Genomic DNA, 288358 nt, shown 5'->3' with positions numbered 1-288358 from the left:
GCTCAAACAGCTATTCTTTTGCATTTTGAATAATTACTGATATTCTTCCAGTACTGGAAGAATCAAAACATTTAAAGACTCTTTGGACATACTGCAGCAGATACAGTGCAGCCTTGCACCGCTTTAAAGGACAGATCCTAAACTGATCAGGCATAAATAGGAATTTGACTGTTACCAATGCCACCCAGCAGTACTCTTCCTCTGTAACAACAAAACCAGCACTGCACAGAGGTAGCCCAGCACAGAGATGCTCAATCGCTTCTTTAGGAGAGGACCAATGTTGTTCCAAAATACTAACCAGCTCTTTCTTTGTCTGAAAAGTTTTTGTTTTGTGGTACAGGCTCCCAAGGCACTGAACTAAGCAGAATGACTCCAACTGCAGCTCACAAGATGCTTTTTCCTTCACATTCCCCTTCTGACAATTGATAATTGGCCTTTTAAAATGCGAAGTCATGCTGCTGCGTATGCCCTAGAGTACTGAACAGTCTCCTGGTTTGGGAGTTCCCGTTGCTCCACTGCTGCTCTTTTTATGTGTCTCTGGGAATCGGGATGCCAGGCTCTTTCAACCTTAAGCCCCCAAACACAATTTCAGGACAGAAGGAAAACAGGACAGCTGTCTTCACATGAAGACTAAATATTTTGAGGAGGACCACATTATAAAAGCTGTAGACATATTAGGTATTTAATGGCAGACAGAACCAGTTGGTTTTTTGTGGGAGGCATAGTGCGTAGAGGGACCAGGGTGTCTGATTTTCCAAACCACATCTTGAAAAGAGATAAGGGTTTTTTCCCTCTGGTTGTTCTTCTTGTTTTTACCCCTTCTCTTCCATCCCATTCCCCCAAGACACAACATCCAAGGAGCACACTGTGTGCTACTGGAAATTACTTTAAAATATCAGGACAAGCCAGCTGTGAGTCTGTGTATTCGATAGACAGGCTACAGTGCTACACAGCTGTACAAGTCAGCCAGCCACATACTGAGACAGAAGCAGGGCTATAAGGTAAACACAACTCAGCACTTTTAGGTACAGGATGGAAAAACACCTTCTTTCTGTCCGTAAAACCTATGTTCCCCATTTCTTCCTTCCCACAGGAAGTGAGGGTTAAACTCTACTATATTGCAGCAGGTTAGGCTTACAGGTAAGTAATGACGATTCAAAGGTAATTTTTCTGTGAGAAAATACCATCCCTTGCATCTCTGTGAAACTACATTATCTAAGGGACAAACTCTCATGTTAATATACTGTCATTTCATTCAAGAAGGGTCTGATGAGCCTGATACAACCCCCATTATAGTCTTTCCCATTAATGCAAGATCTTGCCTTTAGAAAAACACTGACTGCAGCATTTTGAACCCTGTCTGTATTATTAGAAGGCAAGTCAGAGTATGATTGTCTTGCAGTTAATGATGTGGCAGGGTATGGCTTTTTGCCAGGTTTAAATTCCTTTTAAGTTGCAGCCTTTAAGATCCACCTGGACAAGCAATAATTAAAGGGAATAGCAAATTAAGTGTATTAGGAAGGGGAAATGATTTACTAACCGGGGGAGAAATAATTTATTAGAAAAGAAAACTTTTCCTTTAAGCTGAGAGAGTCATATTACCTCTTTCACAAATCATGTGCCCTGTTCTTGGTAACTCAATTTTTAGCTTTTCCTGCTCCATGAAAAGCCGCCTGCCACACAAGTCTGTGGCTATTTCTTTCCCTGGGGCACCGTTCCCTGGCATATGGGACCCATCCTGCCATGCGCTTTCTGTTCCTCCTCAAAAAGGCTTTCTTTCTTTCTGCAAAACTATTTTGGAATAGGGTGGAGGGATGGAGAAGAGAGCTGGGGGAAGCGTTCTTGGATAGACCTTGTATGCTCTCCAATGACAGAAATAATGACAGACACCTAGATAGAGCAGTCTGATGGAGAGGACTCCGCTGAGGCTCCTGTTCATGAGCCAAGCCAAAAATATACAACTTTAGCCCATCGACTGAAACTGAAATGCAAGAAGTCACAAATTAAACAGGAGGCAAGCTGTTGTACTTTCCTATCAGATGAGCAAGCAGGAGCAATATTTGAGTCATCCCAATTACTGTTTAGTTCTTTAAAACATTTTTTCTGGAGTGTATTATTGGATCTCTGCACCACGGTTATATGAGAGACCCTAGCGTCCATGACAATTAAAAAACCCCATGTTTATTAAAATTCAGTCACAGTGGCACAACATAGCATGCAATTATAAACACAAAACAGATGCAACACCATCTTCTCTATAGTCAGCGAAGATTGCAATCTGCAAAACCATGGAAATTCGTGTCCTTGATTTAATGGTTTAAAATGCAGGAAAGCTGTTTACATTCACTGTCAAAATGTTTGCATTACATATGCTCACTGCCCCTGTAGTGGAAATATTTTTCCACTAACATTGCAGAATAAGCACAAAATTAAGATGCACCACTCTTACTAACAAAGTGCTGGTATAATGCAGTTTCACCTCTGCTAAAACAGTTGCTAATGACTCATCGCACTGCGCTATTTGTTCCCTTTACCTTGGATTGGCTTCTTGAGAAATTTAGTATTATGCACATCCTTTCAATTCTCCCCTGACCAGATAACCTTCTGTACAATACCACTGGCACTCTTTCCATGTCCTAGAAGCATTAGCAATACAGACTTCTTTTAACTGCAAACTTCAGATTACACAACTGAATTTGGAAAAGGTGCTGGCATCTTCCATGAGCCATGTTCAGGATCAAGTAGGTAATCTGGATATTTTAAATTCTGTCTTCAGTTAAAAGGTTATACTGATGATTTTCAAGTGTCTGTACTCTGAAAACAGAAATGATTTAGGAAAGTCTCAGGGCGAGTCAGTAGCTTTTTTTAAATCTCCAGCTAAGACATTAGTGAACATACATTGTAAACATATAATATCCTGCTGCTAGAAGTTCTTTTAAATCATAGAATCATAGAATGGTTTGGATTGGAAAGGACCTTAAAGATCACCTAGCTCTAACCCCCTGCCATGGCCAGGGATTCCTCACCTTACACCATGTCGCCCAAGGCTCTGTCAATCTTGACCTTGAGCACTGCTAGGGATGGAACGTTCATCACTTCTCTGGGCAGCTTGTTGCAGTGCCTCACCACCCTCACAGTAAAGAACTTCTTCCTTATATCTAACCTGAACTTTCCCTGTTTAAGTTTTAACCCATTATTCCTTGTCTTATCACTACAGTCCCTGATGAAGAGTCCCTCCTCAGCATCCTTATAAGCCCCCTTCAGATACTGGAAGGCTGCTATGAGGTCTCCACGCAGCCTTCTCTTCTCCAGGCTGAACAGCCCCAACTTTCTCAGCCTGTCATCATATGGGAAGTGCTCCAGCTCCCTGATCATCCTCGTGGCCTCCTCCTCTCAAAAATGGGGTTATATTTCCCTTTTTCCAGTTATTGGGAACTTCACCTGACTGCCATGATTTTTCAAATACAATTGACAGTGGCTTAGCAACTTCATTCCCCAGCCCAGGGTCCTTTGGGTCCCATGAATGGATTTCATCAGGTCCCATGGACTTGTGCATATTCAGGTTCCCAAGATGATCTCAAACCTGATCCTCTCCTACAGTGGGCCTAACGTCTTCATTCTCACAGTCCCTGCATCTGCCTTCTAAGACTTGAGCAGCATGGCTAGAGCACTTGCCAGTGAAGACTGAGGCAAGGAAGTCATTGAGAACCCTAGCCTTTTCCAAATCCAGGATAGCCAGTTCTCCTATTCCCTTTTTTCATAAAGAAACTTGTTTCTCACACTGAGATGTCATAAATTATAGTACAAGCCTGGGATTACTATGTGAGTACTTTTATGTTAGTCACCTTCTGACAGATCACAAACAGCTTTTTTCATACAGTGTATTCCTAATTTCTATTTGAGACATTTGTTTATTCAAAGTTTTTTCTCTTAAATATGCAGGTAGACAGTAAAAAATTGTGGGTAATGTCCACGGAGAGCTGCACAAAATGTCTAAGAGAAAAGCTACCTAGTTTGCTGTTTTGTCATGAATTCAGAACTTGGAGTAGGGTCACTAATTCTGTGGCCTTTCAACTACTCTCAAGGTGATTTATGGGTTTGTGCTGAAATGCTACAGCAAACTTATTGGTTTTGCATAGTTGAAGCATGAAACAAGGTGGAACTTGTGTTTCCACTGGGTGTAGGTTTTGAGTCTGGGAGAGTTCTAGAGTTCAAAATTTCAGCCAAATTGCTGAATTGTGAGGCACATACTTGCATGAAGGTTTGGAAAAAAAATAATTAATGCTTTTCTGCAAATGCGACAAACTCAGTAACATCAGAATACTGACAGACTCATACTGCTTTTATTTGATTGGCCATTCTAAAAGGAATCAAAAAAAGGCATTTTGTCTCACCAGTTTCTTAGTAGAATGTTTTGCATTTTCTTGCTCAAAATGTCATTTCTTTTTGAGAGGATTGAAATAAAACTCCTTTTTGCATTTCAAATTGAACAAAACTGTTCACAAGGCCTAAACTTGCTTACCTGTTTGCTAACTATCTTGACCAGGGTCCAGGAGTCAGGATCCTTTCTCCTGAAGTAATTCCAGAAGTCCTAGGCACAGAAGTCAAGCTTACTCTTTCTGGATGGTGAAGTTCTGAATTCCTTGCATTATAGTGACATGGAAGCTAGCTCAATCTGCTTGTTATTTACAGTTTGATGGTTCGAGGACATTCCTTATGGTAAGAGTTGTGAGTTCAAGCACTTTCTGACCTGAAACCTAGCTCCCTGTTCTATCAGTGAGCCCTGTAGTTCCTTATACTGAAAGCTACTATGGTCTTCTTCTGGAGTTCAGGTACGTAAACCTTGGAGAGTTTCAAGTTTTTATTGCTACTCATACAGAAGTGTGAAGCTACAGGCTGCAAACTGCAGCCTAAATCAAAGTGTCAGCATTTGAGATTTCAGAGAGCTTTGTAATATAAGAACTTTTCTACTTCCTAGCTGGAGCTCATTCACAGCTATGAACCCCAGGAGTATCTTAGGAAAGTACTCACTGTGAGGTGCTGCAGCATTTACTGTAGTAACAACCAAGACCTTTTGTTAGTTTGAGCCTTGCCTCTCAGGTTGTTCTCAGTCTTCATATAAGCAAGAAGCCTTTTAAAGCCCTCATACAGCTATACTTTCACCCACTTCGCATCCTTGCCTCCTTCCTGTGACTCTCAAGGAGTACCAGACTTAGCAAGAAAAACAAATAAAAATATTTGGGCTGCAGAACTGAACTGAATTTCTTTGATAACTTGATACAAAACCATTTTCCTAGTTACAGGCTTCTATGATATTTACCTACTTGTATATCCCTGAAGGCTTTTTGTACAGATAGACCAAGGTCATGCAGGAAGGGTTTGAGAGCAGTCTTCTTCCTTCTGTCATTTCGAGTGGAGATGAAAAAGGTTCCTTTCAGGTCTCCAACCCAACAGTCTCCTCAAAACTCCAACTGCAAACCTTTGTAACAGAAACATTGTAATTATCCTCCTCTAACAGTCTAGTTTATGCATATATGGTCAATATTGCATTTCTTAGCAAATCAAAACATGCAATCCTTCTGTACAATATGGAGGAAGAAAAATTTATATATTTCATATGCTTAAGTAAATTAATAAATAAAAAACAATTTGTCATGAGTTTTTATGTGTAGCCATATTTTTTGCTGAGTGGTTTTTATGCTGGAACACAATTTTTAGTTAGCCTTGAAAGTTAGAGCTTGTTAGAACCCTTAAAGTTTACTGAGTCCAGACTACATGAAAAAAAAAAATATATATAATATATATAATCATGCCTCACTAATTCATTATATGCAGAAGCAAGTACTCAAAATAAGAATTTCCTACCTTTTCTACCTCAAAAAAATGTTTAAATTGACATAATCAACCCAGTACTTTACAGGAGAGAACCCAGGGATCATAAAAACCAGTTCACATATAGCCAGAAAAAATAGAGGCTATACGTATTTTGGAAAGTAAGAGCCAAACCCCCAAAAAGCCCTATAGCTAAAGCTGTAACTTTATCCAGTTATATCACTTGATAGGTCTGCTGCAAATGTCTTCCTTTACACTCTACATAGCAACAACCTGAGCATTCTCCTGTCTTTCAAGATGGTATCCAAGTGACAAGAGAAACTAGAGAATTAATAAAAACATAACAGGGATCTGATTTAAGTGTTTCACTTGTGTCAGCTAAAATAATTTCCTTTCACTGTACTGAGTGGTTGTGATGGGAGAGCTTTAGTCTAATCAAGGTGGAAAAAGTATCAGAAAGGAAATTAAGAGAAATTGACTACTGTGACATTTGAGCATAATATTTGAAAGTGGTGACGTGAATTATTGATCTCACCTAGTAATGGCAACTATAAACTTCTTCAAAACAGTTACCTTGTTGAAACGTTCATTGCAAGGACAAATTGATCCCAACCTAAAGCGACTTCCTAGGTGCAGGGGGATTGGAGAACCACATACAAGCTGGCAGGACAGGGACATTTGAACTTCAGAACAACTTTGCCTGGTGAGGCTTATCTATTAGTTTGACTGCAGATTTTCAGGCTTGATGAAACTGCCACTTAATGGTGCTTGATTTCTTTCACCACTTGTTAAGAAGATCCAGGATTACCTTCAAGCACTGGGTGGGACACACACAAAAAATGAGTACATTGGTGTGTTTCTTTGAAAAGTGTAGGTAGAGATATGACAGTTTCTATGGTAACAACAAGACTTTTTTATTACTAACAGAAAAATAGGTGTCGAGATAATCTCTTGTAAATTGTCAGTGCATAAGTGATTTCTAATCTCAGAGGCTGCTTTCAATTAATACACTTTTAATTTGTAAATAATGGGACAACCTTCTTTAGGAGCTGTACACTTCTCAGGTGTGTAATGAGAGGTGTTGAGTTTCAGGTATGTATTAGGAAAAAATGCCATAATGAGTCAGAGGAAAAATATTCTATAAGGAAAGCTTTCTGCTTGCTGTAGGATTTTCACGGTATTATTTTTGTAACATGGTGATTAATTTATTGTTCATCAAAAGAACTCACTGACTTGAAATATTAAGGAAAGTTCAAGTAAAAATAATGAAACTGAAGCATGGTTCCTGATGCTGGCTTTGTTTTTAACACAACTTTAAGAAATCCTACCTTTGAATGGTCAACAGCCATCACGATATCCAGACATGATATTGTTATTTATAGTTAAGCATGCCATTTCATAGCCAAAATAATTTCATCAGACAAGGCTCCTGTATGCTGACTGAGTAGGGTACAGGAGTTGCATATAGAGGAAGATCCCAGCTGGGACAGTTCTCTCAGTTAGAGATAAAAACAAGAAATGGTTCACATGCACATTTTTTTCACTGAAGCTCATATTTTTGGCCAGCTTTACACCTGTAGAATGTGCTGATGCTCCTGTTTTAACAACCTACAGCAGCAGTAGGAATAGGGGTGTGTTGAGACATAAGAGGGAATGATTGCAGTACTCTATATTCTCTCTATTATGGGTTGCATATCCCTCCTAAACTGGGTCAGTCATTCCTATCAACTCTAATTCATGTAAGCAGGGCACACACTGGGTTCAAAGTGGCCCAGGAACTACAGACTGGAAGATGACTTAGTGGTTTTCCTGAGCTTTGAGACTGAAATGTATTGTTTGATTAACAGAGTCCAAAATGTGACCAGACTTACAGTGATTTTGCTCCTTTTTCAAGGCAATTAATCTGAGCAAGGCTTTGTGCAGGATACCTTGTAAATGGTAAGTGCAAGATCTCTAGCATCTCAAGGTTTGTAACCTGCACCTTCTCACAATCTTGAAAATAATAATAATAGCCTGACCACCCTCTTTCTCTTTACAGAACAATGCGATGGCTCCTTTGCCTCCTAAGGGAAAGTCCTGCTCACTATAATTGAAGCAATGGCAGCTGTTTGGAGCTGCTGGAAACTCTAAACTGTGCAGCAATTACTTATCAGTAGAAAAATAGTTTTTAAAAGTAAGTCTCTGTGTATGGACAGTAGTTATCTGGCCCCATTACAGTGCTCTCTGACCAAATCATAGCTTTCAGTGTGATAATCTTTGAGAGAGGTAAACATCATTATTCTGCAGACACACAGTCCTGCAGACACAGAACTGAAAAAAATTTGTTTATACTACAAAATTTTATAGGTCATGCCTGCATCCACACTTAATTTTGAAGCCAGATAAAACCTTGAACTTCTGCTAGTCAGGTTAGACCAGTTTTTCCAGCAACACAAGGCCTGCATAGTACAGGTCCGCTGCTATCACACTTGTGTAGACACTCCTGTGCAGGCATTACCTGTCTCCCTACAAGCAGTTTTTCATTAACAATCCCACAATTACACTATTGCTTTTGCAGGATTTCACTACTTGTTCTTTTCAGCTTGCAGGATTGAGACTACAGTTATGATCAGTTTGGCCTTTGAAAACCCCAGTGTGTGGTTTAGAAATACTTTTTTTCCCACCTTCGTGAGTTCAGAGTAATCATCGATGCAAAGCAACTTGAACTTGAGTATTTGCCTGAACCAGTAATATAAAAAATACATAAACTGATATCTAAACACTTGAAAAAAAAAAAACCAACAAAAAACAAACAAAAAAGCAAACAAAACCTCCCAATATTGGAAAACGTCAAAGTAAACGTGGAACGAAAAGAGGAACAGACAGTGGAACTACCACTGGAAATGCATTTGATATGATTTTCCAGCCACATGGTACTCAGGATTTTCAAAAGAATTTCTGAGATTTTAAGGGCAGAAAAGAAAATAAAGTGAAGTGGAACATCAGTAAGTGAACTAAGATGTATCCAGCTCCTCCAATAGCAAGCTGAACTCCTTCAAAATATTATGAATAAAAGTTCGCAAAGGATGGTGTTCATTCAGTCATTACACTGTGTAGAGAATTCCTTGTTCCTAGCATCTTCTGGGTTTCAGCATCTTGTACTTTCTACTGAAAATGATGGCACAAACTGTAAAGCTGTCCTTTTCATGTATCACTAGTGAAAATTGAGCACTGTGAGTACTTGCAATGATACATGATGCAGATCAAAACTACCAGAATTTTCCCATTTGCTTTTATTCTGTTTGTTTGCTGAACAATGAAGCCTCATTTCGGTATACAGACAAAATTTTTTCCTTTAGAATTGAGATATAATGAGTAAGTAGGTGATAAAATGAAGAAGCAGCAGCAAATAAACAGCAGTTCCATGAATATATAGCTCCTCAGTAAGATTAATAAAAGTTCTTAAAAGTTATTATTGGCCGCATACTGCACATTAGGAAAGCATCTCCTGCTGTCCAGCTCTTCTCATTACCATCAGCCACACAGAGACTTGAGGAAGTTTTGGCAAGTACCTTTGTGCTTAGATTTCCTAAATTGTTCTTCCTCCACCTGATGAAATTTCTCTGCTTTTATAAACACTTCTAACCATTTTGTTAAACAACAAAATGTCATAAGATTAAGGTTTTGAGCCCACTAACATCTGACTTAATCGTAAGTCATATCCACTATCTTTTTTGTCTGACCACCATACTTTCTTCTACTACCTCCCACTGCCACAGAGAATAGCTAAATAATTCTTTGTGACTGTTCAGATCCTTATGAGTCAGAGGAGTGAAAAGGTAGGCTAGTCTTTAAGAACCCCAGTTAGCATTGCAACAGCACGTAAACATCTGTATATGCTGACTAGGATAAAATGTCTTTTTGTGGCTTTTCAATAAGTCATGTAGTTTCTCCGATTAATGAGCAAAATACCCTAATGATTCACCCGTGCCATCTCTGTGTACACGCTCAGAAGGTAGAAAGAAAGCTAAAAAAAAAATCAAAGTATTTGTTAAATTCTTACCTCCGGACAGTTCACTGAATCAGTGACCTTCAGTTCTTTCAGTTCCCCGAAGCAAAGCTGCTTTAGAGGTCTTCAGTCCCTCAGCAATGTCAATTTTCTCTGTAGTTTTTTCTCAAACCAAACAGATTGACAGAGAGTAACGGAGAGGATTTGCAGCTTTCATCCCTTCCTCACCCCATTGCCTCTTCACTTCCACCTGAGTCTCATCCTGCTGCCTTTAGGCAAGGAAGTTGTGCTGGGTCTAATACCCAGCCCTGGGAATGCTGCTTTCCTCAGCTCAAAATCCCACCCTTGGATGATGGCCTCATACCAGCCCCACAGATTGCTTGCAGCTCTTTTCAGCAGCCTCGAAGGGCCACTCATTGCAGCTGATCACTGGATACCTGTAGCGACTGCTGACTCTTTCTGCCTGTATCACCCTCTTTTTGTCACTGCTACATGAGCAAGGGGACCTGGGTCTCTATTTCAGAAACTGAAAAGGTTCTACCCATACTTCTCTGCTGAGCAGTAGAATAGTTTACAGTACATAGGGCTGGAGATCTGTCTGAATTAGGAATCTGAATGAAAGGAATTGGAAGACCTAACCCAAAGGCCTTGCAGTTCTTGGGAGGGACAAAGTCTCCTTATGATGCAAAGCAACACTTCCCAGAGATAGACCCATGACTGCTCTGTGCAGAGATAGTGGGAGAGGGAAGGCTGGAACACCTATCTGACATGTCAGAAGGATTACATGCACCTCAAAAAGGCAAAACCCAAGCAAAAGCAACTGCATAGTTAGCAACTAAAGAAACTTTTGAGAAGAGACATGGTCAGCCAGGCTCTATAAGAAGTCCAGCAGAGATCCAAGTTGACATTTTCAAGCTCTAGACTGAGCTACTGTAGCAATAGTGCTGAATCTCATGGGATTCTTGAATACGAAGACCCCCATGGGACGAAAAACTAAGCACAAAACCAGGCATGAGGTGCACATGACTGTTAATCGTGAAAGACAAGTGAGAGTGAATAAATGGAACAAACTTTTATGCTGCAAAAGAATCCCAAAAATTTCTCTTCCAGGAATTTTTGTGGTGATTTGGAGACAAAATTACCTTTCTTTCATGCTTTTATTTTTTAATCCCAAACCACTTACATCCTGGATTTACTTCAGATGACATTCATATTATTTCCAGCTCAGGAACTGGGGCAAACTTTAGGTCCTCATCCTAAAAATCTTTATACACGTGTCTAGTCTTACAAGCATGAGTAGTAGTTCCGTTGCCCTGCAGGAGGTTTGACTAAAGGTTGCATAAGCATATGGGTGATTTTATCCTTCTGTGAACTGAGAAGATCTGTTGAACCTTCTGAGGTTAGCCTACCCGGAATAAAACTAGGTCATAGTCATCTCTTGACCATAGTGATCTCTTGATTGCCATTTAACCTGGTGCATAGTGACCTCACGATAGGATATGCAAAGTCTTTACTTCTTAAGCAGTCATTTGAACACTATATTCATTAAAAGGAAGTTAGCATGTCATTTTGTTCTCCAGTTTTTCATGGGTCTTTTACCAGACTGAAAATTTCACCCCATTTTCCTCCACTGTCTGAATGCCAAGCTGAGCATGGCTAATGCTGGTGTTGTTTTGAATTACATGTGTACTAATCATTACCTTAAAAACTGGTAGCATTATGGAAGCACATAAAGTGCTACACTGCAGGTAAAGGTAACACCAAGCTGTCAATCGTTGCTTAAACGCATCTGGTGTAATGGCATTTCTGTAAGAAGGCCACGGTTCCTCTTTTTGCACACAAGTAATTTCATGTGGAGTAGGAAACCCTGGGTCTTCTGCCCCCTTCCAATTGCACTTCACCTGCCCAAAATCCCCTCATAAGACTATGCAGAAACAGCAGTTAGGAAAAGGTTTTTTGGTGTTTTGATTATTTTTTCTATAAAGCTACAAAATCCGTGAGGGTTTTTCCCAGCAGAATTTCTGGGTTTATTGATTCAAAAGTAACATCTAAAAGTTCTGAAGGATTTCTCAAAATCCTGGTTTCCAGACCAGTGACGTTCTTCCTCAACTGTTATTTTCCAAAAATGTACTTTCACAACTATTAAGTACCAGGAAATTTTGGTGTTCTGAATTTTGCTAAAACCTGCTTTCAAAATTTAGGTGTGACAACTGAGTGTACTATAACGGTTGCAGTCCCAAGGAACTCAGTTTCGATACGCTCCATTTCCAAATCCTACTTGGAGCTTCTCTTGACTCCTCAGCCCAATCTGACTGTCTGCAAGAACCATCTCCTCCAGAAGCTCTGGGTTTGAATTAATTTTCCTCTTTCTCTGAAAAGCAGCCTTGGACCATCACTGCCTTCAGGAGCTCTGCCCTAGCAGCAGGATGGCTGCCATTCAGTGTCCCCCTTGCTAGTTAGAAGATGCACTTCTGGCAGCTGGCAGGGGCAATGGGTATGGGCATGCTCCCTTGCAAACATTAAGCAGCACTGATTTATTTGCGTTATGCTGACCCAATAAATACAACTGATCTTGACTCTGTAAACTGGAGTCAATCAAAAGCAAGCAGAAAATATGTACTGGGAATGAAAGAAAGCAAGCATAAGAGCAGCATAAACAAGTAAGAGGTATGAGAGCTGTTTTCTTTTGTGATTTGTTAAAATAAAGGGGAGACCAAGTAAGTTGTGTGGTGTGCAGTGGTGACAAATAATTCTGCAAAGGTATGACCATGCAGCATTTCTACAGCTCTTACTCAATCAGTTAAAGCTTGTATCAAGATGAAATCTAAGGTCAGCTCAGTTTTTATTTCTGACACAGTTTTGCAAATTATCCTGGAAGTTTCAAAGAAATACTTTTTCTGTCAGAATATCAGAATGGATTAAACCAGATTAAGAATAAACTGCCAGAAATGCACTGTTTTCTCTTTAAAATAAACCCAAACAAACAAATGAAAGAGTAAGGCTTTCTGGATGCATGGAATTTGATACAAAAAGCATTTGAAGGTATGTCCCAGACCTCAGCATTAGCTTTTGGCTTCTCTGCACTGAAGAAGAAAATTAACTGGTTTAAAAAATGCACATGAAATTTCCCATCTGGCTAACAACATGGATGTTTCTGCTCACTGTGACAATCTGAAAATGCTGCTGAGATGTTTTAAAGTCAGTGTTTATATCTAAAAAGCCAAATCTTCCACAGCTAAGGTGGCCTTCCCTGCTTCCCGAGGATATAAATTCAGACAATAAAGTATATCTGAAACTCATTTTTAAAGGTGCACAGCCATGTTATATGTGCTTTGATAAGTGCTCTTTAAGATCCATCTTCTTGCACTGACGCAAGTATTTAATTTCAAAGTTGTTTTTTTCCTCCATCAAGAAACATTTAATAATTGGGTTTAGAGCATGTAAATCTGTTGTTTAGGTTTACTTGCTAATCAGCTCAGCATTGCTAAATACATGTGTCAAGTGAAGGTATACTGCTACAATTCTTAACTTTCAAAGGCTTCAGGTACTTCGGAAAAACTGATGATGCTATGACAGACAGGTAAAGAGCACCATAAAGCTGTCTGGTAGATACAGTGTATGCAGAAGCAATTTGCCTTCTAAAACTCTGAACATGATATTCTCTAATATTTCCTGGCAGATCTTCAGTAGCTAGAAAATAAGCATTTCCATATGTAAGAAAATATTCCTTTGAAATGTAGATTTTTCTTTACAAGAAAAGAACACAGAGAGAATTGCATTTGTAAGCTAAGAGTTCATTATTATTTATTTTTCTGCTTTGAAAAATGTTGTGCATTTCCCATACAGCACTTAGGTGGTAACTACAATACCAGCATGAGTTAAATTACTCTTAATAAACCTCCTAGCATTCTTCGTCCACTAAGAATAATCTCTCAATAAACAAATTTTGGCTAATACTTTAGCTCCTCACCGAATCCTTGGATTATGTTAAATTTAATAAACTGCAGCATACATTATTGCTTTTATCTAAAATTTAAAATATGTCCACAATGCTGTCTCTCTCTGTTCCACTGCTTTTATAGGGTGTTTTCCCCTTTAAGGAAAGCAGTTTAAAATGGTTGCTAGTCATCTCAGTTGCGGCAACCACATGATGCAATCTATTGTCAAATTAGTGGGTGGCAGCAAGTGGAAACAGATTTCACCAGCAATAAGGCCCATCACATGATTTCATCTGTTCACAGTCATACAATATCTTAGCCCGTTCCTCCTGTCTGATCTGAAGGCCCTGTCCACATGGAAGCTGATCTGTGCTATCTTAAACGCGACTGCTAAATAACAGGGTTTGTCTTTGCGGTTGGTTTTCACTAAGTGGTATGTTGGAAGTGTACAGGGAATTAAACCATTTGGCACAGAAAACTTCGCACATTTTTTTTAAGAGTGGGCCAAATGCACAAATGTTTTGCTATGTCAGAACTAAAACAAAACAGAAATAAAACATTTGTAAAAAAGACCGGATGCAATTAAAGCCTTATAAAAGGTTATACTTTTAAAAGCTGAGCCTACTGTATATGTTTATAATACATAGATGAAAACTGTATCTGCAGTACAAATAAATTAATCTATCTAGTATTAAGGTAGCAGTAGTCACATATGAATCAGAAAAAAGATGGGGGGGAGCAAAGGTGGAGAACAATTTGGTATAAAAATAGCTAAACTTGTCATGTAAATGGAAAACTTAAATACTTCTAACCAGAAGCATTTTATTTTTCTTACAGTACAGTGTTATGAGACTTTTGACTTCTAATTTTAGGTGCCATTAAAGTCATGAACACAAAATCTGAAGCAAGTCAGGTGTTCTTCATTCTTTTCAGGTTTACAAATATCTTCAGCCCTGCCTGGTTCAGTAGAGCCAACAAATTCCAGGTCCCAGGGCCAAGATCTTGGCTTTCCACATTCCTCTTGTAATGTTAATGAAGCAGCAAAAAGCTTGATAAAAAGCCACATGAGGATGACAGAAGACAGAGGTTTGCATTTTGCTTCCTGTATACCATACCGGAAAGCCACCGAAGCAGTCAAAGGGACTCTCCCACCCTTGTACCACAAGCATTCTCTATTTCCCAAAAGACTCCTGGAAGACAGCAATTGTCTTGTGCACTAATAATCTACAGGAAAGACCATTTGTTAAGGAGTGCAAGTTGGCTTCTGACATGTGAGCTCCAGGGAAACGTGGTTTCTCAACCCCTTTGCTCATGGCTAGACCTTTAACAAAACAACACAGCATAACTAATTGCCTGCAATATTGCTCTACAATAGCTATCTATCCCAGTTTGGAGCGAGGACGAAAGTAATGTTCCTCAGAAATGGCTCTCAGCACCCTAGACCACCAGCTGAACATTGATTAGTCATGAATAATGTGATCTCCACTTAATAGGTTGGTCAGTTAAATTAAACATAAATATTTGTGCTGTCAAATAACATTCAAAGGCCAATGCATAAATTTTTACTGGAGAAGTAAATGTCACAGACTTCATTTTTTGGAGAACTGCAAGGTAATGTGCAGATCAATAGGATCACCACTTCCCTAAAACTATGGAAATGCTAGATACAGTACACAGCATATGTTTGAATTTCTCAGCCCTTACATTGACATTGACTACAAAAGGAGTTTGGCTATAAAATACATCTGACAACACCTAATGCTGCATCCTCTATAAACTCTTTCCACTGGATCTAAGTGTGGATCCAATTCAGAAAAGTACTGAAGCATGTGCTTAACTTTGCTTGAGTCTTAAGCTCCACTGAAGTTAAACACGTGCTCAGATGTCTTGTTGCTAGCTTCACTGCCAAAACTACTTTATTAGTGAGGTAGTTGCACAGACATAAAGAAATACAATGAACTTGAGAGATACGAGACAAAAGTCCCCAGTTTGAGAGCTGAACGCCCTTTTTTTGGGTATGTAGTCATTCACGTAAACAGATCTGTAGTTAATTGTGTTTCATTGCATTTCAAACATATCTGTATTTCATGTAGTCATTCTTGTAAACAGATCCGCTTGCAAAAAAATATTTATGCAAGAAGATCAAGTATTTGCACATCTAAGGACCCATTTTGCATGGGCAAATAGTTGTTTACATGTATGGATGAAAAATAAGGATACATATATACGCAAGTGACTCTGAAATCTTGACACACATTGCCTTACAGGATAAAGCTGGAAGAAAGTCAACAGGCAAGAATTATCCAATTAAAAGTCCACAGTCGTGTATGCATTTGGAATTAGTTCTAAAGGCTCCGCAGAAAGAATCTACTGCAGTAAACATTTCATCGTCACTAATTCTGTCCAGATCCATTCAAAGCATATCCCCTTCTGAAGATCCATTAATACATTTGGACTGAGAGGAAAATGAGCAAACTCTTTGTTCAGAAAGCTGCCAAAATAAGACTGATCTTGAGACACGTGTAGAGGAAAAATATTGGGACTTAAGTCGCTCTGAACAAAAAGAAAGAATCAGAAAAACCAAAACTACTGAGGATTTGAGAGAAAAATCTGGCTCTTGGTATTTTAAATCAGAAGAAAAACCCAACCCTGAACATGTACTGGTTGCTATAGAGAGAACTTCTTACTTTCAACCACAATTGCAGATGTGGTGGGATTGAAGTGAATATGTATGTCTGATAATATTTAACAGCTATATAAAAGACACATAAAAGTGATCTGAGATACTTTTTTCACCAAAAAAAAATTAGATAATTGTGAGTTACGTACTGACTGCCCAAATTAATATAGGAGCATTCCACAAATAACTGAGACTTAAGTAACCTTAAACAAAACACAATAGTTGGCCAAACAGTAGTGCTTGTTTAGAGATAATACTGTAAAAAGATAAATGAAACAATAGTCAAATGCAAAGAATTTACATATAGTTGCCTGATCTCTCTTTGTGGGAAACCATGAAAGAAAGTCTGCAGCCACTAATGAGAGACAAAGACGAACACAGCTTATCGCTTGGTGTAGTAAAGCAAGTCCACTGCCAGAGTATCCACATCTCATTCCCCATCCACATCAGTGCTGGTTTTGCATTGTTAAGTCCCTCCTGACATAAATAAAGCTAACTGCACAATCTTCCTTTGTACAACTGATAGTATAGTGTGGTTAAAAACTCCCCGCTGTTTGAAGCTATTAATACTTAACTTTCAGATCGCAGTAGCACTGAGAGGACACTGATCAATCATTCTTTGTTTAAGGCCAAAATAGAGAAAGTAACAGTATCTGCCCCAGAGTTTAGACTCATTTATACAGCCCCATCAGGCAATTTCTGTACCATACTCTGTACTTACCTTCTATGTAATTCAGGCCCAAGTTCATTGGCAAAGTGCTATTTTTGCAGGCCATTTTCATGAGAGTTTGGATTGAGAATCATAGAACCATTTAAGTTGGAAACGAGCTTTAAGATCATTGAGTCCAACCAGTACTGAGTCCTGGAGAACATCACTTGTGATTGGCCATTAACTGGATTTAACTCTGTTCACCACCACTCTTTGAGTCCAAGCCATTCAGCCAGTTTTTCACTGAGTGAACAGTACCTCTGCCATGAGCAGCCAGTTTCTTCAGGAGAATGCTGTGTGAAATGGTACCAAAGGCTTTACTAAAGTCTAGGTAGACAACATCCACAGCCTTTCCACCATCCACTAAGCAGGTCACCTTTTCATAGAAGATCAAGTTAGTCAACCTAACCAGATAGGGACGAAGACAGGCTACTAACGCTAAAAACAATTTTGGCACAAGAAGAAATGGCTAAGAAATCACCAAGGGATTTAGACCTGGGGATTTAGAATCCATTTCTCAACCATCAGCGTTGGTTTTGGTGTAGCCAGCGTTCAGGGAAAAAAGGGGCAAAATCCTTGGGTTTTGTAAGGTGAAGCACAATCCATTAATGAAAGGCACAGTGTGCTGTGACCACCTGGAACAGCAGAGGACTGGCCTCGATGAGTAAGAGCTCAGGTTTCTAAAGAGTATTTTCTACGGCATTCATGTATTTATCATTCTCAGTCAGTCCAAGATTCACATGACGTTGACAACTGTAATATACTCTTAGTAAATTGCAATTGGATCTTTGAATCTCCAGACAGTTGAGAAACTAGTTTCTCTCACCTGTTTAATTAACCATGTCATGTTTTCCAAAGAGAATTAATTGTCTCAGTGAAGCAGTAAGGAGACTCAAAGGTTCGAAAGAAAAACAAATATGAGCACCAAGCAGAGTAAACATTTATCCAATAAACATTTTCACAGCTGAGTTTCAAACTTCTCATGTTCCAGCTTCTTATATTTTATAATCTCATCCCACTTGATCCTGGCACCACAGCTCTTTAAGATATGCCTTGTGGGAAAACACTGCCTTGGTAATCAAAACATTTAGACTGTGAAAGAAATATAAAACAATCCTCAAGGAAGTTTTATGGTGCAGTGACTGCTCTGAGACCAAATTGTAACTTTTCCCTGCTTGGTCCTTAACAATTAGTGAATAGAATTGGTTTTATATCAGGCTAACTCTACTCTGATCAAGTTTTGGCAAATGTTCCCCTTGAGTAAAAGCCAGTAACTCTCCTGGTAACAAGCGCAGTGCATCTTCTTGTTTGCTCTTCTGCCCCTGAGACTGGCTGTTGCTGCTTTCCATAGCCAGAGTTAACTCTGAAAGTCCAATTTTAACCAAATTGAAATTGCCTATTTTTCTTTCTTTCTTTTTTGGTAACTGCTTTCATTTCTGCTTTTACCACTTTTTTTTTTAGCATTACTCTGAGAATGGAGTAAACAGTTGCACGTGAAAAGGAGAAATGAAAATGATCTTCAGATAGCTGTTCCAACAGTGGAAAGCATTTTTAGCATTCAGCTGTGGTAACATGATGGAAGAAAACCTTTAGGGTATCTGTGAGATGGGTAAAGTGGCAATCATTGAAATGATTATGTTAATCATTGTCGATTCAATCCTGAGAGGGCTGAGGCCCTTTCCAAACACTGAAAGTTTCTATTTCTCCGTAACATGATTCCGCACAGAATGTTAAAGGGAAAGTCCAGCATTTAGCATCTAAGCTGAGCAACTTCTTCCTTAAAAAAAAGGAATTGGGATAAGTCATGAAAAATACACATGCATTCCACTGAAAGTTTCAGTTTGTGGGGGGCAAAAGCGTATTCTGTCTTTGGAAATATTCTCATCATTTTGTAAGCTTCATGATTATAGGCTTGAATATTTCCCAGTCCTTAGAAAAACTGCTGCAGTACCTGAATTTAGAAGCAGGTTTTAGTGCCAATCTCCCCAAATATTTTCTAGCTGTTTAGGTCAGATATTCAGAAAACAGACCAATATACCACAGCTTCAGTGAAATCAACGGAGATAAGCCATTTATCATATCCAGCTAAAGGTCCCCCTTTGCATATTTCGGCTCTAAAGAGCAGTAAATCTCACAGAAAAAATAGACAGCATGCTGTCAGATAAGTTTACTTTTGAAACCTGATGATATATTAAGTATGGTTTAAATTTTGCATTAGTCAAACAAAACAGAGAAACACCTTCCTTTGGTTTGTTCCATTTTGGTGTGGTTCAGAGTAAATCCTGAATGATTAATTGATGCTTTAATAATTCCATGTCTGTATGTCCTCATTTTCACTTTTCCTTTCACTCCTGCTTCTGCATGTGTGTGTCTTATTTAAATCTGCTCATGTTCTCCTTCAGTAGATGGCAAAATTCCTACAGCTGCACTTCCCTGGTTTTCTGAGCAGCAAAGGCTTGGCAGCCCCTGTGCAGTCCTGGAGGTCCAGCCCTTCTGAAATCAGGCTCCAGGTGTCAAAGAGCCTCAGCAATGGAGCAGATTATATAATATAGAATCTTTTGATAGACCTGGCCCTTCTAATTAACAAAAATGCAGAATTTCTCTTCTTGTGAATAAAGGAAGAGAGTCAGAAAGTCCAAAGAGGTATCTTATTTTCTTTGCTGGACACTACCCCAGTGCCCTGAACAGCATGCCAATACATCTCAAGATGCAGCACAAACATCTCCAAACCAGCGCAGCAGGCAGTGTTGGAGGTTGCATTTACTTCCATTTATCTCTTGCATTTACCCCATTTGAATCATGTAGATACAACTGGCGGTGTGGCTCACCTATCTTTTTGAACCGGCAACTGCAAGAGGCAAGACTGTGATTGCTGCTTGTTCAATACCTGGAGATGAAGGCTTTGAGCTTCCTCACCCACCCTCACTCACACACCTGCTCCTGGGCAGCCACAGTCTGGCCATCAGTAAAGGCAATAATCTTTACAGCATGAGAAACAAGCTGAGCCTCATAGGTACCAGAGAGCCATCATGAGGAACTAGGTGACTTTCTTTAACGATGTGCTTATAAATCATTAAAGTGACATGGTATGGGCTTGGGGTTTGTTTTGCAAGCTAGAATGGGAATTGTAACATCCACATTTCAAAACACATGCTCACCCTTACACCCCCATTTCCTGTGGATGGCACCCAAATTTAGCCTTTCATTTATTCAAGACCAGTTTCTTATATTTATCTGGTAGAATAAGCAAACAGCTGACTACAGCAAATCCAGGGAGCTCTTTTAAAACTGTCTGCTAACATCAAGATAAGTGCATTTCAGACATCCCAGAGGAACTTAAAAAATACACCACTTACCTGCTACCAGCTGTTTCGCTTACTTTTATTTTAGTGGAACTGGCATAGGCTCATCTCAGTCCTTTGTGACCCCCAAGTCTGAAACCGGCCGCATCTCCGTTGTGTTGAACGCAGTGGAAAAAAGCAGACTGAGAGGAGCCTGCTCTCAAGTTACTTTAAGATTTCTCAGTGTATCTTTGAGGGGCCACATTATCTCTGACAACTGGTGGCCAAGCACCCAAGCACACCACCAGTTATCAGAGTGCTCTCCTGGGGGAGACCACAATGCACACACAGTAAGGGCCATTCTACAGGCGATTCAGCTATATGAAATGGGTGTCCCAACAGTACACTGCCACAGGCACTGAGGGCTTCAGTTATGGGATGTGCTGCTTTGGGGAATTAAAAGAATTTCCCTGTTGTGGTCTCAGTGCATTTAAATTGAGACTCCAGAGTTACTGCTTGCAGCTGAAGGAAGACCTGTAAGAAGTGGGTGATCCAGGTAGTGACACAAGTAAGGCTTGTTCTGAACAGCAAGGCCTTAGCTGAAAGTTGATCCCTATAAATGAAGCAGTAACAACCTAGGCAGATTTGGAGCTAAACATCCTCTTTCCAGGCTTTTGTATAGTGGCTCTCATCCTCATGGGAGGAATGGGGAGGTGCAACCACATAATCTATCACATAACGAAGAGCACATGCAAACCCTGGCAGTGACTATTGAGGGTTACAGCCCTCTCTGATTTGCAGTCCTGTCCCTGTATCTCACAAATCAGTGCCTAGGTTGCCTGCAATGTAATGGTTTGGACCTGATGAATCAGGAGTCCTGTGACCAGCATGTTGCTCTGAAGCACACAGGTGTGGGACCTCACGCATCCCCTGTGATGAAATTTAGACCTGACCGTGCTTGCAGTCACACTAATCCCTCAGCTGTGATGTGTAGTGCAGATGCTGGCTGCTGCAGTAGCCAGGCCACCAATTCTTAAATATTTCTGTATTTCCTTCTGGAAGCTGCAGCTTCCTTCAGTGACTAACACAATGCACTGCTTTCTCCAATGCAGCTACGTTAGTCTTGGCTGTCAGCAGGTAGGGAGGTGAGTGCTGATGGATTGGATTTGGATTCTTGCAGCCATTGCTGCTGGTCATATTGATGCCCTCTCAGCAAGTTTTTTACTTTTTAAATGTAACTTTGAACATGCAGGCAGTGTGTCACAAATCATGACATTCCAGTTATCATTTACCACAAAGACCTACCTGCCTACTGAGTGCAATGTCCGACGGCCCTTCACCGCCTCAGATTACATCTCCAAGATCTGGGACTACCACAAGAAATGGGGGGCTATTCTCCATTAGCAGGAGTTGCAGGACCTTTGAAAACCTCACCTTAAGAACATATCTGTAGGAACTTCAGGACAGGCCACCATGCTTGCAAGGGTTGGCCCAAATAACTAGGGCTTAATAGACGTTCTCTCGATAAATCTGGATTCGGTGTTTACGCCAAGGTTTTCAGAGGGTGGCAAGTCTGGGGAAGGGAGGAGCTTTCTACACTGCTAGGCCCATCTGAGAACTTTTTAATCCTTATTCCTGTTACACATTTCTATGCCTGCCAGCCCACAAGAAGGTTTGAAAGTCAGCCTGACCTCTCGTGTGTCTGATCTAGATCCAACAGGGAATGAGATCAGGGAGCTGTGAGAAGCAAGCTTAATGGGGAGACTGCTGCAAATGTAGCAAAACAAATAATAGAGGCTCGAGGTTTTTTGTTGTAGAAAATACAGTGCTGTGGCTTTTGGGTGCCAAGAGGCAGTTCTTTTAATAGCTACATTCTTTGTAATGCTGATGAGTGGCAATATAGAAAGATGAAAGTAGGAGGGCATTGTATTATAGTCTTACATATATTATGCCACAAAGAAAATGCGGTTGCTGGGTGGGGATTCTTCGCCCTCCTCCTGCTGAGCTATTCATACAAACTCTCCTCTGTGGATGGCAATCCCCATTCCATCTCTCCTAAATCCCAAAAGGTTTGCCAACTGACTTTCAATTTTTCAAGTGGAAATCGCAGGACTGAATGGTGCATTGAAGTATTTCCTCCTACACCTCACTGCTTCTTTAGGAAGTGAGCAGACATGGTTTTTCCAAAAGATGTATGCCATCTCCTGGGAACAGTCGAAACTGCAAGCCCCTTGTGTGGAAACCCCCTGTAAATTGTATTTGCCTCGTCTTGGAGGGCATTATACAACCACCAGAATAAGGTCTGCAGAGCTAGGACTACCTTCTGCTTCAAAATTTGTTGAACTGTGCTCAATTTATGCCAGTAAAACTCAAACTACATTGAAAATGTCGTCATATATTTCGTGTATCAGAAGATTTGAATGTATGCCAAAAAGTATGACAAACTAAAATTCGTCAATACATGACATTAAGCAGTCACAAAGTTGTCATGGGACTTAGCATACACTGATGCAATGTTTTAATACGAAAGAATGAGTGCTGAAATGCAGCCCACAGCATTGCTCTGATGAACCTATTTTGTCCTACAGGACAAGTGCAAGAGGCAGAAGAAATACATCAGAGATTTCCTTCTGAACCACCATATGATCCTTTAGCACACAGGAGAAAATATGTTTCTCTTAACTCATAAACCGCAATTTGCACGTGTCAAACAACAGACTCATCACCCTTAGGCTTTTTATTTCCTACAAACATGCCATTAAGCTTTGCCCCGTCAAGAAGACATTACACGGAATAAAATCCATGGATCCAAATAAATATATTTTTGTATTTTGAATTAGCAGGTGTATAGGTGGATTAATCTTTTGTCTTTGAACTGGCCCTTAAAACAAGCTAGCTACTTAGTGCGGACACGTTCTTGAAGTAATACACGTAAGCATGGTTTCATGCATAAAATGGTTTTCTGGCTTGTGTCTATATACCTGCAAAAATCATAAAAATAACTTCAGTTCCATAAAGGTAGAACAGCATCTACTTTTAAGTAATTAGAAATGATGCACTCTATGCATATTTAATTTGTGTTTATCTGGTAAACACTAGATTTAATAATCTTAGGTTTTTATCACTTTTATTCTCTTCTAAGGAAAGCAAACACTCACAAAACATGGTCTTCAGCTTTAGCTTAAAGACTAGAAATGAGAAACCAGCAATGACTCAGATGATGAGCTCAACAAGAGATGACCATGTTGATCACCCACATTGTGTCAAGTCCACCCCTCAAGTCAAGTCAGGATGCTCCAGTCCTTACCACCAAAATTCTCAACTTCACAGGAATTTTGCTTCACAGTTTTAACTCATCTGCCCTTTTCTGAGACCTGCCGAGTGCTGTTCTCACCTGTGCAGGGGAGTAAGGAGAAGGGTCGGGGAAGGCGGGAGGAGGTTCATCTCAGGTATGGTGCTGGAAATCGCTTGCTAAAAGAAAGCAGCCTTCTCCCTAGGGTGGCTCACCATCCACTTACACAGAGGTTTTAATAGACCACGCTCTTTAATTACACCCAGCAGATGGATTAATAATATAACTAGTAGTGATCCACCCACAAATAAAATATATTTATTTCAAAGCCTTTAGGAAAGTCAACACCCCAGGAAGCAGAGACAGAACTTCACCAGATCACCATCTAGTGACAGTGACCTTTGGTCCCCTGCAGCTGCGCTGGGACTGCTCAACCCCCTTGTGCCACCAGCCACCAACACGAGCTTCTACCACTTGACTCCAGCTCAGTGAAAACCTTTGGCACACTTGCAGATATGGAGGTATAAAATACTCAAACCACACTTGGTGATAAAGCGTAAGAAGTCTTTGCATGAGCAGGAAACTCTCTAACTTTGGGAAAGCATCTTGATAATTTTAATAGAAAAATCACTAATCAAGGCAAAAAACTCTAAGCAGTACAAAATTCTGTAGATCCACACTTACACCAAGAATTTTAAGTTTGAGCAGTCAGAGCTACACCATAGTTAGCTCCCAAAGAGCAGGCACCTTGCTTGTCTAAAAGCTGCAGATCTCCTTGATGTCCATGGCAACTGTGCATTTCTCACAGTTTTGAAAATATGATCATTTTCATTTAAACATCTTAAGCATGGTGTGAGGAAGCTGCCTGTAGGAATCAGTACTTCGAAGGTCTGAGCTTATACACAGGAGTACCCTGCTGGCTGCCTGCTTATTCTGGCAAGGTACAGAGAAAATTAGCGTAAAGTTAGTACCATCTAAGTGGATTTCTGCAATGTGCTTGCTATCTGCAGCAAGCATTTACTTGTCTTTTGAGACCATTAATTTTACATAGGTAGAAGGGTTAGCTGAGACATACTGCTCTTTTATAAACCATCATCGTGATGCAGGACACTCTTCCACAGGTTCTTGTTATAACGTCTCCATTGTTTGGGATGTCTCAGAAGTAGAAGTTTGGAGAGTGGCCAAAACCAGAGGAATAGTATATTTCTAAAGAAATATTATTGCTGTGCATACTCCTTCTCTGAGCTGGTCTTTTCTCTCACTCTCTCTGAAATTGCTTCTCTCAACAATGCCTATATTTAGAATTTTAAATCTTAAGATTCTGTGTTTATGTGGATGGTTGATGTATCAAATTTAGCATAGTGATTAAAGAAAGGCTATTATATTTTATGGTGTAATTTAGTTTACCTTAACTTCCCATTTGCAAACTCCACTTGACAAAGAAATAAAAACTCTTTCTGAAGCTATTGAACTGCGAGAGTTAAAATTTGGCTAATGTCTTTCCCCTGAGGCAGTATGCAGAATACTCCAGGTCCCCCATGAAGCCACCTGGAATACAACGCACTTTCTAGAGTGATTTTACTTCAGAAAACTGATTATGCAGCCATTACCACTGGTGCCATCAGTCTGGGGCTCTTAGTGGACTACACAATCCTAATGTAGTATATATGAAGATTTGTTATTGAAAGAAGCAAGGGTAACTCTAAATATATTAAGAACTGATGATATGAAGTAAACTGTCATTTTTAACAGTCTGTATCCTCAATGGATTTTTACTCTATGCAGTGACATTATGCAGACAATATAGTACAGGTGAGCTGTTCTTGGCATGGAGGAGTTACTATTGTTTATGACCCTAAACCAATTCTCCCAAACTGTATCCCTGACCAATTGAAAGATACAAATATCAAATAACCTTAAAAATGTTTTGAATTGAGAACTAAAATCACAGTGACAGCAGCTCTGGGAAATATTAAAGGTAGAAAATGAGGAGAAAGCCCTCTGATGTCATATCCCAGTGCTTCAAGAGAACAAAAATCATCAGTGTATTAAGACTGTATGAAGTGTATTAAGTGTATGAAGCAGTTGTTGGTGGGGTTTTGTTATTATTATTATTTTTCCTCTTCCTGTTTAATCCCACAAGCTGTTGACTGCTGAGTTCAGGCTCCCCAGGCTGCTGTTGGAAAAGCTGGCATATGTCATTACAGAGATCTTCCTTCAATGGACAGCAGCAGTTAAACATGCCTGACGTTACCCAATAAGGAAGCTTGCATATCGGTATCAGCGGTGGGAAACAGCAGAACCCAAGAGAAGGAGGGGGAAGGAAAGTCTGAAATATTGCAGACCATTGAGACAGATACAGAGCATGGAAACAAAACATGTTTTATTTATTTGGAAGGTCAGTGCCCTCAGCTGGAATGGAGGTTTTGGAAATGTATTAGAGGAAAAGTTTAATCTATCACAAGCACTAGCTAAAGCATGTTTAAATTCTGTTTATGAAGCAGTTTCAGTAAATTTGGGCAATGTGAGTTAGGAAATTGTAACCACGTTTATCTGGCAGACTGCGGAAATAATGGCAGCCAAAATTTTGGTATAATCTTTTCTGAAAAAAAAAAAAAAAAATCCAACAAATCTCCATAGGAAGCATCCTAGAAAACACCCTATGCCCAGATCAGTTAAACTGCTATTAACAGTGATGTAGATGAACTTAACTTAAACCACCTATTTTCACATGCCTTTAGCTTAAACCTGAAACGCCTGTGAAAGATAAAGCAGTCAGGCTTGTCACAGAACAATAAAATAAAAGGCATTTTCTCTCTGGCATGTCTTTGATTTCGTTTTGAACAGCTTGGTTCAGTCAGATAATTCTGTTCATAGTTATATCTATTTAGTCTTGGAGTAATGCCACCAAATTCAATGGTATTTTATGGATTTACATAAAGGAGAGGAAAATACGTGTATTACATCACTAGAGTTGCAATGCATTTGGCCTAGAACATGCAGCTAGTGTGCTAGGTTATTTAACTGTCACTGAGATGAGACACAGGGCCACATTATAGCAAAAATAATATTCTTTTACTTTTCAACACTTCCATGTATGACTTTTCTCTTTTCTCACATGTGGGTGTTTGTCCTTGAGGCCACAGTACATTGCATGCATACAACATACACAGTCAATGCTTAAAAAGGGTTAGAGAGAGGGTGTTAATGTGTGCTCAATATTAAAAGGATAAATCACACTCCAACCTGATGTTTTTGCAGTATTCCTTGCAAACTCCATTATCCTTTTCTTTGTGTGAGTATGCACACGTTGCGCTTATATGTTCACACTCACTTTGGGTGTCACCTGGTTAAAACTACCTGTGGGTTTATGACACCTACAGTTTATCTAAGTGCATATGAATCAATGTGAATAATACAAATACAACAAGCAAAGAACATATCCATATGTTCTGAACAGTATGACAAAAGCCAGGTCAGCAGTAATAAATTGCTTAAGGAGTGCCATTTTGGGAAGATAAAAGGCCTCCTCTACTATAAGTAGAAGGTGTCCACCCAATGGCAGCTAGCTTGTCATTAGGAAAATGTTCTTCTTTTGCACTAGCACTGACCACTGTTTTTAAAAGATGCAGAATAAAGTACTCTGAAATTATCCTGATGAGTTAGAAGTGGCTGTTGAAGCACATGCAATCATACTGCTACTAGGTTGCTTGCTGGTTTACAGTAACTGCTCCTATGTGCAAAGATAGGTGTAGTGAAAATAGAAAAGCTGTGGTATTATAATGACAGTACTGTGTTTTCATAGTCTCCCTAGTGAAGGAAATTGACAAAAAATATAGCTCTTTAGGGAAAAAAATTAAGTTCCAATAAGATAGTGTGTTATGGACATTCTGCAAGGTAAATTGTTGGTACGAAAAATGGTGTGAATGAAAATTTGAAACCCTGGTGTTTACTTCTATGTATGAAAAGAAATAGGTCAGTGACTTTGTTTCCATGGTGACCATTATTGAAATAAAGCAAACTGACACCAATACTGATTTATTTTTCTATTCCGCACCCTTTTAAACAATCACTTTAATCTGAGGTTGCTACTGAATGTAAACAGAACATCAGAGTGAACTTCCACAATATGATCTTCAGAGGTTCATTAATGAAACAAAGACCTAAAGAAAGATCTGCTTTGGAACAATTCTGCTTTCTGAGCAGGTGCCAGTTCCTACTTTCCGGCAGTAACATAGCTGACATGCTGCAAAGTAAAAACTCATTGGGAATTATCAGACAAAACTAGTTTCAGCAATGAAAAAAGAAACAGATTCACCAGATCCACAACATTTCCCAGAAGGATGGCAACGTTTTCTTCTTTGGAAAATTTCTGTGTCAACAGGCTCTTCATGTCTATGTTTTCCAGTCGAAACACGACACAGAAGCATGGACTTGAGCTTCAATAGTTTGGTGACTATGAATCATTCCTGGGTTTGCTGGCAACACAGCCTCTGCTTCGAAACGGACAGGTGCTGTAGTTATTGGGGTCTGCGACCTCCGGAAGACTTAAGTATCTAAACCACTGATATCTTACGTGCTCCTGAGTGCAGGCACATTTTTATAGCTTTAGTAATCTTAGTCTTACTGTTCTTGATGCTCACTTCCCAAGTATGTAAAGTGGTAATTAAAGCAGTTTCCTACTTCACAGAGGTTCAGTGAGTTTAAATTCATTGAAGATTTCGAGATGAACTGATAATAGGTACATATAGACATGATAGAAAGACAAATCTCCTAGGTTTTCAACACAGCCTCCCAGACCAAGGATATCAACCTTGTTATCTTACCATAGCACATAAGAAATAGTAGAGGTACTATGTCTGATTGCAATGCCTGTTGGGTATGAACTGTCGTGGATATGGAGATGGAGGAAAAGAATCAAGCGCAATAATACTTGTGACAAGAGGATCAGCATTTGGGACAGGTTGAGTGTACAAAGTGTATTTTATTTCCCAGTATAATTGTTTTGATTTATTATAATCATAGTCAATAAATTTATTTCAGTAATGCAACTAGTGAGGAACATCCCAAGTCAGAGTTGTATTGGTTTTGCATATGATATCGCAGCAACCCTGCTGTTTCTATTAGCACACAGGAGAAAACAAAAGATGAAGGAACACATAAACACTTTTTAAACCTCAACCTGTAAAAGCAAAGCAAGTACTATGAGATGTATTTATTAGAAAATGTATACCTATCTCTAAGGAAACAGAAACATTAAGAACTGAAATGACAACTATTAAGCAACATGAATGTCTGTCTCCCTGTTTTGTCTGAAGTTTGTGACTTCAGTGGAAGCACAACTGGACTTTAACTGCTTTTATTTATAACGAAGGAAATGGTCTTCCCCTCAGCTTTAACCCAGAGCCGAAGATGTCATTGGGTGCAATATTATTGGTCAGGATGAGATTTTGTATTTTATACCTTCTTTTTTAATGTCATTATAGTGAGTTTCAAGTGGAGATATGGATGCCATGAAATTAAAAACCAGTGACAGATGTCGCTACTGCTCAGAACTTTACTGATGATAGCCCAGTGCAGTCTATTTTTTAATACTGATAGTGATTTCTTATACCAGGGTTTTGCTACTGGAAAAACAGCAATAGGTAATCACAGCTACTGATTATCATGTGCAACAAGGCATAGAGTGGAGGACCACCAATTGATCACAAGATTAACTTTTTAATAGAAGAAAAGTTTTCCCTTTAGGTTCACTATATACCAAATGGTATTATTCAAGGGCAGGGCATTAAGGTTTCTGGGGTATTCTGCAAATTATTCTATGAGTAAGCTGATAACAAAATCAAGGTAATGGGAAGAGTCCTTTTTCTATCTCAATTCAGTAAAAAGGCTGGTAACAAAATGTCCTGAACATTTCATGTAATGTTGTGATGGTTATCTTCTTATCCTACAGGGCCTGTTCTCCCAGTCTATTTTTCAAAGACTTACTTCATCCATTTTAATCATGTGGGGTAAATGCAGATTCCTGAATATTCCAGTAAATTTTTTGACTTCTTTTGCTGCTAATGCTAAGCTAGCTCTCTTTCTTAAGGCTGCTTATGTCCTAGACATTTTCGCAGGAGATGTCACCTCCCTCATGAGGGAATAGATACTCTCCTTGATGCAGAGCTTTTTGAGGGTTGTTGCTCTTTCACCATACTTAGGCTCACTTTTTCCTCTCTACATGTGCATGTCTTTGTTCGAAGTTATCTGAAGGCCTCTGCTTTTGTTTCTAAATGCCTTAAAAAGTTTTGGGGTTTGATATACTCATAAATAGAAAGGAATTAAGAAAGATCAATCTGTGTACCCTTTGTTTCAAACTCAGCCCACTAAAGTCAAAGGGATAAAATGAATGGCTAATTCTGATCCATCTCATAGCTCTTTACAAAATCCTCGCTATTGGGCAAGCAAGGACATTCCTTTGAATTCCCAGTGACTATTACAGTGATATGAAACTGTAAATGCCTACCCTGAAAGGATATATTCAGGACAAAATGGCAGAGTGGTGAAGAGAAGCAGATGTCTTCTTATCAGGGATAGGTTCAGAAAGAGTAATTAATATTTGTCACAATACCAAAACATGGGTGACTCATCAGCAGTCACATGCAACTGTATGCAATAAAGTACTAAATTATTTTTGTATAACATCCTTAAGTTCCCACAGTTGTTTTTTTATTTAATTGGCTTTTCCATACTAAGAAAGATAACAAACAAACTAAACCTCAGAAGATTATCTTTTTTCTTCATCATTAAATTCTTTTCTCAAGAAGGAAAATGTCTGTGAGCTGAGGCACATTTCACTTGACTTGAAAATGGATCATTAATATTGTTCAGAGGGTATAGTGCAGAGTAAGTTAGAATCACAGAATCACAGAATAGTTAGGGTTGTAAAGGACCTTAAGATCATCTAGTTCCAACTCCCCTGCCATGGGCAGGGCATCTCACACTAAACCATGCCACCCAAGGCTCCCTCCAACCTGGCCTTGAACACTGCCAGGGATGGAGCATTCACAACTTCCCTGGGCAACCCATTCCAGTGCCTCACCACCCTTACAGTAAAGAACTTCCTCCTTATAGCCAATCTCAACTTCCCCTGTTTAAGTTTTAACCCGTTACCCCTTGTTCTGTCACTACAGTCCCTGATGAATAGCCCCTCCCCAGCATCCTTGTAGGCCCCTTTCAGATACTGGAAGGCTGCTCTGAGGTCTCCACGCAGCCTTCTCTTCTCCAGGCTGAACAGCCCCAACTTTCTCAGCCTATCTTCATACGGGAGGTGCTCCAGTCCCCTGATCATCCTCGTGGCCCTCCTCTGGACTTGTTCCAACAGTTCCATGTCCTTTTTCTGTTGAGGACACCAGAACTGCACACAATACTCCAAGTGAGGTCTCACGAGAGCAGAGTAGAGGGGCAGGATCACCTCCTTCGACCTGCGGAAAAGGACTTGGGAGTGCTGGTCGATGAGAAAATGAACATGAGCCGGCTTCAGTGTGCGCTCGCAGCCCAGAAAGCCAACCGTATCCTGGGCTGCATCAAAAGGAGCGTGACCAGCAGGTCGACTGGAGCACCTCCCGTATGGAGACAGGCTGAGAAAGTTGGGGCTGTTCAGCCTGGAGAAGAGAAGGCTGCGTGGAGACCTCAGAGCAGCCTTCCAGTATCTGAAAGGGGCCTACAAGGGTGCTGGGGAGGGACTATTCATCAGGGACTGTAGTGACAGCACAAGGGGTGATGGGTTAAAACTTAAACAGGGAAAGTTTAGATTGGATATAAGGAAGAAATTCTATACTGAGAGGGTGGTGAGGCACTGGAATGGGTTGCCCAGGGAAGTTGTGAATGCTCCATCCTTGGCAGTGTTCAAGGCCAGGTTGGATGAGGCTTTGGGTGACATGGTTTAGTGTGAGGTGTCCCTGCCCATGGCAGGGGGCTTGGAACTAGATGATCTTAAGGTCCTTTCCAACCCTAACTATTCTATGATTCTATGACATGACAGGATAAAGTTTGGCATGGTTTTCAGATATGCCTATTTCTTTGCCCCTTTCTTTATTAGGTCATCTGTGTGAGACCCCAATTTTTGTGAGGAGTCAAGATGACTCCTCACAATTAAAAATATAGACTGGATAGTCAGTTAAGAATACAAATTGGGATTAACACATAAGTGAAGAATAAGAGAGGCTTTTCAGGAAGCAGTGAGTCACTGGCTAGGTGAGGAGACCTTCAGCTGCTGGTGGGTTTATCTCACTGTCGGTCCCATTGATGATCCCAGCCACAGTTATAAAATTCATGTCAGATGACTTGGGAATTTCTCACCATTCATATTATAATCAGTTCATATGTTAACTCAGTATCCACAATGTATCTTTTCCCCAAAATACTAATATGGACTCCTGATTATAAATAGAAAAAATAATATCTAAAGCTAATACAAAAATGTTTCTGATGACGCTTTTTTCTTTCTGCTTTAAGATAATAGTTTGAGTATGTTTCTATAAGCCAAAAAATGTTCTACAAAAAATTACTAGCATTTCAGAAAGCCATGACCCTTTTGCACACATAGGCAAGTAGTTACTCATCTGAGTAATCTTAGTCTGGTCTTAACAAGTTTGAGGTTTAATTTTTCCTCTTCTGCAAATGTATCTAGAGCATCAGCCCACAGGAACATAATTCAATCATTTGATTTCAAGTGCTTCTTTCCAGTATGACGACTTCTTTGCACACAGTTTTCTTTCTTCCAGTATGTCTGGTGTCATCTCTCATTTGGCCCTGAGGATAAAGAGCTGAATGCAACAAGGATGACTCATATGGAGCACCGATCAAGTTGAAGAAGTATGAATAAATAGAAACCCTTGAAATGGGAAACCTGAAAATAAGTCAGGATGTGTATATACATCCATGTATACACATACAGCAGTGTGTATGTCTGCTGCCTTATTTGATAGCTGGAAAGGGGATGGGGATCCCTTAAATATACTCATGGTGATAGTCAGGACATGAAGCCTAAGGCAAAGAACTAAATGATTTAGCTCAGACAGCATACAGTCAGGGGAAATGAAGCAACCCACACTGTAGGCCATCTGAATCAAAACCCTGGGCTCCAGATCTCTCTGAGACAGTTGGTGTCTCTGACATACACCACCACTCACTGCCCAAGGCATGGGAGTTCTTGCGAAACAGCTCTAGGACTTCTCCCTTCTGATCTCCCCTCTGTCTTTGTTAGCAAAGAGCAAGGACAGGACCTAATCCAAACACGGACTGCACACCCTGTTGTTGACTGTGGGTCTTAAAATGGCATTGGAAGAGGGTCCTGTTGCGTGGGAACAGCTGAACGGCAAGTGCCAAGTATAATCCTGGCACAGTATTGGGAGTTCTGGATAATTTCAGTCCTGAAACCCCAAGGTACCTGTCAGCTATGCCAACTGAAAGGGGCAAGAGGGAAGGAAATAGCGTGTGCCATTTCTTCCTACTGCCACACTTCGCTTTGGTTTTTATTACCAGACTTTACTGTTAAAATTAATGCAGGAATAAGTAGAAAAGTCTTTCAAACATTTAAAAGCTCCCTTTAAAAACCTTTCCTCCTTTCTTTTTATTTGAACTTATTTTTCTAAATAAAACAAGTTGTCCTGTATTTACAGTATTTTTACTGGGGATCTAAATATGTTTTTCCGAAACCTAGCTTATTTAGTCTCAGTATATCTTTCTAAAATAAACAAGAATTGTGTTACAAATAATAAAACTGAAGCACATAAAGGTTTAGTGACCTATTCAGACAGAGAAGTGCCTGTCAGGGCCATGAAGAGGATCCTTCCTGATTTCTAGTATTCTGTCCTAATCAGAACAGCACTCCTCTCTGCATCACACAAAAAGCCTGACAGATTTGTTTTAGCTGAAAATGTGCTTCTATCCACAGAGAGCAGACACCATTTTTCACTGTGTTTGACTGATCAAACTATATATTACACATGTGCTGTCTCTTCTTTTTTCTTCTGATAGATTTCACAGGAGAGCCAAAAAACAAATATGTTAAACATAGAAGGCTTTAGAGCAACATTGTCCTGTTTCTTGTGGGAATATTCTGTAACAATCATATATACTGGCACAATCCTTTGTATATCTTAAAAGCCAGCAATGAAAAATCCTTAGTTGTTAAAAGTTGTTCAGGTTTTGTATTGAAAAAAAGAAAGGAAAAAGAAAAAAGAGAAAGAATATTATTGAGGTAAGACCAGCTACAAATGTGTGACTCACCCACTCAGCATCACATCTGCATTCACACTCAATACTGTCCCTGAAAGGCTCCCTGAGCAGGGGAGGTCATACATTCGAGTACCATAGCTGCTAATCAAACTGATCCTACACAGAGAAGCCAGTTTACTAATTTTACTGAGATAACATGAAAAATATGACTTTCTTGGCTAGAAAAAAAAAATAGAAATATTAGAACACAAATATAGTTGAAGTACAATTAAAGTGTTTTCAGTAGAATAACACTTTTTACTGCAACTGCCTGTTTCAGTTGTTCCATTGCTACAATAAAAACTGGGACAATTCATTCCCTCTATATATAACTGCAAATTTTCTACTGCCTTGGTATTGCTAAATCAATAAGAGAGAGAATTTATTCCTGGAACTGCTACAGATATTTCTGAATGATAATTTAATTCCATTTGGGAGAAAGCAGAAAGCACCAAATTTCAGGTATTTCCAAAAACTCCGCTGGGACAGGACACCTCAGGAACCGAACAGAGGAGCAAAATGCATTTTTTTGACTCCACTCTTTCTTTTTTTGCAACAAAGCCCATATGCAGAACAACACCTCTGATTTCATTAGATATTATATTCTCATGTGAGTAGCACAGTTCATGAGAATTGCACACTCTGCTGAATTTCTCAGGGGTTTACCACTGGGGTTCATATGTGTTGGCAGCACAGCATGACTAAAGCCATCACATCCCAGCCCAAGCTCACTATTCTGTGAGCCCTACCATCCTCAGGCCCCATTGGTTTCCCCACTGCTTCCACTTAAATGGGAGAGAGATGGAATTACAGCTGCTCATAGATCAAAATGGCAGCTGAAACAAATCCTTCTGGACTTGTGTGTCGGGAAAGGCATAAAGTGGCATTAAAAGGTGGCATTTTGGCATGCGCCTTCTTCCAGCACATCTCAGAGCTGGGACTGAGATGCATTGACTTTGAGCTTCTCATTAGATACCACACTGCTGCTGTTGTGTTTGGGCTTACAACATGGCAGAGAAAACGTTTGATTTTTTTTCTTAATAAAGTCTGTACCTGCAATATTTAACAGATTCTTTTCACAACAGTCACCAAAGGGAGCAGTTAGTGGCAGCTAGTGTCTAAAATTTAAAGGTGGGTCTAAGCTCAGGAGATCAGAAGTGAGTCAGTCTGAGCTGGAGGATTTTTGGGGGGGACTTTGGCTTGCATCAATCCGTGATTTCTAAATAAACTTTGTATCTAATAGCACATCAGTAATAAGTATCATCAGTACTTATTTCTCTGTAAAGCATGCCACAGTCATTCAGCTATATGCTGGCCTCCTACATGTGGCTGTTCCAGAGAACTTTTTCTCAATTACACTGTCAATGCATCAAATTTTGAATGGAGTATATACAATAAGCATTTTATATCAAGCTGAAGTAACTTTTTTTGCACTGTGGCATGTTTCAAGATAAATAACAAAAAGTGGGTGGAAAAGCAGAACCCCACGGTTTTATTAAGCATGAATGACATTAAGTGTTGGCGTAAACTACAGGGTGAGTCAGTGCTGTTAACTGTGATGCATTATGTCCATCTCGTAGTCATATGATAGAGAAGGAATGCTGCTTGCAGCACACAGAGAAATGACTTGTCTTGGCAGCACCAGCAAACGCACAGCCCCAAGACATTACTGTGTAATAATTTCCCTAGCAAAGGAACAAAAAAGTATGACTGAAGCTTTCCCTGACCTTAGTTGAGTCAGTTGGTTATGTTGACCTACTTTGGACTTCTATTTTCAACTTCTTTGACAAATAGAGTTTTTGTTCTGTGACGCTGTTTTTTTTGTTTGGTTTGTGGGTTGTATTTTCTTTTCTTTTGATCTAGGAAAGAGCAGTAGATCAAGGATAAGGTTTTCAAGCACAGGGGGAGACAAGTGGAGAAGAAATTTCCTTTGCAGATTACGTGTTTTCCTATAGCATGTTTATTTGCTAGCAAATTTATCCTAAAGCTGGCAGGCAACACATTTCCTTTATTACCCATTATGTATTTTGGCAAATCATAATATCTATGCGTGAATCCTTAAGTAAAGAAGAAAACAGAATTGCCACAATGGTTTGTGTCATCATAGAATGACTTAGTCATGGCATAATACAAACAAACTCCAGGCATTATACAAACTCCAAAGTACTGATTTTTGTTATTCGTTCCTATAGACTTTAAACTTGCTGCAAAGAAATGGGTATGTTAGTATCTACTCTTTGCAAAAGATAAGACTTAGGGCAGTCTACTCTGTACAGTACAAAGCAGTTACCCACATTATTTTCTAACTATCCAAAGCAGCTGCAGGCAGGCAGCTTAGTTACAACAGGGGTTTCAATAGAGCTATTAAACTCCTTCTCTGGCTAGAGAAGTTCCAACCATACAGTTGAGGTGGAACCTCTGCAATTATTTAAGGGAATTTCTACACAGATTTGGCCTTTGGAAAAAGGAAGCCTTATGCTTTGGGTATAAGACTCACTCACTAGCTTTTGGCCTCCCACATGTCCACTCTGGGACTTCACCTGTCATGGGCAGCTAGTCAGCCGTGCTCGCACCATCTGCACCTGGAGGTGAAGGGCACTGTGGTGGCGTGTTATATAGTGACCAAGGAGCAAATTTCCTAGTAACTTAGGTGTAGCAAGGAACCTTCTTAAAGGGAATGTCCTTCAGCCACAGTTTCATGTCAATTAAACTCTCTTATTAAAAAAATTACTGGTTTTCCCAACTGACTTAATCAACTGTGACTATTTTTCTTTCCCATCCTTCCTCCCTAGTTTGTGGTAATCAGAAGGCACTCTAGAAATTTAGATGTATTTGTGAGCTTAATACATCCTGCTGTATAGCAGTGATCAGATTTTCCCAAACACAGAGGCAGAGGCAGATCCAGATATAAAACCCAACACCTACTTACTACTATAAAAGTTGGACAAATATTGTTTGGTCTAGTGGAAGGAGGTTATAATATATTTTGTATATGAGGCTGGCATCTGGGTATGAAAATCATGCAGATTGCCAAAATATGGGAAGGGCTATCATCCAGCACAAGAACAGAAACACTGCAAAAATGAGCAACACGTCTCCTTCTTATGGTTATCTGAGTTACCTTGAGCAATGCTGGAAGACACTACATAAATATTTCTATTTGCAGTATACTTCATATGGGCTAGAGGCCTGAGAAGGATTTGGACCCTGGCCATCAGTTCAGAAACTGTGCCAGAAGTGGAGCAAAAGCAGCATTAATGGGTGCTTAACTAGCCAAATGACAGTTTCTCTGCATCCTTACCATTCACCTTGCAAGTGCTGGCAGGGAGACAAGTATCTTATTGGGTGCTATTAACAGCTCAAGGTGGAACAATCACAAGCACCAAGTGTACCAACTTCCCTAAAGGCTGGGTTTCTACAAAAGAAAGTAAATCTATTCTACCCATAGCAAGCTGCAGTAAGCACAGACCACCTAGCTCCATGCTTCTGGTCCAGAAGACATGTTCATTTTGTCATAACTATACATTATCCTACTATTTTGGATATCTGGGCCAGACACTGACACCTTCAACAGAACTACAAACGTAGGGTCTTCAGAGTAGCATGAAAAGAGATCTTATGGGGCTGATTTAGAAAGACTTTATTTCTAGTGTTTCCCTTCCAAGGATGGAAAATATTGTAAAGAGAAGGGTGTAATGCTTTTCTTTCCAAAATATGATTTTTGGCTGGTTTCTGCTTTATTTAGGATGGATACCATGTCAAATATCCATCAGAAGACACCAAAGGAGCATTCATCATGCTAGCAGAGACTGGTTTGTTCTGCTGTTTCTGTTCTAGAAAGAACTGAGAGATTTCCAAAGGAAGGGTTGTTCTACAACTGAATTAATTTCTGGATTTAGACAAAAGATGTGTCTTCTTACTTTCTGCATTATCACCAATCTCACTGATTCTGAAGACCTAATCTCTCATCCAATTTCGTAGGGCTTTTAGATTTATAAACAAATAATGCTTTCACTGTTCCATCTAAGTTCTTTTTGTCCTATGCAGGCTGAACCATTTTATGTCCCAAGTTTCCTCAGTCTTCACTCCTATGGTTCATGTCATCAGTGATGTTCATCAAATTAATAAGCCTTTGTGTGCCCCCGAGTCATCTTTAAGCTTGTGTATCCTGTATCTAGCAAATGAAATGAAAAACAACTAGAAAGTAATAGAATATAGTTTTAGTGTCTACAAATAATTATTTTAATACATGAAAAAGACTGCTATGGTTTCTCCTCTGGCTTCTTAGGCACACCTCTCCACTGCATACACATAATTTATTTCTTAAGATATAATTTTCTTATAACTCTGTATAGAAAAAGACAAGTATTGGAACATTCAGAATAACTTCTTTGAATCCATGGAAAAATTATACTCTTGTTTAATTAATTCAGCAATTTACTTCAGTGTAGCAGAGTTCAGAATTTGAGAACTTGATTTTTAGTCACTCTAATAATTAATATAGACTAATATATTGATATAGATTCTAGATTAATTAATCTAGTAAATAAAAATCTGTATCGAATCCAAATTTCATTCAAAGCCTGGTGTTAAGTAATATGTTTAAAAAGATGCATCTGTAAGTTACAACATTTTGTATCTCAGCAATTATCAAGCGTGTTATTCAGACAGAGGTGGTTTTCTCTGTTTTGATGTGCAGTCTAGCTTAGAAAGAAAATAAAGGTTATGTGATTATGATACGTATCATCTTCTTATAACCTTTGATTTCTTTTTGCCAGTTTCAACCCAATTCGATTGCAAAGAGGAGCCACACAGTAGTGGTACAAAAACAGACAGGAATGTATTAAGGAGACTCCATTGTTTATGCAAAAACGTAGTAATTTAGGTTGGAAAAGACCCCTGGAGATCACTGGTCAAACTCCTTTCTCAAAAATGACCAGTTAGGTTTGCTTAGGATCTTGTCCAGTCAGGAGCTCAACATCTCTATGGACTGACACTCCACAGCTTCTTCTGGGCAATCTGTTCCAGTGTTTCGCCATTCTCTCTGTGGAAATGTTTTTCCAGTAAGGCAAAGGTTGGATATGAACTTTTTAAGTATTAAAATATCTACAGTAGAAATGGGAGAACTCCATTATGAATAACCCTACCACGGAAAAAGCCTAGAGCCTGTTAGATCCCTGAAGATGCAGTTACACAACCCTCCACAAATCAAGCTTCGTTAATTTGACTGCTCGTAGTTAAACTTTGGGGTTTTAAGGATTTTGAAGTTTAGCAGCAGCATTCTCCCACAGCTTGTAGAAGTCCTTGAGCATGAGCAACAGGACTTAATAATTTAAAATAAGACGTATGACAGAATCCTGCGTAGAAAAGTATTCCCTAATACCCTGGAAGTGCTGATACATAGTAACTTAACGAGGACAGAGTGGTACCACCTATCCATAAGTTCCTTAGCACTCTTCACAACACAGTAAAAGAAGAGACACCGATCCCACTGGCTTATTACGTATTCTCCTCATGCAGGCAGGCAAGAGCAGGCAGATAGAGATTTAGGCTGGAGAAAGCTTTGCCAGAACTCCAGCCAGCATATCTTTGGGGTTTTGCATAGAGGTGTTTACCCTTTTTCTGAACTGCTCAGGAGTTGGAAGGGGTTTTCCGAGTGGAGCACAACAGTATGTTTCTTCTTGCCCTGAACTGCTTTTGGAGTCCTACTGCATATATATTGTGTGCTCTCCCCAGCTGGCAGGTCCAAGCTTATGCTGCAGTCACATCCTAACTCTGTGTAGGTTGAAACCACATTTCCTATTCTCCTTTCAGCTTTGGGCTGGTGGAAATCAAAGCACAGTATGTGGCCTGCAAGTGGGGTAAAGGCACTTACTAGCTTGTTTCCCAGTGTGGCAAACTGGGACAAGCATGCCTTCCATTCCACTTAGATGTCATCTGTATAACCCTAAGCATATACCTGCTCACACTGACAACAAGCAATTCCTGTGCATTTCACCAATCATTTACACTTCATTTAAACACTCTTTTCCTTTTCCCACTGAAATACATACATGTATGTATAAAAGGAAACAAAAATGTAAACAGAATCTTCATGTAACATCACAGGGATGCAGTGGTACAAAATAAAGTATTGTAAAACTCAGTGCTACATTGTAAAACTCAAAAAAGTATTTTTTTTAACTCTGAAAAAATAATTCAGCCACTTACTTTAGCTCTATTCAGTACTGTCTACACTTCCTTCCAATGCCAAATATAAATCTTAATGTATTATTGTACAGTAACCTTAAAATAGATATTTGGTGTGGATGATATAACGGGGTTGGAAAAAAATTCCCTTTTCAGATCTTCTAACCAGTAAGTGTGTGACCATACATGTCCTGTTTTACACCAACACTAATTTTTTGCATGCGAGACTCACATTTTCAGATATGCTGTACAGGGACTGACAAGTAATACTTTGTTTTAGGTTTTCAGCAACAAGTACTTTCTTTATTACCAAAGGCCATTTCACAGAGTCACTTCAGAGAATGCAAATGAAATCACAGAGTAAATGTCTTTCATCTTACTTCATGTCGGAGGAGAAGTGCAGTCTTTCTAGAAAATATTCTATTTTGGCATCATTTGAAAAGAAAGCTTTAATTAATAGTACGTTCAGTTTTCTGATGTTGAGTACTATTCAGAAATGTGGGCATCTGCAGCCAGCTAGAGGCCATTAAACATGCTTTTGCGCTCTGTTGACAGGGTTTTGCTTCAGTACAAAAAAAGCTCCAACAAAAGTCTCTCCAGCAGCTACAGAAAAGTGAAAGAGTAGGAGCAGACTAGGAAAGCATGTTAATATACCAGGTAATGCACACAAGACAGAAAATGAAATTGTGAATCTGTATATATATGGAATTAAAGATTTATGTGAAATGGGAGCCGAGTGAGTCATTTCTTGGTTTGCTGACTGAACAACAAGTTTGCTCCAAAATAAATATTACAGGGTTGTTATATGGGGGATGCAAAGGCAGAAAGCAAAAAGCAAAATGGAAACCTAAAAAAATACACCTTGTCTTTTGAGCCAACTGAAATTGCTGATATGCAACAGCATTTTTCTGAAAACACAGTATCTGGAGAAAATTAAAAAAATATATACTTCTACATTACAGTTAATTCAATCCCTGCTGACGTTTTGGACTGTCCACCATCAAAATGGGAATACTAAATATACTGTGAGCCTGATCTGTAAGGTCCTATTGTCCCTAAATTTGAAGTGACCCACTTAATCCATCACAGCAGCAAGAACATTCCGAGCACCTGCTGCAGGCTGTTGTACAGTTGCATAAGCCTCAGGAATGGAATTTGAATGGAAGGGAAAAATCTCTATGCTACTATCCACAAATGTAATTTCCAGTTTTGTTCTGTTGTTTTTTTTTTTTTGGTTTTTTTTTTTTAAATCACAGTCCTGCAAATAGCTTCACACTTAACCTTGGTTATCCCAGTTTGCTCGGTGTTTTACTCTCTTCCAGTTGAACGCTTTATGCACCAGATACTGGAAAACTCCCCTGAAGGTTTGACTGATCTATTAACGCTTATGCATTTGCACGGTGAAGGGCTGGCACACAGTTACTAGGACGCCTTAGCAGAGATTCAGTAGCAGCCGGGGATGCATTCACAGGACAGCTGATCGCGTTGCTATGCCTGCCAACTAGTGGACAGATGAACAGTGAGCCCCTTAATTAGCAGAATACATGTTAAGAGTACCTTTCCTGCATCTTCTTTCTGCATATGCCTCCGGTTGATACAATACTGGTTAAAAGTTTCTTTTCTTTTTATTTTGTATCTTGAAGTTGCTGCCTGGTGCTTGCTAAGTGTCTATTGAAATTGATGAGAGCTGCAAGGGCTTAATTATCTAAAAAACTGTCCATTTATTTAAGTGCCTAAAGGTAGTTTTAAGAGTCTAATTTGGAACAGCAATATATATTTTAATGTTTTAATTTTAAATTTATATAGCACAGAATTCACATATTGTGCAAGATCTAAGCTTAGAAATAAACCCATGGCCTTCTGATCTTCAGAGGGATGGTAAAAAATTAGTTTGAAGTGGATCATATGTAATAACATCAGTCAGAATGACAGAGTGTCTTGGGATGTTCTACAGTAATTCTGCCTGTGCCATCCATTCTTCAGAAAATACTTTTTTGAGAGCACTAAGGCAGGCACGGCTCTTCAGTAATGCAGGAGTCAGAACTGAGACCAAATTAGTTCCAGGTGATTCCAAAAATGCTGGTACATCAGTGTGCCAGCAATGCTGGGGTTGTTGATATATGTGTTGTGGACAGTTGGCACAGTGTGCAGAATCACCTGTGGGACTCACAGGGTTTGCTAAATCCTCAAAGACATGCAAACATGGCTGTAATGACCATCACTGGGAACAGAAGAGGTTGCCTCTCTACTGGAGCCTCAAAGCTTCCTTCTCTTCAAGTCTGATCACAGCTCTTAGTGCACATGAAGTAAAAGAAAAAACGTAAGGCTGAGTATTTGTCACAGTGAACATTAATGTAAAAGCAGGGGATACTGAAGAGGACAATATAAGTTTGCTGCGCATACCCCATGGAAGTCATCACCTAGACCACCACTTGCAGAGTGCAGATAATGGCACTGAAAACTAATTAGAGATATTAATTCAACTGATTCAACCAATACACATAGACATGCATGCGTCCTGAGGAGCAATTTAAAAGCACCAAGCTTGCTAACACTGTATGCCATTCCTTCACATGGAGCAGAGATGGGCACTCACCTGACTCCCTGTGCTTCTGACAGTTCAAAGCAGTTGAGAGCAGAAGACTGTTTTTGCCTTTCTTCTCCACAGAGAGAGTCACTGCTGGCTGCTGGCATGTAGCACACACCTGCGCCATTCCAGGGGATGGTAAAAAAAACCCCAGCTCTAGGAAGTTCAGAGCAAATCCACCATGGCTGACAGTGATGAAATTCTGATCTATCACCACACCTGCTCGGGATAGTTGAAGGACGTGAAAGAGGTGTTTAAGACAGTTTTATGAGCGTGTCTGACTGTGTGAAAACTGAGAAAGTGGCCAGATAAGTATGAATGAGGTGACTTATTTGGAATGTAGGATGAGAAGTGGTCAGAGCAGACAGCAACTGGCTACACTGGAGGCTAGGTTACCTAACAAACACCAGATGATGACTTCTTGAGGATGTTATGCCTTTCATGGTACGTATCTATTGTCTAATTGCTCAAGACCCTCACTAAAAGATCAGTGGGTTTCTTTTTCTGTTTGGAAGGATACACAGGATGATCAAAGACCATAATACCTTGCCAGGGATATTTAGTTACCTACAGTGTGAGTACCAAGTCTCTAGAAATATTAATTTCAAGTTGACCATTAAAATTGTGTGAAAAACGATCCAACCCATGTGATGTAAAAAGAAATATTGTTTGAGCAAACCATTAGAATTAGATGTCTTTTGCAGATGCCTTGGGATTAATTTTGTGACTGCAACAAAATCACTTCAGTTAATGCAGGACCATCCATTTTGTTTGTATCACATCCATTAATATTTGTTTTCTCTCCTATGGACAAAAGATCATCACCTAAACATATTGGACAGTTTCATTCACAGTAACTGGATTTCATAAACTAATACCTATTTTGTTGGATCCATTCTAGGCAGCACTCCATTCAAACAAGTGATGAATGCCCCTAACCAAGGAAAGTGTCAGAAATCTCTTCTTGTGATCATACGTTCATTTTCCTTGGACAGCTAGCCCCTAAGGCCCCTATTTGAAGTCTACAGGAATTTTCCTTGAAAAAAAGAAGAAAAAAATTAGCCCAAAGCAATTTTGCTTTTTAATACATAAAGTTTCCAAAAATCCAATAAGAAGCCCAGTCTTTATTCAGGCAAAATATTTAGTTACATTACAAGAGAACTTCAAAGCCATGCAAAGAACAACTGTAAAAATAAGAAAACTGACTTATCACAAAGGTAGCTATCTGCCACATGAATTAAAGGAAGCTAAACATGCCATACCTGGTAACATAGACAACACAGTATTTTCTCATTAAATATTCTTTTCATGGATCTGCTAGGGGGTGCAGGTGAAGATGGATCTCTACAGGAATTTCAAATATTTGCAAAAAGCTCAAGAGATAAACATGAAGAATTTGGGGAAGGGCACAACTATGAGAATATATATAGCTGTGGGGTTCCATGGCTGATCTGCACTTAGAGCAGCTTAAAGTTGTTTCTGTGGCCAGAAAAAAACAGTGCCTTCATATGTTTTATTTGAGGAAGTATAAAGCACTCTTGAATGGTCTCATCTCAGTGCACAGAGGACCCTATACTCACATTGAGATGGAGGTACACTACCAAACACACACACATACCATCTTTTTCTAACAGAATTTTGGATAGAGTTTCATTGTGATAAGCTGAGATTTACGCCAATGTAAATTACACATGCAAATCTTCCATATGTTAAGATGTGAAAATTTCCACTTATATTTTGTACTTTATATTTCGTACTTTATATTTCTTTCTTCTGACTGAAGTAATTTTATCAACATAATACAGGCAGCAGGGCAACACTTCATAAGCCAGATGTTTATTGACCTATGTGACCCTCCAAGTGTTTTCCCCCTGATTATTTGTGGTATGAACATAACAGATAACATCTGAAGTAATGTGGGAAAACAGGCCTATAAACCCAGTCATTTTTGATTTTTGTTTCAGATGATTTTTTATTTCATTGAATTTTGTTTTCTGAAGGTAAGAACTTACAGCAAAAAAGACCAAGAGAACAACTGATCTAGCTGTCAGAAATTTCCTGTGTTCACTGTTGAATGCTCCAAGAAGGCACTGAAAATACGATGAAATGAGAAAAAGGTCAGTAAGCAGTAATATGATTTTACAAGAGAACTTACACATCAAAATAGATGCTGTGCATTGTATAATTAACTTCTTAGTACTAACTATAAGGTGCAATATATTGGCATAGTCATTAAAAATATTATATGAAAATAATTGTTCTGAATTAAACAAGCTGGAATGCTAAGTGGTACAGTGCATCTGAAGTGAAAGCTATTATAGAAGAATTTCAGGTACACTGAAGGCTAAAGATGTGCAAACAATCAGGATAACTCTTTGGAGTGTATTATGCCAAACAGTAACCAGCAGTGACCAGAAAATTATGTTTCTTTCTGCATGGCATTTGAAGCCTTGAAGCTGCCTTATATTACACAACCCCAGCAGAAAGCACAATGAAGAGAAAGGAAACAGAAAGGAAGATCAGTCTCATCTGCTTTTTCTAAATGAGTGGTATGTAGCCTTGGGCTAGGAGGTTCCCAGTTGTGAAAAAAGCAATTGTACAAATAACTGCAGCAGCCACTCCTCTTCCTCTATCCCCAGATATTTTAATGTCCCTCTGATAGGAAATTATTGGCCCTACAGCTGATTCAGTGAAACAATCTGTGTGTGCTCCTCATTCTGTTCAGTGCCATGTCACCTGGGTGCCATGAACTATTATCAGCTAGGATTTAGGGCAGTCCAGCTGGTTCTACCCTAAAATGTTCAAGGTAGTGATTTCCCAGACCTGATTCATCTGGCTCCGCTGAGAAGGGAGTAATCAGGAACAGAAAGATGATGAGACACAAACATTTCCAACCATGCTAGATTTTTCTGATTTTGGCACAGCATCACCCATCTTTCTCTCAAGAACAGAGGAAGAGGCTGTGGAAAATTTAATGTTACTTGAGTGATGGTTGGTTGCAGGACAGAAGTGTCTAATGAAATTACCCCTCTGCTCTTTGTTCCTACTTCTATTTAGAGAAAATGAACTTCTGCATAATTTTTCAATGCACAAATTAGATTAGTTAAATAACTGAACTGACTGCAAAGCTCTGAATTTTGCTACTACATAGCAAAAGGAGACTATCTAAATATCCCAGAACCAGAATACTTGATCATCACTGCAACCAACTGCCCTCAGACACTATTATTTTTCATTAATAGAGAACTGAAATTAGGCTGAACTATTTAGTTTGCCCTAGGTCTCATGGAAGTCTTGTAAACTGACGTTGAACAAATTGTCCTGAAGTGAAGATGCAGACGACTTACTTCAAACTGTATTTGAAAAATACCACATTTGCAAAAGTGGATTCCAAGATAGGATTCACTAAGTCTAGCACTTTACCTTTCTTTGATTGCCACAGATACTATTGTTGAACTCCAGTCCTTCGTTAAAGACAGTGCTAACGACTGTGGTTCCATTAGACATTTTGACTGGTAGTAGGATTTGCTGAGAACTGATTTTTCAGTTCATCATCAGAACAGATTACTGGGTTCATTAAACTGTCAGAGCAGAAACCGCCCACTTCTAACCAGTAGCTCAGGGCCCTCATACAGAATGTGATACTGTGTTTGACACGATGTGCTTCCAACAGCACACGAGAGCTGTTCTGGTGTGAGTGGGCATTTAAATAGGTTACGAAAGATGAAGCAGGGAAAACCAGGTACTGAAGGAAGAATCAAGCTCAAGCAGCCTGAGGACTGATGCTTAGGAGGACTGTGCAAGAGACAGAAGATCCAGACCAAAGAATGTTCAGCTGTTTATACAAAGGAGAACTGATTACAATGAACGGACCAACATCATTGGCTCTCCCACCCTTGCACACTGAAAACTTCAGGGTTATGGTATAGTCTGGATAGATCAGGCTTGAAATGATGTAAACTCAACCTCATTTTTAATGGTTGTTTCTTATTTCATCTTCAAATGCTTCAGACATATTACCAGTGTTTCAGTCTTTGATACCTAAATTGGATATAAAGAAGCTGTATTAAAAGAGCAACCATTTGTCTCGGTTAATTTTCATAGATCACAGTTACTAATGTTTCTTACATGAAGCATTAGAGAACTTTGCCTGGGGTATTCTATTTATAAACTTCTTTAGCCAATAAAGCTAGGATTGAGAAAGCTTTAAGTGTATAAATAGAAGTAGTAGTTGGAAGTCTTATTTTAGCATTAACATGTTTGAAATTAGATTATAGATAACATGTGGAGGAGGATAAACACAAAGCGCTTCTGTGGCACTGTGTGTATGTAAGACAGCACGATGGCCTCTCACAGGCTACACCGCACCCCAGCAGTGCAGTGGCAAAACATGGTTGTAACAGGGGTCTGAAAATGCCAGATGGACTCCATAAAACTGATCTTCAAAAGGATTTAAGTAGCATATGGGGGAGGGGAACTGTGTAGTGGACAGTAACATGGTATTGGACAAAGCATTAGCCAGCTCCGGTATCCAAATGTTGGATGCAGTCTGTGAGTAAGAGACGAACAATAATTGTATTCATGTGGAAAATGCAAAACACTACTGTGGTTCTTCATGTAGGGAAAAAACCTTTTTCTACAACCTCTTTCATGTTTCAGCTTGGTGTCAATTGTTTTGAACAACAAAAGGGAAAGGAATCAAAATTTGGACAAAAGCCCATAACATGTACTGAAATGTATATGTAGGAAAGTACCAAAGATGCCATACGGGAAGGTTTTGACTATGCATTAACAAAGCTACAATGACAGAAACTGAAAAGAACAAAAAAGAACTAAAAAGAGCATCGTTTGATTTCCTTCAAAAATTCATAAAAATATGACGGGATTTAGATGTCCATATGACATATATATTATTTATCTGAGTGACAAAACCCCCTTATTTACATTCTGCTTGGGTATTTGGTTTGGAAGAAGAATATAAAATATTATTGAATGGTGATATGCAAAGTATATAAACAAGTAATTAAATATTCATTTGTACAAGCTGGAATGATGGTTATAAATTAAGTATTTGTGGATTCCCATCTGTGTGTGTATTTACTATAAGCTTCCTGAACAGGGGAAATAATATTTTGTCCGTCCCACAAACAATCTACTAAAATGTTTGTCTTCAAGTAACCTCAGAGGACTGAACTCAGCTCTGATACAATTCCAGTCTTTTCAAAAAGGTTACATCTGTTGTATGAGGTCTGCATGTGAGATATTCTTCTGAAACTCCTGGCATTTTTCTCTTCGCCCTGTACTGCTTCCTTTGTTACAGCAGTGTGTCTGCAGTGTTTAGTTTTCTCCTTGATACAGTTTTCCTCATCTGTTTAGGAAAAAAGATTTGAGAGGAATGGTAACAAAATCAGGAAGTTACCTAATTTTTATTTTCTTTTTCAAACTGTAGCAATGAGATGTAATTTAAACAGATGTAAATAAGGCAAAGTTTTAGGGTGCCTGGTTGCCTTAGCTCTTTTTCTACAGTCTCCTTTAATGGGACATTCCTAATGCAGATGAAAGAAAGCAGCTTGCCTCAGGCCACATTTTTGGTTTGCCTTTATTTTACTGTTTGGCCAGTTTCAGATGTTGTGTATGTATATTTACGGCATCCTAGATTGCACACAGCATTTATGGGCACTATTTTGGTCCACTGCCTATATTCAATCCACATTTACTTAGTATCTCTATCATCAAGTCTGTCTCACACACTTGAGGTTCACAGGTTGCTTGAAGAAGACCCTTATGTGTTTCATTATGCAGCTTAAATGTATACTTCATACTCTTTCTCTCCTGAATAATGTAAAGAATTCCCAGAATTTCTGTAAGTAAAAGTACCTAATTTGCAAATAGTGGAAATGCCACGCTCCCCTTCCACTGATATCTAAACTTGGTCATGGTTTTGACCCTCTAACCTCCTTTGCATGTACAAAAAGAAAATGACAGCCTGTAGTACCCCACTTTTCTAGCCCATCAGATCAAGGTGTCCAGAAAGTCTGTTGTAGTGGCCAGCTGCTGGGTGGTGATACGAGTAACACTGAGCAAAGTGCTGTGAAATTCATCTTGAGTCCAGACTCAATTTGCTTGAAATGCTTCTTGTGTGTATGCGAGGATCATAACTCTTTAAGTAAAACAAACAGATTTCTAAAAGCAATTTGTCTCTTTGTGCATTCAAAAAATCTGCATTCTCCTTTAAACAAGATTCTCTTTTCCCACAACTTTTCAGGCAAGATTTATCCCCCCACAATTAAAAGGAACTATATTTAGGCTGTCTGCTGCTACAGATTTTTACTTTCATATGCCTATTTTCATACTAATACATTTAACTTCATCTGTGCTCCCTCACTATGCATTATATTTTATTTTTAATCAAACCATATATTTCAGTGCTATTAATCATGTTTTCCCCTGTAATTGCATCAAATATGCCAATAGCAGTTACATTTGATTCACTTTCAGTTTATAGTTATTTTACAAAATAAGAGTCCTCAACTGTTTCTGTTAAGATCCTTAAAGTGAAGAGCATTTACGAACTGCCTACTCAAGAGGCTGAACATTAACTCAGTGTAAAGATATTATCTCATGTTTTAACATTTTTGACTAAACATTTACAATTGTGTCAAATTTGCAACAAACACCCATTTTGTATGTTCCCCATTCATGTTTACTGTGGGCTTCACTTGTCACAGCCATTTATTTCCCTAGGTTTATTTCTTTAATTTACAGTTATTTATTCTCTACAGTTTCTCTTCTTGCATTGACCTAAACAGGCATATAAAACCAACATACATAAAATGAGTTGCATTTCACAGAACAGGATGCATGGTGGTCCTTACAGTTATTCAGCATGTGAGAATCTTTTAGTAGGAGAACACAACTAACTCTGTGTTCCTTACATCTGTCTTTTTAGCAAATTTTTGTCATAAAAACCTTTTTTCAAACTCTTTGATTAGGGCTAAAAGTCATCTGGTATCTTCACTGGGGCCTCAAAGTCTTTTTAAAGCTTACAGTGTCTTGCAGGCTATTTCTCTCAAGCACATTTTACGGCTTCATCTATGCTATTACTCATTAGTTCTTTGCTTTAAGCATTTTGGCTTATTTTTCCAGTTTGGATAGCAGTTTAGTATTAGGAAAACTGTGCCCATTACATTCATTCAGTGATGGAGAACTTATTCAGAAAACTGCATGATGTTGCTGAGTTAGAGAATCCCAGAACAGTTGAGGTGAGAAGAGACCTCACTTCATCCATCCCTTGCTCCCAAAGCAGGGGCAACTAGAACAGGTTATTTAGGACTGTGTCCAGATGGCTTTTGAGTATCTTGAAATACAACTCTGCAACCTCTCTGGAAAATCTCTTCCAAATTTCCACTACCCTCACAGTAAAAAAGGTTTTCTTATGTTCAAGTGGAATTTCCTGTATTTCATCTTGTCCCTTGCCTGCTGTCTTTTCACTAGGCACTACTGAGAAGCACCTAGCTCCATATTCTTTACTCATCAGATATTTATACATATGGATATGATCATCCCTGAACATTCTCTTCTCCAGGCTAAACAGTCCCAGCTCTCTCAGCCTCTCCTTCTTTGTCACATGCTCCAATCCCTTAACCATCTTTGTAGCCCTTACCTGCACTCACTCCTGCATGTCCATGTCTCTCTGTACTGGGGAGCCTGGGACTGGACACAGCACCCCAGTGTGTTCTCATTGGTGCTCAGTAGAGGAAATGATCAGTCCTCTTGACCTGCGGGCAATGCTCTTCTTAATGAATCCCAGGATGCTGCTGGTCTTCTTTGCTGCACAAGTGTTTTGCTGGCTCATGGTTGATTTTTCCACCAGCATCCCCAGGTCCTGCTCTGAAAAGCTGTTTTCCAGGCAGTCATCTCCCAGCATGTACTTGTGCATGGGTTATTTTTCCTGAAGGACAGGACTTTGCATTTCTCTTTCCTGAACTTCATAAGGCTCCTGTTGTCCCAGTTCCCCAGCCCCTCCCAAGGTTCCCCGGGTCTATAAGCCCCTCCTCTCACTTATGTCAACTTGCTGAACATGCACTCTGTTCAGCCATGCAGGTTATTAATGAAGAACATTAATGAACTGGCCTCAGTATTTCAACACCACACACTAATGATTAGTCTTGAGACAGATCTTGTTCCACAGATCACAACCCTTTTGAGACCAGCAGTTCAGCTGGTTTTCAATCCACCTCACTGTTTCATTTAGCCTAGTCCATACTTCATCAGCTTGCCTACAAGGAAGTTATGGGAGACAACATCAAAAGCCTTACTAAAGTCAAGACAAACCACATAAACTGCTCCTCTCCTCCACCAAGCCAGTCATCTCATCATGAAAGGCTCTCAGGTCAGTTAAGCATGATTTCTCCTCCAAAAATCCCTGCAGACTACTCCAAATAACTTCTTGTCCTTCGTGTGTTTGGAAATGCTTTCCAGGATTATTTGTTCCACCACCTTCTCAGGGATCAAAGTAAGACTGACTTGCTTGTAGCTCCCTGGATCTTCCAATTTGTCTTTCCTGTCTTTCTTGAAGACAAGAGTGACATTTGCTTTCTTCCAGTCCTTGGGAACCTCTCCCAATTCTCATGACCCTTCCAAGATTATTGAGAGTGGCCTTGCAATGACATCGGGTCAATAAGTCCTTGTGTTAAGCCTGCTGGGCAGTCCTTTTCCTGGCCTACCACTTGCTGATCCATCCATATAAATTCTTTCATGTTTGCTGTATGTTTTCTCCTGCTGAGGTACCATTTCAGCTTCCAGCTCAGTTTTAGATTTTTTTTTTCTTCTCTCTTCTTTTATTGGATATTTTGTTAGAAACATGAACTACAGTAAAAGACAATACCATGTACTTCACTAAGCAGTCAGTCATTCTTCCTGACACTGATGAATAAAGGTACTCTTAATTAATTTTCTCCATTCCTGTACTTGATAAAAGCATAAAGTAGCATGAAATTGTTTGCAAAGACTGCTATTTATGGCAATTCTAACTTGACAATAGGGTAGGATACAGGTGGTGAGGCTGCGTCAACTCTTTGTTTAATCAGGAACTTCTTACATATGAGTGGTAGGTACTTTTATCAGCTATAAAATAACCATTGCTTTGGCATGATAGCATCACTACAGTATCTTCTGCCTGGAAGCTTTTATTATAAGTATCTATACTCAGCAGCATGAAATTTTATTTCAGAAGGTTTCAAATCCTTAGTGACTTCAAGAAATGATTATATAGTCTGTTCAATGGAGAGAATTAATGAGTAAAATGTAACAAAATACCAATTTGAAGTCATAAGGCTTTGACCTGCCAAGAAAATACCATGGGGTAATGAATTGCTATGTGTCAGCTCCTGTGACGTAACTATCCATATACACACATTCTTCCTGTCCTGAAAATGCAATATAAACATAGATAGTTTTCCTTGCAATCAAAGAAGGACAGGCTACTTCACTTCTACTTGAAGTAAGAGAATGCCTTATGGCAAATCCATCTAGATCAATGACAGAAGGTTAAAATGGTTGCTTAGGGAGACAGCATCAGAAACAAATCAAGTGTAGAACAATCTTTTGCAGGAATATTCTCCAAATTTCCAGATGGATCCTGCATCAGTCTTCTTTGGGGCTACTGTATTGAAAATCTCAATGAACCTATCCTTTTTAAGTTTGTCCAGTACCTTTTATTTAACTCACTCATCCTTGCTGCCAAATACTCAACTACTGTTACAGCTCATAAACGAAAGCTCAGCAGCTGTAGAGCTGGTATGCTTACCATGCAATCGACTAAGCTAGTTAGATAGCATTCATATAAATGAGGCATGAATGGGTGCTCTACCAGAAGCAGAAGCTTCAGCTTCTGCTTAGGTTTACTTAGGACTAGGCTAACAGTTACTCCAATGCAAATATGAGCACAATAAACAATAGATCACAGATCAGCTTTTAAAAATGCAGAATTTTAGAACTTTGGATGCTGAGAATAGATGCTTTCTCCAATTTATAGGCAAGCAAAATCAAAATGGCAATAGAAACCAGCTTTTCAACAGACTAACTGGAAGGAGCAAGTAAGGGCCCCTTTGGGGAGTGGTAACTAAGTAACTAACTAAATAGGTTGCAATTCAAGAAGATGAGAGAGATGGAGGAGGTCCCCAGAGTGCTGGGAGACCGATTACTGATGCATACATATGAGAGGAGTAGAAACCCAGAAGAAAGCAAGAGATGTCAAGGGCATACCTATGTGATCAAGCCATGCAGGATTATTTGGAGCAAAAACTCTGGAAAGCCAGGCAGATTTTGATTTTTGAACAAAGAAGCTGCCTTATAGCGATTATTTCAACTATATCCTAGGAAACAGGATGCTGCACACCTTCTTTAAATTACCAGGATTGTCGCTATTATGCTACTCTCCATTTCTCTTCCTAATGCACAGAGGCTCTAAATATTGGCTAACCACTCCTACCAAAGGCAATTAATTCCTTCCTTACATGCAAAACAGAGAAATGTACCTTCCAAGCTTTTATAGAACTACAGTAACAGTAATATTTGCATATTTGACAGCTCAATAAAACAGATTTTTTGTCACGAGGTGCCAAAGTGTGATGTGACATATGAGATTTATATGAGATGCTAAACCCTTAAGGTTCACTGTTTGTGTTTTATTAATAAATGAACCACAATTCATTTTTTCCAGAGCACTGTTTAAAAATCAATAACACAAGTATATGTGTAAGGTGAAAAAAGAGCATGAAAATATGCCTATATATTAACAGTTTCAACTGTAATATAATAGCTTCATTTTGTAATAATTTAATTTTGTTTTTTAAGAGTGTCAGGCTAACCACTTTTAGGAAAAGTTGGCCCCAGCTTTGATACCTTTGGGCATTTCACCCAAAATGGTTTACACTGTCTGAAAAGTGGTCGATAATCTGATTAGCTTTTTCCCCACACACAATTTTCTTTGGAAAGTGACAACTACGCTGCAACTGAGCCAGACATGGAAAAGTTCTCACCCTCCTTCCAGTGAAAACAAGGATGGCTGTAAGCCCATCTTGCCTACTCCCTTTCAGGACTAAAACTAAACAGGAAATCTTGGTTTGCTCTTTTCTTGTTGTTTTAAGACGAAACCCAACCAGTTTCAAGGAGGTAGTGTCATATTTATGTCTATATTTTATCTCTATCTCTAACATTATTTATATTTCTATCAATAAAATGGATCTGGAAACGCCAAAAAGCGTTATTTCAATTCCCTGTTGTGTTACACTAAGCCCAGAGTTCTATCACCTGAACAGAAGAGTTTCCTTTGAAAAGCAGTTGTCTTTTCCCTCCCCCTTCATTACTTCTGCTGAGATACAGCTCCAAAATAACACTCCTCCAACAGTCAGAATCCTGATTCTAAATTCACATCTTAAAAATTTAATTATGGTCAATTCACAGGTATTTGTTATCCTGCCAGCACTGTCCCTTAGCTGAACAGCTCTTTTCTCCCTCTCATGTTTTTCTCCTCCCCTTATGCATGTATGTGACAGTGGCTAGGTAAAACACCAGTACTAGGGTAGAACCCATCAGTGACTGTATTTCTGATCAATATTTGACATTATTTTTCTTTAATGGCCATGACACAAGCAGCATGAAATGTGCTGATGTCACACATTTGGGAGGCACCGATAATGCAAACCAGGACTGCAATATCATGTAGACCTATAATTTTAAGCAGTGGAAAATACCCACCAAATGAAATGCAAGATGCTGTGCTTAAAGACTAAAAGAAGAAACTTTTGCTCTGAGAACTTTTGCTCTTTGCATTTGTGGTTGGAATGAAGTTTTTGCACCTATTGATCACATATGAACCAATAGGCAAAGGGAAGCCAGAACACATTGGGAAAGGCACTGCAGAAATACTGAATCTGCCAGCCCATAGCAGCAATCAAATGTTTCAAGTCTAAAAGGAGTGCAGAGAAGGACTAGGAGATAAGGTAATGAAGAACCCATTGTCTAAGACATTTATTTGTTTTACCTCAGTCTGTGTTTTGTTTCCCAATTCCCGTTCAATTTCAGTATTACAGTAAAGTCTTAGATACCTTAAATCTACTGAAAATTGAATGGAAGGATCTTGGATGAAGATGATGTGGTTTAATTTTAGTTCTTCTAACTAATACCGATTTTACTAATTTTTTTCTTCCTCTGTACTCTAGCCAAGTGTGAAAATTAACATGAATCTCCATGTCAGCCTTCCCCTGCTGTGCAAGCAATTTCTAAACATCAGGCTGAACTGCATAAGCAAACCAACTCTTGTGCTCCACACTGCTGCAGCCAGGCTGCAGCCAAGATGTGAAGTCATTTACATATAGCTACACTAGATTTTAAACAGCTCTGTAAATATGAGAATATTTTTAAGCTTGCATTTTAAAACTCTTCTTAGTTAGGCAGAAAACAGCACTCCAACATTTAAGTGGAGTCCATTTTCAGAGATTCCTCTTCTCATAAAAAACTCTCAGTGGCTGTGACCTGAGCCCTCATAAGCAAAACTTTCCTCCAAAACCAGCCTTTAGTGTCTGTTTGACTGCTGTTGCTTTCACACACCACTGCCTTTTCTCTCAAAAGATCAGAGTGACTTCCCTCTGTCCCTGTAGTGATGAAGGCTAGCCACATCTTGTGGTGTATTGGGAAAAGCGCACCCAGCAAGTCAAATGAAGTGGTTTTTCTCATGTATTTTGTAATTACGAGACCACATCTGATGTACTGTGTGCAGTTTAGGGCTTCCCAGTATAATAAGGACATTGACATACCGGAATGAATCCACTGGAGGGCCACCAAAATGGTGGAATACATCACACATGAGGAGGTGATGGAAGGGCCCTGTTTGTTCAGCCTGTACAAGGGAAGTCTAGTGAGGGCTCTTCTGCTATTATAAGATGACAAAGACAGATTCTTCTTGGGACACAGTGAAAAAGTGAAAGGCAATGGTCCTAAGTGTCATCAACAGAAATGTCTGTTGAATCTGAGAAAAAATGCTGTCCCACAGAGAGTGGTCAAACACTGAAACAGACTGTCCATTAAAGCTGTGGAATCTCCATCTCTGAAGCTATTCAAGCCTTGACTGGATAAGGCCCTGAGAAACTTGATCTAACTTCCAAGTTAGATCTGACTTCAAAGTTGGCAGAGTACAGACCAGATGACCTCCAGAGGTCACTTCCAATCCAAATTAGACTGTGGTTCTAAGACAATCTAAGTTCGCAATTTTACCTTGTTTTTGTAACCCTTTGGAAATGTATGAAAGAGAATCCCAGTGTTATTTGTTCTAAAAGATGATGAAGAGATTCTTCCCTCCAAGTGTCTTACCTCCTTTTGGGGAATGGCTGTTTTTTCCCCCAGGCCTAGCCGTGTGACTCTTGCGCGTTAAATAGGAAGCTTCGCTGATGTCAACCTGCCATTCCCTGGTGTTAGCATCGATCTTCATCCATTTCCTTACAGATCTAGGTCACTCTCTAAGATGCCATCTGAAGGTGACAGAGGATGCCAAGTTGCCCACGCAGAAGAGACAACAGTAAGCTCTCATCACAAATAAGACAAACAGCATACTGGGCTGCATTAGCAGGTGAGGGGCTAGAAGTTAAAGGCAAGTTGTTATTCCACTTCAGATGGTGATAGTGAGGCCGTACCTGGAATATGGTGTCCTGAATCACGCACTTCCTGGCTCAGAAAGAATGTTGAAAATCTTGAGAGTCCAGCAAAGTGGCATGAAGATGGAAACGAGCCATGGTCATAGTTTTTCACATATGTGAGGAGAAATTTATGTGGTTTGGTGAAGAAGAAAATATGGTGTGAGCTAAGAGTGGCCTGCAACCATTTGAAGGAGAAGTATAGAGATAAGAGAATCTTTTTGTGATAGTTGCAGATAGGTTTGCCAGAGGCAATAGCAGTGATGTGCAGTGTGAGAAGTTCCAAGTGAACATTAGGAAAAACGTCTTCGCTAAGAGCGTGGTGCAGCACTGGGACAAAGAGACTGACTCCATCCTTGGAGTTTTAAAGACTCAGCTAGACAAAGCCATTGCTGACCTGATCAGCTGTTGAAAAGTCCTCCTTCAATAGGCAGGTGGACTGGGAGATTTTCAGACGTCCTTCCAACCAACATGTTCCTACTGTGAGGGTGGTGAGGCACTGGAATGGGTTGCCCAGGGAAGCTGTGAATGCTCCATCCTTGGCGGTGTTCAAGGCCAGGTTGGATGAGGCCTTGGGTGACATGGTTTAGTGTGAGGTGTCCCTGCCCATGGCCAGGGGGGTTGGAACTAGATGATCTTAAGGTCCTTTCCAACCCTAACTATTCTATGATTCTATGATTTCTGTAATTCACAGTCTCCTATATCATATCCTTTATCATACCCTATATCAAATCATTATCTCTACTGCTGTGACCGTAGCTACCTCCATTCTCCCTCTTTCTAGAGAAGTAACTCCTGTTCTTTCCAGAAAACAAGTTTTCTGTCTGTTCTTTGTCCACGATTTTCAATAATTTAAACCTGGTTTTCAGCTCTATTTCTCCTTCACTAGTGATGTCCTTCTCCATTTTGACTGTTGACGTATGATTTTTTTGTGTCATCCAACTAATTCAAGCATCTCTTCTCTATGTCAACTCATTCAATAGGTGAAAATTTCAAAGGCCTGCACAGTCTCCTCTCTCCCTTCCTTTGCCCTCTATTTTCATATCGCTCTTTCACCAGTCCTACAGCTGCAGAGCTAATCCTCAGATCTTTTCTGTCTGTCTTCATTAGTACATTATTTCCATCAGGTACCTATTCAAGATTAAAAAATATCCTACAGCTTCTGCATCAAGTCCTTTGCATGCCTGTTCCATTTTTAGTCAGATTTTACGCATTAAAAAACTATTTCTCTGTCTCTTGCCTGTTTTTAATGACTGTGGAAGTTTTTTTGGATATGTCATACTGAGTCAACAACAACATGTGCGGACATTAAAATATGCAGTAACTGATAAAGATTATCAAGTCTGTGAAAGATGATTTTGCCTGACCTTTTAAAGACGTGGTGTTTAAATTAGTTCTGTAAGAGATCAATTCAGATCAAATTTCCCTAAATTTAAAATTGTATTTCCTTCATCCCACCCTACAAAAACATTTTTTTAATGCTCTTTATTTTTTCGATTTTATAGCCCCTGGACTTTACTCAATGTTGGCTACTTCTATTGTTAAATCCCAGCAGCTAACTGTCCATCAGCTGTGATTAAAAGCAGAAAGCTTTGGCTGGCTCAGCTGCACGTTATCTGTGTTACTCAGCTCTCCTGGAGGAGACTGTAAACTACAAATTGCAGTAAACCACAGATCCCACAGATTCTAACCAAGCCAACTACCAGCAACCGTTGCAGCTTTGTCTTTGGTTTGAAATTAAGTGGGAAACTGAGAGAACATGCCACACTGTTTAGCATCAGTTGAAGTTCCCTAAACTGAGATTTGATGCGGCCAGGTAGCCAGAACTGATACAGCTGGTTTGAGATGTGACAACAGATGAGTAAGTAACACAAATTTCCAGTGATGTGAATTTGTTGCTGTGTCATGATTTTCATGGTATTTGGTGACTTGCTTTAATATACCAGTTCCTAGAGTCACAAGACTACAAGAAAGCACCAAACTTCGCAGAGTTTACACACTGAGGTCACAGACTGCAGTATTCTGCTCATGGTGTAGTTTAAACAAATACACTTTCCTTGAGTCATTCCCAGTCCTGAAGATCTATTAATTCAAGTGCTTTCCTCATGAAAACTGGAAATCATAATATTTAATTTATGCAAAATATATTTATCACAATAAAATAAAATAGAAAAAGTTCATGCATCACATTGTCCCAACTCATATTTATGGACTTGTATTTTTCAATAGGTGGTTCAACAATCATTCAGATCTAGATAAAACATCTAAAAATGGAGTCTTCTAACCATCATTCCTAGTTTAGCTTCCTACATAATTTTATGTCTCATTTCATTACCTTTATATTAATAGTCATGCAAACTTTTAGAATAGCACTGGAATATCATGTCACAACATGGAGACTGTTATTAGTAGAGGAAGAAAGGATTTAAATGAATTAGTGATGCTGAAACAGAGTGGAAGGAAGAGTTTTAATTTCAGCTGGTGGTAGAATATAGCGTAACTGAAGAATAATGTTTTTTATTGCCTGGTTATTTAGCTTCACTTTTCTTTCATAATGAAAATTCTTGTATTAATATTTACTCCATTCTTTTTGTGTGTTAGTAAATGCAACCCTGCACAATGACACCATTTGATATAATGCTGCAGATCTGTTCCAACATTTGGATACCAAAAGGCCTTTTAAGAATATGCTGTAATAAAAGCTGTTTTCTTTCCGTTCTGGCTTCTTTATGTTGCCTTACCACAGTTTAATGTGATAATTTTCTGTAAATCTTAAGTCTTTGAAATATGCAAACATAATTTAATCACAAAGAAGTAAGACAATATCCTATAATATACCAACTATGGGATCCTCAGAGTGATCCTCTTAGGGCCTTGTTCTTTTATCCTCATGATTTGAAAAAACTTCCATAAAAATACAAAGTGACTCACGAAGGGCATTAGGGTTGTGACAGAAGCTTTTGTCTGACCTTTTGTGGGCTCAGGAGATTCAAATTAGTTCTCTAAGTAGAGAGCAATTCAGATAAAAATACTTGAATGAATAAATAACTTGGAGAAAAAGGAAGCCATTTTATTCAGGTTAAAGCTGAATTCTTTATGCTGAATTGATTTCTTTTTCCAAGAGAAAAGAATATGAGATGGGGCAGAAACCCCACCTTTTTTCTCTCATACAAGATTCACAATCAAATGACTGTAAAAATTAAGAAGTGAAATTCAATGTAAAGGCTAATCAGTTATTTTTCATGTGTTAGGTGCTTACAAACATTTTTAAATTTATGGGGGATTACCTGTTCCTTTTTAGCTAATTTAACAAAGGGCATGACAAACAAATTTATTGAGCAGTATGAAATAGGAATTATAAAATTTAAAACTATGATACTTAACAAATTAAAATAATTCAAATTGGCAATCTCTGTTCAATCATTGCCTCAGTTTTTCTGTATCAAGTTATAATTTCACTCAATTCCTATATAAAAAGCACAGTTAATTGCACAAGAAAACTAAGCAATGTTTTGCAAAACCTGGAAGTCTTTCAAAGCTATTTGTTTTCTGGGATTATTTGCCAGCCTAGAGTCATTACATAACCAAATCATGCTTTTTAGCTACAGGTATTAATGACAGCTATAGATAATATAGGATCCAGTGGCCAAAATTAAGCCCCTCTAATGATACTTTAAAATCATAACATCTTCTAATTAAGTAACTGGTATTAAAGACAACAACAGGCTGGAGAAAACTCTGCACAGAAGACTGCTTCTGTATATTATGAATGACACAATGAACTTTAAATTCATTCGTCTACTCCTAAATTTGTCCTAAAGGTCATAGAATCAATTCTGAAACCTGTAGACATCTCCAAGATATTCTATGTTACTATGAGGCATTAAAAGGTTGGCTGCCCTAACAAGATAAATACCACAAGACCAGAAACCCAAACCCAAACTATAAATTTGTATCTCTCAAGAGCAAAAAGGTTCACAACAAAACAGGTACTTGAGACAGAATTTAATTTTAAATGTTTCCTCACTAATAACCACCCGTCTTTATCATCTTTGAGCTGTTGAAAAGACTTAGTGGAATACACCAGTGAACCTAAGGCTATGTCTATGGTAGTGAATTAAACAGTGCTTGTGAGCATTCCCAGACACTGGAATATGACTGCTCTGAAATTATTAGAGCAGTCTCTGGCATGCTTTTGGCCTGTACCAACTAGCAGTCTCCCTAGCAATTCCCAGGCACCGTCTGGGAGTTAGAACATCTGACAGACCGTTACCACCCAAGGATTTGCATCCAGCCACCCTGTTCTGGAGGCTGGCTGTGTTTGTCTCCTGCTGCGCTTGTGAGTCAGTCCATGCCAGCTGGCCTCCATGTCTGGGAACAGTCTTAGGAACAGTTTTATTTGCTAGTATAGACATACTCCTATCCCTTTCCCACTAGTGCTGAGGACAAGCAGGAGGCTCCAGGGAAGTAAAGAATGAATCATTAATCATTAACTGGAATTACTTTTATTTTTTTTTTTTTTTTTTTTTAATTTTTATTCCATTAATTGGAATCACTTTTGATGGCCAAATCCATAAGGATGGTTTTTCTTCTTTTTCCATTTTTTTTAAGAAGCCACCTTCCCCTCCTTCCCCTGCTATTTTAGTTGCTCTGCAACAAAGGCAATACAGCATTCAGCTAAAGTCAGAAACAGTTTGAGGTGCAGCTTGTTATTTCTGTATCTTCACTAATCCCATGCAGTATTAATGGAATTAATACAAAAAAAAAAAAAAAAAAAGAAGAAAAAAAGGCTGGAGTTACATTTAAAGGCAGAATATGTCAATATTCAGAAATGAGTGCTTGCCACCTCAAGTACTGTCATGGAAGCCAAGACACCAGAGCATTAATTCTTGCACCTACACAGAGTTGTCTTGTTTTGGGCAAACTGTTCACAGCTCAGTCCATAATGTCTAAACTGTCAGGCTACAGGATTACACTTACTCTCTGCCTCCAATACAATCCATTTAAGCATGCAATAAGATGATGACACCTCAAAACAGATCATCAAATACCCTAATAGCTAAGGCAGCCCTAAAGAAATGTGGATTTGAAATTCCTCCAGCTGAAGAGACACAAAATGGAAGAGCCAGTGTCTCCCATTTACAGCCACTTCCCATGGCTGGATGCTGTAGCCATCAGGACAGAAGGTAAAGTACAATCGAAGTTTACTTCCTCCCTTCCCTTCCTACTTGTAAATACTTACTCTCAAAGGAAATCTAGATTCTTTCTCTGCAGTTTTGTTATAGATATGCAAGTCCCAAACAGAATGAGGTTTCAGGCACATGTTACTACCAGTACCTTAGGGACAATTTAAAGTGGCTCCTCAGAACATGATGGTTTTGGGTTATCTTACCTTTGTCTAGTCCTCAATTCTGGGCTTTGTATTTCACTCATAAATCCCAATCTCATAAAATTTATGTGCTGTGCTGTGCTGAAATTATCGACACTTAATTGCTGCAATCGCTGTGGCTTTCAGATCTCTGCTGTATTTACACTGTCTTGTTACTTCAGGACATAGTCAAAGTCCCCTGGGGACTGTCTGTACATTGATTATCACTTTGATTCTCATATGGAAAATCTAAGGTGCCTCACCAAAAAAGAAATCTGAAGTGGAGAGCAGGACTGGCTCTTACCTGAGCTCCAGCTCCTCCAGGCCATACAGACATAGCTCAGGCCATTTGGCTCTTTGAATTCAAACACAGATTTCAAAGTCAGTAGAAACAAAGCACTGCCTTAATTCCCCATGTGTAATATGGGGAGTAGCAGAACTTTTCTCCGTTACAGGGATTGGGAAAATAATACATTCCCATGTTGGAGTCACTCAAGCAATACACCATGAGAGCTATACACAGCCAAAAAGATGAAAATATCTTTGGTGGTGCAGAACGGGGTGAATGATGGAGGCAGTTACAGATCACTCATTCACAGGACAGACTCATACTCTCCTAAATCCCGGTAAAAGCTTCTTTCCATACACCCACCGAGTATAGCTGAAGGCAAAGCACTAGCACCTCTGTGGCATGAAGTGGAGCAGGGCAGGGGCCAGGGAAGCAGGCTGGGTGCCAGCTGAGTCCCCCAGTGCCAGGGGAATTCTCAGCTGGGAGAAGCTGGCTGCCTTCCAGCCTTGCTCCTCTGCAGATATATATACATACACACATATACATATAGCAGAAATTTTGAAGGAATAATTATCTTCCATATGTCTTCTAGTTTAAGATTTTTATCTCATATCTAGTACAGTATAGTATAAACCTGCAGCTGCCTGACCTGTGATTGCCCTCAGCTTTCAACATAAACCAGATTGCTCAGCAATCACATTGACCAACAACATCTATGCCTCCCTTCTCAGAAAAAAGAAAACTAAATATCCAAAAGTGTACTGGCCAGAATACCTGCACTGGAGAAGAAACACAGGTAGGCACTCCAAACATCTGGAATAACAGAAAATATCTTTTCACACCTAGCACAGAAATACGTGGGTGAAAGTATTGGCTAAAAGCAGGAGGGAAGAGGGAATACCTAAATGGATTTCAAGATAAAAGTAAGTGTTCATTTCTTCCACCTTACTTTTAAAAAAACCCTACTTTAGTAGTTACCAGGTGTTTCTAATTTAATTCATTTCATTAACTTCTTACAACTTGTTCAGCCAGCTCTGCAGACAATTGATTTTTATTACCACATGCCTCAGTGACTTTCTACACTAGATCTTTTTTTCCCACTGGCTGTACGGTTCTTCAAATCTCTTCAAAATCATCTTTTCTTTTCTTTCTGGCTTTTCAGAGTTTAGTCTGTCTTTTCAATCAACCTTATCACTTATTTAGCACATTCTTTTATAAAGCAAATAGATATATAACATAAAAAAAAATTTACATATATGGTCGCTGCTTTCAGAGTTGTGATTTCAAAGTTTTCATTATGGGCTGCTGCCAGTGAACACCGCCGACAAGACAGAAGAATAGCCTGATAATGATATTGTAACTATTTGATATATATTGCAATGTGAAGCTACAATATTTGGAAAGCGCTTTTGAATAATAAAGGAGCTTTTAAGAGCCACAACTGACGATACCATGTGATGGTGCTGAAACTTCTTAATCAGATTATTTTCATTCTTAATTACACAGGCAGAGTTTACACTGACACCTGCTGTTAAGATTGCCTCACTTTTCCCATTATAAGACCATTTTCAATTTCATTGCTCATTTAACTGTGTGGGTTGATCTTTTCTGGGATAAGTGTCATTTTCAGATTTAAATCAAAGGGAAAAAGAGTCAGTGTTTCAGATGAAATGTTTTTGTGATTGTCAAGAATTACATGGGGTTAACAGCTCATTTATTTCATAGAGATTCTCAGTTACTGCATTTTAAAAAATAGTTATCTACATAATTTGAAACAAGAACTTGAAAATCAGCAGACTTCCACTTGCTGAAGTTCCCTAGAAAGGCATTCATACTTGGCCAAGCTATGAGCCCCAGAAAAATCAGACAACACAGTGATGTAAGTGGAAGGGTATTACAATTTTGTATCCAACATCTTTGAAGATTCCACTTGCTTCTACCTCTGACAAATTGCCAGGACTGAAAAAAGACAGCCAGGGAAAGCAAACACTGACAAAATAGGTAGGATGATGTGGACAGAGGTGTAGCAATGGGGTGTATGAGACAGAAGAATAAATAATATTGGTAAGACATGTAATGCCAGTGAGCACTGGAAACAAGAATAAATATTAACAAGGAAAAAAGAAGGAAATAATAGGGAGGAGGATAGGAGGCAACAGGCATTTAAATTATGAAGTATTTAAATAATGACTCCAAAGTCTTGTCACTTCTCTACATTTTAGTAAATGATTTTGAGGCAAACTGCTGTAGTTTTCCATGTCTTTCTATTCATGTGTCCACAAAAATTATAACCCACTTTTGTTACTTCTTTGGCAATAAAATAATGATGAAGTTCTGTGTCAATGACCTAAGCAGCCCAGGCAGATAACTCACACGGAAGATGCAGTTGTTCTGACCTCCCCCAAGGAAAATCAGCATCAGGTTTCTGTGCAGTTTTCTGCATACCCAGAAATGGGAGTTTAGACATATGCCGTTAAAAAATCATTTGTTCTCCTCATAAAAGGGATACTACCTGACTCATGTTACATAGGGACTGAAACAATCTTTGTAAAAGAAATAACGTTTGAAATTACTGGCATCTCTAAACTTGTTGGTGATAAGTGCTCATCTGCTAAGACCTAAATATGAAATTGTCGCTTGTTTTTCAATTAGGATGATTTTATACCTTATTCTTCTTCTCATTCCCTCTCAGAAAATTTGGACTCAGGAAGTTTGGGGTTTTAATTATGAGTTTGACCCTAGCTTTCTGTATGACTTTTGAAACTACAGAAAGCCCACCTGCCTTTGCTGTCTACAATGCCTATAAAATAGATATGACTGTATGTGATCTACCAGCAACTTTCAGAGCATTCCACATACACGCTGGCAACTGCATTCTGCCCAGGTCAGCAGATGCTGAATGTAACAAAGACTCCAATTAACATCAGTAAAGGGCAATCCTCAGTGTCCGTCTTTGATGTAACACAGCTCGGCATTTATGCTTTCCTTCTCCAGTACTGACGACTGGCAGGACCCCAATGTTTTATGGTCATCTGCCACCTAACTAACACTTCCTTAAGTAGAACACCTGCAGTGATATTAACCACAGCCCACAGTAGTTTAGACGCTAATGGTCTACATTAGACCAGCAGTCATAAACTGGTTGGAAACTATCTAGTTGTCTCAGCCCTTGGGTTTTTAAGAGAGAAAATAAATTAACCATATTTAAATAAGTACGAATACTAAAAGATGTGTTATGATGTTGACTGATGTATTTTTAGGCCGGTATATTCTTCAAATACTAATAAATATTATAAAGAAAAATTGATTCAACTAGATGTCCTCCTGACATCAACTGGAACTTACTACATATTTTGGTTAGAGTCCCTGAAGGTCATCCAAAAGTTTCATGCAGAATTGGACTATATATTAAAAGATACATGTTTATAATTTGCATTTCAACAAAATAGTTAAAAGATAGAGAAAAACCAGCATATAGCAGCTGAAAAATTGCAAATGTAAATGAGTATCGAATTGGATTTGGTTAAAATAAAATATTCAGTCCAGTATTTTGTTGTGATCACGTCTTGAAATGTGTCTGTGCACAGAACTGCTGGGCTGCATTTGCCAAGTCAGCGGATGCCCTCAGGGACCGAGGGATGTTATTAAGAGGTATTCTGCTTAGTATCTTTTTATCTCTATTTCCCTATATTTATACCTTTTACCCTTTGACTTTCCCTTCAACTCTCCTTTTTCAATTATGATTGTGATTATTTGTACCCCTTAATGATAATTTAGTTTCTTCCTGGTTCCTTTTTCTGTAGCTTGCCCCTTGCCACTGAAAACATCTCCTTTCAGCCTATACAGTTGTAGCTTAACTAATTTCTCATATGGAAGTTGTTATATATCTTCGATCATCCTTGTTGACCTTGACTAACTCTTCTTCAGTCCTTTGTATTTTTTTTAGGTTGCAGAGAAGGAGAAGGCCAGACTGCACAAAATCTGTGGCGAAACCACAGATTTACATAATGGCAGAGTGACTTTCTCTCTTTTGTTCTTCATTATTCTCCTAATGGCTCCTAATACTTGATTTACTCTTTTGATCACTACTGAACACTGAGTGATGTTTCTGTGTGACTATCTATCATAACTCTCAACTCTCACTGCAGTCAGCTCAGAGCTCATGTAAGTGAAATTAGGATTTCTTCGCCTTATATACATCAGTGTACATTTATCTACACTGAATTTTACCTGTCATTTTATTGCTCAGTCACTAAGTTTTAGCACCCTGAATAAATTCATATTCTCAAACTTCATTACCTCACCACTAATGTGCTTTTTAAAGTCATTTATGAGCATGTTGAATAGCAAAGGCCTAGCATAGATCTTATGGAAAGTCATCTGTCATCTTGTTCCATTCTGAAAACCATTTATGCCTGCCTTCTAACCATTTAACCACACAAGGATCTTGCCTCTCATGACGTGGTGCTAAGTTTCCCTAAAAGCCTCTAGTAAGACACTTCTCAAAAGCCTTCTGGAAAAACCAAGTAAGCTGTGTCAACCGCATCACAGTTATCTATGTAACTGTTGATAAGACTTCAGAAAAGCCAACATGGCGTTTCTCAAACAGATCATTTTATCAAGATACTCAATAACTCTTTTTCTGCTAGTTAATCTGCGTGGTACAGATGTAATGCTTAAAAGCTTTGTAGTTACCCAGGTCTCTTCTCAAAACTTTTTAAAATAAAAATTGCCTCAGATTTTCAACTGTCCTTGGGTACCAAGGCAGCTTCGCATAAGAAGTTACCACTGTCATCTTTGAGGAGCCATTCAACTATCTTAGACTTGGATTCCTTTCGAACTCTCTGGCATCCAACACCTTGTTTTGGCTTTGAGTTCTCTCTCTGCTCCATGTGTTGGTTCTATAATCACTACTCTCTGTGCAGGTCCTCTGAAGAGTACTCACAAAGAAGACTTTAGGTCAGAACCTGCCCTGTTTCTTGAGCATCAAGCACTGATACAAGTAACTAATTTAGCTCTTCTGCAACGACCCAAGCCTCTCCTGAGTGCTCTCTTTATACTGTGATTATCATCCTGGCCCTTCACACTCTGGCTTACTTCCTGCTTTAGATATATACAAAGAAAGATTTGTAACTTGTGAATCCTTCTTCCAGATGCCCCTCTAAATTCTTGCTTTGTCTAAATGTGCTTTTACATGTTACCTGCCAGAATTTATGCTTTCTATTCTTTTTTAATATAGACATGTTTTCTTGAAGAGTGATTCCTTGCTTTCATGATGCTTGTCGCTTGCTCCTTAGCTATGTGTGTTTGCCTTTGCCTTTTCCCACTCACTTCTTCATATGCAGCCTGTGTTGGCCCTGTGTTTCCAATGTGTTGGTGACCTAAATAAATTCTAGGTGAACTAAGGGGATTCCATTCTCTTAGCTGACCTTTTCAGACAAGGTGTTCCTTTTACACAGGTGCCCTTTTTGAGAGAGCCCAACTGCTGAAGCCGAGTGTGCTACAGCAGCCGTGGCAGAGCAAACCTGCAACTGTGCAGCTCTGAGGCAGCCCCTGGGTGCTGCTCTGAACTACCTCACGTGCTGCAAACACTCCTGGGCTCTCCCTAACTAGCCGCCCCATAACATAGCTACTGATGGGGATCTCTCTGTTAGTTTAATGGAATATTTGCTCCAACAGCCACCAAATATTTCACAATGTGCAGCTACATCCCCAGAAGCACTCTGTATATAGTAATGCTCCTTCACATGAATTAACACTACAGAACCACAAAACAATTTATTACATTGCATTGTTTGCTATTACACAAGTTTTCAAAATTATTAGACTATGAATATGAATATTCAGATACTTACATTGACCTAGGAAAGGTCAAGCTTAAATTTAAAACAGAAATACTTTTATCAGATTTTTCCAATAAATGAAACGTATTTCTGTTGGTCAAGGAAGTATAATTGCTTCCTCCCTTACTCTCACCTTCCCTGCAAGCACATAGTCACTTCTTTTTGTGCTTTCTCACAGCGGGCTCATTTATATGACTAAATACCTGTGTGTGTGATACAGCATGAAAGACTCCCATCAACAAGAAGGAAAAATACATGCTTGTGAAATTAAAAAAATTGTTTAGCTATCTATTTAAATAAAATATAGACTAGCACAGGTTATAGCAGCTAAGATTCCCTCCCTTCCTGATTGAAGCTGGAAAACTTTGTATTTTCTACCTCAGGATCAAAGTATTTACTGTAAATTCCTATCTCCGGGTAACTCCTGTGCATAGCCTGGCTCTAAATTCTGTAAGTTTGTCTCCATTGAACATTTTTTGGGAAAAAAGAATTCCTGTGCACTTGAATTGTCAAGCCTCTACGGTCTATGCAGCATCCAGATAGGAAGCTTCAGCAGTGTCCCCAAATACAAGCAAATGCAATACATTCAAATACAATAAATACAAGTAGTGTTCCAAGTATAAGGATGTTTTCTTCTTTTTCTATTATAAAAACTCTTCACATGAAAAGACCAATTTTCCAAACACAATCTTCATATTAAAAAAAAAAAAAAAAAAATAGGTAAAGTGTAATTTCTATGAACAGAAAACCTTTCTGATCTTCAGGAAAGATCTTTATATGCAGAGGGCAGGACGAAGTCCTGAGCCTATACTCTTTCTTTCAGTATTTGAAACATGCACATGTCAGAAACAAGTCTCGTCTTCAATATACGTGAAATCATGAACTCACTGTAGGCACAAAGAGGATATATAGGAAGTGGGTATTCTTTACAACAAAATGGATGTAGGAATGCACTTGAAATGGCATATCTTGGTCATTACTTGCAAAAAGAAATGGCACATCTTGGTCATTACTTGCAAAGACTACTACATATTCCAACAGTGTCTGAATACGCCAAGAGAAGACCAGAGAAGTTCATGCTTTGAGGATTTTACATTTTCTCAAGAATTAATGAAAGGGTTTTATTTAAAAAACAACTGTGGTCAAGAATGTGGGGAAGCAACAGACCGGTACATTTCTGAATTATATATGATAGCTGAATTCTCCAAAGGTCAGATAAAAATCTTCATAAATTAAAAACAGAAATGCAGCTTCAGAAGATTGTATGAAAATATGCAAAAGTTCCATGTTAACATTATGAAGAGATACAGAAAAGTGCAATAGGGCCAGCAACTCCTCAACAGAGTGGCCTCAGATACAATTTTGCATGTAACATAGGAAAAGAACAGAAACACAGCAAAAAGCCTGCCCAAGAACCCACCCTAACATTAAAAAAACATCAAAAAGCAATACAGAGCAGAGAAGACAAGCAAATTACAGTATCATATAAGACTGCCCATGGTGTGCTATGAAGAAAAATAGCACGATGGGAAGACCTTCTGTTTGGGGTCATACACTGGTAGCAGAAGAAATTACTATGCCAAAACTTGTAGACAAGGGAAAAGGAAAAAGGAGAGGGAAGAGGAGAAGAGGAATGGAATAAAAAGGCAACATAAAACAGAAAACATAAACCTCAGTCTATCATAAGATATCAAGACGACGCAGCATACGAACAGGAAATTAAGTGCCAAGTACACAGTAAGGCATCAGTGAAAATAGTAGATTATGAAGACTCCTATATTATTACTTGAGACAAAAGAGCAAAATTTGAACCACAAATAGATTAAAATTATACAATGCATGATCACAAACCCACAAGGATCACATAATTACCCCAAAGAAGGGACACACAAAGAAAACATACAGAGAAAGCTTAGAGGCTGCAATTTCAGATACTACAGACAGCACATGAAGTTCAGCTGGTGGAGCACCTGCACCACAGGGTATACATTACATAAACAGAAGTAAATGGGAGAATGAAATGCGATAGAAAAGACACAGCTCTAGTCACAGAGCCTCAGACTGATCAATGTGATAGTAATAACTGCACATTTAGGAAAGCTGCACTAGAAAATTGTGATGTCTGTGGTCAGTTTTAAATGTGGAATGAGCCTTTAAATCCCAGTGTAAGAGCCAACTTAGATAACATGGTTTTGTAGGAAACCATAGCAATCCAATTAGAACTCCAAAACTGATAACAAATGCAATTTCTGTCCTTCAGAAGATCAGTCTGAGTTAGAGCCGAGGTGGCAACAGGTGAAAGTCACACAGATGTGAGATATCTTAAATTTAGCAGCATGTATTAAAAAAAGCTGTTAAGACTCAGTGTTGTTCTTATTGGATTAGTGGTCCTGGTGTCAAGATACATTAAGATTTCACCTTTAACACAACTGTACTATCTCAATATACTATAGTATCACAATATACTCACTATGCTGAATCTTCTCTTTAAATACTGAACTGTACATGCAGCCTTAAGGCTGCCAATGATTATTTTATGGATATTATTCAAGTGGCTAACAGTGTATTCATTTACTTTTTCAATCTTCATTAACCATTTTTTTTGTAGTAAGTCTAGATATTAGATTTTTACAAAATATTAGTTTTCATCAAAATACTATTTTCCACTGGTAGACCACTTTAAAAAACAAGTTAGTTGTTCGTGATGGAAACCCAAATCCTTCAACCACACAAAAGCAAATGAAGAAAGAGTAGGAAGCACCCTTTCTTTAATAAATGAACCAACACAGCAAACCAGAAAATATTTCTATTTCCTTGGAAATTAATATGTTAACATTGGAAATCCTTCAGTGAAATCCTTCACGCAAAATGTATACTGCAGTTCCTCCAGTGTAGAATTTTAACAATTACTTACAAGCTAAATATACGCCAGGTCTATTTTAGCTTTTGCTCTTACAGTAATATGAGACATGACTGCTGCTTTTATTGACATTTCCACATTACTGCAGGTTCTAGTTCATGTTATGTCCTATAAGCATGAAGTTGCTCTTCCTGGTAAAGCTTATTTCTGTTTGGCAACAGGTGTTAATCAGTCCTAAGTGTATTTACTGGTTTGGGCCTACAATATACAAATGTGCTGGTATAGCTATTTGAAACACCCTTCTACAGAGGCCCGGCTATACTCTGTACTATTGCGATGGCCTTTATTTCTCTCAGTTTGGGCTCAACACATAACTACTTCAATGTATCAGTATTTCCATCATGCTGAGAAAATTGTGATTTTTTTCTTAAAATGTCATTGCCTAAAGTCGAACCACAACACAAAATTACGTTCATTAGAAGCACGTTTCTTTCTAGTTCACAAGCACTCAGACATGCAAAAGCTAAAACATGAGAATTCAAAAGGTGCTGTACTTAGTTAAATGTAATAATTTTAAGCAAATAGGGGAGGGATTTGCTAACCTGAAGTACTACACACCTACAGCTTTAACTGAGGTAAAGCACTATCCTGTCCCCACTTGGAAAACATGGACAGAGAGCTGTTACATGACCCAGTTCCTTAAAATGAAAAAATTTAAAATATACATAAAAGGATAAATTTGAACCATTATTGAAGAGCGAGTAATGGACTCATATTGACTTATATTTCATGCTAGCATCAAAATTTTCAATCACCAGTCTCACTGGTGAGTGCAGCTAATAATTTTATATGCTCCTTTAGAAGGAAAAAAAAACGCAGGTTGAAACAGAAGCAGTCTGCTCAAATTAAGCAAACCCAAACTGAAGTCAGACAGCTGGCATGGGAATTTTAGTCTGAACAGTTCAAGTGTGGCAAAGCCATCAGTAACTGAAAATAGTATCTTACAATGCCAAGGGTCTGACAACTGAAACAGTAAATAGCACCCTACTTAGTAAGCAGCTCTTCTGAAATGGTTCACTGGATTTCATTAGTTTGCCTTAAAATTTAGTAGCAGATCTAGTACTACTAGTTGGTAGCAAAACCTAGAACTCAATTTGTTCTGGGGCCTTGTGCTAACCCTACTCTCTATGATGCTGTAATATTCTTCTGTACATAAAACCCAAGCATAACTTTTAATGTTGCATATTTTACGGGCTGACACCATAGCTGCTTTTCTTCCTAGAAATTAGTAATACCAGATAAAATTAACGATAGAAAGAGTTAAAGGCCAACCATCTAGCACTCTCTGTATTACCTTACAGATTCCATCTTGGGAACAGACCCGCGTTTCCTTTGCATGGGCAGCAGAGCATAAGTAATGGCCTGCTAGGCTCTCATCTGAGAAGGCACTGGGTTAAAATGCTTGGTCACATCCCAAAACTGAGCATTTTCCTGCTTAGAACCTCTATAGAGTAATGCCAGAGACTTTAGAAAAAGACTGGAAAAGGTTATTTTATTATGTATAAAACACAACATATTTAAAATATTTTGAAATATTGGCATCTCTACAAATGTATACAATAAATTCACAAACAAGTAGAGCAATAGTTTTAGCTATGTGTGTGCTGCCTTTCCTCCAGGAGTTGCAAAGTGCAAAGTCAATTGCATAGACAAAGAAAGAAAATTACATAGAGATTAAACAGTTTCAACAGACTGAAAATGCCTGTAAAATTAAAGCCAGTATTCAGCACATGACACTGGATTTCCTTATTAATAAAAAGGTACCTTCATATGTTCTTCAACATCTATTACCTATAATATTCATAAATTGTTATTTGTCTCCCATGACTAAAGGCTCCTTGAGGATCCTAAGTAAAACCTGGTATCTTTTCTACTTTTATGCAGACCTAGTGTTCTACAGAATGAGAGCGATGCAGAAGCATTTGAACACTGATAGGCAACAACAAACTAAATTTAGAACAGATGATGCATAGACTTTTGCAGTACAAAATTAACCATGATTGTGCGTACTGCTGCTAAACACTGAAAGACATGCAGGAAACAATAACCTTGAAAAGCTAAAACAGAAATTAAAGTTGACTTTTGCATTAGGCTAGAAAAATGAAGCAAATTTCAATCAGTACAGACAGAAGTTGCCTGCACATACAATCCTATTTACATAGCTGTAAAGTCTGTATCAGTTCTTTTTAAAACTAAACAAACCTCAAGATTCAAGGTTCTTAACCCTAAAGCAGAACAAACACCTCAGCAAAAAATACAGATAACCCTGATTACAAAATTAGAACAAAAATCGGGACAAGTAGTTAAATGAGCTTGTGCAAAGTTCTTCTAGACACCAATTCGGTTGAGGTTCTTTGTTTCTGAGTCCTTTCCCTAGGGTCTAACTGAAATCGCATGAACAGCTGTCACCTTCTCTCATGTACTTGGTTGCAGTTCACTGCTGAAAGTTAATTCTCAGCACAGAACTAGTCCATAACCACCAGAGGCCACTGCTGTTCTTTGCCTTTTCCCTGCCTGTAGCTGGGCTGGAGCGAGGAGTCAGCACACAGCAGCCCCAAGCAAAGGTCACAGGAACTTCAGTTCTTTCCGTATTTATGCTTCAGCACTGCACTTCTGCAGAGAAAATTAAATACGGTACACTCTCCACTAGCAGAGAGAACAAAAAATTATCTAAATATTGCTTACCCAACCTTAGCCTTCAGGAAAAAATGAAACCTTGCATTCTAAAAAACTGATTTCGTTCTTTGATATGATTAAATTTGGTAGCTAAAGGCAAGTTTTTAGATGTAATTTAATTAGGTATCTGAAAGGCACTTAACTTACAACTGAGGACAAAAATAGCTTCATACATTTGCAACAGAATAAATGAATTAACAAAGTAATAATTAACATTCAACGATGAGAAAACTATTAAGTAGTGCTTACAGGTATCAGTGCCCAGCCTGCCCTATTTTTCAATGAGTGATCAGAAGTACCTGATTAATACTATTTGCAGAGACTACAGGAAGGGACATTAAACTAATACATGTAGTAAATGAGGACAGGGTCATCCAGCTGGCCTAACTACACCCACATCATATTAAATGTGTTTTAATACAGGCTACTGAAACATAATAGCTTGAAATAAAGAAACTGGCCAGGTGCTGGCCATATGGGATGGGGGGGCGGAAAAAAGGAGTATCCTGGAAAGCAGTGAGAACGTGAGCACCAGAAATCTGGTTCAGTGGGAAGTGAGTTTTCAATCTAACTTTGGTGAAAAACTGAGCAGGCAAAAAATGAAAAGTAGACTTATCACTGTAGGCAGTATTCTCATAGCAGTTCCCTTTGCACAGAAATAATAGCCTTTTAAAAAAGGTATTTAAAAATTAAATTAAATTAAAAATAAAATTAAAAGGTACAGAAAGAATATGTAATTCAGAAAGCTTTAGAATCTTAACTAGGTCAAACTATGGAGATAATGAAAAAAAAATCACCCGCCAAAAGCAAGAATTTCATATTAAAAGTTTTATTTAGCAAGAAAGAGGTGTAACAAAACTCTCATTTAGAAGCTGAAGCCCTATGAATTTAAAAATGACACACAGCAGTGTCTTTGGAAGCAACAAAAGCCACGAAGAGATGGAAAAAGCTATGGATAAAACATCCTCATCTTCACATGCCCACTTTTCAGAGGGCACACCACCACTGCACACATTATAGGTGACAGAAGTAAGTATTACAACTTATGATACCCCAAAATTGCTATTAAATAATCCAGTGAGATTTTAAGATCCTTCCCCCAGGATCTCATCATGCAGTACTCAGTTCAGGCAGCAGAGCTCAGGACAGGCTGCAAACCGAACGGTGTTTCAGCACAAAACCCCACCAGGCCCTGGGGGGATGCGTTCTGGCCGATAACACATTCCCGGGGACAGGCCGAGCCCCGCGTCCGCCGTGGACACGTTACATACACACCTCTTAAGCTAACACCAAACTTGAGGATACAGAGAATAGGCAGCGAACCACCGCTCACAGGGAAGAAACCACAGCTTTGGCCAGGGCCGTCCCCCCTGCTGCTGTGGCCCGGGAAGGAAAGCCTCACCCCTCCCGCTGAAACGCCCCCGGAGACCCCATAGCCCATACCACACGCAGCCATACTCCACCAGGGCCCAATGGGGCCTAGCGGAGCCCTACACCCACCCACGTCCCACACCTCCGCGCATGCACCAACACACCAGAACGTGCCAATCGCCGACCTCAGCTACTCCAACCCCCGCTTCCGGCGCATGCGCACCACTTGCCCTACCACCCCTCCACGACCTCGTTGCCTCCGCCGCGCTTTCCCCCATTCCGCGGCGTGAAGGCGCCATCAGTGCGCCTGCGCCGCCCGCTCTTGTCTGCCCGTGAGTTCTCTTCCCGCTCGCTCCTCTACCCCCCCATTCCCATACACCTCCCCGCCGCCACGGTGAGCCCGTGTGCGCCTGCGCCAGCCCCCAGCCGGGCGCGATCCCACAACGCCGGGCCCCCGGCGGCCCGTGTATGGGGCCGGGTTCGCGCTGTCGTCCCCGCCCCCTTCGTCCCCCTTCACCAACCGCCGCTTCCTCCGTCGTTGCCAAGTGTGTGTGTGCTGAAAAAGGGGGGGAGGGCCAGGGGGGTGGGGGGAAGGAGGGAGGGGGCAGCCATGCCGAGGGGGCGGCTTCCCAAACCCAGCAGGGAGACTAGCAAGGCCGGCAGCGAGTCAGGTAAAACAGCGCGGCCGGGCTAGCGCGATACGCGCCCAGGGAGGGGGGCGGCGGCGGTGGTGAAAGAGCGGTCGCTGCGAGAAGGCGAGAAGCCTCCGCGGGCTCCGCATATAGTCCCCGGATATGGGGGAGGAAGGCCGGGTCTATTGTGCGAAGGTATAGGCGAGAGGGCGGAGGGAAGGGGAAGCGGCTGGCCCCGGCCCTGCGGAATGATACCGAGTGGGCAGCTCTCGTCGCCCCACACAGCGGGCTCGTGCCTGGCTGCTCGGCTCGCTAAGCCTCGCAGGCGGCCCGCAGCTTTCTCGGGTCAGCGGCGGCATCTGTAATGGCCTCTCGCCCGCAGAGGGCGCGGGGGGAGCTGCTGGCGGCGCGGTTGCTGCCTCCCTTGTCCCACTCGCCGTAGGGCGGCGGCAACGCTGCCGCTGGGGGGTTGCTCGGCCTACGTCAGCGGCCTTGCCTTCCTCTTCCTCACGGCTGCGGGAGCGGGTCCCGGTGCGAGGCTGGCTGGAGCTGGGGAGGGCCGGAGGAAGAGCCCTGTCTGGCCAGCGGCAGGCAGAACAGGACAGAACAGGAAAGCTCCGGGTCCTTCCGCTGCTGTTCTTCCCTTCCCACTGCTTCCCTTCCCCGCGGGCCAGATTAATGAGAGCTTCGAATAAAGGGTGATAAACCAGTGAAAATAAAGTGGAACGCTTCTATCTCTCTTACTTTCAAGAAGGAGAGCTTTTTTTTTGATTTTTTAGGCTTTAAAACTCCTCATTGTAGTCGTGTTCTTTGTGTGTATATGTATAAAAAAAGAACCGTTTTTCTCACCCAAACGTGTTGGTCTGTATCGCACTCCAGTTTCGAATTTCTGCCTGCATTTCAGTGTCGTTGATGAGAATACTTGAGGGCACGATTTGTTTGATGGGCTTGTTTTGGGTCTTTTTTATTTTTTTTGTCAGCAGTTTGCATCTTCGTGGCTCTTTTGTGTAGTTCATTGCTGCTGATGTTAGCAGAGATCTGTAAGTAGTATCTGAGTAAAGCTCACAAACGTTAACATGCTGTGCTTGAGGTAGATGCAATGCTCATCAGTGACTTCTCTAGTGGAACCACATAGCAGTAGATTTTTTTATTTTTTTTTTTTTTCCTACCACATAGAATGGGGAGAGTTCATAAACCATTCAAATGCTATGGTTTTTTCAGTCACAAAAAGTCAACTAATGAATATTTTTAGTACACATTTAGAATGTTTGGTTTTCTGAATGCTTGCAGATGAGCTCTGGCTCTTCAAGAGGAATGTGTAGGTGAGCCTTCTGTGGAATACTTTTTGTAGACTTGAAATGTGCTGGCAGGCAAAAAGAAAAGGTGCTGTACTGTTACATGAGTATTGGGAAGTTGGATAAAATATTTTCTCCAGTAGGGAAAGCCAGATGGGCCACAGGTTTTTATTATGTTGTGCTTTTTTTTTTTTTTTTTTTTTTTGAAGCCATTGGTCTCAGCTTTTGAACACTGAATATATAAAGAAGGACCCAAAGAGCTTTGACTGTCACCAGTTTTGGAAGCTGAGTGGAGTTTTTTTAAAGTTTATTTTACCTACAGTGTCTCTTGAATTCTCTAATAGCTCTTGCAAGGGTACATGTGTATCATATGCATGTAAGCTCCTGCAATAAAAGCAGGATGTATGGTTGAGAAAAAGATCAAAACTGAGGCAAGCTGTCCAGAAAAACTGTCTGTCGGGTATATCCGTTTGGCTTGTAGCTGGACCTTGGTTTTAGATCCTTACTATGGTAAGAGGTTTGGCTGACAGGACTTACTTTGAGTTTGATCATAGATTGTACTTTTCATGTATTGATTTATTTAAAAAGAAATTGGTAATAATGAAATTGTTTCATAGAGGCAGTTTGACTGCAGACAACAGTTTAGAATTACAGGGTCTGGGCTACCACAGATATTCAGAGACTACAGCAGTCTGCAACTGCAGGGACTCTGCCCTGTGTAGGCAAATATTGTGGGTTCTGGAGTCTTATGGCTGGTGAGAGAGATTTCAGCAGTTTGAGAAAACAGACAAATCAGTGTTGGCAAGCATCTAGTATTTTTCCACACTTACATGTGGCTAAAAGAAGGTTATGAATGAAGAAGCTCTGGCTGAACAGGACAGCTTGAGTCTGGGAGATTTGTGTTCTCAGAATATTTGGCTGTTCATCCAATTCACATGCAGGCTGACAGGCTTTGAAAACTGGTTGTGAATTCCATAAGTTTCACTTTTAAGCAGGAGGAATTTTATTTAGAAAATCGTTTTTTACAAAAAAAAGTGTTGCTCTCTGTAGTTGTACAGTCTGTATATTTATGATAATACAGCTTTGTTTGGAAGAAAATAAGGGTATGTAGGTAATGTGTTGTGCAGCCTCCTTAGACTGTTTTAACCACCCTACATGTCAAATACTAGAGCATATTCTTTGTTCTAGGAATATTAACTATGTTAAATAAAAAAAAAAAATGAACCTAGGCAGCAATAGTTAAAACAATATCTTGGCCTCAGTGGCTGCTATTCAAAGAGAATTTTTATTGCATTGGAGTGTTTCCCCAAAACCATCTTGCAATTACCTCTTTTTTAACTTGATTGAACTGTTGACCTCTCTGTTAGGCACAAACTGAAGCACAGGAAATTATGTCTGAGCATGAGGAAGCACTTTTTACTGTGAGGGTGACTGAGCGCTGGTGTTGGTTACACAAAATGTGGAGTCTCCTTCCACAGAGGTATTCAAACACCATCTATGTGCAATCCTACAAAACTGGCTTTAGGTGGCCATCACTGAGTGCAGGGGTTGGACAAGATGTCTTCCAGAGGTCCTTTCCAACCTTAACCATTCTGTGAGCCTCTTTGAGGGGGGTGAAGTATAGGGTATGATTCTCAAGAAGCTTAAAAGAGCTAATGTTCTGTTATTTGGGGTTTTGCTGCTCCTTGATTCTTGCTCTGGCTGCTTAGCAGTGATTGTATAGCAAATCCTTTTACAGAGATGTGGTCTTCCTTGGCTCTTGCCTTTCTGAAAATTTCAGGATGAGACCTTGAGTATATATGAAGCAAGAATGCATTAGGAAAACTGTTACTTTATGCAGATCTTGAAGAAGGCAAGGGACAAGCAGCTTTTAACCTTTAATAGGTGTTAACACGCTAATAGCATTTAGGTTCTGGTGACATAGCCTCTAACATGAGAAGGACGTTAAAAAAGAATTATTCATGTGTGTGGCCTCCAGTTTCCAGTGTGACTGCTGTGATTCTAAGTAACCCACATTGCAGCGTTTGAACTGTCAAGAGTTTCAGGCCATGTGAATTTTCTGTGGTCTGTTCTGCATCGTTGCCAACATTCATTTGAGAACCACTGGCTGAGAGGCAGTTCTGTGTACTCTGTTCCCTTAGGAGTCTCTATTAAACACTAGAAAGTGATTCTTACTGCTAGTGCAGCTCAGGTAGCACAAAGAAAACACGAAGGGAAGTTTTATTGTGTTTTATTTGTATTGGTATAAGTTTTCTCATGTCTCTTTCTAAATATAATTATTTCTCTGATTTAAGCTTGGATATCTCAGCAATACTTTCTTAGTAATAATCCCTCAAACTGTTACCTTTGCTTTTTGTTTTACTAAGTGACTTTGCATAAAATATTCTTTGTATCCTTTTTTCTAAGATATTAGAATAGTGGAAGATGCTGATTTTAATTATTTTTGGAACTTGGGAGAAGTGCCTGAAAATTGAAAAGAAAAAGCCTTGAAACACACAAGTGTTTTGGAAGATGCAATGTAATTTTGCTTTGACATAAGTTTTTAAGAATATGGTAGGTCTCATATTGTGAGGATGTTATTTTGGAAAATCTTACTCAGCTTTAATTAGAATTTAGCAATGAAGAGCTGCTATTAAGCTGGAATTAAATACCAGGCTTTTACTGTTCAATTAGATAGCTAACGGAATTAGTGTTTGAAGACATACTTCTTGTAGATCCAGAGTAATATTTTGGGCGCTTAAGAGTTATTAGCTACTCTACAAAGGTTTTCTGTAGGTCCTGTGACAGCTTAGGTGAAAACTTGAGACTTCATCACTGGTTCTTTCTGCTAATTTTGTCACAGTGAATGCGTAGTTGTTACCATGAGTTGGTAGTCAGTCGTTCTCTATTACTGTTATTATTTCAGAATGTGCAAGAAGGATTTTTCCTGCACCCTTGGCTGTCTTCCCCATAGAGAATGTCCTTTCAATGTCTACCAGTGCTGCATGTCACTGAATAGGAGCAACATGAAATAAGCAGTTTTGACTTTTACAACTGTCTGATCACTTTCAAATAGCAGACAAGGAATTCTTCGAAAAGCAAAGCAAAATATGAGTGGAGTTTAAACTGAATATTTCGTGCCTTCAGAGGGTGTGAATTTTAACAGAATTTGCATATGAAGAGTGGTAGATATTAAATACACAAAGATAAGAAACACTGAGAAGGCGATGTAGCTTTAAGTCTGCCTCTACAGAGCTGACTATTTTGTATGCTGTCAGCCCTCTAGCATCACTTAGGGTGTGGGCATATTGAACTAGGGGAAGTCAGTTCTGAGGCTTTACATTCCAATTTTATGTTACTGAGGAAAAATGCAACTTGAATTCCCTGGATAAATCTTCTCTGAATTTATATTATGTAGATTATTTTAGTAGTTGTGCACTAGGATTTAAGGTGGTGACCTCTGGCTGATCAGAATAGGTAAGTGATGTTGTACAGAGAAGAATGAAGAGGTTGTGGTACTGCTTCTGTGATGTAGGCTAAATCTTTTAAATACGATAGGTTTGGATAATTCCTTTTTAAAACACACCAAAGGAACAACTACTTAAACTTTTGCCTTAGAAAAGGTAATCTTTAGTCTGTAACAGTTATACTTCTGTTTGGTCATCTCACTGTTCTGCAGTAAAAAAATCAAAGTTCATATATGAGGGGTATGGTGGGTCTTAGTGAGAAGATAGATTTAGATTACATTGGTGTATTTTAATTCCACATTATTTCCTCATACTTGAAATATGTCTACACCTTTTCCCCGATAATCTCTGCAGTTAAGTAACTTGGGTTTAAGTGTGATAACGTAAGCCCTTGTTCTGTACCTTCTCCATTGCTTTCTGCCAATTGCAGTAAGAAATGGCAGGTCATCATTGTTTTATTCTCTATTGCAGTTGTGCTCATACCTTCATACCTCATTTCTATGCATTAAGTATTTCCAAATATAACTAAATTTCTGTTTGAGGCAGCTTTTGTCTTTTGAGTTTTTCTGCTGTAGTTGGGTTGTGTTCACTCTTGAGGAGAGGCAGGGACACCTTCCACCAGACCAGGTTGCTCAAAAGTCCCATCCAGCCTGGTCTTGAACACTTCCAGTAGTGGGGCAGCCACAGCTTCTCTGGGCAGCCTGTTCTAGTGCCTCACCACCCTCATAGTGAATAATTTTTTTCCTAAGATCTAATCTAAACCTACCCTCTGTCAGTTTAAAGCCATTTCCACTTGTCCTATCACTTGTAAAAAGTGTTAAAAAGTTCCTCTCCAGCTTTCTGGTAGGCCCTCTTTAGGTATTGGCTGTTATAAGGTTTTCCTGGAGACACGGCAGGGAGGTTGGAACTATGTGATCTTTAAGGTCACTTCTAATCCAGACCATTCTGTGATCATCTAGCAATTTGATTAGGTAATTTTGAAGTTTCTGTTAACAGTGTAGTGGCTGGGTGCAGGTAAGGGTCAAAGTCTCAAGCATGAGACATTCAAATCATGCAGAAACAACTGGAAAACACTAGCTTGGTGTATTCATATGTAGCTGTCAAAAAAGTGTAACTCCTGTTCTAGAATATTTACCAATAAATATAGTAGTATTTACCTGAATGTCAGATGAAGCTGTATCAGAGTTGGTTAAGGAAATGCCAATTTTCAGTTATCTGTGATAGGTCAGGATGATGTGGATGGTGTATCAATGTAGTAGGTTGACCCTGCCTGGCCATTGAGCAAGTAGCTGTAGAGTGCTTGCTTCCTCCTGCGGGAGAGTTGGTAAAAACCCCAACCAACAAAAAGCAGCACAGCTGCAACCAAGTGGTGCAAAGGCAACATTCATCACCTCTTACAAGCAGACTGATGCGCAGTCAGTCTCTGAGCAAAGACTAACCCCCAAGTTTGTATTGCTCAGCATGATGTTGCATGGCATGGATTATCCCTGTGGTTAACTTGTCTGCTGTCCCCTACAACCTCTCTCCCACTCTCAGCCAAGTCATGGTGGTGGCAGAGTGAGAAACAGGCAGCCTTCACACTGTACAAGCACTGTTCAGCACCAGCTAAAACACTGACATATCATCAGCATTGGTTTATTCTCAAGCTTAACACAGCACCATATGGGCTCCGATGAAGCAGGTTAACTTCATCCCAGCCAGACCCAGTACATCTGCTTAGCATCTAATTAGCCATTAATTCTGTGTCCTGTCAAGCTTCTCTGCTGCCCACAGTACATCAGGGTGGCTATGCAGTTTCTGGACTCTTCTGTGGTCCTGAAAAGAGTGCAGCTGCTTTGTGTTGGCAAATGCTGAGCAGTTTCATTTCAGCAGTGTGTTCCTTGAAGCTAAATGTCTGGACTAGTACTGCTGTAAATTCCAGATTGAGTATTGACCAAAATGTAATAAAACTACCTTGTGTTACATGAAAAACTCTTGATTGTTTTCTGGTTTGTGTTTTGTTTTGTTTTTTTTTTTTTCTTTAACCGATACATGGACTGAGAGTTGAGTCCCCTGACCTTCCCATTAGAAGTCATAAGGAATGACTGTTAGCTAGTTTTAAGTGTAGTGACCTAGATTTAAACTAAGCTGATGCTTTTATGATTGCAGAGCTAAAAAAAATGTTTTAATGATTTGTTATCATTTGAGTTCTATGACTTCAAGTGTAGTATGAGGAAACATCAGTATTGCTATTCCTGTTTTGTTCTCATGTCCTGCCGCTTTCTTTCCACTCATACGTTGGTAAATAGGTTTTGATAGGGTCAGACCCTTTCATCTCTAGACTTGACAACTGCCATTTAACTTCAGAGACAAGTTTGCATCCATGAATTCTGCAAGCTTGACTGTTGTATTTGCAGTGTCCTCTCAGGTGGATGTGAGTAGGCTATTAGAGATCTAATAAGGCTGTCCTGCATTTACAGCTGGATGAGTCCATCTGCGCCTTGCAGAGAGGACTGCAGGCTGCTGCGAGGCATAATGCTGCTTACATAAGGAAGGAATGGTTTGAGAGTGCTCTGATTCTGTCTTCTCCATCCACATTGAATTGTTATCAGTGGCTTATAGCAGAGAGCACCTGCTTGCTGACTCAAGGCCTGAGGTTGAGTTTTCATGAAGGTTCTATCACAGACATCTGTAGCAGAGTTGACCTAAAGCTCGATTGCTGCTGCTCTGTGAGGGGCAATTAATTTGAAAAAAAATAGAAGGTTGTAACATTAAGAGTATTTAAATAAGCCCACCTTAAACTGAAAGTTTATTATCATTGATAGGTACTTTGCAAATCTGATTCTGGTATTTTTAGGCACTTTGGACAAACTGTAAGAATACAGACAAAATGTATGTTGGATGGTGCATAATGAGCTAAGTGCTCCCTGTTTAGTTTGATTCTATTGATACTGGACCATCTCTCTCAAGCTGTGATAGAATAGGGTTGATTTATATTGCAACTAGCCACACATGGCTGGTTGCAACATAAACAAAAATAACATTAAAAAAAGGGGACAGTAGCCTTTGCTCTGTTTCCATGTAGTTAATATTAATAAATGGCAGCGTTTTAAACTTTGCAGTCGTTCAGTGAGGTTTATAATTTGTTTTAATGTGCAGACCTGAAAGAATCACTTATATTTCAGGGGATTTGTATCAGTTACTCTAATATCCATTTTGTGTTTTCTGTGTGTATGTTTGTTTATGGATGTCAGTAACTAACTTTTCTCTAGTAAGAGCATGCCACTTTTTCAGATGTTTTTGTTAACATTTTATCAATCATTTAACGTATTCTCTAACTGAAAACTTGAACTTCTAATTTTCTGTTGTTGACTTGAATGGCATTCTGTTAGTTCATTAACAGTAAATGACAGTAAACTTGTGTTTTCATCTGGCCAGCGTGTATCTGACAATAGATTGCTTAATCTGTGTACCTAATATTTATATTTTTGTGAGAATATAGGCACCATGTTAGCTGTTTATGGTAGAGTTGCTAGTCTGATAAATGATGAATTGTGACCATTGAAAGCAATGTCACATATGTCAGTATTTTTATTTTGTTTCCTTTAGGTGCACAAGGAATGTTTAGAGTTGATTTTTTAATTAACAAATTTTTCAGTGCATTTAAAAGTGCATGATCCATAGTCCACTGCCAGCCTCTTGAACTGGCATCATCTGCATGCTTTGAGGGATTTAAAAATATTAGCCTTTAAGATAGGTTCAGCATTTTGCAGTGTTTGGCTTGTTTCATGATCCAAGCCGATGCATCTAAAAGCATTTTTTCTCTGATAAAAGATGATTGTACAACTGTGTTTTATTGCTGATTTCCCTGATACAGGGTAATGCACGTTATTACCTTGACCTGCTATGATATAGAAGTATCAGTGTAAATAATATCTTCATCTGGTTATTAATTCTTCTAACAAAAAGCTTTGCCAAACTGATATTTCATTTTTACATTAAGATGAAGATAGACCCAGGGCAAACTTCATGATTTTGTGACATCTGTTTGAAGTCAAAATACATCTCACTTTCTACTTTTTTAATTAACAATGGCTTTCCTGTTTTTCTGTCCTCCCAGTTCCAAACACAAGGTAACGGTTTAGTCCTTGCTGGTATCCAATGGCTTGATTTCAGTAGGGATATTACTCTGAATACTCTCCTTGTTACTGAAGAATAAAATAAGTCACTTCCTGCATCTTTCTAATAAAAAGGAGCTGTGCAACTCACAGAAATACCCAGTATTTGGCTGGCAATAGAGGATCGGAGTATTTTAGTGAGAATACAAGTGAAAAAAGATTATAGTCTCATCTTTCACTTAAGCTATTTCAAACACAGTGTTAATGAGTAGATTAATTTGTATTTTATTTTAATCTGCATTAGATCTCAATCCTGCTCTCTGAGTGAAACAATTGAACTTTCAGAATTGTTTAAAGTCCAAAATGGACATGATTTTCTATTCATACTGACTGTAACTACTTGGAACAGTCTTCAGCCTGATCTTTCAATACTTGAGTTTTTGAAGATTTCTGGAATTAACCTAAACGTGATTTTTTTTTGTGCTTTATCCTTAAGGATTTCTGTAGTAGGAGTCCTCTGCCAAGTCAAGCTGCACTGTAGAGTCCAGTTGTGGATTCTAAGGTCCAGTCCCGACTCCCACACATCTGTCTTTCGCTCTTAAACAATACGAAAGATAGGACCAAAAAAGCGTAAGTTTTGGCTTTGGAAAGAGTTACAAAGACTTTTCTTTGAAAGACTAATACTTAAGATGTTACAGATGTAAGCAATGAATTTTCTGAGTATGTGCCTTCTTCAGAGGCCTTCAGGGAGGCAGAAAGTCTTTGCAGGCAGCTCAACAGTTATGATCACATATGAACTAGTCTTGAGAAACTCCTGACACTTCTACATGGAATGTGATGTGCTCAGCTCCTCATTGCTCAAAGTTTCGGCTAATTTTTCTGTTCTTTCCTATGAGATATTTTAAGATTATGCTTTTGTTACCCCTTTCTGTTTATTTTAGTGGCGATCATTTCCTTCTATTTAAAGAAACTGAAATACCTACTTGCTGCATATCTCTGCATCAGGTGTTATGATTTCATACACTTAGAGCCAACAAATTCTGTTTAACATCACAAGGACTTTGTTTTTTCATTAACATATTGGTAATTTAAACTCCTTTTTGAATTGCAGAAGAAAAATCATAGCCTGTAGATTAATTAGTATTGCAGTTGATGCAGATATGATAGACATTATAATAAAAATGATATATAGAGAACTATTATTGACCTAAAAAGTAAATAATTTGGTAATATTCAAACGCTAATGAGCATGTGGCTTTTTCTGTTTCCATTTGTAGAAAAGTTAGTACCTTTGATTATTTCAAAGTTACTCTTCTGCTACTTCAGTTGCTTAGTTTTTGGCTGGTGTCTTTGATCTCAAGAGTGAATATTTAAAGATGATAATCTCTTTGGTGCATGGAGAAGGCTTAAAGGCCGTTCTAAAGTAATGGATTGGATCATTCTTCAGTTGTCAGTTTAAAGTGAGAGGTCAGGCCTTCATGAGGTTTAACAATTACGCCTTTTAGTAGGGGATAGGAAAGCTTGCGGTACATTTTCATATAGCCTGAGTACTGGGGTGGAGTTTTCTTTTGTTTCTCTTTTTCTTGTCATGCCAGTATTTACAGAAACTGATTTTATACCCTTTATTTGGGTATATTTATCATAAGGGTGCTTAAAAGACAGTGTCTTGTAATTAAAGCTGTGTTGCTCAGCTTTTGAAGAGATGTGACCACTTCAGGGATGTGATTGTTAGCGTCTGCGTATATTGTCAATTTAAAACTGAGAGTCCTGTAATGCATTCTAAAGGATGGAGTAGGTTCAGTTTGTACATACTAAATATTTGTGATATTTATGCAGTGTATTTTGATCTAACAGAAAGATGTATAACTACACTTTGCAAAGCAGAAGTTAAGTGGTCAGGACACAACATGTACTGGCTTTTTTTTTTTTTTTCCCCTTGTAAATGATGTATTGAATGAAGCAGGACTTTGAGGTAGGTGCAGTACGGAACAGAAATACTATATGAATCATAATCTTTGGTTTCCCTTGAGGAAATGTAAACAGGATGCTGTGAACTTCTAGTTGTGTTGTTACTTCCTATGCCTAATTCTTACATACATGCTGAGGAGTACTGACTTTCTTAAAGGGAAACATCAGGCCTATCTAGAAACCAGGTTTCTAGATATTAAAATCAACATTCCCTTTTTTTGAATCCTGTCGCATTCTGTTGATGCACTTTTTGAGTTGTGGCAGTGTTTGAATGCTGTGCATATTTTCTCTTTAGTGTCTTTAATGTGAAGCACAAGTCAATAATTTCTTTTTTTTCATACTGTTGATACTGCTTTGAATGATCTTGCCTATTTTAACCCCTCCTGCCAACTGCTTAAGGTTTGTCTTAAATGAACATTAATTCCCTAGTAATACAATATCTGCTCCAAGTATAAAATCTGTTTTAACTTAGTTTTATTAATGTTTTCCTTATATCGTAAGTATTTATAGGACTGGGCTCAGCCATTTGAGCAAGAGGATGTAGAAGCTTGCAACTTGTATATCAGAAGTTGTGTGATACTGTAGGAGTTCAAAGCAAGAAAACTATATGGCTTAGACTGGGTATATTAAAAAAATAACTTTTTCTCCACTGAATTCGTGTTTATGCAGTTTTGACTTGCAGTTTATTGCATCTCAGTTATTTGAAACATTGGTGTTGGTTTTACAACTGTAAAGGCAACTTATAAATTTTTACATTGCCAGAAGTAGAAGAAAGAAAAAATGCCAATATTTTTCTTGAAGAAAAAGAGAGAAGGGAGCAGGAGAGGGCAGAAAACCCCTGGCAGTATCTTACTCATACCTAGTGTGTTTGGCAGCATTTTATTTTGTTGCATAAACACTTGATGGATGTTTATGAAGCACAAGAATTACTTTCAAATTACTAGGAAAAGATGATTATTTATCTTCTTAGTGACTGGCAGTTAGAGGGATGGATAGATTCTTTTGATTCTGCGTCAATGGAAGCAGTATTGTTTATGTTTGAGATTTTCAAGATCCTGTGAAGTTAGAATCTTGTATAAGTCAGAATCTTACAAGAGTTTAAATAGTTTCTGCTTCAGAGAATTCCATTTTTTGCAGTAAATTATAAGTAAATGAAATGTGAGTTCATCTAAATGCTTTGATGCTTGTTTTGTAGATGATGTTCTGACACTGAATACAGAGAACAGTAATTTTCCCTACCAAGTATCTAACTTCCGTAAGTGTGAGATTTGTTTGTTGTCTTTTCAAAAAGAGACCCAGTTCCAGCGCCATATGAGGGATCATGAGCAAAATGACAAGGTATGAACTTTAGTAGATACTAACTTAGAAAATAGTGTATATTGGTATTCCTGTATACTGACAAGTAAAGCTAACACAAGACATTATTTTCAGTTGTTTTTAATCACAATCACTAATAATTATTACTTGGGGACCTCAGAGTTTTACATTTTAGGAAGTTGCTTTTTCATGTTTCCTTTGAGACAGGACCTTCCTTTGATACCATTTAGTCATACTGTTGTTTCCTGTTCAGTAATTTTTAACAGTTTTCTTTGATTTATAAAATATTCAGGTAGATGGGAAAATGTATACAGAGAACTAGTTACACAAGTTTCAGTGTTGTAAAGTTGATACATGAACAATGGAAGTTGATATTGTTAAAACCATGCTTTTGCACACTTGTCTAAGAGTCTTCATATCTAATAGTAAAGAAGCTCTTAAAGAATGAAAACTGATTGTGCAGATAGCAACTGAAGAGCAGTCAATCCTAGCATAAACTAAGCTCTTCACTGGTTTGATTATTGGTTTTGCTTAAGAAGAGTTCATGATCTCAGCTAAAATAGGAAAATTTATTTCTGTCTCTTGCTCATTCTTCTCTCATGCTAACTGCAGTCTCCTCAGACAGTCTCAGTTTTGAGTCTCTGCTTTCTTTAATACCCCTGCCTCCTTTCCCCATATGCTCTTGAAATGCTGTGTTTGCATTTCCAGTGCAGATGCAAAGAAGATAGTCTAATTCTGGTATTATTAAGGATCATAAACATATGTGGATGCTTGATTTTGCTCTTTTATTTTAAACATTTTGTTTTCTGTGGTTTTATGTGTCATCTAGGGTATATGTAACTTATGGGAATATTAAATTTTTTCTTTATTTTTGTGGTTTTAACAGCCTCACCGATGTGACCAATGTCCAATGTCATTTAATGTTGAATTCAACTTGACACTTCATAAATGTACTCACAATGGTGAAGATCCTACGTGTCCTGTATGCAACAAGAAATTCTCCAGAGTAGCCAGTCTGAAAGCTCATATAATGCTGCATGAGAAAGAAGAGGTAATTCATTAAAGCTCATAATTTAAATTTTGAAAAGACATGTCATATAGGTAAAGGATAAAGTACAACCATTATGCTTTAGATTGGAGGATTGAATAAATGGTCTTATTTAGAAAAAATAAAATCTTAGTGGTAAGTCTGTTTTAATAATAGTAGCAGAAATTAATATACTGAATATAAGCAAGTGTTCCCATCCAGTTTTTACTAAGAGATTCTGTGCATATGTGATAGAGGTATCACACATGAACGTTAACTAATTAATTACAAATACTTTTAAAGCAATTTCTGTGACATGATGTACTGCTTGTAATAGTCTGGGTAATTATTTTTAATGGCAGATTTCATGGTGAGGCACTCTCACCATATATTTTTTGAATCATGAAGCTGGTTCCCTCATCTAGAACTCCCACCCCTTTTTTTCAGTGGTTGTTTTGCTTGAGAAGACTTCTTGTTCCTTTTCATCTCACGATTCATTTTCGGTTTTTACAAGGCATTGGTTAAATTCTTAGCCGTTAATGCATACTAGTATTTTGCACACTTTATATTCATTACTGAACCAGGCAGGAAATGCCATCTGTAGAGAATATATTCCTTCTTTAGTCTTGCTACCAGTTTAGCTTTTATCACATAATACAACAGTGATGAGATGAGAGGAGGACTTGAATACAGTTTTGTTGCATTTTAATTTATTCATAATGATACATAGCTCAATAGGTGTTTATTGAGGAGATTTGATTTATGAGTTGCTAAAAACATGATAATAAGGAAACTGAGCATCAAGAAGGATGCCCGAGTGATTTTTTTAGTATACATTTCTATAACCAAGTGGGTTTTTTTCATCCACTTCAGCAGGTACGATTTGGATACTCAGTGCAGATGTCAAGGATAGGTTGTATGATGCATTCCAGTATAAAATTGAGTCTGCAGCTTTAAAATGTAATTTATAAAAATATGAACACTTTCAACTGCTAATGAACCTGTTCTTATAATGCCCTGTATTTCTCTGATAAACCTGAGATGAATGTGGCAATTCACAGTGAATTGCAGGGATGACTTTCCCCATAAGTAGGCACAGGGAGAACTGGAATTTGAACTTGAAGGAGAGTGTCTTGACAACAGCAGTTGCTGTCACTCAGGAATTTTTTTTATAATGTGCAGGATAAGTAGTTAGTTATCAGTGGAGCACATTCTCCCTCCTGTTCACTATTCTTACTTTTGCTGTTAGAAGGATTAAAAATCTGAAAATAGAGTAAAGATACATACTCATTTGGGGAACATACATAGTGGTTGAGGAGATTGCTGCACAAAGCTGATGTTTGGATAACTTTAGACTTGTTTTGTGCTGCATCAGCCAGCTTTATGTACAGATGATTGCAGAAGGGCAATAACAATAAACTAGGTGGATTGGCTTCTTAGAGCTATCCAGTTGATTTGGAAAAGTATGCCTGTCTGTTGAGATGCAGGTTTTCATGATTGATTACTTCTGTGAGGGATTCTAGAAGGAATTTTCTGGGCCATTGAAATCAAGCTTGCAAGAGACTTAACTTTTCTCCTCATGTTCTTTGGTAATTTGTGATAAACTGCTGTAACAGGAAAAGTGATAAACTGCTGTAACAAAAAAATGCCACATTTGAAACTCCTCACTTTAAGAAGTCACAAAAACCGTACCTTGTTTAAATTTGCCTAGCCTTGTAGATGATTCTTGATTCTGTCCGTTTCCTCCGTGAAAACAGACAGTGGTATCCACTGCTGCTTTTTGGCCTAGTGAGACAGGAATGCTAAATAAAATTGAAAAAAAAATTGATAGCATTGAAACTGCTAATATGTCTTCTTTCTCCATGAGCATGAGGTTTTCTTGGGCTTTGGGAAAACCTTGACATGTTGGAAAAGATAAAACTGGTATTTGGTTGATATAAAGTGAAAATTCCATCACTATAAAATCCTGTTGAGGGGGGCTTTTTGTTTTGTTGTTGTTTGGTTTTTTAAGAATGTTCATTGTGTATGATTTCTGCTGTCTTACAATTCAGGAGCAATGGTCTTAAAGTGCAAATTAAAATCTTTTGCAGATGGTAGGAGTCGTCAATACTAAACAGGTGAAGATAGTGAGTTCCAAAGTGTTCTTTTAGATACTGCATTTGATAAGATAAAAATAGTCAATACAGGCAGAATTAGTTATTTCTGAGTTTGGGAATTTTAAGTATTATACAACAATATATCAGCCCATTTTGTTTAATGTTGAAATGTGGGTTTAACTATAGTGAGGTTAACAGTGTGCAGTTACTTTTTCTGTGTGTGGTGGTGGATATTTTGTTTGCTTGCTTGAAGCCAAAAAAATAAATCTGATACTGCCTATTCTGGAGAGCAGCTATTGTACTTTATATATTGCTGTGTTTTGGTACAGTTTTTCTGTTTTATTATGACCCTGCTTTCGCACAGCAAATTCCACAGTAACAAATAAAAATACGTAGACTTCCATTGTCTGAAATACTTCATTAGCTATTCTTTCTTTGTGGAAGTTGCTTAATAGAATGGAATAGCAACTTAATGTCATAGCTATGTGTGTGTGAAAAATGCTGAGAAGTGATTGACAAACTCAAATTTGTTGTCCATGAGCTTGGTATAGTATGCGTTGATACTTTTTCACCACTTGCACAGAAAGATTGTCATAAACCAGATTGGTTGTATAAGAACAATATTTTTCAATAAGAAGTATTCTTACTCAGATTTAAATGTAGATCCCTGAAAAGAAAGTAATATTTATAGTCCTGCACTGTAACGAGTCCAGTAATAATGATCTCTAGGTTAGATTAAGCAAGCCGTTTTTGGGGTAGTGTTTCATTTCATTGGAGTACCTCAGATGTTTTGTCTGGCAATATTGCAGATTTTTTGTTTCTTTCAGACTTACGGAACAAAATCATTGTCATAGCATTTTAACAATAGTACTGCATATCTTTAGTCCTCTTGATTAAAATATTCTTGTCAATATCTTTATTTAAATGAACACTTGGGCATTTTTTTTCCTCTCATCAAAGAGGAAAAAAATGAGGGGAGGATAAAAAATTTGCAGTGATAATCACAATTACTGAAAAATGAACAGACACGAAAAGTGTCTGAAGTAACTTACACACACCAGTAAGGAACATATAACAAATGCATTGCCAAAGAGATTGTGAATATTTTTATACATTTAATCTTAACTTTCTGTTTAGATTTTGTAAAATAAAGACACACTGAGAAATAAAACTAATGGTTTCGAAAAGCAAAGTGAAGTAAAATAATTGCAGAGCTTTGTTTTCATTGAAACAATATTTGACTTTGATTCTCCCTCTGAATTTCAGAGGAATGGGAATGCTTTTGCATCAAACATTTTACGTATAGCTTCCATTCTAAATGGCATGGAATACTAATGTAACTGGAAAGTGGTATGTTTAACACTGCTGTAAAATTAATGGGTTGAAGAGATATCTGTCAAAAACATTATGTGTCCCTGTTTATTTCTGTCATCTTTTCTGTGAAGGTAGTTCAAGAAAACTCAGTAGTAACTGTGGTGGGATTACTGTTAAAAAGTGACAATCTGTATAATTTAGCCAGGAAAGTAAAATGCCTGAATCTACAGTTAAGCTAGTTTTGCTTAGAAAGTAGTATTTTTTACCAGTGTTTGTTGGCCATAGTGTAATGGCATTGAGATAATTTGCTGTATCTTGAACTAGCCTTCCAAGGAAATAGGGAGTAGTGATTATGGTAGTGAACTACTTGTTTCTGAACATTTTCAGAATTCAGTTTCTGTGGAGTTTCTTAAAATACGAAGTATTACCATAAGCTTGTAATGATTCTTGTTCATGATTTATATTATGGGGCTTGAAAGATTTTTTTCTTGTATACTTCTGTTGCTGCTTGCTTCCAGCTGCCAGTGTCCGTAGAAGGATACATTCATCTACTTGAACAAAGCTTGTGCGTGCATACTGCTATTTGAGAATCTTTCAAAAAATCTGTCTCTCTTATCTTTCAGAACCTTATCTGTTCAGAGTGTGGAGATGAATTTACTTTACAGAGTCAGCTTTCCATACACATGGAAGAACATCGTCAAGAATTGGCAGGCAGTAGGATCCACAGCTGCAAGTCTTGCAAAAAGGAATTTGAAACCTCCTCACAGTTAAAGGAGCATATGAAAACTCACTATAAAATCAGGTGACAATCATGGGATTGTAACAAAATGAGATGGTTTTTGTTTGGTTTTTTTTTTTTATGGTGGTAGCTGGGAGAGGCTGAAGTAGCATTTCCAGTAAGCCAAGTGCCGTGATCTATGTAGATCGCTTCTTTTCTTTGGTGTGCTGTTATGAAATGGCATTTGTTTTTCAAAGCCTTGCTAAAAGTAGGTGCTATTTTTAGAGGCCTTTTTTTTTGTTCCCTTCTGTTTTTGTATTAAGGCACCCATGCTAAGCATAATTCCATCTGCTACCTATCTGTAAACACAGGTTAAGTTTTTCTGATCCAAATGATATCTGAGTGTGTTTATTTGTGATCTTCAAGGCTCTTGGCAGTGCGATGAAGCAAATGTATATTAATTTTGCATAGCACTTATTGTAATTGCAAAAGTCCTTGCTTACCTTCTGCAGAGAAATCATTCTGTACAGTTTAATCATCTTTTGCAAGTGGTACTCATCACAACGTGCCATGAGTTTCTTGTAAACCTGAAAAAGCACAAAATGGAGGAGAAAAAAAGAGGCCTAATAAATGCTGTTCTTATTTTTTGTGAATATTTGTTGTGTCCTTTCAGCTGTCTAGTTTACTTTTAGGAAGGTGAAATTTACTTGAAGAAAAAAAAAAACTTCTATTGCTATTGGTTGAGTTTATACATTAAGAAAGGCTAAAGTTTTGACAGGTGATCTCTGTTTTAATCTTTACTCTGTTTCTGTAAAAAAAGATGTGAAAATATGCATTTAAAAAATGAAAAATGTTGGCTGTTCCCAATTCCTTTTATTAGCAGATGATACAGGTTGTAAGATCTTAATAATTGTGTTCCAGAAGGTTTAAAAATACATTGGTGTAGATTTCCATTTACAAACAAAAAACTGAGGGTTTGAAGTACCAAGTTATGTTTGTATTGAGTTTTATAAATATATAATACTACACACAAAAAACATTCATGTTGTGGACATCTGTGTAAGTTAGAATGAATAGATAAAGAATGGAGGAGTGACTCTAATGTAATATGGCTGTGATTTTGAGAGAGCATTATCATAGAATCGTAGAATGGTTTGGTTTGTAAGGGACCTAAAAGCTCATCTAGTTCCAACCTTCTGCCGTGGGCAGGGACACTTTCCACTAGACTGGCTTGCTTAAAGCCCCATCCAACCTGGCCTTGCATGCATGCCACATTATGACATAAATGTGATCTAAGTGTTCCCTGATCATTTGTTTATTTTTATTTTTCTAAATGTGGATTATTTCTGGATTCAGAGCTTCCTTATATAAGATTCACCTTATTCATCAGTTCAGATATAGAAACATGTTGCATTTGTATTCAATAAACTATTGTCCATAACAGTGCTTTGCTGTCACTTTGCCAGCAATACCTGTACAACCCATGTATGTGACCCAAGCTGATGAATTGTGCAAGTATTCCTGCTCCACTTCATCACAAAGCTAATGTAGCTCAGACCTTCTGTGTTTCAGCAGAAATTATTTTGAAAGGAAAAATACGGAAATTCTGATTTTTTACTTTTTTTTGACACAATCTTCTGTATTGCTGAATGTGAAAAGATGAATTGATGAATTATGAAAAATTAATGTTTGCTCTAACTTGTTTGACTGTATATAGTATATTTAAAATTCAAAGACATCAATTTGGTTCCTGCTTTTCGGTGTATAATAAGCTGTAGAAACTTTTTGGTATTTGAAATTATGAAGAATGTTGTTCCCTTAGAGTGTTTTTCGCAGAGTGGTTGCACTTTCCGCTCCTAAAAAGGTATTTTTTCAGTCTCTGAATCATTTGAATGGAAAACTATTATGAAGTTAGAATTTCTTTTTAGCAAAAGGTAGATACTAAATTTAAAATGGTCATTATAACTCTAAATGATGAAATACTTGAGAAGGTGATCTGATCTTCAAGGGCTGTCCCTACAGTGGCCTAAACTGGATATTATTTCTATTAATAAAGTGCCTCAGCTATAGTTGAAACATATGTTGTTGCTCATCAGAGTGTGTGTTCTAACAATCAGGCTGATCTAGATCTGTCCTGAGGTGGCAAGAATGGGTTGTAACATCTGTGCTGTTCTAGATCTCCTTTTCTTCAATCTTCAGTCAACTTTTCTCTGGATACTTCCATAAATTTTAGTAGTTACAATTAATATGTAAAAGTAAAATACATTACACTCTGTGCTCACTCTGCTAGAGTATAAAGGAGTTTAAAAAGTCATGTATTACTTGAAGTAATTTGAAGGGAAAATGTGCTTTCCTTTAAACATATACTGAATATCTGTGTTCTCTTAGTGTAGAAATATGCTGCATTTGAGCAGAAGTTTAATGATTTCCTGTTATGTGCAGACTGTTGCTTCCCTGTTATTTTTTATGCTGTTATACCAACTTGTGTTTCAAGGTGGTGATGTAGTTTGCACATCTGCTCAACATTAGCTAATTCTTTCAGTTGTTCAGAAAAACACCAAGTATAAATTTGTGTAATTTCGGTTAGTTTTAAGCAGTACTGACAAGCTGGATTACTGTGTAGGTGTAGATACTCGGTCACTGTGGAAAATGTGGAGTGCTCTGGATACCGTATTGGCTTGCCCGCTGCCTTCTGATTTCTGCTTGTTTAGCTGAGTTGTGATGATCTGCAGCTTTTTTTTTTTTAATCCTTTTCTCAAGCATCAAATCAGTTGTTGTTTTTTCCCATAGCTGTTGATGTTTTTCAGCAGACATTTAAACTATTAGTTTGATCTGTAGAGAAATTAATTTTTGGAATTTATATAATCTGTTTCTATGTGGAGGTTGATTTATATTTGAGGGGCAGTTGTGGATCATAGAATCACAGAATCAGCTAGGTTGGAAAAGACCTTTTGAGATCATCAAGTCCAACAATTATCCCAGGACTGGCAAGTCCACCACTAAACCGTGTCACTGAGAGCCTCATCTGCATGGTCTTTGAACACTTCCAGGGACAATGATTCCACCACTTCCCTGGGAAGCTTGTTCCAATGTCTGATCACCCTTTTGGTGAAGATATTTTTCCTAATATCCAGTTTAAGCGTCCCCTAGCTTGAGGCCGTTACCTCTTGTATTTGGGTTGTTAAATTCTTGTCATGAACTAACAAGAACACATTGTCTTCATGTTCTAAGGCCAGGTTGGATGAGGCTTTGAGCAGCCTGGTATAGTGGAAGCTTTCCCTGCTTATGGCAGGGAGGTTGAAACTAGATAATCTTTAAGGTTCCTTCCAACCAGTCAATGACAGTTTCACAGAGTTAAGTTCTCACCAGAATAACGGTTACGAAGTCACTGTATTCTGTTTAGCAGAATTCACAGTGAAAATGTCGCTAGAGAATCTCTAAGATATATTGATTTTATTACAAAAATAACAAATTCTTGGTGTTCATAGTTACTTAGAAAAGGTCTGTTTCTGTTGTTCCTTTTGTATCATTAAAGGGCTTGGTTTTTAACTGTTGCAGCTGATACTGTATATTGTCATCAAATTTACACTGTATGTTAAAAAATGATGGAGTAAAATAATAATTTCAAAATACTGTTTAAGATTATTTTATGTAAATTCCTTTTTTTGTTATTGCTTTAAAATGACAGGGTATCAAATACCAGATCTTATAACAGAAACATTGACAGAAGTGGGTTTACGTATTCCTGTCCTCACTGTGGAAAGACATTCCAGAAACCGAGTCAGTTAACACGTCATGTTAGGATACACACAGGTGAGTCTGTGGAAGGAATTATTTTAGTTTGTATTTGTTTTACCAAATTCAGTTAACCTGTGAAATGCTAAGTATTTTCCTTCCTGTCTGGACTTGAAATAGTATTAATACATTTGGCTCATTAGATGCTGTTGCCTGTTGGTTAAAAACAACTTTTATGTAATTCCTTTGCTTAGGAAATATACATGCTCTTAAAATTTCCAAATGAATATCATTAGAAGCAGTTTAAAAAAAAAATTAAGTACTTTATAGGTTTTTGTTGTTACAGAATACTAGTTTTGGTACTTGTTCAATGGGCTCTAAACTTAGAATCTCTAGATAAGGGCCTGTCAGCTACTCTAAATAAGGTCTTACGTACTCTAGAGAACAGGTTCTAAAATTTACAGTTCACAAAAGAGCAGAAGTACATGAGAACGAACAATACTTTTAACATAGTAGCCTTGGTTTTGTTTCTTGATTGATTTAAAGTTACTACCATATATATATATATAGTGTACTTTAGCTGCCATTTTCAGGATGTCCAAAGTGAATTTGGGAGATTGTAAGCCTAGACTGTAATTTTGGTATTTGAAGAAGTTCAGATGACTGTTCGAATTTGTAGAATGAATAGCAAATAGATTTTGCTAAATTACTGTAATAAAAATATGCATGTTTAATCCTAAAGCCATTGAAATAACTGCAAAATGCCAACCATAAAATAATATAAAAGTCTTTGAAGAGTACAGAGGACTGTGAGAATAGTTCTCATGTTGCAACCAGCTATACATAGTATAGCAGGAGTTTGACTTTAAACAGAGCAAAACCTTCTTTGGAGATGCTTCAGTGTTGTGCAGTATGCATGTGTTTTCCATCTTGTGAATAAATTGTTGTTTGTCTAGTTTTCAGCTAATTCAAGTAGTCAATTTTGTAAGTGTGTGATGTTGTTTGTGTTAGCAGTCTGTTGTTCAGTGAATCATAGAACAGAATCATCAAATAGTTAGGGTTGGAAGGGACCTTAAGATCATCTGGTTCCAACCCCCCTGCCATGGATAGTAGTGTGATGAATTGCCAAGAATGATGTTGTTTACCAAGGAAGAAAAAAAAATTCTGTTGCATGACTGTTTCTTAAGAATCTTCTCTAAGTTTTATAGATCCAGTTATAGAACAGTAACACAAGAGGTCACCATTGTACCTGCTTTAAAACTTGCCTCAAAGTAGTATCTCAAAGAAGTAATTGAAACTTAAGTTTCTTATTTTAGAGTCTTGTTGCTATTTGATACATTGTTTTAGCTTGTTCTAGTCAGAATTAAAGAAACGAGATCATGATTACTTGAGGACGCTTTTCTAAAGCTCAAAAAGTTCAAGGGCATTTATAATTATTTTGAAGAATAGAAAGACATTTGTCTATTGGAAACCAGAGACAGAAAATGTAGTCTCTATCTGCACATGATGGTAGGTCATTTTAAGCTCCAAGTAGCTAGTGAATACTCATTTAATTTGTGAAGCATGTTACTTACTTTGTATCTGCAGACAATATGTCTGGCATCTAATTGCTTGAGGTACTGTAAAATATGTAGGAATGAAGAGCTCTGCTTTAAAGTATCTAGAATACTTAAGTCTGTAATTGTTAAAAGAGCATGTCAGTTCTACACATACATTACATTAGTGTCTTAATTGCCATACTTTTTGCACATAGCTATTAATTTCAAGCACTTACACCCTTTGGGGAAAAATTAAGTCTCAGGGATTGCAAATCCTGTATTAATAATTAAGTAATGAACTCCCCTTTCCCCTCCCAAATCTGTATGTTATTAGGTTATACTTGAGAACTAGAGAAATTCCAGATTTCCACAGTAGAATTATAATTTTATAATTTTATAATGACATTTACTTAGGCAAACTTGACCTGAAGCAATTCTTCTATGTGTCCACCAGAAGCTATTAGTGAAAGCTAAGCTTTTTACCTGTGAAAGCCCAATAGGGATTTTGACGCTTTATTTCAAGAAAATTTGAATCAGTGTTTTGTATTTAAATCTGTAATTAAAAATATACTGTTCATACCTGCAGACCTTAAAGCATTTTTGAAAGCCATAAGCAACAGAACAGAAAATCAGAGTTGATGCTATATGCTTGTTATCTATTTCAGAAAGCAGCTGCTTTTATTTAAAACAATGTGAATTTAATTAAGAATTAATAATCTTATACTTGATGTAATTACAGCTATGTAATTAGAAGTCATAAAAATATTCATTAAAACTGCTTTAGTGTACATAATATTTACCACATGCTAGTACTTACTGGTGTAGCAGACATAATATACAGCATGCTTATAACGGTTTTGCTACAGAAATGTGCAAAAGCAAATATTTCCCAGGTCCTGGAGTTAACCACACCTAAACTATTTCACTAAGTTAAAAAAAAAAAAAGAATACTACTGAGTTCACAGTAGTAAATTAACACATGGTTGTGAGAAACTGAGCTTTGTTCGTTGTGTGTTTAAAATATGTAGCTTTGTAATATGTTTATGCAGTTCTATTATGTTTTATCACCTAAAATTTCTTTGGAGTTTTTCATGCTTAATGCGTTAATGTACAGAGAACTCATAAGTGTGCACAGCACTGAGAACACCAAATCAGGAAATAGTGACAGCATTCCTGTAACAATATTGCCTAGTTGTTCTTTGATGTTTAGTAGCAATATGAACATTCAGAGTTTTGAAATTATTTCCTGAGTAGGGCTGTACAGTGTTTTTTTATAAGAAAAAAATTATTGCATATTTTCCGTAGGAGGTTGTAAAGAATGAATGGCTGTTTACTGGGGAGTGAGAACCATAGGCCATTTTTATCAGTGTTGCTGTAAGACTTTTTGATTTTAGACTAAATAAAATGGTAAATTTTTGACTGTTAGTTATTTAATACTGTCCATTCCACCCTCTGGTCCTCCATTTGTTTCCATGAAGTTTTATGAGATTTGATGTAAAAGAATGACGTATGTGGGTTTGGTTTTTTTTCTCTTTTTACCCTTCTCCTCCAGTGGTTTTGAATAGCAACTTCTGAGATCTTCCAAACCACGAGTTGAGGGAAGCAGTTCTAAATAATTGCTTCATGCAAATTTAATTTGTTTCATCAATTTTAACTGATAATCATCAGCTAAGTCATAAAACTATTTCACAAAGCTTCATCAGAGTAGATGCTGACATTGGTGGTTGAGGTACGAAATTTCATAATAAAAACACCCAATAAGTATGTTTCTGAGTTTGTGTGTGTGTACGTGCAGGTAACTGTATGAAATATTCTAGCTGATGCAATTTTTCATTTAGGGGACTGCTAGCGTTTACTTAAAGCACCTTACCGCACATGTTCCTCCTTTTTCCTCTCAGGTGAAAGACCTTTCAAATGCAGTGAATGTGGAAAAGCCTTTAACCAGAAGGGGGCATTGCAGACCCATATGATCAAGCACACTGGCGAAAAACCCCATGCTTGTGCCTTTTGTCCTGCAGCCTTTTCTCAGAAAGGCAATCTTCAGTCACACATACAGAGAGTTCATTCAGAGGTAAATACAATTATTCATAAAGTGGTTGGTGCTAATATACTTCTTATTTCATTTTCAGTATTTAAATTGTGCTGTTTTCTGTTCCTGTTGCTCTCTGGTGCTTTCCGTAGCCAGTATGGATATACTGCCATAGTATAGATTCTAGTTTGTTAGTTTTACCTGCAGACTTTCCTGAAATAGCTCAGTCTGAATAAATATATATTTAGGATAGCTAGCAAAAGATTCATTTATCATTGTCTTTTCAGTACATTGATAGATTAAGAAATGATTAGTGGGTGTAGGTATATAAAAACGTATGTGTCAGTCTTGGGAGAACGAGGGCTAGAATCAAATGAAACTAAGGCAAAAGCAGCAAAGCAGAAAATGGTGAAACATTTCCAGGCCAAACAGCAAACCACTAACTCCATCATAGAGCACCCTTGCAATTTGTCTTTGAAGTACATATCTCGCAGCCTTTTTCAGAGGTTTTTCAGTTACAGAAAGAAAATTACAAAATAAGATAAAAACCATTGTTATCTCAGACCTCTTTATGCTGGTTTTTTTCTTCTTTGTGACAGACAATTTTTAAGATTCAAAAGGTGCTGCTGTGATAATGTAATATAATCTTCTGAGCAACATTGGCTATGCAACTTTGTTCAGTAATTTCCTTTATGACTTTAGTGATGTGTGCTTGGAAGTACCCATAGAAAGAGACCTAGTTTTGATTTGGAAGGTTTGAAGTGATAGAGGCAGTGGGTTTTTTTTTTTTACCTGCATGCAGGATATCTTCTCTGCTCTTACTTTTTCCCCTAAGTCTGAGATTTGCTTTCTTGTTTTCCATTTTTGTGTTATGGCAGTAAATCTTATTTATTGGATTTTTTTATTAAGGATCTTTCTAGTATGTTAGTTCCTTAATTTTAGGACACATCTTATTAGTGTGTCTTAGTGGTTTGCATTATACTCAGTTCTATTAAATCATACAATTGCATTTCCTATAGCTTTGTGCCGCTAGTCTTCTATCACAATGTATGGTAGCTTTTGCTACATAAATTAACCAACATTAATAATTTGCATTGATTTTTTTCAATACGATAAGATTGTTGGAGAACAAGCAAAAACTATTTTCACTTTTTTCTCTGTTACTGTTATTAAAAAAAAAAAAAGTTGTGGGATAGGGGACTTTAAATAAATGCTACTTCTTAATCACATCCTGTGCTGTGTTTCATGATCCTAAGCCTGCATTTTAGTAACTGCTTTGGATCATTTGTTGATTTTTTTTTTTCCTTAAATTTATTTATTTTTTATTTTTGTCTTGCTGTGTCACTGTTTCCTTCAAGACTCTTAATTCTTCATTTTTTCCTGAGGCAGTTACAAAATAACATTACAGGTGATGATGAAGCAGGTTGATTCTCAGTTTGTGTATTACTGTTTAGTTGTACCAGCTTTTTATTAGCTGATACCTTTTTCTGAAAGTCTTGTTACCAGTTTGAACTGCTGTCAGAGAATACAAAATTCTGTACCATACTGTGAGCAATGCAGCATGTTTTCCTTAGCTTTTCATTCTCTGTGTATTGAAAGTACTGCAATGGATCTTACTGCTATGTCATAGACTGAGGATGAGAGGGAACTGAGGATGGTTGGAATCTGCAAATTTAGCTGCTTTAGCTATCTCAACAGGTTGTCTTAGAAGTCCAAAACAGGTTGCTGCTGATTGCTGTGTGTTCAAATTCAGTTCTCTGTGTTGGCTTTTTGACCCAAGAAATTGATTTTATTTTTTTATTGGAAATTTGTAAAAAAAATACTTTTGCAAAAGTAAACAAGAGAAAGCCAAACTTTAAAGATCAACTCTCTGCACTTTTCATCTTCCTATTTCCAGACTTCCATTTGTATTGTGCATGATGCTTTGCTTTCGGGCACATCTTAATTGATAAAGTTGCATTTCAGTTTTGTTTCTAAGTGTGTAACAGCAGGAAATTGTAAGGAGAGAAAAGTCTGAGGCCTCATTTGCCAGATGACTTGTTTTGGTCTCTGGTGCTTCCTAATGTGGAGAAGTGGTAATAGAAAATGACAGTCACGCATGTAGATTACAGTTGACTTGATATACGAGAGATGTCAAACTGATTCCATAACTGGATATCAGAAACCATTTTAGTTCTTATAATCCCATAGTATATTTATTATGTGGATAAATAATGAAAACTGTAATATTTGGTAGATGTAGGGAAAAATTTACTTGATTTTTTTTGTTTGTTTTATTGAAGGTGAAGAATGGGCCTACATACAACTGTACAGAATGCAGCTGTGTCTTCAAAAGCTTGGGTAGTTTAAATACACATATCAGCAAGATGCACATGGGTGGTCCACAGAATTCTGCAAGTGCTTCAACAGATGTATCTCATGTTACAGCGGTAAGCATTGCTTGCTATAGTGTGAAAATGCCTTTTAGAGTTTAATTAGGTCTATATCTCAATTCCAGTAATTCTTCTGATAGGTTAGAACTGAAAGACCTATTGCTGTCTTTCGTCTTTTTAAAGTTTTGTGTCATTTCTGGAATTGATGGGTGTGATTAAATATTGGCGGAATGTAAATTGGCCAAGCATATGCAAGAAAGGATTTGATATTTGACAGTTTGGTTAGAAAAATAAAAATTCTACAACTAAGTAAAATATAATTCTGGTGCTTAGAGACTGTGTGGGGAGGAAAGGTTGCTTCCTCAGATAACAGAAATAATTGGGAATTTTTACTGAACAATTAAATTTAGAACTATTCAAATAATTCAGATTTAGAACTATTAAAATTAACTCATTTTCAGAAATTACTTGTTTATACAATTCTAGTCAATGGAAACACACAATGGATTCTTCTTCTGACTATTTCTGATAACTTGTTTTAAATGTTAGCTTCTTATTTGACAGATCATAAAGGAAAAAGCTTTCTTGGAAGCACTGAATGTTTTTCTTTCTTTACCAAGATAACAGAAGGAGCTAAAATTCAGAAAACACTTTTGGTTTCATAAGACTGATTTATTTTTTGAGCCAGTGCATAATTAATATATCATACTGCTTCTTTTATTTTGAATAGAACTACCTTTTCTATCTTTATTCCACTCTATTTTGCAAAATTTCCAGTTTCTGTGCTTTAATTTTTTAATTTTTTAATTTTTTAAATTATTTAGTATTTAATTATTATGTTCAGTGGATTACAAGTAATATCAGACTTTGAAGAGGAGGGTTAAAATTTAAAGTTTCAACTTCATTTTTCAGCTGTATTATGGTAAAAACACGGGTCTGTTTTTTTATAAGGCAGATGCTATTTGTTTCTTCAGGTTAATTAATTAAAAAAAAAAAAGACTAATGTGTCCTGTGTTCTTGCAAGAACATACAATCTGCATCTTTTTGTATATTTCTACATTCCCAAGCCTAATCTTAAAAGCAGGATGGAAAAGAATTCCTTCATACTACTTCATGTTTGCTTACCCTGGCCAGCTCTATTTTTCTTGGATTGTTTTGTTTAAATATTTGGCATTTGCATTGTTTTTGGCATTACAGCAGTGACTTCTTATGAACTTTGCTGCATGCATACTTCTCTGCTTGCATCAGAGGGGAAAATAAAGAATACCTACCTATGCTAGTATAAGCAAAATGGAAGGAAAAAATAATCTTTCTAAAAACATGTTCTGAAACATGTTCTGAAACATAGGCTAAGACAAGGAGGAGCAAAGATAATAACTGGCATGCCAATTGCCTACTAAGAGTATTATGCTTTTCATTTTAAATTATTATCTGAAACTGCATGTATTTAGTGATTTTTGTTGCTATAGAAAGATGGTGCATTTTTAGATTAGCACTGACATTCTTAGATGAGAACTGACTTCTTCATTCTGCTCAAAACTTGCAGAGCTGCTTTAACAACAAATCTCAGTATGATAATTCTGTTCTAAAGTTTAAGGTCAGACTCTGCTGTTCCTTGCTGCGTACCTGGGGATAAACAATGAGTATGCCCTTAATAAATATACTTTCCAAAATTTGAAATCTCCTGAAGTGCTGTACTACCAAAGAATGTATTCTTTTGTTATACATGAGTACATCTTTCTCTCCCTAGTCTCCATACTGTGGGAAAATGAACTGTGCTACTTTTCTGTATGATATTAGCCATGTTTTTATTTTTTTTTCTTTTTTTTTTTTTTTGTGTGTGTGTGGAAAAAAGAAAACTTTCTTTTCATTTCTTTGTAGGACTCTGTCACCCAATCTTTAGCAACATCCTCTGCTAATCTTTTGCAACCTGTTGATAACAAGTGGAAGAATGTAAGTATAGAGTTTTTGTCATATTTTGTCAAGCCTGAAAGTGGGAGAAATTTTGTAAACTTTGTTTTAATTTGGTGAAAAAGTATATGCAACAGTCCTCTGTGATAAGTTGGTCAGCTGATACATGGAAGGCAAGCTTCTTGGTGAATGCAGCTGGTTATTTAGCAATGGAACAGCTCTTGAAGGGATTGTATTCCCTCTTTTGTTATACGCTCATGCTTTTGCATATAATTCTGTTCATTAGCTCTTGAAAGTGGAGTCAAATGCCGTCCTGCATAAAAAGACCACAGCAGAGTAGGACTCTTAAAAATACTGGATTATTCTGCTCTGACTTCAATTCACAAGAATACCACAGTTTGGGCAGAGAGGGAAAGAGCTGTGTTCATGCTGCTTGAGTTGGTTGGAACTGAGGCAGCACTGGAATCGTAGGGCTCAGGAAGAGCCCCTGGAGCTAGGGAAGTATGATACAGGGGTCACTTTCTGGGACCCCGTAGCAAGCAGTCTTGATGTACACGCAGGTCTTTATGTGCCAGTCACAGTGAGAGCAGCAGCATGTTTTATTGCAGCTATGTAGCACGTTGTTTGTCCAGGTTGGAGTATGGTTGACATGGTGACAGACTAACTTCACCTGCATTCCACCTTTCACAACATCAGCCACTGATACTCTGCTTGTGTACTAGAATCCACAAAACCAATGACTCAGAAATCTGACAGTGTTGCTTTGAAGTCACCATAACCAGTCTTTCCACTTTCTTTATATTTTGACTCTGAATTCATTGTTCAAGGACCAGTTAACTTAAGAGATAGACAGAACTGACATGAACTAATTAATTGCTAATATTTTCTATATTATATAAATAAGTAATTACACTATGTTGCTGATTAGATTTTTAAAAATATAAAAACCATCCGTTCTTCAGAAGCAGTTTATTTTAAGTAGGCTTTCATTTTTTCATTTTTTTAACAAGTTGAAATAATTTTTCTTTGCTAAAGAGTAGTATGAGAAGTGATGCCTGTTTTTTGGGGAGGGAATTGTGTGTGTGTCTGTGAAAGCACAGGTCTGAAAAGAAGTTAATCGTTAACTTAGGATATACTTTATTGAAAGTATACTGGAGTAAATATAACATATATTCCTAAATAATGAAGCTTTAGAAAATTACAATCTTCATATAGTTGTGGCAGGTTCATGTTCTAGAGAGAGGAGCTTGCCGAGAATGCAGTCTGTCAATTCATATTAATCTCTTAGAAATCACTCTTTTAAAAGAAGTATGATTTAATACTTAAGTATATTGAATATTATTTAAGTTAAAGTTTTGCAATTCTCATTTGACTTTGTTTTATGTGTGGTAGTTTGTATTCAAAAGCTGTCCAGTAAATCAAGTTTCATAGAGGAACTGATGACCTACTTGTTTCTCAGGAGTCAAGAGGATGGGGTTTTTTGTTTGTTTGTTGTTTGGTTGGTTAGTTAGTTGGTTTTGTTTTGTTTTTGTTTCATTGAATCTGAATATTGAAATGGGTCTCCTGTGTCAGTGTGTCATATTGTGTGGTTCCAGTTTGGAGCAACAGATCCCATTACCCACTGTTCCCAGATTCTTGCTCACCAAGTGAGGAACTGCTTTAGTTCCATCCGTAGTAGTAGCGTCTTCAAAAATGTTTCTTCTCCAGAGCATGACTTAATAACTGCTAAGCCACCAAGCAGTTTATGTCTGACCCTGTACAGAGTCAGTGTCAGCTTAGGTGTGGTGGATTTAGGAAACCAAGCATGGTTTGCTAGTCTGGCAGTTAGAGCAGAAACCTGAACTGTCCTTCCACTTGCTAGGGTACCTTCTATTTTTACAGTAGTAACTATATACTGTAACCCATATGGAATCTAGTGGAAAAGGAAGGTATGGCATCACATCAAAACTAATGCAGACAGACCTCCATGCTAAGGTGAATCAGCAGCAATTTTGTTACATGTTTTCAGATATTCCTCCTTTGATGTACTGTCTGCTTGTTTCCATGCCTTCAGATACACAGCCTGCTTGTTGATGTGCGGTTGCTGTTCATTTGTTGAGCAGTTCCTTCATTAACAGTTTTTTTCCTCCTGCTAAATGCTGGAAGAATCTTGCAGATTTCTAGTGTAGGCTTCTCACTGTACTGAAGAGCTTCCCTCAATTCTGTTTCAGGAAAATGAATAATCTCTATCAAGAGCTGTTACACTCTTTAGCAAAACACTTTGCTTCATTTCTTGTTTACTGCAATGAAAATGGCATATAGTGTATTTTATTTTGTAAACCACATATTGAAATGTTTATAGCACTTTTGCAAAATTGGAATCTGAAGAAGTGGAGTCTTCCCATCTGTCCTGCTGGTGAGGTGAAAAAAGATGAAGTAATGGTTAAATTGGCAAAATAGCAAGTGCTATTCTCACATGCATGCAAGAGAAATGAGATAAGAGTTTGTTTTATGTCATCTCAGAGAAGGCATTAACAATACTTCATCAAATTTGCAGGACCTAACTAAGTTAAGCTAATTTTTCTTAACCATTCTTGAATATGGTGACAGTGTCATTTTAACTGTCCAGTGTAATTTATCAGTATAGGACAATCTCAGGGGAGTTTTCAGATTGGAAGAAATATTATGTACATGAAGTCTAAGATTATTTTTTGTTAAAAACTATCTGAAAGAAGATAGTGTTTTGTATATATATATGTGCATGCCTGGAAGTGATTATTTTTAGAAGAGAAAAGTGAATATTAGAAGCAAATATCCAGTGTGCTCTAAGGAAAAGAATTATGGGGCTAGCCATTGCATATTTCTGTTTTCTGCAGTAAAATAAATTATTGAAAGCATTTGTTTCAGTAATGGCATACTTATGCAGTCTATTTGTTATAAGAAAAAGAAATTTATGAATGATGGAGAACAGAAAGAGTCTGTATGTTTGCTTTTAAAATGAAGTACCAAAGCTTTTTGTCTTCAAATATTTTTCATAATATTCTATAATATTCAATAATATTCTTCATAATTGTTACTAAGGTAGCCTCAGATAAAATTATCAAATCAAAGATTACGAAATTTGACTGTTAGACTTCAAGGTGGTTTTAGTATTTTGACACAGCTCCATTTGTATTTAAAGTTTTAGAGTATAAAGAGTATAAAGAGTTTTAGAGTATAAAGCTAAGAGGTTTAGAGGGTTGAAAGTTGAAGGGAAAAAGTTAATAGTTCTGAGATTTTTTGATGTAACAAGACAAATAATTTCATACAAAAAAAATCTCAACTAATAGAAGGTTATTTTCCTAAATGACTTGCTTTAGTTAAATGTAAACTTTAAAAGGATAACTATGTCAGTGCTATTTATTTGTTTTGGAATTACTTTTCGTGTGACCACTACACATGGAATTCAGTAATTGATCCCTCTATTTTGTAAACTGGTTGAAGGTTCGGTAGTTACAATAAATGTAATTCAAGCTGTAAGTTTACAGTTTTGCAGCTTGGTAAGCAACCCGGAAAAGGGATACACGGAAGCAGTTCTTTAGTGGAGTGAGTAGACAGCTCTGTATAATTCTTAGGTCTTAGTCAAGTGGACATCCTTGTAGCAGACAGTTAACAAGCATTTGAGATAAGGAAGCTGAACAGTTCTTACTTGATTTTCATCTTCCTTATCAATGTACCACTGTATATTACAGGCCACACATTTTCGGTCTCCACTTCTTCAACAGCCAGAAAACCAGGTTTCTTCAGCTGCTGCTCACCAGGGTCAGCAGGCTGTAACTGATGTCATACAGCAGCTCCTTGAGTTATCAGAACCAGGTCCTGTAGAAAATAACCAGCCTCAACAACCTGGTCAGCAACTCAACATTGCAGTGGGAATCAATCGAGATATTTTACAGGTAAGAGCTCTGTGTGAGAACAGCTTTCCATTTCAGTGGGTTCCTTCTTTTTTTTATTTTAGTCAAATTTGTTCTAAGTATTTTCAATTATAGCATTCCTTCTACATTTTTAGATGGTTTATCAGTCAAGAAAGACTTGTAAAGATCTACTGAAAGGGTATGAAACGCACCAAGATATCTTTGTACAATATTAACAGAAGCAAGGTTATAAATACTGATTATATGACCCAGAAGAAAGCTTTAAGTGTACACACCCATACATGGACATTTCATTGCTTCCTTTGGCTTTCTTTTTCTGTTGCCTAGAAGCATCTTCTGGTTTGTCCTTAAATTAGGCCATGCTTAAAACTTGATGATGTTTAAGAGGGGAAAAATAAATATTTTTATCTGGTTAAAAAATGAGAATGTATACGGGGCCTTTATCCTGTTCTAATTAATAAGGGTTATTTGAATATTTCCTATTTGTGCAAGAAAATTCCTTCCCGGCTCAACCAGTGTTTCTTGTAACCATTATTCTGTCCTAGACACTGGCAGTAGGAGATGCTTTGTAACAGAAGAGGTGCAACTGCCTGTGCTCGTAGTGCAGCCTCCATAGAGGCATAAGATAGAATAAAAACTTCTTTAGTATTGGTGGTAGCCAGCTAACCTTTAAGCTATTTCTTCATCTCTGGTCTTCTAAGTACCATTTAAATTTCTTTTTGGAAGACCTGAAAGTCACATGTAACTATATGTATGAGTTCTCTAATGTCTGGAAAGTGATGTGTGGTTGCAGCGAATTACAACATGAAATGTACCTATTATCTTGATAGATTTATTTTTTTTTTTTTAATCGGCCTTTGAGGTTGGTTCTTGAAGTTTTTGCATAAGCATTTAATCACTGATCATATTGTTGAACAAAATGTAGTTTTTCTCCAAGTGATCAAATACCTGCACACTCCTACTGAAAAGTGTGTTTGAGGTTTTTGGCCCAGAACTGTTTTGGACACACTCTTCATAAAGGTGCCTGTACTTCAGTCCCTTCCAGGTGTACATGAAATTGGGTGCATAGCTCTTTCCTCAGTCAGGTGGTTATTGGTGGTTTGTTAAACAGAGGCTTGTGAGCTTTTCCAAGCCTTTCTTTGGTTTAACATTCTTTATTTTTCTTTATACCATCTATGCCGGCTTTTTTGAAGCCCATCCATAAACTGATGGGCTTCAAATTTGACATTTATGGGGAACTGTTCTGTCATGTAGTAGGCATAAGAGATGGCTATATATTCCTGGGAAATGCTTGATTCTATAGAAATAAACAACATTTTTCTGAGAGGCAGCTGTTGGAACACGTACTAGTGCAGGAAATCCAACTTAAAATCTCACAATCAGAAGTCAGTGTTATGTAATAATGTTTTTGCAATCTTGAAATCCAGCTGATATTTTGAGAGGTCGAGACATTTTTAATTCTTCTTTTATAGTTGTGATATATCTTGTAAGTATTTGCTTGAGAAGAGTTGTGATGATAGTGAAATGTTTCTTTCTTAATCTAGAAGTATTTTGCTCTCTTTTAGCAAGCTTTAGAGAACAGTGGGTTGTCTTCAATTCCTGTCTCTGCACATTCTACTGACTGCAGCCAAACTAAGACTCCTGGGACACAGGATCAGAACCCAGATGTCCAGACACTTTCAAATCATCAGGCTGACTCTAATAATGCAGAACAAGATAAGGAGCAAGAGAGTACAGATAAATTGGATAAAAAAGAAAAAAAGTTTATTAAGAAGAAGTCATCATTTTTACCTGGTAATGTTGCCACTGCCAGCTGCTCTTTGTGCTGTAAGGTCTAGAGTATGTGTGGGTGTGTTGATGGCTTTATAAAGGAATTTCCCAAAACGTATTGTGAACGAGTTATAAATTTCGTTTACTCTTGTCTAAACCACAGTACATGTGGAAGTTGTGATCAGTAGTATTTGTAACTTTCACTATACTGGTGCGAAACCGTGTCAGAATGGCATTAAGTGAAGTTACGCTGTCAAATCTTCTAGATTTAAACCAGTGGAATTTATGGAAAAGGACAAAAAAAGAATATTAATCTTTTTGCTTTTTTTCGTGTCATCATTCTCTGAGAAGGATTGGTATTTTATGGTGTGTCCCGTAGCAGAGTTCTTGGAAGCACTACTCTTCCTCTTTGGAAGTGAGGCTTCACAGAGGCAGAAGTGCAGTACTGCTGCAATCATGCAGATTGTCACTAAACTAGGCCATGTAGGGAAGGATGAAGGTTGGCATTGTAGGTAATACTTCATGTCACCTATGTTGGGAATCACAGTGCTGATTTATTATGTATTAATATTGCACCTCCATACTCTGTTGTGAGTATGCAAGCCTGGATTTTATCTCCATGTGCTTAAATGCAACTTTAGTTAGCATTAAGGTTGCTAGAAGTGGTTTGTTCCAAACGTAGCCATCATACCTTAATGGCTGGCCTGGTGGAGACAGTGTTAAAATAAGCAGTCATTCAGCTCTGTCGGTAGTATCTTCATAGATACACTGTTGTTACTTTTTTTCTGTACAAGGGAGGCAGAAATTGATCCAAAGTTGAAAACTCGTCCAGCATAACTGTGCTAAAACTCAACATTAACTTTTTCTTCTGGTAATAGTAACTACTTTGCTCCATGTGTGTAACAATAACAACTCTTTAATTCTGACTGCAAATAAAAATAGAAGGTTGCTAAAGTACAGTCAAACACAACCACCTTTATTTTTTTTATAAAATAACCTCAGCATATTGATACAGTTTACAGAAAAAAATCACTATATGAACCAATCTAAATGAACAAATACATGATATTGAACAACATATATGAATAAAAAACCCTGATAGGATTTAGAAGATTCTTTTGTCATTTTTGGCCAGAATAAGATATCATAAAACCTTTGGACCGTAAATTCTGTGAAAAAGTAGCCTTAAATTGTAAATCTTTCAGAAAGACTTTTTTCTCCTATGAAAATTTATAAAATGTAATTTAAGTCTGAATTTGCAGAAGAAAGGCCCATATAAAGTATCTGCCCAATTTAGATAAGTGTTTAGTACTTAAAGTAATTCAGTGTGGTTATGATTAGGGATTTAGATTCATTGTTGCATAATTATATGTTAATACTGTATTTAAATATATTTGGTATATTGCATTGCAACTACATTCTGTATCTCTAAGTGGCATAAAAATTGCGTTCTGTGAAGTCAGACATTTCTTAGCTTTTTTTTTCTTTTTTTTTTTTTCTTCTTTTCTTTTTTTTTTTCCTTTTTTCTTTTCAGTAGTATAAAAATGTTTGAATTTCAACAGGATTCTCTTGGGTTTTATTGTTGTCATTCCAGTCCATCACTATTTTTGTCAAGTATCTGATAGAGAAGTTAATTTTCGACAAAATGTGTTGTAATGGCATCTATTTCACAAAGTGGTTTTGTGTTTTGATTGGCTTGTATAATAGTGTGGTGGAATTTCTGGAGAACTGTTGAAATGCTTAAAACACATTTATTTTTATGTTCCTTATTTTAGGTTCTATACGTGAAGAAAATGGAATAAGGTGGCATGTTTGTCCATATTGCTCTAAAGAATTTAAAAAACCAAGTGATCTAGTGCGCCACATTCGCATTCATACCCATGAGAAGCCTTTCAAGTGTCCCCAGTGTTTCCGCGCCTTTGCCGTTAAGAGTACTCTCACAGCACATATAAAAACACATACTGGCATTAAGGCTTTCAAGTGCCAATTTTGTATGAAATGCTTTTCCACCTCAGGGAGTTTAAAAGTTCACATTCGTCTACACACAGGTAAGGCCTCAAAATTGCATTTGTATTTTCTGTAATGTGGGTGAAACCTTGAATGGAAAAAGGTAATTGAAGTGCTTAAATTGCAGAGATGTCTACCCTGTCATTGATATCTGTCGGAGAATTAACCCATTTTAATGTCTTACATAATGAACTTAATTTTTGTCATATTTTTCTAGTTTTTCATGGCTTTGGAACTTTGGGCTCTTAAGAAAGCCATGGACATTTAGTTTTCTGATTATGAGTCAGCTGTTGCTCCTTTTGAATATCACTATTCTGAGTATATTTAATTGTGCTTTTAAAGAGTCATACTATTAGAATTTCAATTCTGATTTTACTGACCCCTAGTCATCTTTCGTATTTACTCTGCATCATTTCTTCCTGCCCCTCTCCCACACTTTTTGATAATTTCACTGTAGCACTCAGGACTATTTGTTTACCTCCCATTTTGCCTTCAACAATAAGCTGTTGCTTCATGTTTTTGCCAACTTACCTGTTTTCAGTATCTTACACTGCATATTGTAAAACTCCTTTGTTCATTTTGTCCTTTATTGCATTATATATGATATCTTCCATATCTGTCTCTCTGTGGCTGAACTTCTGTCCTCTACATAGAGAAAAATTAATTTTCCACTCTTGGTGGACTACCTGGTTATTTTCACTTTTCTTTCTTTGTTCTTGGAGGTCAGTCAGCGTTCAGCAAGATAAGCTTGTAAATGTGCTTCCCTTTCCTTTCATTCCTGTTTATATATTTATATGTTCTGCAAAAGTATCATTCATTGGCTGTGTGCCTTTATGTTTTATAGTCAGATGCCTTTAATCCATAAAATATCAATGTTGGATTCATCTGCAGAAAGTTTTTCACTGTATTTTCTGTAAAACAGTATTTTTTTCAGTTACTTCAAACTCACCCTTACTCTTATTTAAGAAGTCAGACTCGTATAAAGTGGTAAGATCACTAGGTGCTTTGAAAAATACATAGTCCAGTGTTCATGGAACTCTAGAATGTAGTTAGGCATCGTTCAGCGCAATTGGTCTTCCTGTCAAGAGATGTTCGCTTCTTCCTCTGTCTAGAAGATCAGGCTTACTGGGTCAGATTAGAAGTTCATCTATCCCCCTGTGCTCTCTCTGATGGCAGCATGTGGAAAAGGGGAAGCCTACAGTAATGCATCTTAGCAGTGTATGCTAATCTTTGGGTTGAGGGCTTTGTGAAGCAGGTTGTACCTCTGCAGTAGGCAGCACGTTGTAGATTTTTGTTCCAAAGACCATAGCTAATTGGATTTGAACCCATGGGAACCTGACATAATGAATTGAAATGTTGAGCTACGTGTTGAGTAAAGTATTGTATGATGTTTTAGTTACTGTGCTGTGAAGACTGGTTCATTTTTATTTCTTGTGCATTTTTTCCACCTGTGATTTTATAGCACTTTCTTCATAACACTCAGTCAAGTTTCCTAGCCTTCTAAGTCCAAGATTTCCTCTTCATCAGAAGCTGAAAGTTTGTCAGCTTTGCCTATCTCTGTAACAAGTTCTCCAGTATCCTTGCCAAGGAGAAATTTCTACTGGATTTTGCATTGCAAAAGTATTTCATAAATAATTCCTGTTGGCTTGCTTTCTATTATGTATCATTTGTCTGCGTTTGATGCTTTTTTCTCACAGGTTTTTTTTAACTATTTGTTTTGGAGGGACGTTTGCTCTGCTATCTGCAATTCTTAGGATAGCTTCTGGATCCCTTTGAAAATTGCTGTCACTTTTGCATCATCCAGTTTCCTGATAACAGGCTTGCTTAAAGTTATGTGTTACAACCAGTTAGTAGTTCAGTAATTCTATACTTAATTTTGATTGGATTTTATAGATCTATTTCAAAAATCTATTTAACAATAAACACCCTAACAGAAAACAAAGAAGAAAATGCAGGAGAGATAATATGTATTCCAAAATGACATTTCTAGGACAGAGGAAATAAAGTCACAAACTAATTTGTTTCTTAATCTTTTGCAGGTGTTAGGCCTTTTGCTTGTCCTCACTGTGACAAAAAGTTTAGAACATCAGGCCACCGGAAAACTCACATTGCTTCACATTTTAAGCATACTGAACTAAGAAAGCTGCGGCATCAACGTAAACCGGCAAAAGTTCGAGTAGGAAAGACGAATGCTCCAGTACCAGACATACCTTTACAAGAGCCCATACTCATAACTGATTTAGGTAAAGAGCGAGTAAATCCACACTCTCTTGAAATTTAGATTTCACTGGAAAATAGAGGGTTAATTATCAGTTTAATCAGCGCTTACTCAGAAAGATGCACTTTGAAATAAGTCATTGGAAAAAATCAGGCTTTGGAAAAGTGCCATATTTTATAGTTTGCTTGCACTAGTATTGTTGAGAAGAGCCTTTTTTTATTTACAGAGAAATTGTATAATCCTGACTAGAAAAAAAGTGTGTGCATTTTTACATTCCATTAGGAGAGGAGTTGAATTAGACTGTTGTTACAGAAGAGATGACAGTTCATGACCTAGATTATTTTTAAGATTATTGTTTATTCAGATTACATGTATTAATGAGTCAGTGCATTATATGATTTTAGTGTATTTGTTGTAATTGACTTCAACTGGATTAGTGGTAATAATTAGTGGTAATTTTTCAAAAGAGAGCAGAATAATTCTGGAATGTGCTAAAGAGAAGTCATACAGTTATTTTAATTCTGTTGTAGAGTAATTGTTACAACATTACATAAAGTCACGTCTTGGAAGAAGGTGTACAGCCTAATCAAGACTTGTCCAGTAGAGGTCAGTGTAGCGGGCAAGGCATTTACTCTTCATTGTGGTTTGAGCCTGCCTTCTCTGTTATGTAGTCATTGTAGTATAGTAGAATATTATATTGGTAATATCTTTATCTTATATTGATGAAATCTTTCACTCCTGAAAGATCCTTTTGCTTTCACTGCTTCCAAGAATTACTGTATGCAAGAGAAGTGGTTATTTTGGTATCAGGTATATGAAACTTGAATTTTCACAATAGCAACGAAACTTCGCCAAAAGCTTCAAATATTTGGATCACACAATGTTTCTTTCTTGAGTAAACCCTGGGAACAGGTACAGTCCTGTTTCTTGATTTTAAAGAAAAGGCATTCCAGTACAATTGAAATCTGTGTGGTGAATTCCTGGGTTTTTGAAAAAAAAAAACCAAACAACAAAACCCAAACCAATTTAAAAAGAAATACTGTAAAAGTTGTTTCCTACAGATACTGATAGCACATGAACTCTGCTGATACTAGAACGTTCAATGTGAAAATAAGAAGTTCCACCATTTGTCTAGAAAGTGTCATGTTTTTCCAACCCACAGACAATATTTCCATGGTTCCCAGGAAAAAAATCTTGTTTATTTTAGGCTAGTGCTAGAAACTAGCATTGTTGCTCTATAATAGTGTTAATCTTTGAATGGTAGCTTTGAGGAAAACAAGTTGATAGATATTTGGCTTTTTAAAAAAGTTGAAATTATTCTAAAAGTCTATTAAAAAGTCTGCAGAATGGTACAATATTTGTTTCATTTTATTGCATTCGTTGATGGTATTCATTGACTAGAAAATGCAAAACTTTATTATAATTTTTCTAGCATGTCCTGTGGTTCTAAAGATGGAACTGATAGCAGGAAGATTGCCTTTTTATTGAACGTTCCACTTGGAACTATTTTACTGATTTGGTATATTGAGTGTAGAGCCACCTTTAACTATTCTAACAGTTTGGAGAAATGTTTCAATTATCTGAGTTGAGCAGGTTCAGTAAATAAATTGGAAGTGTTTTATTAGGAGTTTTTTATTTCTGTTCCATTATGTATGTTGTTAGGGATTTCTGCAGTGCTTCTGCAGATCAGAACCATTGTAACCTGGGATATGCTCACAAGTTAGCTGTCATTTATTCTAAAAGTTAACTGAATTACTCTGCTTTTATATGATCAAAAATAACTTGAGAGCAAGTATTTGTCATATGGAGTGTCTTCTGCTCTGATTTGGAGGATTTGTGTCATCTCCTGTATGCCTCTACTAATTATCATCACAGAAGAGTGCCAGAAGGAATTCAGAAAGTAGGGTTGTGGGTTTGGTGGTGTTTTTTTTTTTTTTTTTTTGGGGGGGGGGGTGGTGGGGGGTTTTTGTTGGTTTTTGAGTTTTTTGTTTGGTTGATTGGTTGGTTGGGGGCTCGTTTGTTTGTTTTGTTGGGTTTTTTTGTGGGTTTTTTTGTTTGTTTTAAGAGCAAATATTTTTACTAGACCAATAGAAGTTGGGGAAGATGAAGGAAGTTTTGGCATATGTGTGGTTTTATATTTATGTAAAATGCACATACATATATACATAAACTTTTTAAAGTTTGGGACAGATAAACTTGTTCTTTTTTCATTGTTGCCATCTCTTCTCAAAATTGAGAGAATTTCCTCTTCTTGTCTTCTGCTTTTTTCAGTTACACTTGGAAGTCAGTAGAAATCTTTTGGGCATTCCTTTTTGGATATGAAACATAGCATGCTAGATGAAGTGGCCTGAAAAAGGAAGAGAGAGCATAAAAGGAAAAACTTAGGGCCATAAGGGATCTTCTGCATATTTGTTGAGATTTTGCATCACTCCTTCAGCCTTGTCTATTAGTATTGAGATGAGTACTTTGCAGTTCACAGATGTATGAATGATGAGTTTGCTTACTTGAGAAATCTGCTCCTGTTCCCATTCTGTCATGGTGCTTGAGATTATGCCCTTCTGCTGGCTGCTTCTGAGACAGCATACTTTTGCATTAGCAGTTGAATGTTTAGTAGCAGGAACTTTTAACTGATTTTCCACATCTATACTTGAATGACTTCAGGAGCCAGTGTGTGAAGAGTATTTAATAATAATAAATTTTCAGAGGTGCCCAGAGAATTAGCAAGACTGACTGATTAGCCAAAGTTGATTATTAGTTGATTATGTACAAATACAATACATTTTCATTGATTTTTTTTTTTTTTTTTTTTAGCCTTTAAGTAGAGGCAGATGTATGTCTCATGGTATTTTGTATTTATCACAAAACGCATATTAAATATTTGTCAAATTATAATGTATATCTGGGATACGTTGACCAAATGTTGTTTGGTTCAGGTGGAAGTTGGTAGAGTGAAAAACTATTTTTGGTTAGCAATGAATTTGTAACTGTCAGCGTTAAAAAAAGTTAATGCCTGTTTTGGACATACGTGAGACTTAATGTAATGAGGTGGACCTGTGGATGAAAGAGTATCACTAAAATAGATACCATGTACAATACAACATATATAATGCTAAATAGGTCCATGCATAATTTTAAGTGCTGAAAATGTGCTCATTTTCTTTATATTCTTGCGTACTAAAAGTTCAGTCACTTTTTTCAAGTCTAGCTCTTCAGACTCCTGAAACTTTGGAATAAATTTACCAATTTTTCCTTTTTGTGTGTGTTTGTGTGCAGGTCTTATCCAGCCAATCCCAAGGAATAGCCAGTTCTTCCAAAATTATTTTAACAATAATTTTGTGAATGATGGAGACAGACCATACAAGTGTTTTTATTGCCAACGAGCCTATAAAAAATCTTGCCATCTTAAACAACACATCAGGTAAAATAAATACAAAGAACAAAGGAAATGTATGTAATAGATTTATGGAAATGTATGAAATTTGTATATTTTCCACTGAAAAGATTTTTTTTTTACCATCGTTTAAATAGTGAACCAGTGATAATTGATTTTTCTGGTAAAATTGGAGAAGATTTTGGACTAATTCATACCTATGTGCAGTCCTAGCAGTACAAGTGCTTACTTCCATAGATGTATATTGGTAGCAAAACAGGTATCTCTCATAATTCTTTATTATGGTATTTGATGTGGTGGTCATGGCTTTCTAAGGCTACTGTAATCGTAAACCACCTCTAATTTTTCCCAATTTTATTAAAACTGGCTTCCTTTATCTTCCATTTCACGTTGCCTTCCTCTGAGCTCTCATGTCTGGGATGCTACAGTCGTAACCCTTAAAATTCTGTGCACAGTGCACAATTTTCTAACCTGTCCTTGAGTGCGTTTTATATCTCTATATAGTCTGAAAGGGAAATTACTCTAGCACCTCTGGAAGGAATGATAAAGTGAGTGGGACATGTTGATAAATAGTTTATCCACTTTAATTTTGCTTTCATGGTCTGAAAGACTGGTTTTACTGTGCTTTGTTCAGGGGGTGTTCAGGATGGGCACAGTTCTTTTCCCAAAAGCTTTGTTACTAAACGTAGTAGTAGTAGTAGTATATAATATGAGGAGGACTGTATTTTTTTTTTTTCTCAAAACTTTTGTGGACGTTGTTTTAGCTAAACTGAAGAAAATACATGTGAATGATAATATACTAGCCTGAGGACCTAGTATATTATCTGGAGTGGAAAAAATCACCCCAAATGTTTTAATTAGGGCAAAGTAGGATCAGAAAAGGAGATTGGACTGTAGAACGTAATTAAAACTGTCAGGCAGTATTGCTTTGAACATGCTTCTGACTAGCATCACAGCCCTGCTAGTGGTGATATGCAGGTTGTTTATAATTTATTAAAGCTTTAATTTCTGGATTTTCTTAACTGAGGATTTTTCCATCCATACAGCAGTCGTCTTAATTTGGTTTATTTTGCTCATTTTAAAATTAGTAAAATAGTCTTTTAATAACTTCGTAAGTCAAACTGTTAAATCTACTTTAACTTCTGCTTTCTCTTAAAAAGGTCACATACTGGTGAAAAGCCATTTAAGTGCTCTCAGTGTGGAAGAGGTTTTGTATCAGCTGGAGTTCTGAAAGCACATATTAGAACACACACTGGATTGAAAGCTTTTAAGTGTCTTATATGCAATGGGGCCTTCACTACTGGTGGTAGCCTCAGGCGACATATGGGGATCCATAATGACCTTCGACCATACATGTGTCCGTATTGTCAAAAAACATTCAAAACATCACTAAACTGTAAAAAACACATGAAGACTCATAGGTATGTTTACCATTTTTATGTGAATCCTTCAGTGTATTTTAGTACTCCTTCCTTAAAAAGACTTGGAATTACTCTGTAGCAAGTGCTGATAATTGAGTAAGGATGTTTATGTGTATCAAACACTTAGGTAACTGGTAGAATAAATTATGGTGTAAAATAGAAATTTGTTTATGTAAATAGTTATGATAACTGTCTTAACTGAAGCCATAAAAAGACCTCATATTTTTTTTGCAGATACGAACTTGCACAGCAACTTCAGCAACATGAGCAGTCTGCCTCTATAGGTGATTCTACAGTAGATCAGCAGAGCATTCATGTTTCTACACAGATGCAAGTGGAGATTGAAAGTGATGAGCTACAGCAGTCAGAAGCTGTTGCAACAGATCAGCAGGCCATTTTAGAGTTAGACCAACAGCCAGTAGTAGGCACTGAAGAAACAGCACTAGAGCAGCAGTTGGCTGATCAGCCTTTAGAACAAGAAGAGGGTGAGTATTTGAAATGCTAGAGGTTTATAATGAGGTAGTTTACAAGTTCTCAAAAAACAAGTTCTCAAATTAACCTCGCTTCATAAGTTTTAATACAGTGCAAGCAAACAATTGGGAAAATACAGAGTAAAAACTACCTATGTAAACTATATTGTGCAATTTCTTTCTTTCATTGGTGTTTAAGTTTACTCCTAAGAATTATGGAGACTGTTGAAGGTTTGCACCATTTAGTGTGTAATGAGTTAATTAGTACTACAGAGGGAATATAAATAAAGCCTACAATAAGCAAAGATTTAAATACCTATTCAGCTAACGTTTTAAGATTATTTTTTAATGCAGTAAAAATTCAAATGACTCTAAAATGTAGGGATTTTCGAGAACAACTGAATTGTGCAGTTCATGCAGTTAATGACATAATTTTTCGTGATTTTTTTCCTTCTTTTTCTTTCTTTCCTCTTCTTCCTTTCCGCATTTCAGATAGATTTGTGACATCCCAGCATGCTTTACAGGAAAACATCACTCAGTTTGAACAGCAAGCTATAACACAGCAGCCATTTGATCAACAGGGCTTATCACAAGGTTAGTAATAAATAAAGGTTTTTATAGTGATTTTTATAAATCTGGCTTTTCAGCATAGTTATCAAAACATTTCTAAGTGAGCATCCACAGTCAAACTAGGTGCAATGCAGAGAACTTGCAAAAACTGTTTCTTAAATTAGTTTTGAAACTGTATTTTGTAGAATATCTTGAATACTTAAACATAGATTTTGCTCTTATGAGATTGTTTAGTCATTACAAAATAGTATTTATAGTTATGCAGTTCTGGTGTCCTCAATATAAAAAGGACATGGAACTGTTGGAACAAGTCCAGAGGAGGGCCATGAGGATGATCAGAGAACTGGAGCACCTCCTGTATGAAGACAGGCTGAGAAAGTTGGGGCTGTTCAGCCTGGAGAAGAGAAGGCTGCATGGAGACCTCATAGCAGCCTTCCAGTATCTGAAGGGGGCCTATAAGGATGCTGGGGAGGGACAGTCAGTCAGCTGATCGGAGCTAGCACAGCTAGAGCTGGAGCCGGCACGCTTCAGAGACCACGAGGTTCAGCAGAGATTAGGAAAATCAGAGGGGACAGCGCAGAGACATCGCGATTCCCGACATCTCCCGATCCCCGAAGCCCCAGCAGCCCTTGCGAGAGAGCGGCTGACGTGGCAGGGGGCGTTCCCGCGGTAACGGCGACCGCACCCCTGCCCCTTGCCTTGAAAGAGCCTTTGGGAGGGCAGCGACCGGTCACTGCCCACCGGGCGCAGGGAGGAACAAGCAGGTCGTGTTGTGGACCCTGTTGGTGGTGTCCCAGACTGCTGACCAATATGGTCGCCTCCAGAAGGAGAGCTTGCAGTAAGGAGACTGTAGCAACTCAGACAGAGACCCTGCCCCAAACCGTGGCTGTTCAGGTCTCTGGCTGCAGGGAGTGCCAGAGCCTGCTGCTGCCGAGGGAGGGAGGCCAACATTCCACCTGTGTGAGGTGTGAGCAGGTAGAAGATCTGCTTAGATTGGTGGCAGAACTTAAGGAGGAGGTCGAGACGCTGAGGACCATCAGGGAGTGTGAAAGGGAGATCGACTGGTGGAGTAACTCCCTGGCGTGCCAGCAGGAACGGTTCCAGGGAGATACCCCCCACAAGGGGATGGACCCCCTGTCCTCTCTGACAGAGGGGGATGACCCGAGACAGCCCCTGCTCTGTAGCTGTCGCGCAGAGGTAAGGGACCAAAAAGACGATGAGGGCTGGAAGCGAGTTCCAGTTCGGAACCGTGGGCAACCTTCCTCCCTTCCTGCCCTGCTTCCCCAGGTGCCCCTCAGTAATAGGTTTGAGGCCCTGGATCTTGATGGAGAGGTAGGTGAGGATGTGGTGCAAGGGCAGACTACAAGGTCACATAGGAAAAGGCGGTCGACTTCACACCTCAAGACTGCCTCTGACAAGAAAGAAAGAAAAATCATTGTTGTAGGCGATTCCCTTCTGAGAGGAACAGAGGGCCCGATATGCAGAGTTGACCCTCATCATAGGGAAGTGTGTAGTCTGCCTGGAGCCCGGATCAGGGATATCACCAGGGCGCTCCCCAGCCTGGTGCACCTGACAGACTACTACCCGCTGCTGGTCTTCCAGACAGGTGGGGGGGAAGCTGCTTCCCGCAGTCTGAGGGGGATGAAGAAAGACTACAGGGCCTTGGGGCGGATGGTGAAAGAGTCTGGGGCTCAAGTGATCTTCTCCTCAGTTCTTCCATCTTCTGGTGATGATGTGGGATTGAATGGGAAAATTCAGTCCGTAAACAATTGGCTACGAGACTGGTGCTTTAGGCAGGGCTTTGGGTTCTTTGATAACAGCTGGTTTTATAAGGCTCCAGTCCGGATGATGGCACGTGGGAAAGGTTTAACTCACAGAGGCAAAAGGATGCTGGGGCATGAATTAGCAGGGCTCATTTGGAGAGCTTTAAACTAGATTCGAAGGGGGATGGGGTTGTAACTGGGCTTGCCTCAGTGGGGCAGCACTCTAGAATTGATGAAGACTGGGAGGCCTCCTATAATCCTATGGTGAAATCGGTGAGCTCAGCTCCCTCCTTGAAATGCCTGTACACCAATGCATGCAGCATGGGAAATAAGCAGGAGGAGTTGGAGACCTGTGTTAAGTCAGGAGATTATGATCTGGTGGCAATTACAGAGACATGGTGGGACAGCTCGCATGACTGGAATATAGTCATGGAGGACTATGTCCTTTTCAGGAAAGACAGGCCAGCCAGGCGGGGTGGTGGGGTTGCTCTTTATGTGCAAGAGCAGCTGCAATGTACTGAGCTCTGTCCAGGAACAGGGGATGAGCGAGTTGAGAGTCTGTGGGTGAGAATTAAGGGGCAGGCTGGCAGGGGCGATACTGTTGTGGGTGTCTGTTACAGGCCACCAGATCAGGGTGAGGAAGTTGATGAGGCCTTCTACAGGCAGCTGAGAGCAGCCTCACAGTCACAGGACGTGGTCGTCGTCGGGGATTTTAACTTCCCTGATGTTTGCTGGAAGGACTACTCAGCAACCCAGCCACAGTCCAGGAGGTTCCTCCAGTGTATGGATGATAACTTCCTCATCCAAATGGTGGATCAGCCAACCAGGAGAGGAGCGCTGCTGGATCTCATCCTCACTAACAAGGAGGGGCTGGTCGAAGCAGTAAAGGTTGAGGGCTGCCTTGGTTGCAGCGACCACGAGATAGTGGAATTCAGGATCTTGTGTGGTAGGACCAGTAGAATAGCAAGTAGAATTGCAACCCTGGACTTTAGCAGGGCAAACTTTGGCCTTTTCAAGCAATTGCTAGGGGAAGTCCCATGGGCAAGGCTGCTTGAAGGTAAAGGGGCCCAAGATAGTTGGTTGACATTCAAGAATTGCTTATTCCAAGCTCAAGAGCAGAGCATCCCGACACGTAGGAAGTCAAGGAAGAGGGCCAGGAGACCTGCGTGGCTAAATAAGGAACTGCTGGGTATGCTCAAGTGGAAGAGGAGAGTTTATAGGTCATGGAAGGAGGGGCTGGCTACTCGGGAGGAATATAAGGCTGCTGCTAGAGGATGTAGGAAGGCAGCTAGGATGGCTAAGGCCTCCTTAGAATTAAATCTGGCCAGAGGGGTCAAGGACAACAGAAAGAGCTTTTTCAAATACATAGCTGATAAAACTAACACCAGAGGCAAGGTTGGCCCACTGGTGAATGGGATGGGTGCCCTCGTGACAGAAGATACTGAGATGGCAGAGTTATTGAATGCCGCCTTTGTCTCTGTCTACTCTGCCGGAGGCAGTCCTGAAGAGCCCTGTACTCCTGAGACCTCAGATGAAGTCAGGTCACTGGAGCGGTTTGCCTTAGTCGACGAGGAATGGGTTAGGGACCAGTTGAGCAATCTGGACATCCATAAATCCATGGGTCCAGATGGGATGCACCCGCGGGTGCTGAGGGAACTGGCGGAAGTCATTGCTAGACCACTCTCCATCATCTTTACCAAGTCTTGGGAAACGGGAGAGGTGCCTGAGGACTGGAGGAAAGCAAATGTCACTCCAGTCTTCAAAAAGGGCAAGAAGGAGGACCCGGGTAACTATAGACCGGTCAGCCTCACCTCCATCCCTGGGAAAGTGATGGAACACCTTATCCTTGATGCCATCTTAAGGCATGTCAAGGATGAGAGGGTTATGAGGGGCAGTCAACATGGCTTTACCAAGGGGAAGTCATGCTTGACCAACCTCATAGCCTTTTATGAGGAAATAACATTGTGGATGGATGATGGCAGAGCGGTGGATGTGGTCTACCTTGACTTCAGCAAAGCATTTGACACAGTCTCCCACAGCATCCTCATAGCTAAATTGAGGAAGTGTGGCCTGGATGATCAGGTAGTGAGGTGGACTGCGAACTGGCTGAAGGACAGAAGCCAGAGAGTTGTAGTCTATGGGGCGGAGTCCAGTTGGAGGCCTGTATCTAGTGGAGTGCCTCAAGGGTCAGTATTGGGACCAGTATTATTTAATATATTCATCAATGATTTAGATGAGGGAATTGAGTGTACTGTCAGCAAGTTTGCTGATGACACTAAGCTGGGAGGAGTGGCTGACACGCCAGAAGGCTGTGCTGCCATCCAGCGAGACCTGGACAGGCTGGAGAGTTGGGCAGGGAGAAACTTGATGAAATATAACAAGGGAAAGTGTAGAGTCCTGCATCTGGGCAGGAACAACCCCAGGTTCCAATATAGGTTGGGGAACGACCTGTTAGAGAGTAGTGTAGGGGAGAGGGACCTGGGGGTCCTAGTGGATGGCAGGATGACCATGAGCCAACACTGTGCCCTTGTGGCCAGGAAGGCCAATGGCATCCTGGGGTGTATTAGGAGGGGGGTGGTCAGTAGGTCGAGAGAGGTCCTCCTTCCCCTCTACTCTGCCCTGGTGAGACCGCATCTGGAATATTGTGTCCAGTTCTGGGTCCCTCAGTTCAAGAAGGACAGGGACCTGCTGGAGAGAGTCCAGCGCAGGGCGACTAAGATGATTAAGGGAGTGGAGCATCTCCCTTCTGAGGAAAGGCTGAGGGAGCTGGGTCTCTATAGTTTGGAGAAGAGGAGACTGAGGGGTGACCTTATTAGTGTATATAAATATATAAAGGGGGAGTGTCATGAGGATGGAGCCAGGCTCTTCTCAATGGCTAACAATGATAAGACAAGGGGTAGTGGGCTCAAACTGGAACACAAGAGGTTCCACTTAAACTTGAGAAGAAACTTCTTCTCAGTGAGGGTGACAGAACATTGGAACAGGCTGCCCAGGGGGGTTGTGGAGTCTCCTTCTCTGGAGACATTCAAAACCCGCCTGGACACATTCCTGTGTAACCTTATCTAGGTGTTCCTGCTCTGGCAGGAGGATTGGACTAGATGATCTTTTGAGGTCCCTTCCAATCTCTAACATACTGTGACTATTCATCAGGGACTGTAGTGACAGGACAAGGGGTAACGGGTTCAAACTTAAACAGGGGAAGTTTAGATTGGATATAAGGAAGAAATTCTTTACTGCGAGGGTGGTGAGGCACTGGAATGGGTTGCCCAGGGAGGTTGTGAATGCTCCATCCTTGGCGGTGTTCAAGGCCAGGTTGGATGAGGCCTTGGGTGACATGGTTTAGTGTGGGGTATCCCTGCCCATGGCAGGGGGGTTGGAACTAGATGATCTTAAGGTCCTTTCCAACCCTAACTATTCTATGATTTCATATAGGCATTTCGTATTCTTTCCTTAACTGTGTTTGAAATTGCTGTGGCAGTAGGCAGTTTGCGCAATTTTCCCCCTAAGTATACATGCTTATAATCTGAGATGATCAGAAACACAGTCTCAAGATTTCATTGAGTAGTTGTTGGGATTCATTATGGAAAAAGAAGTATAATTGCGTATAGTTACGTAAAAAAAGCCATACTTTCACCTAACCACAGCAGTTTCCTTTTGTGTTTTGTAATGCTACATGCATAACAAATTAAGATATTGTAAACATTTGGAACTTGTCTCCCCTACAAAATACTGAAAAAAATGTAAGGCTTATGTAGCTTGCAGAGAATGAAGAAATGACTGTGCCTTTTGCTTTTCACAGATGGCTTTCTTGAGTTGTTTGATACAAAGCTACTAGGTTTTTTGTGTGTGGTTTGTTGTTGGTTTGGTTTTTTTTTGAGGGGGGGGAGGATGACAAGGAAAGGAAGGGGGCTTTGTTCAAGGATGTTTCTGTTTCTCACTGTCTGACCAGTTGAATCTCTTTCTCCTTGTTTCTGACTCAAGCAAATAGGTCCATGTTTGTCTAACTGATTAACCAGTAACTGGTATTCCATCTACTTAAACTTCTCTGTTCTTAATTTCATTACTTTTTATATGTGTCGGGGTTTTTGTAGAAACGTAATTGACTGTGGTAAGTTGCAAGACACTGAAGAAACGGTATCATTTGCTGCTGATTCTAATTCTCTAAGTTGTGCTGCTTTTTATGTAACTGAGTTAGAAAAAATAAAACTCTGTGCCTGTATTAAGCAAGACTGAACCTGATCCTGTTAAATCCCTATGGATTGCTTTCATTGGTTAGCTTTTACTAATGAATCACTCTTATTTCTCTCAAGGGTGGGCTGTGGCTTTTGTTGGATTTTTATGGCTCCTTTGAATTTGAAAATCCAGTATGTAAACCTTGTTTTGTTATCTTATTTAGACTTCAGTTTCTATGTATGTGTATCTTCTCCATTAAGTAACTATTGAATACTGGCTGATTTCTTGGGAAGGGAGGAGACTCTTCTAGATCTCACTAAACAATTCTTTCATCATCAGAAATCTAGGCTGATCGTCGATACATTTTAAAATCGGTACAGAGAATCAGAAAATTTGTAGTGTGTGGTTTTGTTTTTTTAAAGTCTCATTTGTATAAGATGTCTCCTATTCTACTTGGAATCTCATCCACAGATTCCCAACTCTTTGAAGTTTCCTTGAAGATCCTGGAGCCCTTCAAAATTTTTGAATTTCAGGTAGGTAAGCATTTGCGCGGATGCATGCGTTAAATTGGTCGACCCTCTCCCTATGTCTGCATCTGTGCTTCATGCTCCTAATTTCTTTTTCCTATCAGCTAGGCAGAACATTGAAGCTTAAAACACTGTCTTTTTTATCCTTGATATTTTTAGGCTGTATTCTTGTTAAAATATTTTGACTCAGTGTTTATTAATAAAACAATGTAGGAGTTTTAAAAAATCTTCAGTAGGTTTTTTTATTTTTCTTTTTTTAAGAAAAAAAAAAGAAAAGCAAGTCTTTTGATTTCTGACAGGTGAGGCTGATCTCTAGATCTGCACAGACCTGTCAGTATTTTGTTTATTCTTTCAGGTTTGTTTGTGATACTTCTACAGGATTTCTGATTTGTTCAGATAGATTTTCTTCTTGATATGTCCAGACTTGTAAAGAAGTGCAGATCTTGTGGAGGTGCTGCTGTATCATAATCTATTAGTCATTTGAGCTTGATTTGAAAACTGGGAAAAAGAACTTGTGTTCTTTGTAGTTTACATATTCAGGCTTCTTCATTTGAAGACCTTTTAGTGAAGTCAGAACAAACAAATGGACCTTTTATCAAAAAATGTCTTTGGGTTATTGAATTATCATCTGTCAACAAATATGTTTTCATATAGATTGTGTTCCTTTTAAAGTCTTCCTGTAAGCGTGGTTGAATGTTAATAATTAGTTAGTGTTGATAGGAAAATGATCTTGAAAAACTGTTAGAAATCCAAATACTGTTATTCTTTAGCCCATACAAATACACCCTTGCCATCAGACTGCTAGGTTGTTTTTGTTTGGTTTTTTTTTTTTTTTTCTCCTAAGAAGTTGATCTGCAATCTGAGGATTTGGAATTCCAATTCTTTCAGTAACTATTAACACATTGATTCAGCTGTGTCTAAAAGTTGCCTAGGAAGCAAACCTGCAGAACATTGAATTGCTAGTGACTGACCTTCACTGGGATGCATGTAGATACATTTCTAATGTTGGAATTCAATGATATGTCAGTAAAGACTTCCAAGTTTGTCCAAACTAAGATACGGCATTTGCTATGAGCTGCCATACTGGTTTCTCATTCTCATGTTCCAAGATATATCTTTCCACAAGTAAACTGATCTCTGTAGAGTAATCTATTTTTTTATTATGCTTTGTTAACGTAGAAGAGAATAGGTTGGGTGTTGTCCTAAAGGCAAGGAAAAACAAGCAATGCAATGATTGTACTGAAATAACACAAAATCCAGTTCCAAATTTATGGGACTTTGTAGTAAAAGACTCCCCTACAGAGTTTAAGATGCTCTCTGTTCTTTGAAAGTTAACCAAAAGCTTCTGAGAAACAGTATATAATGTGGTCAAGGCCAGGTTGGACAGAGCCTTGGGTGATATGTTTTAGTGTGAGGTGTCCCTGCCCATGGCAGGAAGGTTGGAACTAGGTGATCTTAAGGTCCTTTCCAACCCCAACTATTCTATGATTCTATGAAAACAAGCAGAAAATAAAGGTACTGAAATTTATTTTTATCTCTCTCAGACTAAATGTCTGGTTTTTGGTGTTTGGTTTGGGTTTTTTCAATGCTGTACTGCAGAAATAGTATGCTGGTACTAAATGCTTTTAGCATACTCAAAATTGTCAGATCATTTTAAAATCTGAGTGGAAATTGACCTTCATACTAGGTATTGAGCAAAATGGGGGAGCATCATGTACATGCTTCTTAGGGTGTTGGTTTATATTTATTCCAGAACTACTTTTAGAAGTAGTATTTCTTTCTTCGGTGTGTCCCAAATACCTCTAAGTTCAGAATTTTTCTTCCAAGCATTTTGTTTCATGAGCCTGGGAAATTTTTCAGGATGTCAATAATTGCTTTCATTGAAACACAGTGAAGTGAAACAGGTCATGGTACAGTAACTTCTTTTTTCCTCCTTAGCTAGTAAAAATTACTTAAGAGTTGAAAAGTGTCTACTTTTTAGATAGCTGTTTCTTCGTCCATTTAATAGTTATGTCCCTTTTTTTATGTAGGGCATAGAAGCAGTATCACTTCCTGCTTTAGTTTCTTGAGGCTTGACTTTTTGTATTCTCGTCAAGTGTAGTGGGAATACCATTATTCCATAAAAGTACTTTTAAAATACATTTGAAAACAGAAATTAGCAGCCTTCTTACACAGTAAAGCTTTGCATCACCATTCTTCAGGCTACTTTTTTGATTTCGTCATTTCGCTAAGAGTAATTGAGGTGCAAGGTTTAATTTGTTGAATCTTTACTTCCTGTAATCTTGGTAGTTCTAGGAGACAAAATGATACACAAGTTGCAGCATTAGGATAAATAACAACCTGACTAATAGTGCTTTCAAAATTTATTTACATCTGTTGGTTTTCATTCTGTGGTGTAAAAGCAAGAGCATACAAGTAGGTTTTTCCTATATCAGTAACAGTATTTTTCTGCTGTGGAAAGTGTCTTTTGGGAAAATTTGTGCTTAAACTTAACACATCCCAGTTTTTTATATACTGTAATTCAGAGTATTCTTTAAGCATTGTTTTTTGGCCTTTGATGCTGTGATCATCTGATGTGGGTTTGTTTCTACCCTGTTTTCATAATCTTCACCCTTTTTGTCCACTAAAGGCAAACTGCACAGAAATGGTAAAATTGCTGCCCTCACCTTAATTACTCGTACTTATGGCTTCATTTTTTTTTCTACATAACGTTGGTTTATTTCTTAATTTTGTTTTAAAATAGAAGTATTAGGGCTGAGAGGGGTTGATAAAAGGGCATCTCTGATAGCATTAAAAAACCCTGCAATTTGAGCTATGCTTTCCTGGCTCTGAATCATTGATACTATCATTTCATTCATTCATTCATTCATTTAGAAAAGGAGGTGATTAAGATCTGGTATTTCAGAAGAACAAAACTGAATAAACATTTCAGGTCTTAGTACTGGAAATGTGAATGAAAATATATGATTATTTTTTACTTTGCAGTTTGCCTTTGAGAGGATCTACTTTACTATTATCTAAAGAGTGGGAATATGTGGAGGAGATCCAAAGTAGGAGAAAATGGGGTTACTTTATCAGAAACTGGAGTTCTCCTATTGGGTCATCTCCTCCACTCACCCGCCATCCTCCCCACTGAGCTTTGCATCCTTGTGATCGGCTTTCAGTGTAGTTAAGGGAGCGTGGTACCAACGTGGATAAAGGGAGATGGGTCAACCTGTTTGACACATGCATGCTTACATACAAGAAATTCAAAATTTCAATGGCTCTAAGGTAATTGTGGCACCCCGAAGAAACTTCAAACAGTGTTTTTCTGTGGAGGAGATTTTCCAATAGAATTCCAGCTAATGGTAAGTAACCCTATTATGCATATTACGTAGATGCCAGAAACATTTGCGTATTTTGACACTCAACAGTGAAGAGTATAAAATAATTATTACTGTATGGTAGTACTGCAAAATCTGTTTTGAAGGTAGTCTTCAAAAATATGTGGTGTTATTCGAAGTCCAATTCAGTATGTTTTCCAGGTTTATAACTGTTTGATTTCTGGCAGGTTTTACAGTGAATGATAGCTACAATCAACAGACTCAATTTCCAGCTGTACAGCAGCTGCAGGATTCAAGCACACTTGAATCTCAGGCTCTTTCAACGAGTTACCATCCACCAGCCCTTCTGCAGGTTCCAAATACAGACACTATTAATGTAGTAAGTACTGCTAGAAGGCAGAATTCTGTGTTCAGTGACGAGTTTCTTTGAACTATTTCATTAGTAATTAGGCAAACTTAAAAGTCAGAAAAGTTTTGTGATTTCTTTTCTAGATTGCTTATGTTTAACAACTGGAATAATCAAAGGATGGGTGGAGGAAAAGTAACCTTGCTACATGTTTCTAAAAAATGAGCTGTATGTTTTGATGCTCTAGCCTCAAAAAAGGATATAGTGCTATAAATCTGGATTGCAAGTCTAAAACTAAGAGAAGGACCTAATGTTATAAAAGAATTTTACATTATTGCACTATATTCTGTCCTAATTATTGAATTCCTATGGATATAGATATGATCATGCAATAATGATCAGAATGTGATGGGGATCAATCGTGGAGCTTGCATATTGCAGTTTATGGTATTGTGTTGTCATTCTCACCTGCTTAAATTTGTAGAAGGGCTTAATTGCTAAAAATACAGCTTAAATACAACTTTTTATGATGGTAGCAGTACCTAGCATGATGAACATCTGTAGTAATGTGTTTACCATGATATGAATGAATTACTCTCCCTTCATGCTTGCTTGTAAAAGGCAGATGTCAGTGAGAGAACTGAGGTGGATTTTAGGATCTGGAGGAGCCTACAGACTTTGGGGTTTTCTTCAAATCTTAAAACATGCTGTCATTTTGGAGGATTGTTCTGTCATGGTTTTTGCTTTAAAGAAGAATCTGTTAAAAAACTAGTGGTCTGTCAGCAACACTGTGCATTTTTATATGTAGTGAGTGGCTCTGTACCATTTAAAATGGCTGCTTTGGTGTTAAATTTAGCTCCTCAACCACTAGAAAATCTGCAAGACTTGAAACATGATTTTGTCTAGATTCACATGGAGGTGTAAGTGCGCCATTTTGTCTGTTTCTTGCAATTCAGCAGGTGCACATTTTGCTGCTTTCCTTCTCACTGTGAAGGAGTGAGATACCATATCACACTCTTAATTTTTTTACAGAAAAGTATGAAAGCATAAATTTGATTACTTGTGTTGACTGTAAATGCTGCAATTGTTATTTGTCTATTTATGTGACTTTCAGTATTGTTACTGAAATTTACTTGAGGCTTTGATTTCTAGACTACCCGCTTGATACAAGATCAGGCATCACAAGAAGAACTTGATTTGCACACCCAAAGGCCCCATTTTCTTGAGGATAATGAAGATCAAAGCAAGCGTTCATATAGGTTTGTTATACTTTTAGGTTCTGTCACAGAATTTCTTGAATATTTTATGGGTAGTAATTATATGCAACTAATGAATACAATTTTCTTCTAATAGATGTGAGTATTGCAACAAGGGTTTTAAGAAATCCAGCCATTTGAAACAACATGTACGATCGCATACTGGTGAGAAACCTTATAAATGCCAACTCTGTGGCCGTGGCTTTGTTTCCTCAGGAGTTCTTAAGTCACATGAGAAGACCCATACAGGTAACAGAGTATACCAGCTCCATATTAGCCTTAGTCACATTTGGGTTTTGTATATGTCCTGTATAAGTAAACTTAAATGGCATGCTACTTATTTGTTTCTGTTACTTCAAGGAGTTAAAGCATTCAGCTGTAGCATTTGCAATACCTCCTTCACAACTAATGGCAGCCTTACCAGGCACATGGCAACTCACATGAGCATGAAGCCTTACAAGTGCCCATTCTGTGATGAAAGCTTTCGAACAACTGTTCACTGCAAAAAACATATGAAAAAACATCAGGCAGTCTCCTCAGCTGTAGCAGCAGCTACAGAAACAGGAGGGGGAGGTAAATTATTTCATTTTTACTTTTACAGTCCTTACTACATAACAAGTACAGATGTTTCAGTGGATTATGTGAATTCTGTAACAGTAATGTTAAAAATTAGCCTTCCAGCACAGGTAATGTCTAATATCCAGAGCCACTGAAATTGCTCAGTTATCTAAATTGTTTAAAGAACTCCGTTTTCCAGGAGTCTGTCCAGTGTATTCAAGGTATTGTACGTTAAATTGTTATTTTAGCATGTCACGAAAGTAGAGCTTTTTTTGTCCTGGAGTACTTAACACCTGTATTTAATTACTGTAATAATAAGAATGATAAATCCAGCTTTTTTAAAAAAGTAGTACAGACACAAAGAGGTAGACCTCTGAAAAAAATTTGAGCCCGAGCATGTAATGTAGTGGTCACATGTTTTATTATTAAACCCTTCTATTTTTGTCATTTCAGCTGACAGATTAAACTAAATGGACATGTGCTGTTTTGGTTTAGATTTGATTTTTTTTTTTTTCAATAGTTGCATGTGAAGATGATGATGAAAACTCTGAAAGAACATCTAGAAAATCTCGTCCTGGTGTCATAACTTTTACAGAAGAAGAAACAGCAGAACTGGCGAAGATTAGGCCTCGAGAAACTGCCACTGTCTCAGAAAAAGTTCTTGTCCAGTCTGCTGCAGAGAAAGACAGAATTAGTGAGATCAAAGATAAGCAAGCAGAACTGGAAGCCGAGCCCAAATATGCCAACTGTTGTAGTTATTGCCCCAAGAGCTTTAAAAAACCCAGTGATTTAGTCAGGTAAGGAATGGAAAAGCTTGGTGTATTTTCGATTTTCTAAACTGTTCACCAGTAACTTAGCAGTAACAGTTTCATACAACTTTTTTATGCTTAAGCTTAAGTTTGACTTTTATCTAAATACACTTTTTTCAGAATGTGTCATACCATTGTCAAAATATTACATATTCTGAATATGACTAAACCAGCCTTTTCATATTTCTTTTCGTGCAGTATTAAAATGATTATTATGAAGTTTTAGGATCAATTATTTTTTCTTGCTATAGGACTTGCATGCAAAAACATGTAAGAATGAGTTTGAAAAAAGGCAAATGTCTGAGCCATCATCTTTATTAGTTCTGCTGAATGTAATGTTAATATAAGTATTCAATTCTAAAATTAGTAAGATACAAAATTAATTTTCTACAAGCTGACATAAAAGTAGAAATTCACATATACATGTATTCTGGAATTATTAGGCATGTTCGTATCCATACCGGAGAGAAGCCATATAAGTGTGAAGAATGTGGGAAAAGTTTCACTGTAAAATCCACCCTGGATTGTCATGTTAAGACGCACACAGGTCAGTAAGATTTTGGATGTCTTTGTTTAGGAACTGGTTACTTTCTTGACCGGCTCTTTTAACTTAAGTTTTTGCAAGGAATGCGATGTTTCACTGTGATCTGGGAAATGGCACTATGAATGGCAGTGCTAGGTGGAATTCAGTACTTCTGTTGTCATCAAATGAATTGTTATTGATATTGAATAAACCATATTATTACAGCCTTCTGCATTGGTAGGGTTACAAAGCAGTCATAGTCTTAGCTCATGGAAAAACTGTGTGTATCTATACAATATTTTAATTTCAGATCTGCTGTAGCACTTCAGTGGTGATTTTCTTGAAAAGAAGGTGGAGTTGGAGGAATTTAAAAAATTTTAAATGTTACTATTTGTGCTGCTAAGTAAATTGAAAAATGGGACTGCAAAAATGAAAGTATCTGGCTATTTGAATCATGCAAATCGAATATAAACCAAATTTCTGTAATACTTAAGTTTTTACAGTAGTTTCTTTGTATTCTTGAGTGAGAGGTCCAATTATAGGAGTAGTATTTTTCAAGCCCAATTTTCTGTAAATTAAAAACAAACTCTTTAAATCTTTAATACTTGTTTTCTTCTTACCACCGAGCTTCTGTAATAAATTTCAGTAAACCAATCTTGAACTAATTAGTTTCTAAAACAGCCTACAGTTTTGCCGTGGTGCATTATAAGGTTTTTAAAGAAATGCAAAAAATGTTAGGTTTTAATGCTATAATTTGTAATTATTTTGCACATGGGAGCTTCCTCTCCAAGTCAGTGGGTCTGTGCTTTCTACTATTGTTTAGTAAGAAATGCTACTCTTGTGATTTATACCAATTTTCTGTGTAATTTAATATCTTGTCTTAGATAGTAGTAGATGGTAAGGATAATGAAAAGAGCAAAGTGGGGATCTGAGCATGTTCCTCCACGTTCAAGCAGTTTGCAAGTTGTGGGACTCTCAACCAGAAATTGTTCATTTTTGCTCACTACCTTTAATGGAATATTTTATATTACTTCTACCCAGCCATTTTCTGAACCTAGAAAAACAAAGTAAAACTAAGTGGGTTCCAGCAGATCCAGCAGTAACAAATTCCTTGGTTCAAATTTACTTTTCAGTGTGCCATTTGATGAGTTTGTTCCTAAGTTCGTTTGAGAAATAATGGGAAATTGTTATCAGGTTTTCAAGCTTTTTACGATTTTGCAAACTTTTTAATAGTATAAAACAGAGCTTTGTAAATTAATATTTCAGTGTCTTTAACAGATTTTTTCCAACCTGTTGTAAAGCCTTTCTTCCACATTGTGTATTACAATTTTGACTAGGTTGGGTCTTCACTCAAGTGTTTGAAGAACTCCTTTGCTGACTTCCAGCCTTGTGAAAATTGTCCATATAATCCTACCTTTTGTTTTCAGTCTTGTAACTATTTGTCTTTAATTCGCTAAAGGACTCTTTCATTTCATCCTGTAACAGCAGTTTTTCTAAGGTGCTTTCGCATAAAAATGGTATAAAGCTCCAAAAAGTCTTGTCAGTGAAAATCTGGTCTGCTTCAAAGAGCTGTCATGCATTTGTGAAGTGTAGTTTTCACTGCAAAGCTACATTTGATCAGGGTGTGTGTGTGTGTGTGTGTGTTGGTTTGGGGGTTTTTTCCATTTTCTTTCATAATTGGGCCATCTTATGTTGGATTAACATGAAGTTTAACTGGTGTGCAATTTCTCCATTTGAGCCTGTATTGCTTTCCAGAAGGCTGTTTTTAATCTGTGGGCAACACCTACAGCTAATTATCTCAGTTATAAATTTTACTCATTTTCTACCTGTAATCCATTAATACTAGTCAGTACTGAGGTGAAGGTTGAACCAGAAGTATATTGCTGCTACAATTAAAAAGAAAGAGCTAAGGAGAAACCAAATGCTGAAGAGGTCAAGATAAAAATTTAATACTTCAGTTTCCTGAGCTGTGTACTTGGAACAACTTGATTAGTCAGGAAGCTGAGGTGATGAGGAGGGCAGGTGACCAAATAAGATTCTGCATGAAAGTTTTAACAGCATTTTGATTTTTAGAAATAGCAAGAAATTAAGATACTCTTAATTGAGATCCTTAATTTGAAAAGCAATCTAAATTATTAGGAAAAGGCAAATTACTTCAAATTTCTTCCATTCAAATTAGTTCAGAATCTCTATTTTTTTTTTAACTGTTGGTACAATGCTATTGATTTTTAGAGATTTTATCACTTACCTTTCTGTTTTTGAAACTTTTCCAGGCCAGAAGCTCTTCAGTTGTCATGTATGCAGTAATTCTTTTTCTACAAAAGGGAGTCTAAAAGTACACATGCGTCTGCATACAGGAGCAAAGCCCTTTAAATGTCCACACTGTGATTTACGGTTTCGTACTTCAGGGCGCAGAAAAACCCACATACAGTGCCATTATAAACCTGAGGCAAAGAAAGTTAGGAAGCCTGTTGCACGTACTTCAGCTGAGGGACTACAACCAGTCAATCTTCTTAATTCATCCTCAGCAGACCCTAACGTTTTCATCATGAATAACTCCGTTTTGACCAATCAGTTTGATCAAAATATACTTCAACAAGGACTTGTGGGCCAGGCTATCTTGCCTGCTTCAGTGTCAGGTAAAAATGGATGACTTTTTATTGGTGGTGTTGAGATCAAGTACTGAACATTGCTTTTAATTAGAGTTCAGAAAATTATGCCAAACGCTGCTTATCAAACAGGTAAGATATGTACCGAATTCATGATTTGATGCATGGTGGTGACACAAACAGAAATGTATTCGTTTAAGAATGAAGGAAAAATGTGTGCAGTTCACTTGAAAAGATCTTCTCAGTTCTGCAGTGATGTTACACTGCGGAAAAGAAGAAAATACAGACAATAAGTAGCTGGAGTACTGATATTGCACTGCTCTGGAATTCTGCTACTCTGGAGTGGTTCTTGTTTCGTAAGTGCTTAAATAATAACAATTCTTAAATTATCTAGAATTTATGAAGGTTTGAAATAGGCAATCATCAGAGTATGTATCAGAGGCATCTTCAGAGTATTTTCTTGGCATAAATAAATGTGTGTGTATAGCTTTTATAGTGATTTAACTTGTAAAAAGAAACAAGCGAAAAGAGGCAGTCAGTAATGATATAGAAAAACATTATAACTGTTTTCTTTGGTAGCTGGAGGTGACTTAACTGTGTCCTTGACAGATGGTAGCTTGGCCACTCTTGAAGGAATACAGTTACAACTTGCTGCTAATCTGGTTGGACAAAATGTACAAATTTCCGGAATAGATGCCACCAGCATTAACAACATAACATTACAGGTAGGTTGCTCACAGTTTCTTGCTTTTAATTTTATAGAATCACTTGGAGGGTTGAAGGAAGTTTTAAAGAGCATACATAATTCTGGAAGATTCCCTTTTGAGTGAAGCATGCAGGAGTACCATGCTATATCAGTTGTACCATGTTAAAAGATCTAAAGAATAGATTCACAAGTGGGGTTTTTTTTCTGATTAGTTTCTTTCTTTTTCATTTTTTCAGCTTCTTTTTTTTTTTTTTTCCATACCCCTCTGGGATTTTGGCAGATTGCTTTAAAAATCTCTATTTTTTTCTTCTAATTGCATTTTGTCTTTTCACTTCAAAAACTCTTCAGGCTTCCCACCAAGCCCCCAAAAGAAACCTCCCCTGGAAACAATCAAGCCCAAATTATTGCATAGAATGTTCTTTTCCTTAGCATCAGACACCTGCTTTATTTGGCAAGCTTTTATAAGCTTTTAATATTTGGATTTACAATTGAAATTTCTATTGAGCTTGTAAAATGAATGGCAGAAAAAGGTGAGATAATTACACCTAAAATCTGGTATTTGAAATGATATGAAAGAATGATTTTCATTAAGTTTGTTGCGCTCCATGCCTTTTCACTTCCAAAGGCCTGAAGAGAGTGATAAGCATTACATGCAGAAGAAAGTACAGAATGCCAGCAGTGTGGGTACCTGATGCCAAGCATGCTCACATGTAACTGGGATTATGATTTTCCAAACATTTTGCTGAGGGAAGGGAGGGAAGAATCTAGATGAAGCTGACTAGGCTGCTTACATAGTGACTTTGGAGAGTGGCTATATACAGACTCTTGAAAAATAATTTAAGTTTTAAATAGTTATGTAAAAATTTTAAATATTACACATACTCTATATGCAATAAATATGAGTTCTGGATTTATGTTAAGGATATTTGCTTAACCTGTAGTATCTCTTAACTTCAGATTGATCAGATTGAAAACTTGTTTTCCAGATCGATCCAAGTATTCTACAGCAGACGTTACAGCAGAGTAATTTACTTGCTCAACAGCTAACTGGAGATCCCAATATGGCTCCACAGAATTCCTCCCTGCAGGCAACAGAGAATGCGGTGCCGGCTAATGTGGTTATTCAGCCTTTATCAGGCCTGTCTTTGCAGCCCACAGTAACATCATCTGCTAACATGACAATAGGATCCCTATCTGAGCAAGAGTCTGTGCTGACAACCAGTGCTAGTGGTAAGCAGTGTCACTAATTCTATTGGGCTTTGGATTTCTTAGTTTTACTTATGGTGTTACCCACAGTGAGAAATTCAACACAGTCTTTTTTCTGAAGATCTTAAATTGTTTTCATATCCAGTTTGTTCCTTTGCAAGTTGTTCTTTAGAGTGCAAGTTCTAGCATCTTTCCTTGGCTTCTTTTGTGTTTCATTGTAGTTTAGAAAATAATGCATGAATTGCTTTTAAAAATTGTGTTTACTATGATGAAAGAATCTTTATGGTTTGTTTGGTTGTTTTTTTTGTGTGGGCTTTTTTTTTTTTTTTTGTTCTACCCACTTACATTTAGGTACACAAGACATCTCTCAAGTCATGACTTCACAGGGTATGGTATCATCTTCAAATGGACAACATGAGATAATGTTGACCATAAATAATTCCAGTTTGAGTCAAGTTCTAGCTCATGCTTCAGGTTCTACTGCTACAAGCTCATCAGGAAGTCCTCAAGAAATCACTCTTACAATATCTGGTTGGTATTTTAAAGTCTCTTTAATGGTATCAGATCTGTATCTTATGAGGTAGCTATACACCAGCATTTAAGGGTATTTTCACAGTCCACAGCTTTCCCATGGTGTGGTTTTTTTTTTTTTTACTATTCATCAGCTTTAAAAAGTACTCCTTAAATTTGTTTATGAAAACCAAATATATTTGCTTTGAGGATATGTTAGATTGGTTCCCTGTTTATTCATGGCCTAGAGCCAACAGATACTTCTCTTAATGACAAAGCCTATATAACCAGTTCTTACCTCACTGCTGTGCTCGTCTGGGGTGGTGCAACTCCTGTGGGTGGTACTAGGACATGAACAAGCAGGCAAGCACTGGGGATGAGTTTAATCAGTTTTCTTCTAATGCTGTGAAACCACATTCTAACAGATGTTCTGATCTTTCTTTGAAGTGTAGTTCAGACTTTATAATATGTAGCTAATATTTCAGGTGTCTCGGAATGAATTCTGACTTTCTTACTGCCTCCAAGACACTGAGCCTCTATGGACTATAAATACCTATTTCTCCCAAAGACAGTTTGTATTTTGTATCATAACACTTCTTTAATAGATCCAGTATAATATTTAATGATTTTATCTGTGTTTTACTTTTTAAAATTTCTTTTACTTTTTTTCTTCTCTTTTCTCTTTTTCTGTTTTCTGTAATGCATTTAGTGTTTTTAAGTGTAATGACAATAATGTTAGCGTAAGGTGTCAGGGAATCCCACTTAGGTTTTTGTGCTTGCTAATAGATGTTCACTATTCTAAGAAAAATGGAGTACAGGTTTCAGTTTCTGTATGTTCTGTGCTTGTTGACTGTCCCACTGTCCCACAAAATTAACACTGTATATAGAGTGATGTGTTTAGAAAAGAGGTCATGTTCAATGCAATTTATTATCCATATATTAGATAAAAAAAAACCCCATATTTTAGCCATTAGCTTTTAGTTTACTAGAGTTTTATAGTTTCATGAAGTTGGTTTCTTGAAACAAGAGAAGTAAGATCAGTGTTCGTCTAAATATTATTAATTTCAGGTATTTCTCTACATGCTAGTATCTAGATATGCATAATCACATCCGTATTCAAAATTTGAACCGCTGCATAAAAATCTGCGTGTTTTGTACTTCTATTATTTTATGATCACTTGTTTTATATTTCTAAGTACAATAGCAGAATAACATTGAAACATTTCCAGTTATAATAGGACTAATTTGTATTCAGGCCAAGATCTTATTCAGCATAATTCTGGAAGCAGTGATCTGAATAGTGGCTTAAGGCTGACAGCGCCAACCATCACCAGCCAGACAACAGGTGCTACATTAACTATAAGCAACGACCAGCTTCTTTCTCAGGGCACTTCACTAAATACTCCAGGTATGCATACAGTGATTTTCTAATTAAAAATTATAATAATTAAAAAAAAAATACTAGACCAGGTAAGTAAATGGTATAATCTTGCATATTACAGTTCAGGAACTGCATGGCTTTGTGTATTTTCTTACTAGTTTTAACTTGTTATGCCAATTTAAATGAACTTTACTCCACATAAGAAGAAAATGAAAATAAGAAGGCCTGTCTAAAAATCGGTACTTTGAGGCAGTTACGGAAATATTGAAGGACTATTTCTGTAAATCGGAGGATGAAGAAATCATACATTTGTTGCAGACAGATGATAAAATGCCCTTTATATCAAATTTCCTCTGGTAATCAAATTTTGACATTTTAAATATGTATATGAATTTCTACCTATATCTGCTTAATATACACATAAACACATGTGTGTGTATATGGTTGTTCATACTTTTACCCAGTGCAGCAGATTGCATTGGTTACACTGATTGGTTGCAGCAGGTTGCACTAATATGGTCTTATTACTGATACGGAAATACATTTTCCCTGTCTTCCTTTTCGTTAGTCTGTCTCCTTTCATAGCTTGCTTTAGTGCTCATATACATCTATAAAACAAATCTGCTTTAATGTCATACTGGGGGGAGCCTACCCCAGAGTATCCTGTAAGATTTGAAGGTTAAAGCATGCTCTTGTGTAATGAATTAGTAAAAACAGACAGTGGTATTGTGCCTTATTTTAGACTTGAGAGCCATGAGGCCTCTAGTCATGTGTTGGAGAATCTGTAATAAACTATTATACACTTGTTATAATCAAACTGTTATGAAATACCTATTGATAATAAACTGGCCCTTTTGCTCTTATGGGTTATAAACCATGTTGCAAGGATAGGGTGTGACTGTTGGGTTACAGAGTTACCAAATTTTGGGTTTACTGCCTGAGTAAAAGTGTGTTTCATTGCGAACCCTGCAGGTGGTCAAACTGCAGAAATGTGTAACCTCAAACTTCTTCAGGTGTCTTTTCAGCAATGAATCATTTTGCATGTGCCATGTTACAAAATTATTGTTTTGAAGTATGATGTCCATCAAGCTACATTTAGATGTAATTTTTCTGATTTTATGATCTGACAATTTTTAATGCATGATTAACTGTTTAACTGGTTTATCTGCTTCTACAAGAGAAAGGCCTAGCAAATGAGAAATAGAAATTAACTTCAATTAAAGCAGGTTTGCAGCTAAGAGTTTAGGTATGTAATAGACCTATTTTTTTTCTTATTTTACTAATTTGCATATATTCCAGAGCTTAATGCAACAGGTGGAACAAACCTCCCTTCAACAACACCCATATCTCAATCTACGGTTTCTACTCAGAATTTGGTAATGTCTTCATCAGGAGTTGGAGGAGATGGTAGTGTTACCTTAACTCTTGCTGACACTCAGGGAATGTTGTCAGGTGGTCTTGATGCAGTTACACTTAATATCACTTCACAGGTAAGAAAAGTTTTTCTGAACTGAGAGATAAACTAATGTCACTGGCTTACAGGGCAGGAATCAGAGATTTTGCTTAGAAAATAATTTTGTCTTGTAAACACATAGTGTTTGAAAATTCAGTTAACTTTCCTTCTTTCTGCCAACAGTGTGTGCACACTGGCATATAGAAACATAAACTATTTAAACAGAAATACAGGTGAATTTAGCAGGGTTTTGGGGTTTTTTTTTGCAATAATCAGGTAGGTTCTACTATTTCAAACGTTGTTTGAAATCAGTTTTAGTGATAAACTAAACTGTGTTGTACTTCATCATTGCTATTCAGAAATACAACTGAATATTCCTAATCTTTTTATTGTTTAATATGGTAAATTTTTGTTTTCCTTCTTGTGAACATGATAGTTGAAGAGCAGATGCAACAGTTCCTTTCACAGCAAATAACAGGACAGAATCTAAATTAAATTGACTGTCTTTAGAAACAGGTAGTGTTATAAGAAATTTTATAAGAATAGTGCTGTATGGACTGTCATCTCCCCACCAGCTTTAGCATTAGTTTTATTTTTATCATAATTAAAGATTTTTTTGGTGTCAACAAAAGCCAAAGAGATGTTGGTAAATAGAATGTATGGAATGGGGAGGAAAAAAACCCAAACAGATCCAAACAGTAAATAATATTTAAAGACTAGAAAGTGAAAATTTAGTGTCGTCGTGTGTTTGGCATTTTGGTGTAGATTTTACATCTGAAAACTTGAGCTGTTTCTTCTACTTTCTTGGCTTAACTAGATTTAGGTTCATTTTTGCTTACTTTTTGACCTAAATTAAAATGTGTAAATGTATGTAAATAAAAGACTATTTGTCAGGCATATGGTGTGATTAAACCTTGAGAAGCAAAGTCAGCTTCTGCAATTTTGCTCTGGGGAAGACTTCTTAAATGTTCTTATGACACATTTGTGATTTCTGGCATCACAAAGTAACAAAGCAACATGTGGTTTCATTTCAGACTTTGTAATAATTTAAGCAATTACATTTGGCAGTGTTGAAGTTTATTAATAAGACACTATGCCTAATGTTAAGGCATGCATAAATAAGAATAAAACCTTGTTTGGGCACTATGCAAACACAGTCTATGTTGCAGGAATTGGTGGTACATAAAGGTACTGTGTTTCCTACGGAAATTGAAGAGTCTTCAACAGTAATGTAGAGATAGAAGTAGTAGCATGGTATTAGTATATCTAAAGTAGTAATTTTGTATCTTACTTTCATGTGGTTTGGAAGTAGGTGTAATTAAGAGATTTTTAAAAAGGAAAATATTGTGGGAAGATCACTCAGGAAAGAGGATGTCAGCCAAAGAGACAAAGACAAGGGAATGCTGAAACGTTTATGCAAGTTTATGCAAGGCTGAATCTCTGCTCTTACAGACTTGCAGCAGTTGTTGCACTCTAAATTGTTAGACTTAAAATGGAAGGAAAAAGAAGAGAAAACAGTAGCATTTATTCAGACAGAGTTCTGGAATGGTCTTGTTCAAAATAATAAAGTACTTTTGAGGTATAAAAATAATTTACATGACTACGGTTAGCTGTTTAAGCATAGTTATTCTACATTCTTTGTTTTTTTTTCCTACCCTCTTTGACAGGGTCAACAGTTCCCTGCTATACTCACAGATTCCAGTCTCGCTAGCCAAAGTGGTTCAGGCTCACAACAAGTCATACTGGTGAGCCATACATCCCATTCAGCATCTGCAAACTCTGATGAAATAACATATCAGGTAGATAAAATACGTTTCTGTACATTTTGTGGGTAAAGGACATTATTTAATCAAAATATTGCTCTATATTCTGAAGCAGGAAGGTTGATGTCATTCCCCAAAAGGAGTATTAGAAAGAGGTTCATTGTGACTTTGTAATCACCCAGATTCTAAGTTTTGAGTTGAAAACACGTTTTCACCTACCAAAAAGAAATGCAATTAATGATGTGTTTCTTCCTACAAATTATATGACCATGCTCTCAACACAGACTGCTCCAGAAATTTCCAGGTAAGTTTGTAATTGGATAACAAAAAATTGACAAAGTTGAGAGCTGTGGGAAGAATAGCACCTATTGCCACACCTTTTCCATTCTATTTTTTTGTAACTAATTTGTTTTAATAGTGGTGCAGTATAAAGTCTTTTCAACTTCTTATGTATTTGAATTTCAATAGGAACTTTGACATACTTAATATGGTATTAATATTAGAAAAAGTAGTTCAGACTTCTCTTCTTGAAGGCAAAATGAGTGTTTTCAACCAACCTGGTAATGCAAGCTCTAAACTTGGAAAAATGAGAGAGACACATGGTGAACCATGATGAAGTGAAGAAGTGGTGGACTGGACTGGCAAGTAGAGGGCAAAATGTGGGCAAGTTGTCCTGTTATGGGCACTAGAAACCTCAAACATGATAAGGACTGAAGGAAGGCGGCTCGCTTCAAATGTATATGTGTAAATAAAGCTGCTGAGACAGTAACATGCTTGAAGAACCACTCTTGGAAAAATTGTTACAACCGTGTGTGTCTCTGAAGTGCTAATACGCTGCTGCATGCAGCTTGGGGAACAGACTGGAGGAATTAGATGTCTGCATGCAGCTGCAGGGCTGTAATCTCTTTGGAATCAGAGAAAGAAGGTGCTGCAGCTCATACAACTGAAGTGCTGCCATGGCTAGATTCAAGATCTTCAGGAAGGACAGAGTGGCAACATGGCAGTGGGAATGCCAGGAGTCCTGCCTGGATGGTGAATCAACTGAGACCTTATGGGTAAGGATTGGCAAGCAGACCAGCCTGGGTGACACTGCCTTGAGCACTAACTGCTGCAGATTGCCTGATCAGGAGGAAGTAAAAGATGAGGCTTTCATCTTGGTCTTGGGCACCTGCCCTGGCTGACATTTTGAGTAGAAGAGTTGAACTAGATGATCTCAGGAGGTCCTTCCAACCTAAACAAGTCTGCAATTTGTAGTCCCTGGTCCAAATGGGTTACTTTAACCTGCCTAAGATCTGCTGGAAGGGCAACAAGCAAGGCACAAGGAATCTAGATTTCTAGACTGTATAGATGATAACTTCCTGATACACATGACTGAGAAGGCAAGAAGTACAAGTAGTATTCTGGACTTGATAATTGCAAGCAAGGAAGACCTGATTGGAAATGTGAATATCAGGGGTGTCCTTTCACTCTGGAGTTCAGGATTCTGAGGGAAGGAAATAAATAGCAGGATGACAGCCCTGAGCATCAGGAGAGCAAACTGCAGTGTGTTCAGAGATCTGCTGGACACCTTATGGTCACTCAAAATACTCTGTCACTCCCCTCCTCAGCTGGACAGGGGAGAGAAAATACAACAAGTTGTTTCCGGGTTGAGGTAGGGACAGGGGAGAGGCCATGGGAAGGCAACAGAGCAAATAATCCTGGAAAGCATTTCCAAACACGAGGAACAAGAAGGTGATTAGGAGTATTCAGCAGAAATTTCTGGAGGGAAGTAGGGTTTAACTGACCTGAGAGCCTTCCATGATGAGATGACTGGGTTGGTGGAGAAAGAGAGCAGTTGGTGTGGTTTGTCTTGACTTTAGTAAGGCTTTTGATGTTGTCTCCCATAATCTTCTTGTAGGCAAGCTGGGATTCTTTTGTATCTGTAAAATCCAAGGAATTTTGTGGTATTTTATTGGAAGAAAGTGAAATTTTTCCAAACGCTTCTCATTGATAAATATACAGCACAACCCCATCCAAATTATATCAACTTTTTGTTGTGTTTCAGTACTTCTGGAGCTTTAGGTTGGTAACTCAGAGTTTTACTGTCTTAAGCCTGTAATGAAGAAAGTAAATGAATAGAAAATACTCTTCTTTGTAAAATCAGAGATACTTTTTTTTTGCCTGAAATATTTTTGTCTTAGGCTTTTGTTTGGTGAGAGATGTGAGAGTTATCTGAGATGATCCGGAATCTGAAACAGAATATAGGGAAATACTGATACAAGCACATTGTATTTATAATGAGTAAATTAATTTGACCATAGTTGGTATAATCTTTGTTTTCTTAAAATATATATATGTGTCATTCTTAAGAGCAATGAAATACAAGTTCATATTTACATACACTTTATTTAATTTGTGTTGCTAAGTTGCTGGAAGTATTTTAAAAAAACAGGTCTTGTTGAGGTAGATTTTGAAAAATAAACCACTGTTGTGTGTATGCTTATGAAATTATTTGATAGTGTGTTTGTAAATTGTTGTAGGTGACAGAGGTTTCTCCTAATGTGACTAAAAGCAGCCAAACGGAAAAAGAAGGTCGTGTGCACCAGTGTTTTGAGTGTAGTCAGACTTTTTCTTCAGCCACCATGTTGATGCAGCATAGTAAAGAGGTTCATGGCAAGGAAAGGATACATGTTTGCCATGTCTGCAATAAAGCCTTTAAGCGGGCAACACATCTCAAGGTATTTGGCAATAACAGTTAATTGTTCTGTTAAATCCTTTGGTTTGGACTTTTTATGATATTAATGAAAGGTACCTGTTATCCCTTTACCTTTCCTTTTACAGCGTGAGAGGTGTGCATCTGAGAGAGGAAGTCTAAGTAGTGATGTATACACCGATAGAGAACTCTCTCTTGGAGTGTGGAGAGGATTTGAATGCATATATTGATTACAGAATGAAAAACGTGAATGCGTGTTGTGGAAGTAATAGTGCCTGAAAAATTTCCACTTACTTTATTTGCTTATGTATCTCATCAATGCTAATCCTGCTTTCCAGATAAGCTGTTGGAATCATGGGAAGCTATACACTTTGCTCTTTATCATTTGATTTTTAGATGCTCCCTTGGATATCTGCAGAGGGAGCATTTGTTTTAAAATATCTTTAATGTTATTGCTGTTGTCTACTGATACTTTATACTTAGTTTTCTTTAGATTATGAACAACCTGATACTTCCAAGTCTTTAAAAAAAATTAGTGGTGTCTTTAAATTTTTAATTAGGTTATGGAATGCTCCTGTTAGGAATATTCAGCTCTACTAGACAAGTGCTATGTCCAGGCCAGTGTCCTATATCTGAGAGATTCTAAAAGGCAGTGATTTGAAGAAGTGCTTTACGAAAAGAGGAAACATATAACTTCCCCAAAATTTTACCAGCTTCCCAGAATTTATAGCAGGAAATTTCTGGAGACAGAGGTAATGTCTTAGTATTAAGTAGCTCTTAGGAGAGCTTTTCAATGGATTTCCTTTCACTTTAGTAGCATATTTTAAGGAAATATACTCTGTTTGTGAAGTTCACGCCCTTGGAGTGATTATGTGTGTCTGTTGGTCCTTGGGGGAAGGACTGTTGGTCCTTGGGGGAAGCTCATAAAATGTGGTGCTGTGAAACTGTTAGCCTATGGTTTAGGCTAATTTTCCAGAAAAAAAAAAAACAAATAAACAACCAGCAATAGAACAACAACAAAACCTAAAAAATAAAAAAATCCACTATTGATACTTGTTTTCCTTAAGTAATGAAAACAAAACCAATCTCTCTTCCGTTTGTTTCCTTAGAACTTGCTGGTGTTACATTTTTTTTTCATATTTAAACCTTTACTTCTGTTACGTACTGGTCCGAGGTTAAAGATATGACAAGGTAAATTCCTACTCTGGTATTGCCCTTGGATTATTATTACTGCTTTCTCATGTAGGCAGTGGTGAAGTTGCAATAAGAAGTCTGTGGGCAATCAAAAGAAACCTTGGGACAACTGGTCAAGAGTTAATAGGGAGAGTTTTGACTCTCCAGAGCTTGATGGTGGTTATGAAAGGGTTGAGTGTTCATTGGTAAGAATCAGGGGTAAGGCCAACAATGCAGATTCTGTTATAGACCACCCAACCAGGATGAAGAGGCAGACAAAATATGCTGTAAGATGCTGAGAGGAGTCTTACAGTCACTAGCCCTTATTCTCATGGGGGCTCCAACTTACCAGATGTCTGCTGGATACAATACAGCAGAGAGAAAACAGTCTAAGGAGGTTCCTGTAGTGGGTGAAAGATAACTTCCTGACGTGGCTGGTGAGTGAGCCAGCTAGGGAAGGTGCCCGTTGGACCTGTTCTTTGCAAACAGAGAAGGACTTGTGGGTGATGTGATCATTTGAGGCTGTCTTGGACATATAGTGAGCAGGAAATGATAGAGGTTTTGATTCTTGGGAACAGAGAGCTTTGGCTAGAACTCAGGAGAAAAGAAAAAAAGAGCATATGACCTTTGGAAGAAGGGGCAGGCAACTCAGGAGGACTACAAGGCTATTGTGAAGACAGGATTGGGGAACAAAATGATGCCTTTGACACAGTTCCCGACAACATTCCCCTGGCTGCTCATGGCTTGGACAGGGTTACTGTTCACTGGATAAAAAACTGATTGAATGGTTGTGTCCAAAAGTTGTGGTGACTGGAACTAAATCCAGTTGGTGGCCAGTCACAAGTGGCATTCCCCAGGGCTCAGTATTGGGGCCAGTCCTATTCAATATCTTTATCAATGATCTGAGTGAGGGGATCAAGTCCACTCTCAGCAAGTTTGCAGATGACACCAAGTTGGGTGGGAGTTTGCTTATAGGAAAGACTCTGCTTGTAGGAAGATTCTAAGAGGGATCTGGACAGGCCGAATCCATGGACTGAGGCCAATTGTGTGAGATTCAACAAGGCTCAGTGCTGGGTTCTGCACTTGGGCCACAGCAACCCCATGCAATGCTACAGGCCTGGGGAAGAGTAGCTGGAAAGCTGCCTACAGAAAAGAACCTGTTGGTTAATAGCAGCTGGACATGAGCAGCAGTGTGCTCAGGTGGCCAAGAAGGCCAACAGCATCCTGGCCTGTATCAGAAATAGTGTGGCCACCAGGGCCTGGGCAATGATCACCCCACTGTACTTGGCACTGGTGAGGCCACACCTCAAATCCTGTGTTCGGTTCCGGGCCCCTTGCTACAAGAAGGACATTGAGGTGCTAGAGCAGGTCCAGAGAAGGGCAATGAAACTGGTGAAGGGTCTAGAGCACAAGTCTTATGAGGAACTACTGAGGAAACTGGGGTTTTTTACCTGGAGAGAAGGAAGCTAAGGGAAGACCTTACAGCTCTCTAGAGCTACCTGAAAAGAGGTTGTAGTGAGGTGGTTATTGGTCTTTTCTCCTAGGTAACAAGCAATAGGACAAGAAGAAATGGCCTCAAGTAGCACCAGAGGAGGTTTAGATTGGCTATTAGGAAAAATTCTCTATGGAAAGGGTTGTGAACAAAGTATTTCAAGAGCTTTGGGTTGGTTAGTTTGGGGTTTTTTTGGTTCAGATAACTGGTGAAGGGACTAATGTATACAAAACGTGCAATGCATAGAGTTATTGACAGAGATTTTCAAAAATGGAAGATACTGATGCATCAGCATTACAAAGAGTTGATACACAAAAAACAATCTCTTATTTAAAAGAAAAAAAAAAAAAGCAGGGTTCCATCTTCTTCCAGCTTTTCAATATGGTCTGAAATGTTTTTTTTTTTTTTCTATACTGGCTTAGGAACACATGCAAACCCATCAGGCTGGGCCTTCACTGAGTTCCCAGAAGCCTAGAGTGTTTAAGTGTGATACTTGTGAAAAAGCTTTTGCTAAGCCAAGTCAGCTGGAGAGACATAGTCGCATTCACACAGGTAATGCCAAAAATTATTTTTATCTCACGAGGTTTTCTCATGAACATATGGGTGTTATGTTTGGAGTCCTTGCTCTTGGTTTCAGGTAACTGCATTCAGATATCAATATTTAGATTAAGCTTAAAAAAAAAAGGTGAATTTCTAACCCAAAGAGTTTAGAAACTAAAATAAGGAACAGCAGACTTGAAATCTTAGAAACTGGTGTTTTGTTCAGAGCCAGAACTTTATGCTTCACTAAGCTTCTTCATATTCTGGGATTAGCAGTACTGCAATGGTGATGTGAATGCCCTAAGTTTGTATCTAAAAGTTTATCAATCTTTGAAACAGATTAATGAAAGCATATTTTAATGTATTATTTAAAGTGGTGTAAAGACTCTGGATATGATCATCTTCAAGCATAGTAAAATGTGCAAATGAGTGGGTGTGCTCAATGATAAATAAGTGACAGTCTTGACTACCGATGCTGACTGCTGTAGGCAGTGCTTCATTGTCATTGAACTACTTAGTTCATCTGTTTCTAATGACAGTGCTTTTAATTTGTTGTATTCATTTCTGCTTAATTATTTTAAACTGTTACTCTGTAAAAAGACTAGACAGACTTCTGGGGAGCACACATTTTCTGTCATAGAAGTGCTTTTCAGGTTGCAGCTTCTGCCCTGCTATGAGCTGAAAGCTGCACATAGGATGGCCCAACTGGCATCACCTTCTGTTTCTTAAGGACAAATGCCCACAAACTATTACAGTCCTTGCTAAATCCATTTTTATATTACTGTTGCCTGATGTTGTTGAAACAGCAAGTCAATCCACATGATAGTTATTCTTCCAGAAGAGAATGTTCTTCTAAAAGTCTCTTAAGACCAAAAGAGTGAAAATGTGCTGCACAGATGTTTTTAGAGGGTTGCTCTTACATAAACTATAATTGGAAAGGCTAATGTAAACCTAAGCTGGTATGCTTTCCTAAAGGTAAGATCGTTGTCTAAGAGAAAGTGTTTGTGATTTCTTTCTTGATTAAACATTTTGAATGACTACTAATGGGCAGTATCTACTTAATCAGTGGCCAGAAGGAGAACACATTATTTTTCTGAATAGCTTGTACGTTTGGTTTTATCAGTGAAGAGCAGTTTGGAGAAGTATTGCCAAAATTAGATGGAAGTAGGTGCTTCCAGTTCTACCAAAAAGACACATGGTAATCCATTACACAACATCAGAAAGGCTGTTCATCTTAACAGGAAAACCTGGAGTCAGAAGTATCTGAGGAAACTTAGATTTCAATTCAAACTTGTGAAATTGTTGTTAACAAAAATAGAAAGAACACTTTTGTGCTTCCAAGGACCTTTGCCTGAGAAGCTGGATTTAGCATGGAAACTACAGTGTATTTGTAAGTTCCAAAAGTGCTTTTAGAAGTCCTTAATGACATACAGCACGTGTCTTCCGTTGATGTCAGAGGTTGTGGTGTTAAATGTTGAAGCAAAGGTCTGGTTTTGCAAAGTAGGTCTTTTAAATATTTTTATGATTAGCATGTTCTTGAATTTCTATTTAAAAACAGTGTGCTGGCAGGTTTGGAGTAATATGCCTGCTGTGGTAAGGTGTGGGAATGCCTAGTAGCTATTGGCATAGGAGGTCCCATGTGGAAATACCGGAACTTTTTTTTGCACATTTGACTTTCTAGTTTCTTACAAGCATCAGCTTTGTTAATTCTATAATATGGTTTTATTTACATTATTCTAAATGATGTAAAAAGGTGATGGTTCCATTGAGTACAGAAAAGTCAAACTGGTAAATTGATTTTTTTTGCACGTCTATTAAATAATTGACTTAGATAATAAATTGGATCGGAAAGATAACAATATCAGTGATTTAGGACTTATGTAAATATTCTGACACTTAATTTGAGTTGTCTTGCTGACAGTATGAAGCCATAGTACTTTGAAAAAGTATCAAGGAAAAAGATCATGTCTACTTCTAGGTTGTCTTCATAGTTTTTACTGAATTCTGAACTGTATTTTTATGTTGAAATGAGAAATTATTAAAGCAGTTTGTCTTTTTTATCAGGGGAGCGGCCATTTCAGTGTACGCTATGTGAAAAGGCTTTTAACCAGAAGAGTGCTCTTCAGGTCCACATGAAAAAGCACACAGGAGAGAGGCCTTACAAATGTGATTACTGTGCAATGGGATTTACACAGAAAAGCAATATGAAACTACATATGAAACGGGCTCATGGTTACACTGGTATGTAGCATAATGATAGTAATGGTGAGTGCAGAAAGCCATGTGCTTTCCTAGGAAAACACAAAACACTTCCTGTAAGTTACTGAGGAATTGGGCATTAATAGCCAAAGACCAGAATTGATAAGCTAATAGTGGCACATGCAGCCCAAAAGCAGGTTGAAATAGAGATTGGTTACTGCTTATGGTTTGTTGTTTTATATGTGGAGTTCTGTAGTACAGAAATACAAAGTTCAGACACTATTATAGAAAAACAGCCAATTATATTAAGGGTTTGAAAATTTTTTTTTCAGAGCGCCTCTAATGAATTTACAGAATCTGAAGTAGTTGTGTAACACCTTTCGCATCATGATTCCTTTATTCCCAAGTGCTATATTTGTAATATTCTTATACTATATGTCAAATCAAACTGACTTGTCTTTTCATCTTGTACTTTGGTAGGTCCTGTACAAGAGCCTGCTAGTCATCCAGAACAAGAAGGAGAAGATATTAGTCGTGCTCTGAATTTAGAAGAAGTGGTACCAGAATCTTCAAATGAATGGCAGAGTATAGGCAATGTTTTTCGATGACATGCTAAAATTTGACAGCTAAAAACGTTTCTGGGACTCAAATTTCTCTGAACAAGTTTTCAGAAAAGTCAAAGGTGGATTTTACAGTTAAAGCTTCAAACACTGAAAATGTTAACAATAGAATAATATATTAGGTTTTTGTAATTATTTACAAAAAAAAATACCTTAAAGAATCATTCTTTTTTTTAAGCTTGTAGATGAATACCGGGAAAACATCATTTAATCTGTGCTAAGTTGTCTGTGAATCAGTGAACTCAGGTAATACTGTATACAGTTTCATCTTCTAATTCACAGCCAGTATATCTATTTGAAAAATAAACTGGAACTTTATATCAGAATAGAATTACTCCCTTTTTTAAAAGGAGGTGAAGAACAACTTTGTGAGAAAACCATGAAACTGTTGGTCAGCTTTCTTATTTTTTATGTGTTTGAAGAAATAATTGAGGTTGGAGACAAAGTGTTACAGAGAAAATGCATGCAGTATAAGATAGGGTGGTTTGTGTTTTGGGATTTTTTTTTTATTTTAAGGCACAGGAAAATGCTGTACTTCTGGTTTAAGTTATTTTTTTTTCTTTTTAGTACATTGTGAGAATTTGTTGAAGAAAATAAAATGCCGTGAACTTATGGCTTTTCTTGAGTTAAACTCTTGAGAAGGGAGCATGTTCATTTCCATTCCAGCCGCAAAGGCAGTTAGTTGTTAATATTTATGTGAAAAGTCTGAGGCTTAAAACTCAGCAATACTTATTTAAAGAGAATCCAAACTAGAAGAGGTTCCAATGAAAGCCTCTTCTTTTTTTGTTTGCTGTAATGGATCAGCAGGTACATATCTCAGTATCTGTGGAAAACACAGCCATATACTAAATCGGGGAAGTAAACATACAGTTTAGTGTTAGCAGTGAGAAAGTTAGATGCACACTAGGTCACCTCTGTTATACAATATTCCCCGCTGCCGTAAACAGTTATCATTTCAAATCTGTAAATTCCTCATTATTTTCTTTGTGAAATTTAGAAATATGTTACTTTGTTGTTGTTTGAAGTCATTGTTTCAGCAAACCTACCTAGCTGACTTAAGTCATGCTTTGAAAGGTGCCACTTGTTAAGTATATTCATAACAGAGAAACACTGGAGTAGAAACATAGTCATCTTTTAGACATTCCAAAGACAGAAGCTCTTTTCTTATTTTTACCTTGTTTTGAATTTTATTTATATGTTACATATATATAGATATATATATGTGTGCTTGTATATGTATATATATATTTAAAGTTATATGAGCCTCTGTGTGGCTGATCAGTATATTTTGTAAATACTAATCCCAGTTGCAGGAAGTTCATGTTTTCAGTTTGCCACAAGTACTTCTAGATCAGTGGTGGATTTGTTGTACTATAATACAGAGCTGGATTTTAATTAACCTTAAGAAAGATAATTGTTCTCAGATCCAAAAAGCCGTTTGCTGTAAATATTGTCTATACTTTGTCTATGATACAAACCAGTTATTTCAGATTGCTGAAGCAAGAAATCACTGTTGGTTTTGATAAGGCGTCTCTTAATTCTTTTGTTAACTTTTTGGCATATGTATATAAGTAATATAGTTGGTGACATGAAAATAACACTTTTGTTATGTGGAATATTTAATTCAAAACCATGATAAATAATATTACTTTTTTCCAAATTCTGTTTCGTGTATTTTTTTTTTTAGCGTTTGATTCTGGATTCTACAAAATTCTAAAAACTCCATTCACCAGAAGTGTGTCTCTCAACTTCCAGCAGTGCCTTTCCTTCCAGACAGCCTATTAGTGTTTAGCTGTTTAAGAATTGAATGTTTTAAATTTTGCAATATTTTACAGTTGTCTGAATGCATACTGGCCCAATGGCATAGCACCCTGTTTATCTGTAATAATACAGTAAATGTGTTGCATGGACCATGTATAAATGCTTTTCCCTGTTCTTTTAGAAAATACTGTATAAATGCATAGTGAAGTTTGTTGGAGTTGATTTGCTGCATAAGGGATGGCACTTTCAAGAGGTTGACAGAAGATGATTTCCAACTGGTCAAATCCAGATGGAAATCTGTCCTTTGTAATGGGAATGTGATTCCTGAATCCTTGAAAGCATTCCGTCTGCTCTAGCAGCAATTGTTTTGTCAGCAGGTAAAAGCTGGTAGTGGCTGACTATGTGCTAAAAGCAGATCTCATGAGTAAAAAGATGCTGTTTTCAAATGGTCACTTCTCAAAGTATTATGTCTTGGTTGGAGGCAACAAGTGTGTGGTTTAGGTCTTGGAAGTATTAAATAAGCAGCATGAGTTATGGAGTCAGCTAACATGTTTCTCACGTTCAGTTTGATACTCCTCCAGCACTTGGGCATCCTGTCAGTTACAGTAAATAGACTTTTTTAAAAACTTCTTTGTAACATGGTGTTTGGTTTGCTTCCCTGCATCCTCCTACCCCATGAACATCAGTAATTCACTCTTGAGAATCCTGACATAGAGATTTCAATCTTGGCAAGATTGAGTCAAGAGTTTTTTCAAAGCAGTATTAATCTGTTGATGGTTCAGTACAAATACAGACACTGTAACCAATATGTTGATATTTTCAAAAGCAATGTTGAAGTAGGTGCAGAAAGACCTATTGTTCTAAGGCATGTTTGAAGAGTCATGTGGTATAGTTGAGTAAGTGCATCGTGCATAGCAATACCTGTGTTCTTTCTGGTTTGATGCAGTAGTAGACTTACTCTAGCCTCAGGCTTTTTGGCTTATGGCTGCTCAAGCATTTCTTTTGGTTTATGTCTATTCCTTCAGTACAAGAAATTGCATACTCCCAGTAACGGTTGTGCATTCAGAAAAGATCCTTTGCTTACAAATCCATTACAAAGCCATTTAAACTGCTGCTTTTCAGTGAAAATACTGGTGAGTAATTATAAGAATAAATTTCAGTCTAAGTTTTAGTCTCTTTTAAGACACACGTGTTGGTAAAATCATGCTTTAAAGTACCATACCTTTTCTTCTGTAGGAAGTAAATCCTAAAAAGCCAATTCCAGCCTCTGGAAAAGCTGACTGAGGGAAAGCAGAATGATAAAGGCATGGAAAAGCTTTGGATAAGTTCTGTACTTCTACAGTGTGGTATTTAGAATGATGTATTTCTTAATTTTTTCAACTTAAATATTTCCTATTTTTGAAGGCTGCTTTAAAAAACAACTTGATTTTTACATACCCTGTTTGAAGAAGATACTTCATGCTATACTTGTTTATAAAGAGTGGGATTGGTATACCATAGGCATTTTATGCCTTGCTTGGTGTTTAGCTGCCACTCCACAGACAATGGCCTCCCATAAATCCTGTGTCAGTTGTCAGTCTTGCGGGCCGTGCTAAGTCACCAGTAATGTCACTAGAAGCCTATGTGCAGGCAACTGGGTTGTGGGTCCCAAAGTGTTATTTTTCTAGTATCTGAAAATCATTCATAAATTGGGAAAAAAAAAACAACACCCCAACTACAGAACTTCATTGATTGAGGATAAAAAAACCAAACAGCACAGAATTTCATATATGTGATCTTCTCTGTTACAAAAGACAAAACTGGTCCAAGTTTCATTTCAAGTTGATTACTTTATTTCAATAATGAATATTTTTAAAAGCTGTGTTCCTATAAGAACAATATGTATTCAAATTAAATCAACTATTACATTGTAGAGTATACATCTGGATGAAGCTACAATAGAAAAATACACATAGCAACCAATGTAGGTAATAGGAGATGTAATAAGCCTGTGTATGCTTAATAATTTTGGTGGTTTTGTTTTCTTTAGTCTCTATGTATTTTCTATCCTCTTGTCTTCCATTGCTTCATACTAATGGACACTGATTTAAACCTACAGTAGATTTAGATGTGAAATGCAATTAATGTACGTATTCATAGGTAACTTTTACTGGGCACTTATTAGGAATGCAGTTTCAACCTGGGAAGCATTAACTGTAGTCTACAATGCATAGGCTAAAACTAAAAAAATAAAATAATTAATCAGACACTTAGATGACAGCTTGAAGAAATGGTAAGTTTAAGTAATAAAACAGTGCAATTCAGAAGAGCCTTTTATTTCCCTAAGTGTGGTTGGAAATACCATTGCCACACATTCATTTTAGTAAGTTGTGGACAAGTAATATCTAAATCTAACTCAGCTATAATTTATTTCTGTAAGGCAACTACAGTACCACAGTTAAATGTTCACAGTAGTTTACTATGAGTTTGCTTTGGTGCACTGCCCTTAACAGGCATCCAGATGTTCACAGGCAAAAGGTGAGCTGATCAAACATGACACTGCTGAAAAAGATACGAAATTCTAACGTGAGATGTGCAGGACTATCTGAGATACCAAAACTGAAGGGCTCTCTTTCAGAAATTAGACCTATTTGTTTATATGTTTACTTATTTATTGTGCTGCAGAGTTTATGCTGTTACAGCAGCGTTTGTCTGAAGCACCAGCGACGTCCAGTGGTCACTTGCGCAATCTTTAGATGTTTCTGGGAATATCCCTTATTTCTTAACATTAGTCTAACTCAAATTTGAAATCCTCTTTCTCTCCCTCATCTGCTCTTAATTCTAATGATTTGGATGCGATGAGCAATTCATGGTATGGAAAGAATTTCCTTATTACTGTTGCTCCGCATCTTATTGATTCTGCAACATCTGCCCCCTCCCACACTTCACATACCTTGAACTCCCAATGTTTGGTGAACCTTTCCATGACTGCCTAATCCTGTTATGAAAATAAATTATTCTGTGAGTGAGAGAAGGAAGATTAAAACAAAACAAAAACCAAATCAAAAAAAGTATTTGGATAAACAGTCCTTACAACTTCTGCACATGGTGGATTTTTGTTTTTAACAGCAGTGTCTCAGAAATTCATTAACAGCAGTGCTCAATATTCAACACATTAACTCTTTATTTGTAGTTCTGATGTTCACTAAAATGAAACCAGAAGACTTGAGCTCAAATTAGGTGCTTGGGAGAAATAATGAAGTCCAGCATACAGTTAGGGCATCCTGGAGAAGAATGAGTAGTCAGAGATCTTGTTACTTCACATAAAATAAGGAAAACATCTAGTAAAGCTACTCTTTGTGTTCCTTTCATTCAACTGTTGGTCAGGGATTGCCAATAAAAGTTTGTATAATCATCTACTGCATGCAGAACCTAATTGGCTTTAAGTAATGGATTGCATCTATCTAGGTAATTGTTGCAGTTGTTACTATTTTTAAGGCAGTTACATTATGAAGCAGAGTACATGATCCTTGGATGGCATCTTAGAGCTTCAGCGCCTAGCAACGGGTGAACCAGACCGGGATCCAGGTCGGGACCCAGAGCCTCCCTGTGGAGGGAATAACAGAGTTAGGTTAATTGAAAAGTACTGTGTATTTGGGACTATAAGTTAAAAACACCCATGAATCTGTAGTAGGACAAAATGTTGAATATTATCTAATGAAAATGGCTTGCAGTGGCCTCTGGTGTATTGCTAAATATTGCTGGGATTTTCACTTCGAAGAGATAATTGGGTTTTGCATATTTTCACTGAGGACTAATTTACTAAGTCTCTCATACAGGGCTGGACAGTTTCTCATGAGTTATTTGTAGGTGCATGTTCTTATTCAGGCCTTCCTAATGAAAGCAACTTACTTGCTTAGACATCTTGGAAGTTTTAATTTTTTTAAGGGTACCCATGAACTGTGTGTATACTTGAATAAAAAAAAACCACCAAAGCCAAACCCTCCAGACCCTGCATACAAGTTATGAGAGTCTCACATCTGAAAGAATTGAAATGTGATAATTTTATTCTGTAATATTAGGGTAAATTGTTAATGTGATTATATCAGCGTGGGTCTTGTATGGAAAGCTTGGATGCAAATACAGGAAAAAAACCAGAAAAGAGCTGAAACCTGGCCTATTTTTACAAGTAATAAGAAAACATCAGACTAGAAAAAAACTCTCAAACTTGTGACAATTCATTTATCTGCAACTGAGAAAAGCCCTAGAGCAGTTTTATAGCAAAGATGGTCCAAGCTGAAATGACTGAATTCCCTGGTCTCTTTTGATTTATTAGCTGTGCTTGTGGGGCTGTGCCATGACTCAAAATGGTGAACTGAACCAAATTAAAGCTAATCTGGCCAAATGTTTATTTTTTGCAAGACAGTTTTCTAACTTTCATATGGGGTGTCAAAACTCATTGTAATGACATATTACAGGAGTTCTCCCATCTTTGGGGGGCGGGGGAACAACCAGGGACTGTTCAAGTTGAAACTGCATCTCAACCAAATACATGTCCAACGCTGCCCTGTACTACCATTCTGCAGCCTATCAATTTGCTTTCATTTTCACTATTCTAAGTAATCTAGCAGCAGCAGCAGCAAGCTGTGTCACTTCATTCATCTGTGTTCCAGGTCATTTGGGAGTTGAGTAATAACGCAGATCCTTGCACAAGTCTTTGTGGGACTTTGTGGACTTACCTTCTTTCCTGATGGTAACTGATTGTGTACCTTTACCTTTTTTCCTATCATGTAAGTAGTTAGCAGACCCATGAGATAACCTTCTGGTTTATCCATGCAAATTTAGTTCCTTCAGAAGCTTTAAGGAAATGTGGTTGTTTCAAACATGGCAGGTTCTGGAAAGGTTTGGCCTGGACTCAGGTTTTTGTACTTCAGAGTAAGTTCAATTGTACTTTACCAGTTTAAAGATTCTGGAAAGAGTGCCCTGGCCCTCATGATAGGATCCCTTATGTCCCTTGTGAGCAGACTTATGCTCATAGAATTTTCCACTTCCTCCATATCCTGGCTTGTGTCCTTCACCACCCTGCAAAGAAAGATTTTCATATATATTGCAAATTACTGCATTCCAGTTACCCTGTACACATTGTAATCTTTTTTGATCACTGAGATGTAATAATTAAACAAGAAATCTAATGTTGGAACAAAGTAATCTTCAATGTAATGAGCAAGGATGAAGGAAAATGTTAGGAAATTATCTGAATATACTCAAATCTGAGGGAAGCACCGATCTGTAAAAGACGATAATCAAAAAAGGATACTCAGAAGGTTGCTCTGGATGACAAAACTTAAAATGTTTCAATTTTACAAGTTCTAAGGTAACAAACACTTCAACTAATTTGTGGACTTCTGATAATGAAAGGAATGCTTAATGGCTTGAAGGCTTTAAGGTTTTGTCTGAAAATGCAGGTAATTTATATGTCCATCCCATATAAAATCAAACCTGTGGTAGAGAAGTAGAATGTCATTAGTTGTGAGGTAACTGTGGAAAGAACTTGTCTAGTAACTGTTCAGGCAGATCATTTCTTACTAAAAGGGGTTGCAAGGAAAGGTGGAACAAAATACTTGAGTTAGTGACAATGTTAGTTTTGCAGACTTTACTGTATAAGAGCAATTCCATCTGTGGAATAAGTGCTCATCTCATCCTAGCCTCCCCTCCCATTTTTGTTCTTCCCAGGAAAATTAAAATGCAGCAGATAGGTCTTCCAGGAGTCTTTAAGGGAGGAGAGCTTTGCCATGCAGTGGAGTTTGCTCCCTTTGTGCTAAAGCAAAAGACATTATCACTGCAAGGCTGTCAAGTTGCTGGGTAAGAGCAAGCAACAAAATTACCATCGTAAAAGTGCTGTGGGAGGAGGAAGGAAAGTGGAACAGGAAAAAGCAAAGTAGCAAAATTGAGACAAAACAAAATTATCACGTTGCTGCAGCAGCTTGAGGCAATGGAACAAGATATGCTTTGGCCTGGTAAATAAAATGGCTGTTATTGAAAGCACATTTGTCACCTACCCAGCTAAATCTGGTGAGGGATAATCCTCTTCCCTGCACATGGAAGAAATAGAAACAATGACATGATGATCACTATGGAACATACCATCTGGGTGTACCATACACAGAAGATGATGAAAATGCAGTAAAAATAATGAAGTACTGGCCATATAAAGAGTCAAGAGCTGAAAACAACAATCTGTACAGTCATTTCATGAAACACAAAAGGTAATATTCTTTGTTATAATTACAAGAACTGACTAGCCATGGTTTGTCAGCATTACGTACTTTAGAGGCCAGCTGAGCTTAGTAAATAGAGGGACAGTTCCTGGTGGGTGAGGCTTGTTTGAAATCATTACCTATTACTAGTTTATTATAAAGCAATCACAGTATAAACAAAATGAAACTCCCTGAGAGTGACTTTAATTGGTCTTGCAGCAAGTCAGGAAGTGCATGAGGAAGAAAACCGTGGCTTTTCTGTCTTAGTTCCTTGCTTTAAATATTTCCAATAACAATTCCAGGTTTTTACTTAGTACTGTCAAAGAAAACTAATTAGGCTAGCAGCTGAATTGGTATACATTAACCCACTAAAGACCTTGGACAATTCATGAGCCCCTTAAAATGCTTACCTTTGCTTGCATTGGGGGAGGTGTACGGGGTGAGACCTAAAAACCAACACAGAAATGTTGTAAAACCAAGGAAAAATAAATGTAGGGAATCATTGAGCCTTTTGAATTATTATCTGTGAGTTAGCAGGATTAAGTGCTATCTAAGTAATTGCACTGAGAAGCTCCTCTGCTGTCCTAGGCTTTCCTTAGAATACACTGGATTTAAACAGAAAGTATTTCTTAATGCAGCCTGTGCTGAAGACAAAAGGACAAAACCTGTTAATGGTGAAGCTGTATAATGGTAATGGTGGTTGAAATTTGCCTGTGCTGGGGAGTGTTCACCCACTGCCTTGTAGCTTTTCAGTACTGTTTGTGTTTCCAGGTAAAAATTATTTTTTGTGTTGGAACGGCCTGATGAGCTTAAAGGCACAATTCACAAGGCTAAAAATAATGGTTAATGACTGGGGAGTATTTGGTTAGTGATGGATCCTAAAGAATATAGTTCATTTTAGTGCATAACAAGAAGAGAGAAGACTTACAATGTTCTTGAAGAAGTGGACTACAGGGTTGTCATCACCAGGCCGGCCATGCTGAGATCTCTGGGGGATGGACCCTACGTGGTGGCTGGCCCTGGCTGCATGTATATCCTGAAAAGTACAATAGGCATATTGCCAGGTCAGCTAGGAAGGAGGGATAATTGGTGACTATATAAAAAGAAGAGTCACTTTCACCAGGAATGAAGAGAAAAATGCTTTGGAAAGCTACAGAGATTGCAACTTAAAGTTGGCAGTGCTCAGAAGGAAGCAGTGCTCAGTATTTTAATGCAATGGTAAATGCAGAGTATGTATATAGACATATGTTGTGCGCATATATATATATGTATGAGGGTGTACATATTTTTCATGTTACAGCCCCGTGTGGAATGCAACCTTTTACTGGAAAGTTCTGCTAGCAGAAACCTTGTAGTTTTCTTCCTTTCATAAGTAGGATTGTAGAATGTAATCTTAGAAATGAAACCTGAAATGGAGAAAAAATGACATTGGGTCATTCTCCATGTAAGAGCAGGAATGGATCATGTATCATTTCTCGGTTCCCAAAGACTACAGAACACTGATGAACTGCAAGAGCAATGTAATTTTTAGCATGAGGGAATCAAATAAAGCTGACAATACTGTTTTCAGTAGGACTTCCTGAGCACTACAGAAAGAAGTCCAGTAAGTGAAGGCAAAATAAATAACAAAAATAACACATTATAAAGAGTGAATACCTTGACTGGTACTTAGAGCATGATGCATCTGTTGCAGTGAAAACAGTGTCAAAAATTCGGTGTAGTTACTGCTCTCTGGATGCTGTATGACAAAGTTCTTTTTAAAACTGTAAGGTGTGACTGACCCAGTTACAGATACCTGCCCATCATTATGAATGTAGAGGCACAAGGCTTCACGTTCACTGCCACGTTTTTGAAGTACTCAGTGCAGAAGAGAGAATGTAGAAGAGAATGGCAGTAACAAAAGTGCTGCAGTGGTTCTCTCAGTGTAATGAACTCCCTGAGAGCACAATGATGTTATCAGCATTATATAGATACTAAATTTTTAATTGGCCTCTAAAGATGAGATGGAAATCCATAGTGAGACAGGAGCTCGCATAAGCACTTTCCTAATAGTACTAACTGAAATGTCTGTAGGGCAGGATGAATAGTTATGTAAAATGTACTTCACTTTCATCACATACAGAAAAACATTGATCAACTCGCCAGGGAAAAAGCTTGGTCTTATTGTTGGACTCCTGAGGAGTTTTGGGTGATTTTTGACAAGTTAATGTCTATAGCACAGACTTTCAAAGGTTTGAAGAGTCTTTTTGCACTCAAGTCTTGTGACAATAGCTTTCAAAATGACCTCGACGGCCTTGAGCTATTACTACTGAAAATGGCTGTACAGAGATCTACATGTTCTAAGTCTCTCGAATAAAAGCTCATATGAAACATAGTGTTAGCTACTCAAAGCTGCTTCATAGAAGTTCTATTTTCAAGTGCGTGAAGTTAGGTTTTGTCTTGTGATTTTATATAAATTAAATTAATATATATTATATTGAATCCAAAATGCGTCAGAAGTATCCATCTCCATGAGTGGCCTTGTAAGTTACATGATTCTGAAGAGAAATGAAATTGAGATACATTGTTTACAAGATCAGTTTCCTTAGGAAAAAAAAATGAGCCAATGCAGCTAAGTTCAGCTGCTATTTATCAGAATTGGTATTTTGCATTCTGCTGATACATGCAGATTTGCCACTTAAAAAGCAGGAATTTATGAATTGTATTGGGTCTGTGAAATTTCCATAGTGTCAGGCAGCCAGTCCTGCTTATACCTCTGCAGCAGTTTCTGCTTTGTTACTAGTTCCAGTGCTGACAAAGTCGTCTCTGCTGCTGTTGTTAAGAGGGAGCCAGGAAGGTATCATCACATGTTCAGAACAAGTTACTTCAGCCATGCCTTTGTCTTTTAATCTTCAAATGAAGCATTGCTTTGCCTCTGAAACCAGTGGACTGCCTTGTCTTTAGCATAAATAACATGATAAATACCGTGGTGCTGCAAATCTGAATGTCTATTCCTAGCAGCAGGAACTGGGTCACCATCTAATTGTAAAACTGTTAATGTGTTTAAAGCAGAAAACTTCGTAATCAGATTTAACTGCGGTTAGGCTGCAACTCCATGGTGGGCTGTGGATTGCCAGCAGGCACAGGGAAAAGCTGCGGTAAGTTTCTTACCCTCTAGGTGAGTATGGATTTCCTGAATCAAGCATTCTGATCAATTACTGGTGCTACTAATTTTGCTTATCAGAAAGGTTATCATGCAGTGAAGACAAAGTTTCTTCTGTCTCTGGTGCCAAATGTCAGCATAGTCTCTTAATGGGTCCCCGTTTGAAGCATTTGAGGCAGCAGCAAGTCTGAAACCATTTTTAATGATGGTGCTGTGGGCTTCAATAGTGTGCGTTTCCTGGTGTTACAAATGAAGCATTTTCCTTTCATATTATCATGAGCAAATTTTATCCGTGGTCAGAATCTTCAGTGTTATTCTCAATTTGTGGCATTGACAGGCTTCCCTTCAATTTATTGTCAGAATCACTCTCACCTGTAGTTTGCTCTTTCAATTTTTGGATTCCTAGGGGCAGGGAGCAAAATCCCCTGGGTTTTTTCTGAGAGTGCTCATATGCAAGATTTCTGAGAATCACTTCCCTCAGAAGTATAATAACTGATATCTATAGGTGTTATAAGTCAAATCTGAACGGAGTCAGGCAATACTTTGCTGAATGGAAGAGAAAACAAATCTCATTTATCCTGCTGGGATGGACTACTGGGGTGGTGTTTTGTAATGGAACTTTTCTGAACAAGCTCATCTAGTTGTCATTGCGTGCTTCATTAACACAGTCAGAAGATCACCATTTATCCTTAAACATGCTTTAAATGCTTGGTCTTCAATAATATCCTTATTAAAACTTAATGAAATACAGCAGAGCAGGCATGTTTTAGGAACAGGGAGATTTACTTCTTGCATCTTTGGGTTCCTGGTCCCGGTTGCCCAGCAGCTGCAGCGAGCTTTCCCTACACCTCTTGCAACCTTGTCATGAATTTCAGTTGTAAGAGCATTGCCAATAAAAAGCAACCTTGGTTTCAATATCTGTGTGTTATGAAATGTACTCGTGAAGTAGAATCCTGAATTTAGAGCCACTGGGTGCTGTTTGTGAAGTTCAAAGCAGTGGTGCCCCTGTTTGTGCCCTTAAAAAAGTAATTCTAGAGTAAGTGAATAAAAACCAGAGAGAGCACTTTCTGTTCCCAGTTAACTTTATGTCTGAGGTTCCCTACTGAGTCAACTCTACTGAACATTCAGAAAAGGCAAAAAGGGAAAGATCCCTCCAGCTGAATGATTATAATTATTAGAAAATGTTTGCCAATACTGGAACTTCAAGCAGTATCTGCAAGATCTGATGACACAGGTGTCGTTTGCAAATTCACTTCTAGTTTTAAGGATTAATAATGGAAATAAGAACACTCTTAAAAATGGATGTAAAATACCCACAGTTATGTAGGTAATGTAATGGGGAGTGATTCAATACTGGAATGCTCTGCAGCTCCTGGGAAGTTGCATTATTTACTGTGCCACCCACCTTATTGATTAAGACAAAAGAAAAAGAAGAGAGTAACTGTCAATGTAGTACAAAATACAGATATTTTATCATAGCTATACATTGACAGTGCATTCCCTGTTAGCCACATACTCTCACATCAAACTAATTCAATTTACTGGCACAACCTGTATTAATATCTTGAAAGAACTGTTCAGAAAAATAAGATGCCGCTTCTCTAACACAGTAACAAGAATCTGTACGTGACTTGATATGTGCTCCATTTTAGGGTTTGTGCAAGATGATTATTACACCTCCAGTCGAGGTGAAGATACTTGAATGTGTGCTCTCCAGTGCCCCACCACAGCAGGCCTGACCATCTCTCCTGGTTGGTTCTGTGGCCCTGAACCACAGTGAAGGGTTGTTACTGTCTGCACTGCAACTCCCCAAGAGGCTGGAGAAGAGGATCCTGTGGGCTTTGGTAAGTGGAGCAAGCACATCTGGGTTGTACATTTGGATACCAGGTTTGATAATCCAGGTTTGTGATCATCCATGTATGTGACTTGAGATATGGTAGGATTCATATTCATGTAAATGCAATTGCATTACATGTTCTTCATGTCCCACTTGAGTTTGTTTTCTGATGAAAAATATGTGGTTAAGCAGTAATAGACACTTTTAATGATCTTATGTGATGGCAAAATCCAAATACACATGAAATCTGGAAATCACTGGTTGTTGTCACAGGATACCTAACGAGGCGCTATGCGTGAATTTAGAAGAAAACCTACAAAACCTACAAATTTCAGATTCGTATAGATATGAAAAGTATCTATAGTTGGATACTGCCTTAGAAAATCCAACTGTTCCCCAGCCTACAGGACGTGATGCTTAACCCCCACTAAAAAATTTGCAGCCGTACTGGTAGACTAAAATTAGCCTTTATGCTAATTGAGCATAATGCATAAGTGATGAATGCTGCTTATGCCAGTTTGTAGGAAGAGGGAGATGAAAGAGCACTGGGTAATTCTAAGCCACTTATTTAGGTAATTTTGTGTTAGTCCTTGAAATGGGCTCTGAATCCAAACTCTTACGTATAAGGAAATTCCTACTTGGCTTTGAATTTCTGTAGTTAGCACCATTTCAAAGCAGTATTCCAAACAGGAATGAAGACTCATCCTTTCAGTGAATATATAAGCTTATTTTTGCTAAACAAGAGGAAATCTATTCTGTACAGTTTGCCTAAAGCACTTGCAGGAAATCTGCCAGGTGCTCATATACAGAAATTGCTTCCTCTTGGGTTTCAAAGGTGCTTTGTACACAGGGCTTTGTGTTCCCGAGCATAGCTGATGCTGCTTTAGAGCCTCCCAGTGCCATTACCTGATGTCTTATCAGGAGGTGATATAGAGCACGTGCAATGTGAGGATATATTTTTTCCATGCTTATTCTAGCAGTAAAATACCCACTGTGAACATGCACTGCTAAACCAGAGCTGCATTATCCTGGTGTCATTGCTTCCATTCTCATTCACATACAAGCCAAGTACCAATTTGCTTTTCGTGATGGTGTTTGTTCCAGGCTGCCCACAACTTCCTGATCTGTTACAAAAAGCGATAGGAATGCTGATATCCTGCCCACATGCCAGTCTGATGGTGACATTGCAATTAATTAGCTAATTCAGCAGGCTTTTCTAATCACTTTAGAAAGGATGAACCACGCATCCTTGTAATGGCATCATTAATTTTTACTAATGTGGAAATTAAGACAGAAATTAAATTACTTGCTCAGTTATAGAGAATTGGTAGGGAGACGAAGAGTCCAGGAGATTCTGCCTTTCCGTGTTGTGCTGAGGTCTTTAATATAATCTTTGTCTAGAAACAGGTGATGAACAAAAAGAGAAAGAAATCCTAGCAGAAAGATGGGAATAAAAAACATTGGAGAAAGACTACAAATGACTGAGAAGTGAGAAAAGCAGGGTAGATGAGCAAACAGATGGCGTGATGAAGGAAACAATGGAGAACACTGGCCATCAAGACAGGTAAGTGCTAATTGATATCCAGAGACACATTCCTCCATCATTCTCTTACTCCTTAGTGCCTCAGTGATTATGGTTCACAAATTCCAAGGTGGGAGGAAAGAATTACAGGGAAAAAAAGAAGAATCAGAACAGTGGTGCAGGATAATAGTTCTATGATGGGTCCTGAGTGAGCGACTGGTGCCATCATACCATCTTAGTGTTTTTCTCCATGTCCAATTTATTCCATTGTTGTGACACTTGATAAATGGTTTCAGAAACAAAACCTGATGCTTTAAGTTACCTTTACTTTTCTGAAGCTTTTTTTTTGCCTAGCATTAGTCATTTTATTCAAATATTCTTCATGATTAGAGATTCTTTTTCTTTCTGCTTGGACATAATCTTTGATGCATATTCAGAATTGTCCTCTGTGCTGGTTTATCAAATTGGTATCAGTGACATGGATTAAACCTTGTTGAAGTGATCCCACCATAGAAACCCAGTGCAAGGTTTTGGTTTTTGGGGGCTGTTTTTTAATTTGTTTTGCCAATGATCACTCCAGCAAAAAGGAGATTTTGGCTAGCAAGTATTTCACAGTAGTTTCTAGGGTTGCTTCTGCTACCAACAAACTTCACAGCCTTGAAGGACTTTACATGGCCAAGATAGGGAAGGCATCAGAGATCAGTATTGACAATGACAAATGTCTACTGGTAAGACTGGATTTGGTGGGGATGCGTCTGTTGGTGCGGCTACAGCAAAAGAACATAATATTGTGGGTATGGCTATTGGTAAGAAAGCAGAATCTTGTAGAAATTTCAACAAGAACTGTTGCCTAGTATTTTTGTATAGTGAAGAAGCTCACAGAGTGAGCAAGATGATCATTATTTGGAGAACTATAAATACCAAGGATACACTATGGCTTTACAGCTGCTGACCAGAAATAAAGAGGAGAAGAATGTTACTACATCCTTAATTTCTTGAGATGCACATTTCTTCTCTGTGGTTGCACAAAAAACCATTTCGTGAAGGGACTGGCCTGATTCTGTTTCCTTTCCATCCTTAATAGGTAAAAAAATTACAGGCTAAACTCTTGTTACAGTGTGTTGCCTACATCAGCACAACTTACTTAAGTGGTCAGTGTAATAGTAAGGAGAGTTTACTATTATGAAAGTTAGACATGGCATGGTTTAATAGCTTATTTCTTTGAAACGAATACTCAAAGGTAAAATTATTATTTCAAATAATGTAGCCAGTGTAAAAGTGGGGGGGAGATGAACCAAGGTGATGGCAAAAGGTGAAACAGAGCTAAGGCTCATCTTAGGTCTGCAGCAGTAATTCAGTGTTTTACCAACACTTTTTAAATTGCTCTGTAAGAAGTTCAGTAAAAGCACCTGAAAATGGCAGCAGATACTGTTTTTGTGTGGCTGAGAAATGAAACCAAGTGATTTTAGAGTGAACTGAGTAACTGAACATGTCTGTTCAAGTGGAGACCATTTTGGGAACAAAGTGAAAGCTGTTGCACCAGTACACAAACCGAAATACAACAACGCTTGCTAATGGAACATGATGATGGAGGTACAAAAGCAAGAGAGGGGGGAGAGCTATTCACAGTTGCCTCAATTTTCTCTTGGGCAGTGTTTGCCATTGTTCTGCAGATGGTTTGAGATTGCACGAAGTCATTGATTTTGGCATTGTAGGATGGAAAGTGCTAAGGATAATGCATTTCATTTGAAAGATGAATTTACCCCATTATAACAGATTTTAATATGAAGCAATTTCTGATTTATAAACTTGGTTCATCTGCAGAGAAGTAAACATGATGAGAAAAATTTAATGTTAGGTAGGAAAAACCCTCATGCTCCATGTTGAATACATCCATTTGATCTTCTGCATGTGAGTTCTGGGATTCCTGCCTGCACCTCCCACTTGTTTAAACAAACACGCCTGGGTCTATCACAGTAAAATTAAATCCAGACCTCATCTTCAACCAGACTGTGGTGCTGTGCCCTTGAAAGAAACCAGGAATCACTGCAGAACAGCCAAGACCCATTCGCACCAGAAGACCTCAAAGCTGCCACCAATGCTTCTTCCACAGCTATGACTCACCCCTGCCCTGCTACGCTGGGGCCCAGGCAAAGCGTAGAAGCAAGTCTGGACCCTCCTCAAGCACTCGGAAGAATCCTTGGAGCTCTTCTTCAGAGCAGCACACAATTACCTCCCTCTTAAGCACAGTATTATTATTACTGTATCATACTGGTAGATAGAAGGATCTAGAAACAGTCTAGCAAAGACTGAACTGGAAGATACTGTTAGAAGTGTAATGAAAAGGGGAAATATTTTGCTTAGACTGGTTAGAATGATCTCTGAATTACTTCAGTTGATTAGTCAGTTGATTATTTTAGCCTGAACACTGGCAGTTCTAATACCCAAATTCATTTCTAGGTCATCTGTCATTCATTACTACCTGCCTCAAAAGAGAGAGGCCAGATTCAGTTCCCATTATCACAAAGCAAGAACATTGGATTTAGCAGCTTCAGTTCTTTAGAACCTAGTTCTTTCCTTATGGAAGGCAAGATTTAGCTTTCTTCACTTCTGCCCAACACACTGTTTTAACTCAATCTTTGTAGAAGGACATACAGCCCCTTTTAGTCACCTGCAAAGTTTGTTGCCGCTTCTGTTAATGGATTAAAAAAAACGTAAAACAAATTAAATCATTAGTACACCAGTTTTGTGATGTAAACAGTTTAATGAATACATGAAGCACATATAAAGCAAAAGATTTAAACAAAATTATTGTTACAACCACCATAAATTCTACAAAAATCTTTTTACAAGCATTTGCTTGCACAGCAGGTTTTACAGAACAGTAGATCTTGAGCACTGCCACTCCCTGAAACTAAGACTTGGAAATAAGTATCACAGTTATTTACTTAGATCGCATCATACACTAGTCAGACTAGCACTGATTTAACTACGCTGCGGTCTCCATGGTGCTGTAGTAGACATGAGAGCTCCACAAGAAATGTTAATAGAGTGGGAGTGCAAAAAGATAAAATATGCCTGGATATTCTGATGAATGTGTCTGCCCATGTCATTATTTAAAACCATGGTTCTAAACTCTTTGCCTGTGCATGTTTATCTCAGTCTTTTTTGTGGATCCCTGTTACAACAACTGCTTTACTCTGGGGCAGGTTTGGAATTGCCATTTCCCAGATGCTGATCCTAAACCTTGGTTCTGCTCAACTCAAGAAGAACATCAGCCCAGTACCCCTTGTACCTTCTATCTGTTTTTAGAGAGGGGGAGCCCCATGTCTGCCTTGTGTATTCCTTGCCCCAGCACACATATAGGGCTAGGGTTGGAAACAACCTTAAGATCATCTAGTTCTAACATACCTGCCACGGGCAGGGACACCCTCCACTAGACCAGGTTGCTCGAAGCCCCATCCAACTTGGCCTTGAACACTGCTATGGATGGGGCATTCACCACTTTGGGCAACCTGTTCCAGTGCCTCACCACCATCACAGTGAAGAACTTCTTCCTTTTATCTAACCTCATCTCCCCTGTTTAAGGTTGAACCCATTACCCCTTGTCCTATCGCTACAGTCCCTGATGAAGATGTATGTATCAGGAAGGAAACATGGGAGCAAGTCTTCATACAGGCAACAGGAGAACATTACAAGATTGCATACAAAACCAAAGCAAAATGTAAAAGAAAAAATGATTTAATTTTTCAGCTAAGTCCGGCCTGAGCCTCTGTTTTACTGTCGCAATATTTTGGTTTGTTGCAAGGGGGCCACAAATGGAGTTTAAAGTTTAGTATGTTAATGCATAATGTTAAACCAGGACAGAGTTCTTGTTTCACAATCCAAACTTTAGTAGGAAAAAACAAGAAATAAATCATAAACAATTCCAAAAGCATAAACAACTGTGTCAAAGAACCAAACCAGCGCTCTGTACATACTCAAGTTGAATACAGGCTAATATTGAAGAGGCACAAGAAGGATTCAATCATTTTAACAAAGTTGCTTATATGCTTTACAAACGTTTAGATAAATACTCTGTAAAGATTAGAAAGGCAATAATTTATAGTTACATGACTGTCTCGCTTGCTGAGATGTCTGCACCGCGGTTTCTGTCACCTGTTTAAATTCTTTAATACAAATAAATTTAGGCTGTGCACAACAGAAGTTTGGTTTGGAATATTCTACCTTAAAAAACTTTCTTACAAGTACAAAATTCAAGCTGGTTTTGATTGAGTTTGCTATCTAAAATCTTGGTGGGGTTGGGGGAACAATGGTGAATGTATCTGCTGCCCCTTAAAGGAGAAGGAGTATTTCTGTACAGTTCATTTTTTCTATTTTTATTTGCTCCCATGCACTCAACTTCAGAATTCCAGGGTAAGGGAGAACCTGCTCCACGGGAGAAAAGGAGGCCATGAAACAGTCCCTGCTTTGTTCCTACCCCACCTTTCCATACACAACAGGGAGTATTATTCATTAATGTGCTTTTCAGCTATGGATGCAAGATGAAAATGCCTCCACAAAGAATTTATAATGTGTTTTGCTTGAATGTCAGCCCTAAATCTGTACAAAGAGCAAGTGTTGTCTTTGCATTCCAGTGCTTGCTGGTGTGGGTAGTTGAGCTACACGCTCCCACTGGGGCATGGGCTGGCTGGAAAAGGGAGATTGCAAGACAGGCAGCTGCAGAATTGCTTTGAAAAGCTTCAAAAATTAATCAGAAACAAGTGCAAGCAAATAAACAGTGCAGCTCTATCAACTTTTCAATTTCAAGCCTTTGAAATTCATCCTTTAAGGTGCTTTTCATGGTATCTTATTTACCAAAGTTCATGTTTACCTAGTGGAGTTTGGAAAGCTGCCAAGGGACGATTCTATTTCAGCTCATCCAAGCACACCTTCATCATTTGTCAGTGCTCTGACACTACAAAATTCAGCAAGTGGCAACTACTTAAGCTTTAAGCACAAATAAAGACTATAAGCCATCCACATTTCCTCTGTGTACACACACGCATAAATAAATGACACCATGAGCCTTCCTTGATACAAGAAACCAAAAGGCATTGATTCAAAGGCTGAATAAATAAGCATCGAAACAACCGTCCATGCCCCTTGCTCAATATTTTCTGCACTGAAACCTCCTACAACTGAGCTTTCTTGGGCATGGTTTTATCAATATTATCATTGTGTGAATAGTGCCAGAGATGCTTTGGCACTGGAAGTCTGAATGGGACTGACTTTTGCCAAGATAACAGAACTCTGTGCTTCCAGCTGAGATCTGCAAGTCAGGACTTTAACACTGCATGCAGCTGTCCCTAAAAAATTCCCCAACATTATAAATACTTCTGCTAGGCACAAAATGTTGGAACTGTCCATAATTCTGTACTGTTTTGCAGACATTTAACTGCTTCAAAACAGCAGTTTACTGAAGAGTAACAGAGATACGAGACATGATATCCTGTGCTCCCATCCATAACTACATAGAGGTCTGTAGAGAATCACAGCAATTGTGTTCACGCCAAAGGATAAAATACAGAATCTGTACAACTTGCAGCTGTTTCCTAGTCCTCACTACTAAAAAAGGGAGTTGGTTGGTTTGTTTTATTGCTAAGCAAGCGTGTACATACCTCTGTATAGTCTGTATGCAGAACCTAAGTTTTTGGTATTGTTCCCCTTTTGTTCTACATTGCACGTACCATTTTTCATCGAGTAACACGGCATACGAATAAAAGAGCAAGAGTTGAGCTAGCCAATCGGGTTTCAGAAAAAAGCAGAGTTGGGAACAGTCTCTGGTATTTGTAGTACAGTAAGAAAAGTGGTTTTCTTCCTTCTCACAGCAACTGCTTGCTGCACGTATGAACGTTACATACCTACAGAAACAACTGCGCCCAACTGCTAAATCTTTGTCGTGAGTTTGTAAATGTGAGGAAACAAAAAGACCGAAACACACATCTTGCTTAGTGCTGGCTACCACATGTGAGAAGCATCTGGTTTTAAGTTTCTAGAGTATTTTTGATCCAGTGGTCTATACATTACACCAACTCTTTGGGGAAGGGCTGTTATACATGGTGCTTCCAAGTGCAGAGCTGTGAAGTAACACTGACAGCCTGCAGCTGTTGTATGATCACAAGTCAGTTTTAAACCATGGAGTAGTATGTACCATGTCCCCGTGCAACACTCTGAGACAGCCAGTGTGGGAAAGCTGCATGTGGTTGCCCATCCCAGCAAGTATCACAGGTTACAACTATTGAGCAGACAGCAAAGGTTGTCAAAGGTGACTGAAAAAATTAGGCCCAGCCAGCAGCTATGAGCATTGCTTTTTGCAACACACAACTTGAGCAACTGCATCAAACAATATATTCATCTAAAATAAAGGTTTTACAGCCCTACAGTAGCTCCATTCAAATGCTTACGTAGTGTGTGAGCACACAAAAGCCAGACTTCACTTACTTACATGGCAAAGACTGCAGTGAAAATATCTTAAAACTTTGCCACTCAAACAACAGTGAACTAACACAACATCTGCATAATGGATCAGAGGAGGCACATAATCCTGGAAATGGGAAGAATTCAGGAATTAGCCTTTCATCAATTCCCAATGAAGAAATGGTTTGTTGCACAATTTCTAATCTGAAATGCTTGCAATATAAATCTTCCCTTCTCACCACAACAGAGCTGAACAGCTGCTTAATAGTCCAGCAGCACAGCTGGACTGTTTTGTACACCTGGGATTCAGGATAGTTACCTGCCAAGACACCTCCTCAGCAATGCTATCATCTGACCTTAAAACATGATCTTGAGCAAGCAGGCTGAGAATCTGGCCACAGTTCTTGTTGGTTTTCTAACATCTATTTCCAAGTCTGTTCCTCAGTTAGTGCCAAGCTATCTAGAGATTGTCTAGTTGCATTTAGTGCTCTCACCCAGCAAATATATAAGAACAACACACAAAAGCAGATTGAAGTTTCTCTAAATGGCACAGCATACAAATGCACACAAAATTGTGTTATTAAAATTGTTATTAAAATGCCCCTCAGTAATGTTTCTAGAGCCACCTGGATTTCTAATACTCCTTGTTCTACACAGAATAGCTTCTCTTGTTTCCCAGATCTATGCTTTTTTGTTGTTGTTTTCAGTGTAAAGCCAAGCATTACATTACACATCAGCAAGTATCATCTTGCTGGCTAAATCAACTCTTGCATTATAGCAGTTACACCTTCCTATAGTCCCACCCTTCCTGTTTAACTGTACTTTATTTTGCTGTAGCTGTGAGTTCTCTATTCCTCAGAGCTCACCTTGCCCGAGCCCCGCCGGGGAACGTGTCTTTCACCTCCAAAGAATCTGCCCAGCGAGTCAAGTAGACCCGAGTCTCTGTGCCTTGGAGATCCATGTCTAGCATGGTCTGTAAAGCTCGCAGATGCCATTTTTGATCCGTGTCGGAAAGAGGAGCGTTTTTGTGAAGCCATCAAATCCGAATTCTCTGAAGCTGCTGCACTGTCCTCTTGGATGGTCTGTAGCTCGTCTGACTCTGAGGGCCGATCTTTGAAGGTGTTGTCTTCTCTTCCTGGGGCATCTCGGGAAAAGAGGCGGATCAAATGGGGGCGACCAGTCGTGTCAGCTGGGTTGGCCTCAGGCCAGGCATTCTTCGGGTCTGCTGTGCCTTTGGAGTCTGTCACCGCTGGGCTCTTCGTGGAGGTCCCATTGTTCTGGTTCACATCTGCCTCTCCTGCAAACAACAAGAATGAGATATGAATACAGGCCTGTGAAAAACAGCCCTGGAACAATGCTGCTTTCTTTGCCTTGCCTTGAGATGCTCATTTCATACAAAACCCATAATATGTGCGGTTGTAATGAAACTATGTTCTCCACCAGCCTTTTAGAACATTAAGCTATCTTGGAACTGAAACCGGGATGATGTTCTCATGCAAAATCTGCAGTACTTCTAGGTGGGTGTTTTTTTATAATGAAATGCATCCTGTTAAATAGATTAATAGGTTATTCAAAGCACAGCTGAAACCGACTTTATTTATGTGGAAAGCTCACTGAGGAGGAGGCCTCCAATGAATAAGAATTCCCGTACTTTCCTTTGAGGGTTGCACCTCTAAAAGGTGCTGTTTTCCTCCAAACAGGAAACAATAAAATTTCAAGTGACATTGATGGTCTGTGCCTTCTCAAGTGCACATTCCTTCTCCATGATGTCAAAGCTTTTGTATCTGAAGGTTTTTTCCCCATTTAGAATCCCTCCCTGTAACTTCAATACTGATGACACAAGCGTAATGAAGTTTTTTCCTCTGTTTAAATTGTCCTCGCTTCAGAAAGGCAGAGAATATGAAACTGCAATTTCTGCTTGGCCTCCCATGACAGGTTTTCTCCATGTATGACCCTGGCACTCAGCACACAGTGTTCTCATGCTGATGCTGAAGGCCTAGAGCAAAACTGTCCAATTTGCATTCCGTGCTCTTGAGAAGTGACAGAAACATTCGGCAGAAACTGATGAGCTTTTGGCCAAGGAAGTGCCGGGGAGAGACCCCTGTGGTGTAAGTGAAATGCCTGCTGCCTTCTCCACAGCCGTGTTCTGATGCACGCAGTAAAATATCTAAAAAGAATCAGCTGCAGCACACTTAACCCTTAACCTGTAGTAGCTGCTTCTATCAGTGACAGAAAGATTGACGGAGGGTTTTATAGCCTACGCCTATTCCTACAGGGACCTATGCCCACTGAGGAGTATGTCTGATCTCCAAGGAACACCAACAGAAAATTAAGTAGGTCACTGCTTGAAAAGCAACCTTCACAGCAGACACCTCCCACACGCTCACTCTGTCAAAAGGGCTTTTGGGCTTAACAGGGCTCAACAGTTAATAAAGAAGTTACAGTTAGTCAGATGTTACCTTTAGGGTCTTCTAATTACCTCAGTCCATCCCCATTTGATTTGGTCCTTGTTGCCATGGGAGGGTCAGGATCTGGCAGATACTGTTAGGTTTTCAAAGTGCTCTGGCCTCAAGTACTTTGCTGATTCACCAGAGCAATTTTAGACTTGACACAGTCATTCCATAGCATTTCACCCACCCACAGGGCACTAAAGAAACCTTTTCTCAGGCTGAGAATAATTCTGAAATAACTTCATGGATAACAACACAAGACAGTAATGCTGGAGATTCCGGTACTTACAATTAGGTTACAATTAGTTGTGATCACTCTGCTACAGGTTTTCATACACAAATGTAACGCGCAGTTTTACTATGTAACTTTTTGTGTCTTCTGTGAAAACTACCTAGAAAATGTTGGGGAACTTCAAGAAAATTTTCTTTGGTTAAAATATCTTAAAAGTATTTATCAGGAATATAATTTTTTAAGCAATGCTAATTATCACTGAAGACTTCATCAGTGAGGGGGAAAGGAACGTATTTGCTGGCAACTTCGGGATTTGGGTTTTCCTGAAAAGATACTTTCAAACCTATTAGAAACTACTGAAAGTCCCCAAATGATTTTCTTCACTGAATGAAAGAGAAAGCAGCTAACATGGATACATGACACATCCTAAAACCACAAAACATTTTAAATAGCTCTAAGCCTAGATTCTATACCATAATACAAATCCATTCAAGGGCAGAAAAAGAAAAGCAAACAAAAGAGCTATTGTATTTAATTAAATGCATTAACAAAACACCAGAGCATCTGCATACTGATATTTTTTACAACAGTTGTTCTTTGTGTAACTGAATACGGGTATTGGTAAGCAACAAAGAAGGGTATTTGTGCCACAAAAGTAGCTTCTCCCAATGCATAACGCAGTGAGCTATAAAGTATAAATCTTTCTGTATCCCTCATTTCAGTAGTGAAAGCACACATTTAAGTTTTCCTATAGATTTTCTGCCTAAGTCTTCACCAATATTTAAAAATGTGTAACAGAAGTATTGTTAATGTTTGAGCTAACTAATCAAAGTCTTCAAATGCATTTGGAAAGACAGATCACTTTAATGATGTCTTAAGGATATGCAGAATTCATGTGGCATGTAAACATATGCTTATTTATTCATTTAAAACCAAGGGTTTTTATATATATATATATATATATATATATATACACACACACACACACACAGACTTCTTTACTGTGTGGGTGGTGAGGCACTGGCACAGGTTGCCCAGAGGAGTTGTGGCTACCCCATCCCTGGCAGTGTTCAAGGCCAGACTGGATGGGGCTTTGAGCAACCTGGTCTAGTGAAAAGTGTCCCTGCCCATGGCAGGTGGTTAGAACTGGATGATCTTTAATGTCCCTTCCAACTCAAGCCATTCTGTGATTCTCTGATTCTTCTACTAAAACTCGTTATAAATGCTGTGCATATGATACTGATACTCTTATTTTTTGTTCCTCCCTGCAAGATGAAGCTCTCGTTAAAACAGAGTGCCTTTCCTGTGCCCTATCAGTTGTACAAGAGAAAGCTGCCCAGGGAGAAAGAAGTCTTCAGGATACAAATCATTGTGAAATGTGTTAAAGACCAAGTACAGCAGAATGCACTGCCACAGGCATCACCAGAAGGCTATTAAAGTGTCAACTATTTATATTTCATTGAATCAAGTCGTTGACAGCTGTGCAAGTGAAAGCACGAGAAAAGCACATCCTCGCATTAGCCCAAAAGCAGCAGGAGGGAGCCAGATGCCAGGCAAGGACTTGACGCTCCAGGAGCAGCCAAGGAGCACCCTGGAAAGCATTGCCACCTTTCTACCGTGCCTTGCTCTATGCAGCTCTGGAGCCTGCTGCTGGCATGATTTTCCCTGTTACATGTTGGTCAGAGTGAACAAAGCCGTTTGTTCCTTGTACACACAGTGACTCCCAAAATGAAGGAATACAGATGGACCAAAAATTCGGAACAATCTGTTAATGGAACAAAATTGAAATTCCAAAGGTGCTTTCAATGAAACAATATTAAATTCAACCCCCCCACTGCCTCCTAACATGAGTTAGGCCACACGCAAGTATTTTCAAACCCACTGTGTTGTAATGCTTGTTTGACATTAACAGTTTAGCCCATTTCTTGAGAATCAAACTAACACTTTTGCATAAGCCTCTAACCAGGTGGGGCCTCTCAGCCCTGTGGTTCACCTACAGTCAAGAATGTGAAAACCTGTTCTATGCAAAGAACAATCTCTGATGTATTGTACAAATACCCTTCTCAAGGGTCACTTGATAGAGCTGCTCTATGATAGTCCCTTCTTGTGTATATAAAGAAGTCTATAGCCTTATTCCATACAGACAATAACCTGGAAAGAGGTTGTTAAGCAAACAGTTTTAATGTGTTAAGTTTAAAAAAAGAATTACAAGTTTTTCATCTCCTCCCACTCCTTCTTTCCAGTCATGCTTTCTTGCAAATACTTGTAATTCCTCTCACATTCTTACTGCTACTCCCTCTGCAAATGCTGTAAAGTAAATGAGTAAAATGAAGCTGATAAAAGCTGAACCATATTCCCCTCCTTTGGCTTCCCAAGAGAGACTTAGTTCAACAGCCACAGCATATTGCAAATATTGATTGCAATAATACATGATGGCAGCTGAAGTATTTGTAAGAAATCTTAAAGATTAAGTATTATTTACTCATTACAAACACCAGAAAGTCCATTAATCACATTTATAACACCAAATATTTAATATATTTTATCATAACTACACATTTCTGTAACTGATTACTAACTTCCTTTTTCCTGGCCTTCTTTTCTCAGGGTATGAAGATGAAAATCATCTCACTAAAGCTAAAGTGAAAAGTTAATTCAAAGGTCCCTAAAGCCAAGTCATGTATATTCATAAAGCAGTGCTCTTCAGTATATGAAATAAAATGCGTATTCGTCCTTGGCTACGTTTTTTGTCCTACCTCTTCTGTAAGACAACAACTGGGTAGTTAAATACAATGCAGTACAGTTCTTAATTCTGAGTCAACGATATTTCAGTGTATTTACTGCAATGTTGGTAATAAAATATGAAGTAAAACATCTGGAATTTTGTCCTGACTTACTTGTTTTTTGTCACTCGAACAACAAAAGGTTACACCTAAAAATTTCTCAGCTTTGCAACACCTAAGATTTCAAGATCTTCTGTAAGCCATAGCAGAAAGGCAGATGTGTAATGTATTAGTAATAGTCTGCCTTGCATTATTTAAGAGGCTGAAAACCACTGTTCTGGAACACATGGCTTTCAGTAACATTTGTGGTAATATCAGGACATTTGAAAGAATGAAAAAGACAGAAAAAGCATGTCCATCATCATTACATACAAGCTGCATTTGAGGATGTCTGGGTTCCAACTGTGTGATAACTGCTTCCCAACATTTTGATTTCCTTTTTTATGCAGTTAAGTTCTCTAGAAAAAGGACCTTAAGGAACTGTTTTGTAGGAAGCATTCAAAAACAGAAGTGCTAAAAAAACATGTAGATGAGGCTTTTAGTGACATGGCATAGTGGTGGACTTGGCAGTTCTGGGATAACAGTTGGACCTGACGATCTTAGAGGCCTTTTCCAACCAAGTTGATTCTATAAGTCTATGAAGTATACCATAAAGCACTGTTGGGAGCCATAATTCAATTGTCTTTGGATGCTGTCATGAAGTCACTCTCATAATTTTTCCTGCACTATCACACCTTGCTTCCAACAAACGTTCTTGAGTAGATGGGGACAATGGAGCTTTGTATGTGCACGTAGATGGGGATTCTGAACACGCAGCAGTAATACACACTGTGATCTCTTACAGGAGCCAGGATCAAATGAAAATCAGGCTAATTTTACACTTTATTTCCTTGGAAAAAAGATCTCACTATTTGGTGCTCAGCTGTATGGAGTATCAAAGAAGAGTGTGGCAAAACCTGTTCATCCAGCAGAACAGTGCAGGTCATGTGTCAGAAGCAGCAAGGCCAGTCCAGCCTCCCAGCCACAGCGCTACTGCTGCATGGCTCAACATGCAGCAGAAGCACCAACTGATCACAATGAAAGGAGAAGAGGGGGTGAGAATGGGTGCAAACCAGTGAACTGACATGGAGAAATGTTCAGTAAACAAGACTAAAGATCTTTTGGTCATTTGCTGAGTGGCTTTAGAAAGTACAGGGGTTACCAACCAAAATGCTTGAGGTGGTTTCCACTCTCTCCCTGGGGCACCAGTGAGAGGGTATGCCCCAGCTCCTGGTTTGGACTTTTACTGCAGCACAGCTTGCAGTAGAAAGGCGTGTCTACAGCCATTAGGCTTTGCTACAGAAATATCTGGGGAGAAGAAGGAAAGAACCGTATTTGCATTGTTAAACCTGAACTGCAAAGCTTGATTTTATTACCTCACTATGCTAAGATGCTGCAGACAAAAAATGGCTCTCAGCCTAACTTCAGTAATCTGGTTAGAAGGCAGTATGCCATCAGACATTTCACTTCACAAATCTAATTACTGAGTTTGTCTGATGCTTGTCAAACTGTTGGAAATCAATTTTGAACAAATATTTCTGTTTGCAATGGATAGCATGCAGCGTAATTGTGAAACAAACAGCTGGTCATAGCTCTGAACACAGCTAGAACTATCTGCTGGTACACTTAGCCTTTACCCAAACATTTTTCCCATTTGCTAGCAGAATGAATGCAGAGAGAAAGGCCACTGTGTCTCATAACACAGATTCACGTGCATTTTTAACACTCCTACTGCAGTTATCAGAGATCACTTCCGTTACAGCTCACTCTCCTCTCTCTCTCTTTACCAGAGCTCATCACTTTCAGGGGAAAAAGTCCACCCAAACACAGATTTTTTTTCATGCTTTCAGAGTAACTGAAGGAAAAATATTTTTCTGCACAAGAAATTAATTTTTTCCTATAGGTTAATCAAGCTGTAGACCAAACCTGCACAAAAATGAGAAGCTATCTGCTAAGCATAACATCCACTCCTTTGACTCTCCCTCCCTCACTGCATACGTTCGACATTATGGAGCATATAAGGCTCTAACCAGAAAAGAATGAAATGTTGTGAGGGTGCTTCCATTCCATTGATGAGCTCACTGCACTTCTACTCTGAGCTGAAGCAGTAAGAATATGATTTTCTTTAAAATAGATCTTAATACTAAATATTGGAAAACCCCACCTGGCCCAGTATAGTCTCATAAATACCTTTTACTACAGAGTTGTATTTATTTCTATTGAACTAAGTTGAATAAAAGAGCAGATTTCGTTCTGTACTACATCTTGGGTTGGTAATGATCATTGGCTAAGCCTGCTGAAACGGACTGTTGGTAATGGCACAGCAGGTTTTTAGATCTGACATTTAGACTGCATTGCTGTGGCCAGGTGAATGAAAATTCCACTTAAAATTTTACAAAACCAGCCCAACAAATGCTGCTTTCCCTTGATCCCTGATGTCTTGTGGAACACCAGTTCTTAGATGCAGGCGGCATTATCCCCCTGAGAGCTATTGCTGGACTGAAAACCAATAGGTCAAATAGTATCTATGAATGGCTAGACCTTCGCTAATACCGAAGTCTTGGCACAATTCCATTCAGACTCATGAAAGATGTCATCTCTCCAAGCCTTCCCTGGCCCTCTCCTGCTGAGGAAGCAGAGCCTGGCCTTGCAGCAGAACTGTCATGAAAACACAAGAAGGTTTTGATGGAGAGAAGGGAAGTGCCAGTTTGCATCCTATTACAGAAATACCTGTCTTTGCAGGTTTAGCAGGAGTGACACATGTCTGCATTATTTATGCTCGTATTTTGAAGTGAATAAATACTGCATTCACTCAGGTAGAATAGGAATATGTACTTTTTAGCATACAACTATGCTGTAGGAAAAAATGAAAATTGCATAGGAGAATGACAATTCCTTCAAATACTAATTACTACAGTGCAGTTCTTCTCACTTAATTTCTGATACTAAGCTAAAATGTATTCCAGATCTGCTGGAAAAAAATCCTCGTATATTTCACATGCTTTGGCATCAATTTGCACGTAGCTGTTTTACTAGGTAAGAGATGCAATAAAATCTCTCAGAATGACTAGCACCCTACTTTCCAAGGGACCAGTCAATGAAAAACTTGCTGGCTGCCAAAGGTGTCTGTAACACTAGTGCTGTTCCTCTGACACTGGGATAAATAAACCTTCCAAGCCAACTTAACAGTTTCTTTGCCGTTCCCTCAGCGTACCAGACTTGATGCTGAAGCTTAAAACCAGAGGACCAACAGACTTTTTTTTCTTAAACCTACTCTGAAAGACACCCCAGACTCAACACACAAGAAATTTACTGGGAGGCCCAAGTAACACATTGTCTGTCACTGCACCAAGTTTAAATTTCCTCCTTTTCCTCTGTTCTAATGGGGTTTTATAGCACAGACTGTATATGTATTTCTGCAATTCAGTGATGCATCTTTATAAGAAATTAACAGTTACTCCTAACTTCTGAGCTCTTGCAGAAAAGTTTTCTGCTGAGCCATCTGTTGCCTTTGCATTGACCAGCTACATGTAAAGAAAGCCACCTATTTGGGAATACATGGCCCAAACCATAGCAAAAACAAGACAGCTCTGGACTTTGTTATTTGCTCCATGGGTGTGTGTGAAGGTGCTGTATGCTTGTGAGCATGCTGAAGTAAAGAAATACGCAAGTAAAAAGGGGCTGCAGAAAAGTTAAAAACATCCCCTGTGGGAAAACAATTTTCACTTTCAAGACTGTAACTGAAACCATTCCACCTGATTGCACAAACTGCCCTGCATTCTGCATGGTTTTACAGAGCTGGCCACTTGGTTATTGTGCTACTGATTCACAATGAAGAGCTGAAACAAAGCCCACATGGTGGCCTACCATTGCAGAGGAATGCAGCAGTGTAGGCCTGGCTCACAACCTCTCTCTCTTGTTTTCCAGAACTTCTGGCATTGCCTCCATTTGCTGAGGGTTACAAAGGAGAGTACAGAAAACAAAAAAGCCCGTGGTTAAAACCAGTGGGACTTGCTATGGCAGAAATTTGGAATCTATGAGAAGCATGCGGCAACTCTCCATACAGCCCGCAGAGAGTTTTTTAAGAACTCAACCAAAGAATTTTATCCACCCACCAGTTTCAAAGAAAAATGTTCCTTTGTGTGACTAGAACATACAGGTTTGTTTTAATCTGGAGTGTCTCACGAGGGATCCACCCACAGCAAAGTGAGCTGCGGCATCGTTTGTAACGAGCGATTTCATGTACTTACAGAGGAAAATTTGTATCACCTGGTTGATCCATCAACATTTGCCTTTAAAAATAGTGCAAATTAAACAAAGAGTGCCTGATTATTCATCTTTTCTCCCAAATTTAAGCCCAAATTATCATTAGGTTGCAAAACCGGTACATATCCTGCCCCCTCCCAAAGTAATGGCACAACAGAACAACTAGTGCTCACAGCAGATTTCACCACTTCCACCATCTTGTATTTTCCACATCAGTTAGGTTTTTCTGAAAAATAATCTGTTCCTGTCAGTGCAACTGAATATGCAGTATCACAGATAAGATTTCTTTGGTAACACCATAGAGAAACAGGGCCTTAAAATCAGCAGAAAAAGAAATGATGGTGAAATAACTGAGATGAAGACAGTGACTGAACCAAAGGCAGTTGCTAAGAGCATGATAAGCAGCACAAAAAACCCAACTGTAGGGTATTTTCTGTTAAAACCCATCACTTAGCCTCTCCAAAAGGGTTCTTGAGAACACTGCTGTTTTTCCTTGACCAGGGTTTATTATTTACAAAGTATAAGCTGCAGAGTAAAATACAGTTAACCGAATACACTAACCTTAAGAAACATACATTGTGACCACAGGGAAGCTACATTACAGCAAACCCTCACTTATATGAACTCCATTTTAGTCCTACAGAATACTGTTCATGTGTGTTAAGTTTTCCACAAGGTAACCACTTACACCTAACCCCAACAAAACACTTCAGAGTAATGAATACAGACTGAAATACTGTATATGACTTTATATGTTAAAAGAAGAGAGACTATGAATGCCTGTAACTCCCCCCAAAATAATGCACTAATTCAATGCTTTGGGGACATCAAAGTTTGATTTCTAAGACAGCTGTGATAGACTAGGGAAAAAGTAAATTACACAAATGTAGCATAATTACCTGAGGATGCTGTAATCAATACACTTGAAATTTTCATGCATCCTTAAGGTGTACATTGCTATATCTCTGGCTTTTCCTGTTAATGTGTCCTGCACTTAAGTTTTAATAGCCCACTTGATCTCAGGGAGTCACTGTCATTATAGAATTTGTAATGAAGGGAGTTACTTTGATAGCTTTTCAGCAGAACTTTACTTCCCAGAAAATTCTAAAATCCACTACAGTCCTAGAAACAACGTATCTGGAGTACAAAGTACGTATTTGCTAACATTTCTAAAAATACCTGGCACAAATAAACCATTTGTAGACCATTTGCCATTGTGCTGCACTCTTCTACATGTTTTACAAAGCTGACGATCTGGCTCTACAGAAGTTGACAAAAAATACTCAAAAAAAGCTAAGAAGGGGCTTTAGGGATGCTCAAGGCTGCCTGAACTGCAGATCTCTGCAGTCAGTACAAGTCCACAGCTGTTAGACACTGCATCTGTCTGACATTGTCTTCACTTCAGAATTAATTTTCACATTACATCTGCGTGCAAGTCAGAGGAGCAGACAGTTGCTTGATCATGTCTGCCAACAGACAGACTTTTACCCTCTTATCCAGCCTTAGGTGTCGCCACAGGTTGATCCAGTGTTGGAAGTTTGTCCTTTCTGCACAGAAAGTAGTTCATTTCTCATCCTTCCCAGGGGAATTTAAATGGCTGTGCTATCACAAAGATCATACGTTGCTGTCTCCTCCATGTCCTAATTACAAATAGGTTTCTCCCCATTTCATTTTACAAGCTCATCTATACAGGTAGTACATGACAGGAAAACAAAACATTTCTTCTATATAAGCTAAACGAGGGGGCAAAATCACAAGATTTCCGAAGTAGCCTTGGCTGTTGGTAGTATCTGCACAGCATGAAGTCTCACATTTCTAAAAGACTTATTTGCATGGTGTCTCCTAGACTGAGAGCAAATGTGTTCTGCCTGTACACCAATTCAAAGTCATTTTTGTTTGCCATGCACCTGAGCCCAGCTGAAAGTTGTGCAGCTTCTGTAAGGCACAAGGAATAATCAGTTCAATCAGATGAGACCCTGACAACTAGCTGAAGCTTAGCACAGTGCTAATGTGGCTTTCCTTTGGCAGCAAAATAAAAGGCAGTCAAGCTCCAGGTCCCACAGCGTGCCTAAACTAGACAGAAGTGTGGTGCACAGACTTCTTGCAGGTTCTTTCCATGAATTAATTTCCAGCACACAGCATGGGCAATCTCTAACTCCTCAGTATTCTTCTGCTAGAAGATTAAAAGAAAAAGATGAGCTTAGCACAGAGGTGCTAAATCTTTCACTTTTCTTACACCTTTAAGTGCAGCTGAGCTACTGTTCTTTGCTAGAATTATTTGTAAATCTAGTTCATGACTGAATTTTACACTAAAGTCTATCCGTAAGTACAGCATACTTGTATAACATACTACTTATATCCAAATTTTACACATTTTTTGCATACTAACTCAAACCAGAAGACTTATAATTCCCTACTCCTCTCACCTTCCCATATTCATTTCTGCTTATTTCAAGGTCTGGCTAGTAGATACTTTTTAAATAAGTCTTCAGTTCTCAACTCTGTTTGCAGAAATGGTACCCACTTTTCACCTTACCACAGTACCTTGTCCCGATATCAAACTTCCTTTCATATAGAATCATAGAATCATAGAATAGTTAGGGTTGGAAAGGACCTTGAGATCATCTAGTTCCAACCCCCCTGCCATGGGCAGGGACACCCCACACTAAACCATGTCACCCAAGGCCTCATCCAACCTGGCCTTAAACACCGCCAGGGATGGAGCATTCACAGCTTCCCTGGGCAACCCATTCCAGTGCCTCACCACCCTCGCAGTAAAGAATTTCTTCCTTAGATCCAATCTAAACTTTCCCTGTTTAAGTTTGAACCCGTTACCCCTTGTCCTGTCACTACAGTCCCTGATGAAGAGTCCCTCCCCAGCATCCTTGTAGGTCCCCTTCAGATACTGGAAGGCTGCTATGAGGTCTCCACGCAGCCTTCTCTTCTCCAGGCTGAACAGCCCCAACTTTCTCAGCCTGTCTCCATACGGGAGGTGCTCCAGTCCCCTGATCATCCTCGTGGCCCTCCTCTGGACTTGTTCCAACAGTTCCATGTCCTTTTTATGTTGAGGACACCAGAACTGCACACAATACTCCAAGTGAGGTCTCACGAGAGCAGAGTAGAGGGGCAGGATCACCTCCTTCGACCTGCTGGTCACGCTCCTTTTGATGCAGCCCAGGATACGGTTGGCTTTCTGGGCTGCGAGCACACACTGAAGCCGGCTCATGTTCATTTTCTCATCGACCAGCACCCCCAAGTCCTTCTCTGCAGGGCTGCTCTGAATCTCTTCTCTGCCCAACCTGTAGCTGTGCCTGGGATTGCTCCGACCCAGGTGTAGGACCTTGCACTTGGCATGGTTAAACTTCATAAGGTTGGCATCAGCCCACCTCACAAGCATGTTGAGGTCCCTCTGGATGGCATTCCTTCCCTCCGGCGTATCAACCGAACCACACAGCTTGGTGTCATCGGCAAACTTGCTGAGGGCGCACTCAATCCCACTGTCCATGTCACTGACAAAGATGTTGAACAAGACCAGTCCAAACACCGATCCCTGAGGGACACCACTCGTTACCGGTCTCCAGCCAGACTTCGAGCCATTGACCACAACTCTTTGCATGTGGCCATCCAGCCATACAGAGATACAGAGACAAGCTTCAATCTCTTCTCTCTCATGCCAATATACTCCAGACCAACATGGATAAATATAAAGGTCACAGGCTGTCAAAGACTAATCCTTCTACTAAGCATTTAACAGTCTTCAGTACAGCAGTTGATTTAATTTACCTCAGTTCTCTTGCCTTATCTTATTGTTTTGCCTAAAACTTGTAAAATACAATCTTTAAAACCAGTTTCCCATTGCTGAATTTCCACATATAAACACACACACAAGGAAGATTTCCTTTAGCAAATTAAACCTCTCCAACCTGCAACAAGTGCTAAAGGTTTCAACTGTCAACTTCAGAGTCTTAGTCCTGTATTCCCCCACCCCACGTTACAGCAATGCATGTTATAGCAATGAATGTACAGAGATCAGTTTATATATACACATTAAAACAGACTGAGGAAAGCTTAGCATTAAAAAAAGCATTTACTGTGCTTACCACCATGTTTACTGTGGTAAGTGGCAGTGACGGTAGCGTTAATTAACATTCCCATCAATGCAGCCAGAAGAATTTGACAAATGAAAACAAAACTCCTGGTGGAATTATTAAAGCACTCACAGGGAACCAGTTTGTTTAAATCAATGCGATATTAGAAGAAATAAATCTCAATAAAAAAATCTGAATCCTGTAGTAGATGTAGGATTTTTGGTCAGCAAAAGCAGAAGGTAATGGGTCCTAGCAACACATCCAGGGAGCACAACAAACCCTGTGGCACTGCAGAAATACCAGTCTCTATGAAGAACTAAGAAAACTTATGCAATTAATCTCCTTAATTAAAGACACATATATCTCGTAGTTCCACTGGATTCTACCTGACTGGATTCTACCAGTATGCTCTTAGTCAGAAAAAAAAAAAATCCAGGAAATAATTAGGAAACCCCAAAGCAGTTAAAGTAAAATTAAACATGCAACAAAGGTCCTCCTGTGAGCTAACCATCTGTCAGAACAGCCTTTAAGATTCCTGCTTTTAGTACCTAACCTCAGCTATTCTAGGTCTTGAGAAACTCCATCCCAATCTCCATCATGACAAACCATGTTATATAGTTCTAAATATATAATAAACCTGCTCTTATCTAGACTAGGCCACATTAGACATATTTTCTATGCACCAACAAATCACTGAGATTAGATTATAAATAATAAAGACACTTGTGAGTTGTACCATAGTTCTAAATGTGACTCAATGCTATACGAAGAACAATGGTGACAAACTGTATAAAACCGTGGCAGTGATCGATGGTACTTTACACAATATCTGCTTTTCAGTAGCAGCAATCTAAGAGTGAAAAACTGCTTGCACAGTACCAAGCCTTGTACCAGTTCGTGGGAGTTACTGCTATTAAAAAGAGAAGAAAGAAAAATGAATTCACAAACTTTATTTTGCTGTTTGAGTATGTATAAAGTCACTTTTTATGCAATGAAGAAAAAACACTCAGTAAAAAGAGCTATTAGTTCTGAAGACTAAAATGATAGCACGATCGAGCTACACATGACCTGAAATATTTTAACAGGCAAGAAATGCTATAAGCATGATTTTCCAAGTGTAATTTGGGTATGTTTCAATCCACCCAGCAAGTAGGAGAAATCCACTTCTAGAGTAATTTACAAAGAGCCTGAGAAGAATTCAACAGGTTGCACCAGAAGGAATATCACAGGACAGGACTTGTAGACAAAAGTAATTCCTGGCTATCCTAACCAAAGACACAACCCCAGGAAGGCAGGCAGAGATTGCTCCACTTGCATCCCAGGCCAGCAGAAGCCACGTCACAGACCCCAGCACCATGTTCATCCCAGCCAACAAACCTGGCTGATGCCTGGAATGGGCTTGGTGCTGCACTAACCTGGGATTCGCAATCTCCAGCAGGAAATTCCTCAGGTGCAGCAGACCTGTTCCCACCTGCAATGGGCTGAACAATCAGTAGTTCTAAACCATGTTCCATTTGAACTCCCTCAACAAGAAAGGTACTTGAGTTCATGCCTGTGTGTGCAGGAGTGCCATGAGAATGCCATGTGCCTTGCTGAAATAAACACAGATAACAACTCTGCCTCAATTTTCTCAGCAGGAAGTTTTGTTTTTCTACCTCCTAGGAAGCTGTGCAGACAACTCATGAAAGGTAAACAACGTTCCATACACAAAATTTATCTGTGTTAATCTTATCTCTGAAAATAAAAGGTCATTCATTTCCCAGGTAAACACTTTAATAACATCTCTGTAGCCACAAATTATGACTGGCAAAATACAAAGTCTTTCCTACTCACAGTCTGCACTATCCCAAAAAGTCATTTAGCATCCTTTTGAAATACATAAATTACGCAATCTATTTATAACTTTAAACCTATTTATAACCCTTGCAATTTGGTTCAGCTCTCAATTTAGGATGTAGTCCATCATAGGGAATCACAGACTCCGGTTATCCTGAAAAACCAGGATGACCAATGCAGCCCATCAAGGGCTATACTAGAGTCTGTAGAAGCTCAATGTGCTGAAGGACGTACCAGGATATCTCTAGATTTGTGTTCATGGCTTACTGAGGGCCTCTTCTTCCCCCCCCCCCCCCCCCCCCCCGAAAGCCTGAACTACTGGAATCAAGAGAGAATGGTATAGTAAGAGGCAATTGAAAAAAAAAAATAAATAAAAAATTAAAAGAAGAGCTGCCCCTGGTCCTGCTCTGCTCCCCTTGTTTGGGTACCTGAGGTGCCTGCCCTGCAGTCACCCTGGGCACTGGGCAGACCACTCCCGCTGCTCCCTGACAGCCTGAAAGCATCAAAACACAAAAAGCAGACGCATTCGTGTCCTTCTTTATTCTCTCTGGCCTTCAAAAAACACTTGAAAGAAAATTAACCCACGCTCAATCTGATGAGTGTAAGAAAACCAGAAGGTTCCACCTTGTTTCCATCTGCAAATGTCAATGTGCAAATTGCGTCCAGTATACACTGAATTATCCTACCTACCTCAGTAAAACGAGATGCTGAGAGGAAGGGTTAAAACTCAAGGATATCCCTTCCAGCAGCAAAGCCCATTGAGGATAAGTATTGTCTGAGAAATAAAAGCAACAACCCAAGACACATTTTATAGTAAAAAAAAATAAATAAGTAATTCAATAATTAGGACAAAACCTTGCACTTGTAAAAGCCTCTGGCTCTGCCTCCTTGCCTTTCAGAAAGTGACATAAAGAGGTAATCACTAAAAAAACCAAATTCCCTCCTCCCTACCTGCATCTCCTCCTGACAGTTCTATGATGTTCAATAAGACAGGTCTATCAAGCAACAAAGAAAACAGGCGAGACAGAGTATTTAGAACAGAAGAACATCCACCCCATTTTTGAATTCCCTATTTTCTATTCCAAAATGGAAAATATTTTTCTTACATCTGAAAGCAATAAAATTAAGGCCCTTATTCTTTGCAGCTGGCTGACAACAATTCGGTTGAAATCAGCAGTTGTCAAATTATCCTACACTTCTACTGATGGTACAAGAAGTGTGTTGTAATCCATACAGAAAATGAGAAAAAACAGGATAAATTGATTTGGAGCTGTATAAATGCCATTATAAATTCAGAGCTGGATAAATACCATTATCTGGGCATTTATTCTGTTTCATATAAATCTAATTTATGAGTTGCTGCAGGTTGACTAGATGATTGCAAGTTGAAGTCACGCTGGTTACATCTTTTTTCATTGCCAGGTCTGCCACACGTAATGAAAGGCTTCAAGCTTCCTGAATACAGTAAAAGTGAACTGAAAGGGTAGTTCACATTTACCAAGTGCACACTTTGTGCAGTCCTTGGAATTTTATGGGGTTAGCTAAGTGCCATCTACCATCACCACCACTAACCAGCAGAAAAACTGCATGATCTTCAGCCACTCTGCAGCTTGCACTGCAGTGGAGGTCTGCTAATTTCCCTTTAGTTTATTTTGGCTGGTGTTTAAGTCACCAACAGCCACTTTTGCTTATGCGAGTGGCAGGATCCACAACATCCAGCCCGGCTCACAGGCACTTTAACATCACTGGATAGATGTACAACCTTGGACATCCAAGATGTATCATGGATAAAACCACGAATCTCAACTCTCTTGAGCCATGCTGTGAAAAGCACATTTGCACCTGTAGAGCTGTAAATCAGCATAGAGATGAGACCTATTTTATATTACAAAAGTATTAAGTTTTGTAAGCAGAAGCCTTTTGCCACCACTATCCTGCATATACACATACACAAATTTGATGTAATTAGCAAGTGCCAGCCTACCTGCTGCCTGAATAAAGGCAATTCCCTTAATAAACATAAACCCCAACCAAACAGATAAATGTCAGCAAAAGGCAAGGGTGAATGTAATCCAGCGCAGACACACCACATCCTTGCGGAATGCATCAGATTACCTTCTGTCAGTGAAGCTTCTCACAGTGGGCATACACAGCAGCTTCTACACAAACATGAGCATTAACAACTGAGGAGTATCAGCAGCATTATGCCTCCAGAAGGGTTAGCTAACTTAGTTCAAATATACCTTGGATGAAGAAAAGGAATCAAAATGAGTTAAAAAAAAAATAAATACCTTTTAAAGCGTGATTAGAAGAAGAAATTTATTCAAAGAGGCTGTCTTTTCATGATTTGTAACACCAAATGAAATAGAGCAAGAGGCTCTGCTTCTGAGAACCATTAACACTCAATGAATACAACTGCACTTGAATGCTGACTGGAGAGATGCCAGTGATGCGAATGACAGTCCACAGGCAGCTATGGCAGCATCTTTTCCTCCTCTACAGAAAGACTGTTTGCCCTACAGGATCTGTAAAAAGTCTTATAAAATAACTGAGCAAAACTTTTTTACCTCTGACCCCAGCATACATATCAGGGACTATGTGCTTCATCTCTCTTACAGTAATTACGCAGTATCATGACTCAGAACTAAGCTGATCTGTGCTTGGGAAACATTCATGTTGTTGTCCAAGCATTCCAAAGTCTTTCCTACATCTATTTCATACAAATTAAAAAATGATCGAGGCTAGTAATCACTGAAAATCACTAAAGAATTAGGAGGCCAATGGCTTGGCTGTAGAATAACAGTCTGTCCTTTTGTTTGTTCACACAGGGTGTATTCGGGTTACATAGCTGTGCCTGTGCTATGTGGCAGGGAGTGAACTCTGACGTCCTATGTCACCCAGCCTGCACATTAAGGTTTCTTCAATGTGGGAACATAGACACAGAGGTGTGGAACGGGAATGAAGGGACTGTGTACAGACAAATACTAATAGGGAAAAGAAGGACCCAGCCTCAAGAGAGAATTGGAAAATGTTCCTGGGGTTCTGCAGTTCAGAGGGATCCTTTTGTATCTCGTTATTCCTCAACTTCAAAGGGAGGGAGAAACACTTCTTTGTTTTAATGGTGCACATATAAAATAAATCATTCACTGAGAAAGAATTTCAAAGTACAGAAAGAAATCTTTAGATTCCAGGATCAGTTATGTGCTTGATCAGCCAACTTTTCTATCCTACTTAGGATGTGAACACTCTGGTATTGTATCTGTCCAAAGCAGAGCAACAAACTAAGTACTCAAAGCTTTCCACCCATGACTGTGGCCAGTATGAGACACATGCCATGAATTTCAGACCAAGATCCAGCTGTAGAAGGAAACATCCCATTCTCCTATCAGCTGAAATCTTCTCTCCATATCTATAAGAATTCTTCAGCTTCCCTTCTCTTCTTGCCCCATGCAGGCACAATAAATCAACTGCTGTGTCTCTTCTTTCAGCATACAATAGGATATATTCACCCAGAGCAATTTAAAAATGCGTGGTCTCCGAAAGTGAAATTAAGTATTTGTATTGTGTAGTTACTGCCTTAAAACACCTCCCTCTTTGGAGGGGGCTTTTGCATGTCTCTCATCAAATTGCTTTCTAAGGCAAACACTGACAACTGTTAGCAAGCAAACTTTCAGCCTCGTGACTGGTATGGCCAGGTTGTTTTGGCAGTGAAGTCTAATGGAAATCAAAAGCAAACAAGCCAGATGTATAACCACTCTACCCTGGAAACAGGCTTTGTTTGAAATGGGTTGTGTATGGAGCAGCTGGCAATAAAACAGCTGCTGTCAAGGTCTGCTGTTGAACTATTATTGCTAACTTAACCAACCATTCCAAACAGGCTGGAAAGCACACAAGCAAAAATAAGAAAAAAACCCCACCCCAGTAGTGGCAAAAGATCAAATGAGCCCTTAGTCAAGTGAAACTGCATCTTACAGACAGCTGCTGTTTAAGGGTCTACATCCATTTAACCATCTCACTTGGTTGTCCCCAGTATCTTTCTTAAGACACACAGAGCTAGGGGCTCTACTACCAGCAAAACTGGAAACATGTTGTCAGTATTTCACCTGTCAGATTAGAGCTCGTATGCAGTCTGGCATCGGTTATTTTGACCTTCAAGCTTTCCAAAGAAAACCCTGTACAAACTCTCAAATGTCAATGGTTATTTCACATCTCCAAGTTTCCAGAACATGGTATTGACATAATGATCATTACTAATGCTTGCATGGTCCGGATTTTTCTAGTCCTTCCCTTCCATTTACAATTTTCTCCTTTGAGACCAATCTGTGAACATGAAAATGCTTTAGGATATACTGAAGAGCTCACCTCTGCACTCAGTTGTCTTTGTAATTTACAACACTGACAGGTCATGATCTTTCTGATATTTTTCCCAGAGTATTTAAAAATTCCCTTTGGGTATTTCAGAAAATCCATCCACAACATAGAAAATGCCTGCTTAACAATTTTACATCTGCTTTTTATTCTGTACAAGCTTCATTCTCTAGCAGATATGGTAATGTGCTGTTGATTTATCATACATTTTCATATGCCTTTGGGGTTTTTTTATGTTTTAAATCTGAAGCAAGATACTAACACACAGGACTCAAAATGATTAAGGAAAAAAAAGGTAGATTCAGACAATAAAACTTCTTGTCTATGTACTAAAAAATTCTCGCAGCAGGACATCAAGAAAACTGGCTGTGGTAAGTACCCTCTGCAAGGTAAAACAAAATCGGAACAATTTTCCCATCTCTTCCTTGGGACCACAGTTATGCAGCATTTTGCTGCTAATTAAATAACCACTTGCTTTTGGATTTATTATAAGATGTGTTTGCTCCATCAGGAGAAAATAAGATTGAGAAGGGAGAAATGTGTGTGGCTTTTACTTGGCAGGGATCATAAAGCACAGCTTGCAATAGGCTCTTCAGCATGTGATTAGTAAACCCATTAACAGTGCTGCAAAACTTACTTTGCGGTCTCTAAAATTTCTCTGAGGCAAAACCTGAAAATTCAGTGTCCAAGGCACCTACAGGTGTAAGCCTGTAAGTTGAATAAATATAACATTGATGGAAAGAAAAGAACATATGACAATGCATAAAGAATATCAAATCAAGTATCAAATTTACACACTCCCATTGCCAGCCTCTGGCACTCCAACAATGCAAACTCTAAAAAATGATGTGTTTCCCAAAGCTTGCAGCCAACGATCATGGTCTATTCTACCGGGATGAGCTTGAAGAAGGAGAATATTACCAGGCTGTCCTACAGCATCAATGGCATTGTCTGTGTGAATGGTCCCTGTTAAAGACAAATTTGTTAGTGACCCGCTTTAAAGTAAAGCAGAGTTTTATATCAAAACTTTAAAGTTGGGCAGAGTAATTCATCTCAAAGAGAGCACAGTAAAATCTTTAATTCTCTGAAATGGTGCCTCAAACTGAGAATGCAGAGAGCATAATTATTTGCAATCAAAAAAACAAGTATAAAAATATCTTAAGCTCCCAGCCACTTCTACCTACTTCACATCATGCGCTTCTAACATAAAAATCAGTTTAGCCTTCATCATAACCCATAATAAACTACTAAACTTCCACTACAAGAGACTCCGCTTTGATAAAACCTAGACTTCAGTTTTCTTTTTAAGCAATATAACACAGGAAATTCACAGCAATTACTTTTCTATGAAGAAATGTTTAATCTTTATGCAGTTGAACAAAGCTCTTGTTAAATGAAGTGGCTCTTTATAGAGTGCAGGCTACAAATGTCTCCATCTGTTTCATACAAATGAAGCTGGAAGCACCTGTCAGCCCGATTTGGCTGGATTTAACAGGACTAAGGGACTCTGAAGGGGAGCAGGACATAATACAGAATAAAGCAGACAGCGGATGATATTGGATTTTTCTGACCTAGTAAGGGCAAAAGGATAGGTGACAAACAAGATGCTTTACAACTACTATCAGAGCAAAAATGTCTCTCGAAGTAGTAGCATCAGTAAGAAGAGCTAGTGAGGACAGATTCCAGACAAAACAATAGGTCATATTTGCAATCTGGCATTAAGACTGAAATTTATTCCCTTTCCTAAAAAGTTCAGACAACCCTGAAGTACAGATAAAAGGTATAAATACAAAAGTAAAAACGTGTTTCTTGGTGTGAAGATGGTAAACTGGCAGCATTAATCTAATTAGCAAGGAGGAAGGGGGCGGTAAAACTCTAACAAATGGAGTATCAATATGAAGTTGAGGCCCAGTTCAGTGGTTGAGAATTAACAATTTTGTTAAGGTTATACTCTTTTTTAAAAAAGATTTTAATAGGGTGTGGACAGTGGACAAAAAAAAACCCCAAACAACGTCAGCACCCGATCTGAATTTTAAATGAATGCAATTTACCATCTTCTACTTTTATTAATTATTGAGAAAGAAAAGATTAGGCAACATGAACATCTAAAACCACAGAATATGTTTATTTATTCCACTACAGAATAGTAGTGGAATACTACTGCCTAACTGTGCAACACTTGTGCATCACAGAAACAAATGTTTGTACACACATACACAACATCAGAAAATCTTGGCATTTTTCTTAGTTTTCCTATGTAAAAAAAAAAAAAAAAAAAAAAACAACAACAAACAGAAAGATTTCCAAACCAGAGTAAACTGATGCACTTAACATTTTTAGAAATTCTTAGGTCAGCCAATTTCTTTGCCTTTTAAACACATACATTCCACCACTGTACATTAGCTAAAAGGTTTATTGCATGCCTAGGAGACTGATAGCAAGCCAGTACGACTTTCTTAAAGCTTCAGCTTTTCAGGGATGCCACGTGTTTGCTGAAACCATTTAATAACAATTCCGTTAATAACCACAAAACCAAAATAACTTTCATTTTATTAGCAGTGACTGCAGTGGCCCAATCACAAGTTAAAATCTGTGCACTGCAGTGTATCAGGGATTTTTGGTTTATGAAATCTACTTCAGGATGCAAACTCTTCAGTGGCATTTTTATAAAAGTATCTTCTTTTCCCACTGGCATAATTTTACTTAAAAATTGCTGCTATTTAAGCAACTACAAATAAAGCCGGTCTGTCTAGTAAGCAGATTAGAGATTTAGTTCTCTACTATTTGTAAAACAAATGAACCATTCGGTGATGACAGTATTTTAAGATCTGGAAAGTGTGACCAACTTGTAACAGCATTTACCTGGAGTCGTACTTATCATTTATTTTGCTCTTTGGAAAGATAGTATACTTCTGTTGATTCTGACTCAGTGTATCTTAGGCCTCAAATCTGGTTAAAAGACTCACTGACTACAACGACTTTCATCAGAAGAACAGAATAATCTGCTAGAAGAAACTCTTAAGAGAAACTTTCAAGGACATCCTGCTGCAGAAGATGTCTCAAATCTTGATTCGAATTTGTTAGCACAGCAGATGGGCCACAACAGCCTCGAGCAGTACCATTAACCCACGTCATCTAACCAATATTCACCTGTGCAAGGCTGGAATATTCACTAGCACATGCCTTGTAGTGTCACACACTGCAGATATCCTGCCAGCTTACTACAAATAAGGAAAGGCATTTGTCTTTTTAAAAATCAAAAAGAAAAACTCTAAGTAACTTTTCATTTGACTTTAACATATGAACTTTTTTTTTTCCTTTTTCTGATGTTACAGATAAAAGAAGAGAGATGGACTAGCTAATACTCTGTAGTATGGTTGTAGTAACAACCAGATTAATAATCAAGAAGCTCATCAGAAGGAGAACCTGGAGTGTTTGTGGGTAGAGTAGCTGCTAGAAAGCAGCTGAGGTAGATTTGACTCCTGTCAGTAAAGGAGGATCATGAAAAGGAGAAGAAAGTGATGAAGAAAACGAAGGAACCAGACGGATGGATGTAAATGCAACTAAAGAAGGGAAGAAGAGGACAGGGAAAAGTCTGGTGGTAAGCCAAAAGTGGACAATAGCAGTAAAATAGCAGTCAAACACTGCTAATAAGTCACAGTAAACACAAAAAACTCTAGGCTGGAGAAATTACTTACAGCATACAAAAAGCACAGTCAGTGGTGGTACCTGTTCTTTTTTACACCAGGAGGATTTTTAAACTGATTAATGCAAAGCAGGCAGGCCAGAAGAAGGACTGAAAAAACCCAAGCACCAGGCAGGTAACCTTATTTACAAAAAACTATGTGAGAATACGCAAATAATCTTGAACACTTGTACTTATGCAGCAGCCTATTCCACTAATACCAGAGACCTGGCAACAGATCATGCTGCATTCCTTGACTGCTGAAGTGTTTTAATTTGAGAATGTAACAACAAGGTAACATACAAGCTCTGACTTTCCTCCTCAGAAAGCATGGCAACCAGAGATCCTATTGTGCTTTGTTGCTGCATAATTGTTAAAGAAATGCTTTCCGATGCCCTGTGAGAGGGGGTACTATCTCGAAAGCTCAAAGGGATTGTTCATTTGATCACTAAGCACAGTATTATTCTAACCACTCATGCACGCAGAGAATGCCTCTATTCTTATGTTCCCCTGAGAGTTGAGATCATCTGAGATATGTTGGCTATCACATATAAAGGCTGAGGTAGAACTGCTGGCAGGACGTTTTAAGGGAAGGATTTTCACAAACGTGGAATTTCTCCTCCATGTTTTTTGGACAACAGTTGAATTTGCTGACCACTGGGCTAATTTGGAACATGCAAATATAAAAGCAAATCTTTACAAGCTTTACAAATCTCTACAAGCAGTTTTAAGAATGGTAAAAGATACAGAAGAGTTTCTAATTCCAGACTCATGTCTCTTCCCCAAAGCAGAAAGTGAATTTGATCCAAGGCTCTTAGCACAAGCAAATACTAACACAAAATCAGAAAAAAACCCACCCAAACCAACCAAACAAAACCACAAAAAAACCCCAAATAACAAACAAACCCATCAAAGCAGACCCACTCCAACACACCAAGAAAACGCCTACACTCATCCCCCACCAGACAATGTAATTAGCAAAGAACAAGGTTACTCGATGCTGTCCTGTCCTACCATCTCCTAAGAGTACGTATGAGTTTTTATTTCTGATTTCTTGTTTTACAATATGCGAGTCACTCAGATATTCTTGTGATGCACTTTAATGATTCTTCAGTTGTCCTGTTGAAAACATTAACTTGCCTGCCAGTAATCTCAAAAATGAAATGCCTAGCCTCTTACCCGTACACGTATTAATTAAAAACAAAAAATCACCTCTAATTCATGCCACTTTAGCACAAGCAGCATATAGGCGAGAACTCAAATCAGTATTACGTCCTAAAATCTACAGAAGACTAATGCACTTTTCCAATTTACGCTTGAGAGAGACAAGTAAATTGCCTATGCATCTCTACAGCATGCACATTACTATTCCCTGAATTAACACAATAACCACACAGACCTCACTAGGAATTAAAGATGCATATACAGCCCACAAAAGGACATGAATAAACCGTATCAAATTCCTCCCCTTAATCCGAGGTCTACAGTTTTTCTTCCCTTCTGTGGAAAAGATGGCTTATTAGCGTGACTCCTTATTTCTGTGTGTGAATAACACCCTTAAAATAAATGCACAATTGTAACCACTATTTTTTAAGGAGGTCTGAAGGATTCTAAAACCCTACACTTCATGCAAACAAAATGCAATTTTCAGAAAGATGTGACCTCATTAAAAGTTCCGCCACCAAGAAATGTTAGGCTATTTCACTCAGCTGAAAATGTCATTATTTTGCCCAGATATTTTTAATTCTAACATTGTAAGTCCAAAAGCAAAAATTGCACCTTCACACATTCTGACTGAGAACCTCCAAATCAACCCCCCTTTTTAGTCTCTACTTAAAAAAGCAAAACCACCTAAGTGAAACCATCATAAGGGATCAAATATTTCTATACTTCCTCAGTGAAATCTGTTAAATTAAAGGGGTTATATTTTTATTTAAACCAGACTATTTGAGTTGTGAATCTGGCCCTTAGAATACAAGTCTTTATGCTGCAGTGCTGCATCACAACGATGTCAACATAAGCAGACTACTATAGGTGGTGGAGAAAATGCTCTAATTTTCAAATAAGGAGCTATTTCCAACTAGCTTATATTCAGCCTTTTCCCACATTTTATTCCTGATAAAGAACATGATTATTATACTACAAAAACCGCAATGAATGGACTAGAAAAGTCAGGTATTTGTGTATGTCAGCAGTGCTTTATTACAAAGAGGTCGGGAGTCATGATGACTAACCAAAGCACTGTGCAATTTTGAGTAACATGCTGATTTTAAGACATTCAATTCTGTCTTCTTGAGAAGGCAGCAATTTTTCTTATTTTCTTTTTATTGGAATCTTGAAAATAACTTGGAAGGACATTAAGACTCAGGAATCCTATAACAGTTACCTTAACTTTAGGTAGAGCTAAAAAGGGCCCTTTTTATACATGAGAACTGAGAAAAATGCACTAGAAAAGGTCTCGCATTTTCACTGCAGGAGACGTTTGTATCCAGCACATATGTTAAACAAAAAAAAAACCAAACATGGGTGGGAGGAGTGTAACTCAGAAACAGGGATGGCATTTGTCACCCCTTGTAATTATTTAGGGGTGAAAGAAAATGTACAGGCCCATATAAAAAGATTGTTGACGAGAAGAGTTAGAAAGAGAAATAATTTAAATGCTTGCCTTCATGGAGCAGTCACTGGCAGAGCTATATTGGTACAGGTATGACATTTCAGCTCTCTGCCCAGAACAGAAATGGTATGCAGAGAGGGTGCTAATGAAGCACACATCTACACAGAATAATTGTGGTATTGTGATTCTGATACTGAGTTTTCCCAAGCAGAACAGGCTTTAACATAAAATTGTAGTTTATCTGCAAAAACTAGAGCAATTTGGCTCTTGTTAGAGAGGAACAAAATGCTTGGTGCAAAAGTAGTCTGACTGGAAGTACTTACTTTGAGAAACGGGAATGAGATGTAACGGGTGCAGAGCAACTTTGTTACACTATTCCCATTCTGTTTATAGATCAATAGTCCTCGATCAGGTGCTTTTGCAGTATGAATAGTGCTAATGTATTAACATAATAATGCTAGAAATGAGTTTGTATTTGGATTATGATACTTCAGTAACAGAGGAAAAACCTCATATGCTCCATGAAAAATAATTAGAACAGTTGAAAAGGAAAAATAAAATCCCAAGCATATAAGCATTTAAAAGTCTCACCTCCTGGACTTCTCAATTCCAGAAAATCCTGTTAATTAGATTCAATCCCACTTATCAACTCAACTCACATCCTTAAATCAGGCCACATAGTACAAGTTACTACAATCAGGTGAGCACTGATTCTGGAACAGAAGCCAGATTTATCATTGCTGGCATATGGAAACAGAGGTTAACAGCTCTCTGCTGGAGCCCAGAAGGGAATTCATCACAGAAAAAGGGGAAACCAGTTATTTTTCCCAGTCTTCTGATTCTCACCTTAAACCCAGACCCATCAAAATATCAGGGACTGTAGTGACAGGACAAGGGGTAACAGGTTCAAACTTAAACAGCGGAAATTTAGATTGGATATAAGGAAGAAATTCTTTACTGAGAGGGTGGTGAGGCACTGGAATGGGTTGCCCAGGGAGGCTATGAATGCTCCATCCTTGGCGGTGTTCAAGGCCAGGTTGGATGAGGCCCTGGGTGGCATGGTTTAGTATGGGGTGTCCCTGCCCAGGGCCGGGGGGTTGGAACTAGATGACCTTAAGGTCCTTTCCAACCCTAACTATTCTATGATTCTATGATCTATGCCAAAATTTGGATAGTGTTTCAAAGTGTAAAAGCACATTACTAATTATGCTGAAACCTAAGGAAGTTCCTCTGTTAGTTCCATTTATCATTGTCGCTTTGTAGGCTGTGCAGTTCACGCTGATGTTGGCCAGCCACTTATCCCTTACATCAAGGGCAGAGTAATTTGGTGGACAAAGAAGAAAAAAGCTTTAATTTTTCAGAGGTCTTGACATTTTTTGCTTCAGGGTTTTCTTTCAGCATGGATCTTGAAACAAATTCGCTTTCAGGTCTTTGTAACAGAATTATGTATTTTGAAACAGAACAGTAAAATTATTTCAACAAATTTTGGCAAATAAACTGAAATAAATAAACTTTCAGAATTTATATTTAATGCAAGTAAGAGATTCAGACTGAAATTAGGCTTGTTGTACATTAGGCATTCACACAGCTTCAGTTTTCCGTTTCATTCTATTTTGTAAAAGATTTCCTGTGTTGACAAATGCAGAGGATACTACAGCCATAAAATGTGGAGACCAAACAAGAGCTTCTTGTGGTCATTTTAAAGGATGGCTAGTTTATATACAAGACTGAAGATCACATACAAAACAAGGGACAATAAAGAAAGTTAGAAGTTCAGAGAGTAACAGCACTGATCTGGCAAAGTCCTGTTCATGTCATAACCTTACCTTACAAAAATGAAATATTGCAACATTTTAGATGTGATCAATAGGTGAAGCAAAAGGAGGCAAAAACATATGTCTAGAACTAATCCTGCCTGAAAAGGCTTTGCAAAGAATTCGCTCTGCTCATGACAGTGAATGTCAGAACTGCATTTTGCATTTAAAACTTAGCCCTTCAGTTCAAGGATAACATTCTCTAACTCTCCACTTGCTTCTGCATTACAAGACATCTGCAGACATGAAAATGGAAATGCTTCAGACAGTTTCTGCCTGAAGCTGCCTCAGTGGCGTGTGGGATGCCTGATGCAAAAGATAGCTTCCTCAAGCCTGTGAGCTGAGCCAAGGACTTCCTGTACCACAGACCCAAGATCAGCATCTTTCTTGATAGGAAACTTGGGCACCACATAGCTCTGTTGAAATCAATAGAGCTACCGTGCTGAAAATGTAGGAGGTCCTGTGTAGATAAATCAGGGCAAGTAGAGTCACCACATCCTCATAAACATTCAGGGAAGGCCACTTATTTCAAGGAAGGAATACTTTGTTAAGTGTTACGTATATACTTTAGAGGCATCAATATGTTCATCTTTTCTCCACTGAGTTTAGTGAAACCCAGTCTCTTTATGGTAATATTGCGTGGAGGCTTAGGTGTCTAAAACCCACCACTTCCGTTTCGAGAGTGTATTCAATCACTCTTCCACAAGAAAAGATTAAAAAGAAAAACCTATTGCAGATCTTTCAGAACAGAAATGAGAACTCTTGTGAATTTCTTTTCTCTGTAGCCCGTTTCTATTGAAATCACTTGAGATAAACAGAGATTTGGAAGTATTTTTGCAACAGCATCCATAGTTGTGTTTCTTTAAACAACTGAGTTAAGCCTTTGAAATGATGATTTCTGCTGCAATCCTCGTCAGCACTACCAGGGACACTGATAGTTTTCCGTGGTTAATATTATGTACAGCAGAGATTTTAAGTTGCTACAGCAAGGATCAAAAAGGAAAAAAGAAAAAAAGAAATCACAATAGATGACAGCTAATAGAAATCACTGAGACTAATTTAAAATTCCTGGTTTGATGGAGATATTTCACATCCAGTAGTAAAATGCTTACTTCTAATTAAGTGGGAATATTAAAAGGCCTAGACAAAGCCAAGCTTTTCATTGGCAACAGGGAAGGGAACCATAGGGAAGGCTCTAAAGAGGGAGCCTGCTCTGAACAGCACTGAAAATAAAGAGCAGCATTATCATGGCTGTTCTCTGCTCCCTGCAAGGCTTGTAAGCGACTGCAGTCTTGTCACCACCAGGATGTTTCTGTACAAGTACCAGTGTGTGCACACCAGTAAATACTAGTCCTTTTCACTTCTATTTTCCTCATCAAAAATAGATACCTCAGATGTGAATTTCTGCTCTGTGCCTCCTTGGTAGCGCTTAAAGGGACACTGTCACACCCATAAAACTGAACTATTGCACAAGCTATGTATTTGAAGGAGTTAAGCCAAACCAGCATCGGCCTTCTTGAACAAATGTGTAACAGAAAGCCATAGCTTTAAGTGTGGCTTGGATTTGCTGCATGACACGGTACTGAAGCCTTGGAGTTTCACAGAGCTCCAGGGTGCGGAGATGGGAGTGCCAAGGGGAAGCTGACAGATGCCAAGTCCTGCAAATTTTCATTCACTCATTCAACAGCTCTGCATTTCCTTCTTGCACCACCATCAGATTCATTTTGAGTCTTGAGGACACAGTTGCAAATGTCATTTGTGCTGAAGCACAATTTAGATTAACTCAGCATAGAAATAAAAAGATTTTGTCAGGGTCACCACCAGAACAGCATGTGTGGTGTTTGCAATATGCTGACATTCTCTACTTTCATAATCCTTTCACGGTGCACTTAATGCTTGGCTCTCTCCTTCCCATCACATACTAAGTCTGACATTTTTGCAGAACTGCTGCTGGACAAGAGGATGCAACTACGACGACTTCCTTGCCACCTTTTCACACTCTTCAGACAACAACTGGAGCATAAGAAGATCCACAGCTCTTTTCATACTCCAGCCCAGTCATTTAATGCTGAAAGACAGGCTGATGAATTTTTTATTTTTAAGCTCTTTATAGTTCTGCCGAAGTAAACAGAACTACTTAGAATACTGCTGATGAATGAGGCTAAAATGGGGGCATAAGTGGAAAATACAACTAAGAAATCCAAGCCAGAATTTCTTAAGCCAATCTGATTCTGACAAGGAATTAAAATTTCACCTGATTGGTAACATATTGGATGGGAAGCACCAACTTAATACTGACTCACTGTGTTTATGAGGGTAAGGCTTTTACCTCTGTATCCCCTTTTCTTCCTAGTTTCTGTCTTCTGCATTCAGGTAAGTAAAAACCTGGGTTAGGATCTCTCTCTCATGATGTGTGCTATAAGCAACCAAATGGAGACGGGTCACACAATCAGAGGTAATTATGTGGGTTACACCATCAGCAAAGGGCTTCTTTTTAACCAGGATAATTGATCACTGAGGAGGATCCACTGGGTTTATACAATTCTTTCAATAGGACATTATTCGGGCTGAAATCATGCATTATGGATTTGATCCAGGAATTGCTCAAATTCCATAATTCTGATTATGCAGAAAGCCAAAGTAGGTGACTTTCACTTTTTTTTTTTTCCCTTTTAAGCCACAAAAGGCTTGTCAATCTCAGCTGGCATTTCTGTTTTCTCCTAATAGCTTGCACAAAACCTCATTCTGGTTCTTTTCTAGCCAATGCATTAAGAAGTGAGTCACATTGTAATAAAACTTTAATGACAACATCTGTTTCAGCAAACATGATAGAAGAGTTGTTGGCCCACGGAGGACTATTCTGCTTCTTCACTCAAACCAGAGTTGAGCAATTTATTCAGTCTTGGCAAAACTGGAAATAGGGAAACAGCAACAGATACTTTCCCCAAAATAAAGATCTTTCAGAAGCACTTCTAACTAATTTACAGATAAAATCCTGTCTTAGCCAAACTGTGATACATAAAAATCAGTGACAACAGTAAGGACTCTATTTCTTCTGTGCAAACAGAATACTCCCTTGGGCTGCAGCCTGCTAACAGGACAAAGATGACAAAATAAGCTGGGAAAGGAGTAACTTATTTTCATGGCTAGCTAATTAGCCAAAGGCTAATATCACCACCCAGCAACATGTGACATTAGACCACCCTTAGCCATCCCCACTTTTACAATCAGCCACAATGTGTGATTTGGATAACAATAGGATGGCAAATGCCTATTGTGTTTCCCTTCATCTCCCACACTGACTGACTTACTGAATAAACAAGGAGAAAAAAAATCAGCAGATCCTGTACACTGTATAGCAAGCATTAAAATAATAAGTCATTTCTTATACTGCTACTGTGCTGATTAATTACAGCAAGCACAGGCCTCCAGCCCTGCCCTGCTAAAAACGCAGCAGGCAGCACATGATCAGGTTCATGTCTATGCTAACAAATCTAGTAACAACTCCAGTTCCTATGGAAGAAAGAAAACCCAAACCTCTGTTACGCATACAGCTTGCATGTGGTACAGACAAGAAAAAAGGAAAACTTACACCACATCACACTTGTTAAAATGCTCTGAAGTACTTGTGCACTGATTTTGTGGCAAATATTAGTGCCATGCTAAAAGTAATCTTAAAAGCTGAGATACTGTGGTAAAGCAGTACACTAAATATAATGGCATATAAGGAGATGAAAGGAATATATATGGAAGAGATAAGTTTTTTCTGTAAGGGTGGTGAGGCACTGGAATGGGTTGCCCAGGGAGGTTGTGAATGCTCCATTCTTGGCAGTGTTCAAGGCCAGGTTGGACAGAGCCCTGGGTGGCATGGTTTAGTGTGGGGTGTCCCTGCCCATGGCATGGGGGTTGGAACTGGATGATCTTAAGGTCCTTTCCAACCCTAACTGTTCTATGATTCTACATCAATGAGGTAGACGTCCAAGAACTACTATTACTGTTTAAAGCACCAGATAGCTGCCAGGGGAAAAAAAAAAAAAAAGAAGTTATTGCTATTGTTAAAGAAAATCCATAAAAATGAGCCATAATCAAAGAAACATTAACAAAAATTGCTAATATCTCTATGTCAGAAAAACCTTCAGACCCTAAAGTAACAAAAAATCCCACCAGTTGGCCAACTGCTGCCTCTGAAATCCTATGGGTCTCAGTTCTCCAGCTTATCTTGTCCCTATGTAAACTACATATTGTTTGGAAAAAGCATTTTATGATAAAACACATGAAAAAGCAAAAGCTGTGAGCAGTACATCTGAGATCCAACAACTGCACCAAAAATGCCAAGCTTTTTTTTATTACAATGTAAATCTATTCTTTCCATCTCAAAAGGCTAATCCAGTCTTGTTTTCATTTTGACAAACCAGTGGTCTCTGGCTGGAAGCAGATAGGCCAAGTCTTGCAGGAAATTGGGAAAAGGAGGAGATGGTGAAGGAAAGTGGAAATATGTAAACAGCTGGAAAAACAGAATCATTACTTAGCTTATCATGAAAAATTACAGGAGGCTAAATTCCCCCATTTACCTCTCATGCAAGAAGGAATAACTGCACTGTGGTAATAACATTCATTTTAGGACAATTTGCTGTCTCACCAGATTCATTATTTTGTGTAAATTTGCCATTATTTTGCATTAAAGTCATATCTTGTGTTCCACAATCGATTGTGTTTACAAGGAGAGAAGCCTCTCAGTACAGTCACTGAACTGCAGTAACCCTCAGCTTTTAGCAAGATCCTGACTGGACCCCATCACCTCCTGATGAAGGCATTGCCCAGCCAAAAGCTGCTAAATGCCTTCCAGCTCCTTCTTTTGTATTCTGCCTCCACCCTTTTTTAAACATAAATCAAAAAGAAAACATTGATGAAGAGTGAAATCCATACAGATGTGACACACAGTGACACATATTCCTATGTTAACTTGTGAGAGATCAACACTGTCTATTATTTCAGGAGAATAGGTTCATATATCATTAAATCCCCAACTAAACAAAACCCCAAAAACCCCCAAGAACAGGTATCCAATACACAGCATCCAAAAATTCCTAGGTGTGGACAATGGGACTGCAGCAACTGCAGCTACCCTCTCCTTATCATGTTAAGGGAGGCCAACAGTGAGCATGACTACATTCGTCAAACTATTACAGACGGAAATCTCATGGAGACAGTAGTTCTTCAACCTGCGTGGGATTATACAACTATCCACAGGACATTCTGCGTAGGACATAGCAGCAGGCGTCAGCATAAGCAATGAATCAGGGTGAGGCAGGGCTGCTGTCGAATTGTGCTGAATATACAGTTTCTAGTTACATCTCCGAGCTCTGCACACAAAAAGATACCTCCTGATGTACCTAGTACTGCAATTAGAAACAGCACAATGACGGACTGAAGGAATGGTGCTGCGTTGTGTCACTTTGCCACACATAGCTTACCTCTTGCCCAAGTGAAAGAAAAGAAAAACCTCTACAATTCTGATACATTTTTCTTTCCTCTGTAAGAAAAATTCACTTTCCCTTTTATACCAAAAAAAAAAACCCACCCAAAAAAACCACCAAAAAACACACACAAAAAATATGAAACTCAAACAACAACAACAAAACTCAGCACCCCACAGTACAGCTCCAGCCACACAGCACATATCACTGGAAAGCATTAAGCCATGAGGAACCGCAGCCACATCCACAGACCTAATTCACACTTGATCTACTAAATAGATATAAACTTTCCTGCTTGAGATCAGAACTTACTGTATCTTGAAAAGTTAGTACACTTTGATTTTGAATTGCTATCAAAAAGGGGAATATGCTTATTCAATCCGGGGGGGGGGGGGGGAGGGGGGGGAAGAAGAAGTATCTATAAAAACCTGCATTTATCCTTTTTCCATGTTAATGCAATATGGGACCAAAGAACGGTACAATCCTCCCAGCAGTCAGGATGACAGGAATTTTGCTGCCCTGCTTATGCCTCACAGATGTAGAGCAGCGATGGATCTAATATACTTCTGGAAATAATCTCTGGAAGTAAGGCCAGCAGTCACCTCCTGATCCATTTCTTTAGACACATAGCACTTTACTCAGCAATTGTCTTCTCTCACTTGGATTGACATGTCATTCATGATCCTTTTCTGACTACATACTGGTTGCAACAGAGACCATGTTGACTACGTGCAAGTTCAACACAAGTTTGTAGCAAGCAAGACATTCTAGTTCCACATCACAGATGCATATTCAGTATATATCAGACAACAGAACTCTGTTGGGTGTCACAAGAAAATCCTTTCAAAAGACAAACAAAACTAACTCTTGTTAATTCAGAAATTCATAGTTACAAATACCATTACTGTGCAGACAAGATTTCTCTCTCATATTGTTACCCTTCTGCTCCATTTATCCACTCTATCCTCTTGTATGAAAAGTTCATGACCTTTGAGAATTACCTCTCTGAAACACAAGGCATACCTGATTTGTTTGTTTCAAAAAGCTGCTGGTACAACTTGGCTTCGTTGTTCATAAGGACATTTCAGCTATACTATTTTTACTATTCAGTGTGAAAATAAACACAAATGCAAAAAAGACCCTCCAGAATGGTAATTCCCAAATCCAAATCATATGAAGACGAAAAGTAACCAGTGGCCCTCCACAGTAGTGGATCAATCTTTGCTTCTATATACAAAGAATGCTGTTGGGTCTATCAGACTTGAAAGAGATATCCATACTGGGCTCCTTAGCACAGTAACATTTTCTATAAATAAGAACAAGCTTGCCTCCAAAACTGTACCCAACTGATAGGGTAGTGTGCAGACACCACATTTACTCCGGGAGCAAGTATTTCTAAAAGAAAAAAATATTCTGTATTCAAACAGCACAGCTTCCTCAGGTATCTTCTGTATAACACCCTTGGATATCTTCTGTGTAACAATCTCTAATAATTGCACCTATTCCATGCTGTTCACTGTACAGGAAGTTTCCTTGTCCTGAAGGATCATCCTGTCACCTGGTCCAAGACAACACACTAACCTTGGAGAGGGGGGAGACCAGAGCAAAATAAGAGATTTCTGTCTCCTTTGCTGAAGGGCCTTTGCCCTGGCAGCCCAGGCACTCCAGTGGCTGCAGGGACTGGCAGTTGCTGCCACCGGGTGGCTCAGGAAAGAGAAACAGCCAAGGCCGTCAGGGAGACCGGACCTCCCCAAGCACCCACTGCACACCCATGCATCAGGACAGAAAGGGCAGGGAGCAATCAAGGGGTGCTGCCACCTGCTCTGAAGGGCGCTCAGTGGCTACATCAGGCAGCAGTTGACCTCTCTGCTGCCTGTGCTAACCTTTCTGTAGGGGGTGGCATTGTCCAGAGAAAGCTGGGGAGAATGATCTCTGTGAAAGAGTTCTGTGTGAACAGGAAAGGCTGTGCTGCACCCACTCAGAGACCGAAGGCTATTTAAAATTCTTCAGAAGAGGGATCTGAGTGGAAGCTGAAGCTATAAATTAACCAAGTGCTGGTGCATTCTTGATGCTCGTTATAATTAGCATCAATGTGGAAAAGAAAGAAAAAAGAAATGACGGATAGCTTGACATAGATCAAGCTAGAGGGAGAATAACTGAGCAGGGTCTGCAACTTAATCATTTAAGTTACAGGAGAAAAAGTAACTTGCCTATGGAAAACTGATTTCTCCCCTGAGATAGATTTAAACATCTTAAGAAATTGCCCAGAACTGCAGTGAAAGGTAGGCATTTACAACAGTGTAATTCTCAAACTTATAAAACTTGGATCTGCCAAAATTTTCTCCCTGACTCTCAGGGAGTCTCACACTGAAGTAGTTTCATTTGCACCTTCAATCCACTTTGATTTCCTCACTTGAGCAGGGTGAAAAGAAGATTACAGACTCCATCTGAACTGTATTTTCTCCTTTTTTTCCCCCCTCTGATTTTGACATAATCTTAAAAACAAACTTTCATTTGTAACATGGTAAAAGGGTTGATATAAGCTTGTTTTGGGAGTTGGAAAGACATTTTCCTCCTTGTGGTGCCAAGTTATCAAATGTTGATCATTGGCTTATCTTGGATAAAAAGTACAGTTCACAGATCTGGAACACGGAAATATTCAGCAATCTGTTAGTAAATCATTAGCTTTAAAGAACAGATAGTACACTGTATGTCGACCTTGAATCGTAAAAGAATTTGTAGGATATGGATCACTGGATGGTGAGTTTAAGCCTACCAACAGTTAACTTCATGGTTTATCATTTCTATTTTTAAATTCACAGTCCCCATATGGACCACAGGATTGACTAACCACTGGTTTAGCTCACTGGTAGATGGGGCTTGTGATCAGAATAGACAGAAGGTTTAAAAGCCTTCTTTGGCCTCCACTGTGCTGGGAGAGAGGCAGATGAAGATCTCCTTGCTTTGCTGTCTCCATCCTTCCCACAGGAAGAAAACCAGAGATCTGAGCTGAGAAAGATTAGTTTGAGACGCACATTACACAGTGCCACAGGGCTCTATAACCAGTAACACTGGATCTACTGTGAGTAGCTGGTGGAGCAGATACAGAGGAAATGAGGTAATAGCTTCACCACTGAATTAATAAAGTTGAAAACGAGTTCTTAAGTCCACTTCTGGATTCTTCAGACACTGGCATTCTATGATCAGTGTTGGAAGCATTCATACCAGGAAAACAGGCTCATATGCCAATCACACTACATTATCTCATTGAGGAAAGCTGATTTTAAACAAAACCATTTTAAACGGTTACAGAATTGTTTCCATGTAGAGTAAGAAAAAAAAACTTAACTATTCACGCTCCATTCTTTTTGTACCTCAAAAGAAAAAAAATCCTTACTATATTAAAAAATATTTGACTCATCCAAAAGTTTTCAAGCTAGTCAGACTTAATAAAATCCACATGACTTCTGCAGATCTTGAGTTTCCACTCCAGAACATAACGGAGCTAAATATTACACCCACTGATAATCTTCCAGCCTTGCCTTCACCTCTTCTGCATTAATGCTAGACTACTGCTTTTTTATTGAAGTCCTATTAGCATAAAATCAACATAAAGTTGGAATAATAAGGTTTCCCCAGCTCTTTTCCAAATCTTAATGCAAAAGAAAAGGCAAAACCAGCTTTGAGATCAAATAATAAAACTACCAGCAAAACATACAAGGGGAGCAGAGAGAGATTCACTGAAAACTATCAAGAGGAGCTCATCTAAAAATCTAGGCCTCCAAATATCCTCAAAGGTCACCTAGTCTATCCTTCTGCCACAAACTGAACTACATTACATCAGTTTAGCCAGTTACTTGTCTAACCTGCTTTTAAAGGCCTACAATGATAAATCTCCACACTTTCCAGATGATCCCACTGTTTTAATATTTCTTTTAGGATTTCCCTTTCCAGCATTTATTCAAATCTTTTTTTCTACAAGTGAATTTAAAGAACTCACTGCTTGTTCTGTCCATCATGGACAGAGAAAAGTTTATTCTCCCTCTTTCTTCACACATCTTTAATTTTGTTGAACATTTGGATTCAGCCTTTCTTCTCTGTGGTAATGAACTGCAAATCTTTCTACAGATACTATTCGTTTCAGATCTTTGGTCCCTCTTTATTTTCTACTTGTCTTTTCCCCCACCTTTTCAGGTCTCTGTGGAAGTGTACAGCCCACACTCAAATGCTATACACAAACATTAAGTAGATCACAAGGATTTTGTGGGAATTCTCTTTTCTCAAGGTAACATTTTCCAGCTGTCTTAACTCACCAAATACTTCGTTATCCTCTGAAGACTGCTGCGTTAGTCTGGCTGCTTTCGGACTCTCTTTAGCTGCTTCTTCCACCTTGGTTTCAGCATTCTGTAAAGCAAACATTGCTTCAGATTAGGTCTTTTATAGTTATCAACCAGAAATATTCTTCAAACCTCTTAAATATGCACACATTACATTCTTCACGAATACAGAATCATTAACACAGAGGGTCTTGGTATCTTTACTACATATATGTAGTTTTACAAAATACTGAGGGAAAATACTTTCAGAGACAGTTGTGGGGGTTTGGGTTTTGGTTTTTTTTTTTTGAGTTTGTTTAACTACAGGACATAAAACTGAGGGTTAGAGAAGATATCCAAGTAACAGAGAGATCTTAAAAACCACGACAGACTTGTGAGTTTCCACCTTTCCTCCTCATATTTCATTTTCTTTCTATTGACATCTTCCATTGTTGACGTAGTGAATGTCCTGGGTTCAGCAGTAGCAGTCATTTTTTCTCCTTCTTAGTAGCTGGTGCAGCGCTGTGGTTTTGACTTTCAGCCTGGGAACAGCGTTGATGAAACTGATGTTTTTAGTTGCTGGTCAGAATGCTTGGTCTGACCAAGGACTTTCTGAGCCTCATGCTCTGCCAGGGAGGAGGGGAAGCCGGGAGGAAGGAGAGACAGGACACCTGACCCAAACTACCCAAAGAGGTATTCCATATCACAGCACATCATGCCCAGGAGGTAACTGGGAGTAACCCAGAAGGGCCGGCTTGCTGCTGGGGTTGGGCTAGGTGTCGGTCGGTGAGGTGTTATATTCTCTTCCCTTGTTATTTCCTTTATCATTATTATTATTGGTGGTAGCAGTAGTGATTTGTGTTATACCTTAGTTATTAAACTGTTCTTATCTCAACCCGTGAGAGTTACATTCTTTTCAATTCTCCTTCCCGTCCCTCCGGGAGTAGGGGGAGAGAAAGAAGGGGGGGAGTGAGACAGTGGACTACGTGGCTAACTTGACAACAGGGTTTAAACCACAACAGTGAACCAAGAGATCGGGAGATACTGCACAAATACTTCTCCTTGCAGAGCAAAGGTAAGTGAGCTAGAAAGAGCTTAGGAGCAGCCATCTTCAAGTCTTTAACCAACTCATGTACTTAACTGTTTAAAGCACAATTACTTATCTATTTCTGAAACAAGTCTGTCAGCTAGCTACCTGGCACTAGACTGGGAAGAAAGATAATGCAACAGTTTCAGCACTTAAATTGACAAAAGTCAAAGCATTTCCTTCTTTAGCTAGAAAAGACTGAAGAAAATATAACCTGTGAAACACTGATTTTTCAATATTTATATTGCTAATAAAGAAAAATAACTCATGTTTTACTTTGGTATTCAAGAGAAATGTATATGCAAGCTTTCAGCAATGCAGACAGTAAACTGCATATGCAGTCAACTACGAGCAATGGATATGAAGTGGCTGATGCATTAAATATTATTGGAAAGAACTGACTACAAGTTGAGGAAGGAAAAAGGAGAAATGTAGTATGCCTATGTTTTTTAGAGGACAGATACTGCTCTATTCAAGTACACACTCCTTCAGAAGACTTTGTGTGGAATTTTGGAGAAATCACTTTTGTACAATTTAAAAATTCTGAGTTACTTTAGAAAATGCTGCTATACAGTATATCCATCAAAACTACTGGTTCTGCACTCAGAAACATAGCAGCATACTTCCAAACCATAAGCTGTCTCCCTATTTCCCCTTACTAATAACCATACAGAAGATGTAAGAAGACAAGTAGATTAAGTCTGTCAACCTCCCGACAGAACACAGGAGGACAAACGTAGGGCATGTAAACTCAAGAGACTTTTAAGCAAGACAGCAAGATTTGTCAGGAAAAAATGAAAGAAAAACCTAGGAAGCCTACTGGTGTCACACAGCAGCAAAAAAGAATTAGAGAAAGAAAACAGAACAGGAAAGAAGGAAAAACTGTGCTTCAGAGGAAGAAACACCTCCGTAAGAGAAAGGATTCTGCTGTTCCTCATGCTTTTGGGTAAAAGCTGAAAATCTGTGAACTGCTGCAAAGCATCAAGAGCAGTAGTAACAAAACACTACCCAACAGATACTCAGTGGTGTCTATGAAACGAGTTGTCACTCTGAGTTCTTACTAGAGAGATGTTTGCATTTCTTACAGTTTTGGCAGCGTCAAGGAAATTAGAAAGACTGAACCATAAGAGATTTTGGTTTGAGTTAAATCACTGGGAAGAACTACACAGCAGCTGTGCTGTCTGCTCCCTGGATAAGACACAATGTTTGGTGGTGTTGACAGGTATCAGCTCCAAGATGTTGACAGAAAAGTTATGTGATATATCAGCCTAAGACAAAACAGTGCATGGCTGGATGTAAATGCACTTGGCATGGCTTCTCACAAAATACAAGCTTTAAAAAGATTTCTTTTGCTTTATTATTTGCACTAAAAAATTTACACAACACATTGTAATTGGCATTCCTAATATTCGTATTACCAAAAACAATACAAGAAAAATCACTGCAAAAGAACAATCGATGGTCCAGATGTTCTAAAACTAATACTAATAATACAAATCAGCATTTTAAAAGACAAGATTTAGCCTGTTGCTTAATTATTTTTTCCAGTGCCCTAAAAGTTCTTATGTGTCTTTATCCTCCCAATAAATGAAGAGAAAATGTGAAAATACATTACCCTTTCACTGCCTGAGCTGTGCCAGGAGGGATACTTCACCTGCAGTTATAAAGTGCTTATGGTTGGTTACAAAATAAAAGTGGCTTGTACACAACATAGTAAATGTAATCCTGTCTAGCTCTTACTTTCAGGCTGTGCACTCAAAGCAATTTTGGAAGTGATGGGCAAAATAGGTTTATTTTATAGTATCAGTTCCCCAGAACTACAAATTACACCTGATTTTAGTAGGAAATATATATTACTTAAGCCTAAATTCACAAAATCCCTCTATCTCTCTCAAGAAAGCACCTCCTCAACCACCACACAGCATTAAACTGGAACTCAAGCAGCTGTGTCGCCAAGACAACACAAGACTTGGAAATGGAAAGCTGTACTCTGGGGTATCCAAGCCAGCTTTTTAACTATCTTGCCATTTTTGCACACTAGTAAGGAAGAGCTTGTTTCTTTTCCTTTAACCACAAAGCTTTTACTCAATGACTTCAGAAAAGTTAAAACTGCTCTTCAGAAAACCATTATTCAGAAGTGTTATATCTAAAAAGAGAATTAAAGAAATCCAGTGTGAAGCAGAGATTTGTATTGTCTGTGCTCTCATTCCTGCCCTTTACAATCTACTTTGTTTTCTTATTATGTAGCTAGGATGTTTAGCTCCATCCCAATGTCAAAAATGAAAACAGACTGCAATTGCAATTTCCTTTCCCCCCACCCCCCGAAAAGTCATAGCACAGCCATTTCTCCAGCTCCTTCTCTCATTCTCATTCACTCCTGTCCATTGCACATTACCTTCCCTGCACTTAAGTCCTCAGCATCTAGCAGAAATGGAGGGGACAGAGGGTGAGGGATATACACGTGGAACAATACTTTATTCTTCCTCTATGCTACATCTAGGAAATTAAGATAAAAACCAGACACCACCTCAAAAGACAGACAAGAGTTTCTAGTGGATAAAATCAGATTTGACTGGCAACAAATCACAGAATCATAGAATCATAGAATAATTAGGGTTGGAAAGGACCTTAAGATCATCTAGTTCCAACCCCCCTGCCATGGGCAGGGACACCTCACATTAAACCATGCCACCCAAGGCCTCATCCAACCTGGCCTTGAACACCGCCAAGGATGGAGCATTCACAACCTCCCTGGGCAACACATTCCAGTGCCTCACCACCCTCTCAGTAAAGAATTTCTTCCTTAGATCCAATCTAAACTTCCCCTGTTTAAGTTTGAACCCGTTACCCCTTCTCCTGTCACTACAGTCCCTGATGAAGAGTCCCTCCCCAGCATCCCTGTAGGCCTACTTCAGATACTGGAAGACTGCTAGGAGGTCTCCACGCAGCCTTCTCTTCTCCAGGCTGAACAGCCCCAACTTTCTCAGCCTCTCTTCATACGGGAGGTGCTCCAGTCCCCTGATCATCCTCGTGGCCCTCCTCTGGACTTGTTCCAACAGTTCCATGTCCTTTTATGTTGAGGACACCAGAACTGCACACAATACTCCAAGTGAGGTCTCACGAGAGCAGAGTAGAGGGGCAGGATCACCTCCTTCGACCTGCTGGTCACGCTCCTCTTGATGCAGCCCAGGATACGGTTGGCTTTCTGGGCTGCCAGCGCACACTGAAGCCGGCTCATGTTCATTTTTATATCGACCAACACCCCCAAGTCCTTCTCCGCAGGGCTGCTCTGAATCTCTTCTTTGCCCAACCTGTAGCTGTGCCAGGGATTGCTCCGACCCAGGTGTAGGACCTTGCACTTGGCATGGTTAAACTTCATAAGGTTGGCATCAGCCCACCTCACAAGCGTGTCGAGGTCCCTCTGGATGGCATCCCTTCCCTCCGGCGTATCAACCGAACCACACAGCTTGGTGTCATCGGCAAACTTGCTGAGGGCGCACTCAATCCCACTGTCCACGTCGCTGACAAAGATGTTGAACAAGACCGGTCCCAACATTGATCCCTGAGGGACACCACTCGTTACCGGTCTCCAGCCGGACATTGAGCCATTGACCACAACTCTTTGTGTGCGGCCATCCAGCCAGTTCTTTATCCACCGAGTGGTCCATCCATCAAATTGATGTCTCTCCAATTTAGAGACAAGGATGTCATGTGGGACAGTGTCGAACACTTTGCACAAATCCAGGTAGATGATGTCAACTGCTCTGCCCCTGTCCATCAGTTCCGTAGCCCCACCATAGAAGGCTACCAAATTGGTCAGGCAGGATTTCCCCTTAGTGAAGCCATGCTGGCTGTCACAAACCACCTCCTTGTTTCTCATGTGCCTTAGCATGCCTTCCAGGAGAATCTGCTCCAAGATTTTGCCAGGCACAGAGGTGAGACTGACTGGGCTGTAATTCCCCGGGTCATCCATTTTCCCCTTCTTGAAAATGGGGGTTATATTTCCCTTTTTCCAGTCATTGGGAACTTCGTCTGACTGCCATGATTTTTCAAATATGGTGGCCAGTGGCTTCGCAACTTCATTCGCCAGCTAATGTCCGTTTGTACTGTATCCATAGCAGTAGATCATGCAACACCAGACCTGGTTGAAGAACTCTGCAAAACATTCCTCACCTTCCACTTCTGCATTGATACTCACCTAAATTTTATCATGCAAGGATACCTTTCACCTAATATTCACAAAATGCGTGTATGATGTTCAAGTTACAGTATACCTTCAGGACATTATATATGTTACCTCTTCTCAGATCTAACTGATCTTCCACAAGGTTCCACAGGAAAAAAAATACATAAGAAAAATCTTTAAATCATGGATATGTGCTCCTTCAAAAATGCGACAGTAACATGATTGAGAGCCATGTATCAGTAAGTCTGTCAAATGCATAAACGTTTCTCTAAATACCAAATACTGCTTCAGTTGGCAGGACAGGCTGTAAGTCATTCTTAACAATGGCCATTTTCTTTGTCACTTTTTTTCTGCATCTGCAAATTAAGCACCAACAATGTTGTTTTCATGAAAACTGGAGATGTCCCTTGCTATTTGCTTCTCGTAGACCTCCATCAGCTTCAAAGTTTTTACCTCTTGTTCATTGTGAGGAATTTTACACACACAGATTAACTCAATCAAACAGACGAGATGCTGTGGAGAACCCTTATTAGCAGCAAGAATTCATGGCATGAGAGTCGACCCTCTTCTGGTGACCAGATATCTCTCCTACCTGCATTACTATGTTCAATTATCTTTCTAAACTCACTCAGTAATTCTTCTTAACTGGAGATTTTCCAAGCCTATTAATACAGAAACCCATACACATACTAGCAAGCACCAGGCTTCTTGCACAGAACATGAATGGTGAATTTTAACAATGCCATACTGGCTAATTCCTACTCCCAGGCAAGACTATTGCCATCATTCAGAACAGGGTTATGCCAGACTGAAGCTGGGCTCATGTTATCTCTACAGCTTCAAGCTCTTGAAAATGCTATGTTAGTTCATTCTTTAGTCCCCATCAGTTATGAAAAGGATTCAAATTTTCCCATCAATTTTCAGATAAATAAAATAACTCTTTTAAATAGTAAGCTAAACACAATCATCATATCTGTTTTTCAGGTATACCTCACATGCCCAGTTTAATTTTCACTTATACAGATTCAGCTTCTAAAATGCAACACTCAAAATATCCTCCGCTCCGTAACTTCTATATAGAGTAATTATTCCTACGTTCCTGTGAATGTGTTAAAATTTTACTTAAGGCAAAAGAATGGCTAAAAAAAAAAATAAATGACAGAGTGATGGAAAGAGAGAGGCCTGGAGTTTTCCAAGGACAGTTTTCAGCTCCTCTCAGCTTCAATGGTACAGTTGCTGCTAATGTCACTGACAGAGAATTTCAAAAGAAGTTCCAAACAAAAGGATCTCATCACTAACCCCCAAGGCAGGCAAAGGTCCTTTGAAAAAATGGTTGAGATGCCTCAAACATAATATCCAGGTCTTTGAAGAAAAGCATTCAATCTATTTTAAAACCTTAAGATACTGAGGAATTGCAGTAAAAACCCACTGAATTCCAACTCAAAAACTTGCTACATGCCCCATTATCAGTTCCACACTATTTTGTTACATGATTCCCTCCATTTATGAAAGGCATTTTAAAACTGCTTTTGTCTGTGGAGAAGTTCTTACATACTGGGTTAATACACAGGACATCTTGCCTTTATAGCAATTCTGTTTCATTTTGAGAAAAGATTTCTGACCACAGTGTTTACAACTGACCTAAAATCTCTTCAGCTCAGAACATAACACAAAGATAAGCAATGGTTCCATCATACGCCACTAATCAGCTTTTACTAGTTCATAAGGTACTCCCACAATGCTGAGGAGGGAGGTTCAAGCATACAACAGGTAGGAAACAAGTGATAGTATTACTGTGTCCATACCACTGGCAGAGATTAATTGCATTTGGGAGCAAGGTACCAAAATAACATAGTTCATTTGGGAAAAAATAAAAACCAGGACAGCCAACCATGTGTAAGAATCAAGAACCATGAACTGAAAAATCCCCAAACAAATCAACAAACCCAAACTCATGTACATAGAGGCAGAGGGAGAGGAAGAGCCAGGCGAGTGAGCAGTTACTCTGCAAGTACTTTTAGGGCACTGCCAGAATCTTCAGTTCTCATAAAACAGAAAGGAATTTGCAAAACAAGACAAGACACAAAAATATGCTGCGGGTCAATGTTTTCAACTTGAACCAAGAATCCTGCCATGTGTTGTTCACTCTGTTCACGTTAATCCTGAAACTGTACACAAGAAACCTGAATATGAATCACATAAAATTCAAACAAGTATGGACAGAGCTATGACTTGCTATTTCCTCTACCAATCCCACCCTACAGAACACAGCAACCACCATATCAGCTGTACAAATCAGGGCAGCGGCACACACAATACGTATCTGTGAAGATCAATGTAAGGATCTAAAATTGCACTTGGGAACACAGTGAGTTTTGACAGCCTCCAGAACACTTGACCTGAAACTAATGTTATTAAAGCACATGTGCTCCCTCCTTTAAACCCCCTTTAAACCTTTAAATCCAGGTTCTTCTATAGTGCCACTGCAAACAGCATCTGGCAGGCACATTGTTGGATGCAACTCTTGTCCTCATGAATCAAACAGGAACTGTGACACCACTTTATGAGCAAAACCAAACATAGGCACTTTGGACATCAACAGCAAATCTCTTTCACAAAAGGTGTGGAAGTAGATTTCCAGCATAGCCTGAAGAGTGATAGCTATCAATAGTGGTGCTTTCACAGTCTGCTCATTGTCTTTATCCTATCTAGACTGTTTGCTACTTTCCTTTCCTTTGAGCACTCATTTAGCCACATGCTGAACAAGTATAAACATTTCACTATTTTTTTGTTTGTTTTTAAGAAAAGGATGTGGTTTAAGTCATAAAAACAACACTGATGCTGCAGCCTCAACTCTCAGTGCATTTCCTTAACGGCTTCATAAATAGATTGAACAATGGCAGTATCTAACCCCAGCAGACTAGCAATTTTCACATGCCATCACCTGAGGTCTTTCTGAAGGGTAATGAGTGTATAAAAGCAGCCCTGCTTCCTTCTGCTAATGAAATCATGCTATATTCTAGCATAGTGACAAAATCTGAAAAGAATTCATATAGATATCTGATATACCAGAAAAAGATAAAAAAGGTCATCTAAACATTTGAATACTTGATCTATGCTAAGACACAGCAGAGATGCAAAGACTAGCAACTAGTTACAGAATAATGGAAAAAAAGGGGAAAATGGGGGAAAAAACAAAACTGTGACCATTCAAAAAAGTGAAAAATAATCCACTGGCCAGGGAGAGAGGATTGCAAATATCTTGGACTTCTTTTAGGCAAAAAATCCTTTTCAACCTTGCACATTGAACTTCTAATATCACAGGTTTGAGTTTGTTTTGAATTAATTTAAATGAATGAAACGCAAAACACTTGCCACTGCTTAAATTACTAGAGATCCTCAGCCTTGAATCCTCCTGGGGGGCCAATACAGGAGTGTCTGTGGCAGTAAACTTGTTGATTTTAACCATAGGAAGAGAGGTAAATGAGATGGCAGCTCTCTATGGGGAGCACAATGTAATGGTACAGCACGGCACTCAGCAGCACTACAAACATGCCTCAAAGCAATGCAGCGAGGATTTCCGCAGGGTGCACAGCCCCATGTGTGCACTTCTACACAGTAGCACTGAACAGCAAAACAAGCAAGGGCACTGAGAGAGCACTTCAAACACTTCCCTGTGGGCAACATAGAAATAGCTGGCCATAAAGGAGCATATGTTGGAGACTTCACCATTCCAAACCATGACCCAGTGCAGAAGTTACTTGATGTGATACTCAGAGGAGAGACTACAGCCCTTTCCCAGACTCCCACCAACCACTGGCTGCACGATGCTGCATCTGCCTGCTGCTTATGGAGGTTTACAAACAAACATAATCACACAGACCCATACTCCCTTAATGCCCTCCACAAAACCACAAAAACTAACCAAACAAAAAAAACCCAACCAAACAAAAAAATCCCACCAAGCAATGTCCAAATCTACTTCATCACAAAGGATGCCCGCAGTGGCCCAGGAACAAAAAGATATTTAGTGTCTTAGAATAAAAACCCTAAATATTTAGTTAAATATTATTTTCTGCATTCCATTACCTAGAAGTTAATGAGTGAAATATGTTATAAAATGAAATTTACTACAGAGCATCTCAGAAACATTCACTGGAAAAATGTCATGCCTAAGAATGATACAAAACCATTAGAAATAAACCAGTCTGCCACCTTATCAGCAACAAGACATCTTTTCTGGGCCCCCTGCTGTGAAAACCTTCTGGCTTTTGCAGTACTCCAAGTGACAGTGGACAGGTATTTTTGACAAAAACCCAACACAGCTGACATCCTGCTTCTGCATCCAGCATTACCTTTGTTAAGAGAAAACACGTAAGGTTTCCCTTCCCAATATAAATTGTTGACCCTGCAGGCCTGTAGAAGACAAGTGGAACTCACGTGACTGTGTGGGCTACAAAGAGCTGAAGCACAAGTGGGACAACAAAACACACAGAGAAGGGACTCAGGACCTGACATGACAGCCATGCCCAGTTCCTCTGCAGCAAACCAGACTGCAGGGAGGGCAGAATTTCACTTCTGGTATTTTATTCTTAATCCCATCACATGCAAAAATGAGTCCTTCAACGTGCAAAATAAGTACACCAGCATATATGTCTGGGTTGTTTCTATAGGTGGCTGGAAACTGGTTTTCTTAGTAACAGAAGTATTTTTTTAGTGCTTGCTCTATGTTAAAAGAGTACCACAAAAAAAAAAAAAAGGCTAAAAAGGGTAGACAACTTTAAGAGACTTTCTCACCATTCTACTCGAAGTCATGCATTAGGCTAATCCAAATCCCCTTTTTGTTTAATGAGTAGGAAACACACCCTGAACAGATTGCCACTGTGCGCCAAGAATGGACTTTCAACTTCCTGCATTTAATTTAATTTTCACTTCCAAGCTTTTAGCTCATGAGGAAACAAAGCTCACAAGCTGCTATGTAAAAGCACTTTATTTCCAAAATTACATCCCTGCAACTCCCTAAAATCTACCAAAATACTTAAAGCACTTAAAAAGCAAAATTCACACTTACTTGCCAAGAATTGAAAGATTAAACTTAACACAGAGCAGTTAATTTTAGAAGAGAATTTTTCCAACATACTGATTCAGAAGGAAGACCATTTTCACTACTTTAGATCACTTGTCTCTAGCCTTGTGAAGCGTATTTCCAAGCCAAAGCTAAGAAAAATTTTACACACAAGTTGCCCAATATTAAAACATATTACATTTACCTGCAAGATGTGTAGGTTCAAAGGAAATTTTGACCACAGCACTGACCAATGCATTTGTTTCTGTACCATGATATGAGAAAATTATCAAACTATTCTGAACTCCTGCAAAAAATTAGCTTGTTTTTTTGGGGGGTGGTGTTTTTTTGAGAAAAAGACGTCTTTGTCTTTGAAAAGCAGCAAGGTATTTTAACCCAGCCATTTGAGCTCCTCATTAACATGCGCTCCCCATGGCCTCAGCCTTGCCTCATACCCTAAGCATCTGTCCTCCCCCTTCACCATCCGCTCAAGCTGGGCTGCTCCCAACACTTGTTGGGCCCTCAAGTTGCTAGATGATGGGTGGGAGAGGGGCTACAAATAATCTTTCTTAACAATGGGAGGGGAGAGAGAGGGAGAGAACTGAACCAGATCGGCTCTCCGATCCAATCCATCACACAGTCTCCCCCCCAGTTTTAATGGGAGAAACAAGGTTTGCTATGTAACATTTGCTTGAAGGGGAAGCTGCCACAAACTCACCACCAGTCACGAAGCATGAAACTTTCATATAAATACTCCTATTTGTCCACCCAAGACAGAAAACTGTTGTCTATGCAACTGAATGACAAGAGCGTTACCACATCCGTGTTTGTTTTAAATAGACCAATATTAAATTGACTTGGCCAGGTAGATTCAGTCTCTTCTGCATAGTTCTTGATTCCCAAAGAGGGTTTACAACAAACATGGTTGTAAATGCCAAATGCCTGTTGTCAACATCAGTTGTGCAACCAGTTGTTGACCTCCATGATCTATCCACTTCTCAAGCCCTACGCCCCTCCCGCAAGGATCAAGGAGAAAACCCCTGGCCTCTATGCCCTTGTTCCTCAGCCCCTGAGCCATTTAACCATGCTTGATAGGCATGTTATGTTAGTTTTTAGAACAATATGAAGCCACCTCAACACGCTTAAAAACCAGAAGTTCCCTCCCTGCCCATACCTCAAAGACATTAAAAGAAGGTTCTTCGAAATGTTAGTCCCCTTCACAAATCTTGAACAAAACCAGATTGACAAAAATAAACTATTGAGTTCTCCCACTTTTCTAACAACAAAATATGTTGGGTTTGAAGAACTTGGATTTAAACCCATTCATCATTAACTATTTCTTAAAAGGAGATATACAGGCAGACTGTACTCCAAAATAACAGCCAGCATAAATAGATTTTTAGAATAATTACATCAGCAACTACGAATCTTCATTGCGTTTTTCTTTGACAAAGAAGCAAAGTCGGAGATTTATGGCAGCAGTCACATGAATACAGTACTGCAAAAAATTACAAGGGAAAGCCATAACCTAAAGTACCATCTTTCCCTGCCCCAGTAAATCAGAAAGCTGCAACTGAGTAAAATGAAGTGTTTCACCAATAACGGCTCCTTCAAAACGTGTCCATACTTTTGTAGCATGAAAGATTTCCCCCTCCTTCAAAGAAATCCCATAAATACAGATTCAACCATATTTCTCTGGAACTACTAAACCACATTTTAAAATACGTGATTTTATTATGACTTTGCCCATTTACTTTTAGCAACTTCAATTCTCACCCAAGACAATTAGAAGGAAGCAACAGAAAACTCCATGCTACATTTTAACATGAAAATCACAGCAGGAACAACACCTTTTCAGAAAGCCACAGTACCATCCCAGGGATTTGTTCACCTCATGACCAACAATGGGCTCAAATCTGGCTGACTTTCCTTTCAGCAGGCTACTGTAAGTCTCTCAAGTATAATGCAAATGCTAATAGTAGATAGGCATCAATGAGAAATAAAATTACTTGCTAGAGCACAAATACCTCAAACATACAGAAATACCTTCATGCTTAGGATAAAAGGATCCTAGACTTTTCTTTAAGAAAGCATTTTCAGAGGACTTCTTATAATCAACTTGTGATTTTGCTCAAGGCATTTGAAGACAAGCACAACAAGGACGCCTTTCTCACCATAGTTACCTTACCAACCACAAAATGCAAAATCTAAAGAGAAGATTTAACTGATTTCTGCAATATTCTAGCTGCCAGTCATTCTTCAGGAAACTGTGGAAACTGAACCACAAAGACTGCTATAAAATATACAATAAATAACACAAACCAATACACCCAATTAACACTAAAGCAATACAACACAAGTCAGGAGAATCTCAAAAAAGCTATCCAAAAATAATGCACTCAAATAAGGAAAAAATTCCACAGAATGTCTGTAACACAGATAGAAACTGCTCCCATTCACCGCTTGCTCTGACTTCTGCATCTGTTATCAAGAACGGATGAGCAGACCCTTACTAGGATGATCATTTCCCTTTCATAATGGTCATATGCACTAAACAAGATCATGGTTCTTCATCAGCATTTTCAGAGAGAAGGCAATTTAAAAAACATTAGGAAGCCAATTCCTCTTCAGACAATCACATACACTCTCTCCAGTCTTCAGCAAGTAACCATTCAGTATGCACACAGATCACTCACTATGCAAGAATGCTAAGGAGACAGGAAATCTGACATTACATAAAAATTGGTATTTTCTTCTTTGATGGCTTCTCCAGAAGCAATTTTGTGGCACTGCTAGTAGTGAGAACTGCAATTCCAAAGACTGCAAGCAAGAGGCTCTCACCATTAAAGCCGGCCTGTTTTTTCACGAAGGTGAATGCCTTCAGCGCAAAATTTGTCAGCCACCTTTGTGTAACAGGCATTATGTTGATGACTTGTGTAAAAACAGATACTTCTTCCCATTATTCTGTTATTTTGTTTTCTAAAAGCAAAACAAGAGAACAATGCTTTCCTCCACGCTTAAAGCCAACACAGAGGCACTCTCACAAAAACCGCTGCGCAGAGCTACAATTGCACCAATATGATCGGAAGAAAAATGGACTATTGTAACACATGTACAAAGCTATCAAGCTGAAACACTAACCTGCGTGATCAGTGGCTGAACTTTCCCATCTCTGAAGGGAATAACAAAGTCTCTGAGGCAGAACATCTTGGAATAAATTATACAAAACCAGTTGTTTACCCAAACATGTACAGAAAGATGACATTTTAATTGTTTATTTTCAGGCAACTGTTCAGTCTGTGTTTAAAATATCTGAATTGGCATTCAAAGTGTACTGACTACTGTGAAGGGGAAAACAATATCAACAGAAAAACCCCAAACCCTTAAGAGCTACTGTTGTTAATGAATGGCAGAGGCCAATTTCATTAGCTGCCCTTATAATTGGTATATGAAGGTCCTCTAAAGCAAGAAGGAAGCTACAAGAAAACAGAGGATGCATTGTTTCAGTCAGCAGCAGTAGTATCAGAATGTTTATGCAACTGGGAGATAAATGCACTTCAATAATGACATATTTTAAACCCAATGAGAGCACCTGATCTCACTGGGGCTTGTAATCCTTGTAAGGGCCATCATTCAGAGCCTGAGCTCACCAAGTTCTGGCTATCAACCATGCCACGAAGTGGTTTGTTATACCAGTTCCACTGCCACTTTGAGATTTTGGTGCCCTCCTCTGGAAGCACACTTACACTCCACAATGCAGCCCAGGCTATAATATGCAGATATGGATACTTACATCTGATTAACTGCAATCTGATTAATGTTTATCCAAACATTGGTAAAGTGACGTGACTAGTATCTAGCATATCTTGGTGATTTCACAGGCAACAAGCATAGGTAAAATGCTGCATTTTTTCCTCATATATCAAGAATGTAAAACATTCCTAACTTTCAGGAATAGTCACCTATTCCTGAAACTATTAACTATTGTTCTTTAACTATGTTCTTTACCACAACAAGCCAGTGGTAAGACAAACCTTGAAATAATGAGGAAATGACTCACTTGGATCTCACACTTAGTGCTTCTTCAGTCCCAGGTGACACCTAATTCATCAGCAAATGCAAACACGATTATTCACCTGGAAATAGGGGAAATTTTCCTGTAGAACTAATTGCTTCCATTTACATACACCATGGTAAAAAAAGAAAAAAAATAAAGCAAAAGACTGCGATCACAAAGCATTTAGCGGAAGTGCCTTCAGTCATCCAATATGATACCTGTTCTGTAATATAAATGCTTCATGGCTGTTCTCATACCTTTTGAAAAGCATGAACAGATAATCTAATCACTGATGTCATCTGCACCATACACAATCCTGTTCACCAGGAGCACTTTTTGTTTTGTTGTTGTATTTAAAATGGAACAGTTCAGAGGGAGAGTATTGTTTTAAACAATTGTAGCTACCATTTTCCAAGTATATAAAGTCAAACAAAGAAACCAAACCTGAGAAAGACCATCTTCTCCACTACCAACATGAAGAAGTATCAGAAGTGATGACAATGAAAGACTCATGTGCATGTACAGACAGGAGGAACGGTAATACCGGAAATACAAACTGTGAGCAGCCACCTTATCACGCAGTGAGCCAAAAGCAAATAGAAACCAACATTTAAAAAGATGATTTAGTTTACCAACGTTTGATTCATTACTGTGGTTCTACTAAAAACCCTGCACACCTTCAGGAAAAGAAACGTATCATAGCAGAGACAAAGACTTCCCTGTATCATGTTGAAATTTGAGAGTCGTAGGTTTAAAAAAAAAAAAAAGTGGTTTGAAAAAAAAAAGTTATTTAAATAAGTGCTACTTTTCCACCATCTAGTCATCATCTGTGCAAGCCCCAAGCTCTGTAGGGAAGAATGAAGCATTACCAGCAAGGTTTTCTACTCATTGCCTGGGTCTGTCCCAAATTTCAGGCAGGAAAAAATGTTCTTGTCTTCTTCAGCGTCCACATTTTCCTTCAGTGCCTAATTTTTAGAACTTTCATCTTTTTATCTATTTAAAAACAAACAAACAAACCCCCACAAAGCACACCACCCTAAAAAAGCCAACCAATCACCTTCGCATAGCCAGCAAGAATTGCCTTTCTCCTGTCACCCCTCCACACTACCTCTGTACTGTTGTTGAGTTACCATATACAGGCTGGCACTAATTTGCCAGGTCTTTGTGAATCTGTGACCAGTGTCCATCTTTCTAGCTAGATTTCAAGCAAGCAAGGATCATTATTCAACTAGAAAGTGCACTTCACGCCTCTTCCCCCTTCCTTTTTTATTTTTATCTTGAAAGAAAAAGGCTTCATCTCCAGTCAATTATCCCAAAGTGCAATACTCTATTGAAGTATAAAAGACTATTGAAGGTAATGTACATTCTGTGCTCAAAAGAAACCTCTGTGTCTACAGTGTAGGAGTGATAATCCATTGGCAAAGTGAGAGATATACTTAATATACAGCACGTCAAATGTTTACCCATTTCTATCTTTTTATTAAAGGCAGATGACCTAACAGTTTTAACAGAAATGGTTAACCATAAAGTGCATGGGAACAGCCTACACGGATTTACCAAGTACAAATGGTATCTGACCAACCTGATAGCCTCCAGTTATGAAATGACTGGTTCTGTGTAGGAAGGGAGAAGCATAATGTCATATCACCTGTCTTTAGCATGATCTGTGACACAGCCTGCCTCAGTCTGCCACTCTACCCCTACAGTCAAACTGAGAAAGTCTGGGTAGATGGAATAAAAGGGGGTGGGTGACTGCTTGGACCACATGGCTCAGAGGACTGTGATCAACAGCATAAAGTCCAGCTGGCAGTCAGGCAGTAGCTGTATCCCTTATGAATCAACACTAAGGCAAATATAATTTCATGTCTTATTAAAGACCCAAGTAATAACAGACCGGGGGACTGGTCAGTAAGTACACTGAAAAGCAGAGCTGCTATTCAGAGAGAACTTGACAGGCTACAGAAATAAACTGACAAGAATTTCATGAAGTTCAATAAAAGGAAAGCCATGCATCTGAAATGGGACAACCTCATTCACTAGGTTTCGCTGGGAGCCAACTGGCCAGAAAGTGGCTTTGCAGAAAAGGTTCACTTTATGTATCCATGTTAGTTAAGTTAATGTAAATGATTGTTTACAGGTGTTTGGAAATGATATGCAGTCCCTGAAGTACATGGGAAAGGCAGGTACTATTAGCAAAAAGCTTAACCCCATTTCACTTGAACTTGGAGATTTGAGAGAAAAGACACACATGAGTCCCTATGGAGCAACAAGAAAAAGGCTTGGAAGAACAGATATGTACTTATTTTTTGTGCTGACGATTTTTCTCTCCTTGTTCTGCTTTGCTTCTTCTATAGACAAAGATACTTTGCTTGGAGTCAGTACTTGTCACCAGAGATGACAGCTTCCTAAGGGAAAAGCTGTGGCTAATACACCAGTTTAAAACCACTTGAACAGTCACAGATGGTCACAGAGAGTTACAGAAAAACAGGGGCCTGAGTAATGAAGAACTCAGGACCAGTTTCTCCCCAGAGGAAAAGGTTTCTGTTTTCAAAACCAAAATGGGTGGACTGTATGAGAGACTATAAACAAACCTCAGATACTACGTTGTCTCAAACAGAGACAAAAATGCAATCAGACAACTGCAGGTTTATAAGCCATCCAAAAAAGAGACTTTACAATGCCAGGAGCAAAAAACAAAAAAACAAAATCAACATACACAGCTTTTCCAGGTTTGGATTTGGTTTGTTTTTTTTTTTTTTTTTTCCATAACAAGAAAAAGGAAAAAAATTAAAAATCAATTTCCATGAGTGAACAGATGAAGTGAATTTTGCAAAGTTGACAAGTTATGACACTATTTACATGACAGTGGCAATGTTGGCTTCTGAAGAGCACAGGTAGATAATATGAGGTCAGCTCCCACCTATAACGCATTTGTCAGTGATTAGGAAATAACATTCTTGGATTCAGCTAAAGCAATGTTATAAAAATCCAAGAAACTAACAACTAAATATGCCTGATAAATATTTATGCCACTTTTATAAAATGACTGTGGCAATCGTTACTTATCAAAACTTACTTTGAACATCTTTTACATACACTGACATGATATAATTAATAAAAGAACCTCACTAAGTTATACATGCCATGATAAGCAAATCATACAGCCTAATAAGCTCATGTTACTTTCCACTGCAATAATTATTCATATACACACATCTTCCAAGTATTTACAGACAAAAAGCAGCTTTGTAACAGAGAAGTTAGTTAAAACCTGCACAACTTGTGACAGCTCATTTCCATCACATACAAAGCTCTCCAGCTCAAAGCATGTATGTTATACTAGGTGTAATTTAAAGGAAACTCCATCTCAAGGCTAGACACATGACCTTTCCAAAGTAACATTCCTTGAAAAGGAATCCTTAGGGAAACAACAAAAAACAAAACAAACAAACAACAACAAAAAATCCCTTTATAACTTCTGTGCAAAATTAGAAGTAAGCACAGTTACTAGAGAAGACACAGCTCAAGGCAAACTTCTCCTTGTATTATCAACACCCAAATCTATCCCAGTGTCACAACAGTCTTTGTTTGCCATTCAGCCTTCCTCCCCCTGAAGGAAGATACATGCCTTTTTATCTACTGTTAGATACGGATATAAATACTAATACACACACAAATACATCAAGGTCCATAATCATGGTGTGGTATGGAGAGGATGACGTAGAAGGGAAAAACTGGATTTCATCTGCCGTCCACAAGATCAGGCTGCGGAGAGATTCCAGCTCTTCAAACTACACTCCTCATATTTTTCCGAAGGTTTTGCTCACACATAGCCCACAGAAAATCCCGTTACATTCATGTGCAATATCTATGTTAATGCACTACATGGCTGGCAATGTTAAGTGCACAGGCATCATGCAGTTAAAGGCTGCATTTCCCTCAGCAACTGTTACTTAGTAACCCTCTGCACATAAATAGAATTTTACATTACTGCATATGTGTTGTGAAGGCTAGAACCCATGCTTCAATTCTGTAGGCAAGCAGGAAATAAAGGAGTCACACAGGAAACTGTATATCAAACTTGTACCAGCTAGCATTCAACTGCTTCTCTAGGCAGAGAATTTAACTGGAGAGGGAAAACCTGTGCATGAATAAGGAGGCATTTCCTCTACTTTTCTCTTGCTAGTATTTAATCATAAAAAAGGAGCACATACAATTTCAAAGAAGTCTATCTCAGACAGGCTTTCTGGTAGTACCCATATACTATGGAGACTTCAGACATAAGCACAACAGACTTTGCAAAGCTCTTCACCTTCTCCTCTAGAGGTAGTATAACCCACTAGCTATGTAACTTCTACGTAGAATTAGCACTGCCAGAGTCACTGTCAAAACATTACTTAAAAAAGCCATGCAAAACAGATCCAGGGCTGGCTGAAGAAAACAGGTGGAGTATGACGGATGCACAACACCACCACAACACATCATCACCGCTGCCACCACAACCACCAGAACAACAATAAATAAAATTCATCAACTCTAAATACAAAAACTTAAATAGCTGTTTTATATTAATTCATATATTTGATGATTCCCATAAACAGGCTACTTTAATTAACTGACAGCCTATGCAAGCTGCTTGAATAACTATCAACACGGAACTTCAGAATCACTTTAGATCAAGAGACTGCCTTTTTAGCATTGAACAAAAGAAGTGGCCTGCTGGAAACACCTAGGCATCTTTTAAATTCAATTCCCTACCATTGCAAAGGCGATATTATCATTACTCTGGTTCGTCCCATTCTTTGCCTCTAGCATTCCAAGGTTTTAACTCCTAAAATGATTTATTGTAACAGAAGTGGATTGTCTTGACACAAAAGCAACAATATATTGCATTTCATGAACAAATACATTCATATGAAGTGGTTACACATAAACTACAGTTGCAGATATTACACTGAGTGACTAAGTATGGGCATGCAGATAAGCAAACACACTTCAGCAGCAATTCTATTAGCCAGTTTACAATCCTTTGCAGTATAGCACATCTCCTTAAATGTGGCATTCAAATAATAATTTCCCATCTCCTCCTAACAATGAAAAATAATTATCTTAAAAAAGGATTCCAGAGACTCTAGCAAACTAAATTATTCTTCCCCTAAAAAGTCCTCACCCACAAGCCTTGTCCTGTAATGGGCAACTCAACAGATACAGAAGTTCTCCTTGCAAAATCCCAGAGAATCGATCCTTCAAACTATGGGTTCCTACTGTAAGTTTTTTCTCCATTATAACCATACCTCAATATTAATGATGTTGTAACAAGCAAGACATCCTAACTCAGACCAAGAAGCCTTTACTCCTGTTATGCATCAGGCAATTTTTTCTTTTCAGAAAACAACAATCAGCTAGGAACCATTTAACGGTTTGAAACTAACCACACTATATATCGTGACTAAAAGAAGTCCAGATGCTCAGAGATGTCTCTGAAGCCGATTTTCCTAAAGCCACAAGACCCAAGTTGGCAGCACAGCAGCATAATGGAGAACTGAGCAAGAGACCTGGCCAAATCTAACTCGGTGATTGGGACAATTAACTGGCCATCTGGCTCTCTGCAGGAAGAAAGCAGCTCTGCACCTGCTCTGTCAGCCCACACTTCTTAGCCTAATTGGTTAAAGCAAGCTGATCAGGGCAAAAAACAGAATGACTTGTCAACTGCTGAGATCAGAGCTCAGAAGCTGGGATAAAAGCCAAGGCCCCCTGCTCCTGGTGGAGCCATCTCCCTTGTGGGCCACATCTAAACATGTTCAGGTGGTTTCTGTCCCTTACACACAAGCAGCAGGAGGCTGAATTGGAATTGATCAATGATAAGTAATTTAGTTGATGCAAAGTCTGTGTGTCAAGCTCCATAAGCTTCCAAAACGCCACAAACCTTTTATTCTCCCATAATCAGGTGACTCAACAGCTGTGTTATTATGGTGTTATTACAACATTAACTGCATTATAAACTCTTTCTGCAAAATCCCAGAGTAGCATCTGATGACTGAAAGATCTCAGCATTCCTTTTCAAAAGCAGACACAGCAAGCATGCCCCTGGCTGTTCATGTAGTTGGAGCTAAAGGTCACTGGCCAGAACACTGAGACAATCTGTTATTAGACCCCAGGGCTCCCTATCCCACCTGAATGCATCCAGTGACAGGGACCTTTTCACTTCCTTTCCCCAAATCTCCACAAATTTTTCTATTTTTAGATGGTTTTATTGATCCTTTATGGGGCCCATATAGCATAGCAGAACAGAATAATGATAAAATAATAAACAACAAAGTGCCAGAGGAAATGAAAAGGCTGCAACAGGCAGAAGAGGTACATTGAAGAAATTCCAGAATGGAGTTACGTTCCCTCTCCTCCTAAGAGGACTGACGGAAAGTAAAACACAAGCATTGAGGTCAAAACAAGAGGAAAAATAATTAAATAGGTATTCCACCTATTTTTTCTACTTACAAATACCTTTACTTATAAAGCAAGAACTTAGCTGAAAGAAATGTAAAGAAAAATTTTTTATTAAGAATTTTATTTTTTAAAAATACTAAGTTGCAGGAAAAAAGCAATTTGTCAAGTAAATGAACCTGCAGGAATCCTAAAGCTAAATGTTCAGGTCCACATTGTTAGTGAAAAAGGAGAAAAGGGAAATCAAGGCCTCTGCTCAGGTAGCGCTGGTCCTCCTGGTCCATGTGATATGCAAGGAAAGAAAGGACACATGGGATACCCTGGAAGAGATGGAGAAAAGGGTGACCCAAGCTTACCTGGTGCAATGGGGTCACCCAGACTCCCTGGGCCACCTGGTCCTGCTGGGTTTCCTGGACAACCTGCCTACTCAGGCATACAGGGGGATCCAGGAGAAAAAGGCCGCCCAGGTCCTCTGACAGCTGTTGAAACTCCACTGCTTCCTATAAAAGGTCCACAAGGAGATCCTAGATTTCTGGGTCCTGCTGGTGAGACAGGGTTAGTTGGACCTCCTGGAGCTCAGCTCTTCAAAGATAAAGGGGCAGTGAGAAGGGGGCCTGATGCCATTGTCAACAGCTACGAATAAACATGTTTCATCATTTAAGCCAATTTGAATCCCCAAACATAGATCTGATTCAGAAAGAAAGTGAGGATTAGCACCAAACTATAGGAAAGAACCTCTTTCCATCAGCAAGTATCCAGCAGCATAAAGCAAGTTACTTCTTTCAGCAGAGGAAACTAAGTTTTATTCTTATTATGTACAGCTTGTGATCTCAAATCTCATCTCATGTGACCAAGCTCCAGAAGGAACATCAATCATCCCAAACACACTGAATTTTCTGTGTAGCAGTGCACCAAAGACAGTTGTTACTTTATGCAGTGGGTTTTACCTACTGTGAGCTTTGAAGCCTTTCCTAGAACATTATAGTATATTTACCTATATTAGTACTTTATATTTATTAAGTATATTAAAAACATATTTAGCTTTTTAATCAACACATAGTATAAGTATTGAAATATCTTTAATATACTTCATGAGATATAAACATTCCTCAACTGTAACAGGCACCGACTTGAGATTCTCAGTCTCACATTCACCAACCTTTCATCTGCCAAGTCTCAGAAAAACAGGATTGTCTTGAATTTCAGACATTGGGTTTAAAAAAATATATATAAAAAAAAGAAAGATGGTGATTATTCAGGCTTTATCACTGCACACCATAAGGCCAGTTTCATCTGCAGTAGAAAGCTCTGCCTCAACATTAAGAAAACATTTAGCCTGTAGCTCAGAGGGAAGATAGCCAGACTCCCCAGGGTGGAAGGCTACTGGTCTTGCCTTTTGAAACTCATATAGTGAGCACATTTGCAGCCCTATAGGGATATAAACAGAGTATCTACACTTGAAGATACGCTTGCATTTATATATACTTTTAAACATACATGTGTAATTTTTTATATATGGACACATGCACACACATATACACAAGCACACAAGGAACTGAAGTGGGATTTAGAGTTTTTGCATACAACTTCACTTCACACTGAAAAATTTCAGCCATGTTTCCCCAACAGAACTCAACAGCAATTCTCTGTTTTCTGCATAAAACAAATCTTTACAGGTGCAAGGTAGAAAAGCAAGAAAGCAACACAACTTTATGACAAAACAGTATATAAATATTTATGATAGTTGGTCATAAAAGTAACAGGAGACAGTTTTGATTTTCAGCTTTCAAGTATTTGCAATGGCAGTACTGGATTGCTTTGTAAGGCAATGTAGTGTCGTTGGCTGGGATAGCTGCTGAAAGTTGTATGTCTAAATGGAGAGAGAGAGCTGGCTGTAGAGAAAATTTTTCAAGTGGAGGTGTGTTGTCAAAAAAGCGCAAACCTTCTCTTTTCTTCTACAGTGTTCCCATCTTCCCGATCAGTCTGCCTGTTAGCTGACTATCTCTTCGCTGCTTCTGAGAAAGCAACTGAACTGTCAGCTGTTAAGTATTATTTCCAATGCCTCAGAAAAATCAAAACACGGCACTGAATTTAGACTGCATCAGAGATGGAAATGCTGGCAGAAAGTAGTGTGCAGGAAGAACCCGGGTGTAAGAAGCAGTAGAAGGAAGATAAAAGAAGGAGCTAGACGTGCCAGTTGGTTATGACCACAAAATGAAACAACAGCAACAAAAAGAAACCACTCGTATCTCAACATAACAGTCTCGGATAGTGCCTTGTAACTGAGATGCTTCTAGTATTTTGGGATTTGCATAACTCATCTGAAAACCTAAGCACTACTAGACAGTGCATCCAATCCCAAAGCTCTTACACAGAATAGGAATAACCAAGGACTCCAAAATTAGGCGTTTTCTGTGGCTTTTGAGCTGCACAGGGTTCGTGAGCAAGCTTAGAGCCCTTATGCCTCCTGTAAGTTCATCCTTCAGTTCCAGCTAAGTCCAGCTACACCAACATAAATGTCACTCTGTGCCACTGTGACAAAGCCACAAGATTTCCATTATTGCCTCTTCTTGATTATAACTAATGCTCAGAAGTCCCCTTAACTACCCAGGGAAAACGGCATGTATTTTGTGGCCTCCAGCTCTAGGCAAATCTTGATATTTTCACAGCCACGTCCACGGGATGCTACACTGAAAGATCAGATTGTTTTTAAGAGTGAATCTTATCTCAGCAATCAAAAATAAAGTCGTATTTCTCTGCTTAAAAGTTTTTCAATATCCTTTTGCAAAAGACTTTTTTTTTTTTTTCCTTTCAGTAAATGCTACCTAAGTATTTCCATCAAATTAAAGCAGAGGGCATGAGAAAGTTAAGTAAAAAGGAAAAAAATGCCATGACCTTTTAGTTCAAAGTGGAAATATCAGTTTATGAACTGCAGCCGCAGATGAGTTAAACTTACTCAGTGTTTAAATAACTGCAATTAAGTAAGAAATCCACCTTCAGCTTCTGAAGTGCAAAAGGAAGCCACTGTTAAAGCGACACTTGGTCTGGAGAAGCCCTGTATCTTTTTCCTTCAGATGTCCATTGCACAGCTGCTGAATTCAGAAATGAGAACAAAATTCAACTCGCCTTAGTGATATGGAGCTCTTTCCTCATGGCAGAACATTTCTCATCAGGTCTGAGCAGAGCTGGGGTATTGGTTTTGTACCAACGCCAAGTGTAAAACTGTATCTTACAACTAGTTACACTGACCTAGCTGCACATTCAGTTACACTACTAGAAATGCGAATCCGTGAAACAGAAGAAAAATAAAACATTGCTCCAACACTAATCTTCCCAGCTGCTGCCCAGGAGCATCAAAGACAACAGAACTAGCATTAGTGGAAAAGGATGAGAACAAACTTCAAAATGCATTTTTTTGGAGGTTTAATACTTTTAAGTGCTAGAGGAGAGATTTACCAGTCACTGTCTTAGATACTGGAGATACACTTAGATACTGCTGTGGTTTGGCCCTGGGTACCCATAGGTAAAGCTTGTCAATGTCTCTAATAAAGAGAATGCACTTCACCACAACCCATTTTACAGCTATACCTTCATTCTAAGGTAATACATGACTCCAAAAGGGTTTTTTAGGCTCTTCTCAAACATAACAGAAATTCTAGTTTGTTACTTTGACCTATCTCACCCAATTTCAGAGCAGGTGGTAGAATATCGTCACATACTGATCCACAGTCACACTACTGAATCTACACACACTACAACAGGAGAGATACAAAGAGGTTACGTGACAAAGAAAGATACTGCTCTTTTTCAGGCTCTCCACATCACTTACTGCTTTCTCAAGATTAAAAATATAAATAACTTTGTTTTCTGGTGTGAAGATGCTTAAAGCACTGACCAACATGTTCCCAGGCTGAAGTATGGGCTGACTTATTAAAGTCATCTCAGCAACTGTAACAGTTCAGAGAGAGTTCACAAAGAATGGGTGGTATATTACACCTCTTTTCTTCCAACTCCAATTTAAGTGGTACTGTCATTAAACTTATTTCACAGTACATTTATCTAGTTCTATATCAAAGCTAACAAGAAGGGAACTATAGGAAACTATGGCATCTGAAGCACAAGACTTTAAAAAGTACAGAGTGTACTTCCCTCTTCTTCTAGCCAGTTCTGCAGACTGCGGGTGGGAGCACAAAGCCTAAGACCCTACCTCCTCCCCAGCCAAAACCACAGTGACTGCACCTCTTCCTTTTGCACTTATGCAAGCTCAACCAGCTTGAGACCTAAATCAAGAAACACTATTACTTGTGTGCACAACAGAAAAACATGCTCTCTACTTATGCAGGTAATGGTTATGCGAAATATTTATTCACATTTCCACTGAAACACAGATCTAGTGACATACTGCCAAGATTATATAATTTAGGCAACTCTTTAAACACTAGTAGCAGGCATTGTGGCAGTGATCAGAACTTGCTCCTCACTTGCATCTGCCTTGTGTCCGACCTTTAGGTCTTTCACCAACTGCTCTGCACAGCAGAGCGCTGCATCAGCAAGTGGCCTTCACATACACGCAGCAAAGGGAAACGTGGAATTGTAGAAGTATCAGCTCTGATCCAGGGACAGTTGCTGTTCCACACAGACTTACAATGAGGTTACTGTATTTTAGACATTAGAAACATTAAATATTATAACTAGGACTGACCCTATTAAATTCAGTGCCTGAAGAATTTAATGAACAGTCAAGTATTCAAAGACATGACTTCAATTTAGACACATAAACTGTTCCCTTTAACTTTACAGTAGAGCTGCTTGCCTACTTAAACTTAGACTTGCAATACCATACTGAATGATGGTCTCCAGGTTAATTTTTGAGGACAGATGTCATAACTACTGCATACTTTGAATTCTCAGACATTTCAACAGAAAATTCATTCCCGTTTCACTGTGGTATCATCTTTCTACCTGAAGCATATTAGTGCCAGAAGGCTCCACCTGAAGTCTCCAAGCACTAGTACTAATACAGAATGATATTGCATCTGTTCCAACAAACAATCTGGTTAGACAGTACTAAGTAAGGTTAAGAAATTAAACAGAAGGACAGAGCAAGCACAAAAGGATATGCTCAAGGCCAATTGTAGGTCAATGGCAGAATTTAACTAAAGAAACATATGTCCAATTGAACTAGTTTTGCTTAACCTGACTGCCCAGAACTCCCCTTCACACCCTGGAAGAGGGATTTGCCTCTTTCCAAAGCAGTACTTCCTTGTACCAGACACTGGCTTAACCAGGAACTGGTTGGTCACGAGAATTTCTACAGGGTGCAACCTGTAAAACTGGTGAAAATGTCCATCAAATCTCAGAGCAAACATTGGCAGTCTCAAAATCTTAAAAGTATTTCTCTCTTTTTCCTTTGCCTTCAAAAAGGTATTGGTTTGAGAGGGAGTGTTATAATCAATACATCAAATCACAAAGAATATGCCCCTATAGCCCCTGTGCTCTTTATTGCTTTACAGCAACTCTGAGAACACACAGTTGTACTAGAAAATAAAAACTGTGTTACACAGCTTTGATGGGGGAAAAAGTGGAAAAGTTGCACACTGATTAATTTATGTATGGTAGTAAGACTATTTATTTAAACATAATAAAAAAAAAAATCAAATGCTACATTTGTTTTTGGTTTTGGTGGTTTTTTTTTTATTTTTTACAGAAAAGCATATCCCAGACTTCAAAATCCCTATAATCTGTATGTTACGTACCTTTCAACCTGTAAGTATTAAAAAATTAACTTCTGTGTTACAAAAATAACACTTCAGAGCAATTAACCAAGCCAATAAAAACCACTTCATCTGCTGGGTTTTTTTTCCTTTCTTGATACTTGATGATACATACCAAAAGGAAGCACCTGTAAAAACCACACATATGGCTCAGGTCTGTAAGCAACCTCAACTATGAGAGGTAGGGCACCAGATGAGATTAGTGAAAACTCTTGGCTTGCAGATCATTGAGCATCTATGAAAGCGAACAATACAACAACTGTGCCAGCCATCTTCAGAATTTCAACTCTCTCTCATCAGGGAGAACCAGAAAACTTTTTGCCAACGTTATCGAGAGTAATGCTGTCCAGGGTGCAAATTCCTTAACATTAGCAAAATGATTAGGGAAAAAAGAGGAGAGAAAACAGCATCTCCTCCGAAGCAGCACAGAAATCTTCTGATTTATTCAAAAGTGCTCACTCTAGCAATTTACCTTGAAGTAACTATGCTCAGTTCTTCTTAAAACACTGAGAACCTGTCAGTTTATTAAAATTATCAGATCGACAACTGCAAAACACATTATAAAATGGGCAATTAAACGCAAATTTTTTCATAAGTTTACTACATAGCAAGACTCGGACACTGTTAACAGATAGCTTTTAGTTCAAAAAAAACATTAAATTGTAGACTGAGTGTCTGATGATCACTACATCTGTTTTCAGTTTTGGCCTGTGAGAAAGCAATATACTGTGGCAATTACATTTCCCAAAGTTTTCAATTAGATACCAGAGGTAGCAATTAGATTTTATTCCTTGGTTCCTTAGTGTTTATTTTCAGCACATCCCAAGTATGTCAAGGTCATGAAATAGGTAGTTGATTCAGTATTTCCAATAATCTAACATGTGCCAGGCCTGTATAAGTTTCTTGAGCAATCCCTTGGCATGGCAGAACCATGGATTTTGATCTTTTATTATAGGTCACAAGCTTGGGTTCCAGCTCCTCACAGTACTATCTGACCTGAGACACATGAAAACCAGGCTCCAAGGAGTCAGTGCATTTGGTAGTTGCTGTGGAATAGATGGGACAATGCCAGAAACCTTCCTTCCAACCCCATCATCCCAAACAACCAAGGAAATTAAGGGCCAGTTTTGACAGGTACGAAGAAGGCTCAAAGATTTTGGGATGGCAATATATGTGCTGTACAGAATTCTCAGAGACAATCAAAATGGAGAGCAGCAGACAACTGTGCTGTTGTAATACTTGAAATCAGCAGTAGTCATTACAAAAGAGCACATAGCACCTCGTAGCTTAATGATGCCAAATCCACACAGAACAACTACAACTCCAAAAAAAAAAAAAAAAAAAAAAAAAGACCAATAAACTTTAGTCCATCTACTCCGTCTACTCTTCTACATTTAGCTCTCGCAGAACTGTTATGTTCTCTGAGAACTTTAAGAAACACAAGGCATGAAGGACAGCCCATTCTTTTCATTACTGTTGCTCTTAGATGCATTTATTTCAGTTTAAACCCAAGTATTAACACTAACAAACTTAAACAAAATAAATACTTGCACATTTACTAATGTATTAAGTAGACTGCAAAGTCTATTATAATCCAAAGTAAAAAGACAGAAGATAAATTGCTGGGTTCATTGAATAGTTTTTATGCATCGTACAAAACCATAAAACTATTGAAAAAATGCAGATCCATTAAATACAAGGGAAAAATCTGACCGAAATGAGATGGAGTATGCTATTGTTCTGCATAAAACATGAGAGTTTTGTAAATAGTTTTACATTATTTAGGTCAAATAGACCAACTGCTTTTCAAAGCATACAAGTAATTTCACAGTACCTCATTATTTATTAAATAATCACTGTAGCTTGGCACACTTACAAATCAAGAAAAGGACAATATTTTGAAAGAAGTATCACAGCATAGGAAACCATTTTTTTATTTTCTGTAGATTTCTCCATTTGAAAGCATCTTGGTGTCATGTTAGACATTTGATGAAATAATTACTTTCCAGATCATTATTTTTAATTGTGTAATTCAAGTACTCACATTTGCTCAAAGAAAAGCAAAGCCAGATGCCAACTAAAAAAAAAACCCAAAACCAAACAAAAACCAACAAACTAAAATCAGCCCATAGTAACTGCAGTATCACAGGACACTTACTGAACAACCAAGAATTATGATTGCTACAGTTTGGCAGCAGTCTCCCTAATGTCACATGAAACAGCTGCCTGGAGAACTTGTCTATCAGTTCAGGAGCCAGTACAGCATTTGAGAGGCAAATTTGACATCACATGTTCAAAGAAGCAGCCTAAAACCATGTTGTTCTTTGGTACTATATTTTTGGGAAAGGAAATACAGTTAAGAGCCTGAAGTTAAAAGTAACGAATTTCAGAACGACCCATAATGAGCTGGTAGCCTCTTTCATTGAAGTTCTATTGCTAAGAGCAAGGAGAGGCATTTCAACTGTAGTCTCTGCAAGCCTTCAGCAATTGTTTCCCATACCACTCTAGAAGCCTGGTGGGAAAACACTTCTAATTTAGAGCTATATTGAACAGCAACAAGAAAAAAACCAAGAAGCTATTTTAACAAAAAAAGAAATAAGACCAAAAAAGAGAAAAAGAAAAAGGAAAAAGGTACGACATGGTTACTACTTTCACTAAGAACTTCAATGCTGCCTGTAAGAACTAAATCGAGACTGATGTTATGTGGAATGTATAGCAGCACCTTAACCATGTATTTCCTGATTTTAAATCTGTGACCTTATTTCTTGTGACATTATTACTGTCTTACGTGCATAAAGGGAAATTTTGATAAAATATTGCCTATTTTAAAGTTTAGGGGTTTGGTGGTTTAGGGGTTTGTTACTCTAGAAGGATGAGTGAGGGACAGAAGATATTAATATAGAAATAAGTTCCCCCTTCAAAAATATTTTAGGTAAATGAACATTATTTTGATTGGAGAATCAAGTACTTGCCATTAACTAATTAGGAAAAGAAGTAATTGAAAAAAACTACAGCAATCCATTTCCTTGTAGACGTGTGTCACATACTAAGCGCAACACTCACAGCCGCCTGACTCTTGCTCACAACTGCTTGCACTTATGGTATAGGCTCATTCAGTTGGAAGAATCTTCTCCTTTTTGAGGCCCCATGTGCCCCACATCTCACTCACCTGCCACCCAGATCCATCAGACACAGGTAATCTCAGAGCAGGAGAAAAGTTACGATTTTCTAGCCAAATGTCTTCAAAAACCAAAGAAGGGGATATATGGCACAAAACAGTCCATCAAGTTCCATATACCTGCAGTATCTCACACCCTTGGTCAGAAAGGATCAAAATAGTTGGCTAAATACATCAGTTTGATGAATTTGACTTTGCTGGATCTGCACAACAGTTTTCTAGAGGGGAAGTCTACAAAATCAGTCATTACAAGACCACAGCTTGGGACTCCTACTTTTCTTTGTTCTGGAACCGAAACTTTGGGCCACAAAACGATTTTGCAAAATACTGCATAAACACAAACCAAAAACATACGTAGTCAATTGTCCTCACTTCCTCCTGGTTTTGCTCTATTCCTTCCAGCTTGCTTATGAATCTTCCTGAAGGAGATGGAAGTACTAACAACTGTATGAATTCTAATTTGTATACCTTTTGGGGATAGCTGCTTATCTGCCACAGCAATGCAAACTACCCACATTCCTCCAGACAAAGCATAGAACTACCTGTTTACAACACCTGTCCAATGCAAAAGGCAACAGCGTTATACAGTGTAGGCTCAGACTGTAAACTGTTATTTTTGGGTGGGGATGGGTGGAAGAAAGTTAGCAATAGCTACCAAGAAGCATCTTTTTTTTATACACACAGATATACACACACAAAGATGTCTTTTTTTAAGATATGTGTGAATTCTTTTCCGGTACAATGTAGAAAACAAATAAACAAGATATTATCACAAGGCGAACAGTGTATCACGCTATGTGCAAAATACACAACAGTGTCAGCAGAGGCTAAGAAAACAAGTACTAACTTTTAATTAACATTTTAACATTTTGTCTCTTTTTTTTCTGGGGAGGAAATTTTTAAAGCTGTATCTCCACAGACCGAGAATCTTTTACTTTGGAATTCTCTTATGTGCTTCTCTCATTTTACGTGTTTCTATATAGCTTCTTCCCTACGGATAAAGCCAATGATGGCCCAAAATAAAAGCTGTCAACACACACACCATAATTAGATCACTGGCTTTTTAAAAAAATTCAACAATATCACACTTTTAAGGCTCATTTAATCCATTTCTACCATAACTGAGAAACATTCCTTCCGACACAGGAAAACACCACATCCCTCATTAATCCAGCAAAGAAAAATCCTGGTCTGGCCACATCTCATAGGACCTTTTGTTTTAGGAAAAAAAACAAAGCAGTCATTTTATAGTGACAACTCCAAAACAGTAATGGTGAAAGTGATCTGGTAAATACACTGCCGTACTAAAAAAAGATGTATTTCATAACACACATTTCTAAAGTGGCCTTGCCTCTTCAGTTTTCTGCACTTACCTTGGTTGACTTGTCAGCACTATGTTCTCGTTTTCCTACGTGGTTCCCCATGATGGATCCCCAGAACTTCAAATTCTGAAAAGATAAAACCAATACAGCATTTTTGAAACCAATACATTTGTACTGAAATACAAATTAATTTTTCATCTGTCACAGAACAGAGAGATTGTTCCCATAAAATAAGCATTTTTACAGTCCAAGGTAAGAGCTATGAAAGATCCTAAGGAAAAAAAAAAAAAAAGGAAGCTTATCTGGTCTATTTTGTAGATCTAAACAATACCAGAAAGCTTTCCTTCTTAGAAAACAAAACAAAACAAAAAGAACACATATACAGAGCAGGAAAATTAAAGCATTTATTGTGAAATGTGCACATAAACCAAGACCAGATTAGACATTAGATAGAGGCCATGTCTTTTGATATTACATTTATAATAACAAAACAATGTAATATTTATCAAATGATCTGTAACTACAAATTCCCGTAAAAGATCAAATTCTTTCACATTTGCCAATATATAAACAGCAGTTACTGCAAGAAAGCACCACACTAAACTGCTAACAATTTGCTGTGGAGGTGAGAATGGATATGTTCCTTACAGCCCACACTTTTCCTGACAAGTAAGAAAGGAATGCCAGCTCTTTCTTTGAATTTTCTGGCTCATCTTGTTGTAGCTCAGCCTTAACAGAGTTTATGTAGGTTAAACCACAACACTTGAAATTCAGCTTTTTAGAGTATATGTGCGGTTCCTCTACATATTTCTTCTCATAGAAGGATGTGTTTGTAGAGGTTCTTATATACCGCTGCTGCTTTCAGCCAACCTGAATGCTGTGCAAGGTCACATCTGAAGTCCTGAAACTTAAAACTCCATGCAAAAGATAAAACTCAAGTGGACTTTTTCCTCTCAGAATTCTGAACTGAACTTTGAGTAATAAAGTTCAGTTTGTTCTGCTAACAGTAACACTTCATTATTCTGCAATAAGCAGAGCTATATAACATAAAACCTTATCATCAGAAATCCTGGCACAAGGCTCTCATTATCAGAGGGTTGTTATTTCCAGTTTAATCTTATGAAAAGGCTTAGGAGAAAAGGACAACGAGGCCTTTGCTATGATAGAAAATACATGAAGTAAAACAATAGGCTATTAACCAGTTACACTCCGGAGAATATACAAGTACAGTTATAACCCCCGTTACAAACACTGATTTGTATACCAGAGTACTCTAAAGAGAGAAACTGATTAACTCCAACTTTCCATCACAGAGCATGTACTTTATCAATAGCAGTCTTGTCCTGCATCCTGCCACTTTCAAAGAGATGGATATATTTATTTCCCCCTCCTGTGCTGATAAATTTTCAAATTAGTTAGGTTCTGCAGTGCTCATTTGACTATTTGCTGAATTCTATTGCTTTAAAGTCAAAATGCCACATATTGCTGTATCTGATTAAATAATTCCTCACAAATACCCACTTCAAAGGTCTCACAAAGGAAAAATTATAGAACATCCAAACTCAGTAAATGCAGTCAAGGTAGAGTTTATTAGCAAATGGGAAACAGATTTTTAGTTTTAAACAGCACTATGTATTCCATAAAACATTAAAAGAAAAAGCCCTAGCCTTTCAAATTGGGAAACCAGCAGAACCAATTCACATTTTTTGTGAAATAATGAACATTTTCAAGGAAAAATACAAAAATTCATATACACTGGATTTCAGAGCTGAACTATCTCAAACTGGCCTTTACCCTACAAGCTAAGAGCAGCAGCTCCCTCTCGTCACTTCACAACATAAGGAAAATATAGTGGAATACAAAACTGTAAGAAATGTCTGCAGTGGAATATAAAGGCATAATGTTCCAAGTGTTAATCTTCCAGTCCTTTATCAAAAGATTAACTGAACTTGATCTGTAACACACACACATTTAAGTAAATAGATTATGGAGTCAAGATAGCACTTGCAAACCAGAACTCTCATCAGCATTCTCCTGCCTTCCCTTAGTCTCCCTGGTGTCTTTGGAGTAATGCTCCAGCAATGACCACCCTGTCCCATGAAACACTGAGCACTGCAGAGTCCTAGTCCTGCAATGCCAAGTTAGAAAAGGATGGCAGATGCAGACGAGCTGTACTGTGAAACTAAGCCAGACAGATATTTACAAATAATTTGTTGGCCAGCAAAAAGAAAAGCAATAAAAACTTCCATGCTGCCACACCACAGATACCTGAAAATGATAAGGTCAGTTTTCTGCTCAAGAGCCTGCACAAAGCAAGCAAACAGAACAAAAAATCAAACAAAAGCAGAAGTGTAGGAAACAGCTGATCAATGCACTCCCTGATCCCCATGTGCATAATTCCTTCAGCAAGATGCTAAAAATTACACACAGAAAGGAATGAAAGAGAAAAAAGAAAGGCTTGGAGAAATGAAAATGCATAGTGCAATTAGAAGTTTGGGAGTGTGTTTCGAGAGTACATCTACATCTGGGTTGAGTGTTACATTTCTCTATAGGAACAGACTTAAAATCTGAAAACTAACAACATTAGTTAAGTTTGTGAATTTGCACTTCTGCTTCCATTATTGTTTTGAATGTGTCAGAGGGGCAGCATGTGGTCTAAATTCACATGATCAACCCCTTCTTATTCTTACCCAACATCCAGAAATTAACGCTAACACAATTAGATTTTACTTCATCCTTTTTATGCATAAAAGAATGCAGATGTTTAAACTCAAGATAAGTTAGCTAAACAAATTTATAGCAATATCTAATGTAGAGAAAAGGCTACTTTTTAGCCAAAAGGCTAAAGCAACCAGATGGGTAGCAAGAGTATCCTAGAAGTTACAGAATTCTGCATGCTGCCTACTAAATGAAGAAAATTCTTCAGCAATCCTCTGAGGAAAAAAAAGGCTTCCAAAAAAATCTGACATGAATTAGGAAAGGAAATATATAGTTCCAACTGTTCTGTAGTTATCTGATCAGGAAGCAAAGCCATATATACATACACGTCTTGTAAACATGAAAATCATTTGCAGCAACAGAAAGACCTAATTTTTCAATTTAGCCTCAAGCAGAAGTGTGCTTTACTTGGTTAAAAACTGAGTACATCAGTAATTTTCACTTCAGGATACAAGTACACCCTGAAGCGTTAAGACTTGAACACTGATTTTGGTTCTTACTGTCGGGAGGAGGCCACACTGCACAGCTTCTACCTGTGATAATCTTTATGCAAGGAGTTGAGTCACTGATTTCAATGGGATTACTCATTCTACGATCTTCGTAGGAACTTGCAGCTAATTATTCAAAAAAAATCAGAGTTGGAACAAGATTTGTGTTTTCTTTTTAGTCACCTTCATAATGCACAGGTTGCCAGACTAAGCAGCTCTGTAGAAAAAAAAGAAGCAGCTTCCTGCACTTACTAACAAATGTCTGTTAACTGATCAACATTCTTGTTTGCAGAGTAATCTGTACATGCTTTAGCACTGATAAACAGCCACAGGACAGTCATGAAGCTCCAGAACAATGCAAAACCAGAAGTCCTGTAGAAATGCAGTAACCTTCTTTGAATTTACCATGAATCACATCTAACAATAAGCTGCCAAAATAGGCCTGAGCACGAGACTGAGTTTATGGCTGCAAAGCATTTGCCCGAAACCTTCCTGGTGAAACCCTGCAAGTTTTGTAATTCCTGTGAGGTGAAAGATTTTGCATGAGTTTGAGTCACAGAATGAGAGGGGACACTGCAAGTCTGCAGCAATCAGAGTACATCACCAGCTCCTCTATAAAACTCCCCATTGAGCCTGTGTGTTTCAGCATATTAAAACAGAGGCTCAGGAAAAAACAGGCCATGTGAGCAAACTGGTTTAATATGACTAAAAGTTCAAAACATTTCAGCTACCCAGCCTTTTGGGTTGCAGTGAGTGAATTACAGCAGGAAGCCGTGAACTGTTGCTGCAGACATTGCCAGCAGTCACCCAGCCACCTCAGCACTACGCCACAACCACATACTGAGCTGAATCAGCTCTGCTGCCGAGACCCAGGCACTTCCCTATCTATGACTGATACAAAAATAACTCCAGCTATCCAGCCTGCCTCCAGTAATTCCAAAACCAGCCCTGGGATTTTGCCTGGGGTAATAAAATAAAGTGTCTCCTCCCATCAATTTACCTTCTTACGGAGTCAGTCTAACAGGTAACCTGATGGAAGCCTACACCAAGCTGCTTTCCTGCTCTTCTCATGATACGAGGCCATATTCCACCTAGCAACAACTACAGAAATGCAACTGTCTTACCCAAGAAGAGAAACTTCTCCTCCCTCTCTGCCAAATACAAAATAAAAAGAAAAATGAAACAAATACAAAAAATGACAGGAAAACTCATGTATGAATCCTGCATGTCACATACCTATAAAAATACACGTTAGAATCACGTAACTTATTTCTCTTCATCTGAATAGTTGATTAAAAGGAGGGGCTTATGTATCACGTATCATCATCCCACATTTTTTTAGCCCATTCTAGTCTGCCTATTAAAATTAAATGGGTATTTGTAGTTAAAAAGAGGTTCTAATGATCCTCCCATAGATAATACACTGTCTGATAAAGAACTTTACGTTATGATTTAGAATTTTTACTGAAAGGCAGAAAAATGCTTCTCTAAACTTTCTGAATGTACCAAAGAATGCAGTGGTATCACTGTCTGTAGGCTATGCTGTTTAAAGTGCAAAATAGCATTTTCTTACTCATGGGAACCTGAGAAAAGTTCACTCCTTGTGATCATCAGACTCCCTTTAGAACGTTCTTCCCCTGTAATATCTCATAGAACATTGTAGGTTTTGTATATACTAAATACAAATTATAAACTTCAGTTCAGGAGCTGGTTTACAGTGACAGGTCACCAAATGTAATTCAAGTGTTACAAGAGGCTATAAGCCAATGTATCTGGAGCACCTTTATTGAACATTAATGGTTACTTCATATTAAACTACATAAACTACTAAATGTAAATCATATGATGCTGCAAATGGACTGTTAAATATGATCCTTGAAGAGTAATTTAGTTACATAAAATAAGGGTTCAATCTTACGTCTCCCCACACACTTAACTATGACTCAACAGAACTACACATAATAATAAAGGTATGCAAGTACTTACATATTTACAAGTATCAGAACATAATTATTACCTTGTCTAGGAATACATATTCACCACAGACTGATGCTGTCAGATAATAGTGCAGAGCTACAACTCTAGATACGTTTAGCAAGTGCTCCTTGCCTTACTCACTCATGGGAAGGGTAACCATAGAATATAAAAATATCTGAGGCATTTACTTAAAAATTCCTGCTAAATAAGTGACTTATCTCATTCAAGTAGATATTACACTTTACTTACTATATCCAGATCTTATTAGACAAAATAAAAAAGTGTAATTACTTTTAGGAAATGTGCATGATCTCTCTGATTTCGGTAGCCCTCTAATGTATATTCGTAATTACAAACCCAGCAAAACAACAAGCAAAAGATTTTTTCCTCTACTGTCAGGTCCAGGTTACATAGCTTCCTGGGAAGCAACCAACATATTTCCAGCACTGGCTGCCAGCTTGATGGAAAATTTTTGAGTGGGAATTTTCAGGCGCTCCTTCATCCCTCTTTCGAAACAAATCGAGACACTCAGCATGCCTCATCTATCCCTTTGGAATTCCCTCATCATGGTAATCTAGTACTCCAGTGCACCCAGAAAGAAAACCTCCAGCAGGCACAGGTGAGTGTGACCTGCAGCTAATTCCATCAGCAGCCAGAGTCAGCTGCTTCAGACTCAGATGTGAGCAACTACATAACAGAAATAACCTGCTCCACAGGCAAACTTCTTCCTAGGAATCTTACCCTCTTAATTCAAGTGTTAAATTATTTCATAAAATATAATGCCTTATATCCCTTACAAGTTTCACTGTTATTTAAGGCAGATTTAGTTTTTCATTATCTGTGAAGGTTTGCAGTCCTTGCTAGATCAAACCTTATTTCACTTTTGACTTCCACAATATTTCTCTGAGGAACCCTTCCTCAAAGAAAAATACATTATTTCAGGCACATTTCTGTCATGAATTATCAAAACCAGTATTTCAGTGCTGACCATAATATTTAAATGAAAGAAGTCACTAGGAGCTTAGTACCAAAAGGTGTATTTAATCTTGCCTGTACAGTGCCTTGCAGATGACAGTCCTGCTCTTCCTGGCCTATTAAGACATTAACACTAATTTCCATGCTTATAGACAACTGTACGTGCCTTAGCACCACCCCTCGGGGTGATGGGCCAAGTTCTGCAACGCTGTTTATCTGAGAAAGTACTCCCCAGTGTACTGAGCACAGTTGCTCAATAACTGACACACTCCTCGTATATTATTGCAAAGGACCCCAGAATTATTTATTTTTCACTACAATTTTGTGCAAACAGTACAACACAGAAGGGCTACACCACTGAGATAAAATATACTTTGGGAAAGAATGCTTTGCAAGGCAAGCTATTTCCTAAAATTGCCATAGGGTAAGCATAACAGACAGGGCCCAATGTTTAACATCTTTTCTGACTGCTTTGATCACAATTGTCTTCTGTTGATTGCCAAAAAAAAAGGATATTGCATATTATTTTTTGAAAAGCACATGATTTTCAGGAATCTCATCTCAGTATAGCTAAGGATATTTCAAACTTGATTACAGACAACAGTCTGTAAAAAACTATACTAAAATTGCTACACCACATGTATTATTTTCTGTAGTTTACATTTCTCTTGCGTTTCTCCTCTTTCTCCCTTCAACCCACTCCACTCTCTTTGCTGTAACACCATCAATCTCATCCACCCATTAGGATACAATTTTAAAAAAAATTGTCTTAATAGGGCTTTTCACCTTCCCTTCATGAAGGGAAAAATGTTCACATAACATCACTTAGCACACTGACAGCTATACTCTGTCAGTGATTATAAACAAATTTATATAGCATTAGCTACAAGTTTACTATCTGTCTACAAAACACTGTTACTGGAGCGCTGGGAACTGTATGTCAATTCATTTGCAGGGTCATAAGGAAATTCTCTTAATCACCTCCACTTTAAAAGAGAGGACACTGCATCTGACAGGGGAAGGAGGCACCAGACCAAAGACCTGGGGCAAGGTACAGGATCCCAGCACATCCATATTATTCCTTCTGGCTGTTACACTTTTACCACAGCACTTGCACCTCAGGGGCTTGACAAAACATGGATCTCCTCACTGCCCTCCACGCCTGTGCCAAGATATATATGTTTCACAGCTATTCCCAGTCTAGGGAACAGAATACAGCACACATGCCTAACTCACGCATCCCTTCAACGTATACCAAAAAGGAAATGTTGCCCTCCTATGAAATTAAGATTAATTTGGCTATTTTTATCTCAGTCATTAATATCAATGGGTTAATTTAATTTGCTACATAGTGTCTTTTATACACATCACCACAACAAAACAGGCTGATTTCCCCTCCACCCACACACAGACTGCTCAGGTCTGCATGGCATACAAAACCTAAGACCAAGGACCAATTTTTCCCAATCCTTTAAAAAGGATTAGAAACATAATTATGAGTGATTTTTTTCCAGCACCTGTGTGCTCCAGAGACAAAGTAATTTGACATTGACATTGCATAAATTCTCTAAGGAAAAAAAAAAAGGGGTGGGAAAAAAGAGAAAGCTATAGAGAGAATGGCTAAGAACAGAAACACAACATGACCTCATTCTATAAATTGTAAAGATATGCAGTAGACTCATATGACCATCACTTTCCACTATCATTGTTTCTAAAGTACTGTATTTCCTTTAGTAGTACACCTCTGCAGCTGTGGACTTCACCTCTCAGCCTCAGTGATTCAACAACTAAAAGGTATACATTTGTCGTGAATGCTAAAATATTTGTTAAAAAGATAAACCAGCATACAAGAATATACGAGTGCAGTATTAACCAATAAAATGAAAAAAGAATTAAATCCAAATTCAAATAACAGAAAATTTCAGGCCAAAGTAATAATCTTACCAGTACCAGCAAGGAAAAAGCACAGCACAATCAAGACGCTGTACAGACAAGTATCATTATTTGTTACTTGGAGATGCTCAGCTTTTGAGATTAAGGTACTCTGAAATCAGACAAGACCTAACACCTGTTTTCCCATAAAAATAAGAACATACCATGAGAATAAAAACATCATATATTTAAAGACTCACATTTTTTCCTGTTCTCAGCTTACAAAAACAAGTTCCCTCCAAATGTTCTCCCTTTTAAAGTGAGGTAGGCCACCTAGGCTTCCCAGTGAACAGAGCCACTTTGATGATCACTGTTTCATTAACACACTGTAGAGACTGATGACAAAATGCACACCTGCAGTTCTAAAAGCATATGAATCAAAGGCACTGTATGCTGGCTCTTATCTTCTCATATTCAGCTGACTGACAGATGGGACAAGAAGATGATTCACCCTTTCCAGACACCGTTAACTTCACTGTGAGAAAACACTGAACCACTAAATCCTTCTCAATTAAATACCTCAATTAAAATTTAAAAGTAAATAAATAAAAAGGAAAAAGCCTCTCTTTCTGCTCTTTCCCCCTCTCTCCTCTGACTTCACATATAATCTACCTATACTGTAAATGCATCAACCAAGAGATGGATTTCCTGTACATGCTCCTTTGTTACATTGACATAAATACTGATATTACAAAAAAGATGCAACTTTCACTGTACTCCAAGTTGACGCCCTCTTGGCTCAAACTAGTATTGTGAAGTCATGTCCCTTCCCACAAACACACTGCCAAGGAAACACAAACTCCAATCATCCTTTTCTGACATGAAAAAAAATGCACCCTTAACTATATACTTAAATTTCTCACTTTTTGTGCATTATATTTCTAATTTCTTTCTTCCTTTTCTTTTACTACTTTGATTTCCGGAGGGTTCATGCATGAGAATATGTTTTAAAAGTAATTTCCAGAGTAATCTGATGGAGACTTAGTCTTTGGTATTTTCATTTGTGAGTCTGCTTAAGACGTATAACAAGGTTCAAGGTTCATGTGACAGCTTCCCAACAGGTTACTATTATCTGCAGCCCACTAGCACAAACACACAGTTCTATGGCTTGAAATGGTTTCCTATGCAAGTTGCAAGTGACACCTCATCAAACTTAAGGATTTGTAAATTCCTCTGCTTCTAAATCAGTAAATAAATTTAAGACCAAAGTGACTTACAAAGCAGTAGAGAAGTATTTTTTCTGTGCTTGTGAACGCTTACATGGGAACACAGATATTATCACATCCGTTTGGGATTTTCTCTGGAAATGATACAATGGTTTGCTTTCCCTTCCGAACAGAGAATGCAAAATTACTTTTTGCTAAGGATAATTGTGTGCCTGAGAAACAAATAAATAAATCTATCTCCTTTTCAAATTGAATTTTAATCCAGGCATTTGGGGCTTTAGTTGTTTATGTCAGAGGCTCAGCACGTTACAGTCACTAAGCTGTGAGTTGCTGCACTTGGAATTTTAAATAGTTAATGAGTAACAGCAGCAACTCTGGCACTGAAATCTGCATGAGAAACCACTTAAGTCTTTACATCATCCCGATATAATTATTGCACTTTTATGCTTCTTCAAATATGCTTTCAAGTACTCACGCCTCATACTTAGCATTGCCTTATTTTATCTAAATCTTAAATTTCATGTACTAATGTTGCTTTCCAACCTTTAACCAGGTGACATACAAAGACAGGACAGAAATAGTCACTACCAAATTACTATTGAAGAGAAGAACGACAGACACAGGGCAAAATTTCTATTTGAACATGAGAATGTATGAAGTGTACACAATTATTTCCCCTTCTTCATTAAAAAGAAAACAGAATGCTTATTTCATATTAAAAGGAAGACAAAAAGACCATGACATGCCAAACACTCATTTCTTCAGCACAGTTTTCCAATACAGATCACTATTTACATCAAATTCAGTGCACAAAAAAGATAAAAAGATAACAAAATCTGGCACCACATCAAAACAATGGCATAAGAAAACGTGTTTTAGTAAGGAAATTAGCAGTGTATTCACTTCCAAAGATGCTTACAAAAGTATACCTCAAATCCACTATATGATTCAAAGTTAAGAAGCTTATATATAATATTCACAGCTCCGATTACAAGAATGTCTTGTTCTTGAACAAGCTGCACTTGTAAACTATTCTACTTTGTTAACTGAATGTTTTCAAAAGAAGAAAACATTTCAAATACCATTGTTAAATCTTGACAGGCTCCACAGCCTTCAAGCAAGAGAAGCAAGCAGGGTGTGTGTGTGTGTGTGTGTGTCTCATTCCAGACAGTATGCAAGGACAACAAAGAAGTTACTTCCCTAAAGGTCTTGCAACATAAGTATACAAAACACATGAGTAGGAGGTAAACCTTTCTCCCATATTAGAGATATACAACAAAGGCAGAGATAAGTTAAGGGCATTACATGAAAAATTACTTACAACCCACTTGAGCAGCTTAGGGAGACATTAGAAACTTAAATCCAGATCTGTAATTCCAAAACCTCATTCTCAGCTACTACATAATGCTGGGGGTTGTAACCATAACAGATACGTCCTTTCTTATTTTCCAAGTGCTTCATAGACTTCAAGTTCTGCAATCAGTCATAAGAAAACAACACTCTAGCCATGATGACACGGGCAAGCACTTTCACATGATTTTACACCAGAATCCCATCCATGTACAATGAGGTTATTTCTCTGCCATCCTAGGTCTTAATTCAGCAGACTTTGTCTCAGACCCTGAAAATGCTAACTGTTAGGCTCACACTTATCACAAGACAGAGTGGAAACCACCGTAATACCCCCCTCCCTGCCTTTTTTTCTTTACAACAGCTATAGCAGGAGGTCACCCATACCATTAGATAATAAGCTTGTGATTAACATACACAGGATGTGGGAAACCAGGGATCATTTTAGAAGATACTGAGGGGAAAGATCAGTCTGTCTGACTTGATCACAGGGTAACTGAATCACCAATGTGACCTGGCAGGGGAAAATTTAAAACACCAGACAGACAGACCTACCTTTTATCATGAGGGGATATTTCCAGTCAAAATAGGGAAGAACTAATGTCATCATACAAGCCACTAGCATGACCTCAGCTGAATACAAGGTGCAATTCTGGTCAGCCATATTTAACAACATGAATTTTTTACTAGAACAGATGCGAAGACTACGAAAGCAGTCAGAGCCTATCACGCAGGGAAAAGACTAAAAGCCTATGACATGTCAAGCCTAAGTAAAGCAAAGGTAAATGAGTGTTAGAAGAGGACAAAGTACATGCTGCCCACATATAAATCTAAGCTGAGAGTCAGAGTGTTTCTAAATATCAGAAGAGCAGGGCTCTGGAAGAATCAGAGGAGAATAGAAACCCTAGCCATGTTCAAAACAGAAAGCAAGAGTATGACCACTGTATTTCAGAGACTGTGTGAATGGAGTGGTTCTTGCCCTAGCAGAACAGCTGAAAATGACACAGGTGACTCCTTTTGCCTGGGGATATTCTAGTCCACAGTTCCAGACAGTGTACCTGGGGCATTACAGGGTAGAGGGAGGAGCAGAAAGGGACTACCTTTTGCTGAACCTGTTCACATACTGACAACTGGCTTTCTAAAAAAGGTAAAATAATCAAAACTCCAGACAAAATAAGAATCACAAACCCAGCAGCATCCTGGAAAGGGAGAGCTAAAATGAAAAGTGCCAGCTTTTAGCCAGCTGGGTTTCAGTGGGGTATAAGATACTGGACAAATAGACTTTATCCCCCACTCTGAGTTTATTGATGAATTCCTGCTCACTCATTTTATCCTGTAAGTGATCAGTATAAATACAGTAAAACTGTAATTCTCTCTGCACAGACACACCTACCGAAGAAAGTGACGATCACTCCTGCCCAACATCCTCTACCTCTTCCTTTGCAGCCTGATCCTTAAAGTGGGAAATGCAGATCTGAACCCCCTGGGGAAGAAACAGAGGTGATCTCCATGCTAAACACAGCATAGCAGTCTGGGCTAACCAGCTCTTCAGCAAGCCTGTGGGTATCCCCCCTCAGGAAAGGGTTGCAAGACACATACAATGCTTATCTCTGGCCCTCACAGCTTTGGGAACGGGATCAGCTGCATAACAGGCTTTGTTTGGACAGATACTGACTTTAAGGAACCTTCTGCTCAGCTTGTTAGCTATGTTGGATAATAATCTGAGACATTTGATTCTCAGCACGAGACAGACGGGGTACTTTATACAAGGCTCTTCAAAACACTCTAACCCCCATTTCCCAAACCATTTACAAACCATCTAGTCTTTTCATAACACTTCTCCAAGATTATATTCCAAAATAGTCCCTAAAATCCCTTGCTCAAGCACACTGTAGTAAACACTCCACGATGGGAAAATCAGTAACAAATAATATTTCTATGGTCAATGACTGAAACTTTGTATCACACATATATATAACAAACTCTCAGCAACAGACATTTCAAACCTGTGTGTGTATCGTATCATTGATTCAATCGTTCAAGGTGCCTCTCATCCCAAGCCTTAAAAGAGTTTAAACCTTTGAGAAAATAGATATCAAGTTGCTGGTTTGGCTGAATTCCCTACTTTCCCACCTTGGACAAACCTGTACCCAATCTGTTTACTATCAACTTTTAACTCACCTTTAGCATTCTCAAGCAACAACAGCTCACAGTAATAAAAGTGCAGTCATGAATACAGGTTACTTTCTGAAGTACAAATTACACCATAACTGAATAAACCCCCCTTGTCATTTAACATGAGTTATCTACAAGTGAAAACAATGGGTCTTTTATTTAATGTAGTATCTTGCTTAAACCAGCTTTTATTGAGATTATAAGGGATCAATCAGTTTGCAAGCAATGAAGTTATACTGAGAGCTTTTAACTGTTCTGCAACTCTTTTTTTTAGTGGAAATCCAGCTGTTCTAAGTTAGTGGTTTTGATCAGTTTTAGATATTGTAACTGGAGCTTTTCACTCCCAAATAAACTGACGATGACTCACTTAAAGTGCCAGGCCTTTATGGCAACATCGCCAAGCTGTGGTCCCTAATCTAATTAGTAAATCCATTTCCAGTTGGGTATTAATTAATTAACTAATGTGAATGTCCAAAACAAAAACAAAGCAAAGCTATGGGGGAAAGAAAATAAAATATTTCCCCATTTATTACCCTGAAGCACACAATATTCACTGAGAAAAACCCCCACACTGATCAAAAACACTGCCCCACCCCCAAACCACAGGCTTCATAGTACCCGGCAAGGATGTTTGAAAACACAAGCTAAAAGCACTGCACACTTTGTATGTTAAGTGAAAAGCAGTTACCACCAGAACGGTTTTTTCTTTGTCTTGTTTGTGTTTTGATTTTTGTTTTTAACATAGCTGCACGTAATCATTTCATCAGCTCAGATATGTCAGAGTTGACTTGTATTCACTCAAATTCAATCAGTAATGCTCATAAATTTCCCTTATCTTGACATCTGTGTCATATGAATAGCCAGTTCTGAAGCACTTAAAATTACACTATACATGGATTGTCTGCTAGAATGGAGAAGATTTGCAAGTGATACGCTCATTCAAAGGCCACATGTGGAAAAGGTATAAACAGAGAATAAGAGAATCAGATGCAAAGTGATACACAGGTTGGTAAAAGAATGGTATCACAACATAGCAGAAACAAGGGTGCCTAATGACTTTGGCACCAATTATTATTCTTCTCATTTGCATCATAACACTCCTGCAATACCAGTTTCTTGCTCATCACTTGTTTACCCCTTGTACACTGCAGCTTGCCCTCACCCAAACACAATCCAGAATATATGATTTTTCATAAATGAGATAGTTTTTTCATACCTTATATTATAAATAAGGTATTGCAAGCAGAAGAAAATCTCTCTTCACCAGAAACATGCTATAGACACCCCATAGCAGTGCTGCTCAGTATTCTGTTCGTCTGAACCCTAATTTCACGCCTCTGTACCCCCTGAACATTTTTATTTTCCCTTTCATGTAAACTGGTACCACTTTTGTCACTTGCCTATTTCAGGTCCTTTGTTATGAATTTCTGCTAAGACAGCAATCACGAGAAACTCTTTGATGAGGAGCTGGACTTGATTTGACAGGAGTTGAAGTGAAATAATTTAAGTGTATCTTTTAGTTTCATCTAACAATAGCTTAATTTTCAGGAACTTCAGTGATACCGGACCTCAAAAAATGGTATTCTGTGCAAAGCTGGACCATTAAATCATAAACCATTATTATAAAAAAAATGGTCTCATAAGAATGGCAAATTTTTGTTACAACAAAGATGAAAATCTGTTCAGTAATTTCAAAGTTCTCGACCAAACACAAGAAAGAACCATTTCAAACATTTCTGAATTGCAGCATCCTTTAAATAGAGAATACTCAAAATGCTTAAAACAGTAAACGACAGGCAATTTATTCAACTGATACTACAGGAGGAATTTTTATATAAACAGAATGTAATTACAAGCTGGAATTGAATCAACTAAGTCACTGCCTCCCTCAAAAACAAAAGCATCACACGATGATTCAATCCCATAAAAAGACATATGCAGAATAACCATTTTATCTATTTATTATCTATTTAAGATAAGTGTGACAACAAACACTAAAGTCTTAAAATCATCTTGCATTCATTTGGTCTTTCTTATTTGGGTGGTCTTTTCTTATACAATCAAGCCCACTGAAGGCAATCACGTTGTTTTGCATCAGGAAGACACTGCAAAAGCAGCTTTCATGCTTGCGTGTGCCATTATCATTGCTGTAATGCAAGCCTCATTATGAAATTATTTAATTGCTCTCTTTCCAAAGCTGTGGATTTTTCTCCCAGGTTAAAGTACAGAGCTGGCTGATCATGAAATACCTTTAATCATTTTGTTATCTTCAAATGTAATATTCTACCAATGTTACATCTGCATGTTAATCTTTTATTTGCAGGCATCAATTTACTGAACTGGACAGAAGGAAAATGTGATTTTGCTTTTCAAAAATAAAAGCATAAAAACAGATTCCCAAAATGTAAGACATTGATATTAGATATAAAAGTAAGAACTTACATCTGAAACTTACTATGGAGGTACTATTTACTATTCACCTTTTAGCATCTGACTTTTTCCCTGAATGCATTTTTCAGTCTCAACTAAAAAAAAAAATATTGTCAATATAATTTTGGGGTACATGTAAGATTGAGTTAAAATACTGAGAATGATTTGCAATCTACTGTATTAAAGTCTTACTGCAATTAAACACTATTGGAAGCATTAAAATCATGAGTTAATTACACATGCCATTCAAAACATTATGAAAGCTGTATTTCTGATTCATTCACTGCAGAGAGGATTGCTACTAGAACATTTCTAAACTGGAAAATGTAACTCTTACAATTAGTTCTGCTACGGGTCCTGGATAAATGTTTCATTAAACATATTTACAACCTTACTCCCAAGAGGTTTTTCAGATCCTAAATATTTATGTAATGAATAAAAATTAATACCTAAACCATAATGTATTAGTTCTGTACAGGAAACTAAGGACAACTATCATCACATGACAAAATTATTTTGATACATGATGGACTACACAGAGCACTTATTGTTCGTCAGTAACAGAAAAAGTCAAAAACATAAACATGTGAACCAGTAAGGCATATAGCGCAAATTACAAGACCCAAGAAACACTAAATTTTCCACTAACTCATTTTGAACTTGGTGCTCAGCACCATATACTCAGGTTAAATTTATCTGCTTCTTATCACATGCAAATCAAGCAAGTCTCAGTTTTACTGTGGGTCTTACTGCATTTGAGGGTTGCTGATGTCTTCCAAAAATTATGAGTAATAAGGGAATATCAGTGGTGATTAGAAGAAAAAAAGACACCACATGACTGGAAAAGTTTTAACAACAAACCCCCTTCTCTCCCCAAACACACAAGAAACCCCACCCACATCACAACCAACCACTGAAACAAAGAAGCTTTAAATGCATATAAGGATGCAAATAAAGTTTTTTGACATGCCGTCTCATTGGCACCTGCAGATACATTTCTTCTCATTATCAAACTAGTATCAAAATTATGAACCAAAATCAATACAAAAGAGAAACAAAGCCCAATGGCTACAAGCAGATCACCAATACAATTATCAAACCAATATAATTATTAAACATACTGTCACTTTTGCTGCCACCTTCCTTTCTTGCAAACTGCTCAGGAAGCCAGAATCACTCTAGAAGCAGCATCGTGTTCCTAAGAAGCCTGTTTCTCAAGGTCACATGAAGTCCCAACTCATTCATGACCACATTCCCAACATGCAGATGCTCCATCCTGTGACCAGCATGTACTTAATCACCTACAGATGGACAACAACTGGGCATCTAGAGAATAGCAGGAAAGAGATTATGCACAGGTTGCCACATCTGAGGGATCACTGGGGAAGAAAGCATCACAGTCTTACCTACTTTCATTGTTTGTTAGTCTATGTACTCCCACAGTATGTTCAGACATATGCCCACCTGAATGTCATTTCTGGGCACATGAAGGAGAAGCTGGTGATTTGGAATCCCCAGCATGGATTTATCAAGGTTAAATCATGCATGAGCAATGTGATTGTTCCCTGTCATAAAATGATGGGATCTGTGGATGAAAAGATATCAGTGGTACCACCTACCTGAATTTTAGCAAGCCTCAACAATGTCTCCCACAGATCTTTCCACCTAATGTAAGTTACAATCTAGATACCAAAAAACTTGTCTCCATCTAGGCTTGAACAGTTAGCTGTTAGTGGTTTATAATCTCCCCATAACCTGGTTACAAGTGGATAGGTTAGGGACTGTATCCCATTTAATATCTTTAACAGCAACCTGGCAGAGTGTACAGTACATTCAGTACACCTGCAAACAACACCAGGCTTAGGGGTGCAGCTGATGGACTGGAAGGTAAGGTTGCCATTCAGAATGACTTAAATATGGCATGACATCATGAGAGCACAGCCTGAACACCGACTGGTGAACAGCTCTGCTGAAAACAACCTGGGAGCCCTGAAAGATGGTAGGCAAGACATTAATCAGCAGCCCACCCAGCAGCAATGACAGCTAGCAGCATCCTGGGCAACAGAAGCACAGGCAGAGGATTGAGGGAAGCAACTGTTCTGCTTCATGCATGATCTACTGGTCTAGTATCTGGACTATCAAGCCTAGTTTTGGATCCCCACTATGAAGCACCAGCCACCTGGGGCAAGTTCAGTGAGAAGCCACAAAGACATCTGACAGCTGGAGCACCTGCCCTGCGAGGAGAGGCTGAAGACACTGGGGTTGTTCAGCCTGGAAGAAGATTTGAAGCACCCAACAGCAAATTTCCAATATTAGTAAATTACTAAAAAAGTGCAGCCAGGCTTTTTACCAAGGTGCATGGGGGCAGAACAAGTCAACAGAAACCAGGGAAGCTACAAATTTTTATCAGATATGGGGAAAAAAAAAAATCATTATGAGGGTAGTCAAGCATTGGAACAGGTGCCCTGAAACATAGTGGAGTCTGTGTCCTTGGAGCTTTTAAAAACACAACTAAACAAAGCCCTATGCTGCTTGGTCTGATCTTATGAGTCATGACGCTGCTTTGGGCAGAAGGATGGACTAGAGACCTTAAAGTCTCTTTCAATATTAATGAGTCTACAAATACATATTCGAATTGTGTACATATGCACATTTAGGCTCAATGTCCAGGAAGACAAGAGAAACTTCAGGCATACTCAAAAATCACTGTAAAAATTACCTATGTAAGTGCAGTACACTAACTGCCTAAATAACTCTCTAAATTGTATGCACTTATGCAGATCAGAAGAACTGCATATGCATGTATTTATTTCATCATGCGACTGAGAAGGGCCCAACAGAACATGTCCTTCAAAAGCCTCTACAAAGTTACTTGACTTACTGAGCCAGGAAAACTGAACAACCTTAACCACAAGTAATCCTAATTCACTTCTTAGTACTGCAGCTGTCAGGGTGGAAGCCACCAAACCCAAAAGTTAATTATAATTAGGAAGAGGCTACAGGTACAGCATACACCTCACGGCTAATACAGCAGTCCCTAATGCAGTTAAAGAATTCTGAATACAATGCTACTCAATGCTGTACCAGATAATTCCATTAAGTCAAGGAGCATACTTCTGTTGTTGCTATATGTTGTTTGTGGCTTCAGTAAGGCCTAGCAGTCAGACAAAATATTACTCAGAAATGAAACCTGCAAACCATTTACAATAAAAAGACCATCAGGTTGCAAAACAGTTTTCATTACTTCTTTCTCCTGCTTTCCAGGGGCACAAAGAATTATTACTTGTGGCTACAATTCCAGCCTTTAGTTGGAACCAAATTTCTTCCTACACGGCTTTCATTAATAAAAAAGGTTGTAGCATTCAGGAGTTGGAATTAAGAGTGAAAAAAAAACCCCAAAACACAAAACAAAAAACCAGGCCAAATAACCACATACAAACACCACATACAAACCTTTTTACTGCAGGAGGAGGAGAAGAATAGAATATTTCACAACTCTACAAGTCAGCCAAAATTTAAGATGAACTTTTCAATTCCAACAGTCCTGCTTTCAGTTGAAGAGCAGCTACTAAAATTCAACACTTTTTCCCTGTGAGGGTTCTTTCCCACTTGACAAGAGTATCTTTCTGAAAAACAACAACAAAAAAGCCAAACTACTGCCTACCCTCCAGGTGAACAGTGCTGAGTCAAGACGACGCTGATGAAAGCTGTGCAGAAGTTTATACTTATCTCTTTTCCACAAACAAGTCAGGGCAAAGTTAGAGTACAGACAAAAGATCACGAAAAAACAAGCTAGGGAGTTTCTATTTGTAGAAGCCACACACTTTTTCTAGTAAGATGTCCCTCAATACAGTAATTCCACCATTTGCAGAAAGAGTCTAAGAGTAAAAGGCCCAACAAGAGCCAAAGTAAAAAATAACTGGAATTATTTTCAAGTCAGTCCCAATTATTTAAGCACATATATTAAGTTAAAAACCAACTATGAATAAAATATCACTGTTTTGTTTTCTTTGCACTCTCACAAGAATAAGAGGAGAGTTAACACCAAGGCTGACCTAAGAAATGTGAAAAGGTTCTCCTTACCTTTGATACCACCAATTTTGCTAATATATGAAGCACACCAGCCAACCATTTCCATACGAGTTCACCACTGTGTTTTGGTTAACCTTTCAGGCATTGTGCTTTATTCCTTTGAACTAAGCAATGTAGAGATGAAAATGTCTGGAATCAAATTGCTGACCACTTCACTAAAGAGCCAAACTAAGATGGGATCACTGACCACTACACCCTAAGATGGGTAACCTGACAGTGAATCTTAGTACTTTAGGGGATTATGGGTTTTGCTTCTATTTTAGCTCTCTAGAATGGTGTGAGCTGTCAAAACACTACAAATGCAACGCAAGGGTCAGAAAGCTTCCTATTATAATGATTCTTTATGGATAAAGCCTCGAGAGATGTCAATCTCCATAGTTACTGCTTTGCTTTGTTTTACCAGTATTTCATTACATAGACTGTATCTACTGAAAACATCAGTCAATTATTTCCTTTGGTTTGGCTTCAGCTTTGCTGCCATTGTTTTCACTGTAACAGGTTGTTTCTGGACACAAGGCTGTACAGCTGTCCTTCACACAAAAAAACCCACCGATGCACAAATGCATCCTAATCCCTTCTGTACCTTTTTAACACTCAAAGGGACAAGTGTATGATCTTACTGTAATCACTGCAAGCTCTGCCTATGTTAGCTTTTCAGATTATATTCCACACTACTTTTCATCCAGATAATTAACAAGATTTGACAAGAGAGTTTAACTAAATGACTGATTATGGTTTAGAATCAGAAGAGGGATGCTGACATCTGGGAAATAATGATGGAGAAACGTAAGTGAAAAGCATTACAACACATTACACAACATCATAAAGCAATGTTTTGCTATTAACCATGAGATGTTGTGGATTTAACTGTGATCCCAGAAGCTGACGAATCTCTTCCGAGATGAGCTGAGAGTCTAGGTTACTCAAGGAATTTGTCATGAAATCCAGGAACTCTTCCTGGGAGTGGGTACTCTGGAAAGCCAACAGAAGTTCTAAATGTATCTATTATTAAATATATTAGTCAGAAGAAAATAGCTGTGAGCTAACACTCAGGTTTAAGATTTTAAGGCACAGAGGACAACAGCAGCTGTCACTGGGATATGCAGAATTGCTGCATTAAAAAAACAAACAAACAAAAAAACCCACCAAAAATAAAAACACAAAACGAAAGTCTAGGCTGTATCTTCACCAAGACACTAACCCAGACTATACAAAGCCTGAGAACGAGCAATATTTGGGCAGTTATAGTGGACAAGGTGAAAAAGATATTGTTAGGTTGGTGAGAAAGAAGATTTGAGAAGGCAGCAAAAGACTACCTCTGCCACTTAACGCACCCAACCAGTATCACTAACCTGAAGCCACTCTACCTTACTTCAGTTTGTCTATCTGAAATCTATCAAGGAAAACTAGGAATGTGAATATATGGAAAATACAATATTATTGTGACAGTTTTATTAGTGAAATACCTTATGTCCAAAGATGAACCTACCTCATGGTTGGGTTCTTACCACCATACCACACTTTGGTAATATCATGCCCAGAAAGACCTGTCAGGAGATCCCTAGACAAACAGAAGAAACAGCTTCTACACTGCAGATACATATAATTATACTGCTTACACGCTATTCTCTGAAGCACCTTTGGATATCCAGAATATGCAGTTGCCTTCTAAACTGGAAAATATCATAGCCTAATTTATAACAAAAACTCTCCCCAAAAAAACAGAAGGGCACTGACAACTACAGAACAGCCATCTTTCAGGGTTTTTTGACTCTCTGGAGGACAAATATATTCCCCTTGAGATGACACGGTGATGTTGCACTACACAAGTCCTCGATCAAACCTAATCCATTGCACATAACCATTATTTTTCATGTGCTTGCAATGTATTCACAAGACCACAATCAAGAAAACACTCAAAAATGAGCCAGGTGTGATGAACATATCAGTATCTTTAATAACAACATTCCCTGTCCTGTATTCTTGAAAAATCTCTTTCACAAAGTCAAGGATTAAAAGCAAACGTTAAGACCAAGCACAAAGGTTGTAAAAGATACATAATTTTTCTCCAGAACAGCTTTATTTGTGTCTATCAGTACACACTGCTAAGCTTCTTTTTTCAAGTGTCTGAATTCCAAAGATAGCCATAACCTGTCCAACTGCATTGCTTTACCTGAATTTTGTGACTCATAAGTAAGAAGTAGGGTAAGAACCAACATATTTTCACTTGTAACCCAGAGATTTCAACTCTTTAGCAAAAGCCAAAGATAATGCACCAGGTAAACACACAAAAAACCATTACATGCCTGAATTAATTTCAGGAATATATTTTGGTATGTATTTGCTTCGATTTTCCTTTCCCTCTCACTTCCAAACCATAATATATGCTAGATTCACTCAGTTCTTAACTTCATTAATCTTGAAAGGCTTGAATTTAAACATTCCCAAATGTTCAAGCTTTCCCAAAAGCTTAAGAAACTAAGTATTAAGAATTGCAATTATACACTAAGAAACTTTCCAAGCACTGGAATAAAAAAAAGGCAAAAAAAAGTAAGATTTAAAAACTATCTTCCCTTCCAATGTGCAAAACCAAACTTAGCACAGCTGATACATTGAGCAAAAACTGTTGAAATTTATACAATTATTAATGTAAAAATCACTACTGTACCTTCAGTCACAGTCTATTAAAAAAAGATAAAAGTCTGATTTAATTAATCTTTTCAGATATATTACTTTGCTTGTTTCTCCCCTTTGAAAGGCCTTACAAAAGCTTGGGGGGGAAAAAAAAAAAGTAATAGTGAAGTAAAGATTTAGAAAACTAACTTCCCTACTGAGTTATTTCAAAATCACTTCAGGACAGAAGAAAAAAACATGGCTGGAAATTTCCATGTTATTTCTTGGTTTTCTCTCACGTGCCCTTTGCGTGGGCTTTCCTGGGACATGTCCAACATTTACAGCTATTCCAAGCAACAGAGCTGGGATTTCACAGTTACTGCAACTGATGCAAGAAGCCTCATAGGAATTATCTCACTTTATATTAACCAATTATTTTTAATTGAGCATTTTAAGACGAATAAAGCTTTTTTTCCAAATATGAGAAATCCAGAACGTTAAAATTTAAACAATGTTGTCAGGAACTGTTTAACTATCTACTACTTAGAAATTCTTTAGCCGCAAGAAATTATTCATAATTGTTTCTGAATCCTTTAAAGGAAATATCAGGAAGTTGTATGTCAAGTACTACAGAAAAGTTAACTCAGGATGACCAAGCTTTTACAGAAGGGTCAGTCTATGCAGCCCTCTCAACTGAGAAGATGAGGTGTAGAAAACTGAGATGACAGTGAGTGATATCTCCTGAACATAAAAGAAAATTTCTTTTAAAAAAAGGCAACCCCTCCACCCTCCTCAGAAAAAAAAAAAAAAAAAACAAAAAAAAAAACCACCACACACAAAAAACCCAAGCAAAACAAAACACAACCAAAAGCCAAACGCTGAAAACAGCTGGCAAAAACATGAGTACAATCTGTACTTCAGAAAAGTCAATAAAACCGTTAATCATCTATATGACTTAACATCAAAGTTATTACTGCTATACCTAAAAGCCTATGTGACAAAAGGATTAAACCAGGATTACATTTGATATTTGTATGGTGATTAGATGGTAAGAGAGAGTAATTTTTTTATGTGCTACTAATACATGAAAATAACCAAAGAAACAAATACAGAAAATCCACAGTGATTTGAACAAAATGATTAAGAAAATCTAAACCTGAGTGTGACATAGGCTTTATTTAACGTCACTGAATATGTTAGATTAGACACTATAATTGTCTTGCCAGGTGAGAGCCACCAATGAAGTTTCATGCAACTCTCCAACCACAGCTAATTCGATGGTGCTTAACATAACTAAGAACATTTATGAAACCCTAGAGAACCAGATTCCAACTATGCCATTTTAATTAATGACCTACTAGGCATCACCATACCATACTACTTCAGCTCAAATGCAGCACTTGCAAGTTGTCTTATCAGGGTGAGAACAATCTGCCTGCAGAAGGATTAGCACAGCAAGACTCAGGACTACAACTGAAGGCTACAGTAATACAGCTCTAATCTCCACAGAAGTCAGCCGCTGCCGTTGGCAACTTGATCGGTCTCTTGGAGACCAACTTGTTTATTTTATATTGATTATCTAATTAAGTCCAAATTAAGCAGTTTGTTCTTAATTTCTGTGTGCCCCAGAAAACAGGTGTTAACACAAACAATATGCAAATAAAGTACTGGAGTCTAGTCTTGCCTCTCTGAAACTCCAGTTGTACAAGTTATTTGAGCATCCAAGCTTTAAAGCATGTATCCTTTTTCTGATTCTTCCTCCACTGGTTGCTAATTTATTTATTAATATATATATAAATAAGGGCTTCTTCAGAAATTATAGCATCCTGCTGTTTTTTTCTGAAAAGCACCTAACAATTCTAGACAACTGTAATGGCTTTTCCCTTTCCATCTTCAACACAGTGCTTAAAAAAAACCCACAACAAATGAACAAAAAAGAGAAGACCTGTTTTATAAAAGACTATGAGCCAGCTCTGTTCAAAACCGCAGCTAAAAGTTCCTGACCTACTGCTGTTCATCACTGGTACCCTTTATTTAAATAAGAGCCTTGCCACAGCAAACATGGCCCACAGCTTCAACGTGACATCTTGCCTGAGAAGAAAAATTATTCAGGTAATTAAACACCACAGGACTGGGCACTTCACCAATGATACAGAAGACTGTCCTATCCTTTAATTCATGACAGAGCTTACACTTTAAACCTGTATGCGAGACCAGAGTCTTAGACTGCAAACTTTCCAGCCTTCTCCCACATTAAACACTGGTTATGCCCTCAGTACTTTAGCCAAAGAATGCTAGATTTCATTCACATTAGCCCATATACTGTGTGAAATGTCAAAAATTGTTATATTCTCATGTAAATTAAAACAATTTAGCTCTGGTAAGTAAATAATTGAACCAAACTGCCTAGGTTCTAATATATGAGCACTCATCTGTTTCTACAGCACTTCCTTTTGGCAGGTAAAAGGTTAACATAAAATGGGTAGCATAGATCATCTTGAACACTTAACAACTTCTGCTACTTACACTACAAGTTAATATGAGATGTAGATTTCAGTTTAATCTGCCTTCTCCAACAGTTTATAATCCAAGTGTTTCTTTAGTCATAACAATCCTGTAGCAAAGTAATTAGAGCCTAAACTATAATGATGTGCTCTATTTGATGGAATAAATAGCTGAAGTGGCTAGTTAAACCATATGGGTAATTTACATCAAGTACTGAGTAAAAACATCACAAAAAAATAAACAGGAAGGTTGTGCATATGCAGCAGTACCAAGACTTAAGCATCAATTTTCCAAATTCTGTGTTTCTCCAGGCAACACCAAAAGAACACCAGCACTCCCCTAGGATGGGATGCTCTCTTGCCCCATCCTGACATTACCATTTCACATACCTTTATTTGTAATCCATCACACTCCTCTTCTCCAACTTTCAGAACTGGAAAGAACCTGAAGCATGTCCCATTTATGCTATGGATTCATAGGATGACCTATGTCAAGTCTTGGCTGTTGCCGTGCCTTGAAAACAGCTATAATCCTTCTCTATGTGTGCAGGATCTTTTGAGCCCACGATTTTCAGAATTCTGACAAGCTTGTCTTTAAAAAGGATTTAAGGCCTTAGCTGACTGGTATCATATGGGAGCTGACTATAAGGAATAAAGCCCAACACAAGAAAGATTTTGTCATGAAAATTTCCATGAACGCACAAAATTAAGCAAATAAAAACGTGAAACTATTTTTAAAGCAACATGCTGCAATTTCTATCATAGAATAAAGGGTCTGTGGTGGGCCAAAATTTATCACTACAATAATGGCTAAGCGACTATCTTTATTTTAGACGGATTATCTCAGAGCCTAATGCATGAACACGGCTTGGAAAATTAATATCCATTAACGGAACTTCTACGTGCAGACCTTTAGAACTTAGAAATTGCCTTTTAACCATGTTATTAGTGATTGATAATGTCTGTAAAACGCTCCATCGGGTGACCTGTTTGCTCAGAGGCCTGTTATCTTACTAGAAGTCTACATGGCTTCAAAAACTACTGTATAGGATCAAGCAAATGAAAAAATAAACCCCAAACTTGGTATCTGTCAAGCACAAAGGCAACACTCCTACCCAAGGGAATCCTTGAGCCCCAGCTGCCTGTGGAGAGAGTGTTCTGAAGAAGCACCACTGCAAGCTTTCCTTGTCATGGTCATCTCCAGGCACTTCCTCCTGGCTGCTGCCAGTAGAAGTTTCGGGGCATCACGGTACAGCACTTTTAATGTTCTTGTAGGTGCTCTTTACAATAATTCAGAATGCATACAGGCAGAGACTATGAAAAAACTAAAGTATATAATCTGAGGTGATTGAGCACTTTGACAGACTCATACCAGTCACCACTAACTGCTCTAAGACCATTTAAAGACATTAGAGAACTGTTTCCTACTCCACCACCAACAGTAACCAAATCATTAACACAAAACAAGACTGTTCTCTTACTCTGTTATTATTTACCTTGACTGACAGGGAGCAAATAGTACATCATCCTTCCAGCCAGGTTATTTCAAGCCTTTATAGGCAATCGTCCCACAATCTACATGTTAACTTGTCTGGATTTGTGAACAAGCAGTACGCCATAGACACAAAATTATGTTTATTATTTATCTCAGCATGTTAATCAGTAGGTATTACAGAAATAATACGGTACAATACACATGCTGTCACTCCTGATCACCTGAGACTCGATTCTGATTCCACTGAAAAGAGGGAAAACTTCAGTTTCTCTACAAGAAAGCCTTTATTTTCACAGTTTCTTCATATTTATTTTAAATCAACATCACTCCAAACGTAGCATCTGATACACTGAAGGACAAATGTGATGCCCACAGGAAACACCACCATGACTGACCTACTTAAAACTACAAAAATACGTGTTTGCTTTCTTCCCAAGACAAATTGTGCAGTGATTCTCATTAAGTCCCCAGAAGCACACGAAGAAACTGGACCTGCAGCCCTCCCCTTCACTGCAGCCCACCGCACACCGAGTTACTTTAAACACTACCAAATCCTCCACGGAAACCGCACAGCCGATGGGTGACAAGCACCAAAGGTACGGCAGCTTCAAACCAAACCAAGCCAAGCCAGTGACAGAGGAGAAAGTGATGGTCCCAGCCGGGGACCCAGGGCTGCTGACAGGAGCCGGGGGGCCCTCAGTCAGCTCCTGCCGCACCTCACACTTCCCTTACAGGAACTTCAAGGAAAACCCCTGGTAAGAGCCAGCGAGCGCCCGGGCAAGGGAAGGGCGACCAGCCGGTGCGATGGCGGCCGGGGTAGCACCTGTCCCGCTCCCCCCAGCTGCCCGCCAGCGCCGTAAGGTTAAAGCGGAAGAAGAAAACGATAAAAAAGGAGAAGTCGGCCGTTTCTATTTGAAGCCCCGGGCACGGCCATGTGAAACCGGAAGCCTACGGTACCGACTTCGGGCCTCCCGCTGCCGGCCGGGGCGCGGCGGGCTGTGCCACACGCACACACACCCCCCCTCACGCCCGCCCAGTTATGTAACGAGCGGCACGGGCGCCCCTCAGCCCCCCGCGGCGGTGGCGAGGAGACCCGTTCCTGCCTTCCCCTCCGCTCCTCGCCGTCCCACCGATGGCCTGCCCGCAGGTACCTGTCCCGCAGGCGGAATCGCGGGGAAGAGGGAGCCCAAGGGCTACCTCCCGCCACCCTCCCGCCCGTGCCACCTGCTCCAGGTGTCCCGCAGCACCGCCCGCCCTCCGTCGAGACCCCCGCAGCTGCCCGCCAAGGAGGGGAGACGCGGGGCACCCACAGCGAAGAGGAAGAAGAGAAGTCGAAGCGCTTCCCCCCCCGCCCCGGGTGAACCGCTCGCTCTACCGCCTCCTTCCCCGGAGCACAAAAACAAACGCGGCGGAGCCCGTCGTGCGGAGCGGAAACGTCAGCGCAGGCGGTTGGGGCACCCCGCCAGCCCACCGGCCGACCCCTCTCCGCTCCCCGCCCCGAAACCGCATGTAACGATAATAATAAATAAACAAGTAAATCACAACGCACCCGTCGTGTCCTCCTGGGCTGCGGCGCTCCGGGGCCGCAAGCAGCGGAGACAACCGAGGTGAGGGAGGGCAGCACCCCCCTCGTCCCGGCCACCCACCAGGAGGGGCAGGGATGGAGCCGGGAGGGCGGGAGAAACCACACCGCGCTCAGGAGCCACACAACCGCGTTTCCTCCGCCCGTCGGCGAGCGAGGCACTTCCCCCGCTCGGTGCCGGCGCTCTGCGGTTTGCTCCCTTGCTTCTGCCTGCCTCCGACCCTCCCCTTCAAAGTACGGCGGCTACCGTCGCGGAGCTGGCCTCCGGTACCTGCGCGGGAGGTGCTCCCCGGCGGCTCCGGCACCGCCCGCCCGCAACCAGGAAGAAGCGGCGAACAGGACAGACCCCCCACCCCCCAAGGCGAGGGGGGAACGGGAGTCCGTTATCATGCTCGGGGCGGGCAGTGCTGTCCCGCCAGGTGAAGATGCGGGAAGGATTGCCTCACTAGGGACTGAGTTCGCTACAGCGAGGCGAGTGCTGACAACGTGCCTGCCGTGCCCGCCAAGCTGCTCGTCGCCCTCCCGTCCTGCCCGCTGCGGACCGGTAACTTGTCCCCATGGTTCGGCCTAGTTTTAATAAACCTGACTTCAGAAAGGGAGGGGAGGGGAGGTACCAAAGCTACCTAGAAGTTTAGGTTCAAAGTCATGCGCCCGCAACAGAGAGCTGGGAATTCTGTGCTCTGTCCGGTCCGATTCACCGGGAACAACTCATCGGTTCAACGAGAACGGCACCCCAATTAGATGGGGCTTCCTGCAGCTCCGTGACTCGGTGAGGCTGGAGGGCTAAAGTCAGGCAAGCCTCGGCCACCTCCGTGGGATGAAGCTTCGCAGCATGAGCCCTAAGGGTGGGCAGTTTGGGGTTCAGAAGGAAGGGAAAATGCCTTTTGAGTTTAATCGGACTTTCCATAGAATCCTGGAAGGGTTAGAGTTGGAAAGGACCCTAACGTTCAGCTAGCTCCAGCCCCCTGCCATGGGCAGGGACACGTTTTGCCAGACCAGGTTGCTCAAAGCACAGTCAAACCTGGCCTTGAACACTTGCAGGGATGGGAGATCCACAACTTCTCTGGGCAACCTGTGCAGTTTCTCATAGCCTCCCCCATTTGCAGGGCAGTTCACTTTTATGAATGCTTCGGGAGAATAATATTTGTTTCCATTTTGTGTGAAAACAAAAATGTAGGAAGTGAATTTATTTACAGTTGCTTTTTTTAAGAAGTCACTTTATTTGGGAGGTTCATTGGCAATTAGTGTATTTATTTGTTGCACTTTCTCAAGTGCATCATGATTAAAATTCAGCAGATGGAGAGTTATTAAGTCAGTTACCTACTAATTCCTCAATATGTAAATCTTTTTTGGGTTACTGTTCATCTTTGAAGATGGAGGAGGTTTTAGAAAAAATATTTTGGGTCAGATTATAAACTCTGGGTTCTTATGGATAAAGAGTTATTTGGATAAATATTTCCATTGTATGAAAGGAACATCCTTCCAGTAGTTCCTTACAGTGCGAAGTGAGAAGTTTGCAATGTTGGTCTCTATTACAAGTCTGAAGACTACCATACAGTATGCTAAAACCTGTAGATAAACCACTGGAGTGAAAGTTACAAAAGGTCACAGAAGAAAGGAAGAATTCCAGAGGAAAAGAATAGATGAAATACCACCATTATGAACAATCCAAAATCTAGGAATTTTATATTAAGAATACAGAAAATACTGCTTTCCTCACCCTCCTTCACTGGCAAAAAGATACTGCTTTCTTTCCTTGAAAATTTGAGGAGCACTTTAAATGAGTGTGATAGTTAACCTTTATGGATAGCTTTACTTTTAAATGGTAACTTTGTTAAAAAGCTTAGTAAAAAGCCAATATTTATCAACTTTAAAAGACAACACTCAGTTTCAGTCTGCAGGTGGTCATCTCTGTCTTTTTTGCATAAAATCTCGGGGAAAATTAGATCCAAATTCTCTCACTGATTGCACTCTCAGAAAGCAGATGCATAAATCACGATGGAGTCTAGAACCCCAATCTTGCATACTTTCATATTACATGTAGCTTTGAGCTAGAAAAATGATCCTGCACATATTGGGTCCTGTATTTACACGTGAACATACCTTTGCACACATATGTGCATACAGAAATTATGCATTTTAATACATATACACATAAATACCTGTGTGTATTTGTGTCTACATGCAATTAGGCACTATTACTCTGTTGAGGCTTAAAGGTGCATAAAGGTGTGAGGAAAAGACATAACTGCAGGATGTGGGTTGTCATGCAGTACGTGGAAAAAAGATTGAAAAAATACTGCATTTTTACAGCGATGTTAAATGGCATAGCTGCATCAGTTTGTAGCTTCCCTTATTGCTCCAGGATTTTTATATGTAGACAGATGTCAGTATGCTTATTTACATATACTCATAAAAATTAAACTTCTGTAAAAATGCTAGAATCACTGGACAGCATTGGTAGCTAGAAATGTTGACATTCTGGTTTGTCCCTTGTAATTCTGCTACTAATGAATGCCAGCTCCTGGAAACCCTGCACAAAGAAGACAAGTGTGTATGTTCAGCAGCAATGTGTCTAAATCTTGCAAGCCAATGTCGTTTCTTCTTCTGCTTGCTTCCTGTTGCATGGAGAAAGGAAAAAAGTCATCTTATTTTTAAAATACTCCACACACACACAATTTGACCCCAGCTCTTTGGACCACTGTAAAGAGCTCTACCTGAATAAACGACACTATGAAAACAAGTGACACAGGGAAATTAATCTTGGTATTTTTTTACAATTAACTGTACAGCAAAAGATTGTTTGAGTGCAAGTCAGAGAAAGGGATAACACAAAACAGAATTTGTATACTATTTCATATGTACTTTTTTATTAGAATTGGCCATTTGTTATTCTTAATGAGAAACAATTGACCTGCTTGGCCAATAGGTTAGACTTATTAGGGAACCTATAGTTTGAGTATGAAAGATGCATAATGGATAACCAGACGAATGTCATATAAACTCAAAGAAGGATTTCATTAAAATTCACAGGATGCTATTGAATTAAGAGGAAAGAGCAGCTAGCCACTTTCAAGAACTGAAAATGGTAAATGGCAAAATGTGGTAATAAGGAACCATCAGTGACAGTGGTGTGACACAACCAGACAGTGGTGATTGCTGATGCAAAATTAATGATACCAAGCCCTACATGCAGAGGAAACAGTCTAGACCCAATTAAGAACTCATTTGATTTTTTTCATGAATGGACCTTCAGTGAACTCCAGATGATAACACTTTCATTTAAGTCTTAGAATCAAGTCTTAATTATAAAGGTTTATGAGGTTGCTATATTTCATAAAACCTTTTATGATGTGTATTTCATAAACCCTTTGAATATATATGAGTAGTTGAAAATAACAAGACAATGCTTACCGTACTTTCATAAGCAGAATCAGAACAAGTTCTCGATACCTTTTTTCTCGTGAGAAGACTCTGATACAAGAGCATCATCTCAGCACGTGCTTGTTTGATTAATCTCAGACTGTGTATGCAGGCAAACAGAGCACCATTATCAACAGATGCTGAGATCTAGAAACAAACTGGGAGCTATGTGTTAATAACTGATTAACCCCAAAGTTAGGGTTGATTGCTGAAAATTTTCTATATGGTCATGGTGGCTAAACTTTAGAAGATCTTAGAAAAATGGTTCAAAATACGTCCTTCAGCAAATACCCGTGAAATTATGAAAAAGCCACTGTTTCTGAAGCCTTTGAATCTTCAAAAAAATTGCATTTTTGTTTTCTAAATGAACCGTGAGAATTGAGGAGGTGTTCTGCAGACAAGGGGACAGACCTTCTTCAGAAATCTTAACATAACTCATAGTTTCTTACCAGCCATGGGTATTAAGGCAGATGACCTCACTGTAAATATGCATTGGAAAGAAAATCTTTCTCATGGTCTATGAGTATTCCTTACTGGATGAAGACAGCAGTTGGGTGAATGACAGTGTAACAGACATTGACAGCCCTTGTTATATCCTTGTCTGAATGAGAAAGAAAAGTAGCCGTTTACAGAAATACCACTATTTAAAGATTTGAGTGATATTACTTTTTAGAGTAGAAAAAACCTAACAATGATCAAATAGGAATTTTTGTTCTGAATTGTTTCCCTAAATATCTTATCTTCAAATTCTAAATGTTTTTTCACGAAATTAATGCTATTTTGAAGATACTATTTTATCATAAATAAATAATTTAATATTAAAATAATTATTATGAAAAAATTCTTCCCTGTGAGGGTGGTGAGGCACTGGCACAGGTTGCCCAGAGAAGCTGTTGCTGCTCCATCCCTGGCAGTGTTCAAGGCGAGGTTGGATGGGGCTTTGAGCAACCTGGTCTAGTGGAAGGTGTCCCTGCCCAGGGGGGTTGGAAATAGATGATCCCTTCCAACCCAAACCATTCTATGATTCTATGATTTTTGTGACACCACCAATATCCTGTTTGCTGAAAAAGATCAAAAAATGGTTATAGTAGGACAGGACTGTGAAGATGAACATAGCAAACTTTCAAACTTTTTTTCCCCATTATGTAGTTTTTCGTCTCTGTCTAATTGTTGCCTCTCACTACCCTGTTTTCTGTATAACTGATCATCTCACAGGATATTTCAAATAGATCTCATGTACTGCTGCAGTATTGGTCAAAAAAGTCCTATAATAAAAGGAGTTTTTACTCTTGTGTTTCTTCTTAACATGAACATTCCAGCTGATGGAAAAGTTAGTAAAAAATATTTGATGTGTTTAAATGCTATTAAGCACATTACCATGTTTCCGGTTTTCACTAGCACTTAACCAGTAGAGAAACATGGCCGATCTGTGTGGTTAATTTTCAAGTGAATGAATGGAAAAAAAGCCTGTATATAAATACCTCTTCACTTACTTATACAATTCAAAGTGCCTGTATTCTCACTAATTACTTACAGATGCATGAAAACACACATATATATGCATATGATACATGTATATCCCTTGTTTCTTAAGCCATTCTAAGAATGTGGTAAAAGCTTCTGTGGGCAGATGGGAAACTAACATGAAGAGAGACAGAAATGGATATATACAAGGATGCTGGGGATGGACTATTCATCAGGGACTGTAGCGACAGGACAAGGGGTAATGGGTTCAAACTTTAACAGGGAAAGTTTAGATTGGATATAATGAAGAAATTCTTTACTGCGAGGGTGGTGAGGCACTGGAATGGGTTGCCCAGGGAGGTTGTGAATGCTCCATCCTTGACGGTGTTCAAGGCCAGGTTGGATGAGGCCTTGGGTGACATGGTTTAGTGTGGGGTGTCCGTGCCCATGGCAGGGGGGTTGGAACTTGATGATCTTAAGGTCCTTTCCAACCCTAACTATTCTATGATTCTATGATTCTATGATATCCAGTGCTAACTGCTTTGAACATCTGTTCTACTCATTTTCACCTTTCCACTTACTACAGCTTGGCTCTTACGTTGCGTGTTGTTCAGAACTGGGACTTCTCTTTAGGGTGACTGACAGCATTTCCTCTATTTCAGTATAAACATTTTTAAAATAGCAGTCCTCGCTCAGCTCAGTGTCAGAGGAAGTTCTGCTTGTCTGTGTCTCCATTCACAATACTCATTTTCTCAATCCAACACCTGCAGTGCATGGAAGCGCTGGTTTATTTCTAATGCCAGTTTGTGGGAGCCGTTTGGAGAAATTATCTTTATTCCAGCGATGCAACAGCCCTAACTGCCTATCAGACTGAACTTGGAAACAAATGTTACTTGTGGGGCTGTCCAGGTGGAAGTCCTTTTACTTTTCCTCATGAAAAAAAGGAAGAATGCTTTTTCTCAGTTAAAAAAAAAAAAAAAAAAGAAAATTTACAAGTCCCCAAGTGAAAGTTTCCAAAAAGGGTAACAGATTTAGAACATAAAGATGGAATTAGTGTACTTACCAAACAGAATGATTGCCTGGCACCCACAGTGAAATAACTCATTTATTATTCTTTACATAATCATAAGATGCTGTCATGGTTTAAGCCCAGGCCGTAAATCAGAACCACGCAGTCCACTTCCCCCCCCACCTTTCTTCCCTCCGCTTCTGGAGGGACGGGGAGGAGAATCAAAAGAATGCAGCTCCCACGGGTTGAGATAAGAACAGTTTAATAACTAAGGTATAACACAAATCACTACTGCTACCACTAATAGTAATAATGATAAAGGAAATAACAAGCAAGAGAATACAACCGCTCACCAACCGGTACCTCGCCCCCACCCCACAGTGATCCAGCCCTTCCGGGCCCTCTCCATTCTACATCCTGGGCATGACGTGCTGTGGTATGGAATACCTCTTTGGCTAGTTTGGGTCAGGTGTCCTGTCCCTGCTTCCTCCCGGCTTCTCCTCCTCCCTGGCAGAGCATGAGACTCACAAAGTCCTTGGTCAGTCTAAACATCGGTGTTATCAGCCCTGTTCCCAGGCTGAAAGTCAAAAACACAGTGCTGCAACAGCTACTAAGAAGGAGAAAAACTGACTGCTACTGCTGAACCCAGGACAGATGCTGACATTTGAACTTACAAATTCATTTAATAGATATATTTAAATATGTGATATAAAATAATGGCAATAGAATTTTGTTTCTTACGGTGTAAATCTTGAGATGAAAATCTGCAAAGGCGAAGATTTGCATTGCATGCAATTTGTGATCACCTAGCTCTTGAATTCATTTGAAACTAAATCACAAAATGCAGATCAAATATGATATGTCTTTACAGGAGAATCTAATGTGTGCTCAGATCAGTTTTATGCTAAGTAAAGCATATTCTTTAAATCTGAAACATGATAGCCATCATTATGTTTTCCCCTGTTGTTAGAGAAGAAGCTATAGTCACTGTGTGGGCAGACATCTACAAAGCTCTGCTTTATTGCTATTCAACGCGTTTCCAACGAGAGGAAGTCAACCAGTCTCACACATAAAACATACTCCAGAATGCCTGAATACAGCTGTGACAATATCATCACAGAAAAAACAGAAAACATTTCTAATAACTGAACTGGGGCCTTCCCCTTCCACTGTTTCCTTTCCTATTACACAATCACATTTTGCAGCTGGGTTTCAGCTTTGTAGGATGGGAAATCATGCCATTTTCTGTTTTCTCTAGACTATTTCGTAGTCTAGAGGGATTTGAAAACAACAAGCCGTTTTCTATATATGCAAAGTGCACGAATATAGGGCATGTACTTGCTTGCGCTGACTTCTCTTTTCGCCACTGGGAAATACTTTTTCATACATGGCAGTGTGCTAATCACTCTTATCTTTTCTTTCAGTCTGAGCAGATTAAATAGCTGTTGCAATGTAAATAAGAAGGAATTCTATCGACTATACTTACAATGCTTGTTAATAAAATGCACATAACTTTGGTCTGACTTTAGCTGGAACCATTGATGTGTAACATTCCCTCCCCCAAATTCTACATTTGCAAAAGGATTAAGTTAACAAATTGAAGGTGAACAACAAAAGGTTATTGTTTGCACCTGTAAAGTTTGGTCTCAGAAAGGAGGCTACAGTGCCCTTGCAGGGTATAGCATCACTACAATGTAACAGGCCCACAAAGCTCAGATATCAGTATCATTTTTAAAGATGAGCATGACAGGATCTCAGTTTGTGCCAGAGAATGTCTATTCTTGGTGATTACATCTGAGTAACAGGTATGTGTTGACTTATGCTGTGTACTAAGCAAATAGTCAAGTAGAAAGAGAGAGGCTCTCAGGAGCAGTTCGTCGTTACAGTGTGTGGTGTACTGCATTGCCTACTACTAGACTTTACCCCAAATTCAGAGGTGGTGGATAGGATGGCAAGTCAAACCTCAATCAGAAAGTGCTTCAGCTTTATATGCCTAACAAATTTAACCATAATAGAAGACTGATATTTGGACTGACTATGAAAAAGGCTGTGAAAATAAAAATGATGGAGAAGTCTAAATCTGTTAAAACAGATACAATAGTAATCACTGTAAATACAGTTCTGATATTGTCCTCATGAACAATGATAGATTGAATAGCATTGTCTTCAGTTCCCTTGTTATTATTTCTGTGATGTTTTTCCACACACTAATCTTCAGGAGACCTTCTTTACAGTTACAGTGCATCAAGACTCAACTTTGGAAAGCTACAGCCTCCAAAGTTCGTATGATATGGGACTATCCTGGAAGTTTTAGAGGGCCTTGAGCAGGTTAATTGCTATCTTGGTTCCACAGCCAATACTGAAAACTTCATATCAATTCTGGAGTTGATTATGCTAAGCTTTCTGGTTTCCAGCCAAAACAAATGTAGGGTATGATAGGACAATGCCATTTAGATATTCACTCTAACCTGGAAGATCTAAATTCTAACTAATAACAACCCTGTGGATTTTTAGACATACACTGCAAAACCTAAGTTTGCCTGTTTATTTTTACGTGGGGAAAGCAACTTTCTGTACAATGATAGTATAAGAAATAGCTCAAACAGTGTTTTGGAGGTGGTAGAGAAGAGCATAACCCAGATAAAATGTTTTCCCAAATAACTGAAATTTGGCAAAATTGTAAGTGACCACAGCTGCGTCTTCCAATGGGTGGTGTCAGTCACATAGCAATACTTCCAGGTGAATCTATGATATTTTTTGTTGCTAGTTATTAGGTATTTCAAATTGTATTTGATACAGATTTCTTGTAAAAAAGTATATGCAGTCTAGAAACAGGAGTACATATATCCATTTCCCAAAATATACTAATGCATGGATTTTAGGAGATTCTCTCGTTACTGCAATAATGCAAACTGTACACCTTCTTTGTGTTTATTTGCTTTAAATATTAAAACTGCCTCTTGAAGGAAAAAGAATAGGCAGCTCAGAGATAGCACATTCCACATTTCTGGTAAGTTATGTGGTAGCACGCCACATTCCTGTTAAGTTTTTCCATTCAAGATAAGCTCTAGTTACTACTATGAAACTTCATTCTCATTAACACAGTTACACTGAAAAAAAATAATAAACCAGAAATCAAAAAGGAAGGTGAAAGAAAGAAGAAGATCACTCAAAAAAAGAGAAGATAACATCACACACACAAAAGAAAAAAAAAATAAAGGAAAACATGACCTTTTAAGGGGAAAAAACCCCAACCAAACCCACCCAAAAAAACCCCAGCAAAACATTATTCAGAGAGAACTCAGGCGTGAGCAGGTAACAGAATATAAAGGACCTAGTATCTATCCCATGGAATGAAAATATGCTTAAGCATAATTTCTAATGAAAATAATTCACAGCTCAGACTTCACTGATTCTGTGGGAGAAATAATTAATTGCCAATTATTAATTGAATTTGTCTGTCAGATGAGTTGTATCTGATTTTTAGCTACTGTTGACAAATAAACTAATTTAAAAATTCACTTATGACTGGCTAGCTTTACTGCTTATATAAGAATACTTCAACATTACGAGACTAGTGAACAGTTATGACTTGGTCAATCAAAGAGTGACTGTATTTGTTGGCACAAGTTTGTTTCAAGGAAGAAACCCTGAAGTTTTCTATACTGCAAACTGAGTAAGAGGAAGAGCTATGCTTGTGAAGGTTCACTTTTTTAATCAACCAGTTATATGAGGTGCTTTTTCTACATACAAGCTACTATTCATACATGTCCACTGCTTCATGCAATGGTCACTGGGACAAGTATATAAATAGGGATTTTTGAGAGTATGACTTTAAAATGAGCTCTTTGGTCTATATTAAAACACCTGAATAAATGACCCGATTTGCAGTAGCAGTGCACTTCAGCAACAGCCAGTGTGATATTGGTGGGGATTATTGAATGCTTAGAGGCTAAAGGAGGATTTGGGACTCAGATGCATTTCAACAGGGACACACCCCACAGTTGTCTGTTTGATTCCTTCCTTTAATATGAGCTAGATAACAAGGATGCCCATAAAATGGGTTGTAGATGCTAATTGAGAAAGGACAGCAGTAACTGATGAAAAGATGAAAATTTAAATCTTGGAGAAATTGAACTGTAAACCTTTCCTGGGTAATGCCTTTAGTAAAGGGAAAACAGAGGTATTAATGCCAATGGGGAATAGGCAGCAGTACTGTAAGAAATGACTGGGATTTACAAGTATACCATTAACTTCATTATACAAGCTTAGGGGGTGAATCTGTAAATTTTCCAGTGTATAAACAACTGTTATAAGCAGAAAAATAAGGGCAGAAAGAAGGTAGTTTTATTTGTAGCAAATGAGTTTAGAGATGGGGAGCACTAAGTAAAAGCACAAGGTTAACTATCAGAATGACCTCCTATGGCCTTTGACGTTCTGTCTGCAGCAGCATGGAGGTACAATCAGGGATCTCTCTCTGGGTTGCTTCTTCTTGCCCCTGTGGTTCTCAAACTCTGACATCTGCTCTGGTGATGGCATACATTTCATTAAAGTCACACATGTCATCTTTTTGGTAGTCCAAAATATCCTTTTGAGGACTGATCAGAAGGCATGATGGTGCTCACTGACTTAAGGAATGCAACCATGATGCCAAACCACAAATGGTGTTATTTACAGCTATGGCAGATTTATGGAGGCAACAACAAGTGGCCCGAATAGCTGGCAGAGTTTTCATAAAATCAAGTACAGGGAAGAATTCTTTTTCTTAAATTTCTTATGCAAGTCTAGGGTAGGGGTTTTAGCAATGCTAGCTAGAAGAGCTATTTGTCAGGCCAAGTATCTTCTTTCTGCCATTTTTTCATCCGTAGAACTGATTTTTGAAGGTTTTCTTTTTTTCCTTAAAACTGATAATCAAAATGAGATGAAGGCTAATTATTGGAAGAAAAATGTTGTGCACAGGCATGTTATCTCTGTCTCGGTACTGCTTGTAGCTAAACAAGAATGTTTGTGTATGTAAATGACTGCCATTAAGCAGGGGGGTGACAGCAATGTTGAAGAGGCAAAACTATCCACTTAAATATTGCATAAGTGACTGACTATGTACTGTCTTCAATTAGTGGTACAAAATATCCACTGCTCAGTGTTTTAGAAGAATGCCCTTTTTCTAAAATTAAGAAAATGCTAAGTATACTCCATTGTTGTACAGCTTACACAGCTGTGGAAAGACTGAAATCTGGTGCATTACCAAGAGAGATGATGTAAACTGGAAACTTGACATTTCAAAAGGAAAAAAATACTTAAAATGGAAAACAGAAAAAACCCCAAAAAGCTAGTTACTTGTCTGCACAAAACTGGATTTCCAAGAATAAACAAAGCAAATGGAGACCAAACAGATCAAGATGTTTTGTGAATGTTTTTTAAACTTACTATAGGCACCCCCAGTGGGAAACAGCCAAATTCAGTGAATCAGTGAGCTTAGAATTAAAATGAGTATATTCATAAATTGTAGTATATTTTAATAATTTCGTTAAAATAGTGAAACCTTAAAGTTTCAGCCCAGAACATTCAGTTCTGTGTACATGTTCGGAAGTCTTTATAAATTAATAGGCCTATGAAGGCCAACATTTATAGGTTGTAATTACATAGTGATGGATGTAAATTATTGGAAAAATTAATCAGAGCTGAACAGCTGCCAGTAGCTGAAACTATCCCAGTAAAAATGTGAGGGTGAGAAGATTTTTGTGGACCAGGCTTATCTGTGGTTCTGCCTTAACCCAAGGAAGTCTTTGTTAGAAAATAGCCCTGTTGCAGTGATCCTTATTATGTTAACACTACATATATTGTCTTCAGATTACCTTTTGTAATGTTTCCTTCACATGTCATATCTTTCATCATATTTTGGGTTTGGTACAAGAGTGATTGAAGGCATGACTAGGCTTCTCTTCCACAATTTTCCATTAAGCTCCTTGAAAACCTGGAAGAAATCAGTGAGTCCTTAGAGGTTAACAAAATAAAAATAATTTTTCCACACATATTTAAAAAAATACTCAAATTAATGAATGCAGTAAGAAACTGCTACAATAATTTAAAAATAGCCATTTAAATGTGATAGGCAAAAAAAAAAAAAAATTATTCACTACACGTGGAAATGAGCATGATTTGCTGTTCTATTTTGAACTTTGTTCAAGGAGAAAAGTACTACTGTAAATTAGCATGTACTGGAGTCATCAGCCTGTCCAGAACAGCAGAAGATAGTTGCATTTTTTTATTAGTGATATAGCTGGTGCATAATTTTTACATCAAGTGTCAGCATCTCACAGCATGAGAAAATGATGTGTTCAGAAAGGACTTATTACAGAATGAGGAATAATAAAGTGTTCTACTGTAGAAAGACTATTAAGAGAGAATGTGATTTTGATGACAATCACCCATCAATCCAAGTTAAATCAGGTACATATTTAATACCACAAGTCCCTTAGACTGAACAACTCTTCACTTTACAGGATTTAGTTTTACAGGTAACATACATTTCACCCCCCATTAGCAAAATCTCATGCAGCTAACATTCTTGGAGAGCTGAACTTCAGTAAAATGAAGGTAGGCATATAGTATGAAGTGGAAAGCTATGAAGCCAGTTATTTTCTTAGTGAGTGAACTCAACTCAACCCACTACAACTGACACAAACCCTTAAAGGGGAAGGTAGAGATGACAGTGTGATATTATCTGCGCCTCCAGTTCTCCCTGTAAACATCTGCAGAGCTCTCTCTTTATCCTCCTTCCAGTTGCTTTAATACCTTCAATTGCGATAATGCATATGTTGAAAAAAAATAAAAACGCAAAAGAACCACCTACCCCCTCCACAAATAAAAACACCCACCCACAGCATGACTGTGGTTAAGCTCTTGCTGTACTGAAACAACTGCCAGGCAAGCTGACCGATAGTATTTGCCTCTTTATACTCCTTCCCATCTGCCTGTGTCCATCTGCTGTCTTGTCTACGATTTAAAGTCTTTGTAATAGTCGCCATCTTTTACTTTCATGTTGGAAAAAGCATTTAGCACAAAAAGGCCTTGGGTTCACCAGACATTAATAAACATTATTACAGCCAGTACACTTTTATTATAGATTATAGCCTGTTTTGGTTTGGTTTTTTTTTGCTTCTGACTACATCAGTTTCTCATGCTGTGGGATTGTAGTTCATGAAGATCTGTGAAGAATTGTATGCTACCTACATTTTTAATGAAAGTACCTACCTCCTGTTGGCTTGGCACAAACTAAGGGATCCAATACAATCTTATTTGCAGCTAGATCAGGAAAAAAAGTGCCTGTTTTAACAATGAGGACACATTTAGTTCATGGCTATTTGTTAGCTCAAGGTTTTCCCATCAAATGGGATGGAAATTGCTTAAATTGCCATTAGCAAATCTTATGCATGTCTTTAAAATGTAATTATATATTGCCAGTAAACATAAGAAGTAATGTATTTCTAGAATAAGTTTCAACACTTGCTTTATTGAAACTAAACCGCAAAAATTAAAGGATCTCTTTTAGAATTAGGCCTCTCTTGCTGATCCTGAAGGCTGAACAAGCCAGGCAGGATCTGTCCAGCCTCACTGGAAAGCTTGTGTTTGGCTCTGCCCATGCTGAGTGCTGGGAGTTTCACTGAAAAGCATGTCACTTTTCCACTGAGAAAGCATCTTTGAGTGGGGGGAAAAAAAGTGCTTTTGATGGATGTTCCACTTGCAAAGAACAGCTTGCCGAATGTCATCTTGCGCTTAGATTCACCGAAGCTGCCTGTTCAAAGCAGTATGCAACTGTGATCCTTAACTCTCAAATCTGGGCCGATGCTGTCAGTCCCTTTCCCTTAAGTTAATGAGCAGATCTATGGCAATTTTAATGTTAGCTTAATCAGACTGTAAGCTCTTCAGGGAGAGGAATTGAGTTTTCTGTGATGTGTGGCATCCAGCCTCCTGTCAGAGATTGAATTCAGGATGATAACAGTTACAGAAAAATATGGAAACCACTTTATTAAGTAGAAAAAATGTTTTAATGATAACTTCTGTCATAAGTTCCCTGTTGAAAGTGAAATATTAAGTTAAAATGAAACATGTCAAGCATCAACTAGTATTTGTGTATACTTTGCATGTCTCACTAAGCACTCTATTAATGAAGACTTTTGTTTCTTCAGTAATAGAATAATGCAAATTTCACATTCTCCATTATTTCCCATGTAAAGTACTAAATTTGGAAGAAAATTATTCTTGTCAATTTCTCTTTCTTCGTATCTGTGTCTTGAATATTAGATCAAAACGTAAATAAATAAATAATTCTGATTTATCCAGTAATACTGAGAGTTAGTGACACAGTGCGTCGTTACTACATGCCTGTACTTGGAAAAAGAATCCCACTTTAGGATTAGATCCTGTAACTTCTTAATGTTGTGTGGAGTACTTTTTTCTTTTTACAAGCACTCGTAGTAAAAACCACTGACATTAGTTGCAAGGTTATTTGCTATATGAAGTGTCAGGATAGGTGAATTTGCCTTTTGTACAATGATGTGTTATGTCAAGAGCTTTTCATACATGAATATACTGCTCAAAAGAGGTGCTGGACTAATGCATCTGTAAAAGTGATGTTGTCTGTCTGCATAATTAGATAAGTATCTAATATAGATGCACTGCCACCTGCCTTTTTCCGCAGGAACTCTCACAGTCATTTCAAGGCTATATGTGAGTTAGGTCTTCAGCTTGTATGGCCCAATTCAGTGTCTAGCTTCTTCTGAGACTGATAATAAGCTTTGCAGCTGTCATAACAGGGTGCAGATTGAACTACTCCAAAAAGAAGTAAAAATAGCGGATGTTACATTTCTCCAGGACAAGAGCTAGAAGGTTTTATTTTCATAAAGTCTGGATTTTATTTATTTTTATTTGAGAAAACTTGTAATTTTCCTTTTGCTCTTGAAATATTAGTCTCATTGAGAAAAAACTCCAGGTATTTTCCTTCTTTTTTTTTCCTACCATTAAATTAAGAGAAAAAGGCTGTCATTGGGAAATAAATGCAGATGATTTGGGAAAGGATAATGTGATAATCATGATGCTTCACACAAAGTTCATGCACAACCATTAGCACCTGACATGCCCATTAGCTATATTGATGCCAAAAATCAATTTTCTGTATTATGAAATTGTTTTCTCTCTTCCAGATCCAGGAAATTACTAAATTTGATCTCTGTACGAAATAAGATTTAAAGATAGATAGCAGTAGAATGGTGTAAATATTGCCAGTGCTTTCTGAGTGCATTCAATCAAGTTAAATGCCAACACATGAATTTTTCCATATTTCTCTCTGTGTTTATATTGAGTTCCCATGAAAAGAAAGATGTTGTTGATCGAGGCTTCCTGTCATAAGTGTTTGGGACAAGTATCTCAAGGAGTCAAGAAGGCTGAAGTGCAAGTAATTTGTGCAGTTACCCACTTTTGAGGCAGCATATATACTACATGAGAGATCTTTCAGGATAGTGAATTAGTGAAGGGGGCTCTTTAAGCTTTGTCCAAGCCCTGGCACAGAGGCAGTTAACAAACGAAGCCATTGATCAAACCTCTTTCTTCGTTACTGGGAAGGCTCATGCATATACAGTGGATTGTCCAGCAGTGACAGGAGAAAATTAAAATTTGCATTCAGCCACTCACACTGTCAGGAGCTTAGTTCTTCCAGGAGTTATGCTTCAGGTGGAGAACTTCAGTTCCCAAAAAATCAAAGATTGCCCGGAAGACAGCATCTTCTGGAGCTCAGGCTGAGGGATTTTAACTTAGAATCGTAGAATCATAGAATAGTTAGGGTTGGAAAGGACCTTAAGATCATATAGTTCCAACCCCCCTGCCATGGGCAGGGACACCTCACACTAAACCATGCCACCCAAGGCCTCATCCAACCTGGCCTTGAACACCGCCAAGGATGGAGCATTCACAACCTCCCTGGGCAACCCATTCCAGTGCCTCACCACCCTCGCAGTAAAGAATTTCTTCCTTAGATCCAATCTAAACTTCCCCTGTTTAAGATTTAACCCATCACCCCTTGCCCTGTCACTACAGTCCCTGATGAAGAGTCCCTCCCCAGCATCCCTGTAGGCCCCCTTCAGATACTGGAAGGCTGCTAGGAGGTCTCCACACAGCCTTCTCTTCTCCAGGCTGAACAGCCCCAACTTTCTCAGCCTATCTCCATACGGGAGGTGCTCCAGTCCCCTGATCATCCTCGTGGCCCTCCTCTGGACTTGTTCCAACAGTTCCATGTCCTTTTATGTTGAGGACACCAGAACTGCACACAATACTCCAAGTGAGGTCTCACGAGAGCAGAGTAGAGGGGCAGCATCACCTCCTTCGACCTGCTGGTCACGCTCCTTTTGATGCAGCCCAGGATACGGTTGATTTTTGGGCTGCGAGCTGACACTGCTGGCTCATGTTCATTTTCTCATCAACCAACACCCCCAAGTCCTTCTCCACAGGGCTGCTCTGAATCTCTTCTCTGCCCAACCTGTAGCCGTGCCTGGGATTGCCCCAACCCAGGTGGAGGGCCTTGCACTTGGCATGGTTAAACTTCATAAGGTTGGCATCAGCCCTCCTCACAAGCTCCTCCAGTGTCAAGGTCCCTCTGGATGGCATCCCTTCCTTCCGGCGTATCAACCGAACCACACAGCTTGGTGTCATCGGCAAACTTGCTGAGGGCGCGCTCAATCCCACTGTCCATGTCACCGACAAAGATGTTGAACAAGACCGGTCCCAACACCGATCCCTGAGGGACACCACTCGTTACCGGTCTCCAGCCGGACATTGAGCCATTGACCACAACTCTTTGCGTGCGGCCATCCAGCCAGTTCTTTATCCACCAAGTGGTCCACCCATCAAATTGATGTCTCTCCAATTTAGAGACAAGGGTGTCATGTGGGACAGTGTTAAAGGCTTTGCACAAGTCCAGGTAGATGATGTCAACTGCTCTGCCCCTGTCCATCAGTTCCGTAGCCCCATCATAGAAGGCCACCAAATTGGTCAGGCAGGATTTCCCCTTAGTGAAGCCATGCTGGCTGTCCCCAAGCACCTCCTTGTTTTTCATGTGCCTTATCATGCCTTCCAGGAGAATCTGCTCCATGATTTTGCCAGGCACAGAGGTGAGACTGACTGGTCTGTAATTCCCCGGGTCATCCGTTTTCCCCTTTTTGAAAATGGGGGTTATATTTCCCTTTTTCCAGTCGTTTGGAACTTCACCTGACTGCCATGATTTTTCAAATATGATGGCCAGTGGCTTAGCAACTTCATTCGCCAGCTCCTTCAGGACCCGTGAATGGATTTCGTCAGGTCCCATGGACTTGTGTACGTTTAGGTTTTTAAGATGGTCTCGAACCAGATCCTCTCTTACAGTGGGCCTAGGGTCTTCATTCTCATAGTCCCTGCGTCTACCTTCCAAGGTTTGGGTGGTGCAGTCAGAGCCTTTGCCAGTGAAGACCGAGGCAAAGAAGTCATTAAGAACCTCAGCCTTCTCCAAATCCCAGGTAGACAGTTCTCGTGACATCTTCCGGAGGGGGCCTACATTGTCCGTAGTCTGTCTTTTATTCACTACGTGCCTATAGAATCCCTTCCTGTTATCCTTAACATCCCTAGCCAAGTTCAATTCTAACTAGGCCTTAGCTTTCCTCACCTGGTCCCTAGCTTCCCGGACAGCATCCCTGTATTCTTCCCAGTCCGCCTGTCCCTGCTTCCACCTTCTATAAGCCTCTTTTTTCCTTTGAAGTTTACTGAGCAGCTCCTTATCCATCCATGGAGGTCTCCTGGCCCTCCTGCTGCACTTCCTTCTAGTTGGGATGCAACACTCCTGAGCTTGGAGCAGGTGATCCTTGAATAACAACCAAGAGCCTTGGGCTCCCCTGCCCTCTAGGGCTGTATCCCATGGAACCTTACTAAGCAGGCTCCTGAAGAGGCCAAAGTCTGCTCTCTTGAAGTCCAGGGCAGTGAGCTTGCTGCACGCTCTTCTCACTGTCCTGAGGATCTCAAATTCGACCATCTCATGGTCGCTGCAACCAAGGCTGCTCTTGAGAGTCGTATTTGCAACCACCCCTTCCCTGTTGGTGAGCACGAGGTCAAGCATGGCACCTCTCCTTGTTGGCTCCTCTATTACTTGCAGAAGGAAGCTGTCTTCCACACAATCGAGGAACCTCCTGGATTGCTTGTGCTGGGCCGTACCTTCACTCCAACAGATGTCAGGGTGGTTGAAGTCCCCCATGAGAACAAGGGCCTGTGAGCGTGAGGCTGTTCCTATCTGTCTGTAGAACACTTCATCCACAGATTCCTCTTGATCAGGCGGTCTGTAACAGATCCCCACAGTAATGTCTCCCATCGCTGTTCTCCCTTTAACCCTGACCCACAAACTCTCTGTCGACTGCTCACCCGTCCCCAGACAGAGTTCCATACTCTGTAGCCTATCCCTAACATAAATAGCAACTCCCCCTCCCCACCTGCCAGGCCTGTCTTTTCTAAAGAGCCTGTAAGCTTCCATTCGAACACTCCAGTTGTAAGAGCCATCCCACCATGTTTCTGTGATATCTACTATATCATACTCCCACAGTCGTGCACACATCTCTAATTCCTCTAACTTCTGGAGGATGGAAAGAAGGTGCAAGATCTGAAAGGCCGATCTGCAAGATTTCTAGCCATCTTTACTTCTTATGCATCTTTACTGCTTACAGCAGCTCCACTGGTATTCAGTCACTTATTCTGAGCTGGTTATCAAAAGGAACATGGCCAGCAAGTCAACAGAGGTGATTCTCCCCCTCTACTCTCCTCTCGTGAGACCTCACCTGCAGTATTACATTCAGCTCTGGGGCCCTCAGCACAAGAGGGACATGGACCTGCTCAAGTGAGCCCAAAGGAGGGCCACAATGATGATCAGAGGTCTGGAGCACCTCTCCTATGGAGACAGGCTGAGAGAGTTGGGCTTGTTCAGCCTGGAGAAGAGAAGGCTCTGGGGTGACCTTAGAGCAGCTTTCCAGTACCTAAAGGGCCCTACAAGAAATCTGGAGAGAGACTTTTAAAAGGCAATGTAGGGATAAGACAAGGAGGAACGGACTTAAACTGAAAGAGGGTAGATTTAGATTAGACATTAGAAGTT

General features: G+C 38.7%; 2 protein-coding genes across 9 annotated transcripts; one reads left to right on the top strand and one right to left on the bottom strand.

Moving 5' to 3' along the window:
• The first annotated feature begins 75168 nt into the window (after positions 1-75168).
• On the top strand, positions 75169-153354 carry ZNF236 (zinc finger protein 236). 8 transcript variants are annotated; one of them, XM_080611317.1, is made up of 33 exons: positions 75169-75249; positions 87551-87693; positions 88559-88723; positions 92733-92911; positions 96516-96640; positions 99999-100171; positions 102412-102558; positions 104383-104454; positions 108123-108326; positions 109871-110099; positions 111851-112123; positions 114122-114325; positions 117574-117718; positions 118852-119112; positions 119347-119597; positions 120075-120176; positions 130166-130317; positions 131437-131543; positions 131638-131789; positions 131901-132113; positions 132619-132895; positions 133351-133454; positions 135704-136069; positions 136619-136764; positions 137732-137975; positions 138303-138482; positions 139717-139869; positions 141142-141332; positions 142963-143094; positions 145578-145775; positions 148838-148967; positions 151020-151196; positions 151635-153354. In XM_080611317.1, the coding sequence occupies exons 2-33, from the start codon at positions 87667-87669 to the stop codon at positions 151760-151762; spliced, it is 5607 nt and encodes a 1868-aa protein (XP_080467443.1). In that variant the 5' UTR covers positions 75169-75249; positions 87551-87666; the 3' UTR covers positions 151763-153354. The 8 variants fall into 8 exon arrangements, with proteins under 8 accessions (XP_080467443.1, XP_080467439.1, XP_080467438.1 ...); XM_080611313.1 differs by having other exon boundaries at positions 75173-75588; positions 135839-136069; XM_080611312.1 differs by having other exon boundaries at positions 75173-75588; positions 136649-136764.
• A 3710-nt stretch (positions 153355-157064) lies between these two features.
• On the bottom strand, positions 157065-242534 carry MBP (myelin basic protein; the record flags this gene model as incomplete). Its single annotated transcript, XM_080611510.1, has 8 exons — positions 241861-242534; positions 210697-210787; positions 173598-174028; positions 160700-160807; positions 160182-160217; positions 159574-159606; positions 158471-158596; positions 157065-157121 (listed from the first exon to the last, which is right to left on the bottom strand). Exons 1-8 carry the CDS (start codon positions 241909-241911, stop codon positions 157065-157067), a joined length of 933 nt encoding a protein of 310 aa, XP_080467636.1. The 5' UTR covers positions 241912-242534.
• Positions 242535-288358: the final 45824 nt, after the last annotated feature.

The sequence above is a fragment of the Psittacula echo genome (genome assembly GCF_963264785.1).
Source record: "Psittacula echo genome assembly, chromosome: 2".
NCBI lineage: Eukaryota > Metazoa > Chordata > Aves > Psittaciformes > Psittacidae > Psittacula > Psittacula echo.
This window is presented reverse-complemented; position numbering and strand designations above follow the sequence as displayed.

Bases quoted from the DNA above. Each gene is read 5' to 3' on its own strand.
- ZNF236 (XM_080611311.1), top strand. From the start codon at position 75,528: ATGCCGAGGGGGCGGCTTCCCAAACCCAGCAGGGAGACTAGCAAGGCC. The intron at 108,327-109,870 runs GTAAGAGCTCTG...GCTCTCTTTTAG, and splicing joins TCAATCGAGATATTTTACAG to CAAGCTTTAGAGAACAGTGG. The intron at 136,765-137,731 runs GTAGGTTGCTCA...CTTGTTTTCCAG, and splicing joins TTAACAACATAACATTACAG to ATCGATCCAAGTATTCTACA.